At 40.2% G+C, this 241,987-nt stretch overlaps 8 protein-coding genes and 1 pseudogene across 19 annotated transcripts; 4 read left to right on the forward strand and 5 right to left on the reverse strand.

The window, feature by feature from the left end:
• Positions 1-694: 694 nt before the first annotated feature.
• Positions 695-9,596, reverse strand: taf15 (TAF15 RNA polymerase II, TATA box binding protein (TBP)-associated factor). Of its 2 annotated transcripts, XM_086164581.1 has the most exons (16): positions 9,450-9,596; positions 8,720-8,744; positions 8,608-8,641; positions 8,121-8,199; positions 7,677-7,749; positions 7,337-7,518; positions 7,073-7,244; positions 4,837-4,871; positions 4,329-4,361; positions 4,075-4,184; positions 3,786-3,915; positions 2,707-2,796; positions 2,554-2,623; positions 2,376-2,458; positions 2,048-2,177; positions 695-1,065 (listed from the first exon to the last, which is right to left on the reverse strand). In XM_086164581.1, the coding sequence occupies exons 1-16, from the start codon at positions 9,457-9,459 to the stop codon at positions 1,026-1,028; spliced, it is 1,296 nt and encodes a 431-aa protein (XP_086020707.1). In that variant the 5' UTR covers positions 9,460-9,596; the 3' UTR covers positions 695-1,025. The 2 variants fall into 2 exon arrangements, with proteins under 2 accessions (XP_086020707.1, XP_086020709.1); XM_086164583.1 differs by lacking the exons at positions 4,837-4,871; positions 9,450-9,596 and having other exon boundaries at positions 8,720-8,745.
• A 1,064-nt stretch (positions 9,597-10,660) lies between these two features.
• On the reverse strand, positions 10,661-38,118 carry porb (P450 (cytochrome) oxidoreductase b). 2 transcript variants are annotated; one of them, XM_086164253.1, is made up of 16 exons: positions 38,051-38,118; positions 34,804-34,986; positions 28,856-28,904; positions 28,057-28,185; positions 24,379-24,531; positions 22,495-22,619; positions 20,832-20,921; positions 20,037-20,135; positions 19,471-19,587; positions 19,200-19,318; positions 18,292-18,473; positions 18,028-18,177; positions 16,837-17,104; positions 16,369-16,514; positions 12,947-13,032; positions 10,661-12,063 (listed from the first exon to the last, which is right to left on the reverse strand). In XM_086164253.1, the coding sequence occupies exons 2-16, from the start codon at positions 34,968-34,970 to the stop codon at positions 11,919-11,921; spliced, it is 2,025 nt and encodes a 674-aa protein (XP_086020379.1). In that variant the 5' UTR covers positions 34,971-34,986; positions 38,051-38,118; the 3' UTR covers positions 10,661-11,918. The 2 variants fall into 2 exon arrangements, with proteins under 2 accessions (XP_086020379.1, XP_086020380.1); XM_086164254.1 differs by having other exon boundaries at positions 34,804-35,009; positions 38,051-38,066.
• A 5,890-nt stretch (positions 38,119-44,008) lies between these two features.
• On the forward strand, positions 44,009-60,250 carry gdpd1 (glycerophosphodiester phosphodiesterase domain containing 1). 4 transcript variants are annotated; one of them, XM_086164757.1, is made up of 11 exons: positions 44,037-44,083; positions 44,421-44,588; positions 45,161-45,203; positions 46,326-46,461; positions 47,260-47,305; positions 47,425-47,546; positions 48,290-48,379; positions 49,073-49,206; positions 50,394-50,453; positions 53,565-53,616; positions 57,227-60,250. In XM_086164757.1, exons 2-11 carry the CDS (start codon positions 44,453-44,455, stop codon positions 57,353-57,355), a joined length of 948 nt encoding a protein of 315 aa, XP_086020883.1. In that variant the 5' UTR covers positions 44,037-44,083; positions 44,421-44,452; the 3' UTR covers positions 57,356-60,250. The 4 variants fall into 4 exon arrangements, with proteins under 4 accessions (XP_086020885.1, XP_086020883.1, XP_086020882.1 ...); XM_086164756.1 differs by lacking the exon at positions 44,037-44,083 and adding an exon at positions 44,091-44,267; XM_086164758.1 differs by lacking the exons at positions 44,037-44,083; positions 57,227-60,250 and adding exons at positions 44,091-44,267; positions 53,718-57,212.
• An 862-nt stretch (positions 60,251-61,112) lies between these two features.
• On the forward strand, positions 61,113-81,604 carry ypel2b (yippee-like 2b). Its single transcript, XM_086164705.1, has 5 exons — positions 61,113-61,361; positions 66,474-66,705; positions 67,466-67,509; positions 68,050-68,158; positions 72,571-81,604. Exons 2-5 carry the CDS (start codon positions 66,589-66,591, stop codon positions 72,658-72,660), a joined length of 360 nt encoding a protein of 119 aa, XP_086020831.1. The 5' UTR covers positions 61,113-61,361; positions 66,474-66,588; the 3' UTR covers positions 72,661-81,604.
• A 1,614-nt stretch (positions 81,605-83,218) lies between these two features.
• On the reverse strand, positions 83,219-150,319 carry hip1 (huntingtin interacting protein 1). Of its 5 annotated transcripts, none has more exons than XM_086164702.1 (32): positions 150,175-150,319; positions 146,473-146,627; positions 123,679-123,742; positions 122,855-122,997; positions 122,714-122,770; positions 113,332-113,412; positions 112,974-113,050; positions 111,335-111,396; positions 110,395-110,535; positions 109,054-109,111; positions 108,841-108,916; positions 108,278-108,421; positions 107,160-107,257; positions 106,889-106,961; positions 106,558-106,741; positions 105,669-105,757; positions 105,167-105,283; positions 101,807-101,908; positions 96,174-96,368; positions 95,885-96,032; positions 95,713-95,799; positions 91,114-91,221; positions 90,286-90,422; positions 90,077-90,187; positions 89,903-89,961; positions 89,742-89,835; positions 88,395-88,495; positions 87,408-87,513; positions 87,150-87,273; positions 86,572-86,633; positions 85,753-85,870; positions 83,219-85,630 (listed from the first exon to the last, which is right to left on the reverse strand). In XM_086164702.1, the coding sequence occupies exons 2-32, from the start codon at positions 146,587-146,589 to the stop codon at positions 85,626-85,628; spliced, it is 3,138 nt and encodes a 1,045-aa protein (XP_086020828.1). In that variant the 5' UTR covers positions 146,590-146,627; positions 150,175-150,319; the 3' UTR covers positions 83,219-85,625. The 5 variants fall into 5 exon arrangements, with proteins under 5 accessions (XP_086020828.1, XP_086020827.1, XP_086020824.1 ...); XM_086164701.1 differs by lacking the exon at positions 150,175-150,319 and adding an exon at positions 147,489-147,622; XM_086164698.1 differs by lacking the exon at positions 150,175-150,319 and adding an exon at positions 147,187-147,260.
• On the forward strand, positions 150,202-154,052 carry bcl7bb (BAF chromatin remodeling complex subunit BCL7B b). The gene is made up of 6 exons (XM_086164704.1): positions 150,202-150,340; positions 150,819-150,894; positions 150,983-151,070; positions 152,419-152,577; positions 152,827-152,930; positions 153,458-154,052. The coding sequence occupies exons 1-6, from the start codon at positions 150,249-150,251 to the stop codon at positions 153,527-153,529; spliced, it is 591 nt and encodes a 196-aa protein (XP_086020830.1). The 5' UTR covers positions 150,202-150,248; the 3' UTR covers positions 153,530-154,052.
• Positions 154,053-154,482: 430 nt separating this feature from the next.
• Positions 154,483-173,069, forward strand: baz1b (bromodomain adjacent to zinc finger domain, 1B). Of its 3 annotated transcripts, none has more exons than XM_086164695.1 (21): positions 154,483-155,216; positions 156,634-156,750; positions 157,595-157,739; positions 157,967-158,156; positions 158,499-158,620; positions 159,240-159,437; positions 159,523-159,708; positions 159,833-161,153; positions 161,299-161,448; positions 161,528-161,666; positions 161,778-161,935; positions 162,104-162,218; positions 162,325-162,423; positions 162,593-162,770; positions 163,057-163,242; positions 163,490-163,637; positions 164,911-165,058; positions 166,423-166,538; positions 168,813-168,952; positions 169,065-169,171; positions 170,531-173,069. In XM_086164695.1, exons 1-21 carry the CDS (start codon positions 155,098-155,100, stop codon positions 171,120-171,122), a joined length of 4,674 nt encoding a protein of 1,557 aa, XP_086020821.1. In that variant the 5' UTR covers positions 154,483-155,097; the 3' UTR covers positions 171,123-173,069. The 3 variants fall into 3 exon arrangements, with proteins under 3 accessions (XP_086020821.1, XP_086020822.1, XP_086020823.1); XM_086164696.1 differs by having other exon boundaries at positions 162,107-162,218; XM_086164697.1 differs by having other exon boundaries at positions 159,863-161,153.
• A 21,379-nt stretch (positions 173,070-194,448) lies between these two features.
• LOC147224263 (uncharacterized) lies at positions 194,449-196,601 on the reverse strand (annotated as a pseudogene).
• Positions 196,602-208,289: 11,688 nt separating this feature from the next.
• Positions 208,290-212,739, reverse strand: fzd9b (frizzled class receptor 9b). Its single transcript, XM_086164799.1, has one exon. It carries the CDS (start codon positions 212,300-212,302, stop codon positions 210,548-210,550), a length of 1,755 nt encoding a protein of 584 aa, XP_086020925.1. The 5' UTR covers positions 212,303-212,739; the 3' UTR covers positions 208,290-210,547.
• Between the last annotated feature and the right edge of the window lie 29,248 nt (positions 212,740-241,987).

A 241,987-nucleotide genomic window follows, 5' to 3' on the forward strand; every position in this document is an offset into this window, starting at 1 on the left:
TCACCAAAAATTCTGATCATTTGTAGACAAAATCCATCTTCCTTTCTTTCCTCAAAAAGAATTAAATTATTCTGTCGTACTGATTATCCGTGCAGGTACACTCAAAGCAATACAATTTGCAGGGTACCTCTGAGCCTGTGAGCCAGGGCTACATATCGTAGTTCGTGGCTTAAAAATGTCGGGCAAATCATTTTCCTGGTTGTGAGAGGTTCGCCAGCTTAGGAGTTGCCCAACCTTTCTTACTGTGTCCAGCTTTTCTTCGAAAAGAAAATGGCTTTAATGACACATTAGTAACTAAATCCGTTTCTTCTCCTGCCGCCATCGTGAGTTGTCGATACCAAGGTTAAACAAAACACAACAATATTTCTGTTCACAGCTCTCTAGTACCAACTCCTGGCTAATAACTTGTCCTCTCTCTGACTAAGCAATCAGAGGGTGTGAATAAGCTGACGTTGCCGTAGCCTGCTAGAAGGCTTTGATGTCGCAGACTCAAAATCTGATTGGTTTAAGCAAAACGGTCAACAACACTTAGTTCTGCAAGCCATTTTCGCAAAAACTGATTGTGCAGCCCCCCCAAAAAATGGGTCTCGTTTTTTGAGAATTCACAATTTAATTCACCATCCAATGTAATTTTCTTTGTCTTGTTGTCAGTAACATAACATGCTGCTGCTGTGCAAATAATATAACTCCCACAATGGAAAAGATCACCTTTATTGTTTTTTTGGGGGGGGATAGGATCCAAATAAAACATTTAATTCTGCTCATACAAAACAATGGTGAAAAGTCTAGCTCACAAACACCTGCACCTAGAACCTGACAGAAATTAAAAATATTGTACTAAGAAATAAGACAACACATTTGAGCACATGCCAAAACTTCCCTCAAGCTTAGAAGTCCCTCTTATAGATGACAGACCCATCCATCCTGATTTGACTGGTGATGAGAAAAAATACCAAAGTCAGAGTATCTTATCCATCTTCTAAAGAAACCCTCCAGGGCTGGACTGATGCCCACTTGCTCAATGTTTAGTATGGCCTCTCTCTTCGGTCATCCCTCCGCTCACCTCTGAGAAGGGGAAAGGATCAACCTTAGTGACTTATGTGAATAATACAGAGAAAAAGTACTTTTTTTTTGACCAGTGAATAGTTTTTCTTAATAACATTCAGTTAAGTATTTCAAGAGTTCAAAATATTTTAAAGTCAACCTTCACTAATTCACCTCCTGAATCTCCCTGACAGAATTACATCATGGAAATTCCCTGATGCTTAAATGAAACTGTAGTCTTCAGTCAGAATGGAACAGAAAAATGTTGGGACCCACTAAATCTGCACCAATTTCATCTTGCATACTGTTTGAACAATTTTATAAGGAGTAGTCCTCTTTAAATAAAGAAGTTTAATCTGATTAAAGTTCGAAACTCGTCAAAGTGTTTTGTTATTGCAGTCAATTAAAATATCAGCATTTCATTAACTACATTTTACAATGAACAAACATTGAGACTTCAGTGCGTGGCTTGTGCTGAGTGAAACATCTGCATGATGCATAATTTGTAATTGTACTGTAGTTGCTGAAAAATAAGTTAGTAGTAACTCCTCTCAGATACTTTGCCCCCTGCAGGTCAAGCATTTAACTACATCAGCAGAAATTAAATCATTTCTTGTATTTGTAGGTATGTCTATTTGACCCGTCTGTGACCAAAAGTCCATTATAATGGAATAAGACAGTTCTGACTGTAATTTCAAGCTGTCTTGTTAAATTTTAGGTTAAGAACATGTTCAGTCCTTATGCAGTACAAAAATGTGAAGCACCACAAACTAAAGCATGACCATTTCCATCCTTGTTTAATTTCCAAATTACATGTGATGGATGGTCCAGAAACTAAAAAGGGGCTGAAATGGATTATCACAATTGTCTAAAGGCCCTTTCTCATAAAGGAGAAGCTACAAAAAGCAGTTGCTGATCATATATATATATATATATACACACACACATACTATTTTCCCTGTAGAGAAGCCATTGATTATGTAACACTGAACTGAATACACACCTTCCTCCCATTTTGTAACCGCCTCCATATCCACCTCCATAACCACCACGCTCTCCTCCACGGAATCCTCCACGACCTCTGAACCCACCACCACCCCTGTCACCACCATAACCACCTCGGCCACCACGATCTGCAGATCAATAAAATCATTAAAAAAAAAAAAAAATTTAAAGGGTTGAAAAGATAAAACAATCAAAGACTAAGGGCAATGAAAGTTTACTTTAAATCTTAATCCTAATTCTGCATGAATATGAAAATCCCTAACAAGTTTCTGAAAACTGGGGAGGGAGACAACACTTTCAGCAGGATCTTAATGAATCCACTTTACCTCCAAATCCTGCATCTGCTGGTTTGGGGGCACCACATTTGTTACACTCTTGCCGACGGGCAAAATTCATATTGCCGCAAGAACTAAGGGATAGAGATGGGTACTAATTTTTTTAAAGTTTTTGAAGGTGCAATACACTGTTTTACATGACATGGATGGGTTACATTATAAAACAAACCTGTTAGGACAGGGCCAGTCTCCTCCTTTGACATCAAAATTTGGGCCTCCACCACCACGACCTCTGAAACCTGGCCAACAGGTATTAACAACATTACAGCATTTATCAGCTTGAATTTAAATGGATATCCGAAATATTAGACGACCTTCTCACCTCCTCGTCCCCCTCTTCCACCTCTCTGTGTGAATTCAGCTCTGCGGGTAGCAAATGATACTTTGATGGGTTTGCCTTTGAAATCTTTGCCTGAAACAGAAGATCACCAATTAAAAATCATTTTTAAAAAATCCCATCTCGGGATAGGTCATTTGTTTTCCACATGAGCCATATTTTCCCACCATACGTTTTGGGTCAAGTGACAGGTCAAAATATAAATATAGACAGCAATAAGACTGCTGCGACTAAGTTCTTCTAGGCAACATTCAATGTTGAATTCCCACATGTCAAAGTGCCTGTTTGCCTTGACAGACTATGTGACCTTATATAAAACAAATGAAAACATGACATTACATGTAACTGAATTCACTCAAGGAAGTTTGTAGAAATATGGAAAGTGCAGTAGCAAGAATTAAGCACAGTTATGACAGGTACTTTGGGTTCACCTACTTCACATTGCACTTAAGTACATGATGAGCATATTCACTGATCTGCCATAACGTTTATGACTCGATATGGTAGGGGTTTCCTTTTGCCACAATACAGTTATCGGCCATTGAGGCATGGATTCCATCAGAGCTCTGAAAGTATTTCAGAGTATCTGAAAGTAATATTTGGCACCGTGACATTAACAGCTGATCCATTAAGTGGTAGAAGTAGAGATGGGGGCTCCATTGATAGAATTTGTTTTCCTGCACATTCCTCAGTGCTCAACACGACTGAGATCTGGGGAATTTGAAGGCCAACAACTTGAACATGTCATGCTCATAAAGCCACTTCAGATCCATGGACAGTGACAGACACCCTTGCCCTTTCCATCTTCAAAGTCCAACAAATCAAACTGAAGAAGAAAAATGTTCACTGACTGTCTATATCCATCCAATGGCCAGAAAATAGTCATAAGAGATAAGCATATATGTCAGCGCTTGCACAACACTTGTGCAGCTGTTTCAATTTTGATTAGCATTTTGTTTTTTCTCAATATTCAACAATTCTAATGACTATGTCTCCACATATTTCCAAACCAAACAATTCACTCTGCAAAGAAAACAATTCTTTCACGGCTAATACTTTCATACCATCAAACCAATCAATAGCAGCTTTAGCAGAGGGTGGATCATCAAATGACACTGTAGCCTCTCCTTTCGGCAACCCAGTGGCTTTATCAGAGTAGATGTTGATCATCAGCTGTCCAGTTTTCTTGTTCACCTCAAAAAATAAAAGCCATACAATACTGTAATAACCAGTTTAGACAGTGATAAAACAAGAGAAACTATTGATGGGACCAACATTTAATTCAATCTGGCTGCTCTAAAGAATAAATCAACAGTTTCTGAAAGAAAATATTGCAAACAACCATTACAATACCTTGATGATTCCAATCTGTTTGAAGAAATCACCAACTTCCTGCACTGTGACATCCTCTCCTAGTCCCTGAACAAATATGGTGTTGTTGTCAGAGTTATCTTGTTCCCCAGCTGTGGAAAAAAAGAGAAAATCTATGTTTCAAATGCAGAAAGTCCTCGATGACCAACATAGTATCTATTTATAAGGAAATCTGGCTCACTGTGGAACTGATGTTCTAAAGTTCGCACTCAAAAAAAAGCTAAGTTATGACTTGCCTGATTCATCCCTTGCACTGTAGTCTCGAGAGCCTGTAACACAAGGCAAAGGGTGGAAGAGATTGGTTGAGCAACCACATTCTTAATTGGGGTATTCTACAGAATAAGATAATTTTAATGTCTATCAGTGCATAAATTGAGGAATCTGAGTCCAGTTATACATCCCTGTAAGGTGTTTTCATACCAATGCATCACATTCCAACACCATTCAGCGCGGACACAATGTTTCGTTTTTGACCACCAAAATGTTTCCAGTTTAAGAAATCTTGTTCTCCTCGTCCCGGAACACCTCAGCCATTTAACATCAACTCCTGTCTTCATGCAACAAAACCATTATTTTAACATCTACGACTCCATGTTTGCCATATCTGAGGACATTAAAATAGGTGGATTCCCTTGAGATCTGAACATAAATGGTGGCATTCTTTGTTCCCCATTTTTCTTCCTCTTTCAACTAACTCAAGTTGTTTTCGCCCCCACCGACACAGTTCTGATGCTCGTCACTTACCACCGTAATTTTTGAAGCCACCACGGTCACCACCTCTGCAGAGGAAAAATTGGAGATATGATGGCTTTTCCTTTGTCCCAACTGAGAGCTCAAAGCTCCCCTACATCACCATCAGTATGCACTCCTGCCAGGGTGTGCGACTATGGTGGAAATGTCTCATACGAGGAATGTGTTAGTCTTTGACAATAGAGATCAATGGACAGATGACTGGGCAGCTCTGAACAATCAGGGCAAGTGTGTAGACAGTTACCACATGTCATGGGGTTCTCCATTTAAAATTTGGTACCTTTAGAAGAAACAGAACTATGTTGGATTCCAAAAGGCAAATTTGTACTAGAATATGAATAATAAAAATAGTCACATCTTAAAAGATGTGAGGTGGTGTAGCAACTCCATAAGCAATTTTCCACTGAGTGTGCATTTATGAGATAATTCTACTGATGTCTGTCTAATGGTTCTATCACTTTGAACACCTGTAGTATAAAATGTAGATCCATGTTAACAAAAAACATTATGTTCGCCATTGCAAAATACACAACACTTGAATGAAACCAGACTGTGAAGCAGTTTAATATATGGCTCCAGGTATAACTGTAATTTTAGTTGAGTACCGTGGTCCGCACTTGCTGGACTGCAATGCAAGCCAGTGTGTGTATGTAAGCCATATGTCTGCCAAAAATTTATAAATTTTTCAGTCAATAGTTTTTGACCTCATTTTCTTTAACAGTTTTTTTTCCAAACAAAACCAAAAAACACTCCAAGTTTGAAATACAGAACAGGCTATGGAAAGGCAGGGTAGGTTTTCAAAATGAAGTCATAACTCCTTAAATTCAGAAAGTAGCTTCTTGCCACTTTCATACAAAAAAAGGTATAATTGTGCAAAGAGCAGTGAATGTACTCTTGGATGAGGTGCACAATTCACATTAACAACCCCAAACATTAGGGTATTTTCAAGATTATGCACAGGATTGCCCTGTGGTTTGGATAGTTTTCATTGAGCCATTTCATAATACTTTCGTATCCAAGCAGCCTCCAAAATGGGACACAAAATGCCGCACGGTAAGGGACAGAGAAAAGTTGTCAACTAGGGGTGTAACAATACAGTTGACTCAAACTTGTTGGCAAGGTCATACATTTAACCAAGAAAGAAGGCGAAAGGCTGAAGAGTTTTCAGTTACATTCTTTAAACACAAAAGTGAGCTGTCCAAAGGATCTCACACACACGCGCACGCACAGACTGTTTGACAAATCCCCCCCCCCCCAAAAAAAACAGAATAGCAATTTGTGGTCACTAGTTTCAACACAATCATTTGCTTCTTAAACCTACATCTTCAAACATATCATGACATAATGAAAGTCAGTGAAACAGTCCTTAAAACTAAACCGTTTTTAAAATGGTCACTCCTGTTTATGGTGAGCTGACAACAGTTTTACTGTCCTATTCTGTGATTCAACAGATTTTATATAGGCATGATATTGTACTGTGGATACACGTTTTGCCTGGAAATGTACATGCATACAGTTGATCATTTCTTTAGGTTCAGAAACCATTTGTTCAGTCAATTCCTTTCTTAATCTGTTACCGGAAATATTATCTACATTTGATGGCAGCATCTTCAACAGACCAGTGAATCTTTAAACACTAAACAGTTGAGCACAACTGGAGATCAACAGTGACCGCTTACATCCAAATAATCATATCCATTGATTCCGTAATAGAAAATATTACAAATCCATTTCTCACATTTGGTCATTTTGATATTGTGGAAGTGCATAGTTACACCCCTGATGTCAACAATTCTGCTTTATATATATCTAAACAAACCCTGTATCTGAAAAAAACAACCTGCCTAGTACTGTTGAAACTACTGTGTTGATGTTTAATGGGTTGCCATTATTTGAATTCATCATAAACATCACAATGAAAAACAGATCATGAATCATGAATCAAATCTAATTGGTAAACACATGAATATGTGAATATATGAATATTTTAGCCAGGAATCAACACCAGTCAAGCTCTCATCTGCGAAAAGCAATTATCATCCAGGTTGACCAATAAATAAATATATATATAAATCTACAAGTTCGAGTATCTGGAGCAGAGAAGATGAGAAGCAAATGTCATGCATGAGGTTTCTAGTTGATGTGCAATGAATTACTGACTGGCTTTAGATCATGCCTCGTATTTTACAGATTTTAAATACCTTGGGGGCAGTGGCATTGCGCAACTTACCCCATACCATGATGTCCGCCTCTTCCTCCGCGGTCATATCCACCACGGTCATATCCACCACTGCGGTCATAACCTCCACGGTCATAGCCACGACCCCTGCCCCTGTATCCGCCTCCTTCTGAGCGGTCTCCATGGTCACGGCCAAACCTCCCAGCCTGACCACCACTTTCGCCTAATACAACAATATACATTGAGACTGCTGAAGTACCTCCATTAAGACAGCCAGTATCTTACAGAAAACATGAGTGATTTAATTGTCATTACCTTCATTCCACCTTCCGTAGTTGCTTCCACCTCCTTGACTATGACCACCATAACCACTGCTTCCACTAACCCCACCTTGTCCCTGTCCACCAAAGGATCCTTGCTGTCCATAGCTGTCCCCACCTTGTCCTTGCCCACCATAAGATCCTTGTTGTCCATATGATGACGACTTGTCACCATATCTGTGAGTGGGCACAATAACAAAAAATGCATAAAAGTTGAAACCCAACAGCTAAAATCATGTACTTTGATATTTGATTTACATTCTGATTAATGTCACCAACCACATCGTCATGGACTCAATCAGTCATGCTCACCAAAATTCAGTATTTCATCTTACCCGGGAGTTTCTTGTCCATAACTGTCATAGCTCTGCTGCTGCCCATAACCGCCCTGAGACTGCCCATAACCATCTATTAAAATGAATCACCAGGTTCAGAGCAATTTCATTGAGTGAATGTAACTGTTTACATGTCAACTTGCATACCAAATAATATCCTTCTAGGTTTATTATTTATTGTTTCGTTTTTACAAACTGACCTGTTCCGCTTCTATCAGCAGTAACTATATGGCTTCACTTAGGACAGTAAAACAAGTATTTCATTGTACAGGGACACAGGTCTCCTGACTGCATATATGACAGTAAACACTCTGAATCTTGAATTGCAACCATTGCTGGTTTATAACATTAAAGTGGTGTCTAGTTATTTTTAATTTATTATAACATTATTTATTTATTTATTTTACAGACACTCAAATAACAGTGTGCAGTGTAATACTGTACCTTGTGTCACAGCTTGCTGACCATAAGTACTGTAGCTCTGTCCACTGTAAGAGCCACTACCATTGCCTTGTCCGAATCCCTGAAAGAAACACTTTTAACACTTAAGAACAAAACTATTTTAGAACAACATTTCAAATTCAATTTACAGAAAACTTTCCCTTATGCTAACTTTTTCAACAGGAATTACTAATGTATTGTGAAAAACCAATAACTTCGTATTTAGAAGATTCTGTCTAAATGGAACCAATAATTGTCCTGTCTAGCAATAACCACTTCCTGTAAAACAAAATGCAATGAACTACTTTTATATTACTATAATACTTTCTATATTTACTTGTCAGATAGATGATGGTACATTAATATATAAATCAGTATACATTCAGTTCAACTTCGATATTCTGATGAATGACGTAATAACGACGGTTTAGCTACTCATACGTAACGATCGGGTATGTATGACCATACAAAAATGTACACAATAACTCACCTGTCCACTCTGCTGACTGCTGTATGATCCATAACTATAAAAAATAAGTTAAAACAATATTTTAAATTTGAGACGTTTATGCTGTTAAATAGGTTGATATGCTGAACGTTACCTTTGAGAGCCACCGTAGCCGGAATCTAGAAAAAATAGTAATAAATAAAGAACGTTTCACTTAAGGGTTATAGATAAATAAGGTATTTCTGAGAGATGTTTTGGTTAGATTAGGTTGACCACCGGCTACTAATTGCGCTGAAACAAGGAGGACAGAACGGGGTTGTTGGCTCAGTAATCCATTGAAAATGGCGGTCAATTCAGTCTGGGCTTTGGCTAAATTTGACTTAAACCCGTGCAGCAACGGTTTTGTAAAGTCACTACAGACGATAAATGCATTAGGTACACAAGAAATATATATAATTTGCTTCAACTTCGTTTCCCGTAGTCAATTAACTGAAAGCGGTTTTCGTTGTATAGTCGAAACATTAGCCATATACACAAAGAACAGTCATTGACAAAAACGTGCTAACTTAGCGAGCGGCTAAAGATGGCCGAGACAACGCACCTCGTTTGGTCAGCTAACACTCGTTTCACAACGGCTTGCAATAGATCAAGCGGTGTCTGAGAGGTAAACCATTGTCTACAAACTAGCATCTTACTAAGACGTACATCGGTTGAGGAAATACGCAAACGTTTCAGTTCAATGATACACTCCCTTAGATAGGTGAAGCCGTTCCTCGTGGCCTCGCGGTTTGTCGCTAACAACACTGCTAATCGGCCGACTTTTTGTGTTTTCTGAGTGAGAAGGCATGTTAAAGAAACAAGTGATCTGAATGTTTTCTACTCACCGGTGGCCATTCTGCAAGGTCGGTTTGTTTCTCTCGTTTAGATATTTAAAACCTGCGTTAACTGGTAAAATGTAGTAACCCGAATTCTGGTTACCCTGTAGCACTTCCCTTTTGAAGTTTCTTCTTCTATCGTTTTAAACCGTTGGCTGCGTCCTGAAGAAAGGGGCGGGTTAAAACGTTGAAACAATGCCCTGGTTGGTTAATCCTACCAAAATCCGACAGTAGCACCAATTACATATTTCTGTCGGGTACCGTTGGGTTACTAGTAGAACGCCATTTACTGTTTGGAATACTTTTTGTAAAACCCCTAAATTTACTTGGCCAGCCAAGCGAACCATCTACGGATATTTCAAATGAAATATAGATTGTATTTGAGAGTGATAAGTGAGTTTCAACTGAATTTTGGTCCACAACAACATTAGAGTGGGGATAACATGCAGATTAATGAGTTAACAGGGTGACACCAAATTGGCCAAATTACCTAATAACATTTGAATTAAACATGTTTGTTTCTTTTTTATTTTCTCTTTCATTGCAATAATTGTGATTATAAACCTTGATGCTTTTCAAAGAAACATTGTCACATGAACATCACGGCTGCTTGATAGATAATTTATGATTGAAAGTTGATTGTTTCTATTTTTAACAACTTTAAATTATTAATAAGTAGAGGATGTTTTAGTTGCCATTTCATTTTTTAAATTTTTATTTCACATGGCCGACCCACAACTCTTGTTTTAAACCTGTATTACTGATTCAGATTGCACGCATATCTGTACCCACGGTATCTGGAAGTCCTGGTTTTATTGATTTTTTTCACCAATCCAACCAAGATCAACATTTCACTGGTGCAAGTGCATTAATATATTTTCGTAAACTGTTGAAAAATTTGATAATATCAATATTCCAAGCCTAATACCTGATGTTTGTTGTACCAGACGAACAGAAATCTTAAGTTTAACTTCTGTTCTTAGAGCTGACGCTGATGTTTTTAACTTGTTTACTGGCAGTAATTCAATATTCCTGTCCTCTGAATCTTCTTCTTACACCCAACAATAAGGAATCTAGGTGTGTGAAAATACTTCTTCGATGTATGTTTTTAGTCTAATTAACTACCATTGTTTTATCAGCTTCAAACTTAAAATGTAGCAAGTTACTATCCCTAAAATATTTGCTAAAATAAGTAATTCATCAAAAAAGAATACTCAACCTGACAAATGGTATCGATTTTATTCATAAAAAATGCATGGCCACATACAATCAAATAATTACAAAAAGTAATGAGACAAATGTGTAAATGATCTCAGATGCATTTCAAAGATGCAATATGAAGTTGTAAGGGCTTTAATGCTAAAACTACAGTAGTTGTAAGGCAGTGCTGAAAAGGCAAAGACTATACTGAAACTGGTTGGAAAGTAATAACTTCATAGACTCTTCAAACAGGTATTAGGAGACATATTTTGGATAGGTGTTAAGTTGATTTCCCTGTAAAGTTCTGTGACTTGACAAATAAAAAAATCCCACAACTGCCAACCTTAGGCGGGTGCAACATCTTCAGGTGTTACTAATTTTCATAACACTGTTGTATCAAATTCAGAAAACAGATGTGACTTTGACTGGGAGGCCATTCATTGTATCAGATCTTAAATGTCGAATTTTAATATTTTAGAAAGAACATCTACAAATGCATTTCCATCGATTAAAAGGCAGGACTATGTAAAGCAACACTCTAATTTTCTAACGATTTGCATATTTTTATCAATTTCAGTTCACTTAAAACGTTACTGCTTAAACTAAACAATTGCATGAAACCACATAAAATCCCTTGACATTTGATGAGCACCAAGTCCCTATGATGTCAGCTGGTTACACCTGTTTACTCAGATTTTTTTTTTTAAATCAATCTAATAATACAACAGGGTACTTTCAAAAGAAGTACTCTATTAACAAAAAGATAAATTAGTTTACAGTTTTGAGCATGAGGATTCATTCTGAAATTTCCTTCAATAGGGACACATCATGGGTTCATTCAAGACAAAGTAAATTGTAGGATTGTAGTTTCTGGTGTTACATTAAACAAACTGAAAGTTACAAACAGCAAAATGAATAACATTCAATAAGTTTCATACCGATGAGTTGGAGGGACCATAAAAAGCAGATAACAGCCAAACTGTTTAACTCTGTTTTAACTGTTTAATATTTTTCAGTTAAAAAAAAAGTTTGCTGCTGCTCACTTGAGGTCAGAGAAATATGAGTCAAGGGTTCAGATAACCATTGCAAACCAGGAAGAAACAGATTGAAACAGTGGGTGCATTTATTAAATAACCTACAGAGGTAGTGTTTGCCTCAAGATTATCTGAATCACTTTGAATACAACAACTGCTAAATGTTTTTATATTCAATCCAGTTAAAAATAACAAAGATTAAAAGTTAAAAAAAGAAGAAACAATTGTCAGGTTATGATGGTCTTTAACTCCAGACATCTTGTGAATACCGACCCTTCGTCATCAATTTCTTGATATAATCTGTGGCCTGTGAGCGTGTCAAGCCTCCAACTTCTTCTGCTATTTCATAGAAGGCTGTCTGCACATCCTTTGCCATGTTTCTGGCATCCCTGAAAAGGGATACAACAAAATTGATTTAATATCCGTAATACGTTTTTCATCAGGGTCCGTACCACTTGTCCTCCACAACAAGATGCCATCCAGCTGTCGATGGGCAAGGTGCAAGGTACAGCCTTAAGTAGTTGCCATACAACTCGCAGTGTCAAATACAGAGGAATTCAACCATTCACACTTTTGGACAATTTAGGGGTTTTTAAACCAACTATATGTTATTGGGCAGTGGCAGGAAGCAGCAGAACCAGAGAGAGCCCAAGCAAAGAGAGTGATAGGCTGTACCAACTGTAAAGCCTAACACATCATATTGTAATTATAATTTAATGTTTTATTTGCATGACCTATTTGACTTGACTAGATTCAAATGAAGTCTGATCACATTCTCGGTCAAATTCTTAAGATTTTGAAAATCAAAGTGTTTAGGCTAAATATCAGCAACACTAAAATCAAACTGCCCCAATACATTTTACAGCAAAGTAGCCAATATTCAGTACTGTATATACTGAGAATAATAAGAATAAGAACAACTTTATTTATCCCGAGGGAAATTGTTGTGCCAGAGTTTCAAGTAAAACATAACAATAATAGATAATAGGAAGGAGGGAGAATAAGAAATACGAATAAAATATAAAGTGTCAAAGTTAAGGCTATAAAGTGTTTTAAGGTCTTAAAAAGTACAAAGATTTGAATATTCCCTTCAGCTGAAGGAAGAGGAATTAAAAAGTACTGTACTGTATATTGCATATAATGAAATCTTAATCTGATTCTGCCATTTGTTAGCACGAGTAACAATAACTTTGTAGATTGACTTCAAAAAAATATAACTTGAATAAGGTTAAATAGTTATAAATAAAAAAATAGTTATAAATAGTTACATACCCGCAAATGTAGATATGAGCGCTTTCAGTGTGAATGAGCTTCCACATGTCCACCTTGTTTTTCTTCAAGAGGTGCTGCACATAAACCTTCAGTGTAGATAAGTACAAAATAAGCATTAAGGGCATTGTTTTTGTTACAGTATAGAAATTAATTATTTTTTACACTCATGAAGCTTTAATACAAATAAAAAAGTATTTCAGGTCATGTGTCATCGATTAACTAACATGTAATTATTATGCAACTTTATAAGACTGTTTACACTCTTCAACCAGCACATATCCCAGTGCACTGCAGACATGAAAGTAGGAATTTCACTGTATGGGGAAACTTATTTTTATACTGTACATGTGATAATAAACACTTTAAATCTTGAATCTTGTGTATGTCCTTAACCACTGTGGTTTGTAATAAGCATTTCAGTCCAGTAAAATAATTACCTGAACCAGTACAAGACAAAAATCTGATCTAAAATCAGCAACCAGAGCAGTTCATCTTCAATTGAAAAATTGCTTCAAATGCTAAAAATTATATATTCTATTTTTCAAGTTAATTATCTTCTTCTTCTTCTTCTTCTTTCCCTTTCAGCTTTTCCCTTCAGGGGTCACAACAGTGAAACAACCTTCTCCATCTAACCTCATTCTTTGTATCATCTTCTCTCACACCAACTTCTTTCATATCCTCTCTCATTATGTTCATAAATCTTCTCTTTTGTCTTCCTCGAGACATCCTGTCTGGCAGCTCCAATTCCAACATCCGTCTACTAATACATTAACTATCCCTCCTCTGTACATGAATGAACCCTCTCAGTCTGGCTTCTCGGACCTTCTCTCCAAAACATCTAATGTGCCGTCCCTCTGATGGACTAATTCCTGAACCTATCCATCCTAGTCACTCCCAAAAAGAATCTTAGTATCTTCATCTCTGCCTCCTGTCTTTTTGTCATTGTTACTGTTTCTAGGCCATACATCATCACTTGTCTCACCACTGTCTTATACACCTTTCCTTTCATTCTGGCTGATCGTCTCCCATCGCATAATACCCCTGACACTTTTATCCACCCATTCCAAACTGCTTGAACCCGTCTCGTCACCTCTTTTCCACACTCTCCGCTTCTCTGGATTGTTAACCCTAAGTACCGATACCTGAAATTCTCAAACTTATTGATCTCCACTCCCTGTAGCCTCACCATTCCATCCAGGTTCCTCTCATTCACACACATATACTCTGTCTTGCTGCGATTAACTTTCATTCCTCTCCTTTCCAGAGCGTACCTCCACCTCTCTAGATTTTCCTCTACCTGTTGTCTGCTTTCACAATGTCATCCGCAAACATCATGGTCCATGGGGATTCCTGTTTAACCTCATCTGTCAGCCTGTCCATCAGCACTGCAAACAAAAAGGGGCTCAGAGCTGATCCCTGATGAAGCACCATCTCCAACTTGAACATCTCTGTTTCCCCTACAGCACCATGTCCTGCACCTGTCTAACATACAGTACTTCTCTGCTACTCCACACTTCCTCATACGGTAGTGTTCTTCTCTTGGCACCCTGTCATTTGCTTTTTCTAGGTCTACAAAAACACAATGCCTCTGACCTTCTCTGTACTTCTCTACGAGCATTCTCAAAGCAAATACTGCATCTGGAGCACTCTTTCTAGGCATGAAGCCATACTGCTGTTCACAAATGCTGACTTCTGCTCTCAGGCTAGTTTCCACTACTCTTTCCCGTAACTTCATTGTATGGCTTATCAGCTTTATCCCCCTAAAATTGCAACAATTCTGCACATTCCCCTTATTCTTAAAAATGGGCACCATAACTTCTCCATTCTTCATGCATCTTCTCACTCTCTGAGATCCTGTTAATGATCGAGTAAGGAACTCTACTGCTGCCTCTCCCAGACACTTTCATACCTCCATAGGCATATCATCAGAACCAACTACCTTTCCATTTTTCATCCTCTTCAATGCCTTCCTCACTTCACTTGTAATTATCTCTTGATACTTTGTGATCTGCAATAATTACCTCTTCTACCGTTGCCTCTCTTTAATTTCCCTCACTCAACAGCTCTTCAAGGTACTCTTTCCATCTTCCCATCCCTCTTCTAGCATCTGTCAATACATTTCCCTCATTATCCTTCATCATCGCCCAGACCTGCTGTAACATCCTTTCCATCTCTATCTCTTTGTTTCGCAAACCTGTATAGATCACTCTCCCTCTTTAATGTCCAACCAAGCATACGGGTCATCGTACACCTTTTGTTTTGCCTTTGCTACCTCTATCTTTACCTCAGGCTGTATCTCCCTGTACTCCTGTCTGTTCTCTTCAGTCCTCTCAGTATCCCACTTCTTCTTTGCTAACTGCTTTCTCTGTATATACTCCTGCACTTCCTCATTCCACCACCAAGTCTCTATATCTACTTTCTTCCAGATGATACACCAAGTAATCTCCTATCTGTCTCCCTGATAACATTAGCCGTAGTTGTCCAGTCATCTGGAAGCTCTCCCTGACCACCCAGACCCTTTCTCAACGCCTCCCTGAAAACCATGCAACACTCCTCCCTTTTAAACTTCCACCACTTTGTTCTCTGTGCTGCCTCTGTCCTTTAGATGTTCCTTGTCACCAGAGTCATCCTGCAAACCACCATCCTATGCTGTCTGGCTACACTCTCACCTACAACTACTTTGCAGTTACTGATCTCTTTCAGGTTACCTCGTCCATACAAGATGTTGTCTACCTGTGTGCTCCTACCTTCGCTCTTTTAAGTTACCCTATGTTCCTGTCATTCCTTGAAAAAAAGTGTTCACTACAGCACTTTCCATCCTTTTTGTAAAGACCATCTGTGTTCCTAGCCTGTATACCAAATCTGCCCATTTCTTCTTCACTCCCTCCATTGCCTGCATCAACATGTCCATTGAAGTCTGTTAATGACAAATTATATACTATCAATATAACTAATTTGTAAGTTCTTTGTTAGACCTTGCTCATAATGTAAGTGGTCATTATTTTATGTGTGCCATCTAAAATAAGTAAAGTCACTACACAGAAAACACAGATGCCAAAAGAATGGTCAAGGAAAAGATAGAATAATCAAAATCAGCCAGTATAATAGAAATAACTGAAGGCCAAACAATAATGCTAAAACATACACATCTGTGTGTTCAGATTTTCTTGTAGTTAACTCTCTAATCTGGGATATCAGTTTCAAAAGTCCACGACTGCCAGTATGTGGGACACTACCAAGATTAAATCAAAGTCATAGGTCTTACAGTGCCCGGGTTTGCACCATGAATAACTACTATTCCATTAATCTAATGAAACTGAAATGTTTCTAGATAACAGGATAGGGATATGGTTAAATCTACTAAGTCACAATATCTCAATCTTTTATACTTATACTGTTCTACCAGTATTTGAAATCTGTACCTTTTGCTCCTGGTCTCTAGAGAAGGCAACATTAAGCTGTGTTAACACCCCTTTGTTTTTCGCCTCTTCCAACTCCTCCTGGTATATGTAATCTGCATCCTTATGTCTGCACCCAAAATACATTGCGGTCTCTCCCACGTCCTTTCCTATAACGAAACACCAGCAAAAAAACAAACATGATTCGTTATTGCTGGGTAGATGGTTGTTATTGTTAGGTTCCTGCTCTTTATGCAGTATAAAAAAAATCTCTACCAAATAAGTGCAAGTCCTTACATGTCTCCCTGTTAAAATAACTTCCCATAATATATTAATTAGCTATATACAATTCACGTTTCAGAGGTCTATGAGATAATGAAGTAATTAATTATTACCAAAAAACTCGATACACAACTTGCCCTTTGAAGAAACATGACAAATTTTAATTTTTTTGCAAGGTTGTAAACAACATAATGATGCAACTGAAAGCACCTTGCTGTTTGAGCCAGCCTCTCTCCTGGATGAAGCCCATGAAGGGGGCAATGCCTGTTCCTGGGCCAATCATGATTACTGGAACTGTAGATTTGAAGGGCAGGCGAAACTGGGACTTGCGGATGTACATAGGAACAGTTGACTTGTGGCCATTGTCAGAGACCAGCTTATTCTTAAGCCAGTTAGTGGCCACACCCTTGTTAAAGCGGCCAGTCTTTGTCTTATATTCCACCACTACAGCACAGATGTGGATGCTGTTAGGGTGAACCTACAATATAGAGGAATAAAATACAAAAGATTTCTCAAGTCCTTGAAACAAATAACTATGTTAAAACTGAAATTATACAAGTATTGATGAAATTAAAACATATATCTGATTATCAGAAGGCTTCACTTTGATTAAATTATTTACTGCAATAAATTCTCATATAAAAACAGGTGTGGTAAGAGGGGACTTCATTGTTCCTGTCAGTAAAAGTATTCAGTCAGTATGGCCTTTCAGTATGACTGTACAGAAATTCACCGAATTTGCTGTGTCTGTTCGTGCATTTGTCTTCTATGTATACTCAATCTTCTTGTTCTTTGCATATATTAATACTGTATTGTGTTATTTTTTTCCCCTTCTATTCTTTTTCACCTTGTTTCTATATAGCTACTCTCTGGAAAACACTGCTACATTTTCAGAAATGTTCATAAATGCACAATGTCCAAGCCAATCAAACCATTTATAGTAATCATCATAATTACTATAATTTTAATAATAATAACTATTATTGTTGTTGTGTTTGTCAGTTCTGGTATGAAAAAAATCAGATGTCAAAAAAAAAATCCTCTGTAATGATATAATGAGGACTACTTGAGTTCAATTTGTGTAAATGCTTACACAAGCTTTTGAGCAAGAAAGGCAATTTCATGCAGATAGTTTTTGCAAGTTTCCAGTCAGTATGTGAGGTAACTTCTGGAAATAACAAATGTATTCAGACTTTTTCCAGAGACTTTGAAACTATATGGCAGAAAGATAGGGAAAGATTTGCAGAGATAACCAAAAAGGAAAGGATTATCAAAAAGTGTTTGAAATAAAAAAAGAAAGCTTTTGATGAGATTAAGTCACAATCCTTATTTCACACTTGAAAATGAATATGGATAAAAATCCTGGGCTATTCCTTCTGTGAAGGTGTAGCAGAGCATTACTTTTGAGGAGGAAGCAATGGAGTAATATCGAGCCTGGAGACGAGGCATCAGCTCACAAAGGTGGTCTGTAGGAGGCCGTAAAGAGGGTATATCCTCGAGAATGGCAAGGATATTCCTACTTGCATCCAACACCCAGCTCTGGTAGAGAGCCTACAGAAACAGATGGACTCAATTCTTTTTAACTACTTACAGCTTTGGATTTAACACAATTTATTAGAAAGAACGTGTATCTGTTTACACCATCACAGATGAGTGGTAACTGACCTTGCCCTCAGGAGAGGATGAGGCCATTTTGCGCATCATCTCCTGGTCTTTCTGGTCTGAAGCATACTGTGCTAGCTCATAGAGGACATTAGTGCGGGGAGGATGTGTGATGTCAAGGTAGTGAGTCAGAGCTGTACGGTAGGTAGTTGGACAAGGGAAAGGGTGTTTCTTGTTGGATTCCTCTGCAAAACAAACATGTTATGACATATACCATTCATTACAAAATCTAAATACTGTTAACAGAAGCAGACAAAATTGGTGATGCCCTTCCATTAAAAAAACATAAATGGTCACTGAAGTAGCTTGAAACTGACAAAGGTAATAAAAAATAAGAAATACAGAAAATTAACAATTGAAATCAGACACTGACTTTTAATTGTGAATTAATAGAAAAAGGAAAAAAGTATAGTCGCGCAGGACGAAAATTATGTTACCCTTATGTTTATTTTATTACACATTCTTTAGTGGTAGTCCAGTCACTATAATTGGGCTATTTCTGTAACTCCCAATGAGACCTCTGCACCTGTCAACAGGTATTTTGGTCCACTATTCATGAGTGAAGTGGTCTAGTGGTCTCAGGTTTGGAGGGTACCTTCTCCAGTAGGATTTAGATCAGGTCTAATTGAAGGCTACTTTTAGAATCATCCAATGTTTTGTTCTAGGTCATTCGCCGGTATTTCAACTGTGAGTTTTGGGTCACTTCCCTATTTATTTTTAGAAGATTACATTCAAATGAATGTGATCAATCAAAACAAATGTTGGAATATTATAATTCATGTTTTTCTGTTAAAAGAAGTAAGTCTATCATTTTGAATTTGTAAAAATGGGCTCCATGTGAATGATTTCATATTTATAATGCCATGAAAATCCAGGGACAAACTAGAAAAGTCAAGGTTTCAACTGCCTACCATCAAGGTTGTTAAGGGAGATAACCCTATCAAGGTCCATTCCAAGAATTTGACCCAGCTTGTTGACCAACACAGAGTCATTTGTGGGGTAAAGAGCGACATGGTCTCCAGACTCATATCTGGAATTTAAAAAAAGGGCACGTTTGGACTGTTGCTACTTGCCAGAATGTATGAAAGAATTATTAATATCTTTATATGCCACTTAAGACAATTTTCATTTGAAAATGGAGAATCATTACTTTATCTTGGCTGCAGAGTATCAATCTCTCACCTGATTTTGGAACCTGTAATATCTAATTCAAGGTGCATCAGATGTCTCTCACCGCCTTTGTTGAGTTTACGGTTGACAGTGACTGGGGCCAAGAAAGGGTTTTTCGAGTCAAATGGCCTGTAAGGAAAAATTATGACAGTAAATTATCATCAGATGACATGCACAATTTTGTCTAAAAATTAGCTTAAACAGTTAACAGTGAGCTAGTCACGTTTTTTTTATCTGGTGATGGATAGAGAAAAAAGGTATATTCCATTGGTTAATGAAAAGAGATGGGAGCTATTAGAGCATGCTACAAGTTTTGCATGACCATCACTGGAATAGAAATATCTGCTGCTGACTGTTAAGTAAGAATAATGTTGAACTATTAAAGTTCAGTTTAAGAAGAAAATACACTTCAAAGGGCAGGTTTCCAGGTATTGGATTATGCCTAGTCCTGGATTAAACTTGATTTTATATTCACACAAATGATTTAGTCCAGGACATGACTCACTGAATCAAATGTTGGTTTACTGGTGCACTTCCATATCCCCCAGCCTGCTTTTTTTAAGATTTTAAGTACTTACGGCTTTTGGGCCTCAAAACTCTTCAGGCGGCCAATCTCTCCTGTATATACTTTATTCATGTTAATGTCAGTGTGATCCTCCAACTCATACTGCCGAATGCTGCAGGGTGGAAAAGCATATCAGAAAACATTAGCCTTTCATACATGCATTAAACAATAAATGAAAAGGATAAACATGATTCCTGGAGAGTATTGTTTTACAATTGGATAGGCAATAAATACTATGATTCAGAGATTTGGTTTTTGGGCTTGAGCACTATTCAATTTAACTCATACTGATGTTTAAGAGAGCTAAATTCCAAAGGATGACTGGTCTTATTATCTACATATTAAATACATTTGTATTTCCAGCAAAATCTACTGAAGTATTAAAACACAAAACATTCCTCCTTTCGACTTCGGCCCTCTTACAGTTTTTAAGCATGTTTTGTCTCAGCACCCATAGCCTTCTCTGGCTCTTTTCTCTTGCTTTGTATGTGACAAAAAACCATAGACCAAGCAGCAAGTACACCATCATCTAGATGTCTTCCATTATTTATGAGATTAGTGTATATAAAACATCACTGCAGTTTCACAGTAACATGCTATGACTCCACCCACATTGAGGAGGTACTATGAAGAAATCTACAGAAATACCAAACAAACCAAGTGGAGCGGAGTCAAATCAAGCCAAATCGTGCTGAACTGTGTCGTGGAAACACATTTGGGATCATGTGAACAAAAGACTTCTTACATGAATACGAGTACATCAAACCAAGTGAGAAACTGTATATGCAGAAATAAAATGTCAATTAACCTTGACTCATCCCCCGAGGCTTCCACTCCAAAGTGCTCACATACAGCAGGCCAGAATTGTTCCCTCCATGACACAAAGTCCTCTTCCAGACTGAATGAGGGAATGAAGGACACAAAGTTAAAGACAACAGATGAACATCACTATTTAGCAACCTAAATTCTTACAGTTGTGATTTATTTTTCATTTTATAAAATATACTTTTGACAATTCAGCTTCAGGGGAGAACAAGCCAGTGTCTTTCTGAGCCAATCTCAATCCCACATAAATGCAGAGGGTTGCATAAGAAAGAGTATCCGGGACCAAAACCAAATATGCAAATTCAACCTACGACTCTTATGGTCAAGGCCCGGGTTAACAATGACCGCCATTGGGGCCGATACCCTATAGTGTACCAGCAGAAATTGGGCTACTATGGGTCGAGGAAGGAGAGGAGGTGTGTTTGGAGAGAGGAAAAGGGAACAGTTTGGGACAGAGTAGGGACTTTGAATATTGGGATGAGGACAGAAAAGCTGAAAAGTAGACCAAAGAAAAGCATACGACACGGTACTGAGAGAGGAGCTATGGTACTGTTTGAGGAAGTCTGGAGTGTCAGAAGTATGTTAGACTAGTTCAGGACATGTAGGCGATGTCTAAGACAATGGTGAGGTATGCTATAGGTGTGACAGAGAAGTTCAAGGCAGAGGAGGGACAACAACAGGCGTCAGCTCTGAGCCAATTCATGTTTGTAGTGGTTAGACCGGAATCTCCATGGATCATGATATTTTCAGATAACATTGAGATCTTTCATGAGAGCAGGGAGCAGGTCAAGCAAATCTTGAGGTGGAGGTGTGCCCTTGAAAGGAGAGGAATGAAAGTTGGCCGAAGCAAGAGAGAATTTCTGAATGAGAGGGTCCCAAGTGCAATAGTGTGGCTACAGGGAGAGGAGAAAGTCAAAGATTTTCAAGTACTAAGGGTCAACAGCCCAGAGCAACAGAGAGTGTAGAAAAGAGGTGAAGAAATTGGTTCAATTGGGTTGGAACGAGTGGAGAAAAGTGTCAGGGATAATGTGTGACAAAGACAGGAGCAGAGCTCGGGTCATAGAAATGAAGACTCTGAGGTTCTCTTTGGGAGTGACAATAATTGATAGGATCAGGAATGAGTTCCTCAGAGCGCCAGCACATGTTAGATGTTTCAGAAATAAGGTCAAAGAAGCCAGACTGAGATGGTTTGGTCATGTATGAAGGATGGATAGTGACTAATATTGATAGAAGGATTCTGGGGATGGAGCTGCTAGGCAGGAGGCCTAGAGGAGGACCAAAGAGATGATAAATGGATGTCGTGAAAGAGGACATGAAGTTAGTTGATGTGAGATGATACAGAGAATAGGGTTAGAGGGAGGAAGTTGATTCCCTGTGGCGACCCCTGAAGGGAATAGCCGAAAGGAAAAGAATAAAATATACATCTGACAATGCTGTTTTACCGTTTTCCTTTCTCAAGCCAAACTGCAGTGTACTGAACAGTGTCTCTTTTACAGCAGTATCTAAATAAATCAAGTTGGTGCAAGTCCTGTAAAAGATGAATTTCTATCCAGAACACTTTAAACTGGTTTGTATTTATGTCCTTCAAGATGACTGCCTTTGTGAAGTACCTTTCACGGCCCACCGGGTCACACTAGGTTACTTACTTGCCATCATCATCTCCCAAACCAAGGTCAAAGATGCGCTTAGCTCCAAGCTCTTCCAACCTTTTGTCAACATATTTTCCCATTGCATTGTAGTGTTCATATGTCTTGTTGCCAAGAGCGAATACCTACACAGATGGGAATAATTGAGATCACCAGAGACCACTTTAGTTTAACCTTCTGTCTAATTTAAAGTAAAACCACTTTTATGAACTTGATATTTAAAAAAAATACACTCCTGGCCAAAAGAAAAAATGTCTATACCTTAAAGGCCACCAATGCATATGTCTGACTGCTAATCTGTGTTCATTTATTTTTGTATTATGGTTAGAAATCAGTGACTCCTGCTGTGCAGGATGTTACCAATGTATGCATCCATTGGAATTGACAAGCCATGTTGTATTGCCCCTCCCCTATGGGGAAAAATACAGCCAATGACCAGCTATGAATATTATTTAGTTTTTTCAGTCATGATCTATATTACTTAAGGGGATTTTCAAGGGTTTAATGTGTAAAACCCACTCATCCAAAAGGCCCCTATTGCATTTTTTCTTTTTTTAAACAGGAAATGTGGAGGCTGGAAGAAAATGCTAACTTGAACTTCACACTTTTTCAATTTATCTAAGTATTCACTGAGTATTTTATGCAGTTTATTTAGTGTGGTGTAGAAATGGTAAATGGATTTCATGTTTTCTTTTCTTACCTTAGCAGTATTTGAAAGGTTTTATGCATTTTTTTGATTCAAACACTAAAAGCGGATGCTAGAAACTGCAAGACAGTGAACTTTAGTTAGCATGTCATTCTTGTATTTTAGCAGCCTTTACAGTTCTCTAATGAAATGTGGTCAAGAGGATAGTAACTCATAGCGTCATGGACATGACAACACAGATAGCCTTCAAGATGCAAATAAGTCTGGCATGCTACGTGTCAGCATAGCAATAATGATGCTCATCAGTTGGATAGATGCCAAAAGTGACAGTTCGTAACCCATAAAGATTTTTTTTGGGGGGGGCACTGAACTACTGTATACCTAACATACAGAAGATACGCTTGTATAAAATTCTAAATGTATGCACATCACTCTATTTTAAAGCATATTCTAGAGCTTTTAAGTTATTAGCTTACTAATGGATTTAAGATCAGGTACATTGGACAGTGGAAAAAAGAAGAGAATAATCATATGTTTACTGTCATTATGCTTTTGCTACTCTGTTTGTGCTTTATTTGGTACACATTTCATCAGCAATGCATTGTACTATTTCAACCTGCAGGTGCAGGGCATATGGTTTTAACACTACTGTTAGCAACAAAATGTATCGTCATTATGAGACACAGCAGGAAAGGCAGAATCAGTGAAATCGTTGTGCTACTGGACAGACATGTAGGGCCACTGTTTTGAAAAAACTCAAATAAAACCATATTACAAGTTAAGCTGAGTCAAGAGTCATTAGCCAGAGGGGACTTTGTTGAAACATGGCTCAACCTTTATATCTGTGACAATTGTTATACACATTAGCGTTCATACTGAACCACAGCTGTGGCTCTACACAGCAGAGAAATGTAACCCCTTCACACTTTGATGACTGTTTTCTAGATGTCATTTTTATATACTTGGATAATAATTGAAATTAATTCCAAATTTTGTTTTAGATAATTTACATTATCCCATTTATTAAATTAACAACAGCAAATACTGATGCACATTTTGGTGCAGCATTTATTGGTGTAGCCTCTAATTTTGATAGTTAAATACTGCTCAAATTATACAATCATTGTCTTACACTAAATTTCAAACTTTCATTGAAAAGGAATGCCCACTTGAGTCACTCATAATTTTTGTCATGAGACTTTTATAACACTCAATACAAGTATTGGAAAATGTCTCACTGTGTAGTTTAGTCCAGAAAGGTCTTCATCATCATTTTCTTGCAGCCAGTCATACAAATCTTGTGCATTATCTGTTGGGTCTCCTTCCCCATAGGTTGCCATGCAAAAAATGGCAAGGGAGTTTTTGATCTCAGACAAATGAGACAGCTCACCCTGAAAATTGAGACAATAGAAACAAATACAATGAGTTATGAAGCCTTAACCTTTACAGAAGAGTGTATTACGTCACAAATTATGATTATACAGTATAGATAAGTTTACTTTATGTGTAAGCACTTAGTGTTGGCTAGTTTTCTAAACAAACAAATGCAATTATACAGTAGATTTATGGAACTTAAGATACATTTTTTTGACAAATTAGGACATGTTGTATGGCACAGATGTGCCTGGCAGAAGTCCAATTCATGATATGTCAGAATAAAGCAGGAGAATTAACTGAAATATTTAAAGAAAAATCAAACATCAGAGTCTTCAGTCGATAATGCAGCCTCAGGGCGGCACTGGCCCATGTCACCCCAAGCCTGCCTTGCGGGGGCACGGAGCAGTGTCTCCCTGTGCCGGTCCCAAGCCCGGATAAATGCAGAGGGTTGTGTCAGGAAGGGCAACCGGCGTAAAACTTTTGCCAAAACCAAACATGCCAGTCAACCATAACAGTATCATACTGAATCAGTCGTGGACTGGGTTAACAACGATCGCCATGGGTACTGATGACCTACAGGGTACTAGTGAAAATTGGGCTACTTTGGGTTGAAGAACAAGAAGAAAAGGAGGAGTGGGTGTTCGGAAGCAGAGAGAGAGGAAGAAAGGAAAGAGCCTGGGACTGAGAGGAGGGACTTTGAATATCGGGACTATGACAAGAAAAGGTAGTTGGTCGACATGATGCAGAGAAGGAAGGTGGATATACTGTGTGTCCAGGAGACCAGGTGGAAAGGTAGTCAGGCTAGAAGCTTAGGAGAAGGCTATTAGTTGTACTACTATGGTACTGACAAGAGGAGAAATGGAGAAAGAGTCATCTTGAAGGAGGAGTTTGTTAGGAATGTCCTAGAGGTGAAAAGAATGTCAGATAGACTTATGAGTCTGAAACTGGAAATTCAAGGTTCGATGCTCAATGTTGTTAGTGGCGAAGTTGTTGGTGAAGGTAATAGAGGGGATGAAGAAGTGATGGGCAGATTTGGTATACAGGATAGGAATGCAGAGGGACAGATGGTGGTAGATTTTGCAAAAAGGATGGAAATGGCTGTAGTGACAGCCTTTTTCCAGAAAAAACAGGAACATAGGGTAACTTATAAGAGCTGAGGAAGGAGCACGCAGGTAGACTACATCTTGTATAGACAAGGTAACCTGAAAGAGATCAGTGACTGCAAAGTAGTTGTAGGTGAGAGTGTAGCCAGACAGCATAGGATGGTGGTTTGTAGGATGACTCTGGTGACAAGGAAGATGAAGAGAACAAAGGCAGAGCAGAGGACAAAGTGGTGGAAGCTGAAAAGGGAGGAGTGTTGCTTGATTTTCAGGGAGGCATTGAGAAAGGGTCTGGGTGGTCAGGGTGAGCTCCCAGATAATTGGACAACTACAGCTCGTGTTATTAGGGAGACAGGTGGAAGAGTACTTGGTGTGTCATCTGGAAGGAAAGTAGGTAAGGAGACTTGGTGGTGGAATGGGGAAGTGCAGGAGTATATACAGAGAAAGCGGTTAGCAAAGACGAAGTAGGATACTGAGAGGACTTAAAAGAACAGACAGGATTAAAGGGAGATACAACATAAGGTAAAGATAGAGGTAGCAAACAGAAAACAAAGGGCGTACGTGACTTGTATGCTCAGTTGGACAATAAGGAAGGTGAGAATGATCTATATAGGTTGGCGAACCAGAGGTAATGATGGAAAGGATGTACAACAGGTCGGGGTGATTAAGGATAGAGAGGGAAATGTATTGAAAGATGCTAGAAGAGTAATGGGAAGATGGAAAGAGTACTTTGAAGAGCTGATGAATGGGGAAAATGAAAGAGAGTAGGGTAGAAGAGGTGACTACTGTAGACCACAAAGTAGCACAAATTAGTAAAATTGAAGTGAGGAAGGCATTGAAGAGGATGAAGAGTGAAAAAAGCAGTTGGTCCTGATAATTAACCTGGAGATGTGGAAGTGTCTAGGAGAGGAAGCAGTAGATTTTCTGACTCAATTATTCAATAGGATCTTAGAGTCAGAAGATGCCTGAAGAATGGAGACGAAGTGTGATGGTGCCCATATTTAAGAATAAAGGGAATGTGTAGAATTGCGGCAACTATAGAAGGATTAAGTTGACGAGCTATACAATGAAGTTATTGGAAAGAGAAGTGGAAACTAGACTGAGACAGGAAGTCAGCATTTGTAAACAGCAGTATGGCTTCATGCCTGGGAAGAGTGCTACAGATGTAGTATTTGTGTTGAGAATGCTAATAGAGAAGTACAGAGAAGCCCAGGGGGAGCTGCATTGTGTTTTTGTAGACCTAGAAAAAGCATATGACAAGGGTGCAAAGAGAGGAGCTCTGGTATTGTATGAGGAAGTCTGAAGTGGCAGAGAAGTATGTTAAACTGGTGCAGGACATGTATGCTAGCTGTGAGACAGTGGTACGGTGTGCTGTAGGGGTAACAGGGAAGTTCGAGATGGAGGTGAGACTCCATCAGGGATCAGCTCTGAGCCCCTTCTTGTTCACAAATGGTGATGGACAGGCTGACAGATGAGGTTAGACAAGAATCTCCATCGACCATGATGTTTGCAGATGACATTGTGATCTGTAGTGAGAGCAGACAACAGGTAGAGGAAAATCTCGAGAGGTGTAGGAATGCTCTGGAAAGGAGAGGAATCAAAGTTAGTCGCAGCAAGACAGAATATATGTGTGTGAATGAGAGGAACTCGGGTGGAATGGTGAGGCTACAGGGAGTGGAGATCCAGAAGCTGGAGGATTTCAGGTACTTTGGGTCAACAGTCCAGCACAACGGAGAGTACTTTGGGTCAACAGTCCAGCACAACGGAGAGTGTGGAAAAGAGGTGAAGAGACGGGTCCAAGCAGGTTGGAATGGGAGGAGAAAAGTGTCAGGGGTACTATGTGATAGAAGACTATTGGCCAGAATGAAAGGAAGGGTGTACAAGACAGTGGTGAGACCAGCGATGCTGTATGGCCTAGAAACTGTTACAATGACGAAAAGACAGGAGGCAGAACTAGAGGTTGCAGAGATGAAGATGTTGAGGTTCTCTTTGGGAGTGACCCGGATGGATAGGATCAGGAATGAGTCTATCAGAGGAACAGCACATGTTAGATTGTTGGGAGAGAAGGTTAGAGAAGCCAGACTGAGATGGTATAGTCATGCACAAAGGAGGAATAGAGAATATATTGGTAGACGGATGCTGGAATTGGAGCTGCCAGGCAAGAGGTCTCGAGGAAGACCAAAGAGAAGATTTATGGACGTAGTGAGAGAGGATATAAAGGTAGTTGATGTGAGATAGGAGGATACAGAGAATAGGGTTAGATGGAGAAAGTTGATTCGCTGTGGCGACCCCTGAAGGGAAAAGCCGAGAGAAGAAGAAGTCTTCAGTCGATGATGAATTTATAACCTCTACAAGTCCCATACTTTCCAAAATATCCATACTGTAATATTGCAAATGTTAGAAGTGCAATTTTCACAATGCTCCATTGATGCTGAATACCATGTCATACTCCTCTGGATCTGCAGCCATTCCTTTCATGCCATAGCGCTGAGCATCTTTGGATAGTCGGTTAGCAAATTCCTCCGCTGTTCCTGTCTGGGAGCCATAGAACACAATGATGTTCTTGCCCTGGTAATTAAACAAAGAGAAATGCATTTAACTTGTGGTTATTTAACTAAAGGGCAACAAATATGGGCATTAAGATAAGTATGTCCCAGAGAGTTAAACAAACACCTCAATGTTTTATCCTTTGGACGCCGTTGCTTTTGTGTGATGTTTTTTTTTTAATTCCTTCTTGGATTTTAGGATAAGTGGACCCAAATAAGAGTAAAAACGCTCAGCAATCAATACAATTTTTTCCACAAATACAATCCAAAACAAAAGCAATTATGTCCAAAAATTTGAATATTCCGCTAAAATTCAACCAATGTGTTTCAAATATGACACTGTAGGATTGATTGATGATAGGACAGCATATGAGAGTCCAGGATTCTGGCTTAAGACTTACCACAAAGTCAAAGTTAACTACTAACTAAAAAAAAAAAAATAGCAGTTTCTACTGAAATGCTCTTGTCAGTATAATTTATATAACTTTACAATTTTAGATAGAAATGTTATCCGTTTTGAAAAGCTTTGAGATAAAAACTGAATAATTTCTGAAGAGAACACATGTTTTTTTTTTTGCCTCACATATGTGTTTTTCATCACCAGAAAATTAGTAAATAGTTTTTCCTACCTTTTCCAGATTGGTGACAACCTTGTAATAGAAATACAATTATTATCTTAAAAAAAGACTCACTGTTTTCTTCATTTTCTCAATGAAGCTCATCTCTGTTCTTGTGGGTGTTCTGAGGAAAAAAAAAAAAGAACTCTTAAATACGTTAATGCAGTCTAAGTTACAATACAATGATGAAAACAGTTTGCTGTCAAACAATGGTGTCATGTTTGCTTAAAACATTTACCATGTACATGAATTCAAATGAAATGTTGACAATGACATCATGCTTTTCTAAAGATACGAATACAGCCTTTTAAATGAGAGATAATAGCATTCAAAGTTTCAAATACATACAAATTTTTTTACAAGGATTAAAGTGGGAATGGAATATGATTAAAACCATTAATAATCAAGACAAAAATGTGACCCCACTGCAAAATACAGTAAAATTTAGGTATATTCTATTTGGACAAAGAAAAAAGGAAAATGAAGCTAATTCATGTAGTTAGGTAAATAGTGGGTGTCAAACAGTCACCATCTAATTCCAAGATGGTATTTAGCTTCAATATAAGCTCAGAAATTAAATGATTTGAGTCAAAAACAAAAACTAAATTTTGGATTCACAAATTTAAACATTATTTTCTTTGAAGTAGGTGTTTAAATAAACAAGTATATAATAATATACAATCTTTTTAGGACTTTTTTTCAAGACATTTTACTTAAAAAGTTTAAACTAATTAAGTCCCCCCACACAAAAAAAAAAAACAAAAAGATGACTGTTGCTCTCTGATGAATAATAAATAATGAAGGAGATGCCTGGCAATGCAGCCTCAGGGGACCATAGGCAAGTGTCTCCCTGAGCCGGTCCCAAGCCCAGATAAATGCAGAGGGATTGCCTCAGGAAGGGCATCCAGTGTAAAACTTTTGCCAAAACCATGTGAATCAAACCTAATAATCTCATACCCAATCAGTCGAGGGAAGAGGACAGGGCAGGAAGCAAAATGGAGAAGGCGTTATCTTGAAAGACGAGTTTTGAGGGAATGTTTTGGAGATGAAAAGAATGTCAGACAGACTTATGAGACTGAAACTGGAAATTGAAGGTGTGATGCTCAATGTTATTAGTTGCTATACCCCGCAGATGGGAAGCTCTGGAGTGATTTGGATGAAGTGATAGAGAATATCCCAAAATAGAGATGATAGAGTGGTAAGCGCATGTCGGTGTAGGCAATAGAAGGGATGAAGAAGTAATGTAGTGATGTAAAGTAGAGGAGGTAACCCGAAAGAGATCAGTGACTGCAAAGTAGTTGTAGAAGATGCTAGAAGAGTGATGGGAAGATGGAAAGAGTACTTTGAAGAGCTGACAAATGTGAAAAAGAAAGCGAGGCAAGTGTAGGCAGGTGACAATTGTAGACCACAAAGTAGCAAAGATTAGTAAAAGTGAGGTGGGAAGGCATTTAAGAGGATGAAGAGTAGAAAGGCAGTGGGCCCTGATAATATACATGTGGAGGTGTGGAAGTGTCTAGGAGAGGCAGCCTGAGAGAGAGATGCCTGAAGAATGGAGACAAAGTGTGATGGTGCCCATTTTTAAGATTGGGGGTGTGCAGAATTGCGGTAACTATAGAGGAACAAAGTTGATGAGCTATACAATGAAGTTATGGGAAAGAGACAGAAAACAGAAATCAGCATTTGTGCACAGCAGTATGGCTTCATGCCGAGAAAGAGTACTAAAGATACAGTATTTGCTTTGAGAATGGTAATGGAGAAGTACAGAGAAGGCGAGAGGCACTGTGTTTTTGTAGACCTAGAAAAAGCAAATGACCAGGTGCCAAGAAAGGAGCTCTGGTATTGTATGAGGAAGTCTGGAGTGGCAGAGAAGTATGTTAGATTGGTGCAGGGCATGTATGCTAGCTGTGAGACAGTGGTGCAGTAGGGGTAACAGAAGTTCAAGGTGGGACTCCAAAAGGGATCAGCTCGGAGCCCCTTCTTGTTCGTAATGGTGATGGACAGGCTCACAGATGAGGTTTGACAGGATTCCCCATGGACCATGATGTTTGCGGATGACATTGTGATCTGTAGTGAGAGCAGACAACAGGTAGAGGAAAATCTCGAGAGGTGTATAAGAGGAACTCGGGTGGAACGGTGAGGCTACAGGGAGTGGAGATCAAGAAGCTGGAGGATTTCAGGTACCTGGGGTCAACAGTCCAGAGCAACAGAGAGTGTGGAAAAGAGGTGAAGAGACGGGTCCAAGCTTATTGGAATGGGTGGAGAAAAGTGTCAGGGGTACTATGTGATAGAAGACTATTGGCCAGAATAAAAGGAAAGGTGTACAAGACAGTGGTGAGACCAGCGATGATGTATGGACCGGAAACAATTACAATAACCACAAGACAGCAGGTAGAACTAGAGGTTGCAGAGATAAAGATGTTGAGGTTCTCTTTGGGAGTGACCAGGATGGATAGGATCAGGAATGAGTCTATCAGAGGAACAGCACATGTTTTGAAGAGAAGGTCAGAGAAGCCAGACTGAGATGGTTTGGTCATGTACAGAGGAGGGATAGAGAATATATCGGTAGACGGCTGCTGGAATTGGAGCTGCCAGGCAAGAGGTCTCGAGGAAGACCAAAGAGAAGATTTATGGAGGTAGTGAGAGAGGATATGAAGGTAGTTGGTGTGAGAGAGGAGAATACGGAGAATAGGATTAGATGGAGAAAGTTGATTCGCTGTGGCGACCCCTGAAGGGAAAAGCCGAACGAAGAAAAAGAAGAAGACTGTTGTAGCATGATACATAAAGGTACTGACAAAGTAATAATGTATCAGCATAACATGTCTTGAACAGTAGTTATGTAGATTTGAAAAAGCTGGGCTCAAAGTATGGTTTATAGTGTCCAGACATGACAAACATTTTTGTGTTTAAGTCTATCCTCTGAGATAATCTAAAGAGGACGCTTGATGGCTTTTAAAATTGGCCTTTGCAGTCCGTGATAAAAATAAGAAAATAATGTAGGAGTCATGCCTGTAACAAGATACATTGAAAACAGTTGGGTGCAAAATATATATCAGAGCAAGTGGTCAGAATAAATGATAGCTGATCAGATGTTTTTCATGGCAGTGCCACAAGTAACTGAAATACACTTGAGTAATTGCTTGAGGAATAAAACCAGTAGTTCACTGACCTTTCAGCAGCATCTCTCCTATCCCCTGGCAGAGAGAAAACACAGCCCATGGCATGTAGACCTGTTATCCAACAGCCAATGGCTAGGCCACACCAGAATCAGCTATGCTAAGTGTCAAAAGCACGACTCAATACTCCCAAAAATAAGGGTGAAAAAGTAATTACAAATTGGCCACTGACAGGTTTTCATGAGATTCCTGCCTTTACCTTTTTGTGACTCCAATTTCAATCTGAACTTTGCCACTTCCTGTTCTGTCCCGTATTACTTTTACAGAGAGAGAGAGAGGGGGGGGCAGACAAAGAAACAGACAAAGCTCAGAAACCTACTAGCCTTGTCAGTGTCTGGCAACAGCAAAGGACACAATGGTGGGAAACTGACTTTCCAGTAAAATGTAGCTGAGCTGCAGACCCACACTTTGACTCACACAAACCCTCTGGTGTTGAAAATGCCTTCCGTCTCATCCCCGCCCCTTTTTCTTTCCAGTCTTAAAAGGTGTGAGGAATGAAACAGCCTACAATATCCATTCTGGGGATTTGGCAAGTCATCAGCTAACCACAGCAACTACTCCATGGACTGTGGGGGGGGGGGGGGGGGTGAATGGTAGTTTTCTTGCAGTGTCCCCAGCCCCCCTCTCACTGGAGGAGAGCAGGAAATGTCATTGCTATGGCAACCTCATTTATCATAAAAGGATTCCATTTGTGACACGGCCCTATGCCAATGGCTGAGCAGCTCAGCCCACACACATGCACAAACAAAAAAAAAGACACTGGAAAGAGAAGAATGAAGACCCAAAAAGTAGTACAGGGGAGAAGGAGCAACTTTTCTTTTACCGGTACTTCAACTTTCCACCTTTGGAGAAGACTTGTAGTGCTTGGCTTACCCTCCTTTTTTGTTCTCTATATAACTTTCAAATTTGGTTCATGGCCAAACACAAAATCACAGGAAAGACTACACCCCTTCAAAACAGTTAGGTAATCACTGTTCCCTTTAAAAAGGGGAGGAGGGACAAGCTCAGAGTTTGTCTTTTTTTATGTTCCTTTCCTGTAATCCCGCCCACCACAGATACACTCCTCCAAAAGCCAAACATGCTCCCCCTTGGTGGATTCCCTTTAGTTGGTAAGCGTCTTGCTTTCCCACCAACTATAATGATCTTCAATACAAATAAGGAGCTTAGTTGCAAATCAGGTGGTGACAGAAGAAATTATGCTGTGACTAAGAAAGGAATCAAGGTAGCCAGTGGGGGAGGAGTCCAATTAAAACACAAAACAAAAACAAGTCAAAGTGGTGAGGGAATGAGACAGAAAACACACACAAGAGCCATTTAAAAGGTGTGAGGAATGAAACAGCCAACAATATCCATTCTGGGCCATTGTCGGGCCATTTACGACAACCTAAAGCAGTGCTCTCTTATACTTTGCCTCAAGTGGATCCTGCAGATAGACTGGTATATCAAGGAATATTTTGGCACAGTCTTTAGAGATGAATGTGTGATCTATTTCGTACTTACTGAAACATGTACAACAATAATCAGTAAGCACTTAAAATCAAAAGGACTCATGTTAGCTGACGACGCCTGGACAATGTCAGTTGTGGATTTCAAAACTTTAAAATTAATATGAAAGAATTCACATATTGTTATCACTTGCATCGTATAAAATGACTGGACAAAGTCAATATAACTAAAGGGTGTCCTTGTCAAGGTCTGACACAGGATAAGGGTATGATTTGCAATTCTGTGAAAATACCCTGATATTTTACATTCTGTTTCACTGCCAAGGAAATGCCGCATTTAAATAACGTACTGTAGAGCATGTGCCACATGGGGGCAGTCTCTATACTTTGGAGAGTGGATCATGCAGCGGAGGTAAGAGAAACGAAAAGAACAACATGGAAGGGATGGATAATTTGACATGACTCATAAAATTGAAACCCACTGCCAACATTGTGTAGTATTTCCATACAGTAATTTCAATTCCAATGATGATTGACCCAGTCAAGACAGATGTGGCTGTGTGTACCTCGAGAAAAATCATAGCTGAAGAATCCTGGAGCAAGAGCCATGGATCCTTTACCCTAATTTGTTTTGTTTAAATCTGATTAAATGCCAAAAATCAAACTAATACATATACATACATGCAAGAACAAATATGATCATCAGCTATTTTTGTATTACGTTGAGAAAGTATGAGAAAATGAGGATTGGAAAAAGAAGAAACAGTTGAAGACTATTTGACTATAGATCTCAACAAGACAGGACTTTTTAATCAAACAAACAATTATGAAGCAGCAAGTTCAATCACATGTCTGCAAAGTCAATCTGACCTCAGGGAATCCAACCATTTTCTAATGAATGCTGCTTAATATGAAACAGACATGAAAGAAGCTGAAGGGTATACTGCGATTTTTTTTCCATTTTTCCTGTTACTGTTACAGAAGAATATAAAGGGTTTTGATGTAGCTTTTTAGTATTGTAATTATTTTGCATTATATTCATATATGACTTTGCAGCCACCGATGGAGCCAACTGATCATGTCATGTGATACACTTTGAATTACTAAAAAAGACAAAAACTTTCCACTATGTAGGTTGATGTGTCCTGCATAAGTTTATATAAACGTCAAATCTTGCAATGAACTCAATAAAAATGCCAGAGCTCACTCTCTAATTATAAAGGTTTTAGCCATTACTCTTGCTTATCTGCAAAGTTGGCAAACATGTTATCTTAAAAAACAGTAAGAAAGAAAACAGAATAAGTAAATGTGGGGAGCCTTGATCATTTGAACTTGCTCTCCCTCAATTTGATACAAGAGAAGCCGAGTGGGAACACTTTGACTCCCTCTCTTGAAATACACTCACATTGTTTCGAGCGGCCTGAATTCAGGTATGGGATCAGGCTTCTTCCGGGCCATGAACCAATAGATGACAATCCCAACGATGAGGGAGAAGAGGAAGAGATCAAGGTTACTGAAAAAAGGTTCCTCTTCATCCATGGTGTTTGTGGGAGGTTTACTTTCAAGGTCCATGTTTGTCACGTTGAAACTTCACATGTGGAGAGAAAAATACTGCAATGAGAAAGCCACATGGCCAACACTTGGTACTTGCAAAAAGCTGTCAGGAATGTATATATGTATATGAATATAGTATAATAACTCCAAAATTGCTTGGCTCTACTACATGATAAATAATGATATTTATATTTGAGACACATTTCAATGTTGTCATGTACATGTTTAGCATATGAATCAAATGGAACATCTGCCATAACCATAAAGTATGAATTAGTGTTGAAACCAACATACACTATCCAGTTATCAGAAACTATCCAGTTACTTAATATTTTTCTATCATATAACTTAATGGTTATATTGCCTATCTAGTCATACACATAGAAAAAAAATAAAATAAAATAAAAAAAAATATATATATATATATATATATATATATATATATATATCTTTTTAAATATGAACACGAAAAAAATCTCATTGCAACATCTCAAATGTAACCATATGACTTTAAACATAACACATTATAATTTTAAAACAAAGGAGACTGGTGATCTGAAAATATTATTAAGAGTTACTTGAAAGTCATTTACCCTCATAACTTGACTGAAATTTAAAAAATAAATTACTCATGCTGATAATATCATCATAAATCAAAGTATTTTAATGGATGAATGACTGAGCTGTCATCTATGCCAGTGCAAAGCACAATGCATTATGTTTCTGCAAAATTCTGTTAAGTCAGCAGTTCATTGGTATGCTAATCAGCAATGTACTGATTGTGTGTTAAGTTGAAAAGATATCAATCTGCTTTCTTCATATCTTTGTCTGACTTATCAGTCAACTTAACAGTAAGTTATATCCCTCAGGATGCAAAAGTCACTAGTAAGTTCCTGTGCTGGAGTAGGACACAAAAAAATTGAGAATAACAAAATGATATAATGGTATTTTCTCCTACCTAATTGCAGAGACATAGGGTCTGAGAAATTAGATACCTATAGCCATCTACTTGAAAGTAAAAATACTTTCTAAGAATGCACACCCTTCTTGGGCAAAACATTAAAACTACTTGATTTGGCAACATGTAACTCATCCCATATTTATGGTATTTTTGAACAAAAACATTTGGCCGAGCAAATACCAATAGTTCATTTTAAAAGGCAATATTTGCCAATAATGTGTTGTGAATAACATATGTTGGTTTCCTTTTGACAAGTGTCTTTTATGTGATATAACATTTTGAAAACCACTGAATAAAGATTTGTATTTACTTTATTGTAAATAAAAATAAACTGGATATTTTCTTTGAGATAAAGTTTGCAAATCTTTGATATGCTGTCAATAAATTTGAAATCCTTTCAAATAAAAAATAAATTAAAATTGTTTCAAAAACTATTGAAAGTATCTGCTACTGATTGTGGACACAGGACATTCAGCACTTTTCATAACCTGCCTGTTGTGACATGCACTTAATTAGGTACATTTTGAATATTTTTGTGGACTTTATTTTAAAAAATGTTTTACCTATCATGTTTCTGCTGTGCTTGCACACGAGTGGTACATACTGTATATGAGCCATTAGTCCGAGGACTATTAAGTACTCACCCCAGCTTGAATGACCTTTATTTTGATCACATAGGTTGTTTCTTCAATTTTAATTGAGTGGATAACTGATCTCAAAAGTTACAGAACACTGAATAATAGATTAAAATTTTTCAAACGAGTTTCAAATGTAGCTCCAACTGATGTTAATTAACAAAAAAATCTACTCTGTAATATGATAACCATCGTAAGTGTGAACTACCAAGGAAAGTCAATTAGTAGACTGCACAAACAAACTGAACATAATTTCATCATACAAAATTAGCAACTATAGGAATATAAATAACAAAGACAGAAGTGCAGGAACACCTTTAGCCATGGTCGCACTTACTAGAAACAAGACAGGCAGCTCTCTTCTTCGTTTGTTTTTTTTAAAATGAACTAATTTGTGTTATATATTTCTGATCATTTGTGTAATATATATCCTTTATACTTTTCTGTTCTTTGATACTGGTTGGTAGGACGATTGAAAGAAAATGAAACAACAAACATCGGATAACATGGAAGAGCTGTTCTATAATCACTTTTTAATCACTATTAAGAAATATTGTTAGTTTGTTTCCTTGAGCAACAACTGAATTAACCAAATCTAAACAAATATCCTTCAAATCTTAAATGTCCTTAAAAATTTCTTAAAAATCCACGATGTCTAGATATAAGTCCCTACATAAGAATGCCACACACGGTAAATTCCACTCATAATGAAAATATGGTTATTTGCTGAAATGACAGAAAATATCCATTTTAGATGCATCCGCACATTTCACCTTCTGTTCATGTGACACATTGTGTGGTACATAATTTATAGTCATAGTTTACTGGGGGGAACCTAAGATTCCAATTCAGTTTATTACTAAAAGTGAAAACATGGAACATTGTAACCGACAAAGGAGTTTGGGCCCAACTACGACGCTCACAGTTCAGTTAATTTCAGGTTACATTTTCGTAAGACAAGCAAATATTGAAGATCAAAATGATATTGTTAGAAAAACGAGAGTGAGTGATGGTCATTGCTTTCCCTGCCGTTCATAACATTAACAAAAGTTTGGGTTTAGTGACTGAATTAAAGTGGTAGTTTTTAGGATACTACTGCAACGAACACAGAGCTGTGTACGAAGATAACATTTTATCCAGGGAGAAGGTCTCTCGATAACAGTACATAAAACCAACTTCATCACAATTATTCCCTGTAAAACACTGGCTTAAATTCTAACAATTGACATATTTTTAAGACAAAAGTATTTGAACATATGTGTGATAAAAGCGACGTTATTCAATGAGGTCCTCACAGGTCGCAAACTATCACGTTGAGCGCAAGTTAGCGTCATATTGTGCAACGTCAACATCAACACTATGGTCAAGCTAATGTTGGACTAATGTTCAACATTTCCGTATCTATTGCGGGTTAAATGTACAGTGTTTCAAAAGAGAGAAATGACAAATGATTGCCAAACACTCGATATAGATAAAATCTAACAAATATTAATTAACCTTACCTTCTCTTCTCTCACGTTAACACTGTTCACAATGCGGAAGGAAACTTTACGCCATGTAGGATCAAACCAACATGATCTCGATCGCGGGGGTGGACTCATTGATTTGAAGATGACATGAGGACGGTATCATCGTCCATTCCACTCTCGAAAATTTCAGACGTTAAGGTGTTTCGACAGTGTAATTTGAATGACTTTGGCTGCATTGATTAAGTGCGTTAATATGTACTTCATGCCATCACGTGTACCTAAATGGATTTGTCTTAAAAGACATTACCTAATGTCATTGTGTAAATGTAATGTTCTTAATACATAACTGCTGAGTCGTAGCAGAACAAGGGTCGTGGTTATGTAATCAAGCAGTCGGGACAGGCTGTGCATCTTTGACGCTACCAGAGACAGACTTGTCGAAACATTAAGCACGTTTAGGTTCAAAGAAATGTGATAGATAGCTTGACGATCTTTGGGCAGGATTAGCTCATATAAATTATGGTGGCCCAGAATCCTGATCACTGTAATTGTGAAAAAATAATGATGGCAAACTAGAGCCGTGACAACATATGGGGTACAATCAAAGGAATTTGTTGTACCCGTGTTTATTGCTGCAGCAACTGGATGTGGTAGTGGTCTACAAATGTTTTTGCCTCCCATACAATTGGCATCTTCAGGTAAGAAGAAGCCAAACATTTCAGGGCTGAAGATGCTTGTTGCACGAGAGATTCTACTAAAGTCCAGTTGGTGTGACAAGATAAAACTAAAGGACGCTTGTGTTAGAGACAACACATTTACACAAACAGAACAAACCACAGCACAAAAAGTACAGATTTACTAAAAAAAAGAGTAGTTGTGCTGAAGAGCAAGCTATTCACTTAAAATGCTTTAAAGTGACTTGCGATTGTTAGTTTTTTATTTTGGAACCTCTAACATGTATTATCATTATTTTATACATTGAGAATACCATTTATTGATATATTTCATGTCCACTAAAAAGGAATGATCACACAATTTATAGTTTCTGATTTCTACTCTTGAACATTTGATGATTCATAGGACCGTGATGAAGAAATTTCCAGTGATAGAATGGGGGAAGCAAAAGTCACCAGGACCAGGAGAAGAAACATGATTGAGCTGGAAAATCCCTGAGTCATTTTTGTCTGATATGGAGAAGTAATAAAAGTTGAAGCCATTTCTGTTGACGTCTCTTCAGTGGCCTGGTTAATATGGAAATATATGATATTTATTCAAACATCCACAGAATGATTAATGTCAAACACTCCAATTCCTTAGAGATAAGTAACCATACAACACATCCATCGCTTAATGAAAAATACAGTAACATCAAAATCATGTATAATTATCTTTCTTGATCACAGGCCATTACTCTCAAGTCTTAGTTCTTTGCTGCAAAGAAAACCAAGAGAGGTAATTTATTCATACACAACAATTTATCATGGCATACTCATTAATTACATATTGGAAATGAAGAAAGTAAAATCTTTCAATTCATGACAGTGAAATCAGAAGAAGTTAAAATCAACTAGAGCAATTGCTTTGTAGACTTTGTTTTGTTTTATTCTATTTATAATCTTTGACACAAATCTGTCTCACTTCCCTCATGTGACTTGAATGTACACATTTATGTAATAGTTATTATTTAAGGAATTCACAGTCATGTCCAAAATCAAAACTGGAAGCCAGAGTTGAGACAAGTCCTTGCCTACAAGTCCACAGTTGCTCTGCGGCTATTGTTGAGTGAGTGCGTATGTGAATGGGTAAATCCAATGTACCATAAAGAGTTTTGAATCAAAAGGTGTGAAAGCGCTATATAAATTTAGACCTATGGAACAGCTGAAAAAATGAGAGGAGATTACATGACCACATTAAACCATTAACAAGACAATGGTTAATCCCATGAGAGCACTGACCTGCAAGTATTTTAAAGTCTGGGAGCTTGGTCAAGCTCAAGAGTGAAAGGCCAATTTTACTGTACTGCCACCAAACTGCTGATGTTCATTGTTGTACATACTACTGCATACATCTATCACTTGCACCTTGCCTAGCTGGACTTTTCGGTGATTTACATCCGGATACTGTGAAGATGATGCCTATGCAAACAAAATTACGTTCTGAAAACACCTGCTACGTACAGAATGACAATAAAGACTAAGTCTAAGTTTAAGTTAAGTATAAAAATACGCGTTATCATTTCACATCGAATTTTTCTGCCAAAAACATTCTCATTTGAGGATATTATGTCACAGACTAAATCAAATAACCTTCAGTTAAAGTGTTGCTTACATTCTGACCAGCTCTCCACCAGACAACCATATCATTATGCATGCTTCCTGAGAGGCACTGGAATGTATTGTCCCGAAATCCTCAGATGGGTAGTTTCTAATTAGAAGCAACAAATCTTGTCATAGTTACTCATTTAATGTCAAATTTACATGCATACTAAAACTACAAATTTAATTTATCTGACTTTTGAAACTTTTTAACTCTTAAAGTAGGAGGTGTCGAAATGAAGATCTATAAAAAATGGTCAAAATACTTTTCAATCTTAATATTGATGATCAAAATATGCAAAATGCTATCAGTGTTATAATTTGATAATATGTATGATATATAATATTTATTAATTTATTTACTGTAAATATAGTTCTTTGTGGGTATTTTGAATTTTCTCTCTTTCTAATTATGTTTTTAATAATTACAAAATGTATGGGTATTTTTCTGGGACATTATATATTATATTCTTATCTTTATTATATTCTTCACCTTATGAGGAAATAGTTCAACTTTTTAGGAAGAGTATGACAATTGCAATTGACTGGTAATAATGACAGTTGTTAGACAACTGTAAAGACTTGTTAGACAAGTAAAAAGTAAAATATTTGCCCCAGTCAAGTCAAATTTGCTCTTAAGTGAGGTTAAGTAAATGTATTTACCTAGAGTCATCCTTCTCTTTATAGGTTTCTTATTTACTCAACGGTGTCACATAATGATAACACTTAGTGGGACTAAATTCACTGTCCTTGATGTATTATAAAGAATCTCATACATTGTCAGGATCTTGTGTCTCTGGGACGGCTTGGAGTGTCTCCATGAACATCCACTCTGATAGTAAACACTTCAGAGAAGAGAACAAAACCTACCAGGTCATGAAGTATAACACACACAAAAAAAAAATCAGAAAAATTTGACAATGATGTGGACTTTTTTTGTTTGCAAAACACTGGGTCTTACTTTAAAAACACAGCAGGCACCTGAATGTCTTATAAAGGGGACTGTTTGGCCTCTTTGAAACAACATGAAAATATTAATTTAAAAGCAGACTTAGAAGAAAGACTATGAGTCATCTGGCTAAAATATGAGGATGAATGGATGTGGAATGGATGAATGTTCCTTTTTCTCATCATTAAAAAAAGTGATGATGCATGTGTACAGTTATAATTTAGAGTGTGGCATACATAAGAACGTAAAAAATGACAATCTAAAAATATAAATCAGAGATATTGACAATATCACCAGTTAGATGGCAAAGCAAAACAAAATCAGCAAGAAATTGCTTCGGATTCAATAACACTATCCCAAAGTCAGCAAGAGATTACAGCCTTCTGAAGTGCAGTAAAACCCACCAATATAAGGGTATGTGTAAAATTATACAATGATCAGCAAAACTTCTGCTTATTAATTTAAAAAAAAGTTTGAAATACCTATCTGAAATAATTAATCCTTTACTAATCCCTAGGGGGAAATTAGCTCTTTACAATTAACCCATCATGGATGAACCATGAGCAGTAGGCTGCTGTCAGCAACTGCTCCGGGTTCGGTGTCTTGCTCAACAACACTTCGACACACTCGGAGGAGCCAGGAATCAAACCACCAATATTTGGTTCAAAAGACAACCTCCTGAGCAACAGTGCCCCTAAATGCAGTTTATTTTTTGTGATGAACATGTGATTCTCTCATCCTTATTATGATATAGAAATAATAAAAAATGACTTAATTCAATATAATGGCCTGTATTCATCATAAAGGCCTGAAGTAATATTTCACCTGAAGTAATATTTCACTCTGTCACTGTGTCACTGTGTCAACTCTCTTGCTCTTTCTCTATCCTACCATATCAGTACGGCACTAGTAACAAAACCTGAGGCCTTTGATTCTGTTATATTTCAAACCTTTTATTACAATTGTGAAATTTATAAAGGAAATCTAATCAAAAAAACTCCTGAAAAAAGGCAGGTAAAGGTGCATCTGATCTTGTGCCACTGGTGATTAAGAAGCTCAATCTCATAGTTAATATGCAATAAAACTGCACTGGGAGGTAATTTATCACTGAAATAAAAAATCTGATAATCTTATAACAAATTGCTATAACAGAGCCCAGGGGAGGGAGAGGTAGCAGATGATCCAGAGTGAGATCCGGGCAAAAGTGCATGAGCAGCAATGAAGCAGAACAGTGGCCAGCAAGGAACTTGGAGCCATGCTCTGAGTCGGAAGATCACCTGACCAGAACTTTGGAGCAAGAACCAGCAAGACTCAAATTCCTGATTCAGTCAGTGTATGATGTTCTCCCAAGTCCACCAAACCTGCATTGCTGGGGGCTAGCAGAAACACCAACATGTCCACTGTGCCCTGCAAAAGGATCTTTAGAGCATATTCTGAGATGCTGCCTAAAGGCACTGGGAGAGGGGAGGTACAGATGACGCCACGACCAGGTGCTGAAGGCAGTAGCTGACACCATCTGCGCTGGAATCCAACAAAGTAGGCACCAGCCCTCAGGAAGGCTGAACATCGCACTCGTCAGGGCTGGAGAGAAACTTCAATCTCAGCCAGAGGGCCCAGCTGTTGTCCACAGCATGTGACTGGCAGCTGAAGGTGAACATGGGAGGCAGTTGAAGTTCCCAGAGCACATCACCTGCACAACACTCAGGCCAGACATGGTCCTAACATCTGAGAGTACAAAGGAAGTGGTGCTACTGGAACTAGCAGTCCCCTAGGAAGACTAGATTGAGGAGGCTCATGAGCAGAAGAAGGCAAAGTACCTGGAGCTGGCACAGGACTGCAGCTTGAATGACAGGGAACTCTACCAGCCATTCCCAGCAGACCCTCACATTACGTTTGGGCCTGCCAGATCTAACCGGCTACCTGCCCCAACATCGGAGCCAGCTTACCCGTAGGTGGTGATCAGCTTTCTCTTTATCTGAGTGTCGAGGACATGCGACTGCAAGTCCGACAACACATCTAAAAGGTCGATGAAAGAACTCTGGCCTAAGGTGTATGGATAATCTGTAACGTGCACAGAAGTCCAATTACAAAACACCGCTGGGGGGGCCACTCCTCCTGATCACGCCCCTTCCAAGTTGCACTGTCGTTGCCCATGTGAGCATTGATATCTCCAAGTAGAACAAGGGAGTCCTCAGTGGAAGCGCTCTCTAGCAGCCCCTCCAGGGACCCCAAGAAGAATGGATAAACTGAACTGCTATTGGGTGCATAGCCAAAAACAACAGTCAGAACCTATCCACCCACCTGAAGAAGGAGGGAGGCTACCCTCTCTTCCATCGGGTTGAACCCAAACATACAGGCATCAAGTCAAAATGCCCACACCATTTTCCAGCAGTTACAGAATAATGACACCATAATTATCAGGAAGTATTTTTTTTGCTTTCAATTTTTACTTTCACTCACTGTATTTAAAACTGTCATAAAAACAAAATTTGTACTTTCATGACTTCCATTTCAACACTACCCTGTCAGTTTTTTCTAATATTTTTCGTTCATGTCAAATTTTGTATTTTATATTTCCAATATTAGTCTGATAATTCCAAGTATGAGCTCAAGTTATCTTTTCTGATTAATATTTTTATTTGTTTGCATTGATTTGATCTAGTCTTGTTATCTATTTACTATTTCAGCCCCAACCAATGAGTGGCGTTACTGAGCCTTCATGACCATTTGTTGCGATTTCACACAGTCGAAGAAGAGAAGACGCACATCTGAGAGCTGCCGCCGTTTAATAGAACGTGTTTGGTGAGTACCGTCGCAGCAGTGCTAGAATTGTCCGGTTATTTTGAGATATAGTAGCCCGATGCACCAAGTCGAGGAAATAAATAAAGCAGCTATAACAACAACAATAATAAACCTGGTAATGATATTACCCCCCCCACACACACACACACAAAAAGCTGAGGCAAGCCAACTGTTTGATGAGAAGGTAGGAGTCACTGCTTTCAGTCGTAAATTCCGGAGAGCTAATATTAGCCTGATGAACCCATTTAGCTTACTAACTCACATTGTAACGTTGTCCTTAAGTCAAAAATAGACAATGACATTAAAATATGAATGGCCTTATAATGACTGATTCCAGCTTCCCCGGCTGTTGCCAGCGCACCGAAAAAGATGTGTGCCGCAGTGTACGTGTTGTCGACGGTTGCGGGTTATGTCCTCACATCCACTCTGTTGCTCAAATGCCCCACTCTTTTGCACCGGAAAAAGAGAGAGACCTTCGTCAGTAGACACATCTCCCACAGAGGAGGTCAGTAAACATGTTAGCCAACATAAGGTTGGTAGGATTGCATTTCTATTCGAAAAGAACGTATTTGTTTGGATTACAATAATTGAAAGCATTTCATTGCATACGAAGAGCTGTGCAATATGCTCTATCTAAGTGTCAACTCTTAAGTGCTCGTTTGGTGGAATTGTTTTTAAATTTAAAATTTCTTCAATTTTATAGCCCGCCAGGAACCAGGTCTCGTGAAAATACATTGAAGAAGTAGTCATCTGATAGTCATCTTTAAAAATCCTGAATACATTATTTATTAATGTTCAGAGGATAACTTTGAAATGGCCAAATGTGCAAGATATTCATTCTCATTAAAACCGAATATCTTATCGGAAACATAGGACCAAAAGCTTTTAAAGAACATAATTGAATTGATGTTTTGAAAAGTAGCTGTTAAATACAGCTGCAATCAGATGCCTTTCACGATTATTTAAGTAAAAGGCATTTCATATTAGTGCTTTTCACGCTAAATGACCTATTTGTGCTCAGTAAAAAAAGAAAAGTGATTCCCCTGTCTTAATATAATTCTTTTTATTATAATGCAGGAGCAGGTGAAAACCTTGAAAACACAATGACAGCTTTCAAACAGTGAGTAGAAAGCTGTCATAATGGCAACTAATACATATTTGTGTCTCTAGAATAGCATCAGTTGTCTCAATTGTGGTTAGTGTGTTATTTTTAGCTTTGCAATCCTTTGGGTAATTGCAGTTCAGTGTTCTGCAACTGTCTGTTTTTACATTTTAATTCATTCCCATTCAATGTCTGTGGAAGTTTTCAGTCATCCAGCTCATGGTTAATTCTTGTCAAAATATTCTTGTGGCAACTGGAATGCATTTTTTTGCCTTAAAGACATTTCATCTCTCATGCCAGAGGTTTCTTCAGTTCAGAACTGAACTTACGAACTGAAGAAGCCATCAGACGTTTGAATACCGATTTTTGAAATAGCATTCATAAATCCATTAGCTCCTAGCAACTGGTTTGCGAACAGTTCTTAGTTCTAGATATCTAATGCAATCATAATGTCTTGTTATTTCATCCACATAGGGTTGGTATTTTATATATGATTGAACAATTTTGTGCTGATACTCTGCATACAACAGACAATCTGGATCACTGCTGAATATTTTTCTTTACCTATCATGGCATTGTTTCGGTGTTTGTGGCAACATTTCCTGACATTGTTTATTGAAATGTTACCATGAGAATGTACATTAAGAAAGATGCATTGTTTAGGTATCTGTTTGCTTGCATATAGAAAATCCATATGAATGCTATAGTTAGGAATGACAATAAAAACAATATGTAATGGCAGCCAAAAAAACGCTGATTTAAAAAAAGGAAACCATTAAAAGGGCAAAGAAGATTACCACAAACAGAAGATAAGAGATAGAAAACAATAGAGCAAAAATGTCAAAACAAACAAAATCAAACCTAGTAGACAAGCTGAGGATGATGCTGGCGAAGAGGAATAAGAATGAAAATTTCTTTAATAGTAATGGCTCTGTACTTGATATTATATAATTCATAAATTCAGGAATTCAAGAATTTCAAGCCTCAGTTATTGTATGTAAGTGTATTTTTGTTGGTGGGACAATGTGTGTACTTGCGAATGTGTGTGTGTGTGCAAGGAATGCTCTGTCTGCTTGTACAAAAGATTACAGTGTCTGTACAGTTTTATTATATTTGCTGTATTTTGGCCTGCTCATGTAGTGCTGTGGATCTTGGTACTGACATGCTGGAGCTTGATTGCCACCTAACAAAAGATGAGCACGTTGTGGTTTCACATGATCGACACCTACAGAGGGCAACCGGCCTAAATGCCTTCATCTCTGACATGACATATGTTGTAAGTAATTTGATTTCCACAACATACTGTGTCTTCAAAACTTCCTATCTGATGGAAATTATTAAATTTTAACAAAGTTCAGAACCAGAAATACTTTATTGAACCCAGTGGAAAATGAGTATCGATGGCTATAATTACTTAATTTTGAATTTACAGATACTACACTGTAAATGTATATGTTAAGTAAAACACACATTTGTGTCAAAACTGTAGTGAAGGCAGTGGTGTCAGTGTATTGTAGAACACCACCAAATCCCATGAAAGCAATTGATGAAAATCAGCTAAAATTTCCACCATTTTTCCTGAAAATCTACAAGAAAATATTCAATTTATAGTACTGACAGCAAGAAAAAAATTTAGCCAAGTATTCAAGGAAAATAAAAACTTAATTTAAATTTGAAGGAATTTTAAGGGCCTGCTACTGATGCTTGCAGAAATTATCTGGAACACTGTTTTGAAAATAAGTGGAAAATATGCAAAATTCTTTTTAGTCATTTAGAAAAATTTAAATCAGCAAGAACTTTATTAAAAAAACACAATAAAAGGTTAAGTAAACTTGTGAAAGGCTACATCATAATTAAGACAATTTCACATACTTTTATACAAACATTACATGCCATGATTATGCATAATTGAAGGGTTACTATTGGCACTTAAATAACAGTGTTTACATTATGTTTTCCTGCCTTAATTACATTTTTCTGAAATTGACTTTTCAGTCTTTGTCCTAGACCTCATAGTCTTTGACCATGAACCCCTTTTTTCTCCACTAACAACTTGCTACTTTAATGTCTTCAGGAACTCCCTCCTTACCTCTGTAAGCTGGGTGTCACTTTTCAAAGGGGTGAGTAACTTGCAGTATTACATACACAAAGGTTGTGTATTGATGAAAGGGGATAACCAGACATTGGTTATCAACATAGTTATTTTGTCTGTGTGGCTGACATGTACTTGTCCCTATAGAGTGCTTTTGTGAAGGCTCAGAGGGCACACGTATCCCTCTCCTCAGAGATGTTTTTGAGGCATTTCCGAACACCCCTGTCAACATTGACATCAAGGAAAACAATGACACATTAATCAAAAAAGTAAGCATTTATCTCTTTATCTCATCAAATCTCAAATTAGATCTGTCACTTGTTTTTGTCAAAGCAGTTTTAAAAGAAACTTGAACTTATCCTAAAGTGAATTCTGTGATAAAATTGGACACTGGTGCTGAAGGTATGCAGACTTAGAACGAAAATAATATATTTGAGGATTATCCCTATTCCAATGTAATCTTAGTATAGAATCGTTGATGCTGTGATGACTCAAATAAAAAGAAATAAACTGGTTTCCTCCAGGTTCTCATGGTCCCCTCCCACTGTCCAAAAACATGCCGTAGAATGCTGGAAATATACTTTGTCCATATGTGGGACAACGGGTGTGATAATATGTCCATATGTGGCCCTGAAATTGATTTAAGATACCTTGGAGAAGTAGTCCAAAAAATTATTGGAAAATTTAACAAGTGATTGAATAATGGTATTCTCAATAACAGCCGTGGCTAGCACTTCCACCTCACAGCAAGAAGGTCCCTGGTTTGATTCCGACAAGGGGCCTTTCCAAAAACATGCAGAAAGTTAATTGGAAGTTGCCCAGATGTGTGAATGAGACAGTGAATTGTTGTTTGTCTCTATTTGGTCTTGCAGTAGCCTGGCGACCAGGCTAGCCCAAAGACAGTTGGGATAGGTGTCTGCAACCCTGATGACTGTAGGATAACTGGTAGATAATGAATGGACGGGGAGACATCTGTTGTGTTTTTCTTTGTAATTGATTATTAATATTGCAGGTCTCTGAACTGGTCATCATGTACAGCAGAGAACATCTGACCGTTTGGGGAAATGCAAGCAACCAGATTGTCAAGAAATGTTATAAAGAGGTGTGTAAAAAAATAAATAAGCTCGTCAACCTGAGTGTTTGACCTCAGATATTAGACTGTGTTCTAAATTGCATCTTCTAGAATGCTTTTTCAACTTCAGTTGTTGTCAAAATCTTCCCATTCAATTATTATAACAATAATAATAGTAATAATAATAATAATAATAGGCTGGCTATCAGACTTTTTAATTCCTCTTCCCTCAGCCGCAGGGAATCTTCAAATCTTTGTAGTTAACAGTTAAGACAATTTATATTTCATTGTATTTCTTATTCTTCCTCCTTTCTACTATTATCTATTACTGTTATGTTTTTACTTGAAACTCTGGCACAACAATTTCCTTCGGGATAAATAAAGTTGCTCTCATCTCATCTCATCTCATCTCATCTCATCTCTCAACAAAATGTCATGTCTTTTGAATATGCCAGATACAAAGATGGCAATATGGCAAAAATTTTACTTGAGAAATATGTTACCTAACAAGTTGGTCCCCTGCTTATCCCTTTTTGTATCATGTTGTTACTCTAATGTGAAGTGTTATTGAAAAGACTTTAGATATGAGCACATTAGAAATTTCCTTGTATCTTATGATGTGCTCATTTGATGTTGTGGCCCATAATCCTTTAACAGTATGGATTGGACACTGTACTGTAAATTTGAAAAGTTACATCCCGTCTGCATGTGTGTGTTTTGCAGAACCCTCGTATTCCAGTGTTGTTCAGCTTTCCTAGAGTTTTGCAGCTATTAGGCCTTTTCTACTCTGGGCTCCTCCCTTTTGTTCCCTTGAAGGAGCAGTTTCTGGAGATCCCGATGCCTTCTATTATTATCAAGTATGTATTTAAATTTAGAACCGTGACATGGAGCTTTTCAGAAAAAAAAGGCCCATGCAAGGTGTTTTGGATAGAAAAGTCCTCCAGTTCCAAACGAATTAGCCTGAATTTCTTTTTAGTAAAATTTTTTTTTAGTGAAACATAATCTAAATTGTGATCATTTCATTGGGTTTTCTAGATATCTATGTAAAATGTTGTAAATGTAAAATGTTAGTTTAATTTCAAAGATTTGTAATTCAACAGATTTTTAAAGGGAACTGGTTCCTGTCTGGGGTTCTGAACTGGTAATTTTGAAATCTCTGCACAAATTATATTGACTTTACGAAACTCCTCGTTCTACAGAAAAAAGGCCAAAAGAAGTCTTACAGTTTCTTTATAGATAAGAACCTCCATGTTATGAATAGGCTTTAAAATAAATCTCACCTCTTTACTGCACAAACAGTGTTTGAGTACCATTTTTTTGCTGCAATGTATCCCAAATTAAATTACCTTACAGACATATTTGAGTGCCACCATGTTTACACCAGATACATCAAATATGCGTATTACACCGAGCTACTTTAGTATTATCATTTTTGGATTGTCACCTTACAGATTCCTGGTTTGCCTTTCCCATGTCTGATATGATGTTTCCAGTGCCTCTAAAGGCTATTTGTGACTTAGTAAGTTAGCTTGGTAATTTAGTCTTGCAAAATTAGTTTTGTGTGTTGATTGATCATTAAGATTGAGGTCATAGAGCAGATTAGTCATGCTGAAAATGCACATGCCAAGTCACTCAAGGATTGAGTGACTTATTTTATTGCAGTACATAATCTGGACTCTTTGCTTAGGTACTTATAAATAAGTATTGGTTTAAAAGTTGTTCTTCGTTTCTCCTATCTATTTCAACCAAACTTTTGTCTTTGTTGTTTTTTTTCTATCATTGCTGGTGACCAAAGTGTCTGGAGAAATTTTATCTTAAGATCTTTATGTAGAGATCTATAGTTTTGTTGAGTTATGTTACTATCATACCCTGTGTGTGTGTGTGTGTGTGTGTGTGTGTGTGTGTGTGTGTGTGTGTGTGTGTGTGTGTGTGTGTGTGTGTGTGTGTGTGTGTGTGTGTGTGTGTGTGTGTGTGTGTGTGTGTGTGTGTAAAACTGCTTTATTGTATGTTTTACCATTTTCCCACTGTTTTTGTGACCTACCAGACTAAAGGATCCCGACAAAATAACAAGGAGCCAGCGCTTTGTTACCTGGCTGGCAGATAGGTGAGTTGCTTGTTTGTCTCAAATATTTATCATTCTTTTTGTGATTATTTACAGCAAAATCATTTCTGTCATATGAACTTGTCAACATTTTTCACTGAGATTGTATTTTGCTTGAATGAATTGTCATCAAAACATTGTTAACCTGTGAATTATGGAATCTGTATGTCCAATCCCTGTTTAACATTGATTAGATGTTAATAAAGCAGTAATATATTTTTAGTTATGATGCCTGGCACCTCGAGGTTATGACAGGAATATACAATCAAGCTAGGAAATTTTTAAAAATGGAGTCCAATTCAATGCAATTAGAAATAAGTTTAGATGAAATATCAGTAAAAATCCGCAAAAATCATATCTTACTTTTAGCTAGGATTGCTCTTCAGGCTCTTCAGGCTCAGGCTCCCCACATGGAGTTACCTCTCTAGCAGGGAAAACACCTGAGCCAATGGAAGAGGAGAAGCAATACTAGCTTGAAATAGGTGAACTCTCTCAGCATAGCAAGCTGCTGGTCAAGGGATGGACTCTTATTTGCTGGAGATGAAAGGGGTTGGCCTAGTGTTGGGATACTCACCCCTCAGCTGAGCACCAGTGATGGAGTTTTCCTCATTGAAGCAGAGGGTTGACTCCATGTGGTTCAATGGGTAGGGAATGAGAACCGTGATGGTCATTTGTGTCAAAGCACCTTGGAGATGTGACGGATATGCTGGATAGGGTACCACATTATGGTTCCATAATTCTGATGAAAGACTTCAGTGCTTACATTTGCAATGACAGAAATCGAAATGGATCATTTAGGAAAACGGGTAACATTTGGTAAAGGACCCAGCCCACAAAGTGCGCAACTCACAATTTAGATGGAATTTTTCCAAGAAGGGGACATGTAACTTGAATGGTCCATGTAAAGCTCATCCCCACTATGGAAGTGCCCTCCTGGAGCTATGATAAGAACTGAATTAGGAATCATGAATCATTGGTGGCGATTGCCTGGTATGGAGACCTCAGGATCACTTCTTTTGTCTGTAGACAAATGACCTCCAGCAGGCACTGCTTTGGTATGTAGCTGTTGATACAGTCAGGGTGTAGGTCACCACTTCCAAATCAGAAGCTGCTGTCACAAAATCAAGAGGACTGTCCTGTCCAGGTCGGAAAGGAAGCATGTGCTGCCTCGAGTGAAGGATATTAAAGTATCTTGGGATATTGTTCCTGAGATAGGGTTGGATAAAGTGTGAATTTTGAGGGGCATGATGGTGCAACAACTGCAGTAAGATGAGCACTGCATCATGTGGTTATCCAGAAAAAGAAGTTGAGACAGAAATCAAAACAAACTTTGTCGATTCATTTACGTTTCAGCAATCATCATGGAAACTTTTGACCTGTCATTGTGCCCAAGAATAAAAGAATGAGGACTTGAATATAGGTTGCTGAAATTAGTTTCTTCCCCATGGTGGCTGGGCTTAACTTTAGAGACAAGGTGGGTAATACCGACATCCGGGGAAGTAAGGAGCAGAGCGACTGCTGAAGTGGTATGATCACCTGATAAGTGCTTTCTGAGCACCTTTTGTTGCAGAAGCTATGGGTGTGCCTATTTACTAAAAAACCATGTGGTCGGCCCAAAAGATGCTGGATAGTAATTCATTCCATCTAGCCTTGGAATGTCCTGGGGGTCCCCTGAGGAAGAGGTAGAATTTTTCACGAGCGAGGATACCTGGGTTGTCTTCAGTCTGCTGCCATCACGAACCAGACCCGGATAAGCTCTGGGATAGTAAATGAATGAATTGATGAATGATAGCTCAACTTTGACTAAACATGGAGCTTCACTGTATAAAGACATTTAATTGGTAATTGCATATGGTTAATCTATGGTTAATCTACTATTCACACAATTGACATTTGAAATTATATTCACACAGACCTTTTAAAAGTGCAAACGTGGTGATTAATGTCTTAGGAATCATTTCATAATTAAAGCCATGTTCCTTTTATTTTAGGGCCATTAAATGCCATGATAGAAGCTAGTTAATGCAGGGGAGCCCATACTTTTTTGCCTCGTGAGCTACTTTTCAAATGACCATGTAAAAATTATCTACCTTACACTGAAAATGCTGAATATATTTTTATTTATACATATCCTGTGTATACTTATGTATGTCTGTGCACCTTGCATAACTGCTGAGCCCTTATGACACACTAAACAAGTGTACCTTTTTGGTCATTATCTTACCTTGCTTACATGACTTGCACTGAATGGAGTTAGTCAGTGTTGCATTGTCCAGACAGCAGCCACTGGTAGACAGTATGAAGTTTTTGAAATCACCCCCGAGAAAAATGACTGTTGTCCAAACAAATGTGATTTTAGTTTGTTCACCTTTCTCCTTCTCAGGCTCGCTTATTGAGGGAAATTCAATGTCATAGCTTTTATGAACAGTCCAAAAGTGCTGCTTCACATTTCCCCTCTTTGGAAGAACAATGGTAGATTGACAGATTGACATGCACTTTGAATTTGACATGAAAAAAAAGTCTTCCTTCCATTATCCATGGAAGTGGTAAGTTGTAAGTTTCTTACTTGATCGATCCAGCACTCATGTTTTGCCCTTTCTTGAGAAGAAATCATTTGAAAGGGTAACTTGTCTGTTGGCTCGCTGGAACTTTCAGTTGCTTGCACGTGATTGACTGCACGTGTGGTGATTTGTTTGTCAGAAAAAGACAAGATCTCAGACTGGCTGCCCTGTACTTCAGTCACCTGACAAGTGCCATAGGAGGATGGATGACAGACTTTTGGGCACCCCTGGATGGAAATGTTGGGTTTTATCTTAGAACCAGAATTGTAATGATTGGGGTTAGTCAAATCATTGAAGCCTTACTCATTTATTACATGGTGTATATTGTGACAGGCCTGACTTCTGGCTCCTATGAAAATGATCAGAACCTTTTTCAGCAGAATGTTTGGTTTCTAACTGATGGCCATGGTGTTTATTTTTTTCCAAAATCATACACTAATTTACAGTCTGTGACTAAGGCTTACAGGTTGTATTGCAAAACTTGTACACTTCTGACTGCACAATTGTTGGATTAGCAGATTCTTTGTACTGATTTGTTGTTATTGTCTTTCAGCTTGTTGATGAGGAAAGCTCTCTTTCAGCACCTGGCTGCTCGGGGCATACAGGTAATGTCACACATATTAATGACATTTGCTCTTTCAAAGCTGATTGCAATATTTAGAAAATGCTTTAATCAAAGAATTCAGTTAGCTCTTTGTGTTGGCAGATCACCAAAACATCAATTATTCAGAATCCTGATCTCGGACACTGTCTATGTTAACCATCCATCCATCTTCTCCTGCTTATTCGGAGTCGGGTTGTGGGGGATGCAGCCGGAGCAGTGAGGCCCGGACCTTTCTCTCCCCTGCCACACGGTCCAGCTCCTCTAGGGGAACCCCTAGGCATTCCAAGGCCAGCCTTGAGACAAAGTCTCTCCAGCCTGTCCTGGGTCTTCCTTCCGGTCTCCTCCCAGATGGACATACCTCCCCCGGGAGGCGTCCAGGAGGCATCCTGAGCCTCATCTGACTCCTCAATGGGAAGGAGAAGTGGCTCTACTCCGAGGTCCTCCCAGATGATCGAACTTCTCACCCTGTCTCAAAGGGTGAGTCCGGCCACTCTGCGGAGGAAACTAATTTTGGCCGCTTGCATCTGCAATCTCGTTTCTTTCGATCACTACCCACAGCTCATGACCATAGGTGAGGGTGGGAACGTAGAGTCACCAGTAAATTGAGAGAGTGGTCTTTTGGCTCAGCTCCCTCTTAACCACCACAAACCAGTACAGAGTCCACATTGCTGCAGACGCCACACTAGTCCGCCTGTCGATATCCCGCTCCATCCTTCCCTCACTCGTGAACAAGACCCCAAGATACGTTCCATGTCTGAAGCAACATGCCGCCGTTACCCGTCTGCTGCCTCCGGAATCCCACAGGCCAGAAAGACCCAATAGGACTCCTTCTTCAGTTTGACAGCATCCCTCACCGCCGGAGTCCACCAGCGGGTTTGATGGTTGCCATCCGGACAGGCAATGATCGCAGCTCTGGTCTTCCGCCTCAACAATGGAAGCATGGAACCAGGCCCATTCAGACTCGATGTCTCCCGCCTCCCTCAGGACATGGTTTTAGCTCTGCCAGAGATAAGAGTTGACAGGGGACTCCACTAGACATTCCTAGCAGACCCTCACATTACGTTTGAGTTTGGCATCCTCCCCCACCATTAGAGCCAGCTCACCAGGTGGTGATCAGTTGACAGCTCCGCTCCTTTCTTCACCCGAGTGTCCAGGACATGCGGCTGCAAGCCCGATGATATGACCTCAAGGTTGATCAAAGAACTGTGGCCAAAGGTGTGTTGGTGCCCAGTGCACATATCGATACCCTTATGCCTGAACATGGTGTTCGTTATGGACAATCCGTGACAAGCACAGAAGTCCAGTAACAAAAAAATGCTCTGGTTCAGATCAGGGGGACCATTCCACCCAATCACACCCTTCCAAGTCTCACTGTTGTTGCCCACGTGAGCGGTGAAGTTTCCCAGTATAACGAGGGAGTCCCCTGCAATGGCGCTCTCTAGCAGCCTCTCTAGGGACCCCAAGAAGGGTGTGTAAACTGAACTGTTGTTGGGTACATAGCCACAAACAACAGTCAGAACCCGTCCCCCCACCTGAAGGCGGAAGGAGGCTACCCTCTCGTCCACCAGGTTGAACCCCAGAGAGCAGGTGCCGAGACAGGGAAATCAATATGCCCACAACTGCCTGGCACCTCTCACCAGGGGCAACTCCAGAATCAAAAAAAGAGCCCAGCCCCTCTCGAGAGGACTGGTTCCAGAACCCACGCTGTGTGTCGAGGTGAGTCTGACTATACAGTGCCTATCATAATTATTCACCCCCTTGGATGTTTTACCCTTTTAGTGCTTTCATAAATCAATTATGGTCAATAAAACTTGGCGTTTTTAACACAAATATTTATTGGAATAAACTCTTTAAAGTCAAAGTGAAAACAGATTTCTACAAAGTAATGTCAATGAAATAAAAATATATACAGAAATATAATTGTTTGCATAATCAATCACCCCCGTCTAGTCAGTATCTTGTAGATGCACCTTTGGATGCAATCACAGCAGTGAGTCTGTGTGGATCAGTCTCTATAAGTCTTGTACATCTGCCCACAGCAGTTTTGCTCCATTCTTCCTTGAAAAACTGCTCAAGCTCTGTCAGGTTGTGTGGGTATCAGGTATGAACAGCCCTTTTTAAGTCCAGCCACAAGTTCTCTATAGGATTGAAGTCTGGGCTTTGACTTGGCCACTCCAGGACATTTACCTGGTTCTTTTTTAACCATTCCTGTGTAGCTTTTGCAGTATGCTTTGGATCATTGTCTTGCTGGAAAATAAATCTTCTCCCAAGCCTTAGTTCTCTTGCAGACTGAATAAGATTGTCCCCCAGGATTTCAGTGTATTTTGCTGCAGTCATTCTTTACAAGCCTTCCAGGTCCGGCCGCTGAGAAACATCCCCACAGCATGATGTTACCACCACCATGCTTAACAGTGGGGATGGTGTGTTTTCGGTGATGCAGTGAATGGTAACCGCCAAACATCCAAGGGGGTGAATACTTATGATAGGCACTGTATCTAGTCAGACTCTCTCAGCCTTGCGCACCATCTAGGGCTCCTTCCCCGCCAAAGAGGTGACATTCCATGTTGTAAGAACCAGCTTCTGCAGCCGAGGATCGGACCGCCAAGGTCCCCCGCTCTGGGTAACGCCTGGCACATGCTCCACACGACCCCCTTGGCCCTTTTTGTGGGTGGTGAGCCCAGGGGAAGAGCGACCCATGTCGTTCCTTCAGGCTCTGCCTGGCTGAGCCCCATGGGTAAAGACCCGGCCACCAAGTGCTCATCACCTGCTCCGGGGGTGGGGTGGGGGGACCTGTTTGCCTTGGGTGATCCCTCCAGGGGACTTAAAACCTCCAAAAACATAGCTCCCTGGATCACTGGGACATGCAAACCCCTCCACCACAGTAAGGTGGCAGCTCACAGAGGGGTCTATGTTGAGCAGCACAATATTTTTATGAAATATGTTTATTTATAGGGCGGCACAGTAGCACTGTGGTTAGTCCTTCACAGCACGAAGGACTCTGGTTCGATTACCCACAGGGGGCATTTCTGTGTCGAGGAAACGCATGCATGCTCTCGGAGAACCTGTAAGTTCTCCTTCTGTCTTTGTGGGTTTCCTCCAGGTTTTCTAGTGTCCTCCCCCAGTCCAAAAACATGAAGAGGGTTAATTGGAAAAATTGGCCAAATGTGTGAAAGAGAATGTGAATCTTTGTGGTCCTATGATCAACTGGCAACCATTCCAGGGTGCAACCCCATCTCTTACCCAATGACAGCTGGGATAGGCTCCTACATACCTGCATCCCTGGGTGCCGGATAAACAGTAGATCATGGATGAATGGATGTTATCATACTTTGTCATTACCTCTCCTCTGTCAGCTTAGGTATTTGGGGGGGCAATAGATTGATGATGTCAAGGAGAATTGCTGCATTACCCACAATTTCAATGAACAGAGACACTCTCATTGTAGGAGCTTACTGTTCCTTCTATTAATATAAAGTAATTTAAAGATCAGATTTATTCTAGAAGGTTCATTTCTTTTGAAATTTTAGGGAGGTTCTGGGAGATTTTCAGTGAGAGATTGGGAGATTGGCATGCATCACTGTGAATGAGTGCCCTGGTTGTCTGAGTTTCAGGTGTACATTTGGGTACTTAACGAAGAGGAGGACTTCCAGCGGGCTTTCAACTTAGGAGCCACAGGGGTTATGACAGATTTTCCCACCAAGCTTAAAGACTTCATGAATCAGAATGGCATTCTGCAGTGACCTGCAAAAGCAGCACCGAGATTGACATGCCAATACGACCCTCCCCCACCACTACATGTCCACTCATACTGCATGCACTTTAGGGTGAAAATTGTACTGTGGATTAAGTTTATAGTCCATAGCTTCATTGTTCTGCCACACATAAAACAAACTATAAATACCACTTTAAATTCATCCATCTTCTGCCACTGATCCTGCACTCAGGGTCGTGGGATAGATGGACTGAAATTCATATTCAGTTTTCATAAATAGTTCTGTTCTTATCTTTGAAACATGGAGCAAATGATCTGCTATTAGAAGAGCTTTATGTTCTAATAGACACAAGTTTATTTTAAAAACTGCTTCAGTAAATTTGTATGGTCTGTTGCTGTGATTTTTTTTTAACTTTTAAATGCCCCTAAGTACAGTTGTGTTCAATAGCAGTGTCAAAAATGTGGGTAAAGCTCAAAAGCATTCTAATATTTTTATTTCCATTCACTGATAACACTCCACAATATATTTTACACTGAAGCATCAAGAAAAAAGTAGCAATATTTGAATTAATTTGAAGAAAAAGTGATTGTGGACAGTTCAAAAAAATAGCAGTGTCTGAATTTTTCATAACAAACTCAAATGTTTACTTAATGAACTGAAACATTAAGATTTAGCATTCCTGTGATTCACAAAACTAATATTTAGTTGCATAACCACTGTTTTTGAGAACTGCTTCTTCTGACACCAACTTCTGACACCTGGAAACAGGTATTCCATCCAAGGATGATTTGACAACCTTCCACAATTCCTCTGCATTTCTTGGTTTTGCCTCAGAAACAGCATTTTTGATGTAACACCACAAGTTCTCGATTGGATTAAGGTCCGGGTATTGGGCTGGCCACGCCATAACCTTGACTTTTTTGGTCTGGAACCAAGATGCTGCTCGCTTACTGGTTTGTTTGGGGTCACTGTCTTGTTGAAACACCCATTTCACGGGCATTCCTCTTCAGCTTAAGGCAGCATGACCTCTCCAAGTATTTTGATGTAAGCAAATTGATCTATGATCCCTGGTATGCGATAAATAGGCCCGACACCACGGTAAGAGAAACAGCCTCATGTCATGATGCTTGCCACGGTTCTTCTTGGTCTTCAGAGCGTACTGAGGCTTGAATTCAGTGTTTGGGGGGTCTTCTCACAAACTGTCTGTGGCCCTTGGACCCAAAAAGAACAATCTTGCTTTCATCAGTCCACAAAATGTTTCTCCATGTCTCTTTACGCCATTTGAAATGGTCTTTGGCAAATTGTATCCTCTTCATCACATGTCTTTTTTTTGACGATGGGACTTTGCAGGGTTTCTTGCTGATAGATTAGCCTCACACAGACGTCTTCTAATTGTCACAGTACTCACAAGTAACTTCAGCTCATCTCTTATCTCCCTGGCGCTGATCATTGGCCGAGTCTTTGCCATTCTGGCTATTGTTTGATCCATTTGAATGGTCGTCTTCCTCTTTCTTCCATGAGTCTCTGGTTTGGCTTTCCATTTCAATGCATTGCAGATCATTTAAGCTGGGCAGCCCATAATTTTTTGCACTTCTTTATGTTTTCCCCTCTTGGATCAACATTTTAATTAAAGTATGCTGTTCTTCTGAACAGTGTCTGGCAAGACCCATCTTTCTCAGGTTTTCAGAGAAAATTGCATGTAAAACATGTGCTGGCTTCATCTTTAAATAGGGGACACGTAAATGACAGCTGTTTCTTCACATAACGACTGATCACCGTGATTGAACTCCACACTGCTGTTTTTGAAGACACCCCTTTCGCTTAATTAGCCAACAACACAGACTCAGGAGCATTCATATCATGAATGTTGGGTCTGTTGGGTTTCTCTACTACACCGACTGGTAAATTATTTGCGATGTAATATTAAGATTTCTACCAGAAACACTGATTAATCTGGTTAGTCATGTTGGACTGCTATTATTTTGAACACAACTGTATGTTGCAGTATAACATTTTGCTTGCACAATATGTTGTGATAGTAGAAACCATCAGTTACATGAAATTTAGTTCTTTATAGTGTTTCATTTTTCCTTTGCACAGTCAGTCTTCAAGCACATACAGTAATACTGTTTAAAATTATTTTTTATGACTGGCCAGATACAGCTACATGCTCTGTTAGTTCCTAACAGAATGCTGCCACAGATTCATAAAACAGTGAATTAATGTCAACATGTTCAATGCTGAGATGGACATCACCATACCCTGTGTATATGTTTAAATGCATAAAATTTTGATTCAACAATTCATAGTATAGAAAAGAAACTTTGCAGGTATTTTAAAAGACAATTGAGTGTCTCCTGTGCAAGTGTTGTAAATAAAGCTGCTTGGTCAAAAATTCTCTCTAAATGAAATTGAGTTATTGTTGAAACCTATTTGCACAAAGAATGTCATTTGATTAATAGCATGCCGTACCTTTTCTTTGTCTATGTTAATGTGAATGTAAATTATGTGAACATACTCAATTTGTGATTTCTTTGATCTTCATTTACTCATGACAGTGAAATGTGCTAAAACAATAATTGCCTTGCCGTTCCAAGCAGCATTCGTTAAAGTTCATTACTTCAAGACCCCTTGGACAATCTTACCAATGATTTTCTTTGAGCCAAATTTCGAGGCAAACAACCTGTGACACTGCTGAATGTATTATTGGCTCACAGTACTGTATATTCTCTTGCATGCTAAACAGAATTGATATTCTTCAGTTTGTTGTCCCTAATTACATTTTTTTGTATTTCACATTCCTCATTTTACATCTACCATCTCAAAGCAATCACATCAAACTTCCATCGTTTCCATGTATTGTGGGTATTGACCCAGATGTGACTTAATTTTATTGTTCTATTAAATCTATAATGCAGCTGTTTTGTCATTGTTTTTGCTTGTTTTTTTAACAAAAGGTAGACTTTTTTAAATATATGTACATATTTTGGATTTGCTGTTTTTTCCAATGTTTAAGAGCTGGATTGTTCTTTATTCTTAACCAATGAGACATTGACGCTGGAAGCTGCAGCAACATTGTTGAGTCAGTGGGTAGCGCTGTGGATCAGGGTAAGCGTTTTTTGACTATTGTGGACGTATTAATGTAACGTGTGTTGTGACGTATTAGACGTGCATACGTTAACTTCAAAGGCTGTTTTATGTAGCTGATCAAGTTAAGTTTAAATCGGGGTCCATAAACTTGATTTTAAAAAAACTAAATTCCTGCCTCATCAAAAGCTGCGGTTCTAGTTAATTCTGGTAAGGTTATTGGTTACCCGCCCTTGTTCGCAACCAACAAGCGCATTGTTGCTATGCCTTATTAGGATTTGATTGGCTCACACATTTGTCATTTATTAGGGTATCGTTTGCCAAAGCGGACACGCACAGGGAGGGAGATAGTTACCTCCTTCCGTCATCAGTGGACTTTTTACGTCATAAATCAAAAGGTATAATGATTTTCTTTTAGTGGTCAACGTTAGCAGGGAATTTGATGGGCGTAGTAGATTGTTAGTATATAGAACAAAACATTTAAACACAAAGATCTAGAGGCAAAACAATGAAGGGTGTTCAATTTATATATCAGCTGTTAAAATCGAACTCTGTCACCAGAAATGGAAGTAATATGCAACGTTTTAGATAAACCAGTGTGGGTTGTGTTGCTGAGCCTGATGAAGAGGTCAAGACACTGAACATAAACATGTTAAAAACCATATAAAATGCGCAGCTTTTTCTTCGATGGCGGATGGCGGCCGTAGGGAAACCTCTTGCTCCGCCTGGCTGCGTCTCGACTCTTTCTCTCCCTTCTCTAAACTCCGCCGGGCATCGTTGCGCGTCAAAACATTGCGTCTCATCAGGACTTGCAAGGGCCAGAGAGGGAAAATTTGTCCACGAAAGGAATGCGAAAGGAGGTCTAAGATTGGCATTGCCACGAGGAAGGAGGGGGGGGGGCGGTTTGCAAGGATTCGTGGAAATCCCTGTCTTTTTTCAGCCAAAGGTATAAATACTTGCCATATTTTGACTTTGCTGTATTTGTTGTATCGCTGCGTTTTTCTATTGCTCCTTTTAGCCTATTCTGGAGTCGATGCAAGGATATAGTATTCAAACCCTTTTGAGGCTTGGCATGAGATGTATTCATATCTTTAATTTGTTTGTGCTTCGTATCCGCAATACAGGTTGTGCATTAGATTGGATTTTTGTATGAGGTTTGGTGTGGCGGATCCTCTATCATTTAGTTTGCCACCGTTTGTAGTGGCAGTATGCGTCATCTGTTCTGTGCTTCTGTGCACGCATTGGACTCTCGTGAACGTCAGTGGCGATCAATACGGGTTATAGAATAATCTGACTTCATGTGACTATTGAAATCATTTCAAATGTTAAAATTTCCCAGAGATGTGTCCGCGTGCACGCTTGTTTCTGTGCGTGTAAATTTGTGTTGCTCAGCCCAGGCATCACTAGTATCAGCCCTCGTTTTGGGACTGAAGTTCCTCCCCACAAGTATGCCACCGGATTCTCTCTCTCTCTCTCTCTCTCTCTCTCTCTCTCTCTCTCGCTCTCTCTCTCGCTCTCTCTCTCGCTCTCTCTCCCTCTCTCTCCCGCTCTCTCACATTCACACACAAACACACGGTGTAAACCAGTAATCCTCTTCCTAGGTCATGCATTTGTGAAGTCCTTGTGTGTAACACGAGGTGACGGTGAGTCCTCTACAATCTTCAAGTCTGGCGGGTGGAGATGCAGCAGTTCAAAAGGCTTCAAAATTCCAGTTTCCAATTCTCGCTGATTATTTTATTTATTAAATTTTTCATTGTTAGATAATGTCTTGCTTACTGTAGACGTTTTGTTATTTGTAAAGTTGGTTAAAACAAAATAAATAGAATTATAGATCACTTCAGACAATTTTTGAAGGTCTTAGGTTTGTACATTTTTGTTTTTATTTTTTGATGACTATGTTATTATCTGGTTGATTTCCAGAGAACTTTATGCTGACTTCTCGTGAAATTTGTGCTCAATTATTCTTGCTGTTTTTTAAATGTGTCAATTTATTTGTGGCATTTGGCTAGAATGGCAAAATGAAATTGCACATCACAATTTAAAAACAATATAGCATTGAAGGAGTATTTTATGTTTTTTTCTATTGCACAGTCCCATATACACCTTCCCTCTTTATAGAATATAATGATCAACATGAATCAATAAAGCATGGCAACATACACCCTACAAAAGATTTACCAAGTGCTGGTGCACGAATGAGGGATTTGTCTTTCATTCAGTGATATCATGTTGCTGTGGGCCTTTGTACAAAATGGGGAAGATGATGAAAGTACAGAAATCACTGCAGCAGTCTGTGTCCAACATTTATTGCACACCTTATCTAGCGCTGCAGGGAAGCATACACTGCCTCTCCCCTCACTCTCTGTCCCCTTTGACTATCATCCCTCCTCCTCTCCTCTGTTGTATCCTGCCCTCCCATCATTGTTAGGAAAATGCAGGAGCAGCAGCAGCATTAGTGCGTTACATAACAAAGGTTTTTTGTTGGGGACACAAGGGCCCTTTTGGCTGGTGAGTCTCGTGGCACATAGTCCTTTGTGAGGACTCCCAGAAATGACTAGAATGGATAGCCTAGTGACCTTAAACCACACAGCAGGACTGATGAATAGACAACTCCATAGGAAAAATATAAATGTTGAACAGACAGCTCATAACAATCTCAACATCAATACTCTGTCACTTAACCTTGTTCTTTGTTATTGTAAGACTGGCTGCTTTAGCATATGATCTGCACCTTGTCTTGTAATGTAATTTCTATTCTGTGTATACACCTAGTTAAACTGAAGCAAATTTTAAATTATTTGTCGCAGTGGGGGGTGAAGGGTGGTTAGGGTTAATTTTTAGTTGTCCTCATCTAGAGACACTGTTTGGTGGCACTCACATGTGCCTGGTTTACTCTAGATTTTGCGGTTTTCTCTCAAAATTCCAAAACATGCAAAAGATCAACTGAAGACTGACAATTGCCCACAATGGTTGAGTGAAGGAATGGCTGTATGTCTCCTGTATTTGTTGGTCGTGGGCTCTAGTGCCACGACCTTTATGAAGGGGTGTTTTAAACAATGAATAATAACAATCTGTTTTCTGTTTTCTTTCAGTATTTCAAAATGTTGACCACCATTAAAAACCAAGCTAATCCAATTATATCTTTTTTAAAATTAATTTCTTGAAGCTTAGTCAAGCTGACCACTCTGAGTATTAATACCTCTTAAGTGCAGTCATGTGACCTATCTTTGTTGTGTTTGCAAGTAGTGGTTTTAAGGTGAAAGTCAAATGAGACATCAATTTTTTATGTTTTCTCTGGACGATTTTGTTCTTGTCTTAAACCTTCTTTTTTATTTCATCATAACCTCCCCTTCCATGGTACAGGTGAAGTATAATAACATTGATGTGGGACAATTGGCTTTGAGTTTTCCTGTGTTTTCGATCTTTTGTAACCCTCAATCATCACACATTACATTTTGAGATTGCTACACTTTGGAACTTGCATTCCCAGTTTTGGATTGTTGTCTTCATCTATGGAGACTGTGCTGTGCTTGCTGGTGGTAGTATAAGCAGAGAGCACAATTTATTATAAAAACAGTCAATCAGTCTGATCACTCTGTCAAAATGGCCATTATACAACCACTCATTACCAATTACATGGCTTTAAATGGTTTGAAAATTGTGTTAATGTTTGTTTCTTGATGAGCAAATCAGAAACAAATTAGAAAAAGTACCAAGCTTCTGTGTTGCTAATTATGATGTTGTCTTTTGAGGATGTTGGAATTGAATCACACATTCATTATTAAACAGAAGTCTACTGAGGCTGACACAACTTAAATAGTCTTGCAAAACTGCAATTCAGCAAAATAAAACAATTGTACCCATGAGTCAAATCCTTTATGATTGTATTGGTTAGGTTCAAAAAAATATTTGATTTGCCGTCCCTATTCAGAATTTATTAATCCTCAAAGTTAGGGAAATTTATTATGATAGTTTATGAATTCATATCTATCATTCTTTCATATGTATTCATATCTGTGCTAGAGCGCATCCATGCTGTCCTGTGGCGAGAGACAGTGTACACTCTGGACTGGTAACCAGTCGATCACAGGGCCAGATAATGAAACATAAAATGACTGACTTTCATTCACACCTCCAGTTCATTCACACCTCCAGTTCCTCCAGTTAACCTACCACAATTTATGGACTGTTGGAAGAAACTCACGCAGCCACACAGAGAAAATGTAAACTCCACATGAATAGGGCCCCTTTGAGCATCAAACCAGGATCCTTCCTCCTGTGAGGCAGAGTAAAAACTACCACCATGCCAGCCCTAACAGTAACTTGATTTTTAATGGAGAATTCAGAAGAGTGAAAAAACAAAACATACAAACCCTACACGTTCTCACTCCCAAGCCTGCGTCTAACCCTAACCCTAACCCTAACACCAATACATTGGAGGCCCCTTTACTGTTTTTGACACACCCGGAGTGTTGTTTTTGACAAACCTGGCGAAGCGTCTTATTTTCCACTGCAATGTCAGTGAAGGAATGCAATTTCTCATTTCAAACACAAAATTTTGGAAAATTCAAACTCTGCTTTTATTTTGGTTACATTTAGTTACAGATGCTGATGTTGATGCTGATGTAGACGTGGCACCTTCTGGTTGACAAGAAATGATGAGAAAGGGGTTCTAATGCATTGTGACACTAAAGGAAATTTCTCTGTTTTCACATCATTGACACACTGCGATGAGAACACATTCCCAAACCAGCAGAATGAGGGTTTTGTAAGTTCTTTTTAGAAACAGGTTTTATCTATTCTCTTATTTGTTATGATGGGTGTTTTTAATGTTTTTATATTGAAAGATGGCAATTGCAGATGGCAATGGCAATTTAGATATTTTTCCTTTATTTCCTAAGTCTAGTGTCGGACTGTTGACCAAAAACAGATTGATTTTAAAATGACAGTGATTTCGCAACCATCCACCAACTGATTGTTCGTGTTATTTGTAGAGGCAACTAACTGATCATTTTTTCCATATGAAATACTGAGGCATAAAGGTGGGGTACCATATTATTATGAAACAGTGAAAGTCTAAAATTGATGGATAAAATTATCTGACTGATTTACTATTTTTGCAACACAATGTAACTATGTTATCTAGTATCTCTTACCAGAATGATGCAAAGCAGTCACAATACAACAAAGCTAATGTGTAACTTGCATGAAGTGGAAGCTTTCTCTTTCCCTATCAGTGTTCACAGAAACATCTGTGATAGTAATATAATGAATGAACACAAAGAGTGCATGCAATTTCACTGCTGCAGTTTGGTCGTTGTTGTCGTCAAACAGACACTCATAAAACCTAGTTGCTAATTAGAAGGGATATAAATAAATAAAGCAATGAAACTTGCCATTGTTTCCTCTCCACTGTCTTCTTGCCAGGGGTGTGGGATTAGGGCATAAAGACACGCTCAGTACAGATGTCCGTGCCAACCACTGTCACAACACACCCGACATGCAGATACTCACTTATATGTACACACGCATATGCAGACTCACACACAGTGAGCTTATATGATTAAATGTCTTTGTGTGCAATCTCAGGACCATGGACAACACAACTTAGAATCGAAACCACTGTTGCACATCAAATGCCTTAGTTTCCATTTCTTGATGACTTTCAGGTATTTTCATCTTCATTATGTTTGATTTTTAGGTCAGTTCTTGGTTACTTAAGATAGCTTCAGGTAATTATTAAAATGAGTTAAAATTTTCAATTATTTTTAATGATGTTTATCAAGTTATTGTTTTTTATGTCATTCCTTGCTAATTTTTTGGTACAGGCATGTAGTTGCAAATACACAATGTCAACAAATTCAACAAATTAGTTAAAATATGACAGCAGTAAAAAAGAAAATTATGGCAAAACTACACATTTCTGCTCACTTCTAATATTTAAAAAAAACATTGACATTACAGTCAGGAGATATTTGATATTCATTGATATGTGTCCTAGAAGTAACAGAGTTCCCTGAAGGTTTGATAATTTCACCTTTTTTCACTCTGTGTCCAGGTGTTTGCCTCCCAACCCATCGCCCACCACGGCTCTCACTTGTGTGTTGCGCTGCTTCCCTTGTGAGCCGACCTGGGCTGGCAGTCCCTTCTTGCACCGGCCGCCAACCCCGCCCATGGTCAGAATGACACGCTCCAAGACCTTCCAAGCTTATCTGCCAAGCTGTCACCGAACTTATAGCTGCATCCACTGCCGGGCCCATCTGGCCAACCATGATGAGCTCATCTCAAAGGTGACCAGTGAATGGACTTGTCTTTACATCAGCGATTGCTTATTGAAATCCATCTAAGCAAGCAAAATGGTGATTTCAGACAAAGATCTACTTCTCTTGTCTTTTTCTGAAAGATGAAGGGTGCATTTCTTTTAGTTTGTTAAATCATCAGTATAAACTTTTTGTGTTTCTCAAGACCTTAACCCGTACTCATGCTTGACTGATATAGTTGTTAGCTGTATAAAAGTGTAGATTATTATTTTAGATTTTGGCAGTGCACTCTGAACAGCTGGTATGTAGTCCTAAAACAAAAAGCATATATTTTATAGGGGATTGCACTAAGACTGTCTTTGGATTTCAGTTGCTGTATTTCACATACAATGGTCTGTCTTCACTAGTGTTTGAAATGGACAAGCGGATATAAAGATATGTTATATTGGCAACAGCGGTTGACATTCAGTATCTCACTGTTTATTTGGATAAAAAATGCAGTTCCCTTTTAGATATGCCAGATATCTTGCTTATAGACATTATTTAAAAAACCTCCCCAGTGGTTTATAATGTTTTTCACAAATCATGAGCTGTTAACCTGAAATGCATTGTAATAATCATGAAACTGCTTGCAGGTTTGTGTCAGTGCATGCCTGTGCATGTGTGTATTTACCGCTAAATTTCTAAGATGTACTTTTACATAAGATGTTAATACTGTGTTCGTAACACAGTATCAATAAATGTACCTGGTTTTGTTTCAGTTTGCTAATTTTCACATCTCTTTGTCCAGTCGTTTCAGGGCAGCCAAGGAAGAGCCTACCTGTTCAACTCTGTGTGAGTGGGTGTTTTTTTTGTCTGATGTTATCTGGTAAGACATATAAATGTCATTCTTGCTTCTGAAAATGAAAAGTAGTTCTCTATATCAACCACTTTTAGAAAAAGGGAAACTATTTTTCTTTTACCAAAGTAAGTTTTTGGATGATCACTAAAATATTCAATTACAAAAACCCTATCAACATAGAAATTGTAATGTCATTTTTCTGTAAATGTGCATTGTTGATTTTTTTAAATTCAATATTGTCCTGTTTTGTATTTTGATTTATCTTTAAAAAGGCAAAAATCAATAACATTCAATAGCTCCAGACTTTCTACTAACTAATTTGATATGAGAGTAATCATTTAGTGTTGTCAAGCCATCTAGAATAATTACGGGAAAGTCATTAATAGCTGAATTGAGTGTGAAAATAAGGCTGTGATTTTGTGCTGTTGTGGATGAGTAGGTGAGAGGCATTGTCTCATCATGAGTGTATTGTATATGTCTTGCAAATTAAGCTACCTCGACCAGACAACAATTTTGCACTTCTCTCCAAATAGAGTGAATGTGGGTTGTGGTCCCGCAGAAGAGAGAGTTCTGCTCACAGGTCTGCATGCTGTTGCTGATATCTACTGTGAGAATTGCAAGACCACTCTGGGGTGGAAATATGTAAGTCTCCTTAGCTGACCTGCTGCATTGCCCACAAATTGTATCCAAGGTGAGAGGATGATAAATATGGATTGTGTTAGAATAGAACAACCTAATTTTATTGACACTTTAATTTTTGGTCCCCATCAAGAGCAATGCACAGCCTACTGGCTGAGCTGATTTCATAATCAGATTGAATTTTCAAAAGTCCTAAGTTGTTTTATTTTACAAGCTCTCCTACCTGAAAACTGCCTGAACAATATTTACGACAGAAATTAGTAACCCATGCAGACAGCATGCAAACTCCACACAGAAAGGTCCTCTGTTGCAATCAAACCAGGGTCCTTCATGCTATGAGGCAGAAAAAACTCTTATGAACAATATACAGGACATAATAAAAATGAGCATAGTTGATGAAGGTGCTTTGTACATATAAGTCAGGTGATTTGCAAAGTTTTGATTGTGCAAAATCACATAAGGAATTGGAATCTCACAGAATCTGCCTTTATATAGGGATTGAAATTTGGTATTGGGCCTGACTTATTAATTATGTACATATTTTTGATTGTTATATTTCCAAAGACCAAAAAGGTTCAATTTACATTTTTATCCTATAATCATAATGGAGTTTTTTTTATTCAAATTTAAGAAAACTGTAGATGAAAAGAGGGTAGTATTACATTTTTACTTTCATCAATTACTTATCTCTGGTATGTACAAAATAAAATTACTAAAACAAACAAACAAAAAAGTTTTAAATGAAACATTTTGTCAAGTCTGCATTTATTTATCCAAAAGACAGTTCAGTGATTCCTGAAAATGAGCTAACATTTCCTAGTAAAAACAGCAACAATCAAAGCCAAATATTAATTAAGAAAGCAGCTGCAAATTTTCAATAAATTGCTACACAATGAAAACTTAAATGACCAGGAAACTGAGGAAATTTAGAATTGTTTTTTTTTATTATCAGATAATTCCAAATTCATTTCTGAAAATCCAGCAACACCACTCAGTGCCTTTGTGAGATATTAATTTAATATATCTGTGTTTGTATCTTGTATGATATTTTTTATGATAAACTAGTTCAAAATTTGTCTTTGATAATGGGATTAATAATATTGTTCTTGCCCCAGGACAAAAATGGTCCAAAACTTGAATTAACTCTGTTGCACAATAAATTACAAACCAAAAATATAAATTAGTAAGGTGTTTTGAGTTCTAAAGTCTTGAATGGAATATCACGAGAATTTTTAGAAAATTTGTGGTTTTCTACATGTGGTTCACATTGCCATTTGGTTGGTATGTTACAAATGTTCTTTTTCTCCTTTCTCTTATTGTCACCTCTTGACAAGATAGAGAAAACATACAAGCCACCACTAAATGGCCTGAATAGAAGGTTGTCATCAATACAGTACCAGTTGCAGCTGTTTTAATTTTTCTGCCACATTTGGGATTCTTTTTATTCTTAACATACTACACTTTGGGACAGGATATCTAATAACATGTGTCTATAGATCTCGGCATACATGCATACAGACAGTACAGTATAGATGCCCCATATTACCCATTTTGAAGGAGCTTAATAGTTAGATTAAACTATTTAAAACACATCAGCTATCTAGTATTCATGGCTTTGCTAAAAAATAGCTAATGATGTGCTTTGGCTTTAAATTTAGTAAGGGACTACACTCATTGGGAATGACTCATGGCTGGTTCAGGAGTCAAACCTACAGTTTCAGACTTGTAACTGGCACAATATTAAAAATTGTCCAATGGTCTGAGTATTAGGACTGAAATGTGCTGCTAATTTGTCTAGAGTTTTAAATTAGCTAATTTTCAAATAGCTACACCTGCCTTTAAAAACCAAGGGTACCTAACATTATCATTACATTCTATGGAAAATTGCCAAAAATGAACTATGAGAAGAATCAGTAAGAAGAAAGTAAAATAGAAACAAGATGTTTCCTTGAAAATACAATTGAACTCAACTAAACAATTTTCAACCATGCTTAAGAGACATGTCAATAAACAATTTGTCCGATATTTGATTTATGAAATCTAAAATCAATTTGTGATGTCCTGTATATCAATGTTGATATAAGATTTTTTTAATTTCATGATATTCATTTTTCCCTTTGTCACTCTGCCCAGCTTGACATTTCACAAGTTTCTCTTTATTGATGGAAAAATTATGAAAAATTAAGTGAGTTGGTGAGCAAGTGAGTAAATGAATTAATAAAATTGTAACAAATTGATAAAATGGTTCAAGAGTTCTTACAAATTATTCAAGCAAGAGCAAAAAAAAGATGATAGAATTATTTGGAGCTCCAGCTGCAAAAGTTTGAAATGTTAATAAAGAGAGAAAATCAGTAACCACTAAATATAACATCTATAAAAAAATATACAAAAAAGATAGAGTGTCTATCATAAGTATTAACCCACTTGGAAGTTTTACCCTTTAAGTGCCTTCATTAATCAATCTTGGTCAATAAAATTTGGCTTTTTTAACACAAACAATTATTTGAAAAAACTCTTTTCAAAAACTCTGTTTTCAAAGTGAAAACAGATTTCTACAAAGTAATGTCAATGAAAATGAAAATATATAAAGAAATATAATTGTTTGCATAATTAATCCCTCCCTTCCAGTCAGTATTTTGTAGATGCATCTTTGGATGCAATCACAGCAGTGAGTCTGTGTGGATGAGTCTTGATAAGTCTTGTACATCTGCCCACAGCAATTTTGCTCCATTCTTCCTTGCAAAACCGCTCAAGCTCCGTCAGGTTGTGTGGGTATCTGGCATGAACAGCCCTTTTTAAGTCTAGCCACTAATTCTCCATAGGATTGAGGTCTGGGCTTTGACTTGGCCACTCCAGGACATTTACCTGGTTCTTTTTTAACCATTCCTGTGTAGCTTTTGCAGTATGCTTTGGATCATTGTCTTGCTGGAAAATAAATCTTCTCCCAAGCCTTAGTTCTCTTGCAGACTGAATAAGATCGTCCCCCGGGATTTCAGTGTATTTTGCTGCAGTCATTCTTTACAAGCCTTCCAGCTCCGGCCACCGAGAAACATCCCCACAGCATGATGTTACCACCACCATGCTTAACAGTGGGGATGGTGTGTTTTCGGTGATGCAGTGTTTGGTTACCGCCAAACATAACGTCTTGTCTAATGGCCAAATTTTGGTCTCATTAGACCAAAGAATCTTCTTCCACTTGACCATGGAGTCTTCCACGTGCTTTTAGGCAAACTCTGGTCGAGATCTTATATGACTTTTCTTCAACAGTGGCTTTCTCATTGCCACTCTCCCATATATCTTTGACCGGTGAAGAACCCAGGCAGCAATTGCTATTTGTACAGTCGCTCCCATCTCAGCAGCTGAAGCTTGTAACTCCTTCAGAGTTGTCAAAGGGGTCCTACTTGTACGGTCACAAGGGCAGCCTGATCTAAGCAGATTCACACAAGTGCCATATTCCTTCCATTTCTTGATAGTGAATTTCACTGAACTCCGGGGGATGGTCAATGCCTTGGAATTTTTTTTATATCCATCCCCTGAATTGTGAGTCTCAATCACCCTTTCCCTGAGTTACTTGACGTGTTCTTCTGTCTTCATGTATTAACTTAAATAGGGGGTGATTAATTATGCAAACAATTATATTTCTTTAGATATTTTTATTTCATTGACATTACTTTGACGAAATCTGTTTTCACTTTGACATTGAAGAGTTTTTTCCAAATAAATTTTTGTGTTAAAAAAGCCAAACTTTATTGACCATGATTGATTTATGAACGAACTAAAAGGGTAAAGCATCCAAGGGGGTGAATACTTATGATAGACACTGTATGCTTTACGTCACTCTATAATGACAATATTGCTGTCTTGAATGTGCTCTCAGCACAGCATGGGGATCTGTGCTTCATGTGTCTGATGTGAATTGTTCCAGGATAAGCACAGGAAGAAAATTAATTATTCGAGAGTTTTAAATCATTAAAACGGCAAGTTTTTCTTACCAGACGTCAGTTTTGTTAAACTAGGACTGATGAGTTCAACCATTTTAGCTTTAGCTCAAGATTCGGCTGCTGCATCTCTGCATGAGATGGTTTTATTCAGTTTTTGAACATTTTGCTTCACAAACAGACAGATAAGAGGTAAAATATATACATATGTCAAATAAGTGTAACTAAATATATAGAAGAAAAATCAAGGAATAATTTTTTAAACAGAAAAATAACCTCCTTTTCTAATATTGGATCATTTTTGGATATTTCTCTTTTTTTTTTTAAGAAATTTATTAAATTAATTTTAGTAATTTTCTCTAGCAGTTTGATTTGTTAAGAGACCACAGTGTTTTATTTGAGCAACAAAAAATTGCTGTCATGCATTTAATGCGGTAATTAAAAATATGCAATTATTATTTCTATTCAACCCTCCAGGAACATGCGTTTGAGAGCAGTCAGAAGTACAAAGAGGGCAAGTTCATCATAGAGCTGGCTCACATGATCAAGGACAACGGTTGGGACTGAGAGATGAGCCGCCATGGTGTGATTTTGGCTGATTTACCATTAACCTATGTAACTCTGCCCACCCCTACCATACCTCTTGATGCACGCACACACGTAAACACAGACTAGGCAGGCTTGTGAAGCAGGAGTAGGTGACATTTTTTCTTATAATTATGTAGGTTACAGCAGTCTCTATAGCTCACTCAGTGGAAATTGACCCATGGGTCATGAACCATGCTAGACGAGCGGCTGTCATTTCCCCTAGGTGAATGAGATAGAAGGAGGACGATGTGCAAAACAAGCTGATTGGTGCAGTGCCAGTTGGGCCAGCGATGATGCAAAGTGCAAAGATCTGGCACGGATGGAGTGTGGGCGATCACTGCTTGCAAGGGCATTCACGGAATATGGCAGAAGGGAATCTTATAATCCAGTCAGACTTTGATGTCCTCTGGTAGATCTCTTATTTTGTCTAGAAACTCAGCTAAGGGGTTATGATGGGGAAGGATAGGGAGGTGATGGGGGGCTGTTCTGGAAGTTTAAGTATAAAGGAAGATGGACAGCAGCTTTTCTTAAATCTCACAGGAGTTCGCAAGTGACTTTGGTAAAGGTAGTCCCTGGAGTTTTAATCACCCTTTAGCACAGTCATAAAAGATCATGTTGATTTGTTATGTGTCAATGGGTACATGACAGAGTTGGGCAACACAGTGCCCTTAAAGATGACAAACACTAGATTGCCCAGTGTAGCATCAGAACCTTTCATAGTATTTGGGCTCTTCTCCTATATGCTGGGAATATAAACTGGCCTTCAGAAAAGTTTGCAATAGCAGAAAACATAAATGCTGTACTTCCCTCGTCTTCTATCATCCCTCGTATTCAGCTTTCCCTTTTACAGTAAAATCACAGACATTGTGCTTCCCTTATGATTTATCATGGTCTTAACTGTTTTTCCAGACAACCACAGTCATATTTAGTGATTAATAATAAGACTAGCGCAGTGCCTGTTTTCAGCAACAATTAATTTTACTGTATTTTCTTCCCTTGTTACATAACAGCTTACCCTTCCTAATACAGCCATTGTTATATAGATGCAAACATGAAGTTAGAATCATGGTATGCACATCACACCTTCCCCTTTTTGCAGCATTTGGAGGCAACTTCACCTGCTATGAAAATACAAGCAGACTATGAAAAATTGTAAGTTAACTTGGACAGTACAATGTACTTCCCTGTTTGCCATCAGAGTCTTTAATTTCCCAGTGAACGCACATGATTTGTCTGCTTCCGAACAACTTCCAAGAATTTCTCAGGTGAATTACTTTGGCTTGGATTCTTAAAGTTTTGAGAGATGTGAGTCACAGGGCAAAAATGAAAAGTTTCTGAGTGACACCAAACAATCAGATAACAACATTGAATATGTGGTGCAACAAATGATTGGTTTCATGGCTGGGGATCAATGAAAGGTGAAAAAAAGAATACATTTCAGTAGTATTTTTCAACCTAATAAATTGCATAACATGTGTGTGTACTATAATAACTTATCCTCTATTAATTCCCATGGAGAAATTCGTTCTCTGCAATTAACCCATCATGGATGAACGTTGCTGTCGACCAGTTAGGGGTTCAGTGTCTTGATCAACAATACAACATGCTAAGAGCAGGCAGGAATCAAACCAGGAATGTTCAGTTCCAAAGACGATATATCTATAGGTGCACCACAACGCAACTATAGATATATAAAAAGTAATATTTTATGTGTAAGCAATTTGAAAACATTGAGGGCATTTCTAAGAGTAGGCTTTCCTGACGTATTCTTTCCTGAAAGTAATTATCTATTCATGGCTTGAGCCGTATGATACATTTGGAGTTCTGTTTGACTAACTTATGATTTGGGCACAGTTTGACAGTTCTTTTTCCTTCATTTATTTTCCTTATCCAAATTTTACATGCCACATGCTATATTAAACAAGTTGTTCACTTAGTCGGTGAAGACGCAATAAATTATCTCATTGCCAAAAAATAATCTAGTAGTTGGAACAATCTGGTTCACTTACATCCCCTATTGCAATGAACTATAGCAGATAACTGGTTTCTATAATGAAGTTGAAATACTTCAATTCTGCACAGCATGCCATTACACTCCAGGGTCTCACATTTTTGGGACATGCAAAGACTAAGACTATATAAATAAATCAAATACATTCATATACATGCACATTGTAAACTGTGGATTTGGAAAACTTCAGTTTTTATTTTCAAATCATAGATGGATGATATCTGATCATGCTGTCTAAATGATGCTTAAATCATCTTGGAAGACCCTGGAAAGACATACTATATGGCCAAAAGAATTCACTCACCCATCCAAATAATCTGAATCAGGTGTTCCAATAACTTCCATGGCCACAGGTGTATAAAATCAAGCATCTAGGCATGCATACTGCTTTTTACAATCATTTGTGAAAGGATGGGTCACTCTCAGGAGTTCAGTGAATTTCAGCATGGAACTGTGATTGGATGACACCTGTGCAACAAATGCTGTTGTGAAATTTTCTTGCTCCTAAATATTCCACAGTCATCTGTCAGCTGTATTATTAAGAACACTGAAGTGTTTGGGAATGGCAGCAACCCAGCCACGAAGTGGTAGACCACGTAAACTATTGGAGCAAGGTCAGTGGATGCTGAGGTGCGTAGTGTGAAGAGGTCGTCAACTTTCTGCAAAGTCAGTCACCACGGACCTCCGCACTTCATGTGGCCTTCAGATTAGCTGAAGGTGTGGAGAGAAATTCATGGAATGGGTTCCCTGCCCAAGCAGCTGCAAATCAAGCCAAGCATCGCCAGGAAGCCACACATTGCCAGGAGAGCAATACTTGTCTGACTGCATTGTGCCAAGTTTAAAGTTTGATGTAGGGCGGATTGTGGTGTGGGGTGGTTTTTCAGGAGCTGGGCTTGGCCCCTTGGTTCCAGTGAAAGGAACTTTGAAAGCTTCAGCATACTGAGACATTTTTGACAATTCCAGTGCATAAAGCAAGGTCCAAGACATGGATGACAGAGTCTGGTGTGGATGAACTTGACTAGCCAGCGCAGAGTCCTGACCTCAACCTGATCGAACGCTTTTCAAGTAGTTACTACTTGAAGTTACTGAAAATATGTTAAGTCTGAATATGGCCATAGTGTCTATTACTTGACGGTTCCTGGATTGTGCGTTTTTAAAAATGAAACAATCTCCATCAGATGTCACAACCACCGTAATGCCAGCTGATTATGAGATCATGTGAGACAGGCATCTGAGTCTCATATTGTCTGGATAGGTTCATGATAAATGAAAGGAGCCTTTAGATGCAGTTGATTTATTGCTCTTAGTGACCATAGAACATAACTAACTCAAAAATGCTCAGTAAAATCATGAAAACATTGACTGGATAGACACCCCCCTCCCCCCAAACTTAATTTTGGTTTTGTTTAATCTTTTAACCTACTCAGGCTTAATTTCAATATCCTTTTCTTTTATTTTCTCATCACATTTCATGGCAGTCGTGGTAATAGTAAACAGCACTTCAAGATGCAATTCATCAATATTTTTCTTCTCTGCAAATGCTATTCATGATTCTCAGCAAAACAGTTGCTGATTTATTCTAGTCAGCTGGGTGAGCTGTAATGTAAATGAGATGTAAGTGAGGAGTTAAAAGTAACAAATTAAAACATGAAGAACCTATCCATTGCTTGACTGGCATACTGCAAGTCTTTGATCAGCCCTTGCATGTTAAGTTGACTTAAGTTCAGTTTTTACACCATGTTTTCACAAAAAATTCATGCTTTCACACCAGGGATGTGTTAAAGAATTTAGGTACAGGAAGACCCCATCATTGATGGATTTATTTTGGAGGCCAAACTGATCGATTGTGGTCATCGAGCCCACAACTGGGCACCCTACTGTCCTTACTGATTCATTTTGAGAAAGAAGCAGGTTCTAAAACTGTTCTTGACAGTCATTGTCTGACAGTTAACAATCCAAATATGATTTGTTTCACCTGATTCTGTAAATGTAGGAGAACTGCATGATCTGCTATTGGAAGATAGGGAACTAAAGACTAATCTGGATGTTTCAAGTGTTTTTTTCTCAGGGGATCCACAATTTAGACGGCTGAAGAAAACTATGTCCAATATGTTTTTTGAGCTGTTATACCTAAAAAAGTTCATACAAATGAGTAAAGCCTTCACCTTAGATGCACATCCCATACCCAAACATTTATCCTTGATTTATATGACCATTCTCTAGACTGATTGTACAAACAGCACAAGAAATGACCAATGCTCACATTGACTTGAGATGCACGTTATATTAACTTTTCAAATTAAGGAAATCTCTGAGTTGGTGCATGTTCTCAGATACTGCACATTCTCAACCTCATTTTGTACAATCTATGCATAGACCAATGTGGTTTAGGAACAAAAGTGAACATTTCTGCCAAAGATATTGTGTAAATGATATTCAAATTTATGTCAAAGTACAGGGTATTTGCAGAGTATATAGCCTCACGGGGGTATTTGTTCAGTTGTTCCAAACTTAATTGATCAATGAGTAGAAGAGTACAATGGACACATTTTCCCTCATAGTCAAATTAAAAAATGGCAAAATATTTTACAATGACCATGAAATTTGAAACAAGGAATCGTGTTTAAATTCTCACTTTTGTTACATCTGTCAGTAAACCTCTGCACTCATGAGTAGCAGTGTACATAGAGGTAAACAGGAACTTCACTAATCGTGTTTTATAAATAAAAATCTTTGTCAGATGCATATTTATTTATTTTTGTATATATACAAAGTTTAATAGCCAGGCCCCAGTAGTATTTTTATGGAGTGGATGGTGTGTATAAAAGAGAATATTCCTTTTTGGATGAACTAATGTTTTTCGGAGTGTTTCAATTGAGCAGCTTAAAGCCTTTGGAAAAGTACTATAAACATATACAGGATCCTACAGCTAATGTCTTGGCCACAAGTGCTCCTTCTTCATCGTACTTTAGTGAAACAAAAGCTCAAGAGTTGCAATTAACAAATATTGTGTAAAACAATTCTCATATCTAATCTTGAGTCATCTCCTCTGCAGACACTGAACACTGAGTAGACCTCAAATGTGACTAGGCCTTGTACATGAATGTAGGATGCATTGCTGTCTGTGATTACTGTGTCTTTTGGTTGTGAATATGAGACGAATCATTGCAAATCCAGTTCCAGCAGGACATGCACATTCTTATATCACAAGACAGCTGACTGCTCAGCTGGAGGTTGTGAAATCAGCTGAACCAAAGAACTCACCCATTAAGAAGATATTGACCAAAATTAAGATCTTTTATTGCTCTGGCAAAGTGTTGTTAAAAGACCATGTGAATAGCCGAAAGTCACGACTGTAGATTCTCTGTGAGATGTGTGCGTGCGTACACACACACATGTGCGCACACAGAACACTTGCATACACATTTATGTACCCTGTGTGGCTGTGTGTGTCGTCATTTTATAAACATGTATGAATATATTCTAGTAACTACTCACTACAAGGATTATTATTCATGTTAACCTCTGTGATGCAGACTGTAAATATTTTATGCTTTGTGTTTGATCTATGGTCCATATGAGAATTAATTAATATGATTTAGGTTATGCCTGGCTTCTCTCCAGTTGGCTGTATAAAACAACTTTTTTACTGAAAATGTTTTGATTTCAATGTATTTTGTAAAGGACGATGCTGGTGTTGATTAATGTATCATTAGATCTTCGAATAAATTGCACCTTGATATCTGTATGGAGTATTCTGAATGTTTGTTCTCTTGTTATTGGCTATGGAACAGAGTAGAATCTTGTTACCCCGATTCCAAATAGGACAAAACCTATGAATTGTATGAAGATGAAGAAATTGAAAGGTTTTTTTTTTTTTTTCCACCTACTGCTGTTTGTAGAAAAAAGCAAATGAAACTCACTGTAAATACAATATAGAAAATGGCCACGTTCCGAAGATGATAGTGGATATCAGCTCAAGGATCTCACTCAGCCACAAGCAACAGACAGTCTGACATGCTGATAACTTTGTTAAAGCTGGAGAGAAACCACAGCATCGCCAAAGCCAAGCTAGGGGGCTCCTTACCTCAGCTAGAGACTGGCAGCTGAAGTTGGACCTGGGCAGGCAGCTTAAATTCCCGGGTACCATTGCGGTCACCACACTCAGGCTGGATGTGGTCCTCATGTCTGAATCAACAAGGCGGGTGGTACTGCTGGAGTTGACTGTACCGGAGTTTAAGTTTCAGTTTTACTGAGTTTAAGCATGAAGATTTGTTCTTAGTGGATGACATGCTAAAGGGTATGTGCTGTAAGAATGGACTGGGGAAATTATGCCACTTCAAATAAGTCAATTTATTGAAACCAATTGGGGGCGATTATATTTATATAATTTATGAATACAGTCCTAACAATCTCATAGCTTGGAGAAATTCAATTTATGTAAACAAATCTAAGTTGTCAATAAATAATGATTAAAATCTAAAAGTCAAACATATCCCTCTCCTTTATTGTAATGTTAATTCCAATGATAGGTTCTAGGGGTGTTTTTCACTGTGTTTCTCTCCAACTTACCTAACAGACTGAAAATGTCATTGCGGCAGATGGTGTCATGTTTGCATTGGGCCATGTTTCCTAGCAACTGAATATAACTCTATCTCACACGCCCCCACTCTATTTTTTATCGACTCGAGTGTATCATGACTACTTTATATGAATAACTTAGTTATCACCTTGTGCATATTCAAATGTTTTTCATGTAACTCATTTTTTTACAAAGATTCTTGTTTGAATTTCCCATACACAATGAAGACTGCAGATCCAATTGAATTAAGAAAATTGTGACCATTACATTTTTACTTCACTTTTAGATAAATAAATTTTTGAACATTTGCTTTAACTATTTGAAAAAATATTGCTTCAATTGCTGTCTCCCATGGCTTTGTTTAATTCATTTTTTCTTTCTGCTTGAACTTTTATACTTTGTCTGGCCTGGAACAAACCCACAACCACACACAAAATAACACTTCTGTATGTGTGTTGTATTATTGGTTTTACTCATTAAAATGACATTTATGCAAGTCCTGTACTTATTTAAATACCTTCAAATGTTGATTTTTTTTTTACATTTCAGTGGACATTATTCTACTTTCTGATTTGCCATGTGGATATTAGGGCTTTAGTTTTAAGTTGTTGTTTTTTTACAACAATTAGATTTTCTCATAGAATACAAAATTTTCAAAATAAAACATCTGTACAGATAAATAATAACGATTGTAAATCTGATTTTTTTTAGTCTAAGCATGATGTCAAACTCTGGCTTCACTGTGGACAGCAACGGGAAACATGTTCAGGGAAACATGTTTCCTTACTACGCATATGACAATAAACACTTAAATAAGGACATCATTAAATCTTATTTGTTATAAATTATCTGAACTGTGGCTGAAGAGGGATATAGTAAATAAGGCACATTCATACATATTCATAATACAATTCAGCATTTCTGCTGAATAATATTTCAAGTCTAAATGCAAAACAAAGCAGACCCAAATGTCACTTCACCTCATTTGACCCAAGGGCTTCATATGAGGACAATACAAAAGAAGTTCTTCACACATTGAGTTATAAAACTAATGTGTACATGAGTTTTTACACTGCTAATAGCAACAAAATAATACCAATTACTGTATTTAAAAAGAAAAACATAACATGGCCTCAAGCCACCTAAATCGTTCTACAGCATACCTTGGCTGAAAAGTGGCCAAGACATAAATACTATGAGTTTTATGTGTATAATTAGTATTTTTCATTATTTGTAGGAACTGTAACTAGATGTGCATAAAATTTAAGGTTCCAACAACCCCCTCCAAATAAAACAAGTTTAACCCTTATGTCAGCAGGACTTTTTTTTCAATGATATTGACATTTGTACATCATATTACATTCTAAAGAGCAAAGATAATATTTCTACTCATTCTAAATAGAGCTCATGGGATGCCAATCAAAAAAAGGTTTACAAACAAAAGCTTGACCAAGAAATGTGGGACCCTGAATGTCAGGGAAAATAAGAAATTACTGAAAAATTGTCATCTATCATTTTAGATAGGATTTTAAATAAAAAAACATGACAACATTTTCTATTGCAGGAAGGTATAACTATCAAGAAGTATGAAATAAAGAATGAGGAGACCATAAGTTTTTCATCAATCCTTGACATTTCATTCAAATAATATTCTTACTTTTATTGCATCCAATAGTTAGATTCTTTTTATGTGGATCACTTACAGCAGTGACATGTAGCTTTCAGGCTACCTGCTGACTTAAAGCTTGCACGATATGTACAAAACTGGCTGCTTGCAGCATTTTAACAGACTGGAAAACAAACCGCTGCTTCTGCCTGAAGATCTGCTGGCAGCCCATGGTTTGGACAACAGATACTATAAATAGCCTGTCTTATTCACCCAGCACCCCCGCCCCCTAGCCATGTGACAGCACAGCAGGGAGCAAAACACAGCAGCAATGCATACTGTACATCTCATGATATCCTAGGGGATTGACCAACAGTCTGACCTACCGAGACCCAAAGTTTTGTTTGTTGTAATTTTTAAATTTCTCATTTGGAATTGGGTCGACCTAAAGAAGTAGTTTCAAAGTTACTTTAAAAATGTGTGTACATATGAAGCCCCAAATCATTGATCTTAAAAATTCAATTACGTGAAAAATTAGCTGAACCATTGTACCTCAGCGAGAGGGCTTTAACAGACTTGAGTACATTGCAATAATTTCATTTGGTGGCTGACATCAATGATTGTTGAAGACTAATACAGTAGATGGCTATCAGATGAAAATGTGTCAAAAGCCCTAATAATATTAGGGCTTCTCCATTGATCTTTTTAAGCAAAGTTGATACCAAGATCCCCAGTAACCCTTCTTCTCTATGTTAAAATTGCTGTATTTGTTAAACCATAAAAAGATTCCTGCAGCTGCTTATCCTGAAAGTTATCATTGCAGATGGAACAGCTGTCCCTCATTATTAAGGAATTCTGTTCATTGGTGCTGCTGAATTACTTTATACTGTAAAAGAGACAAGTTAGCAAACTCTCCCCCTTAAAATCACAATGTTGCTTTACAGACCTGCTGTGTTTTGATTGAGAAGCAAGAATACTGCTCCTGAAAATGCAGCTGTGTCATTTGCACAAACTGTTTCTGCAATTATGTTAGGTCTTCTCAAAAGCTGAAATGCGATCACTTAATTTCCTTGGAAGTTTCTCATTTGTGTTGTATCAATATGCAGGAGAACCCAGACCATCATCTAGTAATCATCAGCAACTTTTGGATGGTGAATTGATGCTAAAACATAGTTAGAACATTCAATAAAAACCTAAAAATACTTTAAATTGGTAGTATCACATAACATAACCAATGTTAATATTAATAATTCAGGTAATAATTATAAGGTAAAATATGCCAATATAACTTAACTATGGTGAACTGACCATTTAAAAATCTAAAAGTGGTTAGTAATACAAGTGCATAGATGGATGAAAAATGCTAAAACATGTCCAAGAGGCTAATAATCACAAAAAAAAGCTCTAATTTGTGTTTATTTCTATATTTCTAATTTGTGGGTACATAGCGCAACACATAATTGTAAAATAATAGCAAATATCTCTACTCCAGCTTAATTTTAAATACTGAATAACAGATGCTTTTTCACAAGTGTATTAACATGTTGAAATATTCATTTTAAAAGCTGAAAAAATAAAAACAAACTGATTGACAGTTTTAGCATATCATACCAAGACATATTTCAATGTTACTATGTGTATTTTATTCTCTTTGTCAACAGTGCGAGGCAGTTTGGCTGAGCTGCTACAACTACTTTATATGACCAGTAATTAAGGTTTGAGGCTATGAAAAACTTATTTGTAACACACACAGACAAATATATGTATGTATATATATATATATTTATATATGTGTGTGTGTATATTGCATTTATATATATATATATATATCTTTTTTTCCTTAATTTAATTTTCTTTCTAGCTTCAAAGACAGCAATCAGAGTAAAGTAATAATTGTGTTATAGAAGAAAAAAATGATGAATACTGAGGAAAAAGGTCAGGGATTTGGAGAAAAACATTTTGACGTATGGGGATGACTCCATTCAGATATTCCTTTTACAGATTTTTCTCTTAAAATGTTGACTTTCCCCCCAGGGTTTTTGACATTAAAGTTAAAATTCTGGAAAATAATCAGTCAGAAATGTAAGTAAGAAAAATTGGTTTGAAAAAACAGAGTAGACATTGACATTTTTCCACTTGAGATTTTTGAAATTCATTTACGCATTATGTTACTCACTAGTTGATCAGAGGACCACATATGGAGGTATACAGCCATTTACCCTCTCATTCACACCTTTGGATAATTTAGTTTTCAATTAACCTGGTATGTGCTTTTGCACTGTGGGTATAAGCTAGAGATTGTAGGGAGAACACACAAACTCCACATAGAAAGGCCCCACTTAGTCACAGGAATAGATTTATTGATACAAGGCTACAGTGCTAACCACTGCACCACTGTGCTGCCTGAATCCTGACTTGATACATAATTCTTCAATACATATCTTGCAAAAATATTTTTTTCCAAACCTGGCAAACCTTCTTCTGTAGACTGAAGACAGAACAGTTAATACAGAATATTTAGACAAAAAATACAATCAGTAATCACTCAAGGTGTATTCACGTCAACTCTAAAGACATCTGAATGGAATATCTACATTGGCAGAATTCCAAATGTTTTAAATGAATTGTTTTCCAACTTTCGTCATGAAATGTGACCATTTCCTCTGTATTGATGGGGCGATGGAACACAGCTAAAATAAAAAAAAAGAATAGCTCTCAAGGTGTATTCACATCAACTGTAAAGACATTTGAATGGAATATCTACATTGGCAGAATTCCAAACGTTTTAAATGCATTGTTTTCCAACTTTCGTCATGAAATGTGACCATTTCCTCTGTGTTGATGGGGCGATGGAACACAACTAAAATAAAAAAAAAAGAATAGCTTTATTGCAATTATACTTAGCGAGTTTTGACCTACAGGGAGAGCCACTTGAATGCTGTCTTTATATTTCAAGGTATCATCAAATCAATAATACACTTTACCTCTGGCAAACAATTTCACTGCTATCTGCTTCTCCAAGTTATTTAAAACAGGTGTTTTAGAATCATTAGCATATATGTTTAAACCAGCACTTGTGAAATACCCAGTGTGACAATTCAACTTTTATAAAGAGATGCTCAGAATATGAGCACATTAAGACACAGGACAAATTCAGAGAATCATTATTGTCATCAAACAGAATGACACAAGCTCCAGGATGGCGATGCCCAAGAATCTCATCGTTTGCTCAAATAGTGATTCAACATGGGAAAGTGTTTTAGATTCATACCAGAAAATAAGGGCCTTTTATTGCACCACTTCGCAACTTATTCTGTTAATGTGAATCTTCATCAGGAAAATAAAATATCTGATGCAGTTGGTTACTTTGAAATCAAATGACAGTAGTTATGTAGTTATTAACATAAAGCTAATGTCTTATATACACAGCTGTATGGTCTTAAGGAAGCTATCTAATACTGCAATTGCTGTCAATTCTTTACTTGGAAATACACATAAAATCATAAAAAAACTGTAGTACTCAGTCGTCAACGGACAGCGTTGTGGTATTTATGAAGTTGGATTAACACTTAAAACTAACAATTCAAGCAGTTTATTTTACATCTACTCCAGGTTCTATCGAAATACCATCGTCCTTCAAGCAAGCTGATTATTTATCTCCATGAACACATTAGTATGGTGTTCATACAATACAGGCTCCATTCTCAAAGGTCTGCCCCAGATACAGAGTCTTGACTTTACAAAATAACTTGGAACTTAAAAATGTCACACACCCTATATGTTTAGACTTTTTCCCAATACAAAAAGATTCTATTTCCAACAGCTACTTCAAAATTTTGAATGCAATATGTCCAATTATTGTTACTGTATGTATGGTACATCAATCATCAGGCCACCATTAATACACTGCTACCTTTGCAAATGTGGCAAGAGGTCATTAGTTGTCTTTGAAGGGAAAAAAAACATTTGCTAGTTTCATGCACTGAATAAAACCCACCAGGTCTGCACGTTGACAGGATTGATTTCGATGTTGGTAAATAAGTCTGAGATTAACAGTCATTGTCGTTACAACAGCGAGGAAGAAAAAAGCAGGAACTCAGGTGCTGCAGACAGTTGAGCAGCATGGACTTTATAGCTGAGTTAACTCACAGTGAGGAATAAGTAGCAGAAAATTTTACCAGTTACCAGCAGTTAAGGGGCTGCTCTGACTCCCATTGCTTTCCAAGATTTCAGACAAATGACTTCTGCACTTGAACAAGGATAACGTGCACCAATGCTACATGGTTACATTTTTTTTCAAGGTTAGAGGGAAGACGTCTCATACCTCCCCCATACCAACATCAACTTTGATTTCGTATAATTGGATGACATAAGGATTTACAGTGGAAAACACTTTAAGTCAATGGTTGGGATGATTGACAATATAAATTGACTATTTCTATCAAACAACAAAGTCTTAGAGAGCAAAAATAACAGGTAAAAGGTGAGGGAGAGAGGTCTGGAAAGCTTTCTTTACTCCCTTTGACTCTAACCATTTGTTTTCCACTCATATTGAGCCCTTGATGTTTATGTCTTTATGTGGGTGGAGAAGCAGGTTTAGAAATTCAGCTCCTTGTCAGTTGGGTTAGAAAAAAAAAGACAATTCATAAGGAATGAAGGGATAAAGACACTAAAAATGTATATAAATTAAAAAATAGGCAGGCTGAAGCTTTCTCTCTTGGAAGAAGGGAGACACGGGAGAAGGTTCAACCTGTGTGTGTGAAGAGAGAAGCACATTTGGTTAATTTGTTTGTTTTTACAATTGAAAAAAAAAATCAGCATCATTGTCCACGCGGGGCATATCTATGTTAAGTGGTGAACATGTATCCTCACCATCCTCTTCCGTTCCCCAGCCCTCTGCAACTCCTGCTAGCTCATAATGTTTCTTTCTCAGCTCCCCAAGGCGCTCCCGTTCCTTTTGCAAACGTGTTTCTAACTCCAGTACCAGTACCTGAGCACGCATGTGCGCACGCACGCACACACACACACGCGCACGCACGCACGCACGCACGCACACACACACACACACACACACACACACACACACACACACACACACACACACACACACACAGTATCATGCATTAAGACAACAAAGCTAGGGTTGCATTGTATAGGGAAAAATGAACAGTTTCTATGGTAATTCTCTCAGTGGATCCTGGTGATTGTTCCCATGATTGTTCCCATCTTTAATATTTTAACTATATATCCTATTCACACTTTTTACATCAGGTAAACACTACAAGAGTATGAAAGCAAGAACGAAGAGACATGCGAACAGTTTTTCCCCACAAGCTGTCAGACTCCTTAACAGCCCCCACACTACAAACCCCCTCTGACTGCTAACACTGCAGAAGAGCCACTTCACGCCTTATTTTTTAATAGTTAGTATTTATTGCCTTAGCTTGCATTTATTACTTACTTAAACTATTACAACTTATATGACAATAAAAATCTTGAATTTAAAGCAGGAGAAGAATATGGAGGACTATGGTTAGTCTTCTCTGTAACAAAGCACATATTTTTTTCATTTTTGGTTGATATAGTAGACTTGTTTAATAGGGACTAATTGTTTCACAATCACTTCGTAAAAAATCTAACACGAATAGTTACATAGTTGTTACATGTTTGAACTACTGTACTGTTGCTCACCTGGGCGTCCATTTCTTGCCTTTTGATCAGTGTGAGAGTCATGCTGGAGAAGTCCATTGTATCTTTCATGTGATAAGAGGAAAAAAAACAAATCAAATGTGCACAGTTTGAACTATGAGTTAACTGTATTTGTTAACTTTGAAAATCTTGAAACTCATGAGATGTTTGTAAGAAGAAAATTATTTAAAAAGTTGATAAACTCAAATCTGAATACTGTTGTAAGAATTGACTTGTCCTGGACATCCTAAATTTACTCCAATTTGATTGGATGGTAATTTTTTATGACAATCTGTTACAAATCATCCATTACATTTTCATCTACAGCTGTCATGTAAATATAATTTCAATAAATTGAATGTGTCACAATGTCAATGAAAAACATCCATGCAACTTTCTTTTAAGAACTGAATCAAGTTTGAGCACAAATTACAACAAAATTGCGCATCATAGTTTTCTGACATATAAACAGACAATTCTTTCGTACATCACGGTAAGGTTTTTTTTTTGAATGTATAAGGATGTGTTGTCCAGACTTGAGGCATAATCTGTACGTGAATACATCCATCAAATTCCCTTACCTTTATCTTCAATCTGGGACTTCCCAGACTTGGTGGAGGCCACAACAGCTGCAGTAGCTTCTGTGACACACCGGGATGCACGCTGAAGACGATGTTGGTTGGCACTATCTTTGTCTGCTTTTACCTAGAGAGGGAAAAATTAGAGACATCACACGTTGGACATGTTAATTTGGAAACGAAGTGCAGCAGTTGCTCAAGTATGAGCAACAACCTGTATAGTCTGTGGTGATTGTGCTTGTATAAATAGTCATTACTCGCCTTTGAAGCAGCAACCAGTTGTGCTGTGCTGGCAGCTATTTCATGTGAGCATACTATCAACTCCTCAAACTTCCCTTTGCCCTGAACAACCAGATCAGCAGCATCCCTGACAACATGATTCAGGAGATTACCATATTATGAAGACAAGGACAATTCAAAAGCCACATTTTGATAAGATATATAGTACAGTGTGCCATATCTGCTCCAGAAAAGAAATTTCACACAGCTTGGCTCAACTGACTCAACTGAAAAAGTTCAAAAATCATTTAAAAAGATTTGATTCTTATTTTCTGAAAATAGTGTAATGGGAAATTAAACACAAGAACAGCTATATTGCGAACTACACTTGGGACTAGTTTGAACCTACACAGAGAGACACGCGAATGCTGTCTTTATATTTCAAGGTGTAATAAGTAATAATATTTACCTCTGGCAAACTATTTCAAGATCAAAGTCAATGTTTTGGTTAAAGTTTTTTTTGCAGAATTTTGCTGACCGCATTCGAAGGAATCTCAAATTACTTTTTTGTACAGAGATTGTGTATGTTTACATTTTATTCCATTATTTTATCAAAATTTCTTGTAGCATTTTGTTATGTGATGGTTGTTTGAGTTAAATGTTGGGGATGTTTCTGATTTTAGTGGCTAGTTGCCAAATTTAAATCATACTGTATCTTAAAGGTTTTCGGGGGGGGGGGGTAAACAGCATATAAATAAATGAATAAATAAATGTACAGCTTCTGAAAGCAGCATTCACTCAAAAAACAACAATGAATATCTCCATACTGAATATTTGATAAAAATGTTTCTATATTTGACTGCTGTATTTCTATTCTGCAAATTCCAGTGAGAAGAACAAATCATGAAAATGACTTTGCATGTAATCTGTTTTCCCATTATGGTTTTTTACTAGCACATCAAGAGAAATTACACCTCACAATTAAACCAATATTCATGAACAGACGACAGATACAGGACCTTTACTTACACCATAACAGTGGCTCCCCAACCAACTGCTTTGGAAGCAGAAATAAGACCCTCAGTCCAGCGCGAGTTCTTGGCATAAAATTCCTTTGTTGAGGCTGCCCCCTGGCGATTAAAGGATAAAACACATGGCAGACCTAGATATAAATTTAAATGCATTCCACCAGGTAAGCTAGCTTTTGTGAAGACTATGGTAAGTTTTGAAATGGTGAGATCAAAAATATCTTGACATGAAGAGCAATAATCCCTGACATAACAACGAAAAAGAAAAATCTAAAAATTACTAATAACTGTCAGGAGATTATTAAATAGGCTTGCCATACAGAGCAGAAATAAAGAGCAAAGGAAGACTTGTAATGGAATAAAAATGTTCAGTGCTGTCATTTTGTTTGATAGCTCTCAGCACTGGAAAATTGTCAGGGAAATATCAAAAACATGTACAAATAAGGAAAAAGTGTACAAATTATTTGAATTATTCAAAGAAAAATGGCAAATTGCATTTCTGCAAATTGACATTACCACTGATTTAATGGAGCTTGTCAAAATGGTTCTGGTAGAGACACCCACTTGCTCTCTGTGTCAGAGAAAATCACTGGAGCACTTCCTGAGCTGTTGCCCGAAATCCCTGAGTGAGGGGCATTATTGGTGCTAAGGGATCAGCTAGTGATCTAACTCAACAGGAAGCAACAGCCAGCCAGGCATTCCATTTACTTTGTTAGGGCTGGAAAAAAAGGTGGAGCTGAGCAGGCAGCTTAAATTCCCAGATACCATTGCAGTTACCACACTCAAGCTGAAATTGGTCCTTGTGTCAGAATCAACAAGGTAGGGGGTACTGCTGGAATTGACTGTGCCCTTGAAAGACTGGATGGAGGAGGCATTTGAGAAGAAGAGGGTCAAGTATATGAAGCTGACAGACGAATGCCAGCCCAAAGGGTGAAGACTTGGAGCATCCCCATTGAGATTGGATCCTGAGGGTTTCCAGGCCAGTCACTCCTGTCACACCCGAGTTGGGATGCCTTGGCAACACCCGAAACACCCGATGACCCAAAGTTACATTACTGATCATGTTTCTCGGTTGCTCCAGTGGGTGTGCATTAAACCAGTGTAACTCAATAGTTTCCATATGAACTTGTTACAGCAGGATTACAATGTGATAAGATATTAAATACTGTTTGTTGTTTAAGCTACAGATAACTATTGTTCATCGTCAATATCAATTGATTCTTGTCTTTTCTTAGATATATTCAAATCCATCGGCTTGCCTATCCCATTAGTTTGTTTTCAAGTTTTCATGAAAACTCCACTTTTGTCCCCAGCAAGGAGAGACAAGAAGCACAGTAGAGTAACTCACCCTTCCACTCTCCACAATATCCCTTTGCAGATCCTTGGAACAGAGAATAAGCGCTTTGATTGCCTCCATCAGCTCTGTGCAAGAAGCCAATATCCTGCAGGGTATGACAGAGCAGTGAATTTCTTTTGTGTTACATTTAAGAAAAGAAAGAGGAAATTTACCTCTCATTGACTTCCATCTTCATTCCTGTATCAACTGCTCTTGATTTGTTGAGCATTTCCTATTGAAAATACGAGGGAAAAATAAGCAGACTTTGAAGCTACTATGATTTGAAACAGGAGGAAATTTTTCAACAGTATGTAGATAAACAAAATATACACGGTGCAATAATATACCTCTATCCTGGATGCAGCTGATTCGACAGCAGCTGAAGTGGTGGCCATTTCCTGCTCTACTAGATCTCCCAACTCTCCCTGCTGTAGCTCTAATCTTCGAGGACGCAGTTTCTGAACCCAAAATGAAAGAGAAAGAAATAGTTGGCATTACTTAAACATTGTACAGGTCTAATTTCGAATCACAAGTAAGATATTTAAAAGCTGCTGACCTCTGCAGTGATGAGAATGGCTTCAAGTGCTGCCTTCAGCTTGCTGGCGTCCCCTGGCCCAACGCTTTCCTGTGTCTTTATGCGACCAAGCAAATCCAATGTCTCAGCCCCACATGTCTTCACACTCTCTGACAGAGCTGCCCACAGGGAGTAATTGGAGATGTTTTTTTTTGGATATTTTCAAGTGCTAAAATTACAGAGGAAATATTCTTAACTGATGGGTCAGGACTAAAATATGTATTGAAGAGCAATTTTTGAAGGGAAAAAAGTAACTCACAGAAATTACAATTTAATAAGGTGCACAAAATTAGTGTTCTGCTTTTTCCAACAACAAAATTGTATTTTTAAGCTAATTAAATCAGTTTTAAATATCACATAATGCAGGTTAAAGTTCAATAAATAACACTCTGATCTCATTAAAGACAAAAACAAGTCTCCCTGCCTTTATATTATGAAGGGACTAACTTTGGCCAAAATGTCGATAACTGATATTTTTTTGTGAAATATATTTGCGTCACAAAACTATAGTTTGTAACTTTATGTCTATGTAAAATGTGGATCCTCAGGTGAGAATAATGTGAGAATCACAGACTAATCTATTATTTGGTAAAATTTCTCTGACACCAGAAACACAACAGGAGCTAAACGAATGAAGGGGAATGAAGGGTTAGTGACATTATGTTTTGGAGTAATTCGCCAAAACTTATAAAAACATAAAATTGAAAGTTTTATAGACAATTCAACCAGCTCACTTCCTGGGAGTGTGAGTGCCGGGTCCCATTATATCACGCAACATAATAAAGACACTCTTGAAAATATGTATCTTACCATCAGCCTGATCCACAGGCACCATGTGAGAGATGGCACTTCCTTGAACAATGGTGTCACCCACTAAGTGACCACACTGGGTCACAACTCGTATGAGTTCATACATGCCTGTATGACAGAGAAATAAATATATAAATGAAGAAACGCTTAAAAAGTAGCACAAAATCTAGCAGGAGTAGAGTCCCATCCATCCAACCATCATCTGCCACTTATCCTGCACTCAGAGTTGTGGGGGCACCTATCCCAGCTGACATTGGGAGAAAGGCGAGGTACACCCTGGATTGGTTGCTAGTCAATCGCAGGGCCACATATACAGACAGAGAACCACTCACTCACTCACTCACTCACTCACTCACTCACTCACTCACTCACTCACTCACTCACTCACTCACTCACTCACTCACTCACTCACTCACTCACTCACTCACTCACTCACTCACTCACTCACTCACTCACTCACTCACTCACTCACGGCAATTTTTTCCTGTTAACCTGCTGCATGTTTTTGTCCTGTGGGAGGAAACTGGAGAACCCGGTGGAAACTCAGGCAGACACGAGCAGAACACGCAAACTCCACCCAGAAAAGTGCCCTTGTTGAATTGAACCAGGCGTGCTGTGAGGCTAAAGCATGAACCACTCCACCTCCGTGCCGCATAGTGGAGTCTCTTTATATCCAAAATAAAATACAACTCTGTTTAGCATTGAACGAAGCTGAGACAGGCAGCTAACACTACAAAAAGGTAATAGTGTAGTGCAGTATTGCTCCTAACAATGACCTTTTTAAACAATTTGTTTTTATTATGTTAAGAGAGGGCTCTATGTTGCCAAGACATCTAAATAGGAGTGTGAATAGTTGCTTGTCTCTGTTTGAGGCCCTCTGATTGCCAGGCAACTGGTCAAGTGAGGACCCTGCCTCTTGCCCAATGACAGCTGGGATAGGCTCCAGACACATGCCAACCCTGAATGCAGGATAAATGTCACTGATAATGAATAAATAAAAGAGGATGATAAATTGCCCAGATGCATAATTGAGAAAGTGAATGGTTTTATGTCCATATATGTGACAATGTGATTGATTCCAGTCCAACATGTGCCCTGTCTCTGGTCCAGTTACTGCTGGGATAGGCTACAGCCCCACAACCCTATGTGCACGATAAGCAGTATAGATGATGAATGAATAAGAAAAGAATGTTAATGCTACATGCAATTCTGGAATTAGATAAAATATTAGACATTTAAACAAAAAATGTATTTCAATTTGTGATACATCACAGTTGGGACATTTAAGGGCATAAAAGTCCCTACCAGAATCAAGATAGCTATTTGTCCTCTTTAACAATTGAAATGTTTGAAATATTCCAGTACTGAATGGTGTGAATGAATGAATTAAAAAGGTTCTTCATTCCCCTCCTTGAGCTGCCAACTAATCATGGTGGAGGGGTTTGCATGTCCCAGTGATCTTAGGAGCTATGACGTTGGGGACTCTATGCCCCTGCAAGGCAAACAGGTCCCAGGTGAGTGACTACACAAAGCATGGCTCAAAAGACTATCCATGACAAGACTTTGGACCCAGTTTTCCCTTGCCTTAATGTGTGTCACTGGGGGCTTCCCCTGGAGCCAGGCCCAGGGCTCAATGGTGAGCACCTGGTGGCCGAGCCTGCACCCATGGGGTTTGGTGGGGCACAGCCCGGAGGGACACCGTGGGTCCCTCTTGCCCAGGGCTCACCACCCATTTGAGGGGCCAAAGGGGTTGGTTGCAATGTTAGCTGGACGTTGACAGGGGACCTTGGCGGTCTTACCCTCAGCTGCAGAAGCTGGGTCTTTGTCCATGGAATGTCACCTCTCTGGTGGGTAAGGAGCCCGAGCTGGTGGGCAAGGCTGAGAGATTCTGACTAGATATAGTCAGACTCACCTCAATGCACAGCATGGAGTCTGGATTCTGGAGTTGCTCCTGGTGAAAAGCGCTGGGCAGGTGTGGGCATTCTGATTGCCCCCCGACTCAGCACCTGTACATTGGTGTTCAATCCGGTGGACGAAAGGATAGCATCCCTCTGCCTTTAGGTGGGGGGACGGGTTCTAACTGTTGTTCATGACAGTTCCGTTTACCCACCTTTCTTGGGATCCCTAGAGGGGATGTTAGAGAGCGCTCCCTTGTTCTACTCGGAGACTTCAACACTTATATGGGCAATGACAGTGTGACCTGGTGTGATTGGGACAGCCCTCTAGATCTGAACCCAAGCAGTGTTTTGTTGTTGTATTTCTGTGCCCATTATGATAGCTCATAACGAACACCATGTTAAAGCATAATGGTGTCCATAAGGGCACTTGGCACCAATGCACCTTAGGGCGCATTTCTTTTATCGACCTTGTGGCCGCATTGTCAGACTTGTGACCACATGTACTGGACACTCGGATGAAGAGAGGGGTGGAGAAGTCAACCTATCAGCTCCAATGGTAGGGGAGGATGCCTGTCAGCCCTAGCAGACCCAAACGTAAAGTGAGGGTCTACTCGGAAAGTCTGGCAGAGTGCCATGTCAGAGGGAGTTTCAACTCTCACCCTCAACAGAACTACAACTGTGTCCCGAGGAAGCCAGGGGACATAGAGACAGAATGAGCCATGTTCTGTGCTTCCATTGTTGTGACTAGACTGGAGTTACGGCTGTAAGGCAGTTGGTGCCTGTCAGGGCAGCAACCCTCGAACCTGCTGGTGGACCCCAGCAGTGAGGGATGCTGTCAAACTGAAGGAGTCCTATCGGGTCTTTTTGGCCTGTGGGGCTCTGGAGGCAGCTGACAAGTGCCAGCAGGCCAAGTGGCATGCAGCTTTGGTGATTGTCGAGGCAAAAACTCAGGCGTGTGAGCAGTTCGGGGAAACCATGCCATGGAGAACGACTTCTGGTGGGCCTCGAGGAGATTCTGGTCCACCATCCTATGGCTCGCGAGGGGTAAACAGTGCTCCCTCAACACTGTATACAGTGGGAGAGGGCGCTGCTGGCCTCAGCTCAACACGTTGAAGATTGTTGGAAAGAATACTTCAGAGACCTCCTCGATCTCGTTAAAAGACAATGAGGAAGCAGAGCTGAGGGACTCTTGGGTGGGCCTGCCTATTTCCGGGGCTGAAGTTGCTGAAGCAGTTAAAAACCTCTTCAGTAGTGGGCCCCTGGGGGTGGATGAGGTGCCCCCCTGGGTTCCTCAAGGCTCTGGATGTTGTAGGGCTGTCTTGACTGACACGCCTCTGCAGCACTGCGTGGACGTCGGGGCAGTGCCGCTAGACTGTCAGACAGGGGGGGAACTTCAAAAAGGGGGATCGGAGGGTGTGCTCGGACTACAAGGCAATCTCACTCCTCTACCTCTCTGGTAAGGTCTATTGAGTGGTGCTGAACCTCGGATCGAGGAGGAGCAGTGTGGTTTTTGTCCAGGTCCTGGAACAGTGGACCAGCTCTATACCCTCAGCAGGGTGCTTGAGGGGCCATGCGAGTTTGTCAGTCGACATGTGTTCTGTGGATCTGGAGAAGACGTTTGACCATCTCCCACGGGCAATCCTCTGTAGGGTTCACCGGGAATATGGAGTATTGAGTCCGGTTATACGAGCTTGGCCCCCATGTTGATTATAATTTGGATTCGTTTCCAGTGAGAGCTGGACTCCACCAGGGCTGCCCTTTTTCACCAATTCTGTTCATAACTTTTACGGAAAGAATTTCTAGGTGCAGTCAGGGTGTTGAGGGGATCTGGTTTGGTGGTAACAGGACTGAGTCTGGTTTTTGGAGATGTTGTTGTTCTGTTGGCTTTATCACTCCATGATCTCCAGCTCTCACTGGAATGGGTAACAGTCGAATGTGAAGCAGCTGGGATGAGGATCAGCACCTCCAAATCTAAGACCATGGTTCTCAACCAGAAACAGGTGGAGTGCTCACTCTAGGTCAGGAAAAAGGTCCTTCCCCAAGTGGAGGAGTTCGAATATTTCGGGCTCTTGTTCACAAGAGAGGGTAAGGATGGAGTGGGAGATCGAGAGGCAGATTGGTGCAGCGTCTGCAGTGATGCAGTCTCTTTACTGGCCTGTTGTGGTGAGGAAGGAGCTGAGCCAGAAGGCGAAGCTCTCAATTTACTGGTCAATTTACGTTACTACTCTCCCCTATGGTCACAAGCTGTGGGTAATGACCAAAAGAACGAGATTTGGATACAAACAGCCATCTGGGAGGAGCTCAAAGTAGAGACGCTGCTCCTCCGCATAGAGAGGAGTCAGATGAGGTGGCTTGGGCATCTGGTCAGAATGCCTCCTGGACACCTCCCGGGGGAGGTATTCCAGGCATGTTCATCTAGGAGGACGCCATGGGGAAGATCCAGGGCACGCGGGAGAGACTATGTCTCTCGGCTGGTCAGGGAATGCCTTCGGATCCCCCAGAAGAGCTGAACCATGTGGCTGGGGAGAGGGAAGTCTGGGCCTCTGCTCCAGCTGCTGCTCCAGTGACCCAATTTTGGATAAGTGAAGGAGGATGGATGGATAGCTGGCTCTTCATTTTATCTATATCTTACTACAGTAAGGAATATGATTTGCGTTTGTGTGTAAAATTAAATTAATTGTATGATCACAAGACTGTTTACCTGTGTTATCTTGAGTGAAAGCCTTTCTTGCCAAGATGAGTCTGTTCATGCATTCTAAAGAGGCCTGACATCTGGATGCTAGGTAGTCTAGAGAAGGGGAGACGTTCATGCATAACTTACCATTGCTCAAAAGTGGATTATTTTCACAAAGTATGTGTTAGCAAATTACAACCTGCTGAACTTGTGCAGCTAATATGTGCTGGTTCGTCAATCTGAGTCAGTGAGTCTTGGATGATCCTCTCAGCCTCTTCCACAGCCACTTGCAGACTGGACCAGCGAACTGCTGCCAAATGGTTCTGTAACATCTGCTCTCTGTTTTCCTGTTGGCACATTGACCCACTTGAAAGGATTTCAATATAATTGGTAAAATGAAAGCTCACTCGACAAAGTTTACAACTTTTTGGAGCTAGCTATACCTTTTAGTTAATTACAGTTAATAGCCAGGCTCATTCAATCCTTACCTTCTCATTAATCTGATTTTGCAAGGCTTCTGCTGTCTTCACTCTGCTCTCCTTCTCACTGTCCAGTTGGCTTTGGACCTGATGTAGCCTCTCCCCCTGAACAGCAAGTGTTGCCTCTGCTTTGGACAATGATGTGATGAGTTCCTCTTTCTCAGATTTCAGGGCAGCAAGCTGATTGTTAAGCACCTCACAAGCCTGCAAGAAAGTGAACATATACAGGGTTAACTTCCATCCATCCATCCATCCATCCATCCATCCATCCATCCATCCATCCATCCATCTTCCGCTTATCCTTCTTCCACTCAGGGTCACGGGGGATGCTGAAGCCAATCGCAGCTGTCATCAGGCAAGAGGTGGGGTACACCCTGGACTGGCCACATTTATGGATAAACAATCATTCACTAACTCATTTATTTGGGGCAATTTTCCCAATTTTTTTTCCAATCAACCAGGGTCCTTAATGCTGGGAGGCCAAAGTGCTAACCACTGCGCCACCATGCCGCCTACAAGGTTAACAATTCAAACTAATAATTTCTATTTCAAATGTCCACAGGATGACTTGGTTGGATAAAATGTTCCTGTTATGACATGACAGTATGATACAGAATGAGATTAATGCTGTGACCTGCCAAAAAAAGAAGTCATTATGATGATAACTGTGGAATAGGCTTAATTAACAAGATGCCTTTGCATGAATTCAGACACCTGAATCAATTCATGTATGTGAGAGGTAGTTGTGTGAGAATAAAAACTGCAGTCTCCAGGTATCACCAATTTCTATGAGTCTAAATACTATAAAAGTTTAGAGTGCAGATTTATTAATAGACCTGGATACATGTAAAGGCCAGGACCTATACCATTTAAAAAGTTTATAAGCCGTATTGTCCCTAAGATAAAACATCCCTCCTCTCTGACCGAGGTCTCCCACCCAGAGGAGATAGCTGAGGCATTCCATACGTACTATAAAAATCTTTATGATACATCAGGAGAAACACAAGACAAAAAGGAATTAGAAGATATATTCAAAAATCTTAATTTAAGAAAACTCTCTGCATCTGAGGCGGACGAATTAATAGCTCCTATCCGAGAAAACGAGATACAAGACGTCATTAAAAAACAACAAATCCCCTGGCACAGATGGTCTACCAGGTGAATTTTATAAGGCCTTTGGAGAGGAGCTCGTGCCAAAACTTTGCCAGATCTTTAATTATGCCTTACAGGAAAATGACCCACCTAAGAGCAGGTCTGAGGCAGTAATAACGGTTATACACAAAGAGGGGAAAGATCCATTAGATTGTGGTGCCTATAGGCCGATCAGTTTGTTGGGGGATGACGTAAAGATTATTAGTGCCATATTAGCAAATAGAATGCAGAAGTACTTAGGTAAATTGATTAATCCAGACCAGACCGGTTTCATACCAGGTCGACAAGGAGCAAATAATGTTAGAAGAGCATAAAATGTACAATCAGTGGCAAGACATTCAGTTCACCCGCCAATGCTTCGTCAAGATGCTGAGAAGGCGTTCGACAGGGTGGACTGGACATATCTGAAATTTACGATGGAACAAATGGGATTTAATTTGACATTTATAAAATGGATTGAAGCACTGAATAAAGACCCAATATCAAGGGTCAGGGTGAATGGGTACTGCTCCCAATTTTTTCATCTTTAAAAAGGAGTTAGGCAGGGGAACCCAATCTCGCCAATTTTGTTTGCATTGTGTATCGAACCGCTTGCTGAATTGATAAGGACAAACGATCAGATCGAGGGAATAGTAGATGAAGGAGGGGAGATGCAAAAAATTTCATTGTTCGCGGATGACGTTCTTTTGTTTATAAGAAATCCTCAGTCATCTATACCGGCCCTTATGCAATGCCTGAGGGACTATGGGGAGATGTCAGGGTACAAGGTGAATGAGGGGAAATCAGAAGCAATGATGATAACAGGATGCTGGCCGACATGCTTGGATAGGGAGGTGAAAGTGGTCAAAAGGGGGCTTTAGATACCTTGGAAGCATTCTCACACACGACACAAGTCAGCTATATAAGGCAAATTACGGTTAACTAATTTCTCAGATCAAAAATGACATGGAAAGACGGGAGGTGCTTCCTTTGTCCTTAGTTGGGAGGATAGAAAGTATCAGGATGAATGTCCTACCTAGAATGCGGTTTCTGTTCAATGCTCTGCCTATCACTGTTCCTGTATCTACCTTTACATCACTGGATAAGCCCATTTCCAAATATATAAGGCAGAACAAGAGGCCCAGAGTGAGAATGAAAATACTCTGTGCACCCAGAGATAAGGGCGGATTGGCCTTGCCACACTTCTGAGGTTACTACCTGGCAGCACAACTTGGAAAATTGGTCTCATGGATAAAACTAGATATAGACACAAGATGGGTGCATATAGAGCAAGGTTCAGTTAAAAATGTGTCACTTTCAACTCTTTCCCTTTTCAAAAGCAAGACGTGGACTTAAGATACAAAATGAATATGTAAACCATACACTTAAGGTTTGGGAAAAGACAAGACGATTCCTGAATCTACCTCTATCTCTATCAAGGGCAGCAAAAATAACAGCAGCAGGTGACTTTCTGCCAGCAAAGATGGACAGTGGTTTCCTTAGATGGGCAGGGAAAGGTTTAATCACAATAAATCAGTTATTTGAAGGAAGAACTCTGAGGGCTTTTTCACAACTTCAGGCAAAATATGACATTGACACTAAGGATTTATTTAGATATTTTCAAATTCGACATTATTTGATGACACACAAAGAATGGGACAATATTAAAGAAGCTTCAACTAATTTTGAACAATATTGGATTGAGATAGTTGAGAACAAAATGAACATTAAAAATACAATATCAGATATATATGGCAGGATACGTATGGACACTTTAGTAGACACACTGGATGGGAAAGCTAAGTGGGAACTGGAATCTAATGCCGTGATTGCTGATGGAGAATGGGAGAGTTCTTGGTTGCCCTGGCAAAAATGTTGAAGCAGCCCAACATGGAGGGAGTTCAGCTGGAAGTTAAGAATAAGGTATTTTAACTCCTTTGATAATAGCTTTTTATGATAATAACTGTTCTCCCCTGTGTTGGAGGGGCTGTGGCATAACGGGGGACTTTTCTCACATTTTTTGGGACTGCCCTAAACTGATGAAATTCTGGGAAGAGGTAAAAAAACAAATAAGTGAGATTTTAAAATTAAACAGACCAATTGATCCACAGCAATTTATTATGGGTACAGCATCAACAAGCAATTTAAGGAAAAAACAGGTGTTTTCGCTTAGAGTTCTTCTATCAATTGCACATAAAATGATCACAGTAAACTGGCTCAAATCCCACCCACCTACCCTTGGACCAGTGGCGTCAGAGGCTTAAGGATGTAAACTGCATGGAACGCATAACAGCAAACTTACGACTTCAGACAGACCTATATCTTAACAAATGGGCACCCATTAAAAAATATTTGGAGAGTTGAAGATATTATCTCTATTTGACTGAGTTAGATGTTTTTTTGTGTTTTTATTTTATTTTTCGCTTGCTATTGAGGAAATAAGTGACCTATAAAGAATACTGTATAATGTGTATCTTGTTATGAGGTTTTGTAAGAATGTGTATGACTCTGTTAAGGAACCTGTTCTACTAAATGTTCAAAAAAAAAAAGTTTATAAGAGTTACAAGTTTTTGTAACCCACTATTTACAACAAACTATTTTGAAACCATTAAAGTTGCTGGGGGCTAAATTAGATATTTATAGCAAACTTTTCTTATGTTGTTGCATTACAGACTAACTATGATGTCACTGATAACATTCTGTTATGAAAGAAAGCATTAAACTGTAATCATATGAGACTTCCTCTGGGCTATCACCAAAAACTATCTATACCAAAAAGCAAAGGCTTTACTATTATACTGATGAAATTTGATTCAAACACTTTGTGCCTCATGAAGTTGATACTTAAATGTCTCATAACATGTTAATACACTGTACTGTCCTATCCTTTCTAATCAGAGAAACTTTATTTGTCCCCACGGAACAATTCGAGGAGTTCTGTTTGTTAACCCTTGAGTCTTTCAGGACTTTTGTGATTTGTTTTTTTGGAATCTTCGGGGCAGTGTTCGGGGATGTGTTGGTAGCAATTATTTTAATCAATTCATTCATTGCCTCTCCCACTTATCCTGGACAGGTTAGCAGGGGGCGGGAGCCAGCTCCAGCTGGTATTTAGAGGTTACCATTCAATCAGAGGGCCACATGTAGAAACATATTATCATTCAGTCTGTCATTCACAGTATCTTTAGAAAATAAGTCCAGAAATATATACTACATGTGAATATGAACTGCAGTATTGTTACCATCTTGATATTTATGTATAGATCTCATACCAAGATTCATTGTACAGAATTGGTGGCTATTTCATATTTGATATTAGATATCATTTTGAACTGCGGCTACTACAAATGTACATTAATTCACATTTGATAAACATATATTAACAGGTGTATGAATTTGTTGCATTAGGTGAAATGCACATCCCTCATGAATGCCTTATTTCCTGGCAGCTTCAAGGTTATACAGAGAATAAGGAGATTGAAAAATTAAGTTGAAAGATGTTTCAAAGTCCCGTAGAAGGATAACAATCTAATCATGGGAGGTGAAATTAAAGTGGCTTAAAATGCAAGTATTAATAAGGAGGCTCAGACAGATAGCAACAAGGAGTTTATGGATCTAGACTGAGAAAGAGGGCCATGAGACAACTGTATAAATAGCCTGAAGGCAAAATAAGTCCCAAGGAACAATGTTAACAAATAGTGTGACTTCAAAGCTTGATGAACACAATTTAATGCCACCAATTTTCCCCTTCGACATTATTTGTTAATTAAAATTTGAAAAAATGCCAGATATGATTAAAGAAGACTGAGATGTTGTGATTTACACATGTGAAGAAAAGATGATACTTTATTGATCCACATTGGGGAGACAGTGGAACCAAGGTTTTCTGGAGTGCTATTAATAAAAGTCTCCTCTCCTGTGGCATAAATCCTTAAGCTTTGATAAGATCTACAATCTGAACATCTGAATTTATACAACATGAACAATGAAACCCTTACTACTGGTATTTAGAATGACATCAAAAATAGAATGCCGGTTTAGCAAAATAGTGCTATATCCTTCTGCCATTATGATTTAAAATTGGTCAATGTCATTTTTAGTATTTGATTTAGGGCAACTTGAACTTTCACTATGATAGATTTTAACATATATCAACAAATGTACCCTTTTTGACCATTTTGCCGACATTGACACACTTGCTGATCACCCTTTGTTCTCTATCCGTTCTCTTAATATCATTTTAGAATGATATTGTTACTGTTAGGAAATCCCATGAATTAATAATCATCTTGGTTGAGGTGAGGAATATTCAAGAGCTCTGCTTGTTTTTCCTGTTTTTTGTAAATGTCACGTTTGTAATAGAGAGACATGAAAAAAGTAGCTGAAATGGTGTGACACAAACAAGATGGTTAAATGACATTCGCAGTAGAAGTGGTACATATGGATATAAGGAATGTTTAATCAATATACGCGTGCATGCACGCTCTTTTCATTTTGTAAAGAGAAGACTGAACCTGTTGTGAAGAAGCTATGGTGGTCTTCAGAATGTCCAACTCTGCCTTGCTGGATACAAGTTCTTTCTTGACTTCCTGAAGCTGCTCCAGTTGTTCCCTTTCCTGGACAGAAACAAATCAGCCCAACTTGTGACCACCTTTTTAATGTTTTTTTTTTTTTTTTTAATGGTATGCAGATCTCAGAGTTTGATAGCTGAATGACTAAAATGTCAAAGGCAAGAGTGTGTGACTGAGAGTAGGGACTTTCAAACATGGGTCGATGACAAAAGCTAGAGTCGGTTGACATGATCCAGAGGAGTAAGGTGGATATATGAGAGACCGGCTGGACAAGCTAGAGGCTTATGAGCATGTTTTAAGTTGTATTATCATAGCACTGACAGGAAGAGGAATAGAGTGGGATTTAGCTTGAAGGAAGTTTGTTAGGAATGTTCTGGAGGTGAAAAGAGTGTCGGATACTTATTAGTCTGAAACTGGACATTGAAGGTGCAATGCTCAATGTTGGTAGTGGCTATGCTCCACAGGTGGAATGTGAGTTAGAGAGGAACAATTTCTGGAGTGAATTAGATGAAGTGATGCAGAATATCCCCAGAGGTTAGAGTGGTAATTGGTGAATACTTCAATGAACATATTGGCGCAGGCAATGGAGGGGATGAAGAAGTGATGGGCAAGACAAGACAGGAACCCAGAGGGACAGATGCTGATCGACTTTGCAAAAAGGATGGAAATGCCTGTAGTGAATATTTTTTTCCAGAGAAGGCAAGAACATAGGGTAACTTATAAGAGCAGAGGGAGGTGCATGCAGGTAGACACAATCTTGTATACACAATGTAATCTCAAGGAAAGCATAGTGGGACAGCATGGTAATGGTCGATTGTAAGATGAATCTGGTGTCAAGAAAGATAAAGAAGGCAAAGGCAGAGTAGAGGACAAAGTGGTAGAAGCTGAGAAGGGAATAGTGTTGAATGGTTTTCAGGGAGGAGTTGAGAAAGGCTCTAGGTTGTCAGGAAGAACTTCCAGATAACGGGACAACTACAGATAATGTGACCAGGGAGACAGGTAGGAGAGTACTTGGTCTGTCATCTGGAAGGAAAGTAGATATGGGTACTTGGTCATGGAATAAGGAAGTGCAGGAGTATACCCAAATAGACAGGAGTACAGGGAGATGCAGCGCAAGGTAAAGATAGAGGTAGCAAAGGCAAAACAAAGGGCAAGTGATGGGAAGATGGAAAGAGTACTTTGAAGAAATGATGAATGAGGAAAATGAAAGTGCAGGAAGGCTTGAAGAGGTGACCATTGTAGACCACTAAGTAGCAGAGATTAGTCAAAGTGAATTGAGGAGGGCATTGAAGAGTATGAAGAGCTGAAAGGCAGTTGGTCCTGATGATATACCTGTGGAGATATGGAAGTGTCTAGGAGAGACAGCAGTAGAGTTTCTGGTTAGACCACTTATCACGATCTTAGAGTGAGAATATGTCTGAGGAATGGAGATGAGGTGTGATAGTGCACATTTTTAGAAGAATGAGGGAGAAATGCAGAATTGTGGTAACCAAAGAGGGATAAAGTTGTTGAGCTGTACAATGAAGTTGTGGGAAAGAGTAGTGGACACTGGACTGAGAGCAGACGCTAGCATTTGTGAGCAGTAGTAGTATGGTTTTATGCCCAGAAAAAGTATTACAGGTGCAGTATTTGTTTTGAGAACATTATGCAGGGTGCCAAAATAGAGAAACTCTGGCATAGTCTGAGGAAGTCAGGAGTGGCAGAGATGTATTTTAGACTGGTGCAGGACATGTATGCAAGATTTGAGACAGTGGTGAGATGTGCTGTAGATGTAACAGAGAAGTTCAAGGTGGAGGTGGGAAATTATCAGCGATCAGCTCAGAGCCCCTTCTTGCAGTGCTGAGTAACAGGCAGACAGATGAGGTTAGACAGGAATCTCAGAGGACCATGTTTGCAGATGACATTGTGATCTATCGTGAGAGCAGGAAACAGGTTGAGGAAAATCGAGGGGTATGCCCTTGAAAGGAGAAGAATGAAGGTTAGCTACTGGAAGACAGAATGCATATGTGTGAATGAGAGGGGCCGAGGTGGGATACTGAGGCTTCAGGGAGTGGAAATAAACAAGGTGGAGGATTTTCGTACTTAGGGCCAACAGCCGAGACATACGCGGCTGTTACGTTCATGTTGATTTTTGTGTTTGTTTGGTTTTTTTTTTCGTTTTTTTTTTGCTGTGCGCGGCGAATGCTGGAGCGGCACGTGCTTTACGTTTCCCCCCTCATCCGAGACTTCTTCAGTTCTAATGACCTATGGAGAGTTTACGACTTTAAGAGCCACGTTTTTGGGCTGGTCTAGATTATGGTGGCTTGTTGTGTAAATAGAAGAGTTGATCTGTAAAAACCTGGTGTAAGGGGGGTTGTTATGCTCATGGAGGTGTCTTCCATTGGAAAAAAAAGAGCAATTTAGAGGGATTACCTGGATTGGAATGTGAAAAGAAACAAAAGAGAGAAATCTGTTGGACAACATGAACTCATTCTTCTTGATCTTGACCCATGTGTCCATGTACTTCAAGCGAAGAAATTCAAGTCCAATAGCCAAAACAAGATGATTTCAACAAGACCTCACTGTGACCTGGGCAACTGAGAACCTCCCCAGACATAACAATTTGATTGTAGTTTTTAAACTTAGTATTAAAGGGGCAGCTTGGCTCAGGTGGTTGAGCAGTTACCTTGGTATCAAATGTTTGAAGTTCAATTCCTGAGCTCCTCCTACTCTGTTGCAGTGTTGATGAGCAAGACAATGAACTCTGAACTGCGCTACTAAGCGACTGGCTACTGCTCATGGTTTATCCATGTTGGATTAAATGCCGTAACCAAATTTTGCTGATGCTTTTACTGTATAGAACAATGAGTGTGGCTAAATAAAAGGCTTGTACTTTTTTCTTCTTAAGATAACAAAACAGAAAAAACAGCACACAACCACCAGTCTTGCTTTTACATTTAATACATCTCCACTGTAATGCTGTTCAAACTGGTTTTCAATGATGAAACTTTCACAGTTTTAGCTACTTGAAATAGGGGGGAAAGTTGACATAAATTAAGGTGGATTAATACAGTTTTATAATCTTTAAATCCTTTGAAATAAAATAGATTAGATAAGGAGGTACAATTTACTGAGAAAAATTTTGAGAAAAGTATTAATTTTAAGTTTAATTTTAGGTTCTGTCTTATACTCATTTGTGGAAAGTATTGTGGAAAGCAGCTGAATGAGCACCTAAATACTGTCATATTTTTCTGCCATTTTTTATTACATTTCCCCTGTGCCAGGAAAAGGTGTTTGGTGCAGAAACTGACTTGATGTTCTCACCTGTCTGTCTGCAGTCTGCTGGGCAGCCTTCATCTTCTCCTGCATCTCTTTCCTCATTGCCTCACCTTCATCCTGTGTTGCCTGCGCTACTGTCATCTGCCGGGTCACCTCTGCATTCTACACACACACGCACGCACGCACCCCCGCCCGCACACGCAGACGCAGACGCACACACACACACACACACACACACACACACACACACACACACACACACACATGATCAATTAATTTAACTTTGAGCCTTTTTTGGATTAACCCAGGCAATAGAGAAGGGTGTGCTGAAAATGTTATCAAGAATCAACATACTAAGTAGTCAAAACTACTTGGTAGCAGGCAAAATGAGACAACAATTCTCCAGGACTCAAAACAACACACGCAAACCCCCCCGCCTCCCCACACACACTCACTCATACAGACATCATACATTTCAGAGACGTGCGATAGCACAAACAAATAATACAGAATGAATAGAAGTACTGGTAATAACATTTTTGCTCACCTTCCTTAGGAGACCTGCATGACTCTGAACAAGCTCTGTGTACTTCTCCTTCAATTTTGAGTAGCGCTGCTCATTGGCTTGAGCTTTTCCTATCAATTAACAAACGGAAATGATATGTAAATTACATCACAGGGGAGTTTCAACAAAATGTTACTGGATATATTGAGCTGTGTAAAATGCAATGTTTCTAAGTTGTGCCACTGATGACCAGATAACTGAAGAGTCAGAGAAAAGGGGACCTAAAGCAAGGAGTAACTCCAATGTTGTAGACTGTATGATCTTAATTTATCGCCTAAATTCATTCACTCATACCGTCTGGGTATAGATTAGACAATACTTCAATAATATTTAAATCATAGGCAATTTTCAGACGTAAATTAGCATGAGTCACATTGAACATGAATACATGTGCACAGCACATGGTACAGCGCATGCTCCACGTGTATGAAGTCCTGGGTTCAATCCCCAGCATCTCCACTGTAAGTCGCTTTGGATAAAAGCATCTGCCAAATGACTGTATTCTGTTCTTCTATTCTAACTTAACAACCGTTATACAAAATACGTGCTTCTTTAATTGTTGAATACCAAAAATTTAGGAAATACAACTTTTTTTAATTCTTTAAGTTGCTATTGTTGAAATTTCAGATACAAAACAGTCATTATGATACATCTTATTTTTTCCCTTTAAAGTCTCTTCATAGACTAGGGACAAACTCAGTTATATTATGTATTTGAATTGTGAATTTTCATTCCTATTGAAAAAAAATCCTTCCATGGTTTCTTGATATATTAAAATAATTGAATGATACGTTGTTCATTTTTTTCAAGTAAGACGCAGCTCTTTGCAGACATTGTTAGTTCTTAAATAATAGATGAACTTTAGTCTCACTTTCGATCTCTGTTAGGCTCCGTTGCTCTTTCTCTGTATCTTCTCTGACTCTGCGCAGGTCATCCAGCTCTGCCTTTAAGAACTCGCTTTCCCCTGCTGCCTGCAGCCTCAGGTGACTCTGCTCTGCTAGCTCTGCTTCCAGCTCACTGACACGCCCTCTCAGCGCCTGACACAAACATCTACTCTGAGAAAAGTAGTGAAGGGGAAACAGGGACGAGGAAGAAATGAGAAACATCAAACGAGAAAATCGTTTGGGAGATCATGATGTAATGGACTTTGTGTGTTTGAGATCAATAATTTTGAAGATAACTGGTGGCATCTGGGTTTTTACCTCTAGTCTGAAAGACTGCAGTTCTTCTTTCAGGGCCTGGATCTCCTTGGTCAGCTGTTCAATCAGTTGATCTCTGATAAATCCAGAAAAGATCTTTGGTAATTTCACACAAAAGTAACATTTATTTACCTGCAAACAGCAGAAAAGGGAATTCCTCATATGGCTATGCTGATCTGATAAGGTGTAAGGTAAAGGTATTTGTGATTGTGGAAAAAAAATCTGTAATGGAATCAATGGTCAAAAATAAAAAAACAAACAAACCGAGACATACTTTTCATCCTTGCGCATGCCATTCTGATTGTTGAAATTGAAGGGATCAGTAGGTGTAGAGATGCCAAACAGGTCATCAAACTTTGTCTCAACAGGAGCCTAAAAAAAAGGAGACTCAGATAAAAGCTATTCATAAAAACCTTACAAATAACTTTGGTTTCTAAACGATCGATCCTAATGTGAGGAAAAACTTTGATTTCAAGTTCACAGGTGAAATAAAGAGGAAATCAATAAATGTGTCTTCACTCACTGAAATTTGTGCTGTATACATGATTTATACTCTGAATGACTCAGGCGTATTTGCCAAGACTAGGTCAAACGTTGTTTCAGAGGACGAATTTGGAATATTGAAAAATGGCACCATATCCTATTTGAAATGGGAAATTAAATTTCTAATATCCAACAAAAAATTATTTTTAAATATTTAGATCTGCTACAATTGGAAGGGTTGTGAAATGCTTTTGAATTCAGCTGAGCAGTAAATATAATATATCTGACACATCAACAGTCAAATATAAATAGTTTTCATTTTTGGAAAAATCTGTTCTACTTCTGACTGATTCCCTATCCTTAACCGCTAAGCCACTACTGATTTTTTTCACTGACTGTTTTTTTTGTGCTAGTTAACAGGGATTCTAACTAAAAGTGACAATATCAGCAAAAAGTTAATTTATTTTTAAAGAAAATCAAATCAAAAAGTGAAATTCAAATTACAAGGATTCATTACACAGTGTGATATTTCAAGAGTTTATTTCTTTTAATTTTGACAATAATGCCTTACTGATAATGGAAGCCAAAAGTATCTCAGGAAATCAGAATATAATTTAAGACCAATAAAAAAAAAAGTTTGATCACTTCTTTATATTGATGTTCTAATTCTCCGAGATGCACCTGTAATTAAATGGAAAATTCTCACTGTTTTGTGGGTAGCTTCTTACTGCTTTTTGAATAATTTAAAGCTTGTATTTGACAATGATTTTTATTAATTTATTTATTCCTCTTTTATCATTAAGATTCCTCAGTTTTACCAACAACAATTACTGTCTGGGTGCTTGCAATCTTCTGAATGTACAGTTTTTAAGAATGTTCCATCCATGAACACCTGTCTTGATTATTTACCGGCAGCACTGGAACCTCTGTGTCCACCAAGTCATCAGTTTCCATCACGTGCTCTGTTTCAGGTGATGATGAGTCAGCAGGGATAACAACAACTGGGCTAATGTGCTCTGACAGAGCAGATGCCCGCAGGAAGTTAGGAGGATTCTGCAAGGATCATTATGCAAATTTTCAGATACAAGAATTGTGTGTATTAACAATTACTCAAATCTCTTGCTTATAAAAGTGCACCTTCATTGGTAAATTGTGATTCTGAACACCTAATATGTCATTCTACTTAACTTTAAGACAATTCCCATATATAGAAGTGTTTTAGCGCCCTAGAGTGGTGACAAAAGCAAATTACACCAGACATGTTGACAATGTGGGATTATACTGCAGCAGCTTCCCAATACATAAGTGAACAAGGTACAAAATCTAGTAAAATGTGTTAGTTAAAATTGCAAATTGTATTTTTTTTTTTTTTTTTGCTTAAAAGAAACTTTGTCTTCTAAATAAGTGCCAATCAGGGAACATTATCGACATTGGTGTGTATATCATATAAAACAAATTTTTCGAACTGACACCTCAGGCAACTGTGGGATCTGAATCAACCTTTTGAAGTACTGCAAGTTACTGGACCGATAAAACAGACTCTTTAACCTGAAAGAAAAGACAAAATCAGATAAGGACTGACGAAAAAACAGAATAGCAAAGGGCATGGTGGAGAAATATATTTATTTATGGACCTACATAAGCTCAGAGAAGCAGACAATGAGAGTAAGGATGATCTATCTTACTTCCTAAATTGCTCCTGAAAACGATCTCTGTGGCCCTGGAGTGTGTCAGCTGGAAGGCCTTTAAACAACATAGACAAGACTGTTTAAATAGCCAGTTGTATTAAATTCTCTTTTAAAGGTGACTTTGTACAATACAATGGTTTTGTACCTAAAAAAAGACACCAACCTATATTGTTCTTGACAGTTTATTTGACCCAGTTCAGAATATACTGTGGTTTAGCTGTGGACTTGAGTAAGGTATAACATTACTTTATATTGAACATGCTAAGTAAAAATAGCATGCAGCCTCAGGGCAGCCCTGGCCGGTGTCTCCCTGAGCCAGTACCAAGCTCAGATAAATGCAGAGAGTTTCGTCAGGAAGGGCATCTGGCGTAAAACTTTTGCCAAAACCAAATATGCGAAACAATCAAAATAACCACATCAAACCAGATCAGTCAAGGCCCATGTTAACAACGACCGCCATTGGTACCGATGACCTACAGGAAACCGATGAAAACTAGGATATGAAGGTAGTTGGTGTGAGACAGAAGGATACAGAGAATAGGGTTAGATGGAGAGGGTTGATTTGGAGTGGCAACCCCTGAAGAAAAAAGTCGAAAGCAGAAGAAGAGGATTCTATGTAAAAATAGCTTAAGAATAACTGTACAACATGAGCCTAGGAAGAATGTCTTGATCACTTGATCTCTCTAGTCAAGTAAAAACATTCAAATGTGAAAAGGAACCACTGACTACAAACAATTATACCGAGATAAAGACATTTAAATCATGAAAATCTTGGCTTGTAAGAGTGTCCAAATTTTACTGGAAAGGGGTTCATCTTATCTCAATGCTTAGTTGACTTATCTTCAATACTGGTAAGTGGCCATGGACTGATATTTTTACTTCAAATTTTCAGAACCTACAATACAGCTACTGACATATGTGCTTGTTTTGGTTTCATCTGCTACATTTCTGACATGATTTGTCTTTCACTTTGAAGTAAATTGACCTTTCAACAGGTATAAAATAAACATTTCACCATTGTTTACCATTAAATAAGTTGTGCCATATATCAGACAAAAAACCAGAGACAATACAGGTGTTAAATACAAAAAAGGAGGAAGACAAATGACCAAAAATATTCACCAATGAAATTGTTTTAAAAATGTTCCTGCAACATAAATACTTGTAATTCTGGTTTAAAATTCTTCAGAATAGTAGGGCTAACTGCTCCTTACTGTGTAAACTGCCATTGGAACTCTTAAAGAAAACAAAAATTATTTTCCTTCTGACAGAACAGAACCTGTGTTTCACTGAGCCTGCCCTTGTATGTTTTGACCAACAAAGGAATGTGTCACTCACATGAATGAAGCTTAAACAGCAGCTTGACAGTGTAGTCATAAAGATGGCTGCAGTCCAGGATGACTTGAATGAGGGGGGCAAGACGACACTGGCCTGCTGCTGTCACAGAAACTGACCGGGACATATCTAGAGAGCTGAATACTGGAGGGGGGGCCCGTGTGCACACAGACAGACAGACACACACACACACACACAAAATGTCATAATACCTCTATATTATTCTTTTACAAGAAAAGAAAGAAGAGGACATTTAATTGTTAAAAATGTACATTCACGGTTATGTATGTTATGCCTCTTATATTTAAAGTATAAAATAGGTTAAAAGAAGTGAAGAAGCTTGTTTTGTCCCAAATAATACAGCACTTCAAATGGCTTCAGCAGTTGACTATAATGTTTGATTTTCATCTTTAAATTTTTTGATGAACTCTCAGGGAAGGCAAGGAGGAGCAAGTGATAGTAGGTAATGGAGATGATTGAGGAAAAACAAAAAATAGAGAATTTAATTTCCTCTTACTTCATTGTCAGTTATTGGCAGGACTAGAGCTTCTATAGTATTTTCCTTCAAGCTAGTCACATACTGGCAGCCTAAATTTATTCACACACTTTGTGAAACAATAATTTAGGATAATTTATCCGGACAACAACAGAAATCCAATATGAGACTAGAAGACTACAGCCTCAAGAAAGACTGGGTTGAGATACAGAGCCCTGATTTAAGTGATTATGTACAATACCACAGGTTTGTAAAACAATGAAAACGGATTTATCTCATGTCTGCTGACAATTTACTTTTGTCATTTGAAATGTTGGTTCAGAACTATTTCCCTGGGAAAAAGTTCCTTGTGGCACATTCATGTAGAGGTACAGTACATCATCAAGAAACATTTCAATATATTTTTACAGTCATGACACGACTTTGGTTTGAAGCGGAATAGCTTACCACCCAAAAAGAGGTTGAGTTCACACTCTAGGTAGTCAAACATCTCAACTGTCAACTGGAAGCTAGAAAGGGGAGAGTGAGGTGATGTTATATGTATCTGGCATATATATATATATATATATATATATATATATATATATATGAGTTATTTTTCTGTAATCTAAGACTTTAACACTAGTTCCTTATTTAGTAGTAACTAACCTTATAAGCACCAACGGCAGCTCAAACTTCTCTAAAGTAGTGCCATCGAGAGCAAATGTCAGGGTAAGATTCAAGATTCGAGATTTCTAATTGTCATTATGCAGGCACAATGAAATTTTGCTGTGAACGCTCACAGCTCAGAGTATGTACAGGATTATAAATAGATAAATTATGAACAAAGTGTATAGATATGATATATACAGTACAGTATGAATAGTATATATAAAAGGACATGGTATATACATATAGCAGCAGGGTGGCATGGGTGCATATGAATATGACTAAGGTTAAAAGTGCAGCTTAGTGCAAGGAGGTGTTGGCCGTGAGATTGTCAGGTGGAGTTGAGACTGTCTCTGTGGGTGTGCAGGATGGAGTGGTTGTCAGCAGGGGGGTATCGTGAATACAGGGGTTCGGGTATTAATGTAGTGCTCTGCCAGGAGTGGGTTTTGATTGTCCTGTACCGCTTTCCTGATGGAAGCAGCACAAACAAATGCAGACATAAACAGTGTTTAACCAGCCAACTCCCTAACCAAAAGTCAGGGTTATCGCAGATTGATCCATGAAGGCTGATTCATAGGAAATGTTTGTGTGTTTATGAGTTTGTCGTGAAACTTGAGCAGTTTTAAAAAAATAGTAAGACAATATCTGAAACACAGCATAATGATGATGGCAAACGATATTTAATTGGAGTTACTTCAAAAACTTAAAGTTGGGTTTCTGTAGCCAAAATGTTGTGATCTCCACAGAACAGTGTTCTGGTAACAACCAGCCTTCTGCAGATACTACATAAATCTCTCCAGATCTTGTGTAGAAAATCTTCGACAGGGAGTTACTCATTTGATAGGGCAACACAGAACTAACCAGTATTTATAGCTGAAAAATAGTTTATAGGTATGATCTGATTACAGTAATTACAACATGTTACTGTCAACTTCCTACAAATTATAACTACACATTTAGATTTAATTCATATTGAAAAAGATGATGATTACTCTGAGACATTTTTTGAACTTGAGTTTTCTTAAAAACTGAGTCAGAACTGTATCCTGCTGTACTAATCAGAAATAAAAATAGAGATCTCATACAAAATGTAATGTGTTCTTTGAAATACTGCAGGATCATTTTTTTTTATATAAAATGTAAAAATGTAGGTTGCATTCAAACACAGCCACCGGCTATATCAGATTTAAATTTTATTAACCATTTCTAATTTAAGTATCCACCTGTAGCGGTCAATGTATATTGGCATGATCTCTTATGATCATGACTAGTAGCGATGTGTATCTTATTTTCATCTGCTCTGATGTGTCACGATAAGAATGCTCAAATATAATTTTAAACTTTGCTTCACATGAGAAGTCCCAAATGGGAAGCAATACTGCTAGCTACGGGCACCTCAATAGTGACCACTATGATGACAGCAACATTTCACACTCACAAATTGTTGACGTCATTCTCCCCTGCCTCTTCAAGTTGTCTGTCTGACATCTGTAGGTTACCAGGGAAAAGAGGATTCTGAAAGAGAAAACCAAGAAGCTCAAAAGTAAAATACAGTGGTTATACACACACACACACACACACACACACACACAAATATATATATATATATATATATATACATATATATATATATACACACACACATACACATTTATAGATAAGCAGTTGAAATGTTGGCTAATGGCTAATAATTTATGGTCTTTTGATGCCAGCAGTGTAGAAGGTGAAATTTTCTATAAAACAGGAAGATCTTAGTGCTCAAGAGCCTGCTACAATGATAGTCCTGAAAAACATACTTTGATGTGAAACTCCATTTTGGTGATGAGGAGTTTGAGGTAGATGCTACACAGCTTTCCATAGCCTTCACTCAGATGACCCTTGTGGAGAGAAGGCAGATGGTAAAATGTCAGTTAATGACAGGAACCATGTCATTAAAATGGAGAGTCAGGATCAAAAGGAAGGTAGGAACTATCTCTTATCCTTATGGAAATTTAGTGTTGTGCTGATTTAAAAATACAGAGTAAGATGAACTTTGACAATTTGGCTACAGGGGAAATCTGAAGAACATGAAAGGATATAGCTATTTTCATTCATAGGGCTATGCTGTACCACATCGAGCACATTAATTCTGTCTTGCGGTTGAATTGGTTACAGGTGAACAATTAAATTCATGAGAAAAAAAAAGTCTGAGCTTTGAGAACAGAGACTAAGTGAATAGCTCTGAGGCAAATCGCCTCGCACATCCTTTTCCCTTCAGCTTGGGAATGTAGATTATGACGACATGACAGGAAAGGGGCTAAAATATGGTCAAAGGAACCTGACTTCCTTTCTCCCCATGTGAGAGATATCGGCAAAAACAGAGTATCAAAACCAGGCAAATACAAAATTAAAATGTTCCTGATTAAAAAAAAATGACAACTATCTCCGGGAACTTGGATGCTCTTTGTGCTGTTCTAAAGGGGACCAGGGTCTAAATTGTGTCTTGAGATTTATTTATGTTAATCACTTCTCAAAAATCTAGAAACATGGTACTTTTCAAAATATTTATAGGCTAGGATGTTGCAGTAAGGTTATTTATCAAAAATCAGGGCACCATCTTCAAGTGTTTTTAGAGATTTCTCATTCTCTGGTGAAGATATATATTTTACAAACATATTTTCTCATAATTGAGATTTATAAATTGATTACTAACTTAACAATTACCTTTTTCAAGATAACTAAACAAAAATATGGCACATGAAACAAGGTTCTTTAAATAAAAAGGCAAAAGAAATAAACATTTTTTTTTTGACTGGATGAAAAAAGAGCAAAAGTTAAAGTAACCATCAAGTTGCTTGAAGATTCATCTCTGGATTTTGGTCGAAATGTACACATCTAAGCATTCACATGATGAATGTGTGCTTAGTGTTATTGAAAAAACTAATTAAAGGTGAGAGCAGGAATTCCACATAATATAGCAAGAGATCGGTTTACAAGTTTGACAGGAGGAGACTATGTATTATGAAGGCCGCCAATGATGGTGTCTCTAATAGTGATTGCTGTCGCTTTCATGGCTTTAATTCATCAAAGCCTACAGCTTGTGTCATTCCTATATTCTTCTTCTTTCAGCTTTTCCCTTCAGAGGTCGCCACAGCGAATCAACTTTCTCCATCTAACCCTATTCTCTGCATCCTCCTCTCTCACACAAACTACCTTCATATCCTCTCTCACTACATCCATATATCTTCTATTTGGTCTTCCTCTAGACCTTTTGCCTGACAGCTCCAATGCCAGCATCCGTCTACCAATATATTCTATATCCCTCCTTTGTACATGACCGAACAATCTCAGTCAGGCTTCTCTGATCTTCTCCCAAACATCTTACATGCGCTGTTCCTCTTATAGACTCATTCCTGATCCTATCCATCCGGGTCACTCCCAAAGACAACCTCAACATCTTCATATCTGCAACCTCTAGTTCTGCCTCCTGTCTTTTTGTCATTGTAACAGTTTCTAGGCCATACAGCATTGCCAGTCTCACCACTGTCTTTTACACCTTTCCTTTCATTCTGACCGATAATCTTCTATCACATAGTACCCCCGACACTTTTTCTCCACCAATTCCAACCGGCTTGAACCTCTGTAATTGATAACAAAGGCTTCTATCCCAAATATTAAAATTTTTTGACTCAAGGGATCAAATACCTGTTTGACCCTGACATTTACAAATAAATTGTTGAAAATCTGTTTTTTTTTTTTTTTCAAATTAGGGTTTTAAATATTATTTTCCATGTGTTTACTATTACTATAAAATTTATCATATATTGTTGAGGTTTTTCCAAAACACAGGAACCTTGTCTTCAGATCCACATTCATACTCACAAGCAATAATTATACATTAACACATAACAGAAAAAATAAAACATTTTGATGGAATGTAAGAGTAAAAGAAAAAAAATAGACATGGTGAACCATTGACTGTCTGTGAACTGATGAAATAGATTGGAAAACTTAGACAGAAGTCACATTTGCATTGGTGTTGTTTGAAAATGAGAATATTTGAAAAAAAAAAAAGTTTCATACTACATTGTTAAAGATTAGAACATGTAGACGATAGGAGTGGAGAGAAAGTATAATCATGCTGTGATTCTATGCTGACATATGGATTTATCAGCTGGCGTTAACCCAAAGCGTTTGGGGTTGTCGCCAAGCCGCACATTTAAGCGTTTAATGATTGGTCATATAGGGGACATAATTGTCAGGCATCTGAAAGTGCATCACCTGACAGATGACGCTGTTCTGCTAAAAGAAAAAAAGAATGTGTATGTACGATTGGAAAGAGAGGATAAAAAAAAAACATCTTTGGTTGTCCTCTCAGTCTGTGATTGGGGATCAGGTTGTTCAAAACATAAAGGTTTTTTGCAGAAGCTGTATTTTTCTCAAATAAACTCACTGGCTGGCACTTGCTGTAATTTTTCTCTCTCCTCCCTGAGCTTTCACTTGATGCCATCATGTCTATAAACTATCAATTTCTCCCAATAGGAAAACATTACGCACTGAAAAATTACTACTGAAGCAAAACAGAAAACTCAACAGTGTGTTGAACAACAGCCGTTATTAAGGGCCTAAATACAGACTGTTTTCTGTTTTTCATATGTTAAATTGTAACAAAAATTACTGTTAAAAATGCTGCAGATTTGTTGATATATTCACAATGTCAATTATTTAAATATCGGATTGTTGATTTTGTATGTTATATAATTGATAACGTGAACAAAAATGGTATAATGTAGAGCATGATTCGTTAAAAATTGTCATTGGCATTGGATAATGGTTTGTGATTTCTTTGGAATGTCGTAGAAGTGAAGAACATACTGGTAGAGATTTATAGAAATAAAGTATTGCATGTTGACATTTATCTGTTTCCAACCTTGTTGAATCATTGTTGATAATAACTGTGAGAAATCATTAACATGATCGGTGTCTTCACATAGATTAATTATTAATAATAAAATTTAAATTACAAGGGATGCCCATTTGCTGCTGAGGGCCAGAGACAGAGCCATCAGAGCTAGGAACGAAACTGGCCTAAGAGCAGCAAGGGCAAACCTGGCGCATCACATCAGGAAAGCCAAACCCAAATACACCAGCAAGACAACCCGCCAATTCAAGGACAGCAGAGATGCACAGAGCCTGTGACAGGGCATCCAGACCATCACAGACTACAAACATGTGTCACAGCTCTGCAACGCTCTGCTGAACAACCTCAACAGCACTGTTTGAGGCTCAAAACACCACTCATCCATATCCACCCCCCCCTCCCCCCATGCCCAAACCCTGTGCCTGTCTGCTGCCAGTGTGAAGAGAACACTCAACCATTAACACCCGCAAGGCAGCAAGCCCAGGCAACATCCCTGGTCGAGAGCTGAAGGACTGTGCAGGGGAATTTAAGGTAGTCATCACGGACATCTTTAATACCTCCCTGAGACAAGTGGCTGTTCCATCATGCTTCAAATCTAACGTCATTGTACCTGTGCCAAAGAAACCTGCCCCATCCAGTTATGATGACTATCAGCCAATTGCACTGACCCCAATCATCATGAATTGCTCTGAATGACTAGTCATGGCACATGTCAGATCCATCCTCCCACCTAACCAAGCCCACTTCCAGTTTGCATATCAGGCTCAACACTCCACAGAGGAGGCAATCTGCTCAGCTCTCCAACCAGCCCTCACCCAACTGGACACCAAAGACTCTTTTATGAGGATGCTGTTCCTGGCCTTCAGCTCAGTATTCAACACCATAATCCTCCAACAGATGATCACCATAGAACAACAGCTGGGGCTCAACAACTCCCTTTGCAACTGGCTGCTGGACTGCCTCTGTGAGAGGCCACAAGCAGTACGAGTCGAAAACAATGTCTCGAGCAGCATCACACTCAGCACAGAGGCCCCCCAGGGCTGTGTGCTCAGTCCCCTGCTCTTCACCCTGCTAACTCTAGACTGCAAACCCACCTACAGCGCTACTCACATGGTGAAATTTGCGGACAACACAACTCTGGTGGGTCTCATCACCAAGGACCGACGAGACCCAGTACAGGAAGGAGGTCGACCATCTAACCACATGGTGTAGACACAACCATCTCCTGCTGAACATCAGCAAGACCAAGGAGATTGTTGCTAACTTCCGGAGACACCACATCAAGCGCACCTGCTGACCATCAGTGGCGCTGCTGTGGCGAGAAAAAGCAGCACCAAATTCCTGGGGGTGCACACCAGTGAGGACGTCTCCTGGACCACCAACACTGCATCACTGGCAAAGAAGGCACAGTAGCACCTCAACTTCCTTCGCAAACTCAAGCAAGCGAAAGCCTCCCACACCCATCATGCACACCTTCTACCGGGGCTCTGTCGAGAGCATCCTAACCAGCTGTATCACTGTGTGGGCTGGGAGCTGCACAGACTACAACCATAAAGCTCCATAGCGCATCTTGAACACAGCTGGAAGGATCATCAGTGCCCCATCAAATATCAGTCTGTATCTGTGTGCACTTTATACTCCACACCTCATAGTTTAATGTTTACTGTTTAATGTAATTGTGTCCTTCACTGCGAGTTTGCTCTTGATTACTATTATTATATTGTTAATTTCATGACACTGGGATTGTGAGAAATGTCTTCTCGATTACTCTGTATGTCCAGTACATTCAGAGAAATTGACAATAAAGCTGACTGAACTTTTGGACTTTGAAGTTAAGTGAGCAAACGAGTTATTTCACAATTGTGTGTCAAACTGGTAGCCCTTCCGATCATTTGGAGCCCATATATATATATATATCTTCTTCACCTTACAGCTTTTACCTTCAGGGGTCGCCACAGTGAATCAACATTCTCCATCTTACCCTATTCTCTGTGTCCTCCTCTCTCACACCAGCTTCCTTCACATTCTCTCTCACTACATCCATATGTCTTCTCTTTGGTCTTCCTAAAGACCTTCTGCCTGGCAGCTCCAGTTCCAGCATCCATCTACCAATATATCACTATCCCTCCTCTATACATGACCAAACAATCTCAGTCTGGTTTCTCTGACCTGCTCTCCAAAACATCCAACATGTGCTGTCCTCTGATAAACTCCATCCTGGTCACTCCCAAAGAGAACCTTAGCATCTTGATCTCTGCGACCTCTAGCTCTGGCTCATGTCTTTTCGTCATTGTAACAGTTTCTAGGCCATACAGCATCGCCAGTATCACCACTGTCTTGTACACCTTTCCTTTCATTCTGGCTGATAGTCTTCTATCGCATAGTGCCCCTGACACTTTTCTCCACCCATTCCAACCTGCTTGGACCCATCTATTCACCTCGTTTCCACACTCTCCGTTGCTCTGGACTATTGACCCCAAGTGCCTGAAATCCTCCAACTTCTTGATCTTCGCTCCCTGTAGCCTCACCATTCCTCTCATTCACACACCTATACTCTGTCTTGCTGTGACTAATCTTCATTCCTCTCCTCTCCAGCGCATATCTCCACCTCTCAAGATTTTCCTCAACCTGTTCTCTGCTCTCACTACAGATCACAATATCATCTGCAAACATCATGGTCTATGGAGATTCCTGCCTAACCTCATTTGTCAACCTGTCCATCACCATTGCAAATAAGAAGGGGCTAGGAGCTGATCCTGATGGAGTCCCACCTCCACCTTGAACTTCTCTGCTACCCCTACAGCACACCGCACCACTGTCTCACAGCTAGCATACATGTCCTGCACAAGTCTAACATACTTCTTTGCCACTCCAGATTTCCTCATATAATACCAGAGCTCCTCTCTTGGCACCCTGCCATATGCTTTTTCTAGGTCTACGAAACCACAATGCAGCTCCCTCTGACATTCTCTGTACTTCTCTATTAGCATTCTCAAAGCACATCTGTAGTACTCTTTTTCTGTACGAAGCCATACTACTGTTCACAAATGCTGACCTCTGCTCTCTGTCTAGTTTCTACTACTCTTTCCCATAACTTCATTGTATGGCTCATCAACTTTATCCCTCTATAGTTGCCGTAATTCTGCACATACCCTTTATCTTAAAATTGGGCACCATCATGCTTCGTCTCCATTCTTCAGGCATCTTCTCACTCTCTAAGATCCTGTTGAATAATCTAGTCAGAAACTCTACAGTTACCTCTCCTAGACACTTCCACATCTCCACAGGTATATCATCAGGACCCACTGCCTCTCCATTCTTCATCCTCTTCAATGCCTTCCTCACTTCACTTGTAATAATCTGTGCTACTTTGTGGTCTACAATAGTCACCTCTTCTACTCTTGTCTCTCTCTCATTATCCAGTCAGCTTTTAAACATATTCTTTACATTGTCCCATCACTCTTCTAGCATCTGTCAATACATTTCCCTCTCTATCCTTAGTCACACGGACCTGTTGTACATCCTTTCCATCATTATCTCTCTGTTTCCACAGAGTCATTCTCTCCCTCCTTACTGTCCAACCAAGCATACAGGTCATCGCACGCCCTTTGATTTGCCTATTCTACCTCTATCTTTACCTTACTTTGTATCTGCCTGTACTCCTGTCTGTTCTCCTCGGTCATCTCAGTATCCCACTTCTTCTTTGCTAACCGCTTTCTCTGTATATCCTCCTGCACTTCCTGATTCCACCACCAAATCTCCTTATCTGCTTTCCTTCCAGATGACACACCAGGTACTCTCCTACATGTTTCTCTGATAACACTAGCTGTTGTTGTCCAATCATCTGGAAGCTCTCCCTGACCACCCAGAGCCTTTCTCAACTCCTCCCTGAAAACCATACAACACTACCTTTTCAGCATCAACCACTTTGTCCTCTGCTCTGCCTTTGTCCTCTTGATCTTCCTTGTCACCAGTCACCCTACAATCGAGAATACTATGCAGTTTGGCTACACTCTCACCTACAACTACTTTGCAGTCACCCATCTCTTTCAGGTTACCTCGTCTATACAAGATGTAGTATACCTGCGTGCTCCTACCGCCGCTCTTATAAGTTTCCCTATGTTCCTGTCTTTTCTGGAAAAAGGTGTTCACTACAACCATTTCCATCCTTTTTGCAAAATCTACCACCATCTGTCCCTCTGCATTCCTATTATGTATATCAAATCCGCCCATCACTTCTTCATCCCCTCTATTACCTGCACCAACCTGCCCATTAAGGTCTGCTCCAATTACCACTCTCTCATCCCTGGGGATATTCTGGATCACTTCATCGAGCTCATTCCAGAGCTGCTTCTTCTCCTCTAACTCACGTCCCACCTGCGAGGCATAGCTTAAAATCACATTGAGCATCACACCTTCAATTTCCTGTTTCAGACTCATAAGCCTATCTGATATTCTTTTCACCTCAAGAACGCTCCGAACAAACTCCTCCTTCAAGATAATTTCTACTCCATTTCTCTTCCTGTTGGTACAATGATAGTACAACTTAAAGCCTGCTCCTAAGCTTCTCGCCTTAGTACCTTTCCACCAACGGTGGGCTGTCAGGGCCTGCAATGCCTTCTCTGCTGGCCTAAAAAAATATCTGAATCACAAACGTTAATTAAAATTTGTCCATGAATACTTAAATAGTTCCAAATGGTCTGTTCACTTCCTTTCATTGCTTTTCTTCTTGTTGTGCCGCTTCCAGACATGCATTTTCATACTAAAGCATTTAACAAATCACATTTCAGCCATAACCTGTTGCCTGGCAGGGTCAAAGTCAAAAGAGTTTGCCTGGGGGGGGGGCCTGCACAATCGGTTCTGCAAACCCTTTACGCAAAAAATAAGTGTTGATGGCACTGTTGCTTAAACCAATCAGATTTTGAGTTGGCGACATCAAAGCCTTTTAGCAGGCTCCAGCAACGTCAGCGTATTCACACCCTCTGATTGCATAGTCACAGAGTGGACAAGTGTATTAGCGAGGAGAAGCATACGAGCGAGTTGCGAACAGAAATATGCGGTAGGAACGGATTTAGTTACTAATATATTGCTAAAGCAATTTTTTTTTTGAAGAAAAGCTAGCGACCCTGTCACAACCAGGAGAAGGATTTGTCCGACAATTTCAAGCCACAAATTACGACTGGTGCTCCTGGCTCACAGGCTCAGAGGTACACTGCAAATTTTATTGCGGGGAGTGGTGAGAGCCGAAGCGCACGGATAATCAGTACGACAGAATAATTGAACTCTACTTTAGGAAAGAAAGGAGGATGGGTTTAGTCTACAAATAATCAGAATTTTGGTGAGTAAAACGCTGCTATTTACCTAAATAATGCTGAAAGTTTATAAGGTTATTATTGGTGTTTTTTATGTGTCACAGCTGTTTGCTAGAAAGTCATTTACTGTGGCTACTGTCCGTTTTTGTAGCTCTCGCCACAGGACCGGACTTTTGTTGTCCCGCTGTGTACAGGAACTTATCAAGCAAGAATGGTTTATTCAATGTCAGGAAATACACTTACGAGATATCCTGGGCCAGAGATATCCCGGGCTAGAATGAATGTCACCCCGAGAGGATCGTTCACCCTCTCTGCACACCTGCTGAGACGCGTCCAGCGGATGTGCAGGGGAGGAGGTTCTGGCCTCAACCGAGGAGGCACAGTCATTTTATACCATTGCCTCAACAGTTGGGTTTATTTCCTAATAAGGACTTGTTTTACACACTCTTGGAATTGTGGCACTTGGGGTGCCGGGCCGCACCCCGGACAAAGCCGTGGGGTATGCATTCGTGGTTATCCCTTTTGTCGTCATGTGATGCGCTCCTGCGAGCAAATTTTAACACTACAATGGTTATCTATTAGCGATGCACCTCTCGTTATACAGCATTTCTACATATTAAGATGTTTTTTTTATCGCCATAAACTAATTATTGGGGGGTGGATTGATTCTGAGCACTACTGTAGGCCTAGGTGTAAAATGCATGGCCCGCCACTGCTTTCCACATTTTTTTTTGATTTTACTCTTGGTGCTCACAACTTTGATGCTGCAACCCCATGTGCCCCCAAATTGCCCCTTGGGGACAAATAAAGTTTTTCTGACTCTGATTGCTGGTTTCACCAAAACGTAATGAAAATATTTTAATGTCTAAGAAAACTCCTGTTTCTTTACCCATCTTTTGTGCTCTAATAAATAGACTAAATAGATATGTTTGGCCATAAAAATGTAAATGTGTTTGTTGTCCTCACCCACATCCTGCTCATGTCAGTTAGATCTCCCTTGTTCCTCATAGAGTCTTTTATTACCTAAACAAATTGAGAGAGCAGTTAAAAATTGAAATTTTTTTTAGATGTGAGTAGTTGAGTAAATAATGAGTGGTCTTTACATACGTTTGAATGTCCGTCTTGCAACAGTTTGTGGAAGACATGGCAGAACTTCCAGCATAGCACTGCATTGCTGGAGAGAGGAAGCCGGTTGACGGTCGCCCAGAAAGTGTTGGCTCCTTTCTCATGATGGGTTCCAAGGATGCAGGGTAGCAAGGAAGTCAAGGACCACTGACTCTCAGTGACAGGTATTAGTCTAATGTTTTTTTTTTTTTTTCTCATTTTAAGTCTCTCAAAATCATTGAGGAGGACATCATGAACCTATAACTGAATCGTGCTGTTAGAATATTTGAATCTGACCAGCGGCAGATTTTCATTTCCTTAATGGGGTAAAATGCAGTGCATGTCTTGCTCTGAAAGCCCCAAGAATTGAAAAATATAATTTTCAGTGTTTCATTTGAGCCTTTTAATAGAGCTTTAATTTTGTACCATTATTTTGAATATTTTTTTCTTATTTCTACAACAATTTCATAGCATATGTGATGAAAATGATCTGTGAGACAATTTTGAAAAGAAAAGCTCACCTGATGCAAAATTAAACAGCATACATGTACTTGTATTCCTTGAAGTAAAAGCTGCTGCTCTTAGAGTTGGAGCCACAGGAACATAAGAAAACTTTGTGTTTTGTGTTATATATGACTATATCAACAATTAAACGTCTATAGATATGGATTGCACTTGTTATTTTAATTTTTTTGTATATTTATTTATTTATTTATTTATTTTATTTTATTTGATTCAATACAATTAATGAAGAGCTTCCTTGCAAGATCCTTTTGGGATGTGTACTGCAGAGGCACATGTCACACTAATACGTAACAAGAGGATATTCCGGGCATGTTTTTCTTTAACTGCCACTTCCTGTGTGTTGATCGCCTTATTAATGCTGACAGCCTGTGAATAAAGTAAAGAAAGGCAGAGGAAAACAGAAGTGGGGAGAAAGTCAGACTTCTTTCTGATCAGTACACAAGTTTTTCATGCTTACATTCTTATGTGTGTGTATATGTGAATGCTAAAAGATGACTTCAAAGCTTAGCTTTCAGAGAGGCCGTGACCTTAGTTCCTTGCTGTATTTCACAAGTTTCTTTTAGCAGATGAAACATGCTGACTAACATGTTTTTTTTTTACCTTCATAGAATCGTCACCATGACAAACTAAAATGAGGCAGGGATTTACATAAAAAGACAAGTAGACCAGACCCAATTTCTAACCACGCACTTCCCTTACTAAAGCCCTTATACTGTATTGTTAATCTTACACATTGCACTAAAAGTTGCAGATGAGAATGATAGCTGTTGTGCAATTCTGTACACTTGCTTGACTCACTAGAAATATTCAAATTGTTGCTTCATATGCTGAAGATAAATTGTTCAATGGATACATTTTACAATTTAAACTATTGAGTGACATTTGTGTATTTGATACAGACAGCTCCAGTGTGTGTTGACCATTATTTCCCAAATATGGCACTGTCTTCATTTATTTAACCATGGAATTGAGCTTGAATGTGTAAAATTGACATGTTCAGCATACAAAATCAGTTTCCTTCAGAAGATAATCCACCTAACTTGTACTTTGATTAGGTCAAAGCCAGACTGATAATTAATAATTGGAGCTGATAATATTTGAAGTCTGTGAATCACAAATTTAAATCAAACAAAATCCCTTCGTGTATTATCATTTTCATGTCTGTTAATTATGCATGGAATTGATTTTGAAGAAATTTGAATAAGTCAGAGGTCATTTCAAGACTTTATCCTATTGTACAGCCTGTTGCAACTATCTGATATCAGAAAACTAGATATTATAATCAATCTCAAAAACTCAATCATCTGCCAAAAAAAAAAAAAGTTGTCATTAAAAATTACCAAAGTCAAATACAGTTGTTGATATTTAGATTGAGTCATTAAGACAACCATTGTCTTTGTTTGGTTAAAAGCAGAAACAAGCATGTGCCTTAGTTTCATCACTTATATTTGTGGTTCATAAATCCAAGTTATTGTTTACATTAATTCTTGAAAGAGCTTCTGGTTCAATCTGACAAAAAAGGAAAAGACAATTCATAAATAAGACTTAGATCTAATCACCCAAAGAATCAATTTCTATGCCTTACAGTAGTTTTAGTCTACTCATTTCCTGTGTCACTTTGACCAAAACAGAAATAAGGGTCCAAAATAGGAATTATGAGTCTAAAAATTCACACTTACGTTATGATTACAGATTTCTCTGAAAATATGGTATGAGATTCATGACATAAAAATGTGGTATTCTGATATCACAACAACTATATATGGCTGACAGCTAGCTGGATGCCAGCTGGAAATAAAGACGACTTGATCTGCATAATCTCCAAAATATTTATGTTCATTTTATATGCATGAGTAACATGAACATATAAGCATATACAAGTAGGTTTGTGAAAAGCTCAATGTGGCAACTAAGACAGGGCAGTGTACTTTTCAAGCTCAAATTCAAAGAGCATCATTAAAACTTAATATTCAACAGCTGAAAGGCTACAGTTTGATTTGACAGCTTAGATTATCCCATATGTTTTGCTTACACTGTTTCTAATACTTGCATGAGGAGGGATAATTGTCTCCTTGTTGTGAATCTGTTAAAGTTACAAACATCATAGTAACTTACTGAACAATTAGAAAAATAGGGTCAAAGTCACAATCAGTTGACATGTTCAGTCATTTTGCTTCCCTCTTCTGACACACACACACACACACACACACACACACACACACACACACACACACACACACACACACAGACGGACGGACGGACATGGACACACACAGACACTGACACACCCACACACTTCCAAGCAATTGCTTCCCACATTAGAATGACCCAGTTAGACAACAATCAACAATGCGACTTTGTACTTTGTGTTTGGCTTGAAAGACAGTTCAGCTGGCTTATTGCATCAATGGTCTATTAGCTCTTTCAGAGTGGCCTACGATTGCAGATGACAAATTGCATCCATGAAATAGTCAAATCAGAAGTGAAAAGGTGATAATGAGGGGGAAAATGAAAGAGTGGGCCTGAGGGGGTCTTTGATTAATTCATTTGGTCTGAAATTGCTTCTCTCCACTAGTTGCCATACTTTTTATCCTTCCTTTATTTCAAGCTGGACACTCATCAAAAGTATGGATTTAACAGTTGAATATAACTTACATAAAAAATAACTTTCAATACTCTCAATTTGACAAAAGTGGGTTTTCAAAAGCTTTACTTTTAAATGAGATCCTATTGATACAGAGAGAAAGGCATATCAAGTTGGCTCTGACAAACCCTACCAAGTCTCTCTGTAGAAAATAGCACATTGATATGCTGATGGTCACCTGGTTCTGTTCACTGAGGTGCCAGTGCAGAGCTTGAGGAAAGCCTGCTGTCTACTCAATGAAACAGACTTCATATTGCCATTTTGTCATATTTATGTCTATCCTTCTATTTTTGCACTGGTTACGTTACAAAAACCTTGGCTACATCTTACAAACAGGACCATGCTCCCAGCCATTTGAAACTGATACATTACCAATTGAGGTGTTACATTGATTAATTTTTTGAGGGTGGTGAAATTATTTTTTTACTTGAAAACACAAGGGCTATGTCTTAATCTCACTGAAATGCCACCTGTGACCATTAAACACTGTCTGATGGAAATTATCGAACTAAAATTATAGGAAGACTTCAATGGAAGTAGTATCATACCATCTTTCCTCTACATCTCTTTGCCCATCAGTGACTTAAAATGCCTATTGCAGTTGTCTCAATTAGCAATAAAAAAATGTCAAGTAAGTAGTTTATATTGCACTGCTAAACAACAAAAGAGGTTCTCGATCTATCTTTGGACTAAAACTTAGACAAAATATAACATTACTTTTACTTTTGAGTTTTTTCCCCCTACCACTGGTACATTTGCATAGGGGTAGTCAGGTATGTAGTAATGTTAAATTTAGGCAATTCCATCAACTCATATACTGGCAGAGTCAGGTCCCTTGCTGTCTGATTTGCTTGTATCATTGTAAATGTTTTGTCTCACTGAATATATATTCTCAAGCTAAAGTATGTATTTATATTTGAGTAAGATGATTAAGCACAGGACAGGAGAGGCTCATCTTAAATACAGTACTATAATATAGTGGGCGATGTCAGTAAAGTCTTTTAGGTAGATGAATAAGATCTACAAGTACCAATGGAGTGTGCTCCCTTTTATGTCTCACATTCTTTAGATAAATGGATTTGCCAGGGATGGGTGCTGTGTTTTTTGTACCTGCATTGAGAAATCAGGTTCTTTATGGTCTGCTTCTTGAGTTGAGTAAGCTTAACATTTGGTAAAAATAGTGAACAATGGTTGCTAATGCAGCCTCAGGGCAGCATGGGCCATTGTCTCTCTGAGCCAGCCTCAAGGGGGGACAGGCCAGTGTCTCCATGAGCCAGTTCCAAGCCCGGATAAATGCAGAGGGTTGCGTCAGGAAGGGCATTCGACAGAAAACATTTGCCAAAACCAAACATGCAAATCGAACATAATAACCAGATCATACCGGATTGGTCGAGGTCCAGGTTAACAACAAACGCCACTGGTACCAATGACCTACAGGGAACCAATGGAGCCTGGGCTACTGTAGGTCAAAGAAGGAGAGGAGAAAGGCGTGTTCGGAAGCAGAGAAACAAGAGGAAAGGCAAGAGTCTGGGAATAAGAGCAGGGACTTTGAATATTGGAACTATGACAGGAAAAGGTAGAGTTGGTCGACATGATGCAGAGAAGGAAAGTAGACATACTGTGTGTCCAGGAGACCAGGTGGAAAGGTAGTAAGGCTAGAAGCTTAGGAGCAGGCTTTAAGTTGTACTATTATGGTACTGACAAGAAGAGAAATGGAGTAGGAGTTATCTTGAAGGAGGAGTTTGTTAGGAACGTCCTAGAGGTGAAAAGAATGTCAGATAGACTTATGAGTCTGAAACTGGAAATTGAAGGTGTGATGCTCAATGTTGTTAGCGGCTATGCCCCACAGGTGGGATGTGAATCTGAAGAGAAGGAGAAGTTCTGGAATGAGTTAGATGAAGTGATGCAGAATATTCCCAGAAATGAGAGAGTGGTCATTGGTGCAGACTTCAATGGCCATGTTGGTGAAGGCAATAGAGGGGATGAAGAAGTGATGGGCAGATTTGGTATCCAGGATAGGAATGCAGGGATCAGCTCCTAGCCCCTTCTTGTTCGCAATGGTGATGGATAGGCTGACAGATGAGGTTAGACAGGAATCCCAATGGACCATGATGTTTGCGGATGACATTGTGATCTGTAGTGAGAGCAGAAAACAGGTAGAGGAAAATCTAGAGAGGTGGAGGTATGCTCTGGAAAGGAGAGGAATGAAAGTTAGTCGCAGCAAGACAGAATATATGTGTGTGAATGAGAGGAACTCGGGTGGAGCGGTGAGGCTGCAGGGTGTGGAGATCAAGAAGCTGGAGGATTTCAGGTACTTAGGGTCAACAGTCCAGAGCAACGGAGAGTGCGGAAAAGAGGTGAAGAGACGGGTCCAAGCAGGTTGGAATGGGTGGAGAAAAGTGTCAGGGGTACTATGTGATAGAAGACTTTCAGACAGAATAAAAGGAAAGGTGTACAAGACAGTGGTGAGACCAGCGATGATGTATGGACTAGAAACTGTTACAATGACCAAAAGACAGCAGGCAGAACTAGAGGTTGCAGAGATGAAAATGTTGAGGTTCTCTTTGGGAGTGACCAGGATGGATAGGATCAGGAATGAGTCTATCAGAGGGATGGCACATATTTGATGTTTTGGAAAGAAGGTCAGAGAAGCCAGACTGAGATGGTTCGGTCATGTACAGAGAAGAGATAGTGAATATATTGGTAGACGGATGCTGGAACTGGAGCTGCCAGGCAAGAGGTCTCGAGGAAGATCAAAGAGAATAGTGAGAGAGGATATGAAGGTAGTTGGTGTGAGAGGAAGATACAGAGAATAGGGTAAGATGGAGAAAGTTGACTCGCTGTGGCGACCCCTGATGGGAAAAGCCAAAAGAAGAAGAAGTTATCTTGAAGGAGGAGTTTGTTCAGAATGCTCTGGAGAGACTTATGAGTCTGAAACTGGAAACTGAAGGTGTGATACTCAATGCGGTTATTGGCTAGGTCTTGCAGGTGGGATGTGAGTTAGAGGAGAAAGAGAAGTTCTGGAATGAGCATGAAGAGATGCAGAATATCCCCAGGGATGAAAGAGCAGTAATTGGTGCAGACTTAAATGGGCATGTTGTGGTAGGCAATAGAGGGGATGAAGAAGTGATAGGCAGATTTGGTATATAGGATAGGAATGCAGAGGGACAGATGGTGGTAGATTTTGCAAAAAGGATGGAAATGGCTGTAGTGAACACTTTTTTCCAGAAAAGACAGGAACATAGGGTAACTTGTAAGAGTGCGGGTAGACTACATCTTGCATAGACAAGGTAACCTGAAAGAGATCAGTGACTGCAAAGTAGTTATAGGTGAGAGTGTAGCCAGACAGCATAGGATGGTGGTTTGTAGGATCAAGAAGACAAACGCAGAGCAGAGGACAAAGTGGTAGAAGTTGAAACGGGAGGAGTGTTGTATGGTTCTCAGGGAAGAGTTGAGAAAGGGGATGGGTGGTCAGGGAGAGCGTCCAGATGATCGGACAACTACAGCTAATGTTATCAGGGAGACAGGTAGGAGACTACTTGGTGTGTTATCTGGAAGGAAAGTAGCTAAGGAGATTTGGTGGTGGGATGAGGAAGTGCAGGAGTATATACAGAGAAAGCGATTAGCAAAGAACAAGTGGGACACTGAGGGGACTGATGAGAACAGACAGGAGTACAGGGAGATACAAAGTAAGGTAAAGATAGAGGTAGCAAAGGCAAATCAAAGGGCGTATACAGTGACTGTATCTGTATGCTCGGTTGGATAGTAAGGAGGCTCTTACTTAATGATCTATAAAGGTTGGCGAAAAGAGAGATAATGATGGAAAAGATGTAAAAAAGGTCCGGGTGATTAAGGATGGAAAGGGAAATGTATTGACAGAGGCTAGAAGAGTGATGGGAAGATGGAAAGAGTACTTTGAAGAGCTGATGAATGTGGAAAATGAGAGAGAGACAAGGGTAGAAGAGGTGACTATTATAGACCACAAAGTAACACAGATTATTACAAGTGAGGAAGGCATTGAAGAGGATGAAGAAGTGGAAGTGAGGATGAAGACTGGAAAGAGTAGAAAGGCATTTGGTCCTGATGATACAACTGTGAAGATCTAGGAGAGGCAACGGTAGATTTTCTGACTAGATTATTCAACAGGATCTTAGAGAGTGAGAAGATGCCTGAAGAATGGAGACGAAGCATGATGGTGCCCAATTTTAAGATATAGAGGTATGTGCAGAATTGCGGCAACTATAGAGGGATAAAGTTGATGAGCCATACAATGAAGTTATGGGAAAGAGTAGTGGAAACTAGACAGAGCAGAAGTCAGCATTTGTAAACAGCAGTATGGCTTCGTGCCTAAAAAGAGGACTACAGATGAAGTATTTGCTTTGAGAATGCTATAGAGAAGTACAGAGAATGTCAGAGGGAGCTGCATTGTGGTTTTGCAGACCTAGAAAAAGCATATGGCAGGGTGCCAAGAAAGGAGCTCGGGTATTGTATGAGGAAATCTGGAATGGTAGAGAAGTAGGTTACATTCGTATACTAGATGTATGCTAGAGACAGTGGCGCGGTGTGCTGCAGTGGCAGCATAGATGTTCAAGCTGGAGGTAGGACTCCATCGGGATCGGCTCTGAGCCCCTTCTTGTTTGCAATGGTGATGGACAGGCAGACAGATGAGGTTAGGCAGGAATTGCCAGACCATAATGTTTGCAGATGATATTGTGATCTGAAGTGAGAGCAGAGAACAGGTTAAGGACAGTATCGACAGGTGGAGGTATACGCTGGAAAGGAGAGGAATAAAAATTAGATGCAGCAAGACAGAGCATATGTGTGTGAATGAGAGGAACTCAGGCGGAGCTGGGAATTAGGATTAAGAAGTTGGAGGATTCCAGGTACTTGGGGTCAATAGTCCAGAGCAAAGGAGTGTGGAAAAGAGGTGAGGAGATGGGTTCAAGCAGGTTGGAATTGCTGGAGAAAAGTGTCAGGGGTACTATGCGATAGAAGACTCAGCCAGAATGAAAGGAAAAGTGTACAAGACAGTGATGAGACTGGCGATGATGTATGGCCTAGAAACTGTTACAATGACGAAAAGACAGGAGCCAGAGCTAGAGGTCGGAGGGATGGAGATGCTAAGGTTCTCTTTGGGAGTGACCAGGATGGATAGGATCAGGATGAGTCTATCAGAGGAACAGCACATGTTTAATGTTTTGGAGAATGTCAGAGAAGCCAGACTGAGATGGTTCGGTCATGTACAGAGGAGGGATAATGAATATATTGGTAGATGGATGCTGGAATTGGAGCTACCAGGCAGGAGGTCTCTGGGAAGACCAAAGAGAAGATATATGGACATAGTGAGAGAGGATATGAAGGAAGTCAGTGTGAGAGAGGAGGATATAGTAATGGGTTTAGATGGAGAAGGTTGATTCACTGTGGCGACCCTTGAAGGGAAAAGCCAAAAGGAGAAGAAGAAGTGAACAATGGCTGCTGATTAATATACGTTTGAAACATAAGGAAACTGAAAATTACAGGTGTATTTTTACAACTTTATGAATGTTGAAATACCATCTGTCACACTAGACCAAAAACTTTGTTCTAAACAACACTTAAATGAACCATTAAGAACACGGTAGTTAGCCCTCAGCTATCTGTAAACAACGTAGCCAATGTGTGACTACAGTGTTGTGGTTCACTTTTTCTTCCTACTAAAAATAACATTACTATTATTAATTACTATTGTCCTTGTTAAAGTTGACGCAGAAAACGTAGAAGAAGAGTAGAGTACTGTAAACAAAAAAGAATTAATGTATTGTTGCATTGCAAAAGATTCTAAATAGGACAGGTATTGATTGAGGATCTATAATACATGCCTGAGTTTGGATCTATGCCAAAAATACCTCTGAACATCCCTAAAGGCTACACTAACATGAGTGCCTCACCTCCTTAAGGCAGCCACATCAAAATAGATACCTTATCTCTCTGTAGTTTGAATGATACTGAAAATCCAAACATAATTGCTGTCCTTTAGCTAAGCCTTATTTATTTCCTGGTGGAAGTAGATCAATTAGATGAGTATCATATAAGATAACAATTACATACAATAATTCATTATTTGATTCAGTAAAATTGACCATTTTTTGTGACATGACCATCACTTAAGATCATGTCAAACAAATTTTTTTAACGGAATTAATACCCAAATCCTACTTTAGATGCAATATGACAGCAGCAGGTGAAAATTCTGTTACTGTCAAGAGTTGTCTAGCCCCTATTTATAAGGACGTGAGAAAGAATGAAAGAATGAAAAAAAGGAGAAAAAAAATGGTATCTGTGGCAACCTTGTAAAATGCTGGGGTGCCCTATTGGGAGACCTACTCATTGTGGCTAAAGCACCGATGGGTGGAGATGTTGGAGGGGTGGCAGCTTTACATGTTCAGTACGGCTTCCTGTCCTGGCACAACCTGCACTGCCCATTTCCTGCCAAGATTCTACTGAAAAGGGACGCTACGTTCCTCTTCCCTTCAGCTGAACATCCAGATGGCATTCAGTATTTTTCAAGTCTTTAAAGGAAAGCTGTGACCCAAACAAATAAAATAAAAACAGGTGTAGATTTGCTGGATTAAGGACCCCTTTCAGGTTTAGCTGGTTTGTTGAGCCTATGGCTTTAAGGGTCCATATTGTAAAAATGAAAAAACATTTTACTTTATGAGCCTATGTAAATACTACTTCCACATATACTATATCCAACTTTAGTTAATATAAAACAAGTAAAATACAAACTCATTATCATAGAAGGTTTTAAACCAAGTTAACATTGCCAAATTTAAAGGACAAAAACTCAAAATGATGCATCATTTTCAGCATAAAGAAATGTATGGTTCCCAATAAAAACTGGGCAACGTTCCAAGCTATTGATAATTACATCACAAATAGCCCCACTCTTTTGAAGATATTTTCAACAAGAATAGAGACAATTTAATTTACTGTTAAGATTTTCTTTACCAAACCTTTTCCATCAAAACACAAAATTAAAGCTTCCAGTTTTCCATTCTCATGCTGCACTGTAATCACAATTCAATAGTTTATGTTTCGCTTCACATGCAAATTGTTAACTTTCACTGCTCCAGAAAACATTCATAAAGCTGAAGAATACTGTGAACGGACATTGTGTTAGTCAATATGCACTGGATTCTAAAACACAAACTAAGGTTCTTAGAAATCAATATCATAATTGATTTTAAAGGTTAAATGTTATGTAATTATATTCAAAAGGTGATTTAAATAAAGATATTTCTTTAGCAGCTTGGCAAAGGATAAAGGTTGAACTACTAAATAGTCATGCTGCTCTCTTCAAAACAATCTAGTATTATTGTAAAGTAGACACACAGCCTCACTATTTGTAGAAGAATGCAATGGCACTCTAACAAGCAAATTCCAAAAAAATCTGTGTGTAATCAATGTACAAATGGTTGTCAGAATCACAACCTTGGCCGTTTAATAGCTCAAGACTTCTTGAGCTATTAAAAGTAACATAGTGGAGAGGTAAATATTAAATCCCGAATAACAGATTAGAAACTATTTAAATGCCTAAATGCTACTCCGCTAAGACCCCAGTTTAAGTCTGCAACTGTTAAGAAGTAAGCCCGGCATAAAGCATTGTCGATTTTTTGCACATGAATTGTAAGGCTGTTCATTAAATAGCATATGCATACGAAAAAAAACAATAATCTAACATTCATACAAGACTCATAAGCCCTTTGTGCCCCAGTGTGCAAATGAGGGTATTACCATAGACACCTTGTATGACCTCTTTGCAACATCTAATTTAAATTACATAATATTAACTAGTGCTGATGTACAGAGTTTTGTTTCCGCTACTGTGAGCTTATGACAAATGAAACCAATAAGTTATTATTTATCACCCTTTATGATAGTGGTTTGACAATAAAACCAGTAAAATTTTATGTGGGTTTGATTGAGAAAACCCAATGTCTGAATATACATTCATTGTCATTCTTAGCACCTTTGTGGATCCAAGGTTCAAGTCAACTTGAGCTTCTAGCAAAGATTTTGTTGATCCCATGGATTGGCTTTTCCCACATTTTTTAATGTATTTTCATTTTTGTATCTTTTTCTCTAAGAGCAGTAAGATCATCAGGAATTTGACAGTGTTTTAAGAGGACCTTTTTCTTCCTTCCAAAAACAAAAGAGAATGTTCCCCCTAAAGTGACAACAAATGAATGGAAAAATATTGTGAATACAGTCAACTTTTTCTTTAACAATAAATCAAGAACTCAGCAAGATATCAGTTCAAAATGAATCGAGGGTGTTGGTCAACATCATATACCCGCATTGGTTTAAGAAATAAAGTTCACAAAATATTTTCTTCAAAACAATAAGCTGTTGCTCACATGATATCTGCCATGTAAGAGTTACACTTCTTTCCCAAGGGGGAAGGTCATTAAGCAGTGCAGTAGTTCTTAAGTCTGACTCTTGTGCAAGAGACCAATTTGGCGGGCAGAAGTTAAGCTATCAAGAAGGCTACTGTACAAGGTTTTACTATGTTTTATTTAATATATTAATAAAAAGTAACTTCACCGTCACACACTTCATGTTAATAACGTTAACATCTCACTGCTGCAGATGAACATGATTGCCAAAATCCAAAACATAATTTGCATTTCAATCTAATATTTTTTTTTCTGACATCTCAGGAAAATAAATACATGTCCTCAAAAAATAAATCAACTCCAGACATCCAAGGACATAAAATTTAACAACACATTTTCCAACACTCAAAATCAATTGTTTCAGATTTCCTTTCAAGTCCCAAGTACTTAATTGATGATTCTGAGACATTTCATAATTTGTGCATAATCATTCTTTAATGTTTGCTGACTTTTGATCAGTGACTACTGCAATTCATTTCCCCCTTCTTTTTATAACAAGCGCGTTAATGCACTTTGGAAAGTTTTGATCCTCCATTCATTCCTCTTTTTGCTCAGTGTCATTTAAAGCCCCAGGGTGTGCTTTCATTGCCTCCCTCCCCCACACCTCAGGGCTGAGAGAGCAACCACCGAAAGGCCAGTCTTGTAGCCAGTATGCACCTGCTCTCGTCCTTTCTGAACGTTGTCTGTTTAAGCCCCTGCAGCATAGCTCACTGCAAAATTAAGTGTCTGCAAAACATGTGCCATACAGATTAGACATTGTTAAAATTAAAACGCTTGTAGGCAAGTGAATCTGTATTTTTGTCACAGAATATTTACACCAGTACATCCTAAAAGTGGTACATCAACAATAATTCATGGTATATATTACTTCATTTTTCTCATACTGTTCAACAAACCTGAGAATGAACAGTTGTCTGTTGAATTTCTGTAGAAAGGTTAAATGAAAAAGTACTTAAGTGTTAAGTCTTTCCCAGGCTGGGAGATGTGTATATTCATAAAAAACACATCATGTATATTCATAAAAAACTCATCAATATGGTAACTTTCTAAAGAAAATGCAAGTTATTCAATGTATTTCATCAAGAATGACCACACTACACCGTTTAAGTTGAACAGACATCATAATTTATTTCCTGTCTTGTTTGAAAAACCTTTACTAACTTTCTAATAAACCTGCTAACAGAATTTCTAAAATTCTGGGGTCTTTGTCATATGCTAACCAATGTCAATCATATAATCGATAGTATCAGTAAAGGCCTCGATAGGATATGTATCATGATCAATGGCTAATGAAGTTTAATTAAAACACATTGCAAAACTCAAATGGGTACTGGTGATTTCCAAGTAATAAAATAAATAAATAATACAGTAATAAGAAAAATACATTACTGAATTAGCCCTAGGTTACCCTGCAGTCCAAAATAAATTATCCAATTATCGAATTTTGATTACAAAATACCTCAGACAAAATCTATACTAAACCTTGTCCTTAAAGAACAATCAATGAGAACTCTTCAAGAAATTACCTAGAAAATGATTACAAAGAAAATCAATTCAGCATAGAATCACTCTCTTAAATCAGCTAGAGACTAGTAAAAACATTTTTTTTAATTTGAGGATCAGACTCTGAAAAATGTCAACCCTCGGACATCATCAAAACGATTGTGCATTTTATCAAATCACTGCTTTGGAATGCAAGAGAGATGCTTTAACATCCTCTGCCATGTTTACTTAAACAGTTCCAGTATCAGGAGGCCTGATAAGATTCGCTGTCACGAATTTCGCTACAAATGTATAGCATTTTGTTAATAAGTTATGTTACATATTACTGTATCAGTAATATCGCACGCTTGTAATTCTTTTTTTCCGATGATTTAAGAGGTCTGCTCGACCCTTTCACCATCGACATTCTGCGAGGAACCTCTTTTCAAATACGGCCAGAAAGCTGAACTTCCTACAGCCATGTTTGCCTGCAATGTGAACTCGTCGCTGCCTACAAAAAGAAATACTTCAATTGTACGTGTATGTTTGTGTGTAGCTGTGTGTGGGCACATAAATATGTATGTATAACGAGACTCGTTGTGCACCCCCTCCACAACATTTCTGTCTGAAAAAAGGCCAACAAATTTAGCGTCCGACACTCACGATTTTACTGAGATCCATGGTTGATAGTCCCCCACAGGGACGTCGTGGCTCCTCTCTGGCGTAAATCCGCTGATTGTATCCAAACACAACGAATAAAGCAACGAGTATATTGGACAAGAAAAGTGGGATGGGGGTGGAGCGGGCCGTTAGCTCAACATGTGTCCCAATTTGGTATTAAATGCTCTCTTATCCTTCTTTCTCTCCTTCCGTGTCTCCTGCGCTCTCTCCACGAGCTCTTTCCGGTTGAGACTTCCAACATCTGACTGGCAAGAATCCCCCAGTGGTTCTGGAGTTAAAAACGCCGAAGACAACCGCTGGAAGGAGTCAGCCGTGCGTCCCGAAGCCGCGTAGCATTACAAAAGACTTGCTTGTGTGCTCGTGTGCAAGCACTCGAACGCCCGCTCGCACACAGCAAGACAGGAGGCTACCTTTATTTTGCAACTGCATGCTCAAAGACAAAAACAGCATGGGGCTGAAGGGTGGGATTGTCCAAACCCTGGTGGTTCTCACGCTGGGGTCCAGAAACCGCTGAGGTGCATCAGAGAAGGGAGGGAGAAGCAGTCGGAGGGAGGTGTGTTTTGGGGGCTGTTGGTAGGATATGGGAAAAACTTTTTTTTCCCTCCTAATTTAAAAGGTAGGCTCTTCAACCTCATTGAAAACTGAAAAAAACGGTAATCCCTTCTCACCTTAAGTAGTTAATTCGGTGCAGGTAGCAACACAACACCTGAAAAAAGTGCAAATATTGACAAAACGACTTTTGTTTGAATGTTTTAAATTACACTTCACTTACATGAGTCACAAACCTCTGAATGAACTTGTATCGGTTTATTTTCATGAGTTCTGGAAACACTTCTGTGGTGTTGAACTATTTGAGGCGTGTTTCCAAAGGGTACGTGTTAAATTGATTCCCTGCAGTGGTTTAAGCTTTTAGGGCTGATGTAAATACATCAACACAATTTCCTCTTGTAATATGTGACCTTGTATACTGACTGTTTAAGTTTAATCAGATTAATAATCAACCAAATTGCTCATTTTTAGTTTTGAGGAGCTTCAATTATTTAAAAACAAAGACATATCTGCTATTTTTCTACTGCATAAAGCATTTTGTCACTTGGCTTTAAATAAATGTGTTGTGAAAATAAGGAATTTATGTGATGAAAATGCTTGAAGACAAAATAAAAAAAAATTGAGGATTTGATGCGTATGATCACTCAGAAACTCCTTTCTTTGTTTTAAGTGCTCGAATATTTATAGTCAAGTGAGCTTTGATAATGTTATGGCAGAAGATTCAAGTCAAGATTCAAATCATATGGTACTGTGGGGAAAAGAGCAAATATTATTCATGTCAAAATATTACACAGTGCTCAATATTAAAACTATTTTTTCTCATTTCTTTTTCTTTGCTAAAGGATAGTGTTTCCATATCTACATCCTTCATTTGTAGATAATTAGGAGCCAAAACAATGGCAATAATCAGTATGGCGTCCATTATACCATCAGATGGATCAGCACAAACAGTGTCCTCAGACAATTACCTCTTTTCTACTGAGTCTCATCATTTCCTGGTACGATCTGTGGCAAAGTCACACAAGACATCATTCTTTTTGTATAAGACCTGTGACACATATGTCTGACTTCGATCTTTTGAAATTCAGCTTAAATCATGAAAAATAACTATTGTATTCCAGACCAATGAATCACTGTGATCGCTGTTTATCTATTCATCCCCTTTTCAAAGTCAAACTACATGGAAGTTGCAGAGTATAATAGTGTTTTTTTATTACTTTAAAAAAATACAGACAATCCTTTTCCAAAATAATTATTTCCACCAACCAGGTGGCCCTCAGAGAATGCAGCCTCAAAGGAGCACTAGCCAGTGTCTTTTTGAGCTGGTCCCAAGGCCGGATAAATGCAGACGGTTGCATCTGGAAAGGCTTCCGGTGTAAAACCTATGCCAAAACCAAATATGCGAATTGATCCTTTGAGCCGATACTAGCTCGGTCAAGACCCAGGTTAACTTGGGGAAACCACCGCCATTGGTGCCAATGACGTACATGGTACCACTGGAACAGTGACGTGCAGTCAGGAGAGACCGGGGAGGCTCACCTGTCATCATAGAAAGAATAAAATGAAAAATGAAAAAATAAATGAAATAGTTATATTCATTTAATAATTTGTACTATAAAGTTATAGCTTCACCATTTTTAGTTTTTTCAAAATCGCTAAAAAAAATTCACATTACTGTTTAAATATGGAGAAGAGACCTGCGGCGATGCGGCAACCAGCTGAGCCCACTGTGGATTGCGCAATGATTCTGCAAACTGTGCTAGCATGCTATGCACTGAGGATGTCACTATTAAAAACACTTTTAATATATGAACTACATTTCCATAGTTTAGCTGGTGTGTCTAATGTTTTTCGTCAACAACTGCAATGTGTTACTCATGTTTCTCATAATCAAAACGACTGCTAAGAGACACTTAGTGTGGCACGTGTCTCATGGTATCCTTCTTACTACTCAGCTACAGAGTAATAGAATTAGCAATAGCAAGCAACAGTAAACAGTTATCAAGAAGAGCGCAGCCATCTAGCTATTTTTTGCCGATCTCATCAGGCTGTATAGCTCACAAACGGTGGGGGTTGAATGTAAATCTCCTGGGCAGCTTCTCAACTTTTTGGCCCAGAAGGACCTCATCCAAACAGTTGCTGAGGCGAAAGTGTTGCTCCGGCCGGTGGTCATCGTTCCGACTACGACAGCATCGGCGGAGCGCTCATTCTCGGCACCGAAAAGACTCAAAACATACATTCGGAACAGAACCGATCAAAGATGACTGTCTTCACTGGCAGTGATTTCCATTGAGACAGAGATACTTTTAAAACTGAAGAAAGAAAAAGAAGACTTCTACAAGCAAGTCATCGATACTTCAGAAGGAGCGGCGCATGGACTTCATTTATAAGTAAAAGTAAGCGATAATAACGTTTTATATGTGCTTTTTTCTATGCTACAGTTTGCATATGTAAAGAATTCTGATATGATATTTTAAACAAAACACATCAACTATCACCAATAAAATGGTGAATAAGTTACCGTAATTTCCGGACGATAAGCAGCGAGTTTTTTCACATACACAACGCTGCGGCTAATATATGGACTTTTAGTGCGGTTTTAGTGCGCAGGAGGAAGCCCGAGATAGCGATCGGCTAGCCGGCAGAACAGGTGGAAAGGTAGCAAAGCTAGAAGCTTAGGTGCAGATTTTAAGTTGTACTACCATGTTGTTGATTGGAAGAGATATGGAGTACGAGTTGACATGAAGGAGTTTGTTCAGAATGCTCTGGAGGTTAAAGGAGTATGAGATAGACTATTGAGTCCACAGGTTGGATGTGAGTTAGAGAAGAAGGAGAAATTCTGTACTATAAAAGAGAAATGTTGTATGGTTTTTGGGGAGGAGTTGAGAAAGGCTCTGGGGGGGTCAAGGAAATCTTCTAGTTCACCTATTGGACTGGATGTTGATATCCCTAATAATCAGTACTTCTTTGACTTAAGTGGGGAGAGGGGTAAGAATGTTATCAGGGTTACCAGGTGGGCACCCACTTTCAAGGGTGTTTTGTTGATAGGCACAATATACCTTTAGAGGGCCAAACAGCATCACCTGGCATCCCAGGTGCGCTCCCTTCCACTTTTACCCACTTTGCTGTTCTTCACAGCCCAATTTGGGTCTTTTCCTTGGTCCTCTTTGTCCAGATCTATCTGCAGCTTCACTATGCTGCCTCTGACAGAGATTTAATGGCTATCCTGAAGGCTTATCCCTGAACTTCCACCCCATTTAGGAGCCTGGTTATGGAGGTGGCCACAAAACCTCTGCACCAAACCTCTGCCAGGAGTATCTGTGCAAGCCAGTCTTGTTTTAGTGCCTCAAAAGCTATGTTGGTGTAATTCTGCTTTTTTTGTTCATATGCTTCTCCCACAGAATAGTTAGTTCCAGTATGAACAGGGATTTCTGTGAAATTTACCACAAAATAAGACCTGGAGTTGTTAATCTAGATAAACTTACATTTTCCAATCTTGCTGCTGTTTTAACAGGGCCCTGTTCCGCTCTAATGAATGTGGAATTGGATATAAGCCCAGATGCTGGATGTTGAGGAAGGGTTTTGATGAATGACTGCCTTTCCTCTAGAATGATTCTCAGTTGTCATAGGACTTGGTTATCCCTCCAGGTGTAACAGCCTTTGGACAGAATGTTTTTTCTGAATCCTCTCCAATCCACTGGTTGAGATTTTTGGGTATAGGATGAACATCATAGGTAGCCCTGATGATGAAGCTGATTTGTCTCCCTTCCATTTCCCATAGATCTCTCAAAGTAAGCTTACAGCACTCCAGGTTTTCCCAGGGAGTCCACTGGCCCTGCTTAGCTTGTGATACTGCCTGTCCACATCTCTCTCCTTCCGATTGGTGCCGATCTCATCAATTACCAGCTTCCTCCTCCACTGAGAGTGTTGCCTTGTTCCATGCGGGTTGACCTGTCCCAAATCAAAATTCACCTCTTCCTTTTTGCATCTGTCCTCCTATGTCTCCATGCCTGAGAGCAGCCCGTGACTGCTTGTACACCGACAGGGCCACTTCAGGCGCCCAAAACTGCAGACACCACAGCTTCAACTTGTCTGGGAGCGGAGTCATGTCAATACTGATCAAGACTTTGATGCTTTCTTCCCAAAAGTGGTCACACTGCTGTGTGTCCTTGAGGCTTGCATTGTACCACCATCAAAAGCTTTTGACAGGTAGCTATGATACCCAAGGAATAAATGTTTGACGTGGAACTGCTGGTTGGTAAGCTTTCCTTTCATGATGGATATGCCCCTTGACTTGCTGGGTTTCAACTTCATTCTTGCCTAATGTAATGTTGGAGTGAAACTTCTCCACTAGACGTTTGGTACACGCTATCGTGGAGGTCAAGGTGGTAATGTAGGCATGAATCTGAGGTAGCTCCTGTCCAGCCTTCCAACACTCCTCTCCAAATACCTATCTAGATCCCCAGATGATCACCTTCATTGCCAAGGTAAAGGCTAGAGGGGATATGGTGCACCCTGCTATTATGCCCACTTACAGTGATTCCCATGATGCTGTGTATTCTGTGGTTGTGATACAGAATACAACATCTTGGAAGTAGCTTCTGACCAGGTTTGTGATGGTCTCAGGCACGTGGAAGAGGTTGAAGGCTGTCCAGACGACAGAATGGGGGACAGATCCAAAAGCATTGGCAAGGTCAAGGAATAACATACAGGTCTGTTCTTTCCCTTTTTGCAGATTGTATTTAATGTCAATGATGCTTGTGTGTTCAAAGCATCCTGTCCAGAAGACTGGCAGCTACAGCTACTGAAATCAGGAGACAGGTAGGAGAGTACTTGGTGTATCATCTGGAAGGAGAGTAGATAAGGAGACTGAATGGTGGAACGAGGAAGTGCAGGACTAGATATATACAGACAAAGAGGCTAGCAAAGAAGTGAGACACTGAGGGGACTGAAGAGAGCAGGCAGGATTCCAAGGAGATGCAGCACAAGGTAAAGGTAGTTGGTAAAGGCCAAACAATGAGCATATGATGACTTGTATGATAGGTTGGAAAGTAAGGAGGGTGAGAAAGATTTATTGGCAAAACAGAAAGATAAAGATGGGAAAGATCTGCAGCAGATTTGATTCGATTAAGGATAGAGAGAGAAATATATTGACAGTTGACAGATGAGTGATGGAAAGAGTACTTTGAAGAGGTAATGAATGAGGAAAAGAGGAGGGCAAATAGTTAATTAAATATTTTACATTAAATAATTCCCCTTCTTCTAAAATTTTAAAAAGGAATCAGACCAGATTAAACAAATCAGAATAGTTAAAGAGGTCACCAGCCAGCAAAATGCTAAATTTATAGCATTCTCTCTCACTGTTAGTCAAAGCAAAGGTTTTTTTTTGGGGCTCAACCAATTTTGCAAGACTTAGAATTCCTGTTTAGCCAATATTAACATTTGCATTAACAACATGCTCTTTTTTATGTAACTCCCTTAATATATCCAAGACATCGATGCTGGAATCAATAAGAGGCCCAAAGGTGCATTACCTGTAAGTTATTACTGAGTATGTCTTTGTTAAAGATAGTTAAAATTCTGGCCTACAGCGTGTGGTGGATTTTTTGTTCATGTTTTCAACACATGGTCCGGACTTTGATTCCAATCAACAGTTTAATAGTGTTGCAACAGAAGAAGACATATCACAAAGTTTGTGATGGAGTTTTTTCCTGTATATTGTACATGAGTGGTTTAGCAAATGCAAGTGTTTCATATGATTGGTTAAAGCACTGTTGCTATGTCCATATCTCAATAGTCAGACTTTTAGAGCATGTAAGAGAAGGTAAGGTGTGACCTTCCACACACACACATAAGAGTTTTGGTTTCTCATGAGATATAGACAAGTTATATATGCCTCAAGAATCACAATATAGCAGCATGTTCCATAAACAAAAGATGGATACAAGGGTACTCAGGCTGTTTTCTGAGTGAGAGGTCACTCGTCTGGGGTCACAGTGTCTGCCGCACAAGTTACAACACAATGTGTTCCATAAGTACAAGAAATTTTATACATAGACATTCAACTTTTCTATTACAAAACATAACTGTAAAAATATCATTTTTGATGTACTGGCAATCTCATACTGTGAAAGGGCAATTCAAAAATCTGACTGATTTATCACAAAGAATGTTCATTCTATTCAGGATCTCTAAAGAACTTGCTTGACCAAACCAGCAACAATAAACAGTATCAAGAAGGTGGTCGTTAAACAATAAATAAAGTACAAAGTACAAAGAATTACGGTTAAAATCAGTGTCTATCAGCATGACAAATGACTGTATCACACATAAGCTGTCAAGAGACTTTACAATTATATTAGCCATAGAGAAAACAGACTGGAAATGGTGATAAGAGAACTTATGGTTTTGTTAATGATATCATTCTCATATAATAATCTTTTTCTTGATAAGCCATCCATCCATTATCTAACTTACCCTGCAGTGAGGGTTGTGGGAATGTCGGAGACGATCCCAGTAATCATTTGGCGAGAGGCAGGGTACAGCCTGGCCTGGTCACCAATTGATTGCAGGGCCACATATAGGGACTAACAGCCATTCACAATCTCAGCCACGCAATTGGGCTTTTTTTTTTTTATCTATAGATAGAGTTGTGATAGATAGGTAGGATCAGATAGCGATGTATATTGATGTTGAGAAAGAGGGGCTCCTGAATATATAGGTAATCCTTGAATTAAATAATGTGAATAAAAAATAGATAATGTAAAACTACATAAAAATAGCAGGATATTAATAACAATAATAATAATAATAATAATAATAATAATATGGTAATTACCCAAAGAGTTGCACAAATTTCCCTTAAAATCAGAAGATATTAAATTTTCATTACCAATAAATTTACTTAATCAGTGAAAAGTTTAACCAATCATTAATAGACAGAGTAGCCCAGCATGAGAGATCAAATTTTTGCAACATTTTGAAGATCCAATTTAATCCGACCATGATATATAGGCTCACACAAATATTAGAACACACACACTAGTGTATGAGGTAAACACTCTTCTTCTTCTTTCGGCTTTTCCCGTTAGGGGTCGCCACAGCGAGTCAACTTTCTCCATCTAACCCTATTCTCTGTATCTTCCTCTCTCACACCAGCTACCTTCATATCCTCTCTCACTACGTCCATAAATCTTCTCTTTGGTCTTCCTCGAGACCTCTTGCCTGGCAGCTCCAATTCCAGCATCCGTCTACCAATATAGTCACTATCTCTTCTCTGTACATGACCGAACCATCTCAGTCTGGCTTCTCTGACCTTCTCTCCAAAACATCGAACATGTGCCGTCCCTCTGATAGATTCATTCCTGATCCTATCCATCCTGGTCACTCCCAAAGAGAACCTCAACATCTTCATCTCTGCAACCTCTAGGGAAGGTTAAAATACCCCAGAGAGCAAAGTTAGGGGCAGCTAGCATTATGAGGCTACAACATGTTATCATGAGTGATGCAGTGTGGACTGCCTTCCCCTAGTCTTCATTTCCTTCTTCTATAATCTAGTTCTAGAGCATGAACCTCGACAGACTTATGCTCATAATTTGCAGTTTTTACAAACCCGTCATTCAAAACCATTCATCCATCCATCTTCTGGTGCTGATCCTGCACTCAGGGCCGCTGTCATCAGGCAAGAGGCGGGGTACACCCTGGACTGGTCGCCAGTCAATTGCAGGGCCACATATATAGACAAACAACCATTCACTCACTCATTCATTTTGGGCAATTTTCCCAATTTTTTCCAATTAACCTGTATGTTTTTGGACTGTGGGAGGAAATCGGAGAACCCGGACACAGACACAGGAACAGGGGAACACGCGTATTTTAGGGAATCTAACCAGGGTCTTTCGTGCTGTGAGGCCAAAGCGCTAACCACTGCACCACCATGCTGTCCTTCATTCAAAACCAAAAACTACTAATAGAAGAACAGGAAACATCTAAAGATATGTATATATACACATATGTGCTATGCTGTTGACAAGATTCATCTTTAAAATATTTTTCCTGTTATGTTCTTGAGTAAACAAAGCCTTTGTTTTTTTGGTGATTTCTAAATAGATGTGCTTTGGACAACCTATTTACTCTTGGCATTTTTTTTTTGTCATTTGGAAATTGATAAAGAATTGCTCAGGAGAGAAAAAACTACAATGAACCATGTATTTAATCAAACCTTGGTGTTCATTATTTAACATGAATTAAAGAATAGGTTCACAATAAATAATCAGAAACTCAATATTTTTGTAACTCTGTCAACTCCTGTATACTGCATATAAAGTAAGTTGCCTATCTTGTTACTGTAACTGACTAGAAGCCAATAAGTTCCATGAATTTTGATCTTTCTGTGCTGCCTTAAAAACTCCAATAACGCCCGAGGTCATTCTGGACAGAACTGGGTCCAACACCTGAACATTAACCCAGGCTCTCTTGTGTCTCAGTCTGTGAACATGTTGATTTATGATAATGGGCTCAAGATTCAACGCTCTACAGGGGTTTGATCTCAGGAAGCTGAAATAGATGAGTAACTTCGCAAAGCTATGCAGACCTCTGTTCTTGCCTCCACGTTGATCTTGGGAAAGAAGCGGTGCTGGCTACGTTCTACCATCTAAAAAACAATTATGCGCAATTAGACAACAATAAGTTTAGTGCGTGATTTAGAGTTACAGTGAATGGGAGGAGCATGTCGCTGCTCTGTCATGGTCTGTTGGGCTGCCTCGATTCCTGTGACCTACTTTCTTCCCCTCCTCTTAGAGAGGGGGATATGAAGCAAGGAAGGCAGCAGGCAGAAAGCACCAGGTTGCCTACCACAACAGCAGTGCCACTCACGCTGAGATTTAAAGCAACGCGATTCATATCGTGTTCCCAGATCAGCTCTGACCACTATGAAGTTCATCACGACTGAGCTCCCGGGTTTTTTGTTTTTATTTACCCCCACCCCACCCCACCCCACCCCCTTCAGTTAATCAGATAAACGACACAGAATGCATAAAACGGCAGCTGGCCTACATTTCAAAAAACCTTGTTGACTGGTGGTGTCTCGACTTATCATGGACAGAAGGTTAAAGCAAGCATTAGCATGATAACCCAGTTTGTTGATTAAAGAGGGACCCTGACTTACACGTATATCACGTGAACTGCCAAGACAGTGTCATCGTACAAGCTTTCAAGTATTTACGTAGAAATGTCGGGTACCCCACATTCTCCCATGGCTAAAGCACCACATCATGCTCCACACCTATCTCCCCGCTACTTACCTGTCCTTTTTCGAAGCTTTCCCTTTCCAGCTCCAAGCTGTTGGCCCCTCCCGTCCTCCGAATCACTTTAGGAATAGCGTTAGGTACTTGCTGCATGGAGCTTTTCACTCGATCCATTGACGCCGACTCACACGGGGAAACAGAACGACGAACAACTGGAATGAGAAATAAAGTTTTAAAAAAATCCGTCGAAAACTAAAATTAAAAAAAAGTGCAGTGACTATGGCGGGCAGCTGTTCAAGCTGGGTTGGACTCCCTTACTCTGCCATTTGCCCTTTCTATCAAACTCCAATCATTGACAGGAGGCTGAGCGGCACAAGCTCAAATCAGGCACAAACACGACATCCGCTTGCTCCCTTTCAAAATAACGCCACCACTGCGGTATAAATACATTCAAAGACGTTTAAATTTTGATAACTCAAATATTCACTTTCGGCACATTTACAAACGCTAATCGGTTAGTGATTACTGTAATAAACACTAGCATTAAGCGTATTTATATAGATTGGAAGCTCGTCATCGACAATTTATGCAAGCTTGCAGGGATAACACGAATCCAGCTTAAATGTAGCCTTTATGCGAATGTAATGACATTATTTTCATTTAGACATGCAAGCTTGCAGGGATAACACGAATCCAGCTTAAATGTAGCCTTTATGCGAATATACTGACATTATTTCATTTAGACAAAAGCAAATGGTAAATTCAGCTCACGCCCACGGGCTTTCACAGACATTGTCTTCAAAGCAACATCGGCTACCGGAAAAAAAGGGACTCACGGACCACCATTGTTACTTGGTTGTCGCAAATGTCACAATCCGAGCCATCTCGGCTGTAAGCATGGTCAAACATAATTAAACGAGAATATATTAAAATGGTAGCCTCTCATGAGTCCCAGACATAATAGGGCGAAAACATTTGACTTGTTCCCGAATTTCACTTTTGCGATTAACATGCAAGGTATGACATGTCATCAACACATTTCTAATATGAACGTGTAAGAAATTATGACATACAACATGTTAGTCTCGACCGTGGTGACCCCTTGGAAACATAGTAACCAAACTCGACTCAATTTGTCCCACATTGAACCACTAGGCACCGGGGTTGATAGCTGCATTGGAAATTTGTCATGAACAGTAAAAAAAACATGCACATTGGGAACGACCACAGCACTCCCATGAGTCTTTGCGGTAATGCTACCAATCAGAGCGAGTACACAATTGCTGCCGCTGCGACATATTACGGGAGCGAACTATCCCATTCCGCTCGATTTAGTGCATTTATACTTAAACAGCTTCTCATTTAATCTTATTTGGAGATTAGTATAGTTGTTCACGAGAAAAATCAAAAGAACATTCTTGTTGAGGTGCAGCTTTTTCACGGTAAACAGTTAATATGGATCCTCTCCTCTCGGCTTTTCCCTTCAGGGGGCGCCACAGTAAATCAACCATCTCCATCTGACTCTATTCTCTGTATCCACTCTCACACCAGCTACCTTCATATCCTCCCTCTCTAATTAATATGCATCTGACGACATCTAATTTATTATTAAGGATAAGAAAGATGATAGATGAAAGATGATAATCGATTAAATGATCTTGTCTAACTAAGGGTGATGTGATTTGCATTGAGCACACTGACAAAACAATTCAGAGAACTCTACTCATAGTTAACATTAACAAGAAAAAATCAATACAACAGAAACAATATAAGGAAGAAAGCAGAATGAAAGACAAAACAAGCTAATCGCAAAACCAATAAAATATAACTTAAAATTTCTGCTCTGTTACACACTCAAAGCAGGTATTTTACTAATCAGAAATACTATATTATTTTTTAAACGAACTAGTTAAGGACAGCACATTTTACACTGGTCCGAATACAATCAATGTTCTTCTTCTATGTGATTCTAGAGGAATTTATTTTAGACTATTTTGGTAATCGTTGTATTTTTCCACAATGCTTTTATTTGTCAAAATATGTTGTCTTAGCTTTTTTTCAATTTGTGCAAGTTGCCTCACAATAGAATAAATCAAAGACTCATCAAGAAATAGTCTGAAAATCAACAAGGATGTTGTATTTGGCAAGAAAATGCCTGAAATTAATTTGGGAAACTTGTTAAAAATTAGAAACAAAAATACCTCAAATATTACAAGAAATGACCCCGAATCGTATCAGTTCTATATGGGAGGAATTTACAAAATACAAAGCAAAAATTGCCTAAAATATAACATTCTTATCTAAGAATCATTTGAGATCTGTGAAATTTTATTTTAATAAAGTTTTCTTTTAGTATTTGTACAGTTCTTTCACATTGAATGTTGAATGTTGCTATTGTTATAACAGACAATCAAATCCTTTTCACCGTTGTCATGAGGGTTCATGAATTATGGATTCAGACTATCCAAAGAAGTAGCCCTCGCATGTATATGTTGCTACAGGATGCTCTTGGCATGATCACTTCAGACAATTATACATGAACAGTTTAATGAAGCCCACGCCTAAAAATTAAACAAAAAATAAATCTCAAATTGGAAATTAGAATGAATCCAATTTACAAAACTTGCAGATCAACAAGATCAGCACTTTAATAAATCATATGATCAAAACTTTTTGGGGGGGTATATTAGTGACTCTGAAACGACAATGTCTTGTTATAATCATATGTAATAATTTTAAAAAAGGCTCCAAAAAAATGAAAAAAAGACATCACTCTTATTATCCTGCCATATAGTAGTATACCATCAACTGATTGCTGACTGAGAGAATAATTTTCCAATTATTTAGCACATCTCTTTTTGTGCCGTCACACAATACTACATTTTGAAAGGAGACTTTCTCATGGACAATACCACTGTAAAACCCAGTGTCCATTCAGATGGATTAAAGACAGCTGACTCTGCTCTCTTTACTCAAGCAAGTTACACAAACAAAATGTTATTTCCTGTCAGCAATAATTGCTCTCCCTTAAATAATTCTGAGATAAAAACATAAAATATTAGGTTTATTTAAAGGGATGCATAACATTGATACCAATCAAACAATTCATAACAGAAAATCTTCATGATAGAAACAACAATGAAAAAGCGAAAAAAAATAAAATAAAATAAACAAAGTAAGAAATAATTTAGCTCAGAGAAACAAAATTAACTCTCCTTCCCCTACTTCAATTTATAACGACCCAGCACAATGGATCTTGAAACTTAAAGATGAAAAATGAACAGTAAAAATTGTCAGAAATCATTGACATGTGTTTTCATGAGATGAACAAGTTTCTCAATAATTTAACTGAATACAAGCAATACACAAATATGTCTCGTTTCCTTTCTGGTTAAACAGTGCTATCTGGTGGTCAAAGTGGGGACCAGAATTCTAAATCAGACATAATGTTACAATTTTTTTTGTTTAAAAACAGGCTTTCACAAATAGCAAAACCAGACATACCGGCAAAGCAAAGGCGTGTTCACGTTCGAGAGCCAACCCCCAAGATAAGACGTTTGGACTTAATTAGGGTAATAAATAAATAGGAAACAATGCTGACATTATTGTATTTAGAAGTATTTCACTGTGAAGTGCTGTAAGGGGCACGGCTGCTTGTTAAAAAAAAAAAAAAAAAAAACAAAAAAAAAAAAAAAACGGTACAAAGACATTCAGGTACACCACAGGAAAAAAATGCATTGAGAAGTCTCGCGAGATTACCACTGTAACGAAGAACTGGGGCTTGGTCTTGAAGTTTTCAGATGCATCTGTAGAAAGATCACAACTGCATCAAGATGTCGGGACGATCTGGACGCGCAGAGACTCGGAGTCGGGCAAAAGATGACATTAAAAAGGTCCTGGCGGCCATCGAGAAAGTACGCAAATGGTACGTAGGCTGTCTGAAGTACAATATGGAGGGAATTGTACCAGTAGACCGTGGGTTGATAGCTGCTGCGTCGCTCAACAAACTTCAGTCGGAAAAGTTAGGTGATTGACGGTGCTAGTAGCCAACCAATGTCTTTATTTGATAGTAAAGGCGGGGCTAGCTATTTTTGTGCTGAGAGCTGTCAATATGGCTTCAGTTTCTCATCGAGAGCGCATCTAAGAGACTGCTGTAGACGACTGATTGTCGTTATTTCACAAACGATCGTAGGCAACACCATTTTCCCCCATGCAATTGCAACTCGGGCTGTAAAATGTCGATAAGTATGCCGGCATTAGTGTCTGATTAGTAAGCAGTCTGAAATATGGGTACAAAGAAGACAAGATTCCTGACGGTATGTCATGTCACGGATTAATGTCGCCGTGTAAGCTGAGACTCAAAAAGCGTCCGGCCGAAATTAATCTATTACTTTCAACCCTAGGGAGAAGAAATGGGTGACTGTTGGAGACACATCTCTGCGTATATTCAAGTGGGTTCCAGTGACAGAAACAAAGCAGGTGAGGTCATTTGTGTGCTTGATGATTTTAACAACAAACATTATGTCTATGATGAAATTATGAGACTAACATCACGTTTGTGTTTCAGATATATCGCACCAAATCCACAGGTGGAGAGGTGAGGGGGCTAAAAGATGTAGTTCTTGAAAACACCAACTCTTTACTGGATTTCACTGGTGGGTTGCTTTTATTAATTTGTATTAAGACCGTCTTCATATCCTGTAACTTAGTGTGGGCATTACACCAATGACTGAAAAATATTCTCTAACTGTGACATCATATTGATTCCCTTAATATCACAAACAGTGATAAAATCTCACTTCATGTTATATTTTATTTGAACTATTCTTTGCTTATTTATTTATTTTATTACCATTTTTATTTCAAATGTCAGATGATGTTAATATATAAAAAAAAGTCTAGAATTACTCTGCTCATCTCTTTGTCATTAATATCATGATAATTACTGTCCTCTAAAATGTAAAAATGAATACACCGCTAGTTGGACTTGTAGTTCAACTGGATCACCAGTCAGTCAAAACTGTTTTGGTGGATATATACGGGATTCTGAAACGCTAATGTTTTTTTGACAGTCACACATGATAACTCAATAAAAAGAAAATAGATCATCCTTGTGATGCTGCCAGAGGGAGTGCCATTGACAATAGTTTACTATCAACTGATTGCTGACTGGGATCACTGACTCTGTACTCTGTGAGCCACAGCAATTACGAGTAATTTCCCCCTGGGAATCAATAAAGTGTTCTGATTCTGATTCTTCTGACCAAGGTATACAATGAAAAACAGCAAGAGAATACACAGTAATTTTAAAGTTAAGTACATACTTAGTAGAAGGTAATTTATTTTCCATCAACATTTTTGAATAAAACATTCTGTACTTGGTTTATTCTTTGATACTGGAAACACACCCTGTGAATGTATCTTTTTCTCAGCAAATTGTTTTGATTGTTCAAAGTATGTTTGATTGCTATAATTAGATAAATGTAAACTGTAATAGAAAACAATTACAATTTGCATTTATGCATATATTGTCCCAAAACATTATTGTTATTATGGTTGTTGGTGTTGGTTGTGGCGATGGTGGTGGTGGTAGTTGTATTTTAGAAATTACAAAATTCTGAATTCATTAATGTATTAAGTATCAGATTACCAACATTGCTTGTCAAAGATAACCACTGCACCCCACTACTACATTCAATTGAGTGTATCAAATTGGGCATCTTCCCAAACTTGGCACTTCCTCTATTTATTTCTTTTTAAATAACCAGTCAGTGTTCCCTGCATACACTTGTATATATTGGCAAATATACAATTGTATATAATTGTATAATTGTATATATTGGTAGATATTCCAATGGTTAATGATATCTAAAATGGGTTTTGGAATATGATTATTTTGTGATTGTTTTGTGATTATTCGTAGCAATATCTCCTAGCCATACTTCAAACCCATGTACACACAAAGCTAAGCCAAGAGTAACACTAGGGTACTCTTTTCTTCAGATGAAAACAGCAACCAGAGTTTCCTGTCTGATGTCTACCAGCCCAAGATGGATAACAGTAGCAGCACCTCCAGCTCCCAGCAGGTTAGCCCTCCACATACTGCTAGCCTTCGAACAGAAGACTCTCAGCCACCAATGCTTGGCCAGGAAAGTGTGGATGGTATGTGAATGGTTCCGTCAACCCTAGGATTACTCACATTTTTAACCTACATAATGTATTTTTGAAAAATGTGGTAATGCACATCACTTTATCTGACTTAGTTTTATTCACCTGACACAGGGAGCTCTACATATAATATGCTATGTTTGATTAGTGATAACAGTTAAATTATGACCACTAACAAAACTTTTTTATTGTTTTAACAAGTTCACTTGTCACATTAATGAGTATATATTGTTATGAAAATAGAACTAGTTCACTCTGGACAGGAGGGGGCAGATGAGCCACCTACACTCATCAAGGAGGATCTTCATTCTGCAGAAACTACCAGACGGAGCTCAGCAGACACACAGGTTCCTTCTCTGGCCTTGATTTAACCTTTTGCAACCCTGATTTATTGTCTTGCAGTCAAATATGAGGGCTCAACACCACAAGTTCTCTAAACATTGTACACTTCAATCTACTTTTATTTATTACCCTTTTTTAAAAGACCTTTTGTGCTTAAAATTGGTATCAAAACAATTTCTGACAGACACAAAAAAAATATCGAAAATGTACTAAAGTAAATGTAATTCTGTATACAGAAGGTAATTATTCAAAATAGTTTGGAATAAAATTAATGGATGGATTAAAAACTGTATAATAAATATCTTGGGTGTTTTTTAAGGTTACGGAGATACAAAAATACGTTTTAAAATAATTAAGTGGATCAGAAAAATTACATTAAAGATTCTTGTCTAAGATGTTAAAGATTGTTGTCGAAATCTTATTGTCTTGGCAACTGAACTTTCGACAAGAATTCACCATGACCTGGATGATTGAGAACCTCCACAGATATATTAAAGATGTCGATTTTTTTTGTTGTTTTTTTTTTCAACAGGAAGAGCTGGATGAATCAGGAGCACCTCCTTTAAAGAAGATTTGCACGGGAGAAAATGCTGTTCTCAGATAGCTTTTTAAAATATCTAACTACTGAAATGCACAAAAAAACTGCCCTAAGTTGTCAAATTAGCTAAGCTTTCAAATCTGAAGTTTTCTCAAAGAATTACTTCATACATATTATCTCATTGCATTATAATAATTATCTTTTTTGCATTTAAGCAAATGCCAAGATACATTTATTGCTAAACCTTGGCTTGCCCCCCCACTCTAATAACATAGGCAATCACTTTAACTTCATACACTGTATATATAACTCCATATATAACTACATTTCTGCAAATTAAGTGCTTTTCATCTTTTCTTTAAGAGTTGAGCTTTGCTTTCATGTTTTTTTTTTTTAACTTTACATGACGTTTTTGGGTTGCTTAATGCGGATAGTGTTTTACACATGCCATTTTCAAGTAATTTGAAGCTCGCAATTGAAGGCAGTATTTGGCTTACTCTATAGTTTTTAATTTATTTATGAGCCCCTATTATGAACAGAAAATGCTTTGTTTTAAAAACTGAATAAAAGCTTCTTTTGTGTCAGTTGATGCTGTCGAGCTGAAATGTTCATTCATAATGCATTATGTATGTAATGAAGACGCAGAGTTGTTCAATTGAGAAACAGAACGGACGAGGATCAATAGGATATGAAAGATGAACATAAACAGTCACAGAACAGTCACAATATTGTTGTCTGTTTACGGAGGTGCTGACTATTTTTAATGAATATATTTTTTTTATAATCTAAATGATGCGCATGTATGTGGTCTTATGATTACATTAAAACTGGTGTATATTTTAATGGGGACATGGATTAATAAATGGGCTTCCCTCACTCACAAAGAACATCCAATTTAAACCAATAGGAGGTTCCCTGTGGTTTTTCGGTAAGCGCGCCTTAATACAAGAGCCAATGAACGTTGTAGAGGGCGGGACGTTTAAGTGACGCGCGCCTGATACCAGGGAAACTGAGTTCGGGGGACGTACGAACTAGTGCCGGTGTGTGAAAAAAATCCCGCCATTTCAACCAGGAATGAATCTAGATTGATTGAGGGTAACGTATCATCAGTGCCTGTATATTATGAGAAGAAGACAGGAAAGTATGATACTTCAACAAAGTCTTATTTGCGCGTCACCTCTTATACTTTTCATAGACCTTTAAGGAATCCTTCAGTTCGGCAGCCCTTGCCGCGAGTTTGATTTCCCTGTCGCTTGTATCCTGGCATGTTCACCCAGAGGGGCTGAAAGTTTACCAACTATACCAGGAAGCGTGTCACGCAACTTGTTTTTTTCGTGAAGGCGCTGTGTAAATACCAACTTGCAACCGTCTGCTAAAGGAGGGAAGAAAGATGCGATGAGGCGACTAGAGAAAATGCGCACTGTTATTGTTTTGCAAAGGGATAGCGAGCCAGCTTACTAGCTTGCCAGCTAAGGGCTACACGTTGAGTGCTGGGCCTACCGGCAGTAACGTGCTACGCTTTTTCGTTCGGCACTGGAATAAACCCCAAGGAAGTATTGTTTCAGTTGTCTGTGTTAGTGGATCGCCCAAACATATTGTATACCGCTAGTAGTCGTGCCGTTCTTGGAGTTATAATGGCGCCGCTACTAGGCCGAAAACCATACCCATTAGCTAAACCGTTAGCCGTTCCTCTAGGCCCGGGAGAAGAGGTCTACATCATCGAGCACACCAAGGAGGCCTTCAGGAACAAAGAGTATCCTTTAACAAGAGCGATTGTCAGACTCGACTTGTGAAGCACCGCGTTAGTATGAATAATTTATTCCATGTGATCGAACTGAGCACACTAATCTAACATGTCACACAGCCCCGCACTACTTCGAAAAATTGACTTATGTATGTGACGTTATTTTGACGTTGGCCAACATTGTCCACCGATGTTATTTCACTGCATGTGTACACTTTCCAGTTGATGGGAATTTAGTTAGTATATATTTACTTAACGTTTTCCACAAGCTATAGTTGCTCTCCATACCATTGAGTCAGTGGCGCATCGTTTTGGATGGCATCGATGTCGTGCTTCGTGAAATGTGGATGGTATCAGAAAATCGTTCACTTCAATCTTCTGCGGTCCATCTGCTTTCCACTATCGCAAGCCGCTTGAGTTAGCACGATGCTACCGTCGGTGTTATGTCACAATAGCCTGTCGTGTGCTTGTAATGGCTCAATCTGACTGGCTGGTATCTACCTTCGCGCTTTAGTTTCGCTCTCTTCACCAAGTTAAAACTACCACTGCAGTTGTTTTATTTTGACCGGGGGACTTAAGATGGCGTTCATGCGAGACTTTCAAGAAAAGACTGCTAGGTTTGCCTTTGATGAAGTGTAATAGTTAATTGATACATCAACTGTCAGAACTACGATGCTGCCGAACGTTACTTCGTACTTATCGCGACCTTCCTGTAAAATGTCTGTAGTTACTGAAAACTCGTCCACTCTGTGAGTTCCACACAAGATCGCAGTCCCAGCTGTCACTGGGTTAGGTCGCCATTCGTTCACAGGGCCACAAAAGAACATCCTTTCACTCATCCACACCTGCAAATGAATTAATGCTATAATTTAATTAGTCATTAGATCAAACCAGGCATTTTTATACAGGGGCTGGAGTGCTACCCAAATCCCCTTGAATTTCAAAGCAGGGAAATTCGTTTCACCAGCAAGAGGAAAAGAGGTGGAAAAGCAAATGTTTTTGCCATAGGCTGTCTTACTTAAAAGTATTACATTAATTACAAACTCATTGTTGTTGTTCATAGGAGCATAGGAGGCAGATGGGCTTCAACTTAATTCAATCTTTATTCTCCTAGATGTGCTCATCATCATTTTTAAATATCCTGTTGACCATTTCTTTTTCAAGACATATGCTATAGTGTGACTTTTGGGCCAAAGTTATTGTCTCCTAGTTTTTAATTCACCTTTATGATTTTGGAGCTCAGAATTGCAGTGCAATTGTACTTGCATGCACAGTGGTCAACCCTGGTCTACTATTTTTTTACTACTACAATGAAGATGGCCATCATGTTTCTTATTTGGGTAAACATTTATTTTCATATGCTAACAAATAAATGCCCTGTTTTCTCATGAATGCATTTGAAAAGTCTTTGACAAGATGTCCACAGTGAGTTTGATGCACGCTTGAAAAGGTATGATGAGCGCATCTGGACATGCAAGAGTACTGGGAGCAACCAGTTGACACACAAAGAAGCATGGGAAGAAGAACAAGAAGTCACAGAACTGTTAGTATCAAATCCGAAGTCTGTTAAGGTCATAATTCAATTCTCATGATAAAATATACTGCTGGTGACTGTCCAGTGTATTTTTTACATCGACTGTAGATAAAATTGATTAAAATTGAATATCTAAAGCAATATTTTGTCATTGTTGATGAGTGTCTTTTAAAGAGGGCATCCTCTTAGTGAAGGCTTTCTGGTGTTGCTATGATTAGATAAATCTGGTGCTCTCCTTGTCTTACTATTTAGAGGCTATGCGTTATCCTTCAACCTGCAGTTGCATTGAAGGTTCAGATGTTCTAAGGAAATTAACATAATAAAGGAATGTCTAATTATCTTGCCTGATAGATTTTGCTCTCCCTGCTGGCGTCTCAAATTCTTGTTTAGTTTCACTTGTGAAATATTTATGTTCCCTCGGTCACAAAGTTGGCTAAGACCCCCAGCATCTAAGAATCACTGTAAACAATTAGTATTTACATTTCTCATGACAATAGTCTATGCAAGTCTTTTTGTTGGTTGTTCTGTATGTCTTTCATTGCTGTCTCACAGTTTCAATGATTTCATTTCCCACAGTATAAAGTTGTTGAGAGATACAAAGAAATGTCGTTGGAGGTTCTCAGTCATCCAGGTCATGGATAGTTCTTGTCAAAATCTTTTCACTTCTCATCCAAGAGGCTTTTTCAGTTCAGACCTGAAGAGGCCTTTCGAATGAGAGATGAAATGCCTTCAGGGGAAGAGATTTAAGTCTAGTTGCCATGAAAAGATTTTGATAAGGATGCAAAGAAATATGTTACATATCTATTTTGTCACCCAAAAGAAATTCCTGACCATTTTACAATGACCATTACAGGCTTCAGGAGGAATATCCCCAGTGGTTTGAGAAACCAGTCCTGGAGATGGTTCATCATAACACAGTGTCTTTAGACAAGCTTGTGGAAATGGCCTGGGTGGAAATCCTCACAAAGTATGCTGTTGGTGAAGAATGTGACTTTCTGGTCAGTTATATTTGAAATCTCTGTGTTTGTCCCATTTTTATGGATATGTGACTTTGCCGAACACTTGAGGACTAAGACGTTTCAGTTACTGTCATAATGAAATTTACAAATACATTTGATAGCTGTTCTAGAGATATTACATTTTGTATTTTTAAAAGTTGCAAGTAATTAACTTGTTTGAAGGTCTCAAAAAAGTACTCTCACCATGTTTTCTCCTTTCTTTTCAGGTGGGGAAAGATAAAAACTTAAGAGTGAGGGTGGTTAAGGTAAATCCCTTAGAAACCCAAGAGGGTGAAACAGGGGAGAAGAAACTTGAAGGTGCCTGTGACTCTCCATCCAGTGACAAGGAGAACACAAGTCAGGAAAACCAGAGAAAAGCACCCTCCAGAGAGGAAGAGAACAGGCGAGAGAGTCTCAGTGAGTTTCATGATTGGGTACTTCAATATTGAACCTATAGTATAACTGCTATTTTAAGATTATTGTTGAGTCAGTTTTTTAGTTTGCTCTATATTATGTTTGGAAAAACACCCAACATCAACAGCGTTCTTTTCAGGAAATGGAGTATTCTCTACCTGTTAAATTGATAAGCCTTTGCTAGTTGTGCCACCTCTAAAGATACTTTGAACATTATCTTGGAAAGAAAATTTAGTAATGTATGTGCTCTTGTATTTTGCCTTTTCCTTTTCAAATCTCTCTTTCAAAGGTTTTGGTTCAGTCTTTCACTTCTACTGAATTTGACATTATGTTTTTTCTTTTCAGGTGACAGAGCACGACGTTCACCACGGAAACTCCCTACTGCCACAAAGGAAGAGAGGAAAAAATGGGCAATGCCCAAGTTTCTTCCGCACAAATATGATGTGAAACTTATCAGCGAGGATAAGGTTAGTTGTTTTTTTTTTCCTCTGCACAAATCCTGACTGACTCCTGCTGGTGGCAGAAAACAGTTTCCTGCTTTGAAATCTGAATGCTGAATTGAACGTTGGGTCAGTATAGCAGATAGCACTTCCACTTCACAGCGAGAAGGCTCCTGGTTCAAGTCTGACTGGGGTCTTTCTGTATAGGCGTGCGTGCGTGCGTGCGTGCGTGCGTGCGTGCGTGCGTGCCTGCCTGCGTGCGTGCGTGCGTGCGTGCGTGTGTTCAGGTTTCCAACAACAGTTCAAACACATGCTAACTGAAGACCCTAAATTGTCCTTGGAGAGAAATTAGAGTTTAGGCTGTACAGTATGTCATTATATGTGGCATTGTGATTGATTGGTGACTAGTCCACGATGTACCCAAAATTTTGCCCAATGTCACCTGGAATTGGCTTGTGTGCAGGATAAGTGGTGGTACACTATGATAATGAAATATGGGGCTTATAATTGTAGTTAGCTATAACAGATAAAAAATCTTCAAAATATTCCTGTCACCCTTTATGCTAACCAGCGGTCATCTTTTTTGAACAAAATATCCAATATTATATATTATGGATATCCAATATCCATTTTACCTCTGTTGTAGGTGATCAGCAACGTTCCAGCTGACAGCCTTTTCAGAACAGAGCGGCCCCCGACTAAGGAGATTGTTCGATACTTCATCAGACACAATGCTCAGAGACTGGGCCTGGGTGAAAGTGCTCCCTGGGTTGTTGAAGACCAGCTAGTGAAAAAGTTTAATCTTCCGAGTAAATTCAGTGACTTTCTCCTTGATCCACACAAGGTAATTTCCTCAGGGCAATTTCCAGTGCTATGATTAAGAATGTGGCATTTATTTATTTTTCTGAGAGTATTAGGTTTGTCTGTAGTTTTTAGCTGAGAACCCTTCTGCAAAGCGCAAGAGCTTGACATCCCCTGAGAGTAAACCTAGCAAGAGGCTGAAGAACTCTGACGCTCAAGGAGAAGATTCAGGAAATACCAAGGGGGAGAAGAAAAAGAAGAAAAAAGATGCTGTGGGGTTGCCACTTAGTCCAACCATATGGGCCCATATGCAGGTTGGTTGCTCTTTGTTATTATTATGTTGTTGTTTGCTTGAAAACATTCAAGCTTTTTTTTTTGTTATCTTTTTATTTTTTATTCTTCCCCAAATTACAGGGATGTTTGTTTTTGTTCTTCTAGAAATTAAAAATGAATGGTTCTCCACTTAAGGTTAAGAACTCTGGGACTCCAAAGAAAGCAGAGGCCAAAGGTACAGGTCCCTCCATTCCAAAATCTGCCAAAAAGTCCAGTGACAAAAAAGAAGGAAATAAAACTGTAAAAAGTGGTGACAAGAAGCTCAACATCCTGAAAACTTCCAAAAAGGAAAGTAAAGCTGGTCCCAAGACACCGAAGATGAAACAGATGACTTTGCTGCATCTTGCTAAGAGCCGTCCTGCCGCTAGCCCAAAAAAACGTGTTCGTAGAAACAGTGTGGGCACTCCTAAACTGGGAAAACCTTTGCATCCTATGGCTCTGCATCTCCTGCGTTACTATAAGGAGAATAAAGGAAAAGAAGATAAAAAGAACTCTCTGTCTTCACTTATCTCTAAAGCTGCAAAGACCCTGTCCCAAGATGACCGGGGAAGACTACCTGAAGAACTTAAGGAATTGGTACAGAAACGTTGGGAGCTGCTAGAGCAAAAGAAACGATGGGCAGCCATGAGTGAAGAGGAAAGGCAAGAAGAGATGAAGAAGAAACGTGAGGAACTCAAAGAGAAATTGCGGGAAAAGGCCAAGGAAAGGCGAGAGAAAGAGATGCTGGTGCGCCGTGAACAATCACGGAGATATGAAGATCAGGAGATCACAGGTGGCAAAACCCTCCCAGCATTCAAGCTTGTAGACATGCCAGAGGGTTTGCCCAACACGTTGTTCGGCGATGTGGCAATGGTTGTAGACTTCCTCAACTGTTATTCTGGCCTCCTGATGCCAGATGATCAGTATCCCATCACTGCTATGACTCTGATGGATGCATTGGCTGGGGAGCGGTCAGGCTTTCACTATCTGAACCGGGTCTTGGTGATTCTACTGCAGACACTTCTGCAAGATGAGCTGGCTGAAGGCTACAGTGAATTGGATATGCCCCTATCTGAGATCCCCCTCACAATGCACTCTGTGTCTGAACTGGCCCGGTTGTGTCTGCGTCCCTGCGATGCTCATGGTGATGAGAGTGGCCAGGGCTCTGAGGACTCTGGAACTGTGGGAAGCTTTGATGATGTAGTAACCAGTGAGTTCTTAGAAAAGCTTGAAACAATAGAAGTGTTTGAGCTCAGCTCGGAGGAAAAAGTCAGCCTCCTGGTGGCGCTTTGCCACCGTATCCTCATGACATACTCCGTTGAAGACCATGTGGATGCAATGCAGCAACGGTCAGCTGAGCTTTGGAGGGAACGCCTGATAATGTTGAAAGAGGTGAATGACCGCAAGAAAGCTGAGAGAAAGCAGCGCAAAGAGATGGAGGGTAAAGGTAGGCAAAGCTAATGAAAAACAATTATAAAGTTGAAATAAAATAATTTTAAAATTGTATACATAATAGCCAGATTTATTGAATATATTTATCCGCATATGCCCTACAGCTGCTTATGTAATTTTTCTATTCTTTGTGCTCAAAGTTGAGAAGAAAAAAGAAGCTTGTATTAAGAAGGAAATAAAAAAGGAGGTAAAGGTGGAGCCAGAGGACATGATCAGCTCAGTGAAGAGCCGACGACTAATGGCCATGCAGGCAAAGAAGGAGAAAGAGGAGCTGGATAAGCAGAATAAAGGTAAGTATTGCAGACTGTGGGGTAGCTGAAAATATTTTCCCCTGTGTAATGTGTTAGTTGCCTTATTTTCAACACTTAGAGCGAATGGAAAAGGAGGCTGAAGAGGAACGAATGCGTAGACAGAGGGCTGCAACAGAGAGGGCCTTCCAGGATGGTATAAACAAAGCAAGGCTTGTTATGCGCAGGATCCCTCTTGGGACCGACAGAAATCACAACAGGTAAGTGAAATACATAAAACTAACACTCTGCCAATAAAGCGATGATTAATTGAATACAATTTTCTGTTTTAATAATCAATTTTAAGCATATTTGCTTGATGTTTTGTCTAGATACTGGATTTTCTCTGACGTAGTTCCTGGTCTGTACATTGAGAAAGGCTGGGTGCATGAAAGCATTGACTACAACTTCACTCCTCCTCCTGAGGAGAAATCAGCTGAGGGGGATGAGGATGAAGACAGTGAGCCAGTTGGCACTCAGGATTCACAAGGTTTTTAATGTTCTAAATTATCCATATTGAGAATGTTTTATATTTTTTAGGTCTTGGATAGCACTGGTCTTGGATGTATATTGCTGTTTCTTATTTCTCAAAATATGTCTATTACATTTTAGATGAATATTTGAATTACTAATTCAAGTAACCACCTTTTCTGCCCAGCAGCTGAAAAGGATGATGGCAGCATTGACGGTGCTAACAATGAGGGTGGCCAGCAAGAGACTACAGCAGACATTTGTATAGAAACTACAGTTCCCAAGCTAGGACAGAACCTTTGGTTAGAGATTTATTTTACCCGATACTCTGTTGAATTCAGAGTAGTACCTTTATTTCAATGTTTTTATTTTTTTTCTACTTCATAATCGTCCTGGATTTGCTTACAGGTTTATATGCGACAGCCAGGCTGAGCTGGAAGAGCTAGTGGAAAGTCTCCATCCCCAGGGATTGAGAGAGAGTGAGCTAAAGGCAAAGATACAAAACAGGTGAATGCATTTTTTTTCTACTGTCATGTCAAAATTCATTCTAGGAGAACTTTTGAAATGAAGTGTTTTCCTGTTGTCTTTATTTTAGAACTAATATTTAATTTCATATTGGAACTGACTATGGTAACTTTTATTTAATTGTTTTTGACTGTCTTACACCCTGTTCAAGGTACCAGGACATCATCCACTCCATCCACTTGACCCGAAAAGGCAAACTGGGCCTCAGAACCTGTGATGGCTACACAGAGTTACTCAAATTCCTGCGCAGTGATATCCTGGAGGTGGCCTCACGCCTTCAGAAGGGAGGCCTAGGATACCTTGACAACATCACAGATGTTGAAGATCAGGTTATGTCTTTGTTTTCATAAGCTATTTCTCGACACTGAGAACTAACTACTTACTGTTTTTGATAAATTTATGTTCATAACTTTCTGCCATAATCATATATCCAACCATGTCACATTCTGGCATGAAGTATAGAATTGTTGACAAGGAAATTGTGTTTTGATATGTTCATTAGTGTGTATGAATAACTGTGCGTGTGTGTGTGTGTGTGTGAGAAATATTCAAAGAATTTGTGTTCGACTCTACAATACATTTAACACATTTCTCTGTTTGGTTTCCTTCACATAGTTGAAAGACATGGACAGCTTGAAAGACTTTGGGGAGTGTATCATCACTATTCAGGCATGTATAATTAAAAAGTTTCTTCAGGGATTCATGGCCCCTAAGCAGAAAAAGAAGAAAAAACAAGGAGGGGAAGAAAGCAGCAAAACAGAAGAGGTGGATGAAGAAAAGAGACTGGCTGAAGAAGCAAAGGTTAGGGCCTGATTAGAATCTAGTTCTATGGAAAATACTGGGTGAAGGAAAAATTTGGATTTTTATTTTCCCTCATTCTCTGTGTTTGATGTTTCACACATGGTAAAACACACTCTAACCCTATTATGGTTCTAAGTTTTCTAAATATTTTCGGACGATGAAGTTTTATATCGCTGCAATCTTAAAATTGAGGTCCTCTGGCTGAATTGTTTTTAATTTTTTAAATCTTGTTTAAATGGTCCCACAGGTAGCAACTGCAGTAGAAAAGTGGAAAACAGCAATACGGGAAGCCCAGACACTGTCCCGAATGCATGTGTTGCTTGGAATGCTAGATGCTTGTATCAAGTGGGACATGTCTGCAGAGAATGCCCGCTGCAAAGTCTGCCGAAGAAAAGGTGAGGAAAAATTAGGGTATTCATGTGCTGTCTCACAAAGTAGTACCTTGACTTATGAGTTTAATTTGTTGTTTGCGCTTGTAACTCTATTTGCTTACATATCAATTTCCCCCATCAATATGAATTGAAATGCTATCAATCAGTTCCTTACCCCTGATTGCTGGTCCCCTTTTTAAGATCATCAAACCGTTCCTGGTTGGCTTTGCATGACTTCTGATGCTTCATCCATTGATATTCCTGCTGTCTGCTGCACGGAATCCCTGTAAATGTGTGTTGCATTCTCACAGATCATTCTCGCAGTCAGAGAATCTCACCAACAATAACTTCTCCAAATCTTCATGGACAGGTGGACAACATCCACTATTTGCTCACGTTTTTCCCCATGATTTTTGCTGGGCTACCTAGTGGCAGTTTGAGTGTCCAACTGTTTGTTTTTAAAATGCCACTTCATGGATGGCGGCACCCAATCGGTGTGAAACGCTCATTCCACTCACTTGTAACTCAGATCCCAGCTTTTATCACGAAGCAAAAAAATCAACTGAGTGATGACTTCTATCCCAGGAAAATTAGGAGTGTTGATGCACTTTTTAGTCAAGGTCCCGCTATAATTGAATAAATGTTTGGATAAAGGAATTCTCCTTAACATAATTTGTCAGATCAACATATCTTGATCGCTGTGGTTGCCCCTTGATTTTTCTTTGATGTTGAAAAAACCCAGTTTACAATTCAGTCTGGCTTTTGTTGTTTTCCAGTGTTGGTCTCACTATTTCCTTTTCTACTTAATTGACCAATTCCAACTTAAGTAATGCTAGAGGTGGAGGTTATAAGTTGGGGTTTTTAAAATGTCACCAAGCTGTATTCTAAAGATGAAGAATATTGTTAGACAATTTCCAGTGAGGAATTGTTTGGACCATCATGTAATAGCTTTAAATCCCATTTTGAAAGACTTTCATTTGTTTGAGTTTCATTGTACTTTAATGATAATTATAGAAAGTATTTAGCTCTAAGTATCATCAGAAGTTAATATCAATAATCTTTTTCTTTAGATAAAAGCATTAATTTATTTCCCTTTTTCTTTGTACCTATGATATATGCTTTGCTAATACATTAAATATGATCACTGCAAATCTTAATGTTTTCACACAGTTGTTATACTGTAATCTGGTTAGTAACCCCACACTTTTCTGCTGACCTGAAAGAATCCCTACCTAATTTATTTTAGCAGAATAATTTATTTATTGATCTAAAAAAAACATGGTTTCATATCCTCCAGGTGATGATGAAAAGTTGATTCTCTGCGATGACTGCAACAAAGCTTTCCATTTGTTCTGCTTGCGCCCGGCTCTGTACCGTATTCCTGCCGGCGAATGGCTGTGTCCAGCCTGTCAGCCAGCTGTTGCAAGACGGGGCTCTCGATCAAGGTAACAGTTCACAGGAAGACCATTTAGGGGCATAAACAGTAACATATTTCCAATGTCACTGGTATTTACCTCCATGGTATTGTAACATAAATTACAATGGAGAGGAAAAACCTTTAAGTTTAGAACGGGGGTGCTGAAGTTCTGCTTGACCACAGACTGATGTCTCCTTTAATATTTAATAAAATGTCAAATTTGCAAACAGGTGGAAGTGAGTTATAAATAGTTGAGGCTCCCTGTAGAGGATAAATCAGTTGCTGGGTTAAGATTCAATAAATTGAGAGGAATATGAATATCATTTTGCCAAGAGACACATGAAACACTAATGTGATGAAATTCTGGAGTTGACTTTTCAAAATCAGAATAATGGGATCCAAATAAATGTTTTTTCATAGATTGTTGCAAACCTCTGCAGTGAAAAAAGCATTTCAGTGATGGCTGCTTCTAGATTTTGGGGCAACAGCTGTATTTGAGGGGATACCTGTATTGCTCAAAATATTTAGTAAAATGAGATTAACCATAATTTGATAGATTATTCCTAACTGCGGAGGATACTGGAAGATAAGTTAAATCCTGTTGAAAATAATATATTAGCTATATAGGAAAGGAAAGAACCTTTGCAAGAAGTTACCCCCCCAAAAAATTGAAAATTTAAAATGTGGAAAAATTTGTTTATAGAAAAACAAGAAATCTATATATCAATAAATAATCCTTGATTTTCAAAAAGAAATTATATAAAGCATTGAAATTAATGTTAAAATACATTACATTTGAACAAATCACACTATACAAAGTGCCACTGGTTATGCTCATTGTAAGTTGTGCTAAATGGCACATGAGCTTTTCGGAAGGGGGATGAAAATTGGGACTCAACTTGTGGCTTTTTATTTTTTTTAGCACTAGTTATTCTATTTATTAATATGAATCTGATCTGTGCTATTAACTCATCCTTGCTGGTGTTTTACAGCACCCCATCTAGCTCTATGGTATATTAACATAAAATACAATTGAGCAGAAAAACCTTCAAGTTTTAAGATTAAAAGAAAAAGGGTGCTCAAGTTTTATCTGGCTACATTTTATAACAGGCTCCTGAAACATTCTTAGTAGCTTTATTATCAGCCCTTTAAAGTCTGAATAGTCTTGAATCTAAGCTAGTTAAAATTGAATTGCTGCAAACATTTATAATTAACTGTCTTGATTTCTTCATTCATTTTTGTTAATATAAAAATCTATATTAATTATGTTGAAAGGCTCGAAAGGTCATTCAAACTGAAAAAAAGACTATTGTCTGTCCCATCAAATATGGGTTGTCTTGTTTTAATTTAATATTTTCTTGATCCATTATTCCAACCTATCCTATTCTATAGGAACTACAACCAAGACACAGAGGAAGAAGACAGTGACGACGAGTCTGAGGATGATGATTCTGAGGAGGAGGAAGAGGATGAGGAAGAGAGTGAATACAAAGCCATGGGACATAGTTGTGAGTAGAGGATGGTTCTTGTCTCGCCATCTTCTGTTAGACTGGCATTGGCCGTAATGTGCTTCTATATGGCCAAACAAAATGGATTCATACAAACTAAACGAAAACCAGTGCATGTCTTTAAATATTAAAGATTTCAATAATCAGTGCTTATGTTTGTGTTTAACAGTTTTTCTTATCCTTAAGTTATGATTCTCCCTAGATCCGGTGGTGAAAAATTGCATGCAGTGTTTATCAAGTGGAGAATTATGGGCGAATTAATTAATAAGCATGTAATTCTCTTAATTATCAACAAATAAAATGCATTGACATCAATTTAATAATAACACTTATTATATGTGTTGATAATGCTTTTATAAAATACTGAGAAGTGACTGATAATTAATCAATTTATAGGTAAATCCTTTATCAGTTTTTTTTAATCTCTTAATTTCAAACAATTATTTCATTTTAGAATAGTTTAAGGCAGGGATTTTCAACTGTTTTTCAGCAATTACATAGTTATAATGAAAATATCCTGCCAAATATCACCACCAAACAAAAATGTTTGATAAGTCTAATATAGCTGCTAAGTGTAAGGGCATTTAAATTTCTGTCACGCCATGGCAGAAAGACACATAAACGTAACAAATTATTTGTAGTTCTTTGTAGTGTATTATTTGCTGTCTATCACAGCACAATGGCTGAGCATCAATGGTTTAAGGCATAATTAGGACAGATATTGCTCTTTGAAACTTTAAATAAAAGCATAAGATTAAAATGTAGCCAATGATGGTTTTTTTTCTCTATTCCTGTTAAGAAATATAAGGAGTCTTAGGAAATTAATAGTAGAAATAATAGAAATGTAAATGGGGATTTGAGGGGGGGAAAAAAGTCGCCCGCAACTTCTGTTGCCTGTCTGTCATGTACAGTATCTCAGCTCATGTCTAAAAAGGCTCTGAAGCCCCATCTCTCTGGATTCCCTCAGAATCTGTGGCAAATTGATCCCAATATGTCAAGCTTAAGCTGCTGGAGTGTCTGCTTGAGCCATTAGGAAGATTTATTTTTTATGTTTTACTTGCATCAATGCTTGATGGTTCAAGAGAGAATTGTAATGCCTTGAATAACTGTTTTCACATCCTTGCCATGTGTGGCTGTCTACTGTTCACTTCAAGCACCTGTGATTACTCCTACTGTGTTGTGACTTTCTCTGTCTTGCAAACCGAATAGATATTAACAGGGAAGCTATTCTTGAAAAATAAATGAATAAGAGGGAAATACCTTTATTGTCACATTCAGTTATACATACAGCACAACACTAGCAAAATTTGACCACTGTATTCAACCCATCATAGATGAATAATGAGCAGAAGGTTGCTAATGAGCAGTGCCAGGGAAGCAGGGATTCAGTGTCTTGGTCAAAAACACTCTGACTGAGCCAAGCCGCCCTAAATAAATAACCTTTTGTGAAGGTTCTCAGTTGTCTGGATCATTGTCAAATATTATTTGACATTAAGATTGCACAATGCCTGAGTCAATAAAAAGATGACTGGTAATGTGAAAAGCAGGAGTATGTATAGTTTTAGCAGCTGCTCTTTGGGTATTTTGATCTCTAAATGCATGATCATAGACAGGCTAGACCAGGGGTGGGCAAACTTTTTGGCTCAGGGACCGCATTGACTTTTAAAATTTGACAGACGGGCCGGGTCAGCACAAGAAGTCGATACATATTAAAAAAAATAAAAAACGCATTTGTTAAGAGTACATATGAGACTACTGACATTTGTCTGAACATTGTCAGACATTTGCTTTGAAAATAAAACCAGCTTGGTTTTGAAGGCTCTTACGTTTGCTTGCATTTCATGCCCAAACCGGTTCTTCCCTTGTGGCTTCACGTCCAGCTCATTCATGAGTGTCAGTATGTCCACAGTAAAGGCTAAATCACAAAGCCAATCTGTTTCATTCAGCTCAGGAAAATTCTCAAGTACCGGTAGCTCCAAAAATGAAAAAATCTCTTGTGAGCTCTCACACTCATTAAGCTCATTAAGATCAATGGGCCGGATGTGGCCCGCGGGCCGTAGTTTGCCCACCCCAAGGCTCGACACTCCTATGGCTATTCGATGTTCGTTCCTTTCACGGTATAATAATTATTACAGCAAAACACTATTATTTTTTTAAAATGTACTAATTGTGCACTAAATGGTTAATTACAAATTAAAATCACTTTGACACTAAGGTCACTAAGGTAAATTCACATTATTTGCATTCCCTTAATCCGAATTTTCTTTTCTACAGTGAGGCCTAGGAAGAAAAACAAGCAGCCTCCCTCTGAGCAGAAAGTTTCAAAAAGCAAATTTAAAAAACACTCTTCATCCAGAATTCAGAGTAGCAAGCAGAGGACTGGTCCCAACAGCCCTGCAGACATCACCGATCTGGTGAGAACCACAAACACACCATTGTGCTGTGTGACATTTTTGGTCTAAGTCATTAGTTTAATTATTTGATATTTTTCCTTTTGTGTATTTTTGCTTGTTTTTCTCCTATTAGGTGCGGCAGAATTCCCAATCAGGTTTTCGCAGACAGGCACAAGAACTAGAGAGGTGTGAGGTAATCCTCAAGAAACTGATCAAATTCCGCTACAGCTGGCCCTTCAGGTGACACTCAACTGCATTTATTCTGTCTCTCAATGAATGGTCGTGATCACTTGCCTCACATATTCATATACAGTTTTTAAACATATGTGTCTTCAGTGGATTTCAGAAAACAAAATTTTGTGCCATACTTTAAATCAGCTACATCAGCTGCATTTGGTTCTCCTTGTACTAAATCTGTACCTGCCTTAATCTGTTGCCTTACTTCTTCGTGTCATAGACTCAACAAGATGTTAGAAACATACCTCTGAGACTTTGGTCCATGTTGACATCATAGTATCATGCAATTGCTGTAAATTGACAGCTCTTCAGCCATGATTCAACGTTCCTATTTTGACATACCTCAAACGTCCTTTGCTCAATTGTGGAGGTCATTTAAGTACAGCGACCTCATTGTGATGTTCAAGCAACCTGTTTAGGATTTTTTGACCTTCTGTCACATCAATCATTATATTATGGTGAAAAAAACATGAGCAGTTAGGCACATTATAGACATGAAGGGTAGGACATGGTCAGCAACAATATTCATTTAATCTGTTGCGATTAAACAATGTTCTCTTTCTACCAAAATGCCTAAAGTGTACCAAAAATATTCCACACATCATTTATACAAGGCAGGATGTATCAATTTTGTCATCTTGTGTATGCCGCCCAAGTCTGACCCTACTGTTAAAACATTGCAGCTGAAATCAAGTCTCCGATGAGTATGTTTCTCCCATCTGTTGTCAAATTTTGGTGAGCTAATGAACTTTTAGTGTCATGTACTTTAGTAACCGGAGTAATACCCATTGTTTCCCCCTGCCATTGCAGTTTGTCTGGTTCGATGTGTTATGTGTGAAGAGGTTCTACATGCTTCGGTTTAACATGTGGACATTTGAGTTATTGCTTTTTCATCATATCCAATCAATTTCGTCCTTCTCTGACCAAAAATGTGATGCACATTGGATATTTACTCTTTTCATCCAACCATCACACCTTCAGGGGTACCAAATTTGCCTGATCTGATGCCTAATTAAACTAAGTCTACATGCCTAAATGCATTTAATTGCTGCCATATTATATTTGCCAGGTATTTGTGTCAATGTGCTGTTTGCACAGGTGTAACTTTCCATATAAAAGATGGAACTAATTCCCTTCCTCACTACTGAATGACAAGGCCCCCAAAGTTGTCATGCTGAGGACCTAACATATACACAAGGCAGAACACACACTAGTTATTTGTAGGGATTGGATAAAATCATTTGTAATATCCTACATCCTGTGCCACACAATTGACATTTCAAGAAGAGATTCATTAAACTCTTGGAACATACCAGTATTTTGTTTTTATTGTATGGCTTGCTCTGACATAATTTCTCTTAGGGAGCCTGTGTCCACAGAGGAGGCAGAGGACTATCTGGAGATCATATCCCAGCCCATGGACTTCCAGACAATGATGTGCAAGTTTAGCCAGAGCTCATACCGCCACGCCAATGATTTCATGGAAGACTTAAAGCTGGTCTTCTCCAACGCAGAGGAGTACAACCAGCAGGGCAGCACTGTGCTCTCCTGTATGGTAAAGACAGAGCAGGCCTTCACTGAGCTGCTCCAGAAAATGCTGCCTGGTCACAGCTACCTCCGACGGCGCTCACGCAAACGCATCAACATAATCCCTGCAACATCAGAAGAGGAGGAGGAAGAGGAAGAAGAACTGCTAATGCAAAATGGCCAATCAAAAAGAAAGAAAACGAGACAAGGAAAGGGACAGCGGGAGGAAGAAAGAGAGAGTGAGGATGAGGAAAAAGAGGGCAAAGGCAGGAGGAGGAGTAAACGAGCCATGGCCATTTCAGGCAGGAAGGACTATAGGGAGCAGGAAAGTGATGAGGAGCGGGAAATGCGGCAAACTCAGGAGGGGGCTAGCAGTGACGAGGACAGGCCCAGCAAACGACATTCCAAGAGACAGAAACGATCATGAAGTCCAAGGTGCTTTTTCGTTTCAAAATTTGTCTCCTTGCTTTAAAGTTAGTCCTGTTCTTAAAAAGACGATCAAGAACCCTCCGATTCCTCCCATGACCAGCAGGACTTAACCCTCAGAAGGAATTTTGTTATTGAATTTCACAATTTGATATTGACAAACCTGTTTATATTTCTACCGCATAGTACTGGTGTACTTTTTCACCACCCATGAAACACAAGACCTATAGGTCTTAGAAATATTGATTCACATTTTAGCTTTCTTTTTTCCCTGTTTGCCCCAAAACATAGCGCTTTCACATGGAGTTCAGCTATAAGTGAGCTTTGGATTTTTAAAGCCAGTTTTAAATTTACCCCACCTCCCTTTTTTCCCGACAAATATTTTTTTTCATAAACACATGAGATCTGATGAGATTTTTTTTTTTTTTTACTATTGTATTAAAAATTTGTTTCTGGCAATCACTTTTCATTATCTGGTCCCAAGGAATTATCTTGGGTCTCATGTGAGTTTATAGATGAACATACTATGTGACTCATTCTAGCTCCACCCCCTTTTTCTTTTTCTTCTTTGTCTTTTTAAGTAATTAGCCCAAGTTTAATGGGACCTCAAAAACCATTATGAAAAACCTCAACTATGGTAGCCACAAACACCTGCTCTAAATTATTCTATAATGCTGCACACTGCCCACCCTGCTTCTATTATAACTTCTGAACTTTCACCTCCATGTGTCCCTTCAGTTTTCACTCCAGTTGTGTAAAGTGTCTTTTCAATGTCAGCAGGCAATGGACCATGTTCAATTGAAATTATGTGCATAAACATTTGTAAACAATGATTTTTTTATTAACAAAATGGGCATTTTGAATATTTGACATTTTTTTGCACATTTTATTTGGTTTTGTAAATGATACTTTGTTAACTAATATTAATTACATGCAAATACATTTTTGATGTGTAACAGGCCTTCATATTGAGAACATGTCAAATATTTCTCATGCAAAACTCAAGAGTTGATTTATTTTCTTCTGCATTTTTGCAATAATAGATGCCACTCATTTATTGGTTAAAGTAATTTCAACTTCGGAAGCATCATCTTGAGGGTTGCCCCCAGCATATCTTTGCTGCATCACCAGGTGGTGCTCTATACCAGTTATTTAAATACATGCTTGATTCCAAGCTTGTGAAACACCGGACTCATTGCTTTGTCGTGAGGCGTTGTCTTCATCAGTTAAAAGCAGGTCTGAGGGATGTCTGCCTGTAATGACGGCTCTGTAGTGGATTTAATTTTTTTACCATACTGAAAACTCCTGCTGCGGGTTTTGATGCAAACACTTACTGAACCAAAACTACAGAAACATTTGATAATGTAGGGGTTTATGTGTTTTTGTTAGAAATGTATATTTTACAATAACTGTAAAAGCAGTAAAAAATCCCATATTTTTAGATTAATTACAACTTATTGATACAGGAGAGTTGGAGAGCACCCCTGTGCTTTGTTCTGATTTGTTTGCTTCATAGACAGCCCCCATCACACACACACACACACACACACACACACACACAACTCTGGCTTGACACATGTAATTGCTTTACTTTTCAGCGCACAAACATTGATTGCTCTCCTCTGGATGAGACCAGACTGTAATTTTTTTCTGTAACCTTGGAGGAACTGCAAGTCTCTTACACATTGACATTGTTTTTTATATATGTATCTGTACACTCACAAAAATACACACACACACACACACACACACACATATATATATATATATATGAAGCTGGATTTTGGGCTGGTTTCAGAGGGTTTACAAGTCATTAATTTCCAATAAAGGTGTCTGCCCTAAAATGATTATGTATTTGTTTAATTTGTTGACCTCTGATGTAAACTAGCGTTGGCCACAGACTGATGTCTCCTTTAATTTTTAATAAAATGTCAAATTTACAAACAGGTGAAAGTGAGTTGTAAATAATTATTTGAGGCTCCCTATAGAGGAGAAATCAGTTGCTGGGTTAAGAGTCACTAAATTGTGAGAGGGGATATGAATATAATGGTAAAGAGACACATGAAACATGAAAAATTGTACTGAGGAAATTTTATGAAAATTTATGATAATTTATGATACATATATCCAGGATTATGAATCATCAAGCCGTAAACAGCATACAGAAGTGAGTCTCACAAGCATAGGATATCATTCTGAAGTTGGAAGTTTTGGCCAATTTTTGATGCATGTTTCCAAACATGGGCACTGGGATGGCCATCCCTCCTCGAGTCCACCCCTGGCTGGCAATGCATTGAGCAGGGAGGAGTGTAAGGAGGATATCTAGCAAGGTGCTGACAGCCAGTGAGCCATCTGTAATTTGGCAACAGGTGTCAGGGCTAAGATGGATCAGAGAAAAGGTCAAAGGCCTTAAAAGTCAGTTGAAACATTGCACTTGATTAGTGGCACACCAAGTGTTCTGGCAGCTGCATGCAACATAGACAGCAAAATAAAAAAAAAAAAGCTATCTCTCACAACAATGTGAATTATGCATTTAAAACCAACCAATCACTGCAAGAACTCACTTGCCTGACCTTGTGATGAACTTTGAGAAGTGGATCATTTTTCTCATGGGTCTTTTCAACATCAAGAGAGTTGATGTTAACCCCAATGAAATAAAATGCATAATATAAATAACACATTCATCTTGTAAAAGGCCAGAACATATGGAGGATTGTTCACTACCTTCAAAATCTTACTTTGCACTTGGTTGATGCACACACACATGCGCAGCCAGCTCTCACTGTCAAAGTCAATTTTGTCAGTGAATGATAAAGCATGAAGACCTGGATCTTCACAGGTAGAATAGATGAAGTTTTTAAAGAGAAAGGAAGTGTAATATAAAACCTGACCACCACCACCAATTGTCCCTCCTTTTTTTCTTGACTTGAAAGCTGCAAGTGAAATCCCTCTCTTTGTAGTATTTCATTTGACTGTATCTTGCTGTCATATATTTTATCATACTGGGTTTAACTACTATATCCGACATGTTCAGATTCCAATAGAATAAGTATGCCTTTTGAGCTTGATGTACACTAAAAATTGATAATCTTTCCTGCTATCCCATCACTCATTTCATTGTTATTTTAGTATGTTTCTGTATTTTACTAGTATTATAATTATGTTTGTAATATATTCTGCAACCGCTTGCATTTTTGGCTGGTGCTCTGCACAAAAAAATCCTATACTGGTTGACTATAAACATTGTCTGAAGCAGCCTATGTGTCACATGTTCTCATTGAGCATAACATAATGGACAAAAATAAGCAAAACATTGCTAAGTTGTTATAAAAAATTAGTTGAACCTAATGAATGATATAAAAGAAATGTTTAAAATTCAAATAGTTAAAAGATATAGGTTTATTAAATGAACAAACACTGTATTTCTAGATTTAAAACAATTTTGATTTTCAGAACTTTTTTTAAATCTAAATATTCCCTCAAAAATATGTTTAAAGACACAAAAAAGAGACAGTTTGATAAGTGAAAAAAAACTGCTATGACACAAAAATTACATTTTGACAAACTTTCAATTAACTTAAATACTAGACTGTGTGTGTGTGTGTATAAAATTATAAATTAAGTAAATATATATATATATATATATATATATATATAAAACAGAATTTGAAACAGGTAAGATATTTATGTGTTTGTGTACACTCACATATTTATATCACATTTCATTATTAGCCCGCTATTAGTTGTGTGTGTGTATATATACATATATATATATACACTGCTAAAAAAAATAAAGGGAACACTTAAAAAACACATCCTAGATCTAAATGAATGAAATGTTCTTATGAAATACTTTGCTCTTTACACAATTGAATGTGCTGACAACAAAATCACACAAAAATGATCAATGGAAATCAAATGCCCTGCAGGTGGGATGTGAATCTAAAGAGAAGGAGAAGTTCTGGAATGAGTTAGAAGAAGTGAGGCAGAATTTTCCCAGAAATGAGAGTGGTAATTGGTGCAGACTTCAATGGACATGTTGATGAAGGCAATAGAGGGGATGAAGAAGTGATGGGCAGATTTGGTATCCAGGATAGGAATGCAGAGGGACAGATGGTGGTAGATTTTGCAAAAAGGATGGAAATGGCTGTAGTGAACACCTTTTTCTAGAAAAAACAGGAACATAGGGTAACTTATAAGAGCGGAGGTAGGAGCACGCAGGTAGACTACATCTTGTATAGACAAGGTAACCTGAAAGAGATCAGTGACTGCAAAGTAGTTGTAGGTGAGAGTGTAGCCAGACAGCATAGGATGGTGGTGTGTAGGATGACTCTGGTGACAAGGAAGATGAAGAGGACAAAGGCAGAGCAGAGGACAAAGTGGTGGAAGCTGAAAAGGGAGGAGTGTTGCATGGTTTTCAGGGAGTAACAGCTAGTGTTATCAGGGAGACAGGTAGAAGAGTACTTGGTGTGTCATCTGGAAGGAAAAGTCTTAGAGACTTAGTGGTGAAATCAGGAAGTGCAGGAGTATATACAGAGAAAGCGGTTAGCAAAGAAGAAGTGGGATACTGAGAGGACTGAAGAGAACAGACAGGAGTTCAGGGAGGCCAGAGGGAGCTGCATTGTGTTTTTGTTGACCTAGAAAAGGCATATGACAGGGTGCCAAGAGAGGAGCTCTGATATTGTATGAAGAAGTCTGGAGTGGCAGAGAAGTATGTTAGACTGGTGCAGGACATGTATTTTAGCTGTGAGACACTGGTACGGTGTGCTGTAGGGGTAACACAGAAGGTCAAGGTGGAGGTGGGACTCCATCAGGGATCAGCTCTGAGCCCCTTATTGTTCGCAATGGTGATGGACAGGCTGACAGATGAAGTCACACAGGAAGCCCCAAGGACCATGATGTTTGCGGATGACATTGTGATCTGTAGTGAGAGCAGAAAACAGGTAGAGGAAAATTTAGAGAGGTGGAGGTATGCTCTGGAAAGGAGAGGAATGAAAGTTAGTCGCAGCAAGACAGAATATATGTGTGTGAATGAGGGGAACTCGGGTGGAACAGTGAGGCTACAGGGAGTGGAGATCAAGAAGCTGGAGGATTTCAGGTACTTAGGGTCAACAGTCGAGAGCAACGGAGAGTGTGGAAAAGAGGTGAAGAGATGGGTCCAAGCAGGTTGGAATGGGTGGAGAAAAGTGTCAGGGGTACTATGTGATAGAAGACTATCGGCCAGAATAAAGGAAAGGTGTACAGGACAGTGGTGAGACCAGCGATGATGTATAGACTAGAAACTGTTACAATGACCAAAAGACAGCAGGCAGAACTAGAGGTTGCAGAGATGAAGATGTTGAGGTTCTCTTTGGGAGTGACCAGGATGGATAGGATCAGGAATGAGTTTATCAGAGGAACAGCACATGTTAGACGTTTTGGAGAGAAGGTCAGAGAAGCCAGACTGAGATGGTTCGGTCATGTACAGAGGAGGGATAGAGAATATATTGGTAGACGGATGCTGGAATTGGAGCTGCCAGGCAAGAGGTCTTGAAGAAGACCAAAGAGAAGATTTATGGACGTAGTGAGAGAGGATATGAAGGTAGTTGGTGTGAGAGAGGAGGACACAGAGAATAGGGTTAGATGGAGAAAGTTGACTCGCTGTGGCGACCCCTGATGGGAAAAGCCGATATATATATATATATATATATATATATATATTATATACTATATATACTGTGTATATATATATATATAAATATACATCACAGCTATACATATACACACACACACACACACACACATATATATGTATACATGTATATATGTATATATGTACATGTATGCTGGATGTATAACTGAATGTGAAAATAAAGGTCTTCCTTCTTCCGACAGCATGAGTCATTTTCTTTTGTGCTATGCATCAAGGGACGTTTGAACTATCAGTTAACTTAATTTCTGCCACATCATAGCAAACTTCATCATGAGGCTGCTGGGTCTTACAAAGAAAATGAGGACAAGAAGGAAAAGAGACTGAGGAATCATAACAATCTGACAAAACACAAAAAGAGCAAAAATGAATCACAGGGCATGAAGGTGACCTGGAAAATCAAGTGTATGACTGCAGAGGCAGCATGCCCTGAATTTCTCCCTCTTGCTAAGTGCACGTACAGATTATTATTAATGTATTATTCACCAAACAGAGCCTTCTTGCCCAATTTTCTCCACTGATGTGTGTCTTCTTCCTTTGATGATATAACCAAAGAAAGAAGGGCGGAAAGTGCAGAAATGGATGAGATCAGAGGGTGGGTTTTCTCTGGGGAATCTCATCTCTCTTCCCAAAGGGAATCTTGCAGTCCTCTGAAACAGTCTGAGGTTTTGCTGTAGACCAAGCAGCAAATAGTAGGATTTACACATCAGTCATATATTTTTCCCTGCTGCGACTGCAAGGAATCATGTCCATGCTAGGAAACACTCCTCAGTTTTGCCACTAGTGATCATACTCTTCACTTGGCATTTAATTAATTCATCATTATGTCCAAGTATTTGCAAATAACTTTTTATCAGTAAATTTGCAATTCAAAACTGGTATTGGTGAACAGATGTGAAAAATATTGAAGAAGACTTAAAAAAAACCCATGTGAGGGAGCGTAACCTCAAATAGTATGAAATTATTTCTATTATATTCAAACAAAAGTAATCATCAAACGTAAGATTTTTTTCTTCACAGTTTTTGCAAATTTTCTTGTTGATCTCAAGATAAATGTTAAAGTTTGGGAGATGAAAAATTCTTGAATAGTCTGGTTAATTGCATTACTGATATTGAAATTAATTAATTCTATTTGTATAGTCAATTCTTTGTGATGGGTGGTTAAATTACTTGCAAATGTTAAAAAATAAAGTTTCTATTTGAGCCAATTCATTTCATATTTCTACCAGTATTTACCTTTGTTTATTTCATGAGCTCTAAAAGATAATTTACAAGTTAAGGAGATATAAACATTAATAGAGCATAAAAAGTACAGGGATAAATCATTTAAACAGTACTCAAATCTACTTCAAGAATTTTCACATTGTTCCTTTAATTGCTTTTTTTTAATTTATAATATTTTTGTTAGTTTTGGAAATATATTTGGGCTATCAGTGTCAGGAAGCTTAATAATGCTTTTGTCACGACTCATCGGATCCCCAGGCAGGTGGCACAGCAATCAAGGCAGTTATCCCCTGCACCTGGTGAACACGCCTCACCAGGAAACAGTCCCACTAATTAGGCAAGAGTATATAAGGTGGACCCAAAGTTGCAGACATTGTCTGATCTCGTTGCTATGAGAAGTCTGCGTAGTCTTCTCCCTGATGTGTGTATGACCTCCGGGTCTATCAACTTATTAAACCACCTGCGATTCTACGAACCTGTATCTGTCCTCTTGGGAACCAACCGTAACAGCTTTGCATATGCTTACTTGATTTAAATATTTGAAGCAAGCTTTTCCTTGTGTATTAATGTACTCTGTGACTTACATTGATTCACACACTTTTGACAACATGAACATGTGAGACATTTATAAACAGTACTTTGTAATTATATATATAATGAATGATATATTATATTTCCTTAGAAAACATATTATTTTTCAACTTTTTTTAACAAATAAATGCCTGGTGGCTTTATGGTGCAGTAGTTAGAGCTTCTGCCAACAGAGCGGTCCCTGTTTCAATCCCAACAGGAGCCTTTCTTTTGATGACTTTTCATGTACTCTCTGCATCTGCATGGGTTTCCTTTGCATTCTCCAGTTTGCTCCAACAATCCAAAAACATGCAGTGGGTTAATTGGAGATCTGAAATTGTCCAGACATGTGAATGTTTGTATGTGTCTATATGTGGCCCTGTGACCACTCCAGGAGGAACCCTACCTGTTGCATTATGCCCGCTGGGATGGGCTCCAGCCCCCTGTAACCCTGACCTCAGGATAAGGTGTGAGTAATAAATGAATTAATTAAATATCTAACTTTAGTTGAAGAAAAAGTGCTTCAGAAATCTGTTATATAATAATTATTCTATTTTATTGCTATAGTCAAATTCACATTAGTCACAGCAGTTTATATGCAACAATTGCTGTTGGTGAAGTTTAATACAAGTTCCCATCTAGTAAATTGCATCACTGCCTCATTCTGTCTTAGTCATACAATTCTGCTCATATGTGGATCGAAAAGAATTCACATTAATCATTGGTCTACTTGTGAGGGAGGGAAAAAACATTGTGATCACTTACTCAAACAACCTCTACTGTACAGTAATTGGCACTGCTGAGTGCCCCCTGAGAAGTATTGTACAAGTGCTGTAACTGATACAATAAAATTCAACCTCCCCCCCACAGAATTTTACAGAAACATCTGGACCTTGCTTGGATTTGATACTGATTTATGTCCTATAAGCGAAGTAGACAAAAAGCTCAGTAATCAAAACTGGACCATATACTTTTTCTTTAAAAGAGGGGGTTGCAGGTTGGAGGTATTGGGTCCAACTGAAGTCAAGCAAGAGTGGAAGTGAATGCCCACTTGTGTGTGTCTAGGTGCACTTATGTCTTGACTGATGGCAGTCACATGGTTGCTGGTGGCCCAATGAAAAAAGGCTTTGAATGGCTAGTAAATTTGTGCCAGATGTGAGGGAAAGACTATCCACCCAGGTTGAGTGCTGAGAAGGCAACAGTAGTCCAGTCTGGGGCAGCAGACGGATGGCAGATTGGGCCTAGGAGACACACACACACACAGTCAGAAGGAAAGTCTATACCATATAGCCACTAAACAACATTTTACTTAAGCTTCTCTGGCTTTAATACAAGAAAAATGACTCTTTATTCCAAGTTGTTCTGATTGTCCTGTTTTCCATTCAAGGGAGGAAGTTGTAGCAAGATGCTGCAGATATGGCCTCCACACTTTGGATAGCTCCTCCTGCCTCCCTGGAGACTCAGGGAGCCTGGAGTTCTCTATGACTAGGCTTTATGCCACCTTTTCTGGCTGACACTGATGCCAGGAGTGTTGGTGTGGTTAGTGGGTCGGGTGGTGCCTCAACTCCAATTAACTCCCACACTAAGAGTGTGCCCAGGTAATCACATGATCCTCAGAGGAATTTAGTAACTCAGGAGACGGTCAGATGGGGAGAGATTAACATCGGCAGAGAGCAATGATAGAACCAGTGTTGAAAAGAAAAAAAGTACAAGTAAAGGAATATTACCATGTGATACAAAGCTATGCCTAAATTTTTCAAAGCTTCAGAAAAAAAAGCATACTTTCAAGTCAAGCTTTAACGAAGCCAATGGCCTGCCTGACTGGCTGATGCTTCTTGCTGAGTCAGATCCCTGAGCAATGGTATCTGCTATCACCTTTGGCACCTGATTGCGATGTCACCCATAGCGCCCCTCCCCCAGGGCTCCCAGAAAACGGCTTAGCATGTGCTCCACTGATCATCTCCTCTGGCACAGAGGACAAGCACGTGTTTCTACCAGACCCCATCAGAATAGGTTGGATTGGTTGGGGAGGACATTGTAGACAGACTGGATCAAGAACTTTATCTGGAGTAGCTTGCCTTCAAAGCTCAGGCAAAGATCTCTTCTTATCCAGTGCCTGTTCTTTTCTAGTCCATGCTCCCTGTTGTCTAAACCCGACCATCCTGTTTGAGCAGGTCTCTTCCACTCGGCTTGAATCTCTTCCTGTACAAGCTGAAGCCTCTGCTTCCCCTGGGCCTTCTTGAACTGAGATCTTGGGTTGCTCACCAATTGCTCCCACCAGGAAAATTTGGTGTCCACCTGTGTTGCACGGGTAACCATGAAGTCCTCCAACAGACCACTGGGGGGAAGTCGTAGCTTGTTCTTTTTCCCATACCGATGAGGCTTCAAGGTAGTCCCAACCACCTGCGCAGGTAGCAACTTACCTTTCTCTCAAAGCCCTAAACAGTGGTCAGTGGGACATTGTAGATCCACAGTAGCCAGAGGAGGCATGGTAGACGGCTATGTTGGTATATCCAGGATTTGAACTTATCTGGAAGGCCTGACTTGTTACCACCACTGGCCAGGTTCCCAGTTCTCTGCTGGTCACTTTGAGCGCTGCGGTGTCCCTCAGGATGCTATCAAAGATCTTTCCCACACTCTTCACTGGGTTCTCTTAGATCAATTGAATCTGGACACATCACAGTGAGAAACAGAAATTTTCTGTGAGCCTCCCCTTCTTCACCACTAGGGAATGGGACTTAGTAGGCTTGAACCTCATATGCGGCCAATTGATGAGCTGCTCAAGGCCTTGAAGAATCCTCCTGCGGCCTAGTACTAATGTTGTGGTAACAGTCAGGTCATCCATAAATGCTGTGATTGGAGGCTTCTGTACACCTGAGTTGGTTAGGGGCCCTGCACACTCCACCTCATGAGACTTTACGAGCATCTTCATTGCTAAGGCAAACATGATCACTTAAATGGTGCATCCAGTGATTATACCCTTCTCCAGCCAATGTAATGCTAATGTTGCTGTTCCAGAGGTGACTCTCAAACTGAAGCAGCTATTAAACAGGTTGAGCGACAGAATCACCAGATCCCTCCCCGGCCCTCCTGGGCCTCTTGGATGAGCTACGTGACAACTCCCATGTGCTTGATGCATCCTGGTAAGAGCATTTTATTTAGCCAACCTGTCTAAAATCCACTTTGAATCAATCAACGCCAACTTTTAGTTGCTCTTATTTGTATTAAAATTATAAGAATATGCTTTCTCTCAATTATCTTCTGTGAAAAAGGGAAGGCTTTCATAAATCACACGTTTTTAACACAATCATATATTTATATTGCTTTTCTACACAAAAAAGAAAAACAAACAAACAAAAAAAATGAAACACCCAAAAAATTTGACATGTTTTATAATTATGAAAATCATGTATGACACCCTCTTCTATGATATGTTTTTTGTTTTGTTAACTTATGATTGTCACGACTCATCAGGTCCCCGGGCAAGCGGCACAGCAATTATCCTCCGCACCTGGTGACCACGCCGCACCTGGGAACAATCCCGATAATCAGACTGGAGTATAAAGGCAGACCCAAAGTTTCAGTCATTGTCTGATCTCATTAGTATGAGAACTTTGTGTTGTCTTCAACGCTACTTGTGAAGAACATCCTGGACTGAAAGCCCATTAAACTACCTGCAATCCTACGTCCCTGTGTCTGTCCTCCTTGGGGAAACTGTAACAGAAGATCAGACCTGGTATGGAGCCCACAAGCACTCCAACACCTCAGCCTCCACAAGTCATCCATGCTGCACCGCCGACCAGCCTGGCTACGTACTCCGGCTCCCCGGAGAGCTGTAGAGGATTCCTCCTCCAATGCTCTCTGAGGTTTGAGATGCAGCCCACTCTGTTCCCCACGGAGAAGTCGAAAATTGCCTACATCATCTCCCTCCTGTCGGGCAAGGCCCTCCAGTGGGCTGAGGCTATCTGGAATTCCCCAGCCACGGTGCAGAACTTTGTGGACCATTTCAAAGAGGTCTTCAGCCTTCCCGATGGGATTCTTCACTTCAGGCCCGACTTTCCCACCTCCGCCAGGGAAAGCAGCCCGTCATGGAGTATGCCTTGCAGTTCCGGCCGCCAGTGGATGGAACGAGCCAGCCCTTCTGACAGTGTTTCGGCAAGGCTTGAACCCCTCCTTGCGACTCCACTTGGCAGCTTATGATGACACTATGGGGCTGGAAAAGTTCATCCAACTGGCAATCAGGGTATCGCATCAGAGAGAGAGGCCTGTTTCTCTGACCCATGAAGATCTACTACTGCCACAGGGCCATCCCTCAACCCTCCAGAGCAGGCAGAAGAGACCAGGGAAGTGGATGCCCCCCCGATTATCCGCCACCGAGAGACGCAGACCTTAAAGACCCCTGGTGGATGCAGTGACTTCCCCCAAAGTCCATTTTAGGCTGTTGACCATCTCAGCCCAGCTTTGCGGGATTGAAACACCCCTGCAAAAAACTCACCAGGTACAAGCTCTCCTCGACTCCGGCTCAGTAGGGAACTTCATCTCCGGCGCACTCTGCCGACAGCTGCAAATTCCTCGGATCCCATGTTCCCCCACCTTCATCGTACGATCGGTGATGGGAAAACCTCTCTCTCCCAGGCAAGTCAACTCACGGACCTCTTCCCTGCAGCTTAGAATAGGGGTCCTGCATGTTGAGGACCTTTCGTTTCATGTCCTGGAGGAATCCCAGATAGATCTGGTGTTAGGCAGACCTTGGTTGATAGCGCATGAGCCTGCGGTTTCCTGGGTCACTGGGGAAATCCTGTGCTGGGGTGAGATCTGCAAGGAGAGATGTTTTTCCCAAACTCCCTCTGATGAGAGTAGTACCCCTCAATGCCACATCAGTGGAAAGCCCCAAATAAGACCACGGGGCCCAGATCCCCCCTCAGTATGCCGACTATCAGGATGTATTCAGCCCCCAACGAGCCACTGCACTGCCTCCGCATCGTCCCTGGGACTGTGCGATAGATCTTCTTCCAGGCCATCCCCTACCAAACGGAAAGATCTACACTCTCTCTCTCTCCCAGAACGCGCTGCCATGGAGACCTATGTAGAGGAATCCCTGCGCCAGGGCTATAGCCGACCATCAAAGTACCCTGCTGCCTCGCCATCTTTCTTCTTCACAAAGAAGGATGGAGGATTAAGGCGCTATGTGGACTACCGGATCCTGAACCAAGCCAACGTCAAGTTCCGATATCCTCTACCTTTGATGCCGGCAGCTTTGGAATCCCTCCGGGGGTCCAAAATATTCACCAAACTGGGCCTCCGTAGCGCCTACAACCTGGTGCACATCAGAAGAGGGGATGAGTGGAAGATGGCTTTCGTAACCCCCTCTAGTCACTGGGAATACCAGGTCATGCCATATGGCCTAGCCAATGCCCCTTCCGTGTTCCAAGGCTTCATGAACGACATATTCCGGGATCTCCTCCAGAAATTTGTGGTAGTTTACATCTGACATCCTGTCACCCAGGTCCTCACCAGGCTTCGTAAACACCAGCTGTTTCTCAAGGCAGAGAAATGCCTTTCATCAGACCACAGTCCAGTTCCTCGGCTACAACCTCCATCCTCAAGGAGTGAGTATGGACATAGACAAGGTCAGTGCCGTCCATTCATGGCCGCAACTCCAGAGGTTCCTGGGGTTTGCCAACTTTTACCGACGGTTCATTGATAATGTCAGCAGACTGGCTATGCCACTCACCTCCCTGTTGCGCAGCCAACCTAAACACCTTCTATGGAACCCAGCCGCTGCACAAGCCTTCACGGACGTCAAGAAGGCCTTCACGACCGCCCCTCTGCTGTGCCATCCTGACCCCGATCTGCCCTTCACAGTAGAAGTCGACTCTTCGACCACCGGGGTGGGAGCAGTCCTGTCCCAACCCCATGGTAAGCTAGCACGCCTTCAACCCTGTGCCTTCTTTTCAAAAAGGATGAGTTCAGCAGAGAGAAATTACGATATCGGCAATAGAGAGCTTCTGGCCATCAAGCTGGCTTTGGAAGAGTGGCGCCACTGGCTTGAGGGAGCGAAATACCCGTTCACGGTGCTAACTGACCACAAGAACTTGCAGTACCTGCGCCAAGCCAAGAGGTTAAACCCCCGCCAAGCTAGATGGGCCCTCTTCTTCACTCGATTTCAATTCCACATCCGATATTGCCCAGGCACTCTCAATGGGCGGGCCGACGCTCTTTCGCGAGCTCACTTCCCTGAAAACGCCCCGGAGGAACCAGAGAAAATTCTGCCAGACAGTGTGCTCATGAACCCCATGGAGTCCGGATGAGGAAATCCGGGAAGCAGCAGTGTCCGACCCCGCACAACCCAACACTCTCACCAACCGCACCTACGTACCACAAACCATCCGGGAATCTCTCCTCACCTCTGCGCACTCAACGCCAGGTACTGGGCATCCAGGAATGAGTGCGACACAGAACATACTTCAAGACAAATATTGGTGGCCAGGAATGTCGAGACTTCAGAAGATTTGTCAGACAATGCCCCGATTGTGCCATGGTGAAAACCCCGCATCACCTACCAGATTCCCTACCAATGCCAAATAGACCCTGGTCCCATCTCGGTGTTGATTATGCATCTGACCTCCCCCCCCCCCGAGAGGACATAGTCTCGGACCGAGGGCCGCAGTTCGTATCCAGGTTTTGGCAAGCGTTCCTTCGCCTACTGGGGGTGAGCGTGAGCTTGTCGTCTGGGTACCATCCCCAAACCAATGGGCAAACGGAATGCAAAATACAAGAGGTTAGCCGCTACCTCAGGAATTACTGCCAGCGCCACCCGGCGAACTGGAGTCAATTCCTTCCCTGGGCAGAGTATGCCCAGAATTCCCTTCAGCAGCCAACCACCGGATTAACCCCTTTCCAGTGCATGCTCGGCTACCAACCACCCGTTTCCTTGGACAGGAGAATCCTCGGAAGTCCCGGTTGTCGATCAGTGATTCAGGGAGAGCGAGAGAGTGTGGACCAGAGCTCACCGGCACTTGCGAGAAGCTCGAGGCCGCCGCTTTGCAGATGCCCACCGGTCACAGGCACCCACTTATGCCGTGGGGCAGAAGGTGTGGCTCAACGCGGGACCTTCGAATGAAACACCCCTGCAAAAAACTCAGGCCGAAATACATCGGCCCCTTCAGAATCTCCCACAAGATCAATCCGGTTACCTTTCGCCTACAGCTCCCACGAGAATATAAAATTCACAAAGTATTTCATGTGTCTCTGTTAAAACCGTGCCATTCATCTGACTCTTCTTCTGCTTCAGACCCTGGGGTTGCTGTGCCTCCTCAACCGCCCCCCCTCCTGGACGAGGGTTCCATCTACACAGTCCGCCAGATACTCCAATCTCGACGCCACCGGGGTCAACTGAAGTACCTGGTCGACTGGGAGGGGTACGGGCCAGAGGAGCGCTCCAGGGTCTGCTGCAAGGACATCCTGGACCCAGGGCTATTGGAGGAGTTTCATAGCACCCATCCAGGGCAACCGGCTCTGCGTCCCCGCGGTCGTCCCCACCACCATGCACCCTTGTCCAAGGAGGAGGAAACTGGGGGGGGGGTTACTGTCACTACTCATCAGGTCCCCGGGCAAGCGGTAGAGCAATTGTCCTCCACACCTGGTGACCACGCCGTACCAGGGAACAATCCCGATAATCAGGCCGGAGTATAAAGGCGGACCCAAAGTTTCAGTCATTGTCTGATCTCGTTAGTATGAGGAGTTTGTATTGTCTTCAATGCTACTTGTGTAGAACATCCTGGACTGAAAGCCCATTAAACTACCTGCAATCCTACGTACCTGTGTCTGTCCTCCTGGGGGAAACCGTAACAATGATTATTTCATTTTTGTAACAGGATATTTGTGGGGACCAAAAAATGGGTGGATAAGTTGACCTGAATTCACCTGAACATTTATTCATACATTAGAAAGATTTTAACTTTGCACCAAAAGGAGTCATTCTGTAATTTAAGGACATTTTAGAGGAATCTAAATTAAAAATGCTATTAAATTTTATCTCTCAGATACATGGTAACTTTTTGGATGGTGGCAAAAATGATAATGAATCAAGATTTCATTCATAAGAATCTGGTTTGTTTTAATTCCAATATTTAGATGTCGTGGGTGTGGGTTGTTATCATTTGTTCGATATTATGTTTTTGCATGACACTGAAGATGTGTTTTAAAATTCAAATGACTAAAAAACATCCTTTCAGATATCCACAGCATCAATCTTTTGAAATGTTGATTTTAGTAACCTCAACTTTGAATAACCATTTAAAGATTAGAATATTTTGATGGGTTATACTGAAACAAAGCCTTGCTGTGTGTATTTTGATCATAGCAAAAAAACAAAGAAATTCTGAATTTATACTTAATAATTCATGCTGTAATTTATGCCAGGAAATAATGAATTGTGGTGCCGATATTGGTATTGATAACCTACAGGGTACCTGTGGAAACTGGGCTACTGTGGGTTGCAGAAGGAATGTGTGTTTGGAAGCAGAGAGAGAAGAGGAAAGGGAAGAGTCTGGGACTGAGAGTAGGAACTTTAAATATTGGAACGATGGTCCCAATATTGGGACAGGAAAAGGTAAAGAGTTGGTTGACATGATGCGTGGAAGGAAGGTGGATACACTTTTCTGGTAGAAAAGTAATAAGGCTAGAAGCTTAGGAGCAGGTTTGAAGTTGGACTATCGTCGAACTGATTACAAGAGAAATGGAGTAGGAGTTATCTTGAAGGAGTTTGTGAGGAATGTTCTGGAGGTGAAAAGAATGTCAGATAGACTTATGAGTCTGAAAAATGGAAATTGAAGTTGCAATGCTCAATGTTGTTAGTGGCTATGTCCCACAGGTGGGATATGAGTCAGAGGAGAAGTAGTTCTAGAACAAGTTGGATAAAGTAATGCAGAATATACCCAGAAATGAGAGAGTGATCATTGATTCAGACTTCAATTGACATATTGGTGCAGGCCATAGAAGTGATGAAGAAGTGATGGGCAGGTTTGGTATCCAGGATAGGGATGCAGAGGGACAGATGGTGGTAGACCTTTGCAAAAAGGTTGGATATGACTGTAATGAATACTTTTTTCAGAAAAGACAGGAATATAGGGTAACTTATAAGAGTAGAGGTGGGAGCGAACAGGTAGAGATCAGTGACTGCAAAGTAGTGGTAGGTGAGAGTGTAGCCAGACGGCATAGGATGGTGGTTTGTAGGATAACCTTGGTGACAGGGAAGATCGAGACAAGAAAGGCAGAACAGAAGACAAGAAGAATGAGGGTCTGCTGTTTAAGAGTCAGATGGCAGTCCGGTAGAACGAGTTCTGTAATTGTGTAATTCTACATTTCACACTCCTGTACCTCCAGCCAGAGGGTAGGGGTGTGGGCGTGGTCCTTGGGAATGGAGGCAGCCCTCCTGTGGACTCTACGGTGGTAGGTGCTCTGCAGAGAAGGCAGTGGTGTTATGGTGATCTTCTCTGCAGTCTTTGCCACTTGCTACAGGTGTCTGCGGTCCAGAGCAGTGTTGCTGCCGTACCACACAGTGATGCAGCTGTAGAAGTTGCTGAGGCTATTAATTGACATGCCAAAACTCCTCAGCCCCCTCACAAAGTACAGCTGCCGTTGAGTCCTCCTGGCTGTCTGCGTGGTGTTGAGGGTAAAGGTGAGATTCTTGCTTATGTGGACAACCAGGTATTTGAAGCTGCTCGACCTCTCAACTTCAAGACCTTGGAGGAACAGTGGCTGATGAGGTCTCTTCTCCTTTCTTATGTCCTCTACCATCTCCTTGGTCTTGTCCGTGTTGAGGGTAGGGTTGTTGTCCTCACACAACTTCACCAGACCTGCCACCTCCATCCTGTAAGCCGATTTGTCTCTGCTGGTGAGGCGTCCCATCACTGCAATGTTGTTTGTGAACTTCAGGATGATATTCTCATGGGAGGCAACACAATGCCCGTGCCCATGTTCATGACAATGCTATCTGAGGTCCTGTTACCTATCCTGACAGACTGGGGTCTGCCAGTCAGGAAATCCAGGAGCCAGTCACAGAGGGTGGGGTGAATGCAGCCTCAGGGCGGCACTGGCCTGTGTCTCTCCAAGCCTGCCTTGGGGGGGCACGGAGCAGTGTCTCCCTGTGCCGGTCCCAAGCCCGGATAAATGCAGAGGGTTGCGTCAGGAAGGGCATCCGGCGTAAAACTTTTGCCAAAACCAAATATGCGAGTCAACCAAAACTATACCATACCGGATCGGTCGCGGACCGGGTTAACAACGACCGCCATTGGCACTGATGACCTACAGGGTACTAATGGAAATTGGGCCACTGTGGGTCAAAGAACAAGAACAAGAAGAAGAGGAGGAGTGCGTGTTCGGAAGCAGAGAGAGAGGAAGAAAGGAAAGAGTCTGGGACTGAGAGTAGGGACTTTGAATATTGGGACTATGACAGGAAAAGGTAGAGAGTTGGTCGACATGATGCAGAGAAGAAAGGTGGATATACTGTGTGTCCAGGAGACCAGGTGGAAAGGTAGTAAGGCTAGAAGCTTAGGAGCAGGCTTTAAGTTGTACTATTATGGTACTGACAAGAAGAGAAATGGAGTAGGAGTTATCTTGAAGGAGGAGTTTGTTAGGAATGTCCGAGAGGTGAAAAGAATGTCAGAGACTTATGAGTCTGAAACTGGAAATTGAAGGTGTGATGCTCAATGTTGTTAGTGGCTATGCCCCACAGGTGGGATGTGAATCTGAAGAGAAGGAGAAGTTTTGGAATGAGTTGGATGAAGTGATGCAGAATATTCCCAGAAATGAGAGAGTGGTCATTGGTGCAGACTTCAATGGACATGTTGGTGAAGGCAATAGAGGGGATGAAGAAGTGATGGGCAGATTTGGTATACAGGATAGGAATGCAGAGGGACAAATGGTGGTAGATTTTGCAAAAAGGATGGAAATGGCTGTAGTGAACACCTTTTTCCAGAAAAAACAGGAACATAGGGTAACTTATAAGAGCGGAGGTAGGAGCACGAGGGTAGACTACATCTTGTTTCGACAAGGTAACCTGAAAGAGATCAGTGACTGCAAAGTAGTTGTAGGTGAGAGTGTAGCCAGACAGCATAGGATGGTGGTTTGTAGGAGGACTCTGGTGACAAGGAAGATGAAGAGGACAAAGGCAGAGCAGAGGACAAAATGGTGGAAGCTGAAAAGGGAGGAGTGTTGCATGGTTTTCAGGGAGGAGTTGAGAAAGGGTCTGGGTGGTCAGGGTGAGCTTCCAGATGAGTGGACAACTACAGCTAGTGTCATCAGGGAGACAGGTAGAAGAGTACTTGGTGTGTCATCTGGAAGGAAAGTAGATAAGGAGACTTGGTGGTGGAATCAGGAAGTGAAGGAGTATATACAGAGAAAGCGGTTAGCAAAGAAGAAGTGGGATACTGAGAGGACTGAAGAGAACAGACAGGAGTTCAGGGAGATGCGGCGAAAGTTAAAGATAGAGGTGGCAAAGGCAAAACAAAGGGCTTATGATGACCTGTATGCTCAGTTGGATAGTAAGGAGGGTGAAAATGATCTATACAGGTTGGCGAAACAGAGAGATAAAGATGGAAAGGATGTACAACAGGTCCGGGTGATTAAGGACAGAGGGGGGAATGTATTGACAGATACTAGAAGAGTGATGGGAAGATGGAAAGAGTACTTTGAAGAGCTGATGAATGTGGAAAATGAAAGAGAGGCAAGGGTAGAAGAGGTGACTATTGTAGACCATAAAGTAGCACAAATTAGCAAAAGTGAAGTGAGGAAGGCATTGAAGAGGATAAAGAGTGGAAAAGCAGTTGGTCCTGATGATATACCTGTGGAGGTGTTGAAGTGTCTGGGAGAGGCAGCATAGATTTTCTGACTAGATTATTCAGCAGGATCTTAGAGAGTGAGAAGATGCCTGAAGAATGGAGACAAAGTGTGATGGTGCCTATTTTTAAGAATAAAGGGGATGTGCAGAATTGTGGCAACTATAGAGGGATAAAGTTGATGAGGCATACAATGAAGTTATGGGAAGGAGTAGTGGAAACTAGACTGAGAGCAGAAGTCAGCATTTGTGAACAGCAGTATGGCTTCATGCCTAGGAAGAGTACTACAGATGCAGTATTTGCGTTGAGAATGCTAATAGAAAAGTACAGAGAAGGCCAGAGGGAGCTGCATTGTGTTTTTGTTGACCTAGAAAAGGCATATGACAGGGTGCCAAGAGAGGAGCTCTGATATTGTATGAAGAAGTCTGGAGTGGCAGAGAAGTATGTTAGACTGGTGCAGGACATGTATTTTAGCTGTGAGACACTGGTACGGTGTGCTGTAGGGGTAACACAGAAGGTCAAGGTGGAGGTGGGACTCCATCAGGGATCAGCTCTGAGCCCCTTATTGTTCGCAATGGTGATGGACAGGCTGACAGATGAAGTCACACAGGAAGCCCCAAGGACCATGATGTTTGCGGATGACATTGTGATCTGTAGTGAGAGCAGAAAACAGGTAGAGGAAAATCTAGAGAGGTGGAGGTATGCTCTGGAAAGGAGAGGAATGAAAGTTAGTCGCAGCAAGACAGAATATATGTGTGTGAATGAGAGGAACTCGGGTGGAGCGGTGAGGCTACAGGAAGTGGAGATCAAGAGGCTGGAGGATTTCAGGTATTTAGGGTCAACAGTCCAGAGCAACGGCGAGTGCGGAAAAGAGGTGAAGAGACGGGTCCAAGCAGGCTGGAATGGGTGGAGAAAAGTGTCAGGGGTACTATGTGATAGAAGACTCTCAGCCAGAATAAAAGGGAAGGTGTACAAGACAGTGGTGAGACCAGCGATGATGTATGGACTAGAAACTGTTACAATGACCAAAAGACATCAGGCAGAACAGGAGGTTGCAGAGATGAAGATGTTGAGGTTCTCTTTGGGAGTGACCAGGATGGATAGGATCAGGAATGAGTCTATCAGAGGGATGGCACATGTTCGATGTTTTGGAGAGAAGGTCAGAGAAGCCAGACTGAGATGGTTCGGTCATGTACAGAGAAGAGATAGTGAATATATTGGTAGACGGATGCTGGAATTGGAGCTGCCAGGCAGGAGGTCTCGAGGAAGACCAAAGAGAAGATTTATGGACGTAGTGAGAGAAGATATGAAGGTAGTTGGAGTGAGAGAGTAAGATACAGTGAATAGGGTTAGATGGAGAAAGTTGACTCGCTGTGGCGACCCCTGACGGGAAAAGCCGAAAGAAGAAGAAGAAGAAGAAGAAGAGTCACAGAGGGTGGGGTGCAGGCCAAGGGTGGACATTTTCTTTGCTAGTTTGTGGGGTATGACGGTGTTGAATGCGGAGCTGTAGTCGACAAAGAGCATCCTGATGTAGGAGTCTGATGATATCTGGTATATCTCAGGTATATGTGATGATATACCTGTGGAGGTATGGAAATGTCTAGGAGAGGCAGTGGAAGAGTTTCCGGCTAGATTATTCAACAGGATCTTAACGAGTGAGAGAATGCCTGAGGAAAGGAGAAGAAGTGTGATGGTGCCCATTTTTAAGAAGATGGGGAAGTGCAGAATTGTGGTAACGATAGAGGGATAAAGTTGATGAGCCATACAGTGAAGTTATGGTAAAGAGTAGTGGAAACTGGACTGAGAGCAGAAGTCAGCATTTGTGAGCAGCACTATGGCTTCATGCCTAGGAAGAGTATTACAGATGCAGTATTTGCTTTGAGAATGCTAATAGAGAAATACAGAGAAGGTCAGAGGGAGCTGCATTGCACTTTTGTAAACCTAGAAAAAGCATATGACAGGGTGCCAAGAGAAGAACTCTGGTATTGTATGAGGAAGTCTCGAGTGGAAGAAAAGTATGTTTTACTGATGCAGGACATGTATGCTAGCTGTGAGACATTGGTAAGGTGTGCTGTAGGTGTAACAGAAAGTATGAGGTGGAGGTGGGACTCCATCAGGGACCAGCTCTGAGCCCCTTCTTGTTTGCAGTGGTAATGGACAGGCTGATGGGGTTAGACAGGAGTCCCAATGGACCATGATGCTTCCACACAAAATTGTGATCTGTAGTAAGATCACGGGAACAGGTTGAGGAAAATCTAGAGTGGTGGCAGTATGCTCTGGAAAAGAGAGGAATGAACGTTAGTTGCAGCAAGACAGAATGTGTGTGTGTGTGTGTGTGTGTGTGAATGAGGTGGAATGGTGAGGCTACAGCAGTGGCGACCGTGCATTTTACACCACGGCCTTCAGTGGTGCTCCGAATCAATCCACCCCCCAATAATTAGTTTATGGCTATAAAAAACATTTTATTATGCAGAAGTGCAGTATAAAGGAGGGGTGCATCGTAGATAGATAACACGAGCAGTGTTAAAATTTGCTTACAGGAGCGCATCACGTGACGACAAAGGGATGCCCAACTCTGTACTCTTCCATTGACACCCCCACGCGTAATCGATCGCTTACCCCGCGGCTTTGTCCTGGACGCGGCCCGGTTCCTCAAGTGCCCAAATTCCAAGAGTGTGTGAAACAAGTCCTTATTAGGAAATAAACCCGACCATTGAGGCGATGGTATAAAATGACCGCGCCTCCTTGGCTCGGGGCCAGAACCTCCTCACCCGCACATTCGCTTGACGCATCTCAGCGGGTGTGCAGAAAGGGTGAATGGTCCTCTTGGGGTGACATTCATTGTAGCCCGGGATATCTCTGGCCCGGGATATCTCGTAAGTGTATTTACTGACTTTGAATAAACCATTCTTGCTTGATCAGTCCCTTACCATTATGACGTTTTTCCCTGAATGAGATCTGAGCACACCGAGACAAAGTCCGGTCCGGTGGCGGGAGCTACAAAAACGGACAGAAGCCACAATAAATGCCTTTACAGCAAACAGCTGCGACACATAAAAAACACCAATAATAACATTATAAATTTTCAGTATTATTAACAAAAATAGCAGCATTTTACTCACCAAAATTCTGATTATTTGTAGACAAAATCCATTCTCCTTCCTTTCCTCATATAGAGTTCTATTATTCTGTTGTACAAAGTATCCGTGCGCTTCGGCACCAAGCACTCCCAGTAATACAATTTGCAGTGTACCTCGGAGCCTGTGAGCCAGGGGTACCGGTCATAGTTCGTGGCTTGAAAATGTAGGACAAATCTTTTTCCTGGTTGTGACAGGGTCGCTAGCTTAGGAGTTACCCGACCTTTCTTTACTAAGTCCAGCTTTTCTTTAAAACTCCATCTAGAAACAGCTTTAACAATATATTAGCAACTGAATCCGTTTCTTCTCTTCCTTCAGCCATTGTGGGTTGACAAAACTGATACTAAAGAAACACAACAATATTTCTGTCCGCAACTCGCTAGTATGCTTCTCCCCACTAATACACTCGTCCACTCTCTGACTAAGTAATCGGAGGGTGTGAATATGCTGATGTTGCTGTAGCCTGCTAGAAGGCTTTGATATCGCCAACTCAAAATCTGATTGGTTGAAGCAACAGCGTCATCAACACTTATTATTTGCGTAAAGGGCTTGCAGATTTGATTGTGCAGCCCCCCCCCAGGCAGATTCCTTTGACTTTGACCCTGCCTGACAAGAGATTATGGCTGGAATGTGATTGGTTAATATGAAAATGTATGTCTGTAGGGGCAACAACCAGGAGAAAAGCTATGAAAGGAAGTGAACAGACCATTTGGAATTATTTAATATGTATTCATGGACAGGTTATGAGATACATCTTGTGATGCAGTTTCTTGGACACATCATCAGTGATAGTACCTGTGGTCACAGGGGGGTTTCAACAACTTTCAACTTCAGACCCCCTCACCCAGGCGACCAGGCCGGGAGTGATCAGTTCCCGACCTGTGTCCAAGAAGCGCTCATCCATACTTTGTCCCTCTGAATCCAGAGCCATCTAGATGCCTTCTCAGCGGCCTCTGATGCTGAACAGATGGCTCTCCTTTTCCGTGCCCCTGTGATGCCCAGGAGAGTGTAGGCCCTGCAGAGAGACCTCCCTGCAAAGCCCTTCCCCCGACCTCAATGGGCAAGCATTGTGCATGCCACCCCCTGTTGCGGCAGTCTTCTACCAGCTCAGCATACTTCTCCTTCTGTCTTCTGCTGGCTTCCTCCATTCTCTCCTCCCAGGGCCCAGTCAGCTCTAGCATGATGACTTGCATGGAGGACTCTGAGTGTAGGACGATGTCTGGTCTTAGGCGGGTTTCTATGATGTTCTCAGGGAACCTCAGCTGTTTGCAGAGGTCCACCCTTAGCTGCCAGTCCTTCGCAGTTCCCAGTAGTCCTGTTTGGGTCTTTGGTTGAGGAGGAGGTTGTTCCCCGGCTCTGATGAATGTCACGCCATGCCTGTGTGGCTGGAAGCGCTTGCTGTGGTCAATGGCAGAGTGGATGGACTCAGCAATTGTCTAAGCACCTGGTCATGGCGCCAACGATAGCGATCTTCTCAAAGTGCTTTTGGACAGCTGCTAAGGATGTGCTCCAGAGTTCCCCTTCCCTGGCACAATGTGCATGATGGTGTATCACTCTTGCCCCAAAGAAAGAAGTTTGACGGGCTGGGCAAGACGTCATAGACCGACTGGATGAGGAATTTTATGCGGAGTGGTTCAGCCCTCCACAACTCCGTCCAGAGATCTTCCTGTCCATGGCTTCCTCCCATTCAGTCCATGCACCTTGCTGCCTTAGCCCGACCCACTGGCTCGCACACTGCTCTTCGACACCAGCCCACACCTCGGGTTGGACCTGGTCCCGCCTTTCCTTGCCCTTGCGCGTACTGGGGTGCGTTGTCGGAATAGTTCCCAGGCCTGCCCGACCGGTTGCCACGGACCCCACAAGCTTCTTGTGGAACAACCAAACTTCTGCCTGGTCCACCGCCTCTTGCCCCTTCCTCCCTCTGCCCGTCCTCACCACGATACCGGCTTGAGCAACCTTTGGGTCCTTCAATTCCCTGTACTGGAGAACCTCCCGTGCCCTGGTGACCATGAACACCTCAGTAAGGCTTTTGATTGGTAGGGTCAGCTTGCTTTTATTGCCATAGAGGGCAATGCTGCTGAGACTCTGGGGAAGCCCCAACCAGCGTCGGAGGTGGCTGCTGACCCTCCGCTCAAACCCTTCCACGGTGGATATAGGAAATTCATAGACAAGCAAGGGCCACAATATCCTGGGCAGAATACCATGCTGGTACATCCATGCCTTAAACTTCCCCGGGAGACCTGATTTGTCCACTGATGTTAGTCAGCCTTCCAGCTGCTTGTTGGTTGCCCTGATAGAGGCTGTATCCTTCAGGGAGCAGTCAAATATCTTGCCAAGGCTTTTCACAGGTTTCTCTGTGACTGATGGGATCTGGGAGCCTCCTAGGGAGAAGCGGAAACGGTCGGTCACCCTTCCACCCTTCAGGACTAGAGACCTGGATTTCTCTGGTTTGAAGTGCATGCATGCCCAGGTGGTGAGCTTCTCCAAGCCCTGGAGGATCCATCTGCATCCTGGGACTGACGCAGTTGTTACCGTCAGGTGCGTCCATAAATGCTCTGATGGGGAGCTGACGGTTCCTGGACTTGGTTGTGAGCCCTCTGCACTCTGGCTCAGCGGACTTGACTAACATGTTCATAGCCAAGGCAAAGAGTATCACTGAAATGTTACATCCAGTGATTATCCCTTTCTCTAGCCGGTGCCATTCTGATGTGACTGTTCCAGAGGAAAATCTCAGGTGAAAGCTGTTATACTAGTCCATGATTAAGGCCTTGATGTTACATGGGACATGGTGCCGTTCCAATGCCACTTCCACCAGCTTGTGGGGTATGGAGCCATATGCATTAGCTAGATCAAGCCAAAGCACAGATAGGTTCTTTCCCCCCTTTCCCCTCTCGAGCCTCCCTTATCAGCTCTGTCACTACTCCACTGTGTTCCAGGCATCCTGGTAGTCCTGGGATCCCACCCTTTTGCACAGAAGGGTCGATGTATTGGTTCTGGAGATAGTCAGACAGTCGACGGGAAAGAATAATATAATTAACGTTTGTGATTCAGATATTTTTTTAGGCCAGCAGAGAACGCCTTGCAGGCACTGACGGCCCACCACTGGGCTACAGGCAGTGGAGATCAAGAAGTTGGGGTATTTCAAGTACTGAGTGACAACAGTCCAGAGCAGGGGTGGGCAATTATTTTGGCTGGTGGGCCGCATGTCTTATTTCATTTTTATGCGCAGGCCAACTCGGTACCATGTAAATCGAACTAAATGAAAATTTCATTTCAATTATTTACATTTTTTGGCATTTTATTTCTTTTTCTACTTTAGAATCATGAATGATCATATAAATGTACCGACATTATTTTACATGTAATCATCCATACAAAATTAAACAAAGGGGAAAAACTAAGGAGTTTCTAAATTCAATATTGATTGAAAATACTTCTTAAAATACCATATTTTCACGACCATAAGGCGCACATAAAAGTCAAAGATTTTCTTCAAAACGTGCGGTGCGCCCTATCGTTCAGTGCGCCTTGTGTGTGTGTGTGTGTGTGTGTGTGTGTGTGTGTGTGTGTGTGTGTGTGTGTGTTGTTGTAAGGCGGACGTAGTAGAGAACACAATGAGAACGTTAAAGGGGGAAGTGTGGGCGTGGATTGTACGGTATATAAAAACGCGGGTAAGGAGACCAGGTGTTTTTTTCCACGCATCACCATCGCTGTTGATCTGTGACGATGCGTGCCCATCTCACAGCCAATGTGAAAAAACAAGTGAAGCAAACGAACTCTGATCTTGCTATCAAATGCTTCATTGATCATTTATAACACACAGCTTACCCCTATCCATCCTTACCTCAAGCTTTTTTCTTTTTCCAATCAAGACCTTAACTGGTCATATCAATGTCTGTCAAACATTTTGCTTTGGGCACCAAAATTGAGCAAAAGAGCCAATGGGTCGCAGAAAGTCGAAAGCACTTAAAAAGTAGGCATGATGGATTTGAAGCAGCAGAGAAATCTATTTTTCTGTGACAGCCTAAAATATAGATATAGAAGTATAAATCTGAGTAGTACTGCTAACAAGCAGCTTCATAAACCAAGCAGGACTTTTAGGCAAACAATAGAAATTACAGAGTTTGCTGTGGACCTTTTAGCAGGGGTAATTTTACATGCAAACAACAAAAAAACTCAAAAAACAAAAACACTTGAGGGACGGTAAGGAGATTCATTTATAGTTAGTACAATCTTCTGTGTGCTGTGTGTGGGTGTGTGTCTGTGCCCATTAGTTGTTGGAGGAAACAGGCGATTTGTATCGGAAAGCAAATGGGGAAAGGGAAATCTCACACCAGGAGTATCTCCGGAGCAGAATAAATAGTTTTGGTCTTCTGTCTGTGTCATATCTCTATACAGTATATGTTTGCCTGCTTACTTTGTGTTCTATTTTCTATGAGTTTGTTCCCTCAGTCAATGATCAGATGAAGCTGAGGAGACAGAAAAAGCTGGAAGATGTAGGCTGCTAATTTTCTTTTAATTAAAATTTCACACCCAAATAAATGCCGCCACCCATCACTCCAACTACATCACGAAAAGAGCCTGTCGGGGCCAGATGTTTGCCTTAGCGAGGATAAATATCTAAGTGGCAGTTTTTTCTGTAAGATAATCTGCTCCTTCTGTCATTTTGTCGGATTAGCCGGGGCAAAGGAAAACATGGGGATCATGTTCCGTGAGTATTCTGCTCTGGCTGTTCAGCGTAAACACCCTGAGTTCTTGGCCTACCTTATATCCTCTTCATCAGCTCCTCCTTCATACTCCTCAGCCCCCAGGGTTCTGGAGCTGAGGTTTATTTTAGTAGCATAGCCCCAGAAGAGTGTTTGGTTGTGTTGCGTGTCATATTTGGTGATTGTTTGATTATATTGAATGTTATGCAGTGTGGGTGTATGAGGGGAGAAAGGCGGAGGTCACTAATCCCTCTTTGTTTTATCCTCTGCAGCCCAAGTTTTGCTTTCAGGGAACATTTCTCACTTTGGAGGAACTCATGTAGCTTGGTGACAAACTACAATGAACCCTGGTAACATGCTCCTTCATTTACATGAAAAGCAGCCTCTTGAAAAATTTGAAAATACTCACTACAGCACTAAAAGTGTAAATCTGCTGCTAAAAATAGTCCCACAAAAATACACCACTCTGTTAGAAATGTGTGAAACCATAGAACATCAGCCCCACAAAGTTGTCCAGTGTAGCATATTTAAATCTTCCTTGCTTTAAGATGTGACATATAGGGGAAAAAAATCATTCAAATACCTAGAAAAGCCCTCTGTTTTAAGATGTATTGACTGATAGGAAAACTAGAATAAGTAGGGTTTATGAAGGTTCTCAGTCATCCAGGTCATGGTAGATCGTTGTAGAATCTTACTTTGGGCTTAAATTTTCTGCTTGCAGATGTTCCAATTCTCATCCAAGAGGCTTCTTCAGTTCATTTTTGGGCGACAGAATAAGTAGGCTGTGCCGTCAGACAAATTCTCAGTGAAATGCAATGTTGCTGGGTGATCTTGTGTAGAGAGTAATGAAGCATATTTTAGTAATAAGTGCCAGTAATTCCCTCTTGGCTGTGTTGTGAAAACTAGCCAGTAGTTTACAGCACCTGGCCCAGAAGGTCTTTGTTTTGGGGCTACAGGCTCCTCTAATAGGCACTTGAGCCCCCCTACATCCGCCCAGGACCATATTTCACTTAATGAGGCTGTACCAGGGCAGTAAACAAGCCCAGATGCAATCCAAAAAACACACAGAGGAAATGTCTCCTGATCGTAAACACACATGGATCCTGCCAGCTCATGCATGATGGGGTGTGAACCGGACAGCTGATCCTTGCTGGTTTTCTCTCCCTCTGCTTCACAAGCAGTTATTATCCTGAAGGAAAATGGCTGCATGTGGTGCTGCTGCTCCAGCTCTCACTCCTGATGCCAAATCCTCACTGCCCGCCAAGATCATCACAGACAGACCGCTGCCTTGCTCCTTTTCCACAGCCTACAGTTACAGTATGTACACAAACCACAGTTTGTTCAGCAATGCGTTGGACCTTGCGTGTCAGCTTTGACATGCCACAATATGAACAATGTCTGCCTCCACACAAAGAGTATCTGTCATGCAACAAAGTTTATATTTTACTTGTTAGAGGGGTTTGTTCATGACAAAAGGTCCAGTGTTACAGTAAATGTGGCCTCAGCTGGTTCTCTTTGCTACACACATTGGTTAATGCATAGTATTCAGTTGGATTTGACAGTTCTGGCTGGATAATTGATGGTGTGAAATTTAGGGGGCAAATGTGTTTGAAGTGTTCCATTAAATTTTCTATCTCATTTGGTCTTTAAAAGTACCAAAAAAATCCTGAACAACCTCACTGGTTACTTACAACATGTTCAAATATAAGTTAATTTATTGGTTTTCCACTGACCTCCCTTTCCCTTTGCAGCCCCTACACACACACATACTTAACTAACTAAAACAAGCAACAGGCACAACATCATCTTAATTAGCTCATTACATACTTCAGTTCAGACCTTTGAGTTACTTCACAAAGGACTTTTATACCCTCAGTGTTGTGATCCAGGGTTATGTGCCTGTGTGCAGCTCCTTTCACCTCAGTTCTTCACCAGTGAGCCTGATTGAACAGCAGCCCCGCAGGAGAATTGATTTCAGCTGGAATGTAAGGCACACCTGCAGATCATCAGGTCACGACAGGCTGCTTGCTGCCAGCCTTTTGGGGCCAAACTGTTGTCTTGAGTGGGGACTGCCACATGGACCACTCCCTCGGATTCCATTCATCCCTTCCTGACGGGTCTTCGTCTCCACAATTCCATTCGTCCCATCCTGACGGATCTTTATTTCCAAAGTAAGATCTTTTATCTCTGTTTCATTCCTGAATCCAGAATTTGACATCCCGACTGGGCTTCTTCCCATGTCGGTGTGTGCTCACCGCCTGTCCCCAACTGGGCTTCCTCCATGTCAAGAATTCTCTGTCTGGCCTTCCCTTGCAAGTTCCTTGTTCCAGACTTCAACGTCTTGCTTGCCCTCACAAGTTCCTTATTCCAGACTTCAACGGCTTGCCTTTCCTTGCAAGTTCCTCGTTTCAAAAGTTGACGCCTCGCCTTTCCTCACAAGTTCCTAGTTCCTGAGACTCGTATGATGGGACCCTAGAAACAACCCGGCCCCAGCAAAGCCCTCCATTCATCTCCTTTGTCAATAAAATCCCTTAAAAATGCCTTACCTCCTCGGAGTGTCTTTGCATTAGGGTCAGGTACACCTGCTGGAAAAACATGACACTCGGTCTGCTGGAGGAAAATAACAGTTTGAAACTGTCTCCCTCCCTCCCTCACTCACTCTCTCATTCACATACAGTATCTAATATATAACTGTTTCAGAGAGGCAATATATTACACCTAATTCTTTTATTTTGTCTAGTTAAATAAGTAAATTACTTGATAAGTCAGAAACCCCTTGAACTGAAAATTTGTTAATTTTGCCCTGTCTAAAGAGATACATTTTCACTTTTTAACATCTCAAGATTTAAAAATTTGCCACAGATTTTATTTGCAGCTCTACCTGACGCATTTTATTTTTCGAATGAAGAGGCCTAATACCTACAGTACTTATATGTTAAGAAGACATTCAAGACCTTGTTTTGTGTGGAGTTAAAAGCAATTACATCCCATCCCTGTTCTCTCCTCCCAATCTCTGTCTCTCTCTTTCTACCCCAACCAGTTAAGAGAGAAGGCTGCCTACATTGGCTCTGTTCAAGGTTTCTGTTTTGCAACTGTCACTGTCACTAACTGCTTACTCTGCTCTACATGGAAAAGTGTCATGAGACAATCTGATTTGGAGTTATATAAATAAAATTTGACTTGTCTCGTTCAGCTCAAGGTAACCACCTTCATTTATTTAATGCTTTGATAGTTGTTCCTATTCCTCAGTATTGAGCTACAGCTATTGCTAATGTGCATATGAAACCAGGATGACCGCAAACAACAGGCCAGGTATGTATTAAACAAAATTTAGTATTAAATATTCATCACTCAATTCTTCATACTGACCAGCATATTGCTGTTGCTCTTATACTGTATATGTGGATGGTTGATCTAGCAGATGTAACAATATACACTAATACATTTGACTTGTAGTTGGCAGTGCTGTTAAGAAGAAAACTTCAAAAATTCCTGGGAAGTTTTTCAAGTATACCCCTATCGTACAGAAGAATTTATGGTGGAACTGTATGAATTCTATTTTATGAAATTCATTTCAGAAAAATCAAGATGTTTGCGTTGAACATAAATCGTAAGCCAATCAGCTGCCAGACTTAGTGGGGCAAAAAAGTATTTATTCAGCCACCAAGTGTGCAAGTTATCCCTCTTAAAAAGTTGAGAGAGGCCTTGAACTTTCATCATAGGTACACCTCAACGATGAGAGACAGAATTGGGGGAAAGAATACAGGAAATCACATTTTTAAAGAATGCATTTGCAAATTATGGTGGAAAATAAGTATTTTGTCAATAACTCATTAGAAGCTGATATTTTGCTAGAAATTAAAGGCAGCATCACAACCAACAGTGCTAATGAGAACCATTGAACAGCAGATTGCAAATTTTATAGAAACCCTACAAATCAACAAAGTCCAGATGAGCCACAACCATGTAAAAATTGTGTTCTTTTGGCCAGTGGTGTTGGGGTGCAGTGACAGACAAGAATGAAGTTCTGAACTCCAAATTAAGATTGTGCGGGGGAGAATTGCATGTCTTTACCGAGTACAGGGTCAGATGGGGTTGTGTGTGAGGCCAGGGAAGATCAATTCATGGGGCGGACAGGGAGGAGGGCTGTGGCTCCTCTCTCAGAAAATAGAGCTAAGGGGTTAGCCTTTGATGGTGAAGCATGACATAAGAACATTTAAGATTGGGAGCAACAGCAGTATGACAGAAGACACACTTGCCATCCAACTGATCCCCCAGGTCAGTGAATTTCTTATCCATTTTGTTACTTAAAAACAAAACACTCACACTCACTATCCTGCTGGACCGTCTCCATGTTTTTATGCTACATGTCAAAGGAAAGGGATTTTAACATCATGCTCCAGAGTTTGTATATGGAACCCAAGACTATGGGTTTGAATACTAAGTGAATATTTGATGCATTGTGTTCTTGTGGATATGCCGTTGGTCAATCCTTTGGTTACTCGGATGATAGTACAAATAAGACAGCATGGGTTTAAAGATGCTCAGGAGTGTCATAGAGGGTTCCGGGCACAGGCTCTCATTCTTTCCTTGCCAATTCTCAACCTTTGGATACTTTGCAACGCAGTCCCTGAACAGGTTTCCGTTCTTTCTTGATGCTGTTTTCACACCTTTTTTTGTCCTTTGTAAATCCTTCATCCTCTCTTTTTTTCCAGAGATACTCTTTGGTACAATAGATTAGTGGGTGCTGCCTAGCAACCAAATAAAAATGGCAGCAACAAAAGGGTTGCTCTCACTCTCCAACATCTGACCTACATAATCCCAAACCTCTGATCATGCAACACAACAACATGATGAAAGGCCTGCTGTGATTTAACCCTCAAACAAATACTTGCCATCACTGACCTCTTCACTCAAATAGGCATCCTGCCTGCGACTGAACACAAAGTGTTGACTTCTGAAATCTCTACAGTGCCTAATTAGAAAGGAAGGGAATGTGATTGGAAATGCTATGAATGTATTTGAGGAAATGGCAGCAGAGTGGCAATGGAGATTAAGAGTGATCACAGTAATGCTGTTGGCTTAAGAGAGCAAGAGCAAGCAGCGGAACCTCCCTCAGTTCATGGATTCATCTTTCTCTCAGCCACGGGCAGACAGCAAAGGAATGAGCACTGAAGGATGAGAGAGATTTGCTTTCCTGTCTCCTGCTAATTGATCAAAGGACATGAAAAACACAGAAAAAAATGACGGAGCATAATGATTTTCTTTTCTTGAAACTTTGTCCTTCTGCACTGCATTCTTCATGTTATCTTTTCATTTTCTATGTTTATGCCTTTTTAGCAATTTGCACTCTGATGAAGCTCCATCCTTGGCCAAGTAGCAGTATAACCCTATCTTCATGCTCAAATGTATCACCTGTATCAGATTTTCTTTTGCCTCTTTACTTGAAAAATGACCCATGGCAAATACCTGCATATACATTTTCATAACCCCTGGGCTGAGGATTTTAACTTCAAAAATGGAAAGGAATAAGGCCTTACACAAAAGAATACTCTATATCAGTGGTCCCGAAACTACAGCCCAGGGGCTGGATACGGCCTGCCTTCACATTTTTCCAGGCCCTGAACAATACCACATTATGATTTTTTTTTCTTTCTGGACACGTTATCATGACTTGTACATGCATAGAATGTAACATTCTACTCCACCCTTCTGCAGTCTCTGCCTTATCTGAAACCCCCCCCCCCCCCCCCAAAAAAAATCCTGGGCACACCCCTGTCAAATAACACGGAATAATGGCGAAAAGATCAGGTAAGAGAAAAATAGATTCAGAATGTAGGGTATTTAACCTGCAATGGATAAATGTTTATTTTTTTGTTTAATTCAAAGAAAAAGCTGTTTGTCTCATCTGTCAAGAGACAGTGGCTGTATTCAAAGAATACAATCTGCGCCGTCACTATGAATCCTGTCACAAAGACAAGTATAATAGCTTGCAAGGCCAAATGCGAGCAGACAAACTCTCAAAACTAAAAAGTGGACTGTAAGTTCAGCGGAGTACCTTTGTATACCAAGCTCAGCTGAACCAGTCCTCTGTTCGAGCGAGCTTTTGGGTTGCTCAACTGATAGCAAGCAGCGGTAAATGAGAATTTAAATAATATACACTCAATCTCTCATCAAAGTCTTCTCATAGGAACTGGGCTTGATTTTTTTCCCTTGAAGATGTTAGATTTCTCATCCGAGAGGCTTCTTCAGTTCATAAGGACTGTAGTGGAGTTTCCAAATCTCAGTTACCATCTTCAGGGGAAAAATCAAATCCAGTTTCTACGAGAAGAAAGTTTTGACAAAACTTGACCATGACCGGGATGACTGAGAACCTCCACTGACAACTCGACCTCTCAAAGTGCACAGGAGATGCAGGTATTTGATTCAGACAGAAGCTTCTGTTTATTAAGACTTGCTTTATAACAATATAAAAAACCTTCCTATTCTTATTCTCCTATGGTTTTAAAAATGAAGACACACAAATATTCATAACAGAATTTAAATTTGACCATCTAAACACTTAAATTTCATTGACATGACTAACACTGCACATTGATAAGTAGGTTGCTGCAAGACTTCACACACTTGACACTAGCTTAATTTCCACAAAAAAATAAGGCCAAATTCTCACGCTTGCTCTTGTGAGTTCCTACTGATGATTCATCTCAGAGGTCAGTGTGTAAATGTTTATGTCTACATGATGATATGAGTCAGCATGTGCCTGTGTGTGTTTGCTCTAATGGGCAACACAGCAGTGTTGAGCCGGAGTCTGTCGGCAAGGAGTGGTGAGCTGTGTGAACTTTGGTGCTCTCTGACTGCCGCATTTTCATGGACAGCATCTCATTGGGGGCCTGCAGGTTTTCAATGCACTCATTTACACATCAAAACAGCACAGGAAAGGGATAGTGCTCAAGGGGGGGTGAGGTACTGGAGAGGGAAGGGTAATGAAAGATGCTTTATTTTCTCTCTCTCTCTCTGTTTGTGAGTGTGTGTGTGTGTGTGTGTGTGTGTGTGTGTGTGTGTGTGTGGATGAGGGAGGTGAAGGGCTATAGAAGGGGCCACTGGTGCCATAATAGTAGCTTTTAATCAGATCCATTACCGAATGGACACATTTCTTTTCTGCAGACAAAACCATAGTCTGAGGAGCTAAAGCAGCATAGCTGCAGTGTTTTGTCTGACTTATCAAAGAACAAAAAAAAAAAATCCAAAGAAAATATTCTGCAATAATGTAGAATCAATATTTTTCTGAGCTCAAAGTGGCCACAGTGAAATATTTCTGATCAAGCTATGAAGAAAAATGTTGCCCTTCCTCTGAGTAGAGTTCACTATAGGCTCAAGCGAAGCAACTGCTCGGAGCAACCAATGCTGACACTATTTATCCTCCTGAGACAGACGTGAAGAAAAACAGAAGGAAGCAACAACCGAACAAAAATTTTCAAGAGGGACCAAGCCTTACTTACACCTGAAATTGGACATTACTGGAATATGGGACTTCAGAATAGGCTCTGTGCTGATTGACTGGGGCTTCTCCAGTATTGTAGAACTCAAGTGTGTGTCTGTGTGTGTGTGTGTGTGTGTGTGTGTGTGTGTGTGTGTGTGTGTGTGTGTGTGCGTGCGTGCGTGTGATATTCCCAGCAGTGGATCACTGGTGCCAAAGGCACCATAACTCTATCGAATTCTGTTTTTTGTCAATCTCATGAAAAAATAGTGATAAAATTCATACTTGTAGAAAAAGTAACAGCAAACACTTCTCATATTGTAATAATGATATTAATTATCATTATTCTCTTTCATTAATATTAACCCTGCGATTGACTGGCGACTAGTCCAGTATGTACCCCGCCTCTTGCCATATGACAGCTGGGAATCCGCTTAACCTGCACCCTGAGTGCAGGATAAGTAGCAGAAGATGGACGGATGGATGAATGATAATATTCACTCAAATAACTTCAGTTGCAGAAGTTATAGTTGAATCATAGACCATTCATTTACTGGAGACAGTGAAAAACAGCTGATTTACATTTGAGTCATCACTTCAAGCAATGTTGAGATTGATCTGATTCCTTAGTGAAAATTCTCCTCACTGATCCCCAATCTATCATTTATATTGAAAAAAACATGCAGATTTCAGACAGAGCTTATTAGCAATGACCCATCCAAATAATCGGAATCAGGTGTTCCAGTAACTTCCATGGCCACAGGTTTATAAAATCAAGCACCTAGGCATGCAGACTATTTTTACAAACATTTGTGAAAGATTGTGTTACTCTCAGGAACTCAGTGAATTCCAGTGTGGAACTGTGATAGGAGTGGGAGTAGGAGTGGCTTGCGCAGGAGGGGGCGCAATTGTCTTTGGAACCGAACGTTCGTGGTTCAATTCCCAGCAACTCCTGGTGTGCCAAAGTGTTGTTGAGCAAAACACTGAGCCCCTAACTTCTAACCTGGCGCTTGGATGGCAGTCTACTGCTCATGGTTCATCCATGGTGGGTTAATTGCAAGAAACGAATTTCCCCACGAGGATTTAAAAAAAGGACAAATCGTTATTATATGCCACCTGTGCAACAAATACAGTCATGAAATTTTCTCGCTCCTACATTTTCCACAGTCAACAGGCAGCTGTATTATAAGAACATGGAAGTGTTTGGGAACGACGGCAACTCAGCCACAAAGTGGTAGGCCACACAAACTAATGGAACAGGGTCAGCAGATGCTGAGGCGCATAGTGCAAATATGTTGCCAACTTTCTGCAGTCAATCGCTACAGACATTCAAACTTCATGTGGCTCTTAGATTAGCTCGAGAATAATGCGCAGAGAGCTTCATAGAATGGGTTGCTATGGCTGAGCAGCTGCATCCAAGCCACACACCACCAAGTGTAATGCAAAGCACCAGATGCAGTGGTGTAAAACATGCTGCAACTAGACTTTAGAGCGTGGAGATGTGTTCCCTGCGGTGACAAAATTGTGCTTCATCTGGCAATCTGATGAATGAGTCTGGGTTCGGTGGTTGCCATGAGAACTGTACTAGTCTGACTGCATTGTGCCAAGTGTGAAGTTTGGTGGAGGGGATATTATTTGTGTGGGGTTGCGTTTCAGGAACTGCGCTTGGGCCCTTAGTTCCAGTGAAAGGAACTTTGAAAGCTTCAGTATACCAAGACATTTTGGACACTTCCATGCTCCCAACTTTGTGGGAACAGTTTGGAGCTGGCCCCTTCCTTTTCCAACTTGACTGTACACCAGTGCACAAAGCAAGGTCTGTAAAGACATGGATGACGCAGTCTGGTGTGGATGAACTTGACTGGCCTGCATAGAGTCCTGACCTCAACCCCTCAACCCGAATTAGAGTGGAGACTGAGAGCCAGGTCTTCTCGTCCAACATCAGTGTGACCTCACAAATTTGCTTCAGGATGAATAGTCAAAGGTTCTCATAAACATACTCCTGAACCTTGTGGACAGCCTTCCCAGAAGAGTTGAAGATGTTACACCTGCCAAGGGTGAACCAACACATTGAACCCTATGGATTAGGAATGGGATGTCACTTAAGTTCATATGTGAGTCAAGGCAGGTGAGCGCATACTTGTGGCCAAACAGTGTGTCAAACAAAGTCAATTTGGTGGCTTATGTGGAGTTATTTTATATTCTTAACAATTGGAAAGTAGAAAACATGCAAAATGTTGTCCTGAGCTTTGAACTTAAGAGGTGTTTCAATTGTTGGTAAAAGAAATTAATTTACTTACACTCAACATACAAACATGGGATTTGTTTATGTATTGAAATGATAACTTTTACTACAGGCTGGTAAAAGTTATTTGATAATGAGGGGTTGGTGATATGAAGCAATGTGTGAGAAAATGGGGGAAAACTAATATGGAATGGCGTAAGTGCAGTGAAGGAAACATTCAAATAACCCTCTGACACTTTAACCCCCCACCCCCACCCCCACCCAAATTCCTTCCTATCTAATCTGTGGCATAGCACAGGTGGGACAAGCTGGTTTGGATCTCACACAGCATGTGTTTGGCCTCTCTGGATCCCGTCACTGGGGTGTAAGCTAGGGAGAAAGCACACGCCCCAGTTAGATACCCATGAATTGGAACGTGTTGTTGTAACACCACTTGCTCACTTTCCGGCTGTGAATGATGTTAAAGCAAAACTCACCCTTTTTATGGTTAAATCTGATCTGCACAGTGTCAGAGAGTCTAGTACTTGCTTGCAAAGCTGTGGACAATGTCTACAATGGCTGAGTAATGAAAATAGAACAAGGACAGGATGTTGGCTGTTAATCCACATCTGATTCTGGAGGAGGAAGGAAATCATTTTGAGTTAATTCAGACATTGCACTGATCCATATTATTAAAATAAGTTGATGCAGCAGAAGTGAATTTTACTGTGCTGTATTCCAAGAGGTGGAAAACTGAAATCAAGACAACTTTAGCAAGAACAGGTCAACTTAAGATATGCAGGTTCCTTTCATATTGATGAGGCAAAAGTAATCCCCTGGTCTTCATAACTTCCAAGCTGTCAATACAATGTTGTGAAGCTGATGACATGGAGTTCAGGTACGCACATGGAACACCATCTTTTAACGGAAAGAATTTCTTTTGAAAACAACTCATTGAATTTTGAAATTGTGGTTTCTTACTCGAAGCTACCTTTCACTGCATGACAGTGGTGCTTGAAAAAATAATTTGAGCAATAATTACATTGATTTCTTGCAAGTCTCATTTATTATCATAAGATAGTATGATAAAACATATGCCTTTATTTCTAATTTAATAGGCAACTACATTAAATAACTACATTTGTTATAATGTCCCATCCTACTTTAAATGTGCTATAACTTACTTTATATAAGTTACAAATAAATCATGTAATTGAAAATGAAAATATATCAACTGATATGACCTTAACAAAGATATGATTTCAGGTATTTCTCATGTTTTATGATGTGAGGCACATATCAGCTCAGTAGCCGATATGTACCAGTAGCAAATACAAATGTTATATGTAATTTAGTCCTGTAAAATAGGGATGTGACCATCCTCTGAGTATTTTTAAAGGAATTAAATGACATGGCAAGAGGGCAACAGCAGTGATTCTAAGGAAGGATTAAAATAACCATTACTTAAAACATATTCTTCACACTGCTTCACCATTTTAAAAATAATGATGCAAGCATTACTGTTGCTTGGTCTGTCCCTCTTTTCATCATTAATTCTCTTTGAGGATTATTGTTGGGAATGCCTCTGGGATATGGCATCTGTATGGAAGACAACACAGTTCCATGGGAGATCTACTGTGAATGTGTATATCCCATAAGACATAGGACATGAAAAAACCTGTGATTACACACCACAATTATAACAATGAAATCTTAAAACTGAGTTTAACCTTAAATATTCATTTGCAGATATTTGACAAGAATAAGAGCAAGCTGTAAGAGGTGAAAATTAACTCTACATTTATTATCCTCCATAAAGGCTGAAGCCAGTGTTCTTATAAAAGGCACTTCATTTCTCTTGACCTTTAATAAATGTATCTAAACACAAAATCTGGTAACAGACAACTTAAATAAAATATATATACAATAAATAAAACATTTACACAGCTAATTGTGCCACTTTCAAGAAGGGTAACAGATTAATATTTCCAAAGAAACCTCCCATTTCAGTCTCTTTGCTTGACAATACTGAAAGAGTCTACAGCACAAAAATGTATGAAAAAGGAAAAACCTAAGGAGCAGTATTTGAATTTTCCCTTTATTTTCCGAATACTGCTTGTGGATTATAGTGACACTCATATATCCCTTGGCAGCAGCAGAAGGAGTGACAACAGAAGTCAACCTTCTCAGGTCTTTTAGCAGCTCCTTACACAGGAAAAGTATTTGTGTGTGTTAGAAAGAAAGAAAGAAAGAAAGAACACCTTAACTGTCACATTCAGTTAAATATACAACAAAACATCACCAAAATTTGACAGATGCGTTAAACCCATCATAGATAAACCACGAGCAGACGGTAGGTCCTGAGCAGCGCCTGGGGACCAGTTAGGGGTTCAGTGTCTTACTCAACAACACGACAGATTAGGAGAAGCATGGGAATCAAATGTTCAGTTCCAAAGATGACTGCTCTAACCCCCTGAGCCACAGTGCCCCCAATGAGAGTGAGAGAGTGAGAGAGAGAGAGAGAGAGAGAGAGTGAGAGAGAGACTATGCAGCTGTGTGCTAGACATGCGTTGGGTTGTCTAATTCAGCCTTGGCCATATGCAGAACCACAGTAGGAGATTTGTAGTGGCAGTGTGTGCTGCTGCAGCTGACTCCATTGCAGGTTTTTCTATTACTAGTCCTGTCTGCCAGTTTCCTGCTGCACAGACCCTGCCAGGTCTGCAAAGTTTTAGAGCTCCACACCCACACCCCACTGGTGATGCCCACCACCAGCGACATAAAGATCTTCAACATAAACACGGCCACAGTGGGCACAGACACCTGCAGTGAACAGTCACTGCTGTGACCGCTAAATGAGCCACATTTCATCTGTAGCCCCCTAAGCTTCCAGTAGTCCATGTTCAGCCTTTCATAAAAGTAGCAAACTATAACACAGGTGGCTGGAACTGTATAGAGGATGGAGTAGATGCTGATCTTCACCATGAGCTTCTCCAGCTTCTCTGTGTTGGTGCCCTCCGTCTTCATCACTTTGCGGATGTGGAAGAGTGCAACAAAACCCGTAAGGATGAAAGATGTGCCGATGATTAGGTAACAGGAGAGTGGAATGAGGACAAACCCGGTAAGTGCCCCTGAATCCATACTTCCAACGTAGCACAGTCCTGTTAGCTCATCACCTGCCACCTTCCTCATTGTGAGAATGATGATTGTCTTTAAGGCAGGGATGCCCCAGGCAGCCATGTGGAAATAGTTACTGTGGGCCTCTATGGCCTCATGGCCCCACTTCTTCCCCGCTGCCAAAAACCAGGTCAGAGTAAGTATGACCCACCAGATTGAAGACGCCATCCCAAAGTAGTATAGTATGAGGAAGACGATGGTACAGCCAGTGGACTCTAGGCCTTCTTGGATAATGTACACCTCACCATGCTCCCTGTCACAGGCAATGTTCTCAGCACCAGCCACTGAACGGATGATGAAAGCCACAGAGTAGACATTGTAACACATAGAGAGAAAAATGATGGGACGCTCTGGGTACTGGAAGCGGTGTGGTTCCAGGAGAAAAGTGAGAACGGTGAAAGCGGTTGAGACAAAGCACAGGATGGACCATACGGTCATCCAGATAAAAGCAAAGTCTTTATCCTGCCTGGACCAGAAAACGTCGATGGCAGGGGAGCAGCGTGGCGCACAAGACTGGCTCTTCTCTACAAACTGGAACTTATCTGGGTTCTCGCAGGACCCCATGCTGCCAGGCATACGCCCACTGCTGGTACCTGGCTGCCTAGGTCGGGCTGGAACTGGAAGCATCCCCTCGCCTTTCTTGCCCTCTGTTCTGGTTTCATTCTCAGGGGCCTCCATACACAGGGCATTTGGGTCGTTTCTGGTTGGTAGCTTGGAGCAATCCAGCGAGTCTGGCCATGTGTAGCTGAACTTTTTCATGATAGGAGCACACCTCTCCCTGGCCTGCTCGCACATGGGTCTACAGGCAGGGATGGAGGTGGACACTTTATCAGTACACATGGGGGCATAGAGGGAGCAGAGGAAGAAGCGAAGATGCATGTCACAACCATAGGCCACCAATGGGGCAAACTCATTCAGCTTGATGGCGGCCTCCTTTTGGTTGTCATGATCCATAAAGTTTGGCATCCGGGTCAGGTTGTAGCCAATCCCCTCGCACATGGGGATCACGATGGGCTCACACTTTGCTGGTCTTCCTCGCTCGAGGTCATAGGATCCAATCTCAAAGCTGGAGCCAGAAATCACCAGCAGACACCACAAAAAAATCACTACCTTCAACGGACAACCATCCATGCTCAGCATTGTAGTCAAAAACGGAGCTCCGTGTTCTCAAAAAAGTCTCCGGAGAGTCAAAAGAAAAACAAGGCTCCGGCGATGTTCACTATTTCCCCATCATCCAGTTTTGGAATATTCTGCCCGTTTAAAAATCGCACGCGAAGTCGCGCGGTCTTTTAACAGCTTCAACTGGATCGAATCAATCCCACTGACGGTCGAGGTTAACGTCCATAACGAGAACGTCACAATCGGAAACTTTGACAAACAGCGGAGGGAAGGCGAACATCAAAAACTCTTGAAAAAACGGGGTGTTAAATCCTTCAGCCAACCGTTACCGTCCGCCAGCGGATTGAAGGTACTGCTGCTGAGAGTTGAGCCGCTTCTTGCTGTTCAAGGAAAGCTATTTTAGCGGCGACCGTCCCTATTTGTTCGGCCGTCTATTTAGCTGCCGCTCCGTTCTCCGATTCCTGGCTCGGCAATGAAGTTAAGAGAGCATTTCAGCAGGACTTGAGTCAGGGGGAGGGGGGTCGGGGGTCGATGACGCTGCGTGACGCTCACATTACACGCGACGCATCGTGCAGGCGCTGAACAGACAGATGCTGGCTGGAGGTCAAATTCCTCTATTAAAGACACCATATTCAAACGGTGCAATTTCTGCTTCGATAAAACCAAATACTACCACAAATGATCTGTGCACTGTTACACTGTGACAGAAAAGTGCTCTTCTTCATGAAGGGTTTTCACAATGTTTCTGAAAGCCTCTGGAGAAAACTTCCAAGGACAGAAGAATCGTCCCCAAATAAGTAAAAACAAAAATATATGCTTTAAAAAAGAACATGCTTTTCCTCCTTTATCAACATTTCACTACCTTACCCCATTCACTTACCCCATTCATCCAGTCACATGTCATGCCCTAACTCGGCTGTCTTGGTTATCCATGTTGCTCCCAGCCCGCACACATCCTGCCTATTTTTTTCTATTTATTTTATTCTTGCCATTGCTATTGTTTAGTTCTGGTTGTGTATTTTTCACCCTTACCATCCCTTTATGTTGTCAATTATTATCCCTGATACTGTTGCTTTTGTTGCTGTTGTTGTTGCTGCTATTTATTTGTGGATGTCTTGGTATCTTCTGACTTCTTTCTATTTATATTTATATTCATATTTATTTCCCTTTTTTGGTTTTTGAAATTATAACTGTTGCGCTGCTGTGACAAAGGATATTCCCCGATGGGAATCAATAAAGTTTATCTTATCTTATATTTCAGCTGCTCCCCTCAGGGGTCACCACAGCAAATTAACTTATATAATTAACTGATCCTATGTCCTGGATCTCACAACAACTAGCTTCATATCCTTTTTTCAGTTTATATCTCCTCCTCATTCTTCCTCTAGACCTCCTGCCTGGCAGTTTAAACCTCATACATATGGTAAATGGTCCCCACTTACAAGGCTTTAATCACCTAGTTGTCTTGAAGTGCTTTACACTAGAAAATTTAATATAACACCTGACCAATTAATACAGAAAATTTTAAACAGAAATGTCAGGCTCTCCGAAAAGATAGATTCTCTATGGGGTTCAGATCAGTCAAGTTTGCTGGCCAATCAAGCACAGGAGCACCATGGTCACTGAAACATCTTTTGGTACCTTTAGCAGTATGGGTGAAAAGTCCTGCTGGGAAAGGAAATCAGCATCTTCATAAAGCTTGTCATCAGAAGGAAGTATGTAGTGCTCTAAAATTTCCTGGTAGATGGCTCTGTTGACTGTGGACTCCAGAAAACACAGTGGATGAACTCCATCACATGATATGGCAGCCCAAATCATCACTGAATGGGAACCTCACACTAGACTTCAAGCAATGTGGATTCTGTGCATCTCCACTCTTCTCCCTCTCAGGCACCTTCATTTCCAAATGACATGCAAAAAAGACTTTCATATGAAAAGAGAACTTTGGACCATTGTGAAGTTCCTGGAAGGGATTTGGCTCGACAATCTGCGTAAGGCTGCGGTTATCCCTTTTGCTGGTGCCCCTTTTCCTGCCACACTTTTTCCTTCCTCTACCCAGCGGTCCCCAGCCTTTATTGTACCAGGGACCAGTTTTATGCATGAAAATGTTTCCGTGGACTGGTTAGAGAAACAGGGGCTCAAAACTTTTGTCAATTCACAGTATTTAATCTGAATGCAACAATTACACTTTAAATGCAGCCTCAGGGCGGCACTGGCCTGTGTCTCTCCAAGCCTGCCTTGGGGAGGCACGGAGCAGTGTCTCCCTGTGCCGGTCCCAAGCCCGGATAAATGCAGAGGGTTGCGTCAAAAAGGACATCCGCTGTAAAACTTTTGCCAAAACCAAACATGCGAGTCAACCATATCATACCGGAACGGGCATGGACCGGGTTAACGACCGCCATTGATACTGATGACCTACTGGTGTAACGGGTGTAGGATGAACCCAATTGCAGCACAAATGAATCAGGTCTGCAGTGACGCAGTTTTATTTCAGCAGGCACACAGATGCATCAGTGGGTATGGCTGGGTATGGCTGGATCTGAACCCAGGTCTCCCATGTGGCAGGTAGGAACGGTACCACAAGACTGCAGTTGGAACGGGTCGGCTGACGGTACCAGCGGTGAGGAGCTGACGGGGTGAAGCTGACGCAGTAGGTCGGGGATGAGACGAGAAGCGGAGGTTGGAGGCAAGTTGGGTCGATACCAGGGAAACAATCCGGAAATAAACGCTGGAGAGTCAGGCATGAGAGCGAAGACAATCTGGCAAAGAGTGAGTGGAGTGAGGCTGCATATAAGCTGGCTTGATTGGAGATGGTAAGCAGGTGACAACAGGAGGTGAAAGCAGTGAAGCTGATGAGGGGTATGGCTGAGCAACAGAGCAGGGGAGAGGGAGAGCAGACTGTGACAACAGGGTACTGATGGAAATTGGGCTACTGTGGGTCGAAGAACAAGAAGGAGAGGAGGAGTGCGTGTTCGGAAGCAGAGAGAGAGAAGGAAAGGAAAGAGCCTGGGACTGAGAGTAGGGACTTTGAATATTGGGACTATGACAGGAAAGAGAGAGAAGGGGGGAGGAGAGAGTTGGTCGACATGATGCAGAGAAGGAAGGTGGATATACTGTGTGTCCAGGAGACCAGGTGGAAAGTTAGTAAGGCTAGAAGCTTAGGAGCAGGCTATAAGTTGTACTATCATGGTACTGACAAGAAGAGAAATGGAGAAGGAGTTATTTTGAGGAGGAGTTTGTTAGGAATGTCCTAGAGGTGAAAATAATGTCAGATAGACTTATGAGTCTGAAACTGGAAATTGAAGGAGTGATGTTTAATGCTGTTTGTGGCTATGCCCCGCAGGTGGGATGTGAATTTGAAGAGAAGGAGAAGTTCTGAAATGAGTTAGATGAAGTGATGCAGAATATTCCCAGAAATGAGAGAGTGGTAATTGGAGCAGACTTCAATGAAGATGTTGGTGAAGGCAATAGAGGGGATGAAGAAGTGATGGTCAGATTTGGTATACAGGATAGGAATGCAGAGGGACAGATGGTGGTTGATTTTGCAAAAAAGATGGAAATGGCTGTAGTGAACACCTTTTTCCAGAAAAAACAGGAACATAGGGTAACTTATAAGAGCGGAGGTAGATGCACGCAGGTAGACTACATCTCGTATAGACGAGGTAACCTGAAAGAGATTAGTGACTGCAAATAGTTGTTGGTGAGATCATAGGATGGTGGTTTGTAGGATGACTGGTGACAGGGAAGATGACAAAGGCAGAGCAGAGGACAAAGTGGTGGAAGCTGAAAAGGGAGGAGTGTTGCATGGCTTTCAGGGAGGAGTTGAGAAAGGGTCTGGGTGGTCAGGGTGAGCTTCCAGATGATTGGACAACAACAGCTAGTGTTATCAGGGAGACAGGTAGAAGAGTACTTGGTGTGTCATCTGGAAGGAAAGTAGATTAGGAGACTTGGTGGTGGAATGAGGAAGTGCAGGAGTATATACAGAGAAAACAGTTAGCAAAGAAGAAGTGGGATACTGAGAGGACTGAAGAGAACAGACAGAAGTTCAGGGAGATGCTGCGAAAGGTAAAGATAGAGGTAGCAAAGGCAAAACAAAGGGAGTACGATGACTTGTATGCTCTGTTGGATAGTGAGGAGGGTTAGAATGAGCTATACAGGTTGGCGAAACAGAGCTCTGGTATTGTACGAGGAAGTCTGGAGTGGCAGAGAAGTATGTTTAACTGGTGCAGGACATGTATGCCAGCTGTGAGACATTGGTACGGTGTGCTGTAGGGGTAACACAGAAGTTCAAGGTGGCAGTGGGACTCCATCAGGGATCAGCTCTGAGCCCCTTCTTGTTCACAATGGTGATGGACAAGCTGACAGATGAGGTTAGACAGGAAGCCCCATGGACCATGATGTTTGCGGATGACATTGTGATCTGTAGTGAGAGCAGAAAACAGGTAGAGGAAAATCTAGAAAGTGGAGGTATGCTCTGGAAAGGAGAGGAATGAAAGTTAGTCGCAGTAAGACAGAATATATGTGTGTGAATGAGAGGAACTCTGGTGGAACGGTGAGGGTACAAGGAGTGGAGATCAAGAAGTTGGAGGATTTCAAGTACTTGAGATCAACAGTCGAGAGTGTGGAAAAGAGGTAAAGAGACGGGTCCAAGCAGGCTGGAATGGGTGAAGAAAAGTGTCAGGGATACTATGTGATAGAAGACCATCTGCCAGAATGAAAGGAAAGGGGTACAAGACAGTGGTGAGACCAGCGATGCTGTATGGACTAGAAACTGTTTCAATGACCAAAAGACAGCAGGCAGAACTAGAGGTAGCAGAGATGGAGATGTTGAGGTTTTCTTTGGGAGTGACCAGGATGAATAGGATCAGGAATGAGTCTATCAGAGGGCCGGCACATGTTAGATGTTTTGAAGAGAATGTCAGAGAAGCCTGAATGAGATGGTTCGGTCACTTACAGAGGAGAGATAGTGAATATATTGGTAGACGGATTCTGGAATTGGAGCTGCCAGGCAAGAGGTCTCGAGGAAGACCAAAGAGAAGATTTATGGACGTAGCGAGGGAGGATGTGAAGGTAGTTGGTGTGAAAGAGGAGGTTACGGAGAATAGGGTTAGATGGAGAAAGTTGATTCCCTGTGGCGACCCCTGAAGGGAAAAGCCGAGAGAAGAAGAAGAAGAAGGAGAAGACAACAATTACACTTTATATTAGGCAGTTATAATATCATGGGCAGCAGTAAGGTGAAGGTGGAAACCAGTAACGTGCGGTGAGGTTCATGGCTGGTGAGGCACTGACGTCATCAGTCAGATTTACAAACAAATGAACCCTACGGAGTAGCTTCTTCTTCTTCTTTCTGCTTTTCCCTTCAGGGGTTGCCAAAGCGAATCAACTTTCTCCATCTAACCCTATTCTCCATATCCTCCTCTCTCACATACAAAGTAGCTTATTCACCATTTTATTGGTAGCAGTTGACGTGTTTTGTTTAAAATATCATATCAGCATTCTTTACATACACAAACTGTAGCATAAAAAAAAGCACATTAAAAAAAACATTATTATCTCTTACCTTTACTTATAAATGAAGTCCATGCGCTGCTGGGCGACGCTGAGTGGTTTTCCTTTACCTCAGCATTGTGGATGCTGATGTTGAGTCTTTGCTGTTCATTCAAATCTATTCTGGACATCCCGAATGTTTTTAGCGCGATTTGACTTTGAATGTAAGTGATAGGCCGCTCATGTTTGATTGTCAGAAGTTGAGAAGAGAATGCAGGAGAAGCAGAAAAGGCGCTTTCTTACTGGACATCCACACAGCCAGCCTTTTGGTGTGTACTACTCCATTTGAATAGACCGAGTCTTCTGTCTCCTAGACTGAAGCAAATTCGTTAGCGCCGGCGTTGGTCTTTCCTGACTTATCATCTCCTGCTTCGACTGAAAGTTCAGTTTAGAAATTCTTTCAGTTTAGCTATGTAATCCGGCATTTTGGAAATAAAGCCAAATAAAGCCAAGAGGAAAAAATGACTGGATGGCTGCATTTGACTTGCTAACTGTTTACAGTAGCTTGCCATTGCAAATTCTATTATTCTTTAGCCGAGTAGTAAAAAAGGATCCCTGGGATCAGCAGTGCTCCCCACCATGAGGCCCTGTCACTGCGTGGCTCACTTAGTGTGTATTCGCTGCCGTATTCGCTGCCGCCTTACGATCGAAAAATTATACACATCAGCTAAAGTATGGAAATTTAGTTCATATATTAGTGTTTGAAAATTTTAACAGTGACATCCACAGAGACAGCAATACGGTCTCAGCCGCATAGCATGGCAGCGCAGTTATTGCGCAATCCATAGTGGGCTCCGCTGGCTGCCGCGTCACCGCACGGCTCTTCTTCATATCTAAACGCTAAATGTGATCAGTGATTTTGAAAAAAACAACTAAAATGGTGAAGTTAGGTTGAAAATAACTTTATAGTACAAGTCACTGAATAAATAGAGCCATTCAAATCATTTTTTCATTTTGCTTTTTTTTCTTTTCATGATGCCAGGTGAGGCCTGGCCTCACCTGCCTCTACTGACTGCACGTCACTGGTGGAAACAGTTTTTTTTTTCGAATAGGATCCAGAGGGTCTAATGACTTTATGGATCGGTACCAAATGATCCATGGAACAGTACCGGTCTGCGAACAAGGGGTTGGGGATCACTACTGTAAACTCTACGAAAATTCTTGGATAAAGCATTCTGAATGACAGCTTCTCCAGCAATGACCTTTTGTGGCTTACCCTCCTTGTGGATGATGTCAATGACAGTTGTCAAGTCAGGAATCCTCCCCATGATTTTGCATCCTCCTACCCAGACTGAAAGGCCATTTAAAGGCTCAGGAAACCTTTGCAGGTGCCTTGAGTTTATTAGTTTCTCACTGTGTGGCACCATGGCTTTACTTTTTCACAATATTCTAATATTTCACAACACTATCATTTTCTGAGACACTGAATATTGCATTTCATTATCTGTAAGCCATAATTATCAACATTTCAAGAAAAAAAAAGAGTTGACATATTTAACTCTAGACGTAATCAGAATAACTTTATTTATTCCCATGGGGAAAATTAATCAACGAATCTCTATGATATGTGGGTTTCTTTTTCTGAAATAAGAGACAAAATAATTTTGAACTTTTTCATGATATTCTGAGAGGCAGGGTATACTTTGGACTGGTAGCCTGTGAATGTGCTCCAGTTAACCTCGTACCTGTTTTCTGACCGTAGGGGGGAAAGCCACGCAGAAATGGGGAAAACATGCAAACACCAGTTAGAAAGGCCCCCTGTGGGAATTGAACCAGGGTCCTTCATGCTGTGCTGTGAGCCAAATTTTTCTTAAAAAATTGGATTTCTTTAAAATGTAAAGAAAAAAAAAAGATTTCTTTAAAATGCATAGAAACATCTGAATTTAAATGGAAAACAATTACACAGTGTTACCAATGCATGTGGAGATATTTGAACAAGAAATCATTTGTAATTTGAATTAAGTACCGTAACAGAAACAGAACAGAAGAGTAGTGGAAACTAAACTGAGAGCAGAAGTCCGCATATGTGAGCTGCAGTATGGCTTCATGCCTAGAAAGAGCACTACAGATGCAATAATTGCTGAGAGAATGATAACAGAGAAGTACAGAGAAGGTCAGAGGTAGCTGCACTGCATTTTGTAGACCCAGAAAAAGCATACGGCAGGGTGCCAAAAGAGGAACTCTGGAATTGTATGAGGAAGTCTCAAGTGGCAGAGAAGTATGTTAGACTGATGCAGAACATGTATGCTAGCTGTGAGACAGTGGTGAGGTGTGACAGAGAATTTCAAGGTGGAGGGGGGACTTCATCAGGGATCAGCTCTGACCCCCTTTTTTGATTGCATTGGTGATTGACAGGCTGACAGATGAGGATAGAAAGGAATTTCCATGGACCATGATGTTTGCAGATGACATTTTGATCCATAGTGAGAGTAGGGAACAGGTTGAGGAAAATTTAGAGAGGTGGAGGTATGCTCTGGAAAGGATAGGAATGTTGGTTAGTCGCAGCAAGACAGAATATATGTGTGTTAATTAGAGGAACCCAGGTAGGATGATGGGGCGACAGGGAGTTGGAGGATTTTAATTACTCAGGGTCGACAGTCCAGAGCAACGGAGAGTGTGGAAAAGAGGAAAAGGAACGGATTCAAGCAGGTTGGAATGGGTGGAGAAAAGTGTCGGGGGTACTGTGCCTTAGAATACTATCAGCTGGAATGAACAGAAAGATATACAAGACAGTGGTGAGACCAGTGATGCTGCATGGTCTAGAAACAATGACGAGAAGACAGGAGGCATAACTGGCGGTCGCAAAGATGGAGATGTTGCGGTTCTCTTTGGGAGTGACCAGGATGGATAGAATAAGGAATTAGTCCATCAGAGGACAGCACATGTTTTGGAAAGAAGATCAGAGAAGCCAGACTGCGATGGTTTGGTCATGTACAGAGAAGGGATAGTGAATATATTGGTATTTCCATTCTTCTTCTTCTCCTTTCGGCTTTTCCCTTCAGGGGTTGCCACAGCGAATCAACTTTCTCCTTCTAACCCTATTCTCTGTATCCTCCTCTCTCACACTGACTACCTTCAGATCCTCTCTCACTACGTTCATAAATCTTCTCTTTGGTCTTCCTGGAGACCACTTGCCTGGCAGTTCCAATTCCAGAATCTGTCTACCAATATATTCTCTATTCCTCCTTTGTATATGACCGAACCCTCTCAGTCTATCCCTGACAATTTTTTTCCAACCATCCATCCCCTGCTTGGACCCGTCTCTTCACCTCTTTTCCACACTCTCCTTTAGTCTGGACTGTTGACTGCAAGTACCTGAAGTCCTCCAGCTTCTTGATCTCCTCTCCCTGTAGCCTCACCGTTCCCCTCGAGTTCCTCTCATTCACACACATATATTCTGTCGTGCTGGGACCAACGATCATTCCTCTCCTTTCCAGAGCATACCTCCACCTCTCGAGATTTTCCTCTACCTGTTGTCTGCTCTCACTACACATCACAATGTCATCCGGAAACATCATGGTCCATGGAGATTCCAGTCTAACCTCATCTGTCAGCTTGTCCATCACCACTGTGAACAAGAGGGGGCTCAGAGCAGATCCCTGATGGAGTCCCACCTCTATTCTTGGCACCCCGTCATATGCTTTTTCTAGGTCTACAAAAACACAATGCAGCTCCTTCTGGCCTTCTCTGTACTACTCTAATAGCATTCTCAACGCAAATACTGCATCTGTAGTACTCTTTCTAGGCATGAAGCTATACTGCTGTTCACAAATGCTCACCTCTGATCTCAGTGTAGTTTCCACTAGTCTCTCCCATAACTTCATCAACATTATCACTCTACAGTTGCAGCAATTATACACATCCCCTTTATTCTTAAAAATAGACACCATCACACTTCGTCTCCATTCTTCAGGCATCGTCTCACTCTCAAAGATCCTGTTGAATAATCGAGTCAGAAAATCTACTGCTGCCTCTCCTAGACAGTTCCACACCTCCACGGGCATATCATCAGGACCAACTGCTTTTCCACTCTTCATCCTCTTTTATGCCTTCCTCACTTCACTTTTACTAATTTGTGCTACTTTGTGGTCTACAATAGTCACCTCTTCTACCATTGCCTCTCTTTCATTTTCCACATTCGTCAGCTCTTCAAAGTACTCTTTCCATCTTCCCATCACTCTTCTAGCATCTGTCAATACATTTCCCTTTCTGTCCTTAATCACCCGGACCTGTTGTACATCCTTTCCATCTTTATCTCTCTGTTTCGCCAACCTGTATAGATCATTCTCACCCTCCTTACTATCCAACCGAGCATACAGGTCATCATAAGCCCTTTGTTTTGCCTTTGCTACTTCTATCTTTACCTTTCGCCGCATCTCCCTGAACTCCTGTCTGTTCTCTTCAGTCCTCTCAGTATCCACTTCTTCTTTGCTAACCGCTTTCTCTGTATATACTCCTGCACTTCCTCATTCCACCACCAAGTCTCCTTATCTACTTTCCTCCACACACCAAGTAGTCTTCTACCTGTCTCCCTGATAACACTAGCTGTTGTTGTCCAATCATCTGGAAGCTCACCCTGACCACCCAGACCCTTTCTCAAGCCCTCCCTGAAAACCATACAACACTCCTCCCTTTTCAGCTTCCACCACTTTGTCCGCTGCTTTGTCTTTGTCCTCATGATCTTCCTTGTCACCAGTCATCCTACAAACCACCATCCTATATTGTCTGGCTACACTCTCACCTACAACTACTTTGCAGTCACTGATCTCTTTCGGGTTACCTTGTCTATACAAGATGTAGTCTACCTGTGTGCTCCTACCTCCGCTCTTATAAGTTACCCTATGTTCCTGTTTTTTTCTGGAAAAAGGTGTTCACTACAGCCATTTCCATCCTTTTTGCAAAATCAACCACCATTTGTCCCTCTGCATTCCTATCCTGTATACCAAATCTGCCCATCACTTCTTCATCCCCTCTATTGCCTTCACCAACATGTCCATTGAAGTCTGCTCCAAAGGCTGCTTTCTCATCTCTGGGGATATTCTCCATCACTTCATCTAACTCAATCCAGAACTCCTCCTTCTCAAACTCACATCCCACCTGCGGGACATATCCACTAACAACATAGAACATCACATCTTAAATTTCCAGTTTCAGACTCATAGGTCTACCTGACTTCTTTTCACTTCCAGAACATTCCTCACAAACCCCTGCTTCAAGATAACTCCTACTCCATTTCTCTTCTTGTCAGTACCATAAGGGTACAACTTAAAGCCTGCTCCAAAGCTTCAAGCCTTACTACAATTCCACCTGGTCTCCTGGACACACAGTATATCCACCCTCCTTCTCTGCATCATGTTGACCAACTCTCTACCTTTTCCTGTCATAGTCCTGATATTCAAAGTCCCTACTCTCGGTCCCAGGCTCTTTCCTTTCCTCCTCTCTCTTCTTCCGAACACGCACCCCTCCTCTTCTTCTTGCAGAATAATACAGACAAATTGTTTTTACAACCATTACATCAAAATTTACTAAATATCTTTTGATATGATAGAAGTTCTGTTCATTATATAGTATTCGGTTACTAATGCTATGTATGCTCATGGCTCTGCAACTCCATGTGGTTGTTTGATAGTGGTATGCTTTTTAGTCTCAAAAATCCAAAGTACAATAAATTCACAAGTGGGACAGCAAATATTTATTGTCAAATTCATGTTGAATGTTTTTCAAATGACTCTGACAGTGACTGGGCTTAGCAGAGGGGACTATTGTTTCCTTTTAGTGGTTGAATATGCAGAGCCTGCAGAGGTACAGCTGTTGCACACAGCATTTGATCTTTTCTCAAACGGGTGGAACTCCTGGATTTTGCCCTGTTGCCCTGCAGTATTGAATTGGCTGTCAACATAATAATGTCTTTATTATGGACAGCAGTACACACAGACTGCTGAATAAAGTATTGCCCTGGTATGCTCAGAAAATTTCAAAAAGGTAAATTTCCCAAAATATGATGTGGTATCCAAACTTAGACTTTAAACAGTTACCGTCAAGCTGACTTCCTAATATGTTCATCTGTTCCTTTAATGTAACTCAATTTACGGTATTTCTGATATCTGTCTTGTAGAATTTGGTGTGAAAATACTTCTACTTAAAGTAAAGTACCGTTCTTTATTTGACCATGAATCTACCTCTTCCAGTGCTTTGGTGATTACAAATTGAGGCAGTTCAATGCTTTGCACTGTGATATCAGATCTGGCATCAGGTAGTCAAAAAGTCCCCAACTTCAAATTAGGCCCCATCAAGTAGGATAGGGAATTCTTTCCTGACTCTATGATGGTATCTCCTAACTATGTCAGTGCTGATGCATTCCATGAAGAAAGTAAAAGCAGCTTTGTCTGTTTTTCTAACTCACCAGTCAAATAAGAAAGGTTACTAGAGAGGATTGGGAGATGCCTGACAGTGCCCTTTAAAGACATCAGACTATGCCAGAGCGAGATACCTCTTCATGCCAAATTGCACAAATCAGAAGGTAATATTGTCCTTTTTAAATGTGAGAACCTGATTGAGCTGCAAGTTTTGCAGCTCAATTACAGATATAAAGGAGATATAGGATGGCCCATGCCCAACTATTCAGATGTTTATATTGATTTTTGGTTGAGTGATGCAAATATGCAGGTAAGTCCTTGTCGACCTTTAAGGAGATATGTTACATTATTATGAAAGTTTATCAATGATTTCTTCTATCTTATGAGTTTACCATCTTCCAGGAGAAATTTATTCAAGGATTCCTACTATTTCAAATTAATTCCTTTCAGCATTGTTATGGAGGTGCTTGTTGCTCAAAAGTTTGTTATCATCCCACACATTTTATATCAGATCATTTTGATGGTAGATTGTGATGGTCCAAAAATATTCACTATTTGTTCTTTAAGTGGGTCTATGGTGAAAATATTTTTTATGCATGTACTCCAAAACTTGAATGTACGACTGAACCGCCAAACAATTTTCTCCAGTGCCTGGCTTTTAGCATATCCAGGGCTCTCAATATGTTCAATGCCTCCAGTGTGCTGAGCAAAGAAAAGCACACCTTATTTTCTCTCTAAATCAATGACAGCGAAAATTCCAATCTTTTCCAATCAATCAATTTCATGTCACTTCATCCAAAGCAAAAGACTTCTCAAAATCCTTAAAATTCCACATGTTGTATTCATTTTCAAACATGTAACTACAATCTTGCATCAGAGATGTTGCCCTGCTGATTGTATGAGGAGACACAAGGTCTGACCGTTACATTTTGCTTTTCTTTGTTTGTGTGTGTTTGAGGTCTATCCAGCTGAAATATCACTAATTGGTGTTACTAGAAAGTAGAACACAAGGAAATGTACAACTAAATACTAGTTGTTTCTGTCTTCTCAATTTCTTTAAGATTGTAAAAGGTGATTTATTTGCCATTGCCATAGGGCAATATACAGTTAATATTTCAGCCTCTAACTTTTTTTTCTCAAAGCTTCATGATTCTGCACACATTCAGTCTTTGTATATCTTTGTAATAGCTGCCTCCAACAAAGAGCCCCTTTCTTTTATTTAATACATCCATTAGGCAATCTTGTGGAGTGTGGGTCTTGTAATTGCTACCTTTTACTTATTAGTTATGATATATCAGGCACAAAGCTATAAAAAACTCATGGAGAACAATGAAAGAGCCTTGCAATGGCCTGGCATAACATCGCTTTCTCAGAGACATGGGTTGTTTAACATTATTTTCTATAAGTGTAGTGAGAGACACCTCTCACTTTTGACGAAATACACCTGGACTAGTACACTGACTTTGACAGGAGTAAAATGGTGAATTACTCAAGATTGGATTATTAAATTCCATCTGTTTTAATGTTGAGCAGTCATGATGTGTAATTTATGATGTGGGACAAGAAGGAAAATGACTGCTCAGATGGATGTTGTTTTCTATTCATGGGTTACAATTTCTGTTTAGGTAAAATTGTTTGATTCTTTCCAATTCTGCAATTTGAAATTATAATTTGCAGTAATGATAGCACAGTGTGTCTCAGTTTTCACTGTCATGTCATTTTTAAACATTTTTTATTGAGCTATTAACTCATTGAATCCATCTGTAATCCTCATTCTTCAGTGTTCAAAATTTGACTATATCCTTCACAGTGTGTGGCAGGTAGATCTGAAGATCTTTGGTTAATTTTCTACATCTTTCGTAGCTTTCAGCTCACATAAATCACATGTGGAAACAAAGTAACAAGTGGTTATAGGAACAAGTTATCATTTCTGAATATCAACCAGATGTGAGCAGCATTTCAATAGTGTTGTTACCGTAGGTCTGCAGCTATTTATTGCTGTTACATGTTTCCTTGTCCTTGGGGCATGAATAAATTTAGAAAAGAAATCAATTGCTCACAATACCTCAATAGATCTCCAGAGGTCTGCTTACAACTCACTCTGCAATATAAACTGCAAATCAATATCTATTAAGCATTATTAGGGGTGGATTTGGTCTGAAATTTTGGCTCATGTCTTGCTGATATATTGGTAAATGCTTATTGAGTGTATGGTAATTACTTGCTAATTCTAAAGATATTTCTTACAAGTCTGAGGTGGGATTTCTTCCTACATTATTAGACTTTAATCTTTTTTTTGCTATATTTTTCTCGTAGCTAAGGAAATATTGTCTTTTATTTTTGCCTTTTGAATAAATTGCTTTTCAATTTATCTTGCAGATTTTCATACACTATTTAAGCTCCCCCCTTTTGATGTTACATAAAGAATGTTTTGTTGATTTATGGATATTGTTTTGTTTGTTTTTAAAAGTCAGTTTGCTGTTGATACAATATCCAATCCTACTTTTCCTCAGTATGTGCTAAGTGGTATTCAAAGTAAAACTGACGTATCAGATTTACCCAAATGTATCACTAAAATTCCTCTGTCTACACAGCAATGTAAAATCTGGGAATACAGTATGACCATGTCTTTGGGTACAAACTCTGATATTCAATGACAAGAAAGAACAAAATCTTTATTTAGGATGTGGGTTTCGGATTTTGAAAAGTTAGAGATGAAAAACCCTCAAATTCTGCCTCAGGGCGGCACTGGCCGGTGTCTCCCTGACCCAGCCTCTTGGGGCACGGGGCAGTGTCTCCTGAGCCGGCCCCAAGTCTGAATAGATGCAGAGGGTTGCGTCAGGAAGGGCATCTGGCGTAAAACTTTTGCCAAAACAAAAAATGCGAATCAACCCCAATAACCAAATCATACTGGATCGATCGAGGCCTGGGGTTAACAATGACCCCCATTGGTAGGGATGACCTACAGGGAAACAATGGAAACTGGGCTACTGTAGGTAAAAGAAGGAGTGGAAGGTGTGTTCGGAAGCAGAGAAAGAAGAGGAGAGGCAAGAGTCTGGGACTGAGAGTAGGGACTTTGAATTATGGGACTATGACAGGAAAAGGTAGAGAGTTGGTCAACATGATGCAGAGAAGGAGGGTGGATATACTGTGTGTCCAGGAGACCAGGTGGAATTGTAGTAAGACTTGAAGCTTTGGAGCAGGCTTTAAGTTGTACCCTTATGGTACTGACAAGAAGAGAAATGGAGTAGGAGTGCGCTGATACAGCCATTTCCTTCGGGATTAATAAAGTTGTTCTTATTCTTATTCTTATTCTTATCTTGAAGCAGGAGTTTGTGAGGAATGTTCTGGAAGTAAAAAGAATGCCAGGTAGACTTATGAGTCTGAAACTGGAAATTTAAGATGTGATGTTCTATGTTGTTCGTGGATATGTCCTGCAGGTGGGATGTGAGTTTGAGAAGGAGGAGTTCTGGATTGAGTTAGATGAAGTGATGGAGAATATCCCCAGAGATGAGAAAGCAGCCTTTGAAGCAGACTTCAATGGACATGTTGGTGAAGGCAATAGAGGGGATGAAGAAGTGATGGGCAGATTTGGTATACAGGATAGGAATGCAGAGGGAGGAACATAGGGTAACTTATAAGAGCGGAGGTAGGAGCACGAAGGTAGACTACATCTTGTATAGACAAGGTAACCCGAAAGAGATCAGTGACTGCAAAGTAGTTGTAGGTGAGAGTGTAGCCAGACAATATAGGATGGTGGTTTGTAGGATGACTGGTGACAAGGAAGATCATGAGGACAAAGACAAAGCAGCGGACAAAGTGGTGGAAGCTGAAAAGGGAGGAGTGTTGCATGGTTTTCAGGGAGGAGTTGAGAAAGGGTCTGGATGGTCAGGGTGAGCTTCCAGATGATTGGACAACAACAGCTAGTGTTATCAGGGAGACAGGTAGAAGACTACTTGGTGTGTGGAGGAAAGTAGATAAGGAGACTTGGTGGTGGAATGAGGAAGTGCAGGAGTATATACAGAGAAAGCGGTTAGCAAAGAATAAGTGGGATACTGAGACGACTGAAGAGAACAGACAGGAGTACAGGGAGATACAACCTAAGGTAAAGATAGAGGTATCAAAGGCAAAATAAAGGGCGTATGATGATTTGTTTGCTCGGTCGGATACTAAGGAGGGTGAGAATGATCTATACAGGTTGGCGAAACAGAGAGATAAAGATGGAAAGGATGTAAAACAGGTCCGGGTGATTAAGGACAGAGAGGGAAATGTATTGACAGATGCTAGAAGAGTGATGGGAAGATGGAGAGAGTACTTTGACAACAACAGCTAATATTATCAGGGAGACGGGTAGGAGAGTACTTGGTGTGTCATCTGGAAGGAAAGTAGATAAGAAGACTTAGTGGAGGAATGAGGTATGCGCTGGAAAGGAGAGGAATGAAAGTGAGTCAAAGCAGGACAGAGTATGTGTGTGTGAATGAGAGGAACTCAGGTGCAACGGTGAGGCTGAAAAGAGGTGAAGAGACGGGTTCAAGCAGAAAAGTGCGATAGAATACTATCAGCTAGAATGAAAGGAAAGGTATACAAGACAGTGGTGAGACCAGCGATGCTGTATGATCTGTTGTGTAGGACTAGGTGTTGGTATCCCTTGATGAAATCATGCCTAAGGCACCGAAGAAGAAACTCTGTGGGGTTTCAAGTGAGCGATGGCCTCCTTCAGGTTGTCAAGTGAGCGCCCTCCTTCATTGATGTTTCGCTGATTGGCCCACGACATCTCCAGAGGGTTCAGCAGTGAATCCCAGCGTCCCAGGTTCACTCCCTAGATGCCATCAGCTCACCTGAAAGCCCACGTTGGATCTCTTGTCTTCAGCCACAGCCACTGGCTCCCATTTTCAGCGGCCCCGGAGAGGTCCTTGACTGCCCGTCTGTGGGCACGTCCTTTAACTCCAATCTCCCTGAGTAGCCTCGATGTGGCTATGAAGCCTCTGCAGCCTACTTCCACTGGACGAACCTTCGCTTTCCAGCCTTGTCGCTGAGCATCTGTGACCAGTTCAGCATATCTCAGCTTCTTTCGTTCATAGGCCTCCTCCACTGCACCCTCCCAGGGCACCGTGAGCTCTATGATGTAGACGAGCCTGAGAGAGGATGACCACAGAACAAGGTCTGGTCGCAGGTTGGTGGATGCGATCTCAGCTGGGAAGCAAAGTCTCTTGTCCAGGTCCGCTTGCAGCTTCCAGTCCCGTGCACTGGCCAGTGGCCCAAGGTCAGTTCTCGTGGGGGGGAGGTTGGCTTGCCCCTCCCGCACGAATGGAGTTGTGTGCCAACGGGATGACGGAGGAGGAAGGGCGTTTACGCTTGTCCGGCGAGTTTCCAGCACCGCTGCAAGACATCTTAATACCTGGTTGTGTCGCCAGGTATAACGGCCTTGGGAGAGGCTGGTCTTGCATCCCACTAAGATGTGCTTCAGTGTCGCTGGGCTAGAGCATAGAGGGCATGTAGGGTCTTCGCCATACCACTGGTTTAGATTAGCAGGAGAAGGCAGGACATCATAGGCTGCCCTGATGGTAAAGCTCGCCCTGAAGGCCTCCATCTTTCCAGGAGATCTTCCGCTTCTCGACTCCCTCCCATGTCATCCACTGCCCCTGCTTCGCCTGTGACACAGCATGTGCACGCCTTCCTGCTTCCTCCTCCCGGCGAACTTCCTGGACCACCAGCTTGCGTCTCTGGGCTGGATTGGCCTTGCTCCAGGCTAGTGTACTGGCCCCAAGCCCAAGTCCACTCCTCCCCTCCTGAACCCGGCCCACAATGTCCCTGTGTCTGAGGGCTGCCTTTGCCTGTTCAGTTGCAGCCAGCGGGGTCCACTTCCTCCCAGTTGCCAGGATGGGGGGTGCTTGGGCTATGAATGGGTCGCTTGAACCCAATAGCATCATCTCCAATCTGACTTTGGCACACTTGTACTCCTCTGCCAGACTGGAGATGGGCAGGTGTAGCATCCCTTTGCTGTAGAGCCCAATCCTGCTGAAGCACCTCGGAAGGCCAAGCTACTTCCTTGCATATGAGCTGACCATTCTCTCCAGCTTTTCCACCTTTGAGAGTGGAACCTCATAGAGGGTTAGTGGCCACAGGAGCCGTGGAAGTAGGCCATACTGCAAGCACCAGAGCTTTAGCTTGCCCGGAAGCAGGGTTCTGTCAATGTTCTCCAGGCCGCTGGCAACCTCCCTCCTGAGCTGCTCTATTTGCTCTTTGTCCTTGAGGGAGGCGTCATACCAGCGACCTAGACACAGGCTTCTCCGAAACCATTGGAATTGGTTCCTCGCCAATGTAGAAGCGGTGGTCTAACAGTTTCCCCTTCACAATGGAAATGCTTCTGGACTTGCTCGGCTTGATCTTCATGCGAGCCAGCTTGATGTTGTCTTGGAGCTTGCTTATAGGCCGTACCGTGCAGGCCTTGGTTGAGGTGAGTGTTGTGAAGTCATCCATGTAGGCTCTGACTGGTGGCAGCCTTAGTCCGGGTCTTATTCGCTGACCGCCAACCACCCATCGTGAAGCCCGTATGATGACCTCCATGGCCAAGGTGAAGGCCAAGGGGGAGATGGTGCAGCCGGCCATGATCCCCACCTCTAGCTGCTGCCATGCGGTGGTGTACTCTGCGGTTGTCATGCAGAGCTGAATGTCTTGGAAGTAAGCCTTGATAAGGCTTGTGAGAGCTGGTGGGACGCTGAAGTAATCGAAGGCTGTCCACAGGAGGTTGTGAGGGACTGAGCCAAAGGCGTTTGCAAGATCCAGGAACACCACATGAAGATCTGTTCCTTCTTTCTTGGCAGCCTGGATCTGATGCCAGATGACGCTAGCATGTTACACACAGCCGGAGAAGCCGGAGATGCCTGCTTTCTGAATTGATGTATCAATCAGGTTGTTTTCTTTCAGGAATCCTGCCAGTCTTTGAGCGACCACGCTGAAGAAGATTTTCCCCTCCACATTTAGAAGGCTGATCTGGCGAAACTGGCTGATTTTTGATGAATCCTTCTCCTTGGGGATAAGGATCCCTCCAGCCCTCCGCCAGGATGTCGGTATTTCCTTCTTTTGCCACACCACTCTCATCAGCCTCTAGAGAAATCGCAGGACATCTGGTGCGTTTTTATAGAGCCTGTATGGTATTCCGTTGGGGCCTGGGGCCGACGCGGCTCTTGCTCTACGCACAATTTTGTCCACCTCACTCCATCTGGGTGGGCTAATGTCTAGCTCGTACTGTGGTGGGTTAACTGGTGGCATGTCAGTTGGAAGGGGAACCTCTTCATGGCGACGGTCATCTGTGCAGGTCTTTTCCAGATGTTTTTCCAGGTCAGCCTTTGACACTGAGAGACTTCCACTCTTCTCCTTTGTGAAGAGAGTCTTCACAAAGTGGAAGGGGTCTTTGTAGAAGCGTGATCTTGTTTGCTCCTTCCTCCTGCGCTTTTTGCGGAGGTTTTCAGCTCTCCTCAGTGTTGTAAGCCTACTCTGGATTTCCTCCTGCAGCAGGTTTATTCCCTCCTTCTCCTCCTCTGTGGCTTTCCGCCATTGCTTCTTCAGCTGCCTCCTCTCCTTGACCAGGCGGTCTATTTCTGTTTGCCTTCTGGACTTGGTGGGAACTGCTGTGCTCGATCGCTTGCTTTCGACCACACCAAACCGTTCTGCTCCATAGGCATAGATCAGCCCGCCCATTCTCTCCAACTTCTTCATGGTGGTGCTTTTGATCCCCTCTAGGATGTTGCAGAGATCAGTGTTGATTTCCATCCACAGCAACTTGTCGCAGGACTTTGGCCACTTGACTAATGGCCTTCGCCCCGGGAGTTTCTTCTCTGCTGATGGACGTGCTGTGTTGGATTCCGGTTCCTCTCTTATGCCTAGCTCTTCCTCCTCTGGGACAGGGGCATTGATGTCCTGCAGACTGTGGTGTGTGTCCTGCTGCTGGACTTCAGTCGACTGACTCGGCCTGCTTCTCAAAAAGTAGCTGTCAATGCGACATCCCTGTTGACCCTTTTTTAGGCACCCTTTCTTGCCCTGGTGTATCTTCAGGCCGAGGGTGGAGGTAACCTTTGTCCAACCACATATGCAGCCTGTGTCCTGCTGTAGCTGGCGGAGCCTCTGGCATGCTGACCATCAAACTCATAGTCTGTTCCATTCCTGTGTCCGTTACCGTGTTATCTGCCGATGAGCCATCTTCCGCCCCCGCTCTCGCAGGCTCATGGGGTATTTTCTTCGTATTACTTTTCATAGCCAGTTATGGGTGGGACCCATACACCAGTTGTGCTGGGTCCCGCCAACCACGGGTAGCTAGCCCATGATGGCCCCGTTGGGGTCTGTTCCCTCCTGTCAGCTGTCTTTCCATGCTGTCGCAAGGTCTTTCCCTTGCTGTCAGCTGCACTTTCACAGCAGTCACTGGTTAACCAGATGATCAGATCTGTTGTGTAGGACTCGGTGTTGGTATCCCTTGATGAAATCATGCCTAAGGCACCGAAGAAGAAACTCTGTGGGGTTTCAAGTGAGCGATGGCCTCCTTCAGGTTGTCAAGTGAGCGCCCTCCTTCATTGATGTTTCGCTGATGGACTAGAAACAGCTACAATGATGAAAAGACAGAAGGCAGAGCTAGAAGTCGCAGAGATGAAGACATTGAGGTTCTCTTTGGGAGTGACCAGGATGTCTAGGATCTGAGTCTATCAGAGGAAAGGCACATGTTAGATGTTTTGGAGAGAAGGTCAGAGAAGCCAGACTGAGATAGTTTGGTTATGTACAAAGGAGGGATAGTGAATATATTGGGAGATGGATGATGGAATTGGAGCTGTCAGACAGGAGGTCTCGAGAAAGACCAAAGAGAACATTTATGGATGTAGTGAGGGAAGATATGAAGGTTATTTGTGCGAGAGAGGAGAATACAGAAAATAGGTTTAGATGGAGAAAGCTGATTCGCTGTGGCGTCCCCTGAAGGGAAAAGCCGAAAGAAGAAGAAGAAGAAGAAGAGAAGAAGAAGAAGAAGAGAAATGAAAAACCCTCTAACAAGATTCCCTAATTGTTATATTTTCAGAAATCAATGTATATGGAATATAATTCGCTGTCATAAACATTTGAGTCAATAACTTTCTTACATTCTGTTGAACACTCATCTAATCCATTAATCTGGAGTCCATACAAAGTCCAGATCACAATACACAACAGCTGCTTGCTACCACCTGCTGAAAAGCCCATCCTTCTGTAACACAAGTTTTTCACTATTCTATACTCTATACATTACATTACAGTCATCTGGCAGGCACCTTATCCAAAGCGACTTACAAAAAGTGCAAAACAGTCACCGACGATCCAAATTACCAGTAGTCGGTAGTCAGAAGTCACCACTCTACCAAATAGCCATCTCAAAACCATATACATACATACATACATACATTAATTTCCTTTTTATTTTTTTTTCGGGGGGTGGGTGGGTCTAAGTGCGATTAGTAGGGTAGTGCTTGATCGCCAGCCAGGGGCTCTGAGTGACGGGGGGGACAGTCGCCGAGAGGTGTCTGATAGGAGGGGACGGGTAGGGACATGTGACTTGACCATATCCTGGAGATAAGATGGGGCTGTCCCATTCACTGCCTGGTAGGCGAGCACGAGGATCTTAAACTTGATGCGGGCGGCTACCGGGAGCCAGTAAAGGGACAATATCTATATCTATATCTATATCTATATTCGCATACATATCCATATCCATATATATATGGATATGGATATTCATGTGGCTTTTAGATTAGCTCGAGATCAGTGCACAGAGAGCTTCATAGTATGGGTTTCCATGGCTGAGCAGCTGCATCCAAGCCACACATCACCAAGTGCAATGCAAAGTGTTTGATGCAGTGGTGTAAAGCATGCTGCCACTAGACTCTAGAACAGTGGAGATGCATTCTCTTGAGTAATGAATTACTCTTCTCCATCTGGCAATCTGATGGACGAGTCTGGGTTTGGCGGTTGCCATGAGAATGGTACTGGTCAGACTGCATTGTGCCATGTGTGAAGTTTGGGGGAGGGGGGATTATTTGTGTGGGGTTGTTTTTCAGGAGCTGGGCTTGGCCCCTTAGTTCCAAGACATTTTGGACACTTCCATGCTCCCAACTTTGTGGAAACAGTTTGGAGCTGGGCCCCTCTTTTTCCAATATGACTGTGCACCAGTGCAAAAAGCAAGGTCACTAAAGACATGGATGACAGAGTCTGGTGTGGATGAATTTGACTGACCTACACAGAGTCCTGACCTCAACCTGATAGAACACCTTTGGGATGAATTAGAGCAGAGACTGAGAGCCAGGCCTTCTTGTCCAACATCAGTGTGACATCAGAAATGCGCTTCTGGTACAATGGTCAAACATTTCCATAAACACACTGCGGAACCTTGTGGACAGCCTTCCCAGAAGAGTTGAAGCCGCTGTACCTGCTGAGGCAGGACCAACGTCATCTTGAACCCTATGGATTAGGAATGGGATGTCACTTAAGTTCATATGCGTGTCAAGGCAGGTGAGCAAATACTTTTGGCCATATAGTGTATGTATATATATATGTGTATATATATATATGTATGTGTGTGCGCTTGTGTGTGTGTGCACGCGCATGTACATGGGGTAGCAAGAAGAGCTGTCTGAATAGCCAGGCTTCTTGGAGTGAGTGGAGGGTGTCCTGGATCGAAGACCACCTGATGACTCCATAAATCTTCCGGGTGTGGACAATGACAGAGAAGCCTTACTTGAAGTTATAGTCTCTCTGATGTAAACTAAGCGATGTTTTGTTATTGGACATCTATGCAAGGCTTGGATCTACCCTAACAACCACCATGTTTGATCATAAAATCTTACTGAACATATTGGGCCAAAAATCACTGATTGACTTTGTTACACATTGAGATGATGAATACACCCTGAAGCTGTCACCACTCGAGCACAGGTTCACATATCGAGACAAGCAATCGTTCACGCTTTCATTCACATGTCGCAGGTAATTTAGTGTCTCATTTGAACTTAGTATATATTTATGGATTGGGGTGGAAACTGGAGAACCCAGAGGAAAACCCATAAAAACACGGAGAGAGCATGCAAACTCCACCAAGAAAAGGCCCCCTTTTGTAATCTACCTAGGGACCCTTAGTTCTGTAAACTGGGAACAATTAATTTAGGAACCAGTTTGCCAGGTCTTTAACTCCAACTTCCGAAGGACTTTCTTCTATATCCCAGGGGAGGTCTGGGACATGAAGCTAAGTGGTCCATGTTAAGGCCTCCATTGTGGAAGCAGATTTGCTGAGCTGTGTCCAGGCAGTCATCGATGCTTGTCTTTGTGACAACCTGAAAACCTGTTGGTGGACACCAGCAATAAAAGAGACTCTCCTACAGAAGAAGGAAGCCTTTCAGGCATTGCTGGTCCACGGGTCTCTTGTGGCAGCTGACGTGCAAGAGAGCCAGACGGGCTGCAGCCTCTATGGTCAAAGAAGCAAAATCCTGGGAGTGGGAGTTTGGGGATACCAGTACATAACAATATATTTACTATTATTAATCTTATTATTATTAACAATGTCAATGTATTGTCTCAATTCCTGAAATAGATTTCAAGACCCTAAGAATTTGGCGGGAGAAAAATACATTTTTAGATTTGATAGATTCAGCTAGTGAAAAACTTTAAAATGACAGCAAGGATTAAAATTGGCAGGGGGTGGGAGGGTAGAGGGACAGTGAACAAGGCTAAAGGAACAAATATAATGTCTGACATGAAATAGCACCTATAGTGGCCATTTATTTTGTCAAGGCTTGTCAATCCCAACAAGATATTGTCTTGTTAAAATAAAGAAAATGTGTTCTAGAATGAATTATGTGTTTCTTTATTTCAACTTTAGAGACAAAATTAAACATTTTTCACCCTTTAATTTTTCAAATTGCCAGAATCTGGGCAAAACTGATCTTTCAATGGGGGAGGCAAAGTGGTTCGCACACCCGCAGACCAAAGGTTCCTAGTTTGATTCAAACTGGTGACTGAGGCCCTTCTGTGTGGACCTCGTTTGTTTCAACAGTTGCATAGGCTTGGAGGTTCTCTGATTTCCTCCAATAGTTGAGAAATATGCAGTGGTTTAATTGAGCACTCCTTAATAGTCCATAATTGGACTATCTCTTCTTCTGTCTTCTTTCTTCTTCATATTGGGAATGGGAATGGTTGTATTTCGCTATGTGACCCTGTGATCAATTGGTGAAAGGTACATGATGTACCATGTCTCTTGTTCGATGACAGCTTATGTTACAACCAATACTTGATACCAAGATCATCCATATGTCAAATCCTACTTGGATTACCCAAAAGAGACAATCAAATAAAATCTAAAATAACAAGGAGGAAATCAGCAGAAAATTCAAAATCTCTCACAAAATTTAAATACACAATTCAGTGCTACTTATGATTATATTATATTTTTCAAGTAGCACGGTGGTGCAGTAGTTAATGTTTCCCTGTTTCATTCAGGGGGCCTTTCCGTGTAGAGTTTGCATTTTCACCCCCTGTCTGTGCGGGTTTACTGTAGGCTCTGAAATTTCCATCCAGGAGGTTGATCGAGGATTCTAAATTGCCCACATGTGAATAAGAGGAAGATTAGTCATTTGTCTCAGCGAGTGGCGATTAATTGTCAACTATTGCAGGGTGTTCCCTGCCTCTTGCCAAACAACAGTAGGGAAAGGGCCTGGCACGTTGCAACCCTGAGTGCAGGATAAGTGATTTAGATAATTCATTAATTACTCGCAACGCTAAATAGGATAAGCAGAGAAAACGTATGGATGGATGGATGGATACCTGCTGCAGGAAGATTCTGTGCTTGGCCAACAGATAATGTTTTCAAATGTGTTTAAAATAGCACCGTGGTATTTAAATGAGGAGATATATTGCTTCTGTTCATTTGTGATCTCTTAAGGTGAAATCAGGTGTTTTTCTCCATTAATTAGAAAGAGTCACTTGTCTGCTTCCAATGTTAATATAATGCATAAATAGTCAGCAGGTGGTTGTTAGATCGGTACTTTTTCCTGGAGGGCATTTTTGTGTGCAGCAGTGTTTGCTTTTCTGAAAAGAAGGTAAATAGCTTATAAACTTTTTCATCTACAGGAACAATATATAAATAGTTTTGTATTTTTGCTTTCTCAAAAACTCAAAGTCTTGGTAGATCTGGACTGGATAAATCTAAGCTTTTCTGACAATGAATACTGGACACAGGCAGGACTACCTGGCACCAGTAATAAAACTTTCAGATGAAAAAGTTTGTTAAATTCCATTTGTGCTTTACTGTGTGTGTGTGTGTGTGTGTGTGTGTGTGTGTGTGTGTGTATGTGTGTGTGTGTATGTGTGTGTGTGTGTGTGTGTGTGTGTGTGTGTGTGTTTTGGATGGATGGATGGGTGAGGGGGACAGGTACAAGAGTTGAAGAGGAAGGCTTACTGGTGCCTTGATGATTTTATTGATTCTTTGCTTAGATAAAAATAATATGTACAAGCAGCCACAGACATATCTGCCAAGGTGTATTTATACACCTTGCAGGTAAAAATTTTTCTCAACAATATATGTAAACACCATACTCTAAGATCACACATATATTTCATTTATTAATTGAATACCTGATTTCATTATTTTTTAGCATATTTCTCATGTAATAAACATAAGAAATGTGTACGTTTGGCAAAAAAGAATCTTAATGTCAATACATTTGAAACAAAGTTTGTTGGTAGAGTTGTCAAGCACAACCAAAAAATTGGACACACGCAGATCCACCTGCCAGAAAAATAAAAAAAAACATTAGAACTTAATTTATTTTGATAATTTGGCCATTTGTGCCTACTGTTTGAACTGAGCTAGTCTTAAGTAGCTGGTCATTTTCAAAAACATGGCATTGCTGTGTTTTCCAGTGGTTATATATACTTCAATCTTTCAATCCTTGCACAGGACTATTTAAATAATTTTCACAGTTTGCCATAAAGTCTAAAAGTAAATTCAGTACAGTTGGTATATGGCTGTAAATCTAGTTCTTTTCAAAATATCTGTTTAGAGTAATATCCTCTAGTCTAACTAATGCATCAGTTCTGAAAACCTAACATGCCAAGTAAAGTCAAATCATATTTTTATCTATATAGCGCAAATCCTAGCGAAGTCTTCTGATGACATAACAGTTTCAAGTACTAAGCGCCGCCCCACTCCTGCCCCAACCCTCTCTACTCCAATTTTCTATGTGGGGGTCTTTACTTTTCTTTGAAAAAAAAGGATGGATGACAATTATTTCTCCAAGCTGTGCTGCTCTAGGGCTATAACTCCAACCAGTCAACCAAACCAAAGACAAAGGCTCACCTGGACAATCTCCAGCAAGCTACCAAACTAGCTTGCCAACCTGAGCAGGCTGGCTGGCTAGCTAGCCTCTCCGGCGAAGCTCCTCCAGCTTGTCCCTGGACTGGTGCTCATCGCACTCTGCAATTATGGACTTCTTCCCAATAATTCTGTGTATGTTCTGTTCTTTCTGTTTTTACTTGTGAAGCGTCTTTGAGTGTCATGAAAAGCGCTATAAAAATCCCATGTATTATTATTATTATTATTATTATTATCATCATAACTAGTGAGCCACAAGTTATAGCACTGCCGCAGTCTCACACTGGTTGTCAAATCAATCACATGGTGAGGCTGTGAATATCAGGCCTATAAGCTCAATTAACACCAAAATAGTTTGAATTTGTGCCCCTCTGCTGCTCATCAGCACCTCCTGGGTGAAGCCACTTAGATCTTCGGGACATGAGAAGACAGGGACAAGCAGAGCCACTGGAGCCGCCCACCCTGGCCTTGCTGTAACATACAACCCCTTTCAAGCTAAAGTCACATAACTTCAGCCTGCACTCATACACAACAGCCTTGTGCCTATTTTTACATCACAACCTGGCAACACACATGGGAAAACAAGACCTCTGCGCTATCAGTGTATCCAGTGATGTCTGCCTCTCACTGTTCTGTCCCTGTCTGATGTAGGAGGGGACAGAAACAGAAGATAGCTGCTTGAGATAGCTGGAGATATCAAAGCAACTTGGTTATGCATTTGGCAACAGGGAGTAGTTGTTGATATTCCAGACTTTGTACTCCTGCCGACATTCCTGTGTGTGTCATAACACAAATAAGTTGTGCAGGTTTGAAAAGCTTAGGGACACCTTCATTTACTGAAACAATACAATACTAATCGGAAATATAATAATCTGTATATGATGATTATTTTTAAAATTTCAAATCAGGTGGTTGGTGATACAGTAAGCAGAGTATAATGAATATTCTGCCAACAGCTGTGCGACACAGCGTTTCCTCACCAAAATCCAATTTACAATAATTATACCTCAGTCAAATACAAAGATCCCTCATTCGGGTTGTTTTGTGTTGCGGCAAGACATCTCTAATTTTCTTTAAATTTTGTTTTTATTTTTTACTGTCATTAAACAGTTTTAACTGTTCCAAGCTAATGCACGAAAGATCTCATTTAAGTCAAATATCATAGAGGAAACAAATACAGATAGATTAAGTAACCCACTGATCTCTAGCAGGTAAAATAGCAGGTCTGAAATACACATACGTGCACAAATAGAACTTGTGAACATGCATCAATGGAGAGCTGACAGATTTGAGAAGGCTGCCCCTGATAGATGCCTGGGTGTAGTGGGGTTTGATGCCTTCCCAAAAGGCACCTCTGCAATGCTCAGGGGGTGAACTGACTAATCTCCAGGTAGCAGTCCATATTCCGTACATAGTGGTGGAAGCGGCTCTTGACCTGGCGACCCTATGGTCCCAAAGCCAAATCACAACAAACTGAAACACTGCTGATCATTAGGACTGAGGCACTGTGCCCCCTGAAAAAAACATGGGTTGACATAAGACTCTTTTCTCTGTAATGCCACATATTTCATTCACTTTTGTGTAACAACTGAGAGATATCTAGACAATTGACACGCTATACTACCAGAACAAGTCAGCTGCACACTGAATTTAGAATCAAACCTGAAATCAATGCACAATCATGCACAATCAAATAACAAGATAAACAAGATCTGCAAGATAAGATAAGATAAGATAAGATAAGATAAGATAAGATAAGATAAGATAAGATAAGATAAGATAAGATAAGATAAGATAAGATAAGATAAGATAAGATAAGATAAGATAAAAAAATGGAAATTGAAGGTGTGATGCTCAATGTTGTTTGTGGCTATCCCCTGCAGGTGGGATGTGAGTTTGAAGAGAAGGAGAAGTTCTGGAATGAGCCAGATGACGTGATGCAGAATATCCCCAGAGATGATAGAAAGTGGTAACTGGTGCAGACTTCAGTGGGCATTTGGGTGCATAAGAGGGATGAAGAAGTGATGGGCAGATTTGGTATACAGGATAGGAAAGTGTGGTATGGCTACCTGCTGGGCCCTACCATATACCCTTCCCACAATAGTACAAATGCCACATATTACATAATCATTAAGGTATGGAAAATATTTAAGGTTTAGCCTGCACACTTTTCATAAGTGGCAAATTTATGCACAACTTTACTTACAAACCTTGGATATAAAAGATGGCTGAATACTTTGTTAATGCTCTTCTAAGTTAATGATGGTTTGCTGGAATGTAAACTGTACCTGCTGTCAACTCAACATAAATTCAGAAATAAAAACGTTATTAAAAGTAAGAGCTACCATAATTTACTCAATAGATGAGTACAACATACATTATATGAGTAAAGTTTTTTATAAGCTCATTAACACAGAGCAAATTAACCACTCACATCTAGGATGTATGTTGTGGAGACTGTAATGGCTGAGTGCTGGTGATCAAACCTAGATCAATGAAGGTCTGGTTACCTTCCTTCTTCATCTCTGTTTTGTCTCTTGTTTCATTAACACATGTCTGAGCTGGCATTAGGATGTTAAAATGTTTTTAATGTATAGAGCACACAGATTAGCAGTGTTCACAGATTGTGTTTGAGCAGTTTGAGTAATTTGTCCAGTTGAAGTCAGGAAGGGAGAGACACATTATTCATAATGATAAAGCACAAATACCTCTTACCTTTGTCAGGTTTCCACATGTTTGACCATTTCAATTCCAAGCTGTTAGATGGAGAGACAGAGCGGGTGTGTGTATGTGTGTGTGTGTGTGCGTGTGTGTGTGTGTGTGTGTGTGTGTGTGTGTGTGAGAGAGAGAGAGAGAGAGAGAGAGAGAGAGACAGGGAGAGACAGACCCAAAGGAGAGAGTCAAAGGGAAAAAGAGACAAAGCGACAGAGAGTGGGTGAAATCCTGCAAGATATGGTGCATGCCAGACATAGTGACTGATATTGCACAGTGAGGGTGATCACATACTGATCTGACAGGGAGAGATAGGAGTAGGTGGAAACATTTGCATTAGCATTTGGTTTGAATGGTCACTGTTCCAAAGTGTCAACTGCTTGGTATAAGCAATGTTCTGCACCAGTGTCCATAAGACTGCTTTATCATAGTCCCTACCATTCCGGCTAATCCATCAACGCATAGCACTAACTGGCAGAAAGGAAAATTGAGCATTTTATAGTTTCTGTATGTTGATGTGAAACACCAGCTGTATAACATATCTACCTGCACCTAACTGATAGGCAGTGCAGCGTATGATCTGGGAACTTTGAAAACCTTGCAGCAAGAAAGAAAAATAATCTGACAAACACAAAACCTTTTCTCCCATGGGTTTTACTCATTGTTACCAGAAACAGTAAGTTGTACTTTTTTGTCTTGCTCATGACTTACTGA

Source organism: Fistularia commersonii, chromosome 18 (genome assembly GCF_037954325.1).
Source record: "Fistularia commersonii isolate RoL2024-O1a breed Wild chromosome 18, RoL_Fcom_v1.0, whole genome shotgun sequence".
NCBI classification, from domain to species: domain Eukaryota; kingdom Metazoa; phylum Chordata; class Actinopteri; order Syngnathiformes; family Fistulariidae; genus Fistularia; species Fistularia commersonii.

Coding starts and splice junctions, on each gene's coding strand:
- taf15 (XM_086164581.1), bottom strand. Junction 7,519..7,676: donor TATGGACAAGAAACTCCCGG/GTAAGATGAAAT, acceptor GCCCACTCACAG/ATATGGTGACAAGTCGTCAT. Junction 2,797..3,785: donor TGCTATTGATTGGTTTGATG/GTATGAAAGTAT, acceptor CTTCTGTTTCAG/GCAAAGATTTCAAAGGCAAA.
- porb (XM_086164253.1), bottom strand. CDS start 34,970: ATGGACCTTGAAAGTAAACCTCCCACAAACACCATGGATGAAGAGGAA. Junction 19,319..19,470: donor ATTACAGGTTCCAAAATCAG/GTGAGAGATTGA, acceptor TTTAAATTCCAG/ATATGAGTCTGGAGACCATG. Junction 16,515..16,836: donor AGGCTGGCTCAAACAGCAAG/GTGCTTTCAGTT, acceptor GTTTCGTTATAG/GAAAGGACGTGGGAGAGACC.
- gdpd1 (XM_086164757.1), top strand. CDS start 44,453: ATGTGTGCCGCAGTGTACGTGTTGTCGACGGTTGCGGGTTATGTCCTC. Junction 47,547..48,289: donor ATGACACATTAATCAAAAAA/GTAAGCATTTAT, acceptor TTAATATTGCAG/GTCTCTGAACTGGTCATCAT. Junction 53,617..57,226: donor TGGCTGCTCGGGGCATACAG/GTAATGTCACAC, acceptor TCTGAGTTTCAG/GTGTACATTTGGGTACTTAA.
- ypel2b (XM_086164705.1), top strand. CDS start 66,589: ATGGTCAGAATGACACGCTCCAAGACCTTCCAAGCTTATCTGCCAAGC. Junction 66,706..67,465: donor ATGATGAGCTCATCTCAAAG/GTGACCAGTGAA, acceptor CTCTTTGTCCAG/TCGTTTCAGGGCAGCCAAGG. Junction 67,510..68,049: donor GCCTACCTGTTCAACTCTGT/GTGAGTGGGTGT, acceptor CTCTCCAAATAG/AGTGAATGTGGGTTGTGGTC.
- hip1 (XM_086164698.1), bottom strand. CDS start 147,208: ATGTCTGTGAAAGCCCGTGGGC. Junction 122,998..123,678: donor TAAAGAAAAACATGCCCGGA/ATATCCTCTTGT, acceptor CTTCCTTGCTAC/CCTGCATCCTTGGAACCCAT. Junction 109,112..110,394: donor GCTGTTTAAGCTTCATTCAT/GTGAGTGACACA, acceptor TGTTGTTTAAAG/GCCTTCCAGCTGACACACTC.
- bcl7bb (XM_086164704.1), top strand. CDS start 150,249: ATGTCGGGACGATCTGGACGCGCAGAGACTCGGAGTCGGGCAAAAGAT. Junction 150,341..150,818: donor ATCGAGAAAGTACGCAAATG/GTACGTAGGCTG, acceptor TTTCAACCCTAG/GGAGAAGAAATGGGTGACTG. Junction 152,931..153,457: donor GGAGCTCAGCAGACACACAG/GTTCCTTCTCTG, acceptor TTTTTTCAACAG/GAAGAGCTGGATGAATCAGG.
- baz1b (XM_086164695.1), top strand. CDS start 155,098: ATGGCGCCGCTACTAGGCCGAAAACCATACCCATTAGCTAAACCGTTA. Junction 166,539..168,812: donor CAAAGCCATGGGACATAGTT/GTGAGTAGAGGA, acceptor TCTTTTCTACAG/TGAGGCCTAGGAAGAAAAAC. Junction 168,953..169,064: donor CTGCAGACATCACCGATCTG/GTGAGAACCACA, acceptor TTCTCCTATTAG/GTGCGGCAGAATTCCCAATC.
- fzd9b (XM_086164799.1), bottom strand. CDS start 212,302: ATGCTGAGCATGGATGGTTGTCCGTTGAAGGTAGTGATTTTTTTGTGG.